A 288,358-nucleotide genomic window follows, 5' to 3' on the forward strand; every position below is an offset into this window, starting at 1 on the left:
CATGACTGTGATGAAAACATTTCTGTTTGGAGGTCTGACAGCTTTTCTCTTGACAAGCACTTTGGGGGATGGCTGCCTTTCAGAAACCAGCTGACCTCATTTTATTTTTAGCCTGCTCTAATGAATAGGAATGCTTGGTAGATGGTGCTGAAATGAAATTGAAGAAAATATCCTAGAGGCACCAAGGGTCAGTCTAGAAGAACACAGTGTTCTCTGCAGTTCATCAGCTATTAATAATGGCCTTCCCTTCTGGATATTTTTCTCTTCCTTTTCATGTCAATTCTAATCCTTTTTCTAACGTTCAAAAATATTTGCTTTGGTTAATTTTATTAAAACTAAATGATCAGATATGTACAGCTGTGTATTTTTCTCCCCTTCTTCCTTCTTTCTTTCAAAATAAAATCAAAGTGCCCACTTGAATGGCCTCTTCTTAAGTCTTCCAACAAAAGTTTTCAGGGGTGTCTACAGCAGTGATTCTCAACCTTGGCAACTTGAAGATGTGTGGACTTCAACTCCCAGAATTCTCCAGCCAGCAAGTTATAGTTAACCTGTGAATTCATTACCCCAAGATGAATTTGATTGCCTTTAAAAAAAGACTGAGTAAATTCATGGAGGAGAGGTCTACCAAGAGCTTTGAAGACTCAATATCATCAAGTACATAATTATCAAGTACACTGAATACATAATACTCAATGTTATGTACCAAATAGCTAGTACTATACTTTTGCTCAATATTATCTCCCAGTTGGAGGTATGGTACTATACGCAAGGGGACAATGGCAGCAGAAGGGCATGTCTCCATCTCCTGTTTGTGAACACCCAGAGGTATCTGGATGACCCACTGTGAAAAACAAAATGGTAGACTGGAATGGGCCTGTGCCTGATCCAGCACTTTCTTGCATTCTTCAGCATGTTCCTAATGACTAGAAGGCCTTTGATCTGACTCAGCAAAATTCTCCTTAAGTCTAGTTCTGTGCTGACCTATGGTAAAAAAGGCTGTTGTCAAGTTAAAATCTTAATATTTTTATTGTAAATGGGCAAGGGGACTGAATTTTTTTAAAAAAAGGTGAGATTGGAAATGTGCAATCTCTTTAATCTAGGAATTAACTTCAGGAAATTTTCTATATTTTATAGCTCTCCTCTCTTTGTAAAACAACAATTTGAGGTTTCTTTTTGTCATGGCATTGTTAATACCTGTGCTTCTTCCAAGCACAATCTGTGTAGAACCATTGTGAGGATTGTAAGCCACAGCTGAGAGGGATAAAACAGTTGCCTAACTTTAGATATGCTCCAATTAGATTGCAAAATTAAACAGTTTTGGTTAACTGCTACAGTATAATTTGTCTAGAATCCTTTGAAGCTTCAAAGCCTAATTTGCAATACAGAGTAACTCTTCTGCTAAAGCAGAATGTGTTTCTTTCCACTCCATTTCCAAGCAAAAGTAAAGCTTCATATTTGGAGGATAACACAATTGGTAGCTTAACATGTATATTCAAAATAATATAAACTTGACTTATTTCAGTGTAGCTATCTGCTTATTTTGAAAATTATTTTCCTTTTTAATTATTTTTTCACAGAAGTAATTGTTCACTTGCCTGTTCCAGCCAATGGGATGTACCAAATAGATAAGACTGTACTTTTGCTGAAAATTTAGGAAACATTTTAAAATTATTTTTCACTTGATCTCCAAATCTTTCAGCAACTATCATATATCATTGTCAGTACAGACAGCCCTTCTCCTTTCTACCTCCAGTAACATCTGTACTCCTCACAAAGAGTGAAAATAGTTTTGAATTTAACAACTACATTTTATATTTTCAAAAATGAGAGCCAACATTATTTGCTTTTTTCTTCCTAATGGCTCTGGTGCCACCTAACACCACTTTTATATCTGAGAAGACTTAGTTTGCATGTTGAAAAGTGTAAAGCATTCCAGAAATATAACCTGCTGCTGATATGGTTCAAACATCAGCCATGTTCTCCTCCCTCCCTCCCTCTCTTTATTTCCAATTTAACCATATTGTCTGAGGAACAATTCTCCAAAAGTAAAAGATTATAACTCTTTTATAAACCTTCAGTTGCCAAATGAAGATATTGCCTCAATAAAAAATTTATATGATTTACTTGCTCAGTAATTTACTCAGAAAAAGAATTAAAGGGGCTTTCCTTCATGCAATTAGATGTGCAAATATGGAGATCAGTTGACTTGCTATTGACACTGCAAAATCAAAAATCTCCATTCTTGAATAGTTTTGCAGATGGTACAAAATGCAGTGGGGTGGGCAGTTATGTGTGCCTCTAGAATGGCACATGTTACACCTCTGCTCCATGAGCTGCATAGGTTGCCAGACTGCTTCTGGGTCCAGTTCAAACTGCTGGTTTTGACCTTTAAAGCCCTTCATGGTGGGACCACCTCCACCTGATTACATCTGCCCATCCCCTTAGTTCTGGCAGGAGAAGTATGCCATGGGCCCAGGTACATCTGGCGGGACCTTGGAGATGGGCCTCTTCTGCCATGGCTTCTACCCGTGGAAACATCATTCCCCCCAAAGTGAGACTGGGCCTGTCTCTGACATCCTTCTAGAAATCCCTTAAAACACGGTTGTATCATCAGGCTTGGGGATCTCAAGGAAGTGGTGAATTAGTGAGATGGCTGTATTGCCTATCATGATAGCTCTCTCTGCTACTCTGTTGTTGGTAACTTTGGTGTTTTTAATTGTACAACGCTTCTTTAATTGTTCGTTTTATGATGTGTTTTTATTGTATGCCACCCAAAGTCACATTCTGTGAGATGGGCGGCTATATAAATGTGATAAATAAATAAATAAACTTGATTCTTGGTGAGTTTGTAGAAATATTTATGTATTTTTCTTGGCAAAGTGGTTTGCCACTATCTTCTTTCTGCATATTTCTTTTTTACTTCCTGGTCTAGTCTGCAGTTCTAGTATTTCCTGATGATCTCACATCAAATACCTAGTATTTAAGGTAAATCTCATCAAGCATCTGGTATTTCCTAATGATACTCCCATCAAGTATAGGAAAGAATTTGAAAGCAAAATTGCCAATGTTCTTACATAAATGCAAGGTTCAGCCACATCTGGAATACACTATATAGTTCTGGTCATTACACTGCTAATACAATATAGTAGAATTAGGGTGCAGCAAGAGGCAAACAAAATCATTTAGGAAGTTATAACCTTATCCTTATTTGGGGCTACTTAGCTAAAAAAATTGAGTGAAGAAGGATGGAGATATGTAAAAGAATGCCTGGTAAAGAAAACGTTGAGGTCCAATTGCTTCAGGATTGGATCTTATTCACCACTAAATTGCAGTTTAGACTGAACAGTGTATATTACCTCCTTGTCATGAGTATACTGATGGTGAGCAGGAGGGGGTCCCTATCCAGGGGGGAAAACACATGCATAGTTTAGAGGCTTTAAACTGTCCTTCCTAGAAACTCAGAGTAGACCCACCTTGAGTTTTGGGGTTTATCTGTGTGGGTTTCCCACGCTCCTTCAGTTTGGCAGGATTTCTACCTACTAGAGCAGATAATAAACACTAGAGACCAACTCCCTGTCTCAGCATGGTTTTTTTGCTCTAAGTCAGGACACTTCTGGTTTGTTTCACTAAGATGTTTATTTGAAGATCAGGAAGACTTGTGTACATATTTAGAGTTCTTATGCTTTGCATATTTTTGAGGGCAACAGCCACTGAGTTCTAGTGAAGGACACAGAGTCATGAAATTTAACATTAGGACTTTTCCCTCCTACAGGCCTCTTGCAATTTTTTAGAACAGTAAATCTTATTAAAGTTGTAGGAAGATGCCCATAAAATATACTTGTACAGGCTGTCATATTGGATTTCTTTGAAACAAATTTGTTTCCTGCATAGTAAATTGCTTGTATGGAAGGATTTTATGATGCTACTATGTGGAATATTAGATTTCCTGTAATTTTGTTTTATCCAGAAAGTAGATGAAGGATGAACTTTTTCTCACTTCACCCATTTTCATTTGTCCCTATCTTCCATCATGCTGAATTCTGCCAGAAACGAGTGAATCTAGAGATCTCATGTTGTCATTGAATAATATTTGGGTGAGTTATCTGTGCCAGTCTACAAATTTTCTTTTCCATTCTTTTGGAATTTGTATAAATTAAACATTTGTGTAAATGAGAATCTCCCTTATGCCACTTCAGTTTCTGTCGTGTTCTGTCCTGTCCTCATAAAATGAAACCACAATATTTAAAGCAGGAATTATACATCTTCCTGAAAGATCAAGAAGTCAAAACAAAGAGCTGTTGTTGTTTTTCAGGACCTTGGACAGGTCCCAGAGAAGACTACTGTGCTGGATTCATCAACTGCCGGAATGCTGAATTCTTATCGTACTAGAGCTATTGCCTCTACCAAGCCCCCTAATTTTGCTAGGGCATGAAGCAAACTGGAACTAAATTGCTGTTTTGTTTTTGCATGTCTCTGAATTTTGCATAGCACTTTGCTGATAAAACAGTACATACAAAGGAGTGTATAACATGGAATACTGAATATAAAGAGGCACATAACAGAGAGAGACCTTTGCACACATATACAGTATAACTATTAGGGGGAAAAAACCTGCATGAAAATGCAGATGAATTTTGTGCACATAAAAATGCCCATGACTTTTCAACACAACACAAGCTGATGCAAAAATGAGGAAAAGAAACATGCTAGAAAAAAATAGTGAATAGTATAGAAAGCAAAACAGATGGTGTCATGCACTTTCACCCCTTCTGTGCACATTCAATGATTAAAAAAAAAGTTTCCCATTCTTTCTTTCCAAATACCTGGGGCTGACTGAATTTTAAATATGTGGGTCTACCTCTGCTATACTTAACCTGCTCCTGAATAGTATAGCAGCTGATTACCAAAGAGAACAGCCATTCTTCAACATTATCTTATAAGAAAGAAAAAGATAAATATTCTTCAAGCATTGTTCTTTCTTTTTTCAGTGACTATTTTGTTTGAAAAAGGCATAAAACACCAGCCATTTAATTTTCCCATGAATGTTCAGGCACTGTAGCATGGTAAACAAGATAGACCCTGAGTGAATTCCAGCTCTCTTGTATAAGATAAAAACGAGCTGGGTGGAGTGCAGATCTCCAAGCTACACAACTAGCAGCCTGCAACATAATGTTCAGTCTTTTCCATGAGAGCAATCAAAAAAAGCCACTGTTTTAAATATTCCAGGAATAACATTTTTGTCCAGGTGGCAACAAATGACAAGGACTTGTTAACTGCATAAATATTTTCAGCAGGCAGTCTGCTATTAAGCCATTTCCTTCTCTGCTGCATTGTTTGCTTTGTGTTCTGCAGCAAGTGTTAGAGACTTAATGACTGCTTTATTGTGCCAGCCTTTTTCTGTCCAGCTGCCAGGAGAGCAGGGAACTTCCTGTGCTCAGTGCACTGGTTTGTTGCTGCCCAAGAGAGCTGGTGGGTTTGCTTTTGATATAACCTGATTGAAAATAATATGACTTGCTTGTATTTATGAAAGCCCTGACAATCTGTCATCATCCCTAGACAGCAGACTTTTTTCTATAAAGTATCACTATCAAAATAGTTGGAGGTTTGCACACAGAACCTAGAAACTTCCCAGGAAAAGAGAATTTTGCATCCTGACAAAACATGGTTAAGCAGAAACAGCTTAATAGATAATGCTGGAAATGGTACTGTGGACAGCCAAGAAAAAAAATAATCAATGGATCATCAAACAAATCAACCCAGAGTTCTCACTCGAGGCATAAATGACCAGGCTCAGATTATCCTACTTTGGACACATTATGCAAAGACCCAGCTCTCTGGAGGAGGCTGTAATGCTGGGAAAGGTGGGAAAGGTGGGAGGAAAGAGAAGAAGAAGAGGATGACCAGTAGCCAGGTGGATGGACTCAGTTACAGTGGTGATGGGTGCATCGTTGGAAGACCTGAAAGACCAGGTTAGGGACAGATCACCATGGAGAAAATCTATCTATGTGGTTGCTAAGAGTCAACAATGACTTCATGGCACATAATCAATCAGTCAGTCAGTCAGTCAGTCAATCAATCAATCAGTCACAGTTCTGAATCCTGTTCATACCTTGTAGTTTTAGATTTTTTATCCCACTTTTATTACTTCATAAGTAACTCAAGGCAGCAAGCATACCTAATACTCCTTCCTTCTCCTACTTTTCCCACAACAACAACCCTGTGAGGTAGATTGGGCTGAGAGAGAGTGCCTGGCCCAAAGTCACCCAGCTGGCTTTCACGCCTAAGGTGGGACTAGAACTCTCAGTCTCTTGAAGTCTAGCCCAGCACCTTAATCTAGTCACATTTGGACTGTGGAACTCCTTGACAGTGGAGCCCTGGTTCTTCTCTTCCCTGAGGGCTGTTTAAAGGATTGTAAAGTATTTCAGCAGGTATTTGGCTAGCCAAACTATTGCTATTTTAAACTCACCTCCTTTCTTCTGATTGTTTTTCCTGTTACAGTTTCACAGTGTACAGTATGTGTGGTTTTAAAACTGTTATTTTAAACCACTTCACTCATTTGAAAATATTTCTAAGCCAAATTTCTATTAAATGGTTAAATAAATGTAAAAATATCCAGCTTTCTTATTATTAATGAGAACTTCAAACTGGAAATTCCTAACAGAGCTACAATTGCATAAGATGATACCTTTTATTGGCCCAATTTCCTTTCGTTTTAATTCCAATAAGCTGTTCTTCAAACAAATGGTATTTAATATCAGAGTGAGAGAACTAGTATGCCCTGGGAAAGCTTTTTCAAAAATCTCATATATTAGACTATTTATTCAGAGATAAGGGAGAAACTGTCCCAGTTTGTTTAAATTAATGCAATTATCTTACTCCTCTGCTTTGATCTACTGTAGCTGTACTGTCAGCATTTCAATTTGAGGTGGCACAGTTTTTCTGTCACTGTTGAGAAAACAATATGCAGAGATTTATTGTACCTGAGCAGTTATAAGCATGAGAAAGGTAGGGTGAGTTCTACTTCCCTGAAGGAAAGCTAGGAACCTTGGGTATGTTCCAAACTAGGTGCAGCTTAAATTAAATGTTGCACTTCAAGTGACCCAGGAAATAAATCCTCAGAGGACCATCACTTTTTCTATTGCAGAAGATCTCCTGCTACAGAAAGTGAATTTGCTTCTGCCTGACTAACCTTGTTGCTTAGAAGTAGGTCACTTAGTACCAGAGGGAATGTTGCTAGAGGAAGAACAGAGTTGCCACCAAAAAAAATATTAGTCATATATTTGAGGGTACACTTCATGACATTTTGTTAAATTTAATTTATGTTGTTCAATGTCAGTGACAACCTACCTCAAAAGTAGAGAATACCTGAGAAATGAAAGCTTCGAAAAAAGTCAAGCATGCAAGCACAAATGGTGGATGCTAGCAAAGAACCTGAGTCTTCCTGCTTACTCTGAGCTTGAGAAAAGTATATCCCTGCCTATAAGACTCTGGGCCAGTCTTGATCTGTGGTTAACTTGGATTTACAAACATATATATTACATGGGCATGTATTACCATGCTAATTAGAATGTTTGCTGCATCACGATTCTTCCATAGATCATTTCTTAATCAGCAAAATTCACTTCAAGAACTGCTCTATATAGCAACAGGAAACAAGAGGGTTATATTCAATGAAATGTATTTAAGTTGTGCCAGATTAAAACTACTATGTTATATTAAAAATAATAATAACATAGATTCTATTAAGGCTGAACTGTCAACAGAATCCTCCATCTTCTTCATATTCCATGGTAATCAAGTGCACAAGTAATATTTGGAAATACAAGTTCACCTGGCAGATTCATTCAAAGCCATTTTATAAAACTGACAGTAGTATTACTTCTAGACCATGAAGGAAGAAAAAAATAGCATTAGGTTAGACAAATTACTCCCTCTTCAAATACACTTTCCCAGGGAAAATAAACTGTTAGCTCAGCCTTAAAACTCTTTGACACAAAGAAATACTGATTCAGGCACAAGGAGATAGTAAAAGCACTGGGGAACAAGGACACCAGATAACACCTGGAAAAAAAAAATCTTAACAGAGACATTCTTAGGCCCCTCTGTTTAACTCAATAAAGCTATTGTATTCGGCCCCAATTATCTTCCCACTCTAATCTCATTAACACACCCACTATAATCCAATCAATTAAATGCTATACTGATTAAATGTATATTGTAATTTGCACATGTCTATATAGAGGGGTTGCATCTCCACTCCTTTTAAGCCTGTTCTTTCACCTCCAGTAATATAATAAACAAATTTGTGCTTCAGTAGAATTGTGTGCTAGTCCCCAGTTCTGTACAAATTCATGAACATTCTCCTACAGCCATTACTTGTTCTGTTTGAGTAGTTTACAAACCTGCATGCATGGTTGGCCTAATATATTTCAGCAGTGCTGGTTTACCTAATTGTGTCTTTAAACAAAGTGGAGACAAAAAGGATATGTGGATAATGTCAATATATAATTAACTTACTAGGTCCTCTAAACCTTCCACCTGCAACTTACTATCTGCTTGATTGTTATTTCATTATTCTATATATTTGTATATTAGTGAACAATGAAAAAAAGGGGGTTGCACTTTTGATGTCAACAATGTGCCTGTTTGAATGTGAAATTCTACTTTTAGGTAAATTAAAATGATCTGATTTCAACATTTTTTATATATTTAATGGCTTGCTGTCTTTATGAATTGCTTGGCTTTTAAAAAATTATAAAAACTCTATACTGATGTGATGGATAATTTTTCTGCAATTTTTTCCTATTAATTCCTATCTCCCCAACTTTCTATCTGTCTATGCATGCTAAGCTTTTAAAATGAGAAACAGGGCACCTCAAAGAAAGGAAAGCCAACAAATTTCATGGGCACACACTGGGTTGTCTGCTTGCAAATATTTTTTAAAAATGCAGTGGTCTCTTGGGGCTCCTGTAATCTAGGCTTGCAATTCCCAAGAACTGGAACACTGGACATAAACAAAGTAGCTCATTTGTCACACCCACTTTTGAGTAAAAAGAAAAAGGTAGACCCTCCACAGCAGCTAGCATTCAAGGCTTGGGAAACTGAAAGGAAAAAATAAAAAGCTAGAGCAATGCCTGTGTTATGCTTCTCCCAATTCCAGTATTTAAAAATAAAGTGCTTTTGCCTTTTGTCCTATCTGCATGTCCTGCTAATTTTTAACAAAGGTGAATGGGTTGCTTTGAGTTTGGAATTGTTTTGTGTCATCTGTAAGCTACTTCGAAGGTTTGATTAGAGAAAAGTGTACTGTAAGTGAATCATAACAATCATAGCAGTAACAATACAAAATAACATTTGTATCTGTCCTTCATGGAAACAGATCCTGAAAATCTGTCCTATTACTATATGAATCAATGCTGTAATAAAAGCACAAATGAAACCATGATGTCTTAACAGACATAGATGTGCCTACTGATCAGTGATTTCAGTAGCAATATATGAGAATACAAACATCCAAGAAATGCATTTCCCAATTTTACAGGAAGCCCTCCAGTGCCAGGGCTGTGTCCTGTCTTGTTGCTCATGTCCAGTTAGTCTGGAAGAAACTCTTCAATTCTTGTGGACATTTCAGTCCACAAGAATAACAGTCTCTACCTGTTTGATCTGGGGATTTCTCTAATCAGTCTCATAATAATTCAGTTATGATCTGTGTTTGTTGATGGAGCCACCTCTAAATCAAAGAGAATAGTCAGCAATGAATTAGAGATCCAACACATACCTATTCTTGAATAAGATTTGTGGACTGAAGAATAGTAAGATCATCTATTGATGAGCTGAATATAGATTTATTGTTTAATTCTGCAAGAGCATATAGATGTTTCATCCAAAGTGCCTGGACAAAAGCCAATTAAGCTCTTGCTAATATTACTGGGATTTGACTATCTGAAACACAAATGGAGAAGTACGTGTGTGTGGTTTGGATATTAGGCAGCTGAGTTGACCAATTCTCAGTACAGAGTATTTTTCAAAGGAGATGAATTACAGTACTAAAATTTGTATTTTTTAGCCATTCACATACGTATCATTCCTTTAAGCTGCCTTCATGTGACCAGAAGGAAAGACAGTTTTTAAAAACTACTGTCAAAATGAATGTGAATTTTCAATATTCCCATCTGAGTATTCTGTTCCCATGTTATGACATTGCTGCTGATTTGAAAGCAATCCCTTCCAGCAGCTGCAGATACAGAATTATATGACAGCTAAACAAACAATTTTGTAAATAATGTCTTCATCTTTAAAACATACTGAAGTACAGAATTCCAGATATTCTGCAGCAGCTTTTGGGCTATTTGTGGATTCATTAGGAACAACTGACTACTAGAAAACACATAGAAACACCTTCTGCCTTGAAATCTTCCAGTTTGCAAACTTCAGGCCACTCAGCTTTTATAATGTCATTTCATTTGTAATTTTGGCTGGGTTCAGGTGCTTTCCTTCATAACAATAATTTTTTCATTACAAGAGAACCCAGTGCAAGGAAAGGAGAATAGGATTTGTTTTATGCAAGGTCCCACTGGTGCCATGGAAACTTTCTAAATAGCCCAATTGTGAGGTGAACTTGATGGTGGTGGGAAGGGAAAACATCATAGGCAAGGACTAGTACTAGTCTAAGACCGCAATAAATTATGAACTGAACTGAACTTATAGGCAAGGAGGGAAAGGTCGATGTGCTTATTCCAAAAATAGGCCAATATGTAAAACGTATGAAATGAAACCAAACTAGTTGTCTGCATGATTATCTGTTTAAATACACATGACATTATCTGTGTGGTTAAAAAATGGACATATTCGCTTTTTCCTATGAAGATTCTTGCCAGTCTGGAAAATGTCTAAGCTTGAAGTAGAATAAAAATGAAATCAAGTGAGCAGCAAAATGCACAACTGTTTTGAATGACCAAAGAAACATTAGTTACATCTCCAAATAGCTATAGGAAGTTCCTATTTATGAAAAAGTTTTGTAGGAATATCCTCAAGAGATGGGAGATGGTATGAAAAAATTGAGAGGACAAGAGAGCTCTCAAGTAAAAATAAGAAGCTGACACCCAAAGAAGAACATGGTCAATAAAGGAGAAAAACCAAGAATGGGAAAAATAGCAAAAGAGAAATATGAAGCTAGAAAGTAAATCAGTAAAATCTGCAAATTTTATGATAAATAAGAGACACAACAGGATGAAGGAGAAAATAGAGCAAATTTTAGAAATATTCCATAGAAGATTCATAGAACCAATCCATTTATAAATAAAGGATGATTTTCATTGGGCTTGTGTTCTGTGCTGTCAATCAGCTGCTGAAACAGATTTCTACCATCATAATAGAATCATCTTCCCAATTCACATCCCCAAATCTGGTCCAGAAGTTTGTGGAACAGATGGGGGCCCTTGAGGACAAGAAAGGGAAATCCCACTTCGCAAGCAGAACTTTTTGCGGCATAGGATGTAGCTATTTGCACCTTATTTCAAAATTAATTCGAGTGGAATGATTTTGAACCACTTCCAAAAGCCTACTTAAGTCAAAAGAGTACTCCCAAGTGGGTTGCAGCATGTTTGGGACAGACATTTCACAGCTGTGTGCTGCCTCATCATATTTTGCCTTCCAAGGCAGACTGTGAAACATATGTACGTATCCTTTGTGAGAAGCAAAGCATTTAAAAATTTTCATCCAGTTCCTCAAGGTTATAGGAAAACTGTGTTCTAGCACAGATCAGAGATTTAGCTCTCTAATAACACATTTCTTCAGCAAAGGATTGTTCTTCAGCAAAGGATCGTTACCTTGTCGTGGTGCTGGAGCTTGAGCACCTCAATGATGCCATGAGCTAAACCGTGAAGGGCCACCCAAGACGGGAAGGTCATGACAGAGAGGTCAGACTAAATGCGATCCCTGGGGAAGGTAATGGCAACCCACCCCAGTATTCTTGCCGTGAAAACTAAATGGATCAGTACAACCAGAGATATGTCGGTATACCATCGGAAGATGAGACCCCCAGGTCGGAAGATGGTCAAAATGCTACTGGGGAGGAACAGAGGATGAGCTCAACTAGCCCCAGACGTGATGACGCAGCTAGCTCAAAGCCGAAAGGACGGCTAGCAGCCGACGGTGCTGGTGGTGAATGGCGAATCCGATGTTCTAAGGATCAACACACCATTGGAACCTGGAATGTAAGATCTATGAGCCAGGGCAAATTGGATGTGGTTATTGGTGAGATGTCAAGATTAAAGATAGACATTTTGGGCGTCAGTGAACTGAAATGGACTGGAATGGGCCACTTCACATCAAATGACCACCAGATCTACTACTGTGGACAAGAGGACCACAGAAGAAATGGAGTAGCCTTCATAATTAATAGTAAAGTGGCGAAAGCAGTGCTTGGATACAATCCAAAAAACGACAGAATGATCTCAATTCGAATTTAGGGCAAGCCATCTAACATCACAGTGATCCAAATATACGCCCCAACCACAAATGCTGAAGAAGCTGAAGTAGAGCAGTTCTATGAGGATCTGCAGCACCTACTGGACGACACGCCTAAAAGAGATGTTATTTTCATCACAGGAGACTGGAATGCTAAGGTGGGCAGTCAAATGACACCTGGAATTACAGGTAAGTATGGCCTGGGAGAACAAAACGAAGCAGGACATAGGCTGATAGAATTTTGCCAAGACAATTCACTCTGCATAACAAACACTCTCTTCCAGCAACCTAAGAGACGGCTTTATACATGGACTTCACCAGATGGACAATACCAAAATCAGATTGACTACATCCTTTGCAGCCAAAGGTAGCGGACATCTGTACAGTCGGTAAAAACAAGACCTGGAGCTGACTGTAGTTCAGATCACGAACTTCTTCTTGCACAATTTAGGATCAGACTAAAGAGATTAGGGAAGACCCACAGATCAGCTAGATATGAGCTCACTAATATTCCTAAGGAATATGCAGTGGAGGTGAAGAATAGATTTAAGGGACTGGACTTAATAGATAGGGTCCCGGAAGAACTCTGGACAGAAGTTCGCAGCATTGTTCAGGAGGCGGCAACAAAATACATCCCAAAGAAAGAGAAAACCAAGAAGGCAAAATGGCTGTCTGCTGAGACACTAGAAGTAGCCCAAGAAAGAAGGAAAGCAAAAGGCAACAGTGATAGGGGGAGATATGCCCAATTAAGTGCAAAATTCCAGAGGTTAGCCAGAAGACATAAGGAATTATTTTTAAACAAGCAATGCGCGGAAGTGGAAGAAGACAATAGAATAGGAAGGACAAGAGACCTCTTCCAGAAAATTAGAAACATCGGAGGTAAATTCCAGGCAAAAATGGGTATGATCAAAAACAAAGATGGCAAGGACCTAACAGAAGAAGAAGAGATCAAGAAAAGGTGGCAAGAATATACAGAAGACCTGTATAGGAAGGATAACAATATCGGGGATAGCTTTGATGGTGTGGTCAGTGAGCTAGAGCCAGACATCCTGAAGAGTGAGGTTGAGTGGGCCTTAAGAAGCATTGCTAATAACAAGGCAGCAGGAGACGACGGCATCCCAGCTGAACTGTTCAAAATCTTGCAAGATGATGCTGTCAAGGTAATTCATGCTATATGCCAGCAAATTTGGAAAACACAAGAATGGCCATCAGATTGGAAAAAATCAACTTATATCCCCATACCAAAAAAGGGGAACACTAAAGAATGTTCAAACTATCGAACAGTGGCACTCATTTCACATGCCAGTAAGGTAATGCTCAAGATCCTGCAAGGTAGACTTCAGCAGTTCATGGAGCGAGAATTGCCAGATGTACAAGCCGGGTTTAGAAAAGGCAGAGGAACTAGAGACCAAATTGCCAATATCCGCTGGATAATGGAAAAAGCCAGGGAGTTTCAGAAAAACATCTATTTCTGTTTTATTGACTATTCTAAAGCCTTTGACTGTGTGGACCATAACAAATTGTGGCAAGTTCTTAGTGGTATGGGGATACCAAGTCATCTTGTCTGCCTCCTGAAGAATCTGTATAACGACCAAGTAGCAACAGTAAGAACAGACCACGGAACAACGGACTGGTTTAAGATTGGGAAAGGAGTACGGCAGGGCTGTATACTCTCACCCTACCTATTCAACTTGTATGCAGAACACATCATGCGACATGCTGGGCTTGAGGAATCCAAGGCTGGAGTTACAATCTCTGGAAGAAATATTAACAATCTCAGATATGCAGATGATACCACTTTGATGGCTGAAAGTGAAGAGGAACTGAGGAGCCTTATGATCAAGGTGAAAGAAGAAAGTGCAAAAGCTGGCTTGCAGCTAAACCTCAAAAAAACCAAGATTATGGCAACCAGCTTGATTGATAACTGGCAAATAGAGGGAGAAAATGTAGTAGCAGTGAAAAACTTTGTATTCCTAGGTGCAAAGATTACTGCAGATGCTGACTGCAGTCAGGAAATCAGAAGACGCTTAATCCTTGGGAGAAGAGCAATGACAAATCTCAATAAAATAGTTAAGAGCAGAGACATCACACTGACAACAAAGGCCCGCATAGTTAAAGCAATGGTGTTCCCCGTAGTAACATATGGCTGCGAGAGCTGGACCATAAGGAAGGCTGAGAGAAGGAAGATAGATGCTTTTGAACTGTGGTGTTGGAGGAAAATTCTGAGAGTGCCTTGGACTGCAAGAAGATCAAACCAGTCCATCCTCCAGGAAATAAAGCCAGACTGCTCACTTGAAGGAATGATATTAAAGTACTTTGGCCACATAATGAGAAGACAGGACACCCTGGAGAAGATGCTGATGCTGGGGAGAGTGGAGGGCAAAAGGAAGAGGGGCCGACCAAGGACAAGATGGATGGATGATATTCTAGAGGTGACAGACTCGTCCCTGGGGGAGCTGGGGGTGTTGACAACCGACAGGAAGCTCTGGCGTGGGCTGGTCCATGAAGTCACGAAGAGTCGGAAGCGACTAAACGAATAAACAACAAAAAATAACACATTTGGTAACTCTATTCAAACTAATCCAAAGCTGTAAAAACATTTGCACAATCTTTTTCTTTCTTTCTTTCTTTCTTTCTTTCTTTCTTTCTTTTCCTTCCTTCCTTCCTTTTTCTTCTCTTTATCATCTATCTATCTATTTTACAATCTTTGTATATATCTTCATTCCCAGTGTTCTGATGATTAAGGTATTGGCAGAATACTTTTTAAACAAGCATGTTTATAACAATTATAGCAAACAAGTCCTATAGAGTATTTTAACCAGCGTTGGCTGAAATGATAGAGCCAACATTAGAGCCATAAATATCTAGAAGTGAACAAGGTGGGGAAGATGACATAACGAATATGACCTCCAGTCTGACATGATAATAAACATTCCTGAAGAACAAAATTGTGTGTAAGTTTTATGTGATGCTGAATATATCTTATTCCTGTTGTTTGCAAGGTGATAAAAAGTAGGTTAGTCAGAACTTTTCCTGTTTAATTTTTTTCTAATTGAGTACATACACGTATAACCTAACATTCTGATATATTACATTAATTTTAGTAGAAAGATGATTAAAATATGGCATATAATAACAAGAGATTTCCTTCTCAAAGAGGCAGATGAGAATGTTGGAAACTGTTGATGACATATTGGTTTCAGAAAATGACAGACATGGGAAAAGATAAAATGGTATATTTCATTAATTGTATTTTATACAATTAATAAAAGAGAATGGAGAGACTTAAATCCTTTAGAGAGCAAGATACTTAATACTTGCCCATGATGGCATAGTAATACTGAACAATGAGTGAAGTTGTAATATTCCATTTAATATCCTGGTCACAAATCCTGATCATATTGTAACAATTGCTTAACCATTTTTCTCTGATCTTTTGCCTTTTATTTTTATTGCTTACTACTACTTACTTTTTTTCCACTTTCTATAATGTTAAGTACCATGAAAGAAAACAATGTAATGTGTAGGAATTTATATACATTATTATACTATTAGTATAATATAATGTTTGTTGTTTTTGGTACCTTCGAGTCAGGGCTGACTCCTGATGACTGAACAAGTCCCTGCAGTTTTCTTAACAAGATTTCAGAAGTGGTTTGCCATTGCCTGCTTCCTAGGGATAAGAGAGAGTGACTGGCCCAAGGTCACTCAGCTGGCTTTGTGCCTAAGAACTCCTGGTCTCCCAGTTTCTAGTCTGCTGCCTTAACCACTATTCACTACTGAGTTATATATATATATTTTTTCCAATCACTGAGAAGAGGAATTTAAAACAGTTGTTCCACTAGCTACCAATACTGTGATATGCATTATCTCAAAAAAATCAGTCTGCAAAAGATAGCAGGACAGCAGCTGGAAACATGCAAAAAAAAAGGTGTTCAATAACCCAGTATCTCTCCTCATTGGCCATGTTGGTTGAGGCAGTGAGGAATTATAGTTCATTAATTTTATAGGAGAATCCATAACATTCAGAGAGCCCTCCATCAGGAGGCATCCAGAGCACTGTATCACAGAAAATATGAATCAGTCTGAGTTCCATGGAATAGCGTTCTAAAAAAATGTTTTAAATTTATCTTTACTTGTGGTTTTGCCTTTTAGTCCACCGAGACCTTCAGGATAATCAGATATTAGTCAAATAGTCAAATAAGAATCTCTTCCCACAAAATGTAATTGCATTCCCATGACACCACTGCACAACTGTTGCCTTCTTCCTTAATTCTTGAACTCCTGCTATGTGCTTCATCCATACATTTATAGAAGAAGAGGGCAATAAGTATCACTCTGAAGTTGTTATGGCACAATCATTAAATGGTAGTGGTTCTTCTGTGCCAAGCAAAGTTCAGTCACAATTGTTTTCCCCATTCTCTCATAAAGCTGAGGACATTGGGATTTGAGGTGTAGATCTTCTAATGCAAATAAGGAACTCTAACTATAGATTTATGGCTTCATCCCCCATGAACCTTTGAGGGCTATTTGCCATGAAAAGCTCTGCAAGTGCAGGAAAGCCTCTGTGTCCTCTCCTCCTCTAGAAAAACACCATCTACAATGGTTAAAGAACGGTAACCAAAAAGCAAATATTCCTCCTTCATTCTAAGGGGAGGGGGAGGGCAAACTTCCCTCTTTTAACTCTCCAAGATTAGTTTCCAGACTTGTATTGCTATGAGGACAAAGAAAGAAAGAAAAAACACATGCTGTTGCTTCTGTTCCGTTGTGTAATGCTAAATCAAACCTACTTAGATTTAATTTTGATCCTTGATTCTGGCTGTCTTTTATACTAATATCTCTAACATCCTAAGGGCAATTTTAATTTCGAATGGAATAAGAGCAGTATTTTTGGTGGCTTTCATCAGAATAAATTTCAGCAAGTGTAGGCAGAGTCAAGGGGAACTGAAGCCTATACCTCTCCAGATACCCTGGAAGCACAGCTCCTGGGCCCCTTTAACCATGTTGGCTGATGCAATCTGGAGCTGCAGCCTTCACATATCTAAAAGCTTGGTTTGGAGAAAGCTGGTCTAGCGGATTACCATTTCATACCTTAGCCCAGTCCTTGTGCCTTTTATTTTTTTTAGTAGTAAATTTTATTAGGTTCCAAGAGAAGAATAAAAACTACAAAAAAACAAAAAACTACAAAGGAAGAAAAAAAAAGTAAAAAAGTGTGGAAACACAAGAGAATTTTTTTTTCAAATTTACAAAAAGATGTGGCTTCCAACTTTTAACAGCAAGGATAATCAAAAATTTCCATAATCAACCTCTTACTCTATATTAAACCAACACACCACATTATTTCTATAAGTCATTCCACTTTAACATATAATAAAAATCACTAAGTACAGTTACTCCTCCCCCTTCTATTAAAATAAAGAAAAAAAAGTTCATATAAACCTCCTAAACATCTTTCTCCCCTCCAAAATATAAAACGTATTTAATTATTCCCTTCCTACCACTATTCTATATATTTATGTCTACTATAACCAGTCGAGCGCAAAACACTGTTTGCGATCTTCTGGCTGCAGGCAGCCATCTGGAGGACAGATGGGATGATTCCAGGTATTCCCCTTGATCTGGAGAACCTTTCTGGGCTTCAGGAAAACCTGACTGCGCCTGAAAAAAGTTACCGTGTTGTCATCTCTGCCCGCTGAACCAGCGGGCACAGCCATTCAGTCCGCCATTCCCACCGGAAGCCCCATGCCTTTTATATTCATTCCAATGTACAGAAAATAAGCAGGCAAGACAAGAGTCACCTGTTTAATTTCTTCATGGTAGATTAGTAATCAAAGCATAAGAGCAGGCCCAGGAAAAAACAGATCTGCCATACCCAACCTGATGCTTTTACATATGTGGGATGACAACTCTCAGGGTCTAACCAACATGTCCACATGTTAATCTGCCAGCTAGAATTCTAGGTATTTTAATTCAACACAACTGGGGAGCTCCAGGTTAAGGAAAACCGATATCCTATATTAATGATAGCTAAAGCAATCCTCTTCCTTTGCACAGACAAGGGCTCTTTTTATTTACATTTGTCTCTTATGAAAATTTCCATTTTTTTATTCAGTGAAAAAAAAGATTCTTGCAAATGATAGAGGAAAAATGGATGCAGAGAAAAGTATTAAAATGATCATAATCCTCAATTTTGTCACTCTGAATTCTATCAGTGTGAATTTATTATTATTGTTGTTGTTATCTCTACTACCTTTTTTCTGCTTTCATTTGGGTTTGTGCAGTAGTTCTGATCTCACATAATCTCTTATTTTATAGGGTTTTCACCTTGAGCCAATCATTATTAAACTGAATATTTTTCATTCTCTGATGGCTATTTAAACCATTTAAAAATATTTACAATCACAAACAAAATATGTGATGAGAACTTTTTATATTCCTGGCACAGAATTTGGCTTTCCTTTCTATAGGTGATACCAATTCATCCAAAGGAAAATAATTAATACAATGATTTCCATCATCTTTCCAGGAATTGACACCTTTTATCCACTTCTTGCAACGTATTTGTTCTCTTTGGGTTTTGAGGAGAAGTAATATCTTATTTCTAGTTGTATGGGTTTGGTATTTGGACAAAGAAACTGGACTGAGTTGTCATATCTTTTGATAAGAATCAGGTTTTGCCACACAGCATGCTCTAATCTATTAAGTAGTTCTGGAAGATGAATAATCCTGCAATGCCTCCCTTGGACTATTGAGGTAATCAGGGAGGTTCAACCCTCATCAGTTCCACCAGTATGGTCAGATATTATACAGGTTGTAGCTCAAAATATCTGGAGGGCACCAGGTTGTCCTATCCCCGTTGTAGGAGTTCTATGATGAAACAGCAGGAATATGGTCTCTGTCTCTATGTCTCATTTCTAGGCTAAATGATGCTTCGTCTGCTTTGGGTTAAACACACAAAGTGACACCATGGGAAGCTGTGGCCTGGCCACACCCTAATTCTTCACAGATAATTATATTATTACACTGATGCTTGAATTCAAGAGCTTCTGACAGAAACTCACATACCACTACTATATCAGCTGCAATATAATTACTGTTGAAAAGATTTTGTGTGTTCGAATTCAAGGAGCTTACACATTCCTGCGTGCAGAAAACTAGCAGGAATGGGAAAGAAAAATCCATTCTACCAGCCTGAACATCAGAGCTGTAGGACAATCACAACATTTGCAGACGTTACAGCATTGCTATGAAGATTCAGTGAAAGGCCACTTAGATGATGTGGGACACAGATCCCTCTAGAATGATGCCTTATTTGACCCTCTGTATAACTTTGGAGTCCAATGACTCCTTCCTTACACCAACACAGCGCCTTCTTATTTAGTTGAAATGTTTTCATCCAACCTTTTATCCTGCTTTTCTATATGAAAATAAACTAAATCGTCTATAAAGGTAGAAAAGGAATAACAATCACAATAAATAGTACATTGTCTAGCATCAGCCAGTAGATGATACTGTATATCCAAAGACAGGTCTGCTGTTACAGATACTTGTAAAAAGGATGGGGAAATGTTAAATTACATGTTAAATGGAGATTTAAATATTATTAGCTGTCAGGTCCCATGTAACTGGCAAACCAGTGAAGCAAGTACAACATAGATTTCGGGAAGGTTATCTTTAATGCTGGTCTGAGATAAAAACAGAATCTTGAAAATTGAGGTTGGCAGTTTTACAGTTAGGTGTAAGGTGATTTCAGAGGTGATTAAATTGTGCTTGACCAAAGTCCTTTGGTAACAGTTTCTCCAAATGCCCCAAATTCCTGCCTGTCTCTTCATTCATTCATTCATCTCAAACCTAGCAGCTCATATGTAAGACACAGCTCATTGCAAGTTGCAACTGAAATACAGTAAGGAGTTCACAAGTTCTGCCACACCATACATGAAATCATGAATTGGACTCATCAGTTGTTGTTTTTTAACAAGTGGGTAAAACTCTCCCTAAAATCATACAAAACAAAAGGATCTTTCTGGGCAAAGGAGGCACCAAGACAATTCAGGGAAGGAAATGCAACAGAATAATTCAAGAAAAAAATGAGAGCCTAGCCAAATGCTAGACAGCAAAATAGTGCCAGGAAAGGACCACAAAGAACTATTTGGAGACCAAGCAAAACCCAAGTTAGTCTTACAGTTGAGCTAAAACTCATGAACATGCCGGGTGCCTAGACAGAATAAGAGGACATGTGGTGCCAACGCTCAAGGGTAGTTATACAGTTCCAAACAAACAAACACAAAAGATGAAACGGCTGGGCAACTGATGCTGGTACTCAGTATGAATCAGGATGAAAGCTCAAAAGTATTAATCAGTACGGGAGGGGGAAGCCCTTGTGGAGTTCCTGGATACGTGAGCCAATTTAGGCAGTGCAGCACAAAAGCCATGGTAGAGAAGGAAAGCTGGTCTTGGCATGAAAAACACAAGCTATCCTGCCCATTCACTCATTCTTGGCATTTGCCTTTTAAATATATATTCCCTTATTTCATGAGTGTTAGTTGCAGATCCTTGAATTCATGAGAGGATGTGCCAGATCCCCCCCACCCCATGATGCACTTATAGGCCACAAACCCCTCCCCACTGATTATTTTAACAAGAAAGGCATCCTATACACACATGCTGTAGCTGAACAAGTGTTAAGAGACTTGCAGGTAATCAGAAACACTGGCTAATCAAAAATAGCAAATGGGTAGAGCAGACTTCTGCATATATGAATACATACCGTATGTAGGTATGATTGTATGAAAGCAGCCAGTAGGCACACCGGGTGAAAGAACTACGTTAACCTGTTCTATCATATGCCCTGAACATGTCTATAAAGCTCATGCTAGTAACCGGCTGATATTTGGCATCAGCAACATTTAGGACAATCACATACAAATTATCATAATTACACAGAACTGAAATATACTTTACCCACAGCTCATTTGTCTCTGCGGTAGCACAAAGGCATTATTGCTTTCCTGATACTTCTTTGACTAGCATCCAATAATTATTGTACAGTTTCCCAAAGGAAAATAAATAAGGCAGTTGAGGCAGAAATACTTCTAATGCTGCTGTTTATTTCATTAACAGAAATAGCAACTGCCTAATCATATAGACTCCCCTCCCACCACCCTTTGCCTCTTTAAGGAATCTGCTTAGATAATTTGTCACTGATGAGTAGACAATATATTTCTCTCAATTGTATCATTCTTTTTCAAGCATGACATTTTATCCAGCCCATTTTGATTGCCACTTAGAACTTTCCTTTTAAATGGAGAGTTGTTATAGTAAATAATTGCAAAATGTATTTAATCTCACTTAAACATCTAAACCAAAGCTCAGCAGAGCTGAGTTCCAGTATCTGCTTTCATTATGCGACTTTTAATACATGACCAGTATTCATTTATTTGCATAGATATCACCTATGAATAAAGGATAATTTCTCAAGCCATGTGAGCATTTCTTCTGGATATTACTAAATCTATTCTATTGCAACTATATTAGAGGGGAGGGGGAAACAGGAAACAGAGAACAAAATCTCTGTATCACTATTAATTAATTTCTGCAACCAGAACCATAATAAATTATTAAATGTATGCCTCTAACAACCAATTCATACATTTTCACTGTGTGGCAGAAGATGCTTCTGAATTATTAAGTTCCTAGGTGCATTAATAAGGGATGAAAGGTATATGTTAATCTAAGTATACATCACTTGGGTATATGTTAATCCAAATTTACATCACCTGCATCAATTTATGTCATTTGTATAATTATATAACTGTCATAAATGGCATTATTTGCAGTAAAACCTCAATTTAACTAGCAAACTCCCTGTTAACCTAACAAAGCCTCTATTTAAATGGAAGTGGGATCCAGACAAAAATTTTCACGGTTGAACCCAGAGTCGGCTAAACTGAAGGTTTATGGTATATAGTTGGTGCACTATATATTTGGGTAAAGTATCCAGTATTGTATTCTGATTGGCATGTATGTTGTCTGCCTGCAGAAAACACACTTACAATTTTATTTAAAAAAAAAAAACTCATGTGAATTTCAGATTCTTAAAGCTGTTGTAGTATACACAGGTTATTGACTCAACTTTGCTACCATTCATTTATTTATTATTATATTCCTTGAATGTGAGTAAAAGGACATACTTTCTTGCCTTTTTATATGTGTATTTTATCTACAGAGGTTATATACAGAAGTCTATTCCTTCTCCCCACTCCTGAAATCTGTAGACTAGACGAACTTGTATACTTCTCAGGTGTTTTAAGCCAGTGTTTCTCAACCTTGGGAACTTGAAGATGTGTGGGCTTCAACTCCCAAAATTTCCCAGCCAGCATCCTATTACTATCTTTCAAAGTCTACTGATTGGTTAATAGTAGTAACCTATTTAACAATGGACACATGCCAATGGTGTTATCACTGAAACTTTTTGTCAGAAATTTACAGGTGGAGGCTACCTTTCAATCAATTTTCTCAACAGCAAAGAGGCCCCTAGAATTAGTAAGCAGATCTCAAATCTCCTGGTTTCATAGAATATTCATAGAATCTTCAAACTGAAATGCTGCCTATTGATTCACCTGACTTCTGGAAAAGATTTGGAGCTAATGCAAGAATTGCAGAAATCCTTTCTTAATATCTATCTACATTGAAGCTTTGCCTGTGTTTCTGTTTCTGACTTAAAGAGCTGGTTTGGTAAAGAATCCATGTTTTTCTTTTTTAGGTATTAATGGCTACTTACAAGCTTTATGGGACCAGTACTAGACAAGTTTCTGTGTGTGTGTGTCAGAAGCACCTACCAAAGCGCTTATGTGTTGAAAGGATTTGCCGGTGAAGTCACTGTTGCCTGGGGGATGCCCGAGGGGGCTCCTTTCATGTCCCTGTTATTTTCCCACCAAAGTGGTACCTATTTATCTACTTGCATTTGCATGCTTTCGAACTGCTGGGTTAGCAGGAGCTGGGACAAGCTGACGGAGGCTCACTCCATCATGCAGCTCGCGCTCTCGGGTTTCGAACTGCCGAGCTGCCAACCTTAATGGTCCTCTGACTCAGCATCTTAACCACTGAGCCACCGCGGCCCCATTAAGTTTCTCTGTATACCATACTGATACAGAAGAGACAGAATAAAGCTTTATTAAGAGAGAAAACTAAGGATGTATTGAGAAAGCTGCAAATGCTTGTGAGTAACCTTGTGACCTTGAAGCAATGCAGAGCATTCATTACAGCTTATTTCAGTGTTCTCCCCTCACTGTTGCTTATGGAAGATAGCATAACATTTCCCTTTCAGAATGACTTTTCCCATATGAAATACTGTAGGGGAAACTGAAATAGTGAGCCATGTCTTCTTGCATTGTTCACTCTTTTGTGACATCTACTCTGTCCTCATTGTACCTTTTAGTGAACAGGCCAGCTAGATCTCATTAATATTATACACACTTAATTTCAGCCAATCTTGACTCATCAGTTACTCTCATTGTTATAAAATGTTCTCTGGCTGCCGTAAGAGTTAGGCAAATGTTGTCCCCTGGTTCTTACTATTGTTCAGTCACATTCTTTAAGTAAATGAGGTTTTTGATACAAAGTGCAAGCTATCTGATATTTCCATGCTGACCAGCTTGATTTTCCGTGATTGTATACTATGAGGTACATCACGGTTTTTGTATTGGAAATGTTAGCTATTTGCTTAGCTGTATTTGAATCTTGTTTGTTTGGTCAAGGACCATAATAAAGATTTACTACATTACACAATGAACCATTGAAGGAATCTCATGTACTAATAAGAATAAAAGAAAAGCACTGCTTACATACATCACTGAAAATCATTAATGCAGGGCAAAGATTTTCAAAATGTATTCCAGAGAAATTTGGAGAACTTGGAAGGTGTTTTAATGACTTCTCCATGAAAAGAATAGGAATAATGGGTTCTTGAAGATTAATATACTAAATTCAGAGTATTACTGCATGCTTTTTATTGGCCAATATGGTTGCTTTAATGAGATAGTGTCCTTCAAGTTGAGCTTGACTCTTGGTGACTTCATGGACCCATCCATGAAATTTTCTTGGCCAAGCCAGTGGTTTGAAGGCATGTTCTTTTTATTTTATAATTCTGGCAATTTCTTTTCTCTAAAGACATTTGTGTTAAATCTCTAAAATCTTAAAATTAAACTTTTAGTGGCTAAAATCTCTTGCCTAGGAAAAAGTTCCCCTGCTGAGGTTCTGCTTGTCACATTATCTGTTCAAGATCTGTCAAGTAAAAAATGGTCATAAAATATGAAATTTTATTTATGTACATGAGGAAAGAGCTTCACAAAGCATATCAAGCTTCTACTCCCAAAGTTTAACCTATCATATACGTTCCCCCTGTTTAAGCTTACAGAGATTGGACACTACAGAGATGGGATCCAACAAACAAGAAGCTCTCTCACATCTGGGGTATGAATATTCTAACATTCACTTTAGATGTTCTTAGTAATTAAGAACAATAATTCTGAACAAACCTAGAAAAACTTTCAATAACATAAATGTTTCTTAATTGGAGATTATTAAAGAATTCAACATATAATTAAACAAGGTCACCTGATAAAGTTATTAAAGAATCCAATGGACATAAATACACAAATTTAAATTGTCTGGAAACAGATTCAGCAAGAAAACAAAAAGTATGCATATTTCAGTTGTAGAATTTGCTGCCAAAAATTCAGAGTTCTGCAAATTCAGGGAGAGGAGGAACAGGTCTCTCTATAATTATTAATTCTGAGCTAGGGCTGAACAGAAAGGGAGTCTATTCTTACTTTTTAATTGCCTCATTTACAGGTGCAGAAGTCAGGGAAAGGACACGTCAGAGTTTTTCAAAGGGCCTTAGTTGCATTGCAGAGAACAGAATTTATTTCCATGACAATGAAGCTAGATATGTATTGTATTTATGTTTTCTTCAATGAGCCCAAGGCAATATAGAAAAGGGGTTCAAATCTGGGGTTCTTCAGAGCTTGTGGAAGTACAACTTCAGCAGCTTCAGCCAGCATGGGCAGTAGTATGCAGGGATTTGGAAGGCCATAAGAGCCAGGGACACTGGGTGATGAATGGGGAAGCTTGAATTCATGAAAATAATTAAATTGGAATCAGATAGTTTGTTAGTCTAATCCCTGCATTCTTCTGAAAATGGTTTTTAAGGCCTTAAGCATGGGTCTTCCTCATCTTTTCTATTTGGTTCCCTTTTTAATGAGATGATAAAGATATTGGAGCCTTTTGCATAGAAATAATGTATTTTATTATAATTTGAAGATACTGTTGATCTTCAGGTCCATATTCATCAAAAGTCATCAATTCATCAAGCACAGCTGATGGCCCAGAATAACAGGATTTGTTATAGCTATCTAACTCTAGATAACCACCAATTCCTTCCTGATAGTAGGATAGCTGCAAGCAAGGAAAGCTGAAAAGAACACCAGGCCTAAAGTACCAAAGTGTAGTAGGGTATACCCTGGCAGAAGGGCTGCACCGTGCTTTTGTGGCATGTAAAAGGCCAAATCGCCTTCCAGCCATGAGCAGGATCTGATTTAATCTTGTTACTTTGAGTTTTCATATGCTGTATTTTATCTTACTTTGATATTGCTTTGGGAGGGAGGTTTAAAACAAGATTCAGGCTGAAGGGACTTTGTACACCACATTTTTTGGCATTCCTGAATTAATGTGAAAAACTGACACCAGCTTCTATGGAACTTCCGCTGATCTCCATCTGAGCACACAGTAACAGCGAGTAATTGAAGCACACAATTGTTTTTTCAGGACCATTCATGGAGCCATCTTATCTCCCTTGTTACCACATACGTTCAAGCTCATTTCAGTCAATCTGCTCCAGTCAGGTAAAATCTGGACTGTCAGTTAATTCAATTAGTTTCTTGTAATTATTTTGTTTCAGCTATGAATCAGGCATTTGCTATCTCGAATGGAATTATTGCTTAGCATTTAATCAGTGCTGCCATTTCATATTACTAAGTAATATGAAGCCTATGTTTCTCTTTCCCTTCTGTTCCTTATTTTAATGCCTCCAAAAAACACATTAGGAAACTACACCTTTATAAGAGGCTACAGTTATGTGTGGCTGGGAAACAGGGGGAGTCTTTGAAAGCAGAACAAAATGGCTAAGAAAATTATTACTAGCTTCTTTACTTGCTTGCAGATGCTTACCCTTCATCAAATTTGATTTTAGAATGGTTTACAAAGTTCAAAATACCGACCAAACTGTAAAAAGCAACTGCAGGAAAAACAAACAAACAAATCAGAGCAGTCAGCAAAATTTTAAAGTGTTTGATGTGGTAAAAGTGGAGAGAGAAGATGCAGCAGATGCAGCAAAGATCAAATGTGAATAAAGGCCAGTCAAGAGTAAAGAAAGAAGGATGTGTACTTATGGTAAAAGAATAAAACAGTGTAAGGAGAAAAGGATGTGTTACTTATTGTTACAGATGAACCGACTCTCAGCAATTGCCTAAGAGTAGCTAACAGGTTAGAATGTCAGATTTTAGCCTCCTATCCCTTCTCACAGTTTTGCTATTTCCTTTGTGGGTGGCAGTATTGTCTCCCTAATTCTGTTATTTCAGCAATAAGAACTCTCTATAGTAGGGTGGCAACATGTCCTATATAACAGGGATATCCTTGTTTCAAGGGCTGTCTGAATTCTGGATTATAGATCAAGAACTAGAAAGAAGCTCTCTTGAAGCAGATAAAAACCTAGACAACAGTTCAACCATGCCCACAGACAGTCTCCAGGGGCATCTGCAGGGGATATCAAAAAGGCCAAGATGACAGTTGCGACCAGGTGATCAAAGCCCTGCCTTTTTTTGCAATCAAAAATGTGGGGCTTCAGTCCCCCAGTGTGGCCACCATCTTGACTTTTTGACTCCCCTGTGGACCCTCCTGTCACTGTTATCTATGATTTGTTATGCATGTTTATTTAAGTGGCAGTCATTTATTTTTTAAGTTCCATCTGTACATATTCATTTGCTCATGTACAATTTATGGCTAACTACGTCTAGCTTTGTCTTCTTGTTCAGTGATGCATTTCCTCTTTCTCTGACGATGCATAAGCAGCTACTGTACTGTGAAGTCCAAATGCTGTTGGGTATAAACTTGACTTGGGACTATTAGTTTCTGAACTTCTCCAGTTAAGTCCTGCCAGATACAAAATCCTGTGGACTTAGTCTTAAAAGTTCAAATGAAGATGTGTCCTTCCTCCCTGCAGGCTCCTAGTCTCCTTCAGGCTCCTTCACCCAGAGGGCAGGAAGCAGTTCATCTGCAGGCTCCCATGGAATCCAGAGCTGTATCAACTTAAAACCTATTTTTGCAGAATCTCAAATGACTACTTAAATAAAAGTAAGATAATATACTTTAATTAAAGTAAGATACTGGAAACTGGAAATTAATGTTTTTATAAGGAACTGTACTGACTAAGGAAATTTTAAAGAAGGAAGAGATGCACAGTTTTGTACAAATATGGGTTCAGCCCACATATATGTCATATCTTACCTTGAAACATCTGTCAGCCAGGTGGAGAGGACTGTATTACTTTTTCAAAATATACTAGATCACGTTACAGAATCAAAGACTTGACATTTACAGTTCAAAGCACAGCTTAGTCTGCTGAAGATACCCAAGACTGTAAACGATCAGAGCACAGTGCCCTCTTCAAGCACACGGTGTAACAGGAAATGAAAAAATCAGTCCTGTGATCGGCCAACAGCGTGTAGTATCTGGACTGGCTGCACTAACCAAAAATAATATGAGTCTATTCTGGTGCCTGTTTTAAATTATAAAAGTAGCATCTCTTGTCTATTTTCTGTTCTAAGTCTTTAGTTCTGCTTCTTAAGGAGCTTTAGGATCATAGAACGTAAGAATTAGATGAACCCTGAAGATAAACTGATCCAACTCCTACAGCTTTTGTTTAAATACCTCCAGTGAAAAAGAGTAATCAGTTCCACTGCTGATCAGCTCTGTTTTCCTGATATCCAGCCAAAATCTATTTCCTTGTAATTTAAACCCATTGTTTCATGTCCCACCTTCTTGAAGAATTCTGAGCAATTCTGCTGTCTTCTACATGCCACCCCTTCAAATACTTGAAAACAGCTATCATGTCTCCTTGCAATCTTCTTTTCTCAAAGCTCAATACCTCCAATACTTCCTTCCAGGCCCTTTTTTATCTTGGTAGCTGGCCTGTGGACTTGCTCATTTGCTATTGCCCTTCCTAAAAGGCCTAGAACTCAACACAATATTCTAGGTCTGGTTTGATCAACACCAAATGGGAATGACTACTTCTCTTGATATTGACATTGGACTTCTGTTGGTGCAACCTATGATTCCCCTCCCCCACCCAAAACAGGTAGACCTCACTTAACAGCTGCCCTATTTAGTGACCATTCAAAGTTACAACGGTGCTGAAAAAGTAATTTACAAATAGTCCTTGCATTTATCACTGTCACAGTGTCCCCATGGTCACGTGATCACCATTCAGGTGCTTCGCAACTGGCGAACGTTTGCGACCATCATAGTGTCCTGCAATCATATGATCGCCATTTGTGCATTTCACAACCAGCTTCTGACAAGTAGAGTCAATAGAAAAGCTGGCAGTAAAGTCGCAAGTTGTGGTCACACAATGTCTGGCTTAACAACCTGCAATGACTTGCTTAATGACCAGATGGGAAGTGATGTCCCTGTTCAAATTCATCTTACTGGTTTCTACTCATTGTTCCAGCTTGTCAAGACCCTCCTAAATCTTGATATTGTCCTTTAAGGTGTTTGCTATCTCCCCTTTATGTCATCTGGAAATTTGATCATCAAGTTTTTAACCCCTCAACCAAGTTATTTATAAATATGCCACTTGATGCTTCAGTCCAGGTTGATACAGAACCACTGATATATCTAACGGGATACAGTTATTCAACCAAGTCTGTATCCATCTAATGGTAGCATAGTCAAGCCCACATATGTCACCTTCTCTACCAAAATTTCATGGGAAATTTTGTTGAATGTCATGTTAAAGTCAAGATACACTACATGCATTACATTCCTGTGGTCAACTAAACTGGTCGTTCTATCAAAACACAGTAGCAAGTTGGTTTAATGTAACTGACTTGAAAAATCTATGCTGCTTCTTCCCAAGCAGTCCATTGTTTTTAAATGTTCACAGCATGACTGCTTAATAGTCTGTTCCAGAGTTTTATTTGGAACTGATGACTACTTTGTAGTTGTCTATGTCTTCTTCTTTTAATTAATTAATTAATTAATTAATTAATATAATCACTTGTGCATCACCTACTTCCATGGGCTCAGCTGGTTAACAAACAAGGAAGACATAGATTTAAAAAAAAAACTATCAGATTAACAGGAAATACACCTACTGAGGCAACCCAGATCAACCATCTGCTCCAAAAGCCCATCAGAACAATACACTTGTTAAAGCCTTAGGGAAGGAAAACCTTCCAACCACAACTGAGGCATGTCTCCAGACTCCAACTCTTTTTTGTACCTTACAAAGAGTTGGGACCCTCAGCAAATCCTCCTGGGATGCATCACAGATTGGGCTAAATTTAGATGCGAGAGATGGCCCTATAAGTATTGGGTGCCAAGCCATATATGGCTTAATTGATGATAACCATTGAAGAACAATGTAACATGTATCAAACACCAGTAGGATCAGAAGGGATATAGTTCTTCGATCCAACGATCAACAAAGGTAATCCACCAGAGTAACCAATGCTGTTTCTGTTGTATACCTAGGCTTGCATCTCAATTAAAAGTGATCAAAATAATATGTTTACTCTACGATCCTCTGAGCTGAAGCTCCACCAAATTCTCCAAAATCTTCCCCCTAAAAGTAAGACTGGTAGATCAGCTTTCACACTGGTCTGTGAGAAATTCACTCTTTTATTTCATCACAAGCAACAACCTCTACACAGAATTGCATTTTCAAGCATATCCAGTGATTCTGATTGTGCTTTGGGTTGCACTTATTATCCAGATAGATTTTACAGTGCTTAAGGAATGTGTCCTTTTTGAATATTAATAAGAGCAGCAATTGTGAGAGTAAATTCCAACATATCTGGAGAGCAATAGGTCAAGGAAAGCTATAGTAGTGGTAAAGGAAATCATTGCCTTGATTGAGGTTTATTTAAAATGCCAATCCAAATGCGGAGTTTGTCTTGGTATTTTAAATAAACCTTGTCTTGCTCACCTCAAAGACCTCCTTTGATGGGTATCTCATCAGAATCAAGACTTGCAGGAAACAATGGCAGCCTGGCTAGCTGTTGGTATTGGGGAAGGAATTGTTGGAACTAAAACTTTCCCTGGGTCCAAGAAAGCAGTATCAACTAAGACTGCAAGAGTAAAGATAGAATGAATGCCTGAGATTAAGACTATCAAGATCAGGACTGCTATGGCAGAATAATTAAGTAGTGCCTTGGGGAGATGTCCTGCTTGGCAGATTTAAACCAGTTCTCTGACTTCCCTTGCACTTGCATACAACTGCATGCTTTCCAGTGCATTTTGTAAATCTCCTAGCACATCCTGAACCATTTGCCAGGATCCATAAATCTCTTCTAAATTGCTCCTTCAACTTGATCCTAGAATACAGCCTAGCTACAAACCATGGATTAGGCCAGGGTTTCTCAACCAGGGTTCTCTGGAACCCTAGGGTTCCGCAAGAGGCCACTAGGGGTTCCTGGGAGATCATAATTTATTTAAAAAATTATTTCAAATTTGGGCAACTTCACATTAATGAGGTAAGTTTCATTCTTTATTTTTAGTTTAACAACACTCTTAGTGCATATACACAGGCCTACACATGAAACACATATAATAATTTTGTAATTTCAGGTCTCTATTTGAGGCTGAATGTGCAGAGGTTTCATGAGGCCTGAATAATATTTCCAGGGTTCCTCCAGGGTCAAAAGGTTGAGAAAGGATGGATTAGGCATTGAATAAACAGCCCTGCTTTTCTGGTCTCTTGCTCAACATTAAACCAGCTACCCAACTTCCTACTGAACTACACCAATTGCAGTCATTAAGACAGGATAAAGCTCTTCATAGGATTCCCATTTCTATTTAATTATTTGCTGCATTTATATCTTACTTTTCCTCTGGAAATTCAAGATGGAATTCTTGGGGGTTTCTCCTTTTCCCCCACAATGATTCTTTGGGTTGAGAACATTAACTGGCTCAACAAAACCAGTAAATTCAATGATCTATGAAGCACCTGAACCTAGGTTTTCCCAATCTCAGCCTAACTTCTTTGCTTTGTAGAGAAATGAACAATTTGCTTGCAAATTAAAATAAAATACATTGGTAGGTAAGGACCAAATTATTTATTTACCTATTGATTTGCTTACTTACAGAGTTTATAGACTACTCCAATCAACCAACTCTGAGTGGCATACAACTTCCAAAATCCATAATTTGGGATAGTTGAATTTTTCATACTAAAGCCATATATTATAAATAACCATATAAAAATCAAGAATTTACACTCAACATACATTAATTGGGTATCATATTAAATGCTTTGGGTATCATATTAAATCTAAAGCAGCAATGCTTAATTTTTACCCCACATCTTGATGCTCTGTATGAACAAATTAGGGAACAAATGGAAGAATACTGCAGAAACTGTGGACCAAGGTGTGTGACAAAGAAGGGATCTGTAATTAAAGACTGGTATAGGCCTCTCAGGCCAATCTACCTTTCTGTAACGACATCACCTTAATCCTGAGATATTATTTTATCTGCTCTTTTACTACCCACTTCTAAATTGCTAAAGTTCTTCAAAATGTTAGTCACCATACTTAGCTGACTTAAACTATGTAGGGTCAGATACTTGATACTTGATTACTATACAGATGGAGAGCTATCTGGAATTCCCAGGGGCTAGACTGGAAAATGAAAGAAAAAAAAAACAGAGAAACCCACCAAATAGAGGAAAACAGTGGTGAGCTACTTCTTTTGTTCCCAAGAAAACCACACAACATTTTCCATGAAATCACCATGGTTGGGTCAGGCTTGATTTGAAGGAGACTCACCTTTCAACCCATCTTAAATTTATTTATTTGTTTGTTTGTTTGTTTGTTTATTTATATTATTATTATTAAATTTATACACCACCCATCTCACCATAAAAGTGACTCTGGGCGGCTTACAAATAAAAGCTATAAAACCATTATAAGAATAGAAAAAGTACAAAACAAAGACAATAAAGGAGGGAAACTGAAAGGCGGAGAGAGCCTAAATTCTTCCTTTGTCCCTAGGAAAAGATCACCCTCTTTTTGCACTACCTCCTCCTCCTTTCCCTCAGACCCGCTGCAGCTCCACTGTGCTACCTCCTTTTCCCTGATGACCGCAGCATTCTTATTTCATGACTAGCAGAACCAAACCCTGTCTTCTGGAAAAGGGTTAGGTCACTGGAAGGCACTAACTTAAATAGATCTGATACTGAGAGGGAATCTGATAAACACACCGCCATACTTCTTCCAGGCATTGGCCTGTGCATATGGAACTGATTTATTGCCCAATGGGTTTTACTTTATTTTGTTTCTTCAGTCACATCATGTAGAAGATGTTTTCCCTCCACAAGAAATTACAGTAGTTTCACCATACTCATACAGACTTCATTTGTATATTTTAGAATGGTTGTTTGCCAACTCTTTTGATATTTCTAGAGTAATGCTTTCTGGATTAAGATGTATTTGGGGTAATTAATAAGCAGAGGAAATAGTCATGTGCGCTTCCTTCAGGCTTCAGGGGCTATAACAAAACTTAAGCCAGTGGAGGAAGAAGAAGAGTCATCATGAACATTGAAATCAAGAAACAAAATGTAATGGATACTCTCTACACACACATATTTTATACATACATATTTCTTCTTATTGTTATTAGCAGTATTAGTATTAAAAAGAATTTGGGTCCTGTCTTCCTGCGAAGAATCACTCAAGACTTGGAGATCATAATACATATTAATAGTATAAAATTCTTTTTACAGGAAGAATGCTAGGAACTAAGCTGTGACCATGCTATATACAGTATGTTTTTCTTGAATAAGGGACTGAATTGCTGTTCCTGATACAAACACAACATAGATTTCAGCCACACAACCCTCTGCTGATGTCCCTTGAGATCTGCAGTGTGCTACTATAGTTGGCTTCAGCTTGGGTCATTTTTATAATTCCCTGTAAACTGACATAGCATCCAGATTTTCACTGTGAATATATGTCAAACAATAGTTTAAAATAATCCATATAACATTTGGATGACCAAATCTTCAGAAATGATTATATCCATTCATGAAAAATAAAAATGTACATTGGTTCATTATCTTCTTGCAAATCCAACTTTTTCACTTTGCCTCTACTTGCAAACTCTTCTGAAAGAATGTCACAAATACCTGTTTTAAAGATAGAGGGTTGTTACTGTTATCAGTTCATATTTCCTGTTCAAAATCTGGTATTCTATTCTTAACAGTATTTGTTGAAAGCAATTAATTCACAAATTAATGAAACACTCAGTACAAAATTAACTACCCAGAATCAGGAAAGAATCAGTATAGAAACAAATATGCTGTTTGAGTCCTTTATAGTCAATTCAGTTGAAAGAATTTAAAAAATTAGTAGTTTTAGAACCAGCTGATTTTAATTGCTACTCTATTTTATAATCTTTTTTTATTTTGATATTTGATTTCTTTAAAAATGTTTGAACTGAATTGCTAACAATTAATGGTAAGCTGAGATCTGTCAGTTTCTGTTTTTTCACCTGATCCACAAGAGCTTCAAAATTTCTTCCGCAGTATATTACATCACTATGTAGTGATAGGGAGTGTGATCCCCTTGTTCATGTGGTTGTTTTCTTTCACAGCTCTCTAACACTCTGCAGCCTGCACTTCCTTATTTGAAAAAGCCCCATGGGAGTCATTCCTTCAAAATGCCTTCTTCCCTTGACAGTTAATTGAAGTGGGGAAAGTTATGAACCCAGAGAGAAACTTGTACACTGAAAGTCTTAACACTTAGATACCGTAACACTTAACCCTTGTCTACTTGGTAACTACATTTAAATTCATGAACTCCAAATCCCACCCAGGAGAATGTGCACTAAAATTACTTCTCCCTTTTTAAATACCCTTTCCCTAGTAAAGCATACTACCTAGCAAGCACTATAAATCATACCTTGCAATCAGTGCAAAAGCTATTATCTCTCAGGTTTATCAACTCATGATAATTGGCCTTTTTTGCTTTTATCTGGATATTCCCCATCCTAAAGACAATCTAGCCCCATTTTTATTTGCTGATCAAGTAGAGGAAGGTTGACACACTTTTACTTTTGGCTAGGAATTATCTAGCTGGGATGATTCCATTCCTTTGACAGAATGTGTGTGCAGGGCAGACTCTCCTTTGATGAAATCCTTTTTGTGCAGGGAATCCCACCACCCCAAAAAAGGAATTATTGTAGGCTGCTGCTATTTTAGGCTGATTCAGCCTGAAAAAGATTCCTAGATTATCTACTGTAGCTATTGGGAGTGGGTGACGTAAGTCTAACTGACAAGGACTCCTCTCTCAATCCCAGATGCTTAGCAGTACCTCATGAAAGTCCTTTATACCCAAATTGTATAATGCCCATACATAACTTACTCACGCTTAACAGAATCTTGCCTCAACTAGAATTGTCCTGTTCTGCAAATGCAGTGGGCGCCTCTTGGTGCTTGGACTTCAGCATGCAATCACTGCCTTGTTTGTGACAATTAAAGAATCAGGGGAATGGCTGTCCTCTGAGACCAACACTAATTTTGCATCCTTTTCTGTGGTTTTGTGTCAAGAACAATGCATCTGTACTAAACCTGACCTTCAATTTTTGTCATTCCCCAGTGAATTGTGTATTTTTGCATTCACATGCAGCTGCTTCCTCAGTGCCTTGGAAGTTGTTCTCTGCAGGTTTTGTGCACCATAGCTAGTTAGTCTATTTACAAGTTATTCTACTTCCTTCCATGGCTATTGTATTTCCGTACTTCAGGTTTTGAAGAACAGTTTATTTGATTACATTTTTAAACCTTGTATGCCTCTGGAGGCCTCAGAATGGGCATGGTGCATCCTTCCCAGCCCTCTTGGATCTCTTGGTGGCTTTTAATACCATCAACCATGGTGTCTTTCTGGACCAGCTTAGGGAGTTTGGAATAGAAGGCACTGTTTTATGGTGGTTCTCCTCCTTCTTCCATGGTTGGTTCCAGTTGGTGTTGGTAGGAGGAAGAGAGCTCAAGCTCTTATACAGGGTGCCTCAGGGCTTAGTTCTTTCACCCCTTCTATTTAACATCTACATGAAGCCCCTGGGTGAGGTCATTTGGTGACATTCAGTTGTACATCTCCATCCCAAGCCAGACAAGTGATGCCATTCAGGTGCTTACCTAGTGCCTGTGAGGGTTTAGGTGGGGAAGAACTGGCTATGATCCAACTCTAGCAAGATGGAGAAGCTCTGGGTTTTTGGGTCCTCTGGATCTGGAGTTACCATCCTTAACTCTTGACAGAGTAGCACTCCCCCAGTCAGAGTTGGTGCGTAGTTTGGAGATCCTCCTGGACTTGCAGCTCCTGCTCAAGCAGCAGGTGGCAGCCATGGCCAGGGAGACCTTTGCACAGATTCATCTTGTGCATAAACTGCCCCATTCCTGGACCAGGAGGCCCTGCTCATGGTCACTCATGCCATGGTCACTACCCATTTGGACTATTGCAACATGGTCTGTATGGGGCTGCCCTTACAGGGTTTGCCCATCCCAGGGTTTGCCCATGTTAGACCGCTGCTGCGCGAGCTGCACTGGCTCCAAGTTTATTCCTGGGTGTAATTCAGGGTGTGGTTATCACCTTTAAAGCCCTATAGGGTACAGGGCCAGGTCATCTCAGGACCACTTTTCCATGAGGACATCTACCTATCCCACTACAGGTCCCTTCTCTTAATTGTTGTCATGTAAGCAGGACCTAGGAAGGGACTCTTTTCCATAGCTCTGACTGTTTTGTGGAACAGCCTCCCCTCTGAGGTGTGGAGGGCCCCTGCCCTCCTTCCCTTCTGCAAGGCCGTGAAGAACTGGCTTTTCCCTCAGGCGCTGTGTCAGGAGGGCAGATGAGTCCAGCATTTGTGGTTTTGTGATGAGATTGTTATGGCACCTGGTGGTATGACAGGGTTTTTAATTTTTTTTATTCTGTTATCTGTCTATTCATTGTTTGCCACCCAGCATTATTTTGTATAAGATGGGTGCCCATACAAACCTTTTAAATAGATAAATACATTTTTAACCACTATCTTAGTTTATAAAAAGTGTACAGTGGCTAGATTTCAGCTGACGCCCTCTGCTGTCAGGGGAGATATTAAAAAATGCCTTATCTCAACAGTTTTTGCTGTTGTAATGTTAACTACTTAGAGGTTCTCCCAAATTATCTATTTGATAGTCTACTTACCCAAAGATCAGAGATAAATATTTTCAAGATAGTCTGAAGCCCTCAAAAATTTGGACTAGACACTAAGAAATTGACTGTTGTTAACTTAATTAAGATCCTACTAGGATTGTCATTTAGAGAGCAGCTACGTTATTTTTGTCTTCCTTGAGTTTCATTCTTAGTTCAGTTTAATAAATGCACAGATTTATTATAAACACAATGAAGGATTTAATACATATAATGTATATAAATACATACAAGGATTTATTATAAATACAAGAATTGTATCCAAGGATACAAGGTTAAATTCATATTTATTTCTTCACATTGCTACACGGAGATATTGCTACACTGGAGACAGCTGTTCCTTATAAGGATTAAGTTCCCACCAATATTTAAATACACATTCACACACTCAGAAAGCCTTTTCTGTGTACAAGACACTACATAAATCACAAAACCCTAAATGCTATGCTCTTAGACTTTAAAAGTATGTTTGTGAACATGCACTGAATGTCAACCTGTGACCCATTGCAGTTCCTTCTGTTGCTTTACCACCAGTATATATTAGGTCATGTTCAATCTTTCATAAATCTCCCATAGTGACATCTGAAATTAACGAGACTTTGGTGACTATTGATTTTATGCCATCTGTGACTGATCTGAACATACTATAGACAAAGACATTTGAAGCTGCACGGGCCAAATACTGTCTATCACCGTACCACAAGCACACAATATAAGAAAAGGAGGAGATGTAACTCATGTATCCTTAAACAGGTTCACGATGCAAAAATCCAGACCATGCTCTAGATCAGTGGTTCTTAAGCTGTTTTACCCAACTCCCCTTTTCCTAGTCTTGAATAATGACATTATCCTCCCCCCAAAAAACCCAGTCTCTGTTAGAGGCTGTCCCAAACTGGATCCTCAACTCACAACAAGCAATCACTTGTTACCAGTTTCTCCATTACTCCAGGATATGTCCAAATTACCTTGTGGGTAATTACCCCCAGTTTAAGCACCACTGCTCTAGTTGGCAGGAAACTGCTGTATGTTTTTTTAATCTCTGTTGTCATCTAGTGGTTGTCTGTATTTCTGCAGCTAAGATTTTGTTGCTCTGTATTTCCTCATTTCCTAGGCAGAAATCATTTGATTCAATATACTGATTTTATTTTCTGTATTTTCTGAAATTGTATACTGCTCAACTCAGACACTTTTTCAACATGATAAATCAAATTTGTAATATTGCCAGTGCTCTGATAAGAATGAATAATTATGATTCTGAACAATTCCCAGTATCAAAAGGTGCCAAGAAAGACTGTCCATTATATCCTTTATTAGTTAACCTCATTATAGAAACATTCGTGGTAGCTCTTCCTGGCAATAAGGAAATTACAGGGATAAAAATAGGAGATATAAATTATCTATTAAATTTATTTGTGCATGATATGATATTAACTTTTCAAATTCTGGCAATACAGCCACTGTAATTACATTAGGATAGAATTTTCAGAGGTTTATCAGTATATTTTCAAAAGTCACAACTAATGTTCTTTCATACCTCTCCTAAAATACAAAGAGAGATAGCTAGAATTTTAAATATTCTGTTGGAAGGCAAATCCTTCAAATATCTAGGAATTCATATCACCAGAAGCTTTAATGAACTGTTTAATAATGATTTTATCCCAACATGAAAGAAAATAAAAAAATAAATTACAATTTGGGATAAGAAATATTTAAATATTCTCAGTTGAATTGCAACAGTTAAAATGATGGCTCTTTCAAAATTATTTTTTTATTTCAAATTCTTCCAGCAGAAGTGCCAGATAAAATATTAACACTGGGGCAATGAAAAAATTGTACTTTGTAGTTTCAGCCCTAAAAAACTAAGAATTAACTGAAAGATCATATATAGACCTCAGAAACAAGGAGAATGGGGAGTTCATTTTTAAAATGTTATCAGTGAGCACATTGCCTTCACATTAGAACAGGGTTTCTCAACCTAGGCAACTTTAAAATGAGTGGACTTCAACTCCCAGAATTCCCCAGCTAGCATGCCTGGCTGGGGAATTCTGGGAATTGAAGTCCACCCATCTTAAAGTTGTCATGGTTGAGAAAAACTGAATTAGAAGATCAAACTAAATAATTGATCTTCCAATAGAAACACTCTTTTAATCAATTTAGTGCAAATTGCACATGTACATACAGTATAATACTTATAAACTATGATTGAATGTTGAGACACATTGTTCCGGGCTGTTACTTTGTATTCTTGTTCATTTTTACCTTGCAGGATATAAAAAGTGATTGATTGATAAACAAACAAACAAATCCATCCATCCATCCTAGTGTGACCAATGCCTTTCCATCCCATAACCAATGCAGATTGTCAGACACCCATTTGGACAACCTCCTCCAAGTTGGAGAGTCAGACCACAAAAAGATCTTGGTCCCAACTGGAACACCACCAAAAGATCAAATGCATATAAGGAGCTGTTGAAGTCCTTGCTTCAGATATCAACACCATAATCTGCATCAGCAATACAAATTGTCTGTTTACCTAAATAAGACAGTGTCGTTCTTGACCTGTTCTAGAAAAACGCTATTTTGCTGTTGTAAAGGAACTGAGAGCTGATGTTGGAAAGATAAGAGAGACCCATTTAGGCAGGCAGGAAGGAGCAAGTCATTAAGGGGGACTTGGAACAGAGATTAAACAGTTCTGAGATGGAAGGAAGTTCAATCTGAGATAGAAACAAAATTGATTTTATTCAGCCAATGAGGAAATTGGACAGGCTTTCAACATTCTGCTTTTCTATTTTACTGTAATAAAGACAACTTGTGGCATTCCTGCTGTACCTTCTCTTGACCAGGCCTACCTCAGAGGGCTGACAGCTTCCTACCAAAATAATCCTTAACCTTTTTCTTGTTCTTGTTATTTGTATTTCATCACAAAGTCCTTAAAGAGGACAAGATGACACAAATTCAAAATGAGATGAGATCTGAACAAAATTACATTAGGATGTTTACTTATGAACTCCAAGAGCACTTAATTACACGGGTATCTGGGGGGCGTTGGTAAAAAAAAAAAAAAGTTCACACGGTGGCCGCAGTTGTGTGAATGAAGCTTCACCCTTTTTACGTGCATCACAATGCATGGAAAAACGGGTGGGGCTTTGACCACATGGTTGTGGCCGCCATTGTGACTTTTTTGCCCCTGTGGACACCCCTGGTTACACAGCTTGGAACCCACAGTTTAAATAACTTTATGGTATTGACAGCTTACTTGAAACAGCTCTTGCCTCTTTATATGAAGCATCCAGGCCCGAATCCTATGAATCACTGAAGCAAAATATTGAATTACAGCCTAATAAGCTCTACATTGTAGCTACTCACCTCCAGCAGGGCTGAGGCCTAGCATTAAAGGAACATTACCTCCAAAACTACACTGCTAGGGGTGGAACAAAGCAAGCTTCCTGCAGCTGCACCTTCTTCAGTGGAATTTTTAAATTTTGTTTTCTCAGAGGGTTGTAGTAATGAATGCTTTAATTGCATGAATTAATGCTGCACTGCTTTGGGGGGAAGGCCTTTACTTATACAGATCTTGCAAATTTTGTTTTATTCTTCTGGATAAAACAGGATGTTTGTGATCCTGTTTCTCAGGGGATGTTTGTGATCAAGTGACTATCAAACTGAATATAAAGCAATCCTAGTAGTGGTGGTTTGTGGCAAAAATCCAAAATCCATATCTAGATGCTGCCTTTAGGAAGGCCTACCAAGATGGCTTGAACATGCATGCAAGCTTTTGGGGACTCCAGAGCTCTTCACCAGGGAAGATGCTACAAAAAGGGTGAGGAAGGCATGCTGGGGGACTCGAAAGCTTGCACCCTCTTTGGGTTCTTCTATCATTTTGCAGAAAGGAGAGAAGGAAAGAAACACCCTTATCTCAGCCACTGGACAGGATGGCTGGGCTCCCTTTTTTTAGTATCTTGAGTCTCTTGGCTGTTTTGTGTATTTTGAGCTCCCCACCTGACTACATGCAGCTCCTTTGTGACGTATGAGCTGCTTCTTTCTGGATCTTCATTCCTGGGTCCCAGGAACCCAAAAGGTTAGACAGCCTTGTCAAGGGAAGGCTATTTCCCAAACCTACTCCAGAGAAGGCCTATTTTGTTATAGTTTGCCATGTACAACCACTGGCCAGGACAATGACCTGGTGCTTATTGTGGCCAGAGCTGGGGCACGAATAAAATCAAATGTTGTTTGGCTTTTTTGAAGGGGGTTTAGAATTCAGTAGAAGCCCGACATCTTCAAATTCCTGTCGCATTATGTGATTTGTCTGATTACCATCTGAAAATACTTCAGATATTTCTCCTGGGACCTTTTATTAAAGCAGCTGCGGTTGAACCTTGATATGGCCAGCACCGTTGAGGATTAGTAAGAGTGAGGATAGCACTGTGCTGACATTAGTAGTGAAGGATTTTCAGGAAATGACCTTCGAGTTATTGCTTTGGAAACCATGGCAACAGCACTGGTGCCTGTAAAATAATTTCTGGTTTCAGGGTTAGCTATTATACGTCTGAGACATTTTCTTGAAACTCTGCAGTAGATTTTCTCTGCCCCGCTTCTGCCCCCCCCCCTCCTTCTGTTAGAATTTATACAGTTTGTGTTGCTTGCTTCCAACTCAATTGGAGAAGCCATACACCCAGTTCAGCCTCTTCCAACTCAGTCTCAAAGGAAAAGGAAAATCCTCTGGATGGAGTTGGTGAAATACCCATTTAACAAATGACTGGTTATCATTTTAATTAGGAATCAATCAATGACAGGAAGGGTGGTTTCAGTAATCTTATGAGCAGCTTTGTGAACCTGGCGGCAAGAAACAGATAGTAATAATCTACCTTTAAAAACATTAGAAGATTGAAACATTGCTTTTTTGTGTCCAGTTTTCTTCAGATGAGTGGCCCATTTTAAATGTATACAGCAGTTTTCAATTCAAGACCACACTTTGAATTTAACCTATTATTGCCAAATCTGAGAATTCAGGAGGTTTGAACCTCCTTCATTAACAGGATTAGCTCAGCTCTATCACTTTAAATACAGCAAGGAAATAAAAACATGTCCTGTGCCATTAAGAGGCAATAGCTGTGTATATTTTCTTGTGAATGCAAGGGAATTTTGAGACGCAAATTCAGTTTATCATTGTTTAGTGAAAGAAGCAACACAATTTTAGCGTAAGGACTATGCTGGATCATATCAAAGGCCCATCTGGTCCAGCAATCTTGTTGCCACTGTAGCCAAACAGGTGCTTTTGGGAAGCTCACCAATGAGACATGAGTACTGGAGCACCACCCTGCTACCTTTCTGAGATACTGAGTTATACACAGTAGGTAAAATCAAGTGTACAGTAGTGTTTTTCAACCTTGGCAACTTTAAGATGGATGGACTTCAATCCCAGAATTCCCTAGCCAGCATGAAATGAAGTGGTTGCCCACTTTTCTTAGCTGAAAGCCAAGAAGCAATCTACTTTGTTCGTAATAATGCCAGCAGAATATCCAGGACCCGCTCACAGCAAAACACTCCTGTCCTACTTGAAAACAGAAATTTGGCAAAAGGTGATATGGACAATGCCCTGATCAATGGCAGCATCTAGCATCTAGCTTGACTGATTAGAAGTCTAAAACAAAATCAGTCCTAGTTAGTACTGAGATGGGGATATCTTTTCAGCTAGACTGGGAAGTCCAAAAAGCAAACACCCAGAAGAAGATAATGGCAAGTCACTTCTGTATTGTTTCCAAGAAATTGACATAGACATGAAGTCACCAGGAATCAAACTCAAGTTAGAGAATTTACCCTGATGTAGCCAATGATTTCTTGAGACAGGGATTCCAAATTGCAGTCTTAAATTTGAAAAAAAAATAATTAAGGTAATTCTTCCATTTAGGGATTTACCGAAAAAAACTAATGTGAAAACTTTTGCTCTGAAAGATACCAGAAAGCCAAATATATGATCAAATAATCAAACTAATGGGAAGTTCATACAAAATTCCTTCATACTGTTGTTAGCAAATATATGTACTATGTGGTCACTATATTAACATATGAATATCACCTGCCATTTCAAAGTGGGGTGGCAAACTTTAGCAACATTCTTATTGGCACATAGCTACCGTACCCAACATTCTTCATGCTATCTGAAAACATATCATGAATACACATTAACTCAAGCCACAGGATCTTAGAAATGTCAAGTATTTGGGAGATGTCACAAAACATTCTTCTGCTCAGTGTTGTGACACTTTGGAGTCTGTATACTGTATGCCTGTGAAAGAGAGGGGGGCAAAAACCATAAGCAGAAGGAAGAGCTGTATTTGTGCATCAGAAGCAACTCTCACTAAACAAATACTATGATGTGGATTAACGCATATGCACATAAACACAAAACATTTTTCCAGTGTAATTAGGTTCTCTTTTTCTACTTGTGTCATTGCCTGGACCAGTTTGTCTGTTTAATTTATAGTCTGTCCAACTCCATTAATACAAATGTGAACTATAACAATGTTGGCAGAGTGCCAGAAAGCCTTTGGCCCAGGAGAGATCAGAAAAGTCACACACCAAGCATTTCTATAAAAATAATTTTATTTACAGAAAGCAAACATATTTACAGGCTCTCAGTGAGAGCTGCTTAACTCTCTACATGCCTACACAGAAGGGAAACTGAAACTAAAACAAGTCCAGGCAAGTTTTTCTCCCCCCACCAGTGCAACAATTAACAACTGAAAAGGGGACAATTAAATTCAACCTCTTCACCCAGCCAAAATGATTAGTTACCATAGTAACCTTAATCTGTAGTAGAAAACATATTAACACTCCCCTTTTTATACTACAGAATAAGATGCAAACCAATTTTCTTTGACAACTCTATGTCTTTCCATTCACAATATTTTAACATTATCTCCCCTTTGGTTTAACAGAAAGCTACCATCCTTCTTCCTGTGTATTTCCAAACCTAGGTTATTTGTTACAGTTCCAAGGCTTTTTAATGTGAAATGGCTTTTCATGCAGGCTTCAAAATCAAGCCTTTGTTTTTCTGTTGGTGTGAACAGCAGCAAATAATCAACATAAATGCACAGATACATACAGCCTGGTTTGTCTTTCTTCATATATACACATGGATCTGCTTTTCCTTTTTCAAAACCAAAATTCTGCAGTTTTTCATCTAATTTTTGGTTCCAGGATCTAGCAGCTTGCTTTAACCCATAGATTGACTTCTGCAGTTCACAGACTAGATTCTCCCCTTTTTCATAGCCAGGGGGTTGCTGCATGTATAATTTGTAGTCTAAATCACCATAGAGAAATGCAGTTTGAATTTCATAGTGGTGAACTGACATTCCTTTGAGTGCAGCAATTTTTAACAGTAATCTAATTGATTCACCTTTAGTAACTGGTGCAAAAGTCTTGTCAAAGTCTAAATCTTTCCTTTGAGTGAACCCTTTTGCAACTAACCTTGCTTTATATTTTTGGATTTTGCCATCAGCATCCCTTTTCAGTTTGAAAACCCACCTACAACCTAGACAGCGTTCATTGGGAGGTAGATTTACCAGTTTCCATGTTTTATTTTCTTTTAAGGATGCTAACTCCTGTTGCATGGCAGAATGCCAATTTTGTGCAATCTCAGGTGGTAAAACATTCACTTGTTCTAAAGACTCAGGTTCTGTGAATATGTGAAAAGCCTTTACTGTTTCAGCCTGAAAACATGATGGAGGAACGCCTTTATTACTCCTCTGAGATCTGCGAGGTAATACAGGGCTTAAATTTTGACTCCTATCACTTTCCTGAGAAGCATCTGTCTCATCAGACAGATCTTCAGTTTGCTTTTCTGGTTTAATGTCCTCATCAGGCAAAAGATCACTATCAGCAAGTCCTTGCTGTTCTCTTGTGGTGGCCAGATCAACTGGAGAGCTAGAATTTAATCTCCCCCAGTTTTGTTCAGCAAAAGAAGTGCTTTTGCTAATTATCAATTTCTCTCCCATTATGAACCTGTAGCTCCTTTGGCTTTGTTCATAGCCAACAAAGATGGCTTTCTTTGTTGTGGGGCCTCCTTTCCCTCTCTGCTGTTTTGGAATGTGAACCCATGCAGTGCTACCAAACACTCTAAGATGGCTTACCTTTGGTTTCACACCATAAAACAAATGGAATGGAGTGTCCTGAATCACAGAGTTATACAATCTGTTTTGCACATAATAGGCAGTAGATATTGCCTCTCCCCAATACTTAAATGATAAATGTGAATCTTTAAGCATGCATTCCATCGCATTTTGCAAGGTTCTGCCCTTTCTTTCAGCAACACCATTTTGCTGAGGGGTGTAAGGGTTAGAAAGAATTTGTTCTATCCCCTTTTCCGCTAGGAACCTTTTGAATTTGTGAGAAAGGTACTCTCCCCCTCTATCACATTGAAGTGCAGGTACAGGCCTAGGGAATTTTCCATTTGCCCATGCCACAAAACCTTTAAATTTCTCAAATGCCTCATCTTTGTGTTTTAAGATGTAGATAAATGTGTATCTTGCAAAATCATCAATGATGGTCATTGCATACCTTGCTTGTCCAAAACTTGGAGCAAAAGGACCAATAATGTCAGAGTGTACAATTTCCAAAGGTCTAGTTATAACTCTGTCACTGTGCTTACTCACAGGAGCTTTTAGTGTTTTGTATTCTTTGCAAACTACACAATCTAAGTATTTGTCACAGGGTTTTATCTTTAGGTCAGCACACAGCTGTGGCATTTGTGCTATATACTTGAAATTAGCATGACCAAATCTCTTGTGCATCAGGTGTACACACTGGTCATGATATGGCATGTTGCCAACTGCAGTCTTGCAGCTTGGCTTCCTTGCATTTTGCGCAATGTACAAGAAGTCTTTTAATATACCAGTAGCACACAATTTTCCATTTTTACGTATCTCACAACCATTTTTCTTAGATGTTATGACATACTCTGTTGCAGCCAATTGTGCCACAGATAAAAGGTTTGATTGTAAATTTGGCACATACAACACACCTTTTACAGTTTCTCCCAAGCAGGATAAATACAAGTCACCTTGTCCCATAATTTTGGTCACAGACCCATCAGCCAAAGATACACTTTGTCTTTCAGTTTTAGACAGTGACACAAAAGAGCTTTTACAATTACATAAATGACAATTGGCCCCAGAATCTAACACCCATACATCAGAATTACCCTTCTCAGCAACCTGTGCAATTTGGGTTGTCTGAAGAGCCTTCTTCTGTGTTGCCCTTGTGTTCTTCTTCTCGGTCTTTCTACTCTTGGGTCTCAAGGCACAGTCTTTCTGCAAATGTCCAGCTGAACCACAAGTGAAGCATCGCTGGCTGGCTAGTGCTGTGGCCTCAGCTTCTTTTCCCTTGTTTTCTGGTACTGCAGCTTTCCAGAAGAGATGTGGGGGGATCTTTCCTCTCTCTTCTCCCATTCAGCGAGTAAGCACTGTGTAACATACGATGGGGTGAGGTCTGCTTCAGGCATAGCCTCCAGGGTACAAATCAGCGTGTCCCACGTTTCATTCAGTGAGGACAGGAGAATATAGGATTTTGTGAGAGGTGTAAATTCCATTCCTCTCTCCTGCAACTTAACAAACAACTGCTGAATATAATGCAGGTACTCAGGAAGGCTATCTCCTTCTGCAAGGTAGGCTTTGTACAGCGTTTTTGTCAGGGTAACTTTACTCCCTGCTGTTGCCTTTACATATAAGTCTCTCAAAGCGTCCCAAAGTTGCTTTGCAGACTGCATACCTCGCACGTGGACTAGCTGATTGTCCTCAACTCCCAAGATAATGGTGGCTCTAGCCCGCTCATCCTGTCTAAGCCATTCAGCGCTGGGATTTTGGGGGGGTTGCTCACCAATTGGCAGCCAAAGATTCTCTCTGCGAAGATACATCTCCATCTTCAGGGCCCAATTCAAATAGTTGGTCTCTGATAGGCGCTCCAGAGGCATCGCTGAGGGCAGGGAGGTAGCCATGGCTTCTTCCTTCTTTTGCAAGTCACCTCAGCTGGCTTTTTTGTCCTGTAGACCGGCAGTTGCTGGAAAATCTCCAGGTGGCTCCAAAGAAAATCTTCACAGGTCTTTGCTACCTGCCTTTAAATTGTGCATGAGGTGTGGAGCTGATCTCTCTATTCTCTCTGGGGTTTTACTGGGCTTACTAGGTTTACTGGGCTGCTTACTGGGCCCATAACCTGTTGGCAGAGTGCTAGAAAGCCTTTGGCCCAGGAGAGATCAGAAAAGTCACACACCAAGCATTTCTATAAAAATAGTTTTATTTACAGAAAGCAAACATATTTACAGTCTCTCAGTGAGAGCTGCTTAACTCTCTACATGCCTACACAGAAGGGAAACTGAAACTAAAACAAGTCCAGGCAAGTTCTTCCCCCCCCCCCAGTGCAACAATTAACAACTGAAAAGGGGACAATTAAATTCAACCTCTTCACCCAGCCAAAATGATTAGTTACCATAGTAACCTTAATCTGTAGTAGAAAACATTAACAAACAATGACAGTGTACCAGTTCTGGACAGAAAACAGCATCACAGAATAACAGAAAGATGAAAGGAAAGCTTGGGTGGTTAAGGATTTTGACCATAGGATTCTGGGGTATATTTGGGGATGGTTTAACTAATGTGCTGTGGCGCTGTGGGTTAAACCGCTGAGCTGCTGAGCTTGCTGATCGGAAGGTCGGTTCAAATCCGCATGACGGGGTGAGCTCCCGTTGCTAGTCCCAGCTCCTGCCAACCTAGCAGTTCGAAACCATGCAAATGTGAGTAGATTAATAGGTACCACTTCGGCGGGCAGGTAACGGCGTTCCGTTTAGTCATGCCGGCCACATGACCACGGAAGGGTCTACGGACAAACGCCGGCTCTTCGGCTTGAAACAGAGATGAGCACCGCCCCCTAGAGTCGGACACGACTGGACTTAATGTCAAGGGAAACCTTAACTAATGTGCTACTGAATTTATAAATTAGATAAACTAATTTCATAAGACATCTCCAAGTTTGTTTTCTCAGTTATTCCTTAAATTTCCCAAATAATGTGTCATTAACTTGGACAACTATTTTTGAAGTATATATACTTCCTTTTCCTGCAAAAGATCCACGAATGGTTGCTAGGTAAATCTGTATTCTAACTTTTTCAGCATTCTGACTCTGAATGTTTCTCCCTACAGTTGTCCGTGTGTGAACACTGGTACAGGCTGGTTCTTGCAGATATAATTCAACATCAGTGTTTATGCTTGATTTTTATTTGCAGCAGATGGCAGGAGTTGGATAGAAGCCTGCAAGGAAAATCCAAGACTATTTTCTACACTGGGCAGTTGAAAAAACATCTCAGAAATAGGTAATGGTTAAGACCTCCTGTGTTGTTGCAAGAAAACTACATGCACATGGCTATGTAGTTACCAAAAATATAGCTCAGTTTGAGGGAATCCTTACCTTTTTAAAATTACAGTAAAATGTTGCATTTATTTATTGAAGTGGAGGTAGTTTACTGATTTTTAATGAATTAATACATCCTGTGGAGTGCTGTATCTACTGATGAGTTTCTTCTGTGATTATTCTATACACACTATAATAGATTTTACTTAGGTTCTCCATTTTGCTAAGGAAGTTGTGGTTTATTGTGTTATAGTATTCATCCTTTGGCACTAAGATTACAGGATTTAGTAGTACAGATTCCTCTGAGGAGCTGATACCTTGCTTCTTCCCTCTCAAACTTCCTTCTCCTAATTCTGTCTGCTTTGTATCCTCCTGTCTAGAATTCCAATGTTACTGGTTATTTTCTGATTGCCAGGTTTTTAAAAAAATGTTTAAAACTGGAACATTGTGCCGGCTTTTATGTAGGCATCCCTTATGCTTATTTATGGAACTTTTCTTCTGGAAGGAACTGATTGCTTCATCTTTCTTTCCTTCCAGAAAAGGTTCATAAATTGCATTTCTGCCACAAAGATGCCAAAGTCAGCATAACAGGTAACAAAAATATAACAGGATAAAACCCTCAAACACTCAACAGCATTTTTGCAACATCCCCTTCTGCCAGATACAAATCAATAAGTGTGAATAATAATATGGAAATAATATAATAATAAAGCCAATGGAACAAAAAGTTTCCAGGGAATGAAAAAACAATTTTTCTACTACTACTATTAGCAGGGAAAGGGGATAGCAGCAAAGATAAATTCAGAAAATCATAAGACAGCTACATAAACAAGTCATTTCTGGTTCAATGAAAAAATTATTTCTTTGAAAAAAATTATTCTGTAACCTGGGAAGATTAGGGATGGATATTTCAGACTGAATTAGAAACTCCAAGTTGAATTATTTTAAAAAGCAGGTAACTAGGTTTTGAGATTTTTTCCCCCGAGTCAACACTCTGTTAAAGTCTGCAAAGCCTCTAACTTTATCACAGATTCAGTAGTCTTATTGTATGTATCAAGTCATGTTACATTTGAGATGCATGGATTCAAATCATTGTAACTAGTATGAGAACGCAGCCTCTTCTGAACCACGCAAAGCCAGTTCTGTAGCACCACTCTGAATGGATTTGGGTACTATAAAATATAAGTGGGATCTGTTATAAAACATTGTGTTATATCATCCTTACTAAAAAGAGCATTCCTGTTACAGATTTCATCTCTGGAGGCTCTTAAGAAGAGGCTGGACAGCCATGTCTCATGGATGATTTAATTGGTTTTTCTGCACATTGCAGAGAATTGGACTAAATTATCCTTGTGGTTCCTTCCAGTTCTCCCATTTTTTGAATCTGTGATTCTAAATACGGCAGCCCTAATTACCTGAGATCGGAATTTGAAGGAGTGATGCTGGCAAGAAAAGTGCAAGGCTGTAGAAATCATGGAAGGAACCACACAGAGGTTTACATGCAAGGCTTCTGTAGCAGAGATCCTTGTAGACAGAGAGGCGGGGAACTTCCTAGCATGTCACAGAAAGCAAACACTGGCTGTTCAACGGCATGGAGAATGTGGTGAAGTTTATTCTCCCCAGCTCCTTGAGCAGTCAGGGATAGGGTTTGAAAACAAAAACAGCCTCTTTGGAGCCTCAGCAGTTCAAACTAAGAATTCAAAGTAATCTTCAAAATAAAATGCCTATCCAAGGAGGTGAACTGTTCTGGTAGCAACAGTCTGAAACTTGCTCTCCTCCTCTCTCACCAGCAGTCTCAATAGGCCTTCCAGCCTCAGCTGCAGGTTATAAGCAGCTCCTTACATGTGTAGTTTCTGACTTCCTTTCCCCCACTTGAGGAGGACCTTCCAGCTTAAGGAAGCAGCTCTTTTCTGCCTGGGCAATGGTTGTGTCAGAGCCAGGCAACGCAGAAGGGTAGGGGAGTTTGTTTGAACAGACCTGACAAGGATTATCCTGTAGGCACCCTGTCTCTTGGTTCTTCTTTGTTAACCTTGGCCATCTCCCTCCACTTTCTTTTCCAACCCCACCCCATCTCCTTTGAGTAGCCTTTATGTTCAACAGGCACTGAGTCCTCAAACACTCATTCCCCACTGCTGTGGCTTACTCATAAGAAGGCTGGGGTTTTCCCTTCAGCACAACTTCCGTATCTTAGATGGCCACACATTAATGTTGATGGGATCAAGTCATCACAGGCAAGGCAAGAATTGTTGCTCCTATGCCTTGTGCTTCCTTCCTCAAAATGACAGGAAATTGCATTGCTGATTTCTAGCAACTGTGCATATTTTAACTATCAAGAAGTCCTTATATACTATTGGTCTTGTATGTTCCTACATCTCATATTTTATCTTGTCGGAAATAGACTTTTTCCTCCTTGTTAGAACAATGGACTCAATACGTGGAGGGGGGAAAAAAAGAATATAAAATGTGATAAAAATGCCCTTCAATTTGTTATGGATTAAAAAAGATTACTTTTTATTTATTTGAAATGGCGCCTACTGAGGATATGGAGAAAAACTGCAGTATAAATTCCAACAAGCATAATCAGTCGCAGAAACTGATAAGCTATTCCATCCATTTTTATAGCTTCTATTCATTCATAGTTTATTGATTTTTGATTTAGCTGAGCTATCATTGCTCCCTTATGTTCTTATTTTAAAAAAAAACCTCACATTCAGCATAATCCCAAAGATTGGTGGATTAGCTCTGTGTAGAATTGAGGTAATTAACATTTATAACATAAGGACAAAAATGCTGTTTGCAAACAGAACAAAACAGAAGTAGCATTAAAAAGAACAGTCCTTCTCCTAGCTACAGTTGTAGGAGTACACTGGATTTTTGCCTTTGAATGCAAAACTAAATGCTATTAAAAGCAGTTTTAAATATAGGAGCTGCTTATTCTTAGCGTAGAAGAATCAGGGAAATTTCACTGAATATGTAGACAGAGAAGCTGCAATTGCTTTTTCCCAGCATGATGAAATTGTGAGAACAAGAGAAATTATTTCCCAAATAGCATTCGCTAAAACAATCCCAAAACTTTTATTAGATGTTTTAAAATACTGTTTCTTTGATTTTGGACAGTTAATGAAAATTACGTTCCTATGGTTCCTAACAAAAGCTACTCAGGAGCCAAGAATATTATCTGAGTTATGAGTTTTATGCATACATAAAGGTCAGTTTCAGAGCTTATTCCTCAAGAAAAATGTCAACACCCCCCCCCCAATCTGGTTTTTCCCACATAGTTTTGATGACAAAAAAGGAAACATCAAAAAGGAAACATTTTTGTTTTAAACAAAACAAAGAAGGTAAGGTGGGAAGGAGGAGGATGAAAGAGAAACTGAATTTTATCAATATGATGTTCCATGATCTCAATTTGAGACCAGAAAGTGTTATAACTCCACCTAATGGAAAGAAGGTGGCAAAAGCTGTCATGAAGTTTTTGAATTCTCATTAATAATATAGACTTTCAGAAATCAATCCAATCCAACCAGTTCCCCTGTACCTTGTAATATAGATTGAGCATATATTACGCAGCAGGGGCTTAGTACAAAACTGCTTTATTATAATAATTATTAAAATAGTGTTTGATTTTTCCTGTTCAGCATGCAGCACTTCAGATTCAAAGACAAACAAGTGCGTTGGACGTTGCAAGTCCTGAGTGTAGCACCTGTCTGCAAGTTCTTAAACCAAACTGGTCTTTTCCTAGGATTGTGTAGCAACTGAGGAGGACACCTTTGCAATTCTGCTTCATGGAGCTGCAGAAAGGGGCTGCATATGTGCCCCCCCCGCATGAACTCCAAAACACCTTGTTGCCTTCAAATGCAAAGTACTGCAGAGCCAGTTCTGCCATACAAGATCACATGGATCTCTCATACATTTCAATTCCCTATGGTGGATTAAGGATTTTCTTTGTATAAAATCTGTGGCAGTTGTATTTGTATTTTAAAAATCAGTTAAAAAATAATGTTCTCTAGAACTTCTTTTCAAATTAAGCCATAAGGTAATAGTAGAGGGTTGTATCATCCAGGCAATGCTCTAAATGTTTGGTAGAGAAGTGAGCAAAAGTTGGTTAAGAGAAATTGTGGTATAAGCAGTGCTTTTAAGTATGTATCAAAGAGTTGTTTCCTAGGATTTGATGACCGTTGTTTGGTTTCTCACCAGAGTTGCTTCTGTGGATGTATGAGGCTCAGAATTTACAATTACAGATCTCACAAATTGATGTGTGCTGTAATAAAGCCAGTTGGCAGGACAGAGTCACCACATTCAAAGCCAAAAATGTGCTAAAACTTTAAAAACTCCTAATATAAGAAAAGAGAGATGGCAATCATGGTATCTGCAGCTGTTTCATTCCCTGGTTCTACTCTCTCCCCTGCTATTCTGTTTGCTGTTAATTATTCCTGGAGCCGTGATCAATCCTATGGACCAGTGCACCAATCCAATATGAGAATGGAAACAGATCTTGGATAGACCAAAGGGTGCTCATGTGTGTAACTTCTATCTAACATTCTGATTGCACAGTGTATTAATTTTACACATACAGCCAAACACAATCTGGTGGCATGAATAGGATTCACAGGCAGTCTTCCACCTAAGCACAGACCAAACCCAGGTTACTTTAATTATGTTGTGTTGTATATTTTTAGGGAGAGAAACGTAGGTTTGGGCCATTTTGCCATGCCCCTAATTCCCCCTTATTGTGATGCTGAAATTAGTGGCAGTGTTTCCTATTTATTTGTTATATATAAAATGTCTGTCTGTCTGTCCATCTATCCATATATACATACTTAGTAAAGGTAAAGGTTTCCTTTGACATTAAGTCCAGTCGTGTCCAACTCTAGGGGGCGGTGCTCATCTCCGTTTCAAAGCCGAAGAGCTGGCGTTTGTCTATAGACACTTCCGTGGTCATGTGGCCGGCATGACTAAATGGAACGCTGTTACTGCCCGCTGAAGCGGTACCTATTAATCTACTCATATTTGCATGTTTTCAAACTGCTAGGTTGGCAGGAGCTGGGACTAGCAACGGGAGCTCACCCCGTCACGCGGATTCGAACCGCTGACCTTCCAACCAGCAAGCTCAGCAGCTCAGCGGTTTAACCCTCAGCACCACCGCATCCCATACACCAAAGAACCTCCACTCAAATTTGAGGCAAAACAGAAAACTTTATTGTATTTGTTGTCATGAGTACGGATGGTGAGCAGGAGGAGGCCCCTATCCAGGGGGGAAAACGCATGCATAGTTTAGAGACTTTGAGCTGTCATTCAAAGAAACCCAGAACAGACCCACCTTGAGTTTTGGGGTTTATCTGTTGGGGTTTATCTGTCTGGGTTTTCCCACGCTTCTTCAGTTTGGTAGGATTTTCTGTCTACAATTGCAATAAATAAAACACTAGAGACTTTCTCCTCATCTCGGCATGTTGTTGTTTATTCGTTTAGTCGCTTCCGACTCTTCGTGACTTCATGGACCAGCCCACGCCAGAGCTTCCTGTCGGTTGTCAACACCCCCAGCTCCCCCAGGGACGAGTCCGTCACCTCTAGAATATCATCCATCCATCTTGCCCTTGGTCGGCCCCTCTTCCTTTTGCCCTCCACTCTCCCTAGCATCAGCATCTTCTCCAGGGTGTCCTGTCTTCTCATTATGTGGCCAAAGTATTTCAGTTTTGCCTTTAATATCATTCCCTCAAGTGAGCAGTCTGGCTTTATTTCCTGGAGGATGGACTGGTTTGATCTTCTTGCAGTCCAAGGCACTCTCAGAATTTTCCTCCAACACCACAGTTCAAAAGCATCGATCTTCCTTCGCTCAGCCTTCCTTATGGTCCAGCTCTCGCAGCCATATGTTACTACAGGGAACACCATTGCTTTAACTATGCGGGCCTTTGTTGTCAGTGTGATGTCTCTGCTCTTCACTATTTTATCGAGATTTGTCATTGCTCTTCTTCCAAGGATTAAGCGTCTTCTGATTTCCTGACTGCAGTCAGCATCTGCAGTAATCTTTGCACCTAGGAATACAAAGTCTTTCACTGCTTCTACATTTTCTCCCTCTATTTGCCAGTTATCAATCAAGCCGGTTGCCATAATCTTGGTTTTTTTGAGATTTAGCTGCAAGCCAGCTTTTGCACTTTCTTCTTTCACCTTCATCATAAGGCTCCTCAGTTCCTCTTCACTTTCAGCCATCAAAGTGGTATCATCTGCATATCTGAGATTGTTAATGTTTCTTCCAGAGATTTTAACTCCAGCCTTGGATTCCTCAAGGCCAGCTTGTCGCATGATGTGTTCTGCATACAAGTTGAATAGGTAGGGTGAGAGTATACAGCCCTGCCGTACTCCTTTCCCAATCTTAAACCAGTCCGTTGTTCCATGGTCTGTTCTTACTGTTGCTACTTGGTCGTTATACAGATTCTTCAGGAGGCAGACAAGATGACTTGGTATCCCCATACCACTAAGAACTTGCCACAATTTGTTATGGTCCACACAGTCAAAGGCTTTAGAATAGTCAATAAAACAGAAATAGATGTTTTTCTGAAACTCCCTGGCTTTTTCCATTATCCAGCGGATATTGGCAATTTGGTCTCTAGTTCCTCTGCCTTTTCTAAACCCAGCTTGTACATCTGGCAATTCTCGCTCCATGAATTGCTGAAGTCTACCTTGCAGGATCTTGAGCATTACCTTACTGGCATGTGAAATGAGTGCCACTGTTCGATAGTTTGAACATTCTTTAGTGTTTCCCTTTTTTGGTATGGGGATATAAGTTGATTTTTTCCAGTCTGATGGCCATTCTTGTGTTTTCCAAATTTGCTGGCATATAGCATGCATTACCTTGACAGCATCATCTTGCAAGATTTTGAACAGTTCAGCTGGGATGCCGTCGTCTCCTGTTGCCTTGTTATTAGCAATGCTTCTTAAGGCCCACTCAACCTCACTCTTCAGGATGTCTGGCTCTAGCTCACCGACCACACCGTCAAAGCTATCCCCGATATTGTTATCCTTCCTATACAGGTCTTCTGTATATTCTTGCCACCTTTTCTTGATCTCTTCTTCTTCTGTTAGGTCCTTGCCATCTTTGTTTTTGATCATACCCATTTTGGCCTGGAATTTACCTCCAATGTTTCTAATTTTCTGGAAGAGGTCTCTTGTCCTTCCTATTCTATTGTCTTCTTCCACTTCCGCGCATTGCTTGTTTAAAAATAATTCCTTATCTCTTCTGGCTAACCTCTGGAATTTTGCATTTAATTGGGCATATCTCCCCCTATCACTGTTGCCTTTTGCTTTCCTTCTTTCTTGGGCTACTTCTAGTGTCTCAGCAGACAGCCATTTTGCCTTCTTGGTTTTCTCTTTCTTTGGGATGTATTTTGTTGCCGCCTCCTGAACAATGCTGCCAACTTCTGTCCAGAGTTCTTCCGGGACCCTATCTACTAAGTCCAGTCCCTTAAATCGATTCTTCACCTCCACTGCATATTCCTTAGGAATATTAGTGAGCTCATATCTAGCTGATCTGTGGGTCTTCCCTAACCTCTTTAGTCTGATCCTAAATTGTGCAAGAAGAAGTTCGTGATCTGAACTACAGTCAGCTCCAGGCCTTGTTTTTACCGACTGTACAGATGTCCGCCACCTTTGGCTGCAAAGGATGTAATCAATCTGATTTCGGTGTTGTCCATCTGGTGAAGTCCATGTATAAAGCCGTCTCTTAGGTTGTTGGAAGAGAGTGTTTGTTATGCAGAGTGAATTGTCTTGGCAAAATTCTATCAGCCTGTGTCCTGCTTCGTTTTGTTCTCCCAGGCCATACTTACCTGTAATTCGAGGTGTCATTTGACTGCCCACCTTAGCATTCCAGTCTCCTGTGATGAAAATAACATCTCTTTTAGGCGTGTTGTCCAGTAGTTGCTGCAGATCCTCATAGAACTGCTCTACTTCAGCTTCTTCAGCATTTGTGGTTGGGGCGTATATTTGGATCACTGTGATGTTAGATGGCTTGCCCTGAATTCGAATTGAGATCATTCTGTCATTTTTTGGGTTGTATCCAAGCACTGCTTTAGCCACTTTACTATTAATTATGAAGGCTACTCCATTTCTTCTGTGGTCCTCTTGTCCGCAGTAGTAGATCTGGTGGTCATTTGATGTGAAGTGGCCCATTCTAGTCCATTTCAGTTCACTGACGCCCAGAATGTCTATCTTTAATCTTGACATCTCACCAATAACCACATCCAATTTGCCCTGGCTCATAGATCTTACATTCCAGGTTCCGATGGTGTGTTGATCCTTAGAACATCGGATTCGCCGTTCACCACCAGCACCGTCGGCCGCTAGCCGTCCTTTCGGCTTTGAGCTAGCTGCGTCATCACGTCTGGGGCTAGTTGAGCTCATCCTCTGTTCCTCCCCAGTAGCATTTTGACCATCTTCCGACCTGGGGGTCTCATCTTCCGATGGTATACCGACATATCTCTGGTTGTACTGATCCATTTAGTTTTCACGGCAAGAATACTGAGGTGGGTTGCCATTACCTTCCCCAGGGATCGCATTTAGTCTGACCTCTCTGTCATGACCTTCCCGTCTTGGGTGGCCCTTCACGGTTTAGCTCATGGCATCATTGAGGTGCTCAAGCTCCAGCACCACGACAAGGTAACGATCCTTTGCTGAAGCATCTCGGCATGGTCTTTGCTTAATCAGAACATCAATCCTACCAAACTCCTACTCCCATTGAAAGAGGGAGGATAGAATTTTTTTGGGGGCAAAATGTCTTCAGAAAAACAGGAGCTATGACAAGCCATACAACAACTGGCAGCAGCCTTGCAGCAGCACCAGCAGCAACTAGATCTCCAGGTCAACACATTACAAGCAGCTATGCTTCAACAGTTACAACAACCAGCTCCGATCATCCCACAGCCGGTACCAGCAGCAGCAGCAGCAGCTCCGCCAGTAGTCTTGAGATCCCAGGGCAGCTTACTGGAGAATTTTGGGGGAGAAGCCGGACAGTTGAGAACCTTTCTTACCCAGTGCATGTTTTTCGACAGCAGACCGGCAGAGTTCCCAACAGACCGAACAAGAATCACCTTTATTTTAAGTCTGCTAAAAGGTCCAGCAGCCAAATGGGCTATTCCCATGGTAGAGAACAACGACCCAATTCTCAATGACTACCAGAATTTTCTGGCAGGGTTCCGAGCACACTTTGATGACCTGATCAGAGAGGTCATTGCCAGCCGGGAAATTTGGAAGCTCAACCAAGGCAACAAGAGAGTGGGAATTTACATTGCTGATTCAAGCTGTTAGCAGGGGATCTGGACTGGAATGAGAGTGCCTTGAAAGACCAATTCAAACAGGGGCTGGATGAGGAGATAAAAAACGAATTGGTGCACCAGGGAACACCAGCTACTTTAGAAGATTTATATCAGCTGTCTGTGGTCATAGACGCCAGACTAGAAGAGCTTAGGCAGCTCCAGCCTGGGAGAGGCAGAGGCTTCAGAACGATGCTTCCAGGATTACCGGCTCGCTCTGCAGCATCTCTCTACTCAGGACCAGAGGAGCCGATGCAGATTGGAGCGAGCAGGAGGCTTACTTCTGAGGCTGAGAGACAGAGAAGGAGAGCACCCTCTGTTTCTACTGCAGAGCCCCGGGGCATATGGTGAGAGCTTGCCCAGTGAGAAACCAAGCGTATTCCGCAAGAGCCCCAGGGCAAGCAGCAGAACCAAGATCCATCCCCACCTCTACTTCCAACCAGGGAAACTCCATCGGTTTCCCTCCACAGAGCTCAGCAGGGAGACCATCAATCAATTAAGAAGGGCTTATTCTGAAGATTCCAGGCAATCCTTTTTCTACTTACCAGTCATAATGCACATAAACCCAGAGCACCAAGTCAAGTTAGAGGCCCTCGTGGATTCCGGAGCTTCCACCAATTTTATTGATGTACAGACTGTACAAGACCTCAACATCCTGAGCATAGAATTGCCACGTCCCATAGAAGTTGAGACCATTGATGGCCAGCCCCTCAAGTCAGGGCCGATTAGAAGTTTCACAGAACCTTTGCAACTAACAACGGGAGACCACACTGAGTGGATCCAACTGTATGTTACTGCATCACTTAATGTACCTATAATCCTGGGCACACCTTGGCTGAAGCTCCACAACCCATTGTTGGACTGGGCTATGGGAACAATCTCCTTCCCAGCTAAGGAATGTTGGCATCGTAAGATTCAAGCTGCCCTTCTCTCTCCAGCAACCAACACAGTCACAGTCATCGAAGCAGGGGGGTGGTGGTGCAATTGCTAGCCAAGTATGCAGATTTCGCAGACGTTTTCAGTGAACAAGAGGCCACAGCACTACCCCCCCCCAATAGGGACTGTGATTGCACTATTCAGTTGATACCAGGAGCTAAGATTCCAGCAAAGAAACAATATCCCATGTCGCCCAAGGAACTAGCCACCTTGAAAGATTACTTGGATACTGATCTCCAAAAGGGTTTCATCCAACCTTCTACTTCCCCAGCATCTGCTCCTACATTCTTCGTACCAAAGAAGCCTGACCCGTTGGCACCGGCAGCTCAAGAGGCACCCTTGAGAGTTGTTCATGATTTCAGTGCCCTCAATAAAATCACGGTCAAAGAAAATTATCCACTGCCCCTAATATCTGACCAGCTTGATCATTTACAGAAAGCATGCATTTTTACTAGGTTGGACCTCAGGAATGCATACAATCTGATCCGGATGAAAGAGGGGCATGAATATCTGATTGCCTTTGATACCAGGTATGGGAAATTTGAATACCTCGTTCTTCCCTTTGGGTTAGCTAATGCTGGATCCAAATTTTCCCAATTTATGGATCAAATTTTCTCTGACTTACTAGATAAGTATCTGGTCATTTATCTAGATGACTTATTAATATTCTCTGAGGACACTATAACTCATGTAACCCACGTATGTAATGTCTTACAAAGACAGAGAGAACTCGCTGTTTGCCAAACTAGATAAGTGTCCCTTTGATTTAACTGAATTACATTTCCTGGGCTATAGAATATCAACAGAAGGCATATCCATGGATCCTTCAAAGGTCCAGGCAATTCTCTCTTGGCAACCTCCCCACAATCTGAAAGAGGTACAAAGATTCCTAGGGTTCGCCAATTTCTATAGAAAATTTATACATAAATTTGCTGACAGGGCCAAGCCCCTCACACAGCTTTTGAAGAAAGGATCCAAATTCCTTTGGGGGGAGAGGGAGCAAGCTGCCTTCCAAGAATTTAAGCAACTCTTTGCATCCCAACCACTTTTAAAGCATCCTGATACCACAAAGCAATTCATAATATATTCAGATGCTTCAGATTTTGCAATCGCTGCTGCCTTATTGCAATATACCGAAAAAGTAGGGAAGAGGTTGCTTCCTTGTGCCTTTTTCTCTTGCACGGTCTCACCAGCAGAGAGAAACTATGTTGTTTTTAACAAGGTGTTGCTGGCAATTAAAGCAGCATTTCAAGAGTGGAGGCATTGGCTAGAAGGTGCAACCTTTCCTGTGAAAGTTTGCACTGATCACTAGAATTTACAGCTTCTACAAAACACTAGATCGCTCACCCCACGCCAAATCAGATGGAGCCAGTTTTTCTCCTGTTTCAATTTTGTTGTCTCTTATGTTCCTGGAGCTCAGAACTGTTTGGCAGATGCCTTGTCTCGCTCCATTCAGGCAACCCCCGCTGCACACCAGGAGGTCCGGGCTACTATATTACAACCTCACAACTTTGATCAGTCTACTGGGGGGAACCAGAGATTTTAGCAGCAGGCAGACAAGCAGAGGACCTCTTTGCAAGGGTCAAAGCTCAGCAGCGACAGGACCCGTATGCCAGGGCCAGGATGGATGACCTCCAGAGGAGCCAGCAAGACACTGCTTCCCCATTCATTGTGGAAGCAGGAATCCTCTGGCATAGTGGGCGGTTATACATTCCCCTCTCATTGAGGGAAGAAGTACTGAAACTCTGCCATGACCATCAAACAGCTGGGCACAGAGGTGTTTTCAAAACTCTCCATAGAGTTTTGAGACTACTGGTGGCCTAAGATGACTGCAGATATAAAGAGCTACATTGCTTCTTGTCATACCTGTAGACGAGCCAAGCCTCTCCCAGGGAAGCCCGCAGGACTCTTGCAGCCCCTCCCCACCCCCAGTGGGCCTTGGGATACAGTTTCCATGGACTTCATCACTGATCTACCCTTGGTCTGACTTCCATATTGGTGGTGGTGGACCTCTTCACTAAAATGGCGCATTTTATTCCTTGCAAGGGCCTCCCAACTGCACAAGCCACAGCGCAGTTGTTTATAGACCATGTTTTTAGATATAGAGGCATGATAAATCACTTGGTGAGTGACAGAGTCCCTCAGTTCACTTCCAGGTTCTGGAGGGTCCTTTTCCAATCATTAGGGGTCCAGATCCACCTATCCTCATCGCATCCTCCTCCTAGTAACGGAGAAGCAGAGAAAATTAACCAGTGGTTGCAGCAATATCTCAGGTGTTACACCACTTATCGGTAAGACAATTGGCCAGCCCTGCTCCCCATGGCAGAATTTACTTATAACAACTGTGTGCATTCCTCTACCAAGATGTCTCCCTTCTAAGCACTCTACAGGGTTAACCCTTGGGTCTTGCCCACCTCCTCCCAGCAGGGAACTGTTCCAGCAGCTGCTGATTTTCTTAAAGAGCAACAAGCCACACATGAGTTGTTAAAGGAGCAACTGAACAGGGCAAAAAGTGCTTACAAGAGAGCTGCAGATGCTCACAGAAAAGAAGGGCCAGCAATTGCTGTAGGAGACAGAGTTTGGCTCTCTACCAAGTTTTTAACTTCTAGCAGACCTTCCAAGAAGTTGGACTCGTAAGTTTGTGGGCCCTTTCACTGTGGTGCAGCAGATAAATCCAGTGGCTTATCGTTTACAGCTACCACTGTCCATGAAAATCCATCCTGTGTTTCACAGATCCTTGCTAGCCAAAGACCCTCCCCCAAGTGCCTTGTGACTGCAGATGCCTGCCCCCCACCTCCAGTAATTGTGCGTGGGGAGGAGGAATATGGAGGAAATTCTGGACTCTAGGAGAAGGGGAAGGGGCATCCAATATTTAATACACTGGAAAGAGTACCCTGAGGAAGAGCACACATGGGAAAATGCCAGAGATGTGCACGCGCCAGTACTGGTTCAATAGTTCCATCAGCTTTTCCCTCACAAACCCAAGCCTCGCACTCTCCCAGAGATTCCTCACTTGGCTGAGCAAGCAGAGGAATCCCAAGCAGAGGAGTTCGTAAGTTGGCAACCTCCACTCCCACCAGAGGCTTGGAGGCCAGAGCAAGAGGAGGAGGGGAAGTCTCAGCCCTCCACCTCGGGCTTGCATTTCCCAAGGGGGAGTGGGGAGGAATCTTCTAATCATCTAGCTATTTTCCAGAAACAGCCACCTGGGCCAGAAGCATTATCAGAACTGGAGAGCAGCAGTGATTTGTCCTTGGAAGATTTTTCCTTTGAAGAATTTCCATTGTTGCCCGGTTCCCATGGGAGCTTGGAGGAGGAGATGGACTCTCATGAGACTTTGGAGGAGGAGGGAACTCTGGAAGGGAGGGGGCTGAAATGGAATGTGAATCTGGAGGGGAGGGTGATGTCATTAGTACGGATGGTGAGTAGGAGGAGGCCCCTATCCAGGGGGGGAAATGCATGCGTAGTTTAGAGACTTTGAGCTGTCATTCAAAGAAACCCAGAACAGACCCGCCTTGAGTTTTGGGGTTTATCTGTCTAGGTTTTCCCACGCTTTTTCAGTTTGGTAGGATTTTCTGTCTACAATAGCAGTAAATAAAACACTAGAGACTTTCTCCTCGTCTCAGCGTGGTCTTTGCTTAGTCAGGACATTCGTTATATTTCATCCCCATTGCAATTGATGTCTGTTATCAGTGCAGACTAGAGATGAGTGCTAGGCTTGTCTAGAACAGAGATCTGGATTAATATTCTACTTTAGTCAAATCCAGTTATTATTTTATTCCTTATATTTATGCACAAGGGCTGGAATCATAGCTGGATTCATAGGTGACAGCTCTGGCCAAGACCTTTGCACAGATCCATCTGCTACACTGGTTACACCTGTTCCTAGATTGGGAGGCCCTTCAGTCATTCACACCCTAGTCGCCTTATAAATGGACTACTATAATGCGTTCTATATGGGGCTGCCCTTGAAGATCATTTGGAAACCACGGCTGGTCCAGAATGCAGAAGCATGCATAGTTATGGGCATGGGCATTTGGTGTATCTCTGTGTCACCACTGTTCCACAAACTGCACTGGGTGCAATTCAAGATGCTAGTTGTTGTTTTTATTATATTTTTATCATTCATTCATTCATTCATTCATAAATTGAAGATTTAAAGTAAAATAATGCACACACCCACACCTAAGCAGATGAATGTTTAATAAGACTCAGGAAATTCCATTTAAAGGGAGGGCCTGCTTAAAAAAATTTTTTTTGAACCAAAATTGTAGAAATTAATGTGAAAAGAATAGAGATAAAACTCTTTGGTAATCCTCATTCAAATCCTGTGGAATAGGTGAGGCTGCAGGATAAGCATGATATGGGCATGTACAGTATCTTTTTTAGCACTTTAGGCAGCATTAAAGAACAACATGGATACCTTAAATCTTGCAAACTGTTGTATCCCCCCCCCCACAAACAAGCCAGTTTTTCCGGTGGGGGGGGGGCTCTCTACTGTTTGCAAGATTTAAGGCATCTATTTTACTTCTTTAAACCTCCCCAATACAAAAAAGCAGGCCAACATATTTTAGTTCTAACATTGTCTTGACATCACCAGCCCAGGATCCTAGCGCCCTTCCGGCACAACACACAGTGTGCCCCATAAGCAAAAGAAAGTTCCCTAACTCTGATGTAGATAGTAAAGGTAAAGGTTTCCCTTGACGTAAAGTCCAGTCGAATCCGACTCTAGGGGGCGGTGCTCATCTCCGTTTCTAAGCCTTGGAGCCGGCGTTGTCATAGACACTTCCGGGTCATGTGGCCAGCATGACGACTCGGAACGCCGTTACCTTCCCGCCGAAGCGGTACCTATTGATCTACTCACATTTGCATGTTTTCGAACTGCTAGGTGAGCAGGAGCTGGGACGAGCAACGGGAGCTCACCCCGCCGCGCGGTTTCGAACCGCCGACCTTCCGATCGACAGCTCAGCGGTTTAACCCGCAGCGCCACCGCGTCCCTCTGATGTAGATAGTTCTGCTTAAACACTGTGTGTATAACTAGTCCAGAAATAACATAATAACATAAACTCATATTTTCTTTTGCTGATGGAACTCCACATTGCCTGGTTGGGGGAATGATGAATTCTCACTGAGCTGTTTGTTGCTCTCAATGCTGGATATTTTTTTTTAAAGGTTCACCTATTGCTATTAGAAGCAGTTGTCCCAAATGATCATCCCTTTGATGTGTTTCTTAACAGCTATTCTTGCTGTTATAAAAACCATTTCTTTTGTTTTAAAATATATTTTTCTTTTAATTCACTTACCACTGACAAGGTATTTGTGAAAACCCCTCAGAATATCAAAAAAATGATTTGTAATGTTGAAAAGTATGTAAAATGCTGTAAGGGTGATCTATAGGGAACTATCCTCTGGATCAGAGCAGCAATAATAATGACATGTCGACAAGGTTGACCCAAACTCAGTGTATCAGTCCATCACTCAGAACTTGCAAAAGGAGGTGGAGAACCAGCCTGGTGCTCCTGCACCTTCCTTTCCACCCCTGCCCTGGCAAAGAAAAGTAATGACACTTGCTTCAAAATTACTGGAATTTTATTTGCCTCAGGCTTATGAGTTGCAACCAAAGACATTGTGCAAAGAAAGCAAAGATTAAGTACACTTTGAGGAAAGGTGGCAAACCATAAATGATAACACAAAAGAATCTGATGAAAAAAGCCATTCATTGTACTATATATTTGCAATATTTAACAGCATTTTAAATCCAACTTTTTATAATAAAGGGAAAAAAAGAGGAGAGGGGAGAAAAAGTAAAGTTTACAGTAGACGTAAATTTCATGTATACAGTTCAAAAAGCATTTCTTTTTCAAGAGATCATGGAGCATAAACTGAAGCAACAAATGGTGTAGGGCAGGGTAAAGGCTAGCTACTGTACATTTAGAAGCTATTAAACAAAACTGCATATATGTAGCTCAATGTAAAACAGATACAGGACTAATAAAACTTGGAAAGTTGCCTGATGAAAAATAAAATCACCAGTTGCTTTTAATGGCTCCTGGTTAGCAATGCTACAAAATACTTTTTTTTAATGTTCTTGATGCCAGTTGAGAGCATCTAATCAAATACTGAACCCAGGAATTGTCAAACCATTAGTTAGCTAAATCCAACCCATAGAAATATACTATCCACCCATGTTTTTTCCATCAAAAGATTTTTTTTGTTTTGTTTTTCCTTTGAGGCCTTTTTGGTCACAGTATGTTACATTTTTTTTACACCATGAAATATGTTTGTCTGGTACTACCCTAAAGTTAATTTATAGATGATATGAATACAGAAGCACCCCAATGTCTGTCTGACCAAGTGAATTCACTGGGTGTAAATTGAGAGAAGAAATTGTGGCTTTAAGAATATTTAACTTTATGGATCACTCGTCATCACTTCCACTTGCTTCTGACTGGTCCTAAATGTAAGAGGTATGGGGGAAAAAGTTAGAATAGTCTCAAAATAAAAATGAATAAAGGAATGGCAACAAAGAAACAAGGTGCAATCTAGAAATAACTGGGCATGCAGGTTCTCTTGAACTAAATGTGTTTAACTCCTGATTACTTGACAAGGATTTAGTTATGTCCTTAGAACTGTCTCAAGCCAGAGAGCTATGGGAGCAGCTGAAGGTTATCTACATGCCACTAAGCCTGTGGTTAAACCAAATACAAACGTATGCTCAGGCTTTCACACAAGAATGTGAAGAAGATTATACCTGGCATTGTCATGAATTACAAAGTTACTGGATTTCTTCTCTCAAGACAGTTCACTTTTGGGTAATTGATGTAGCTGATCTGCAGGAAGGAATCTTGTTCCTGTTAGTGATTTTGGAATGGAGGATTCAGAACCACTACAACTGCCTGATTCAGAGCAGGGGCTGCTATTCCATCTCCATCCTTCAGACAGCTTGTCTTGTAATGCAGGAGTGGGCTGAACATAAAATGGGACCTCCCAGCAGATCACCAAGTATTTATGGCTCCCATTCATTAACAACAAGAGGACAGCTTGATTTCCCTTTCCCTCATAAAACTGAATGCTAACACAAAATCAATTTTGGAGGAAAAGCTAGGAGTGGATTCTTCTGTGACTGGATGTGTGCTCAGTTCTAGAACTGAACATAAATTCCTAGCTTAAACATGTATTGAGGGGTAACCTCGTTTCTTAATTCTAAAATACGATATATACAAGTTGGTACACCTTGGAATTAATTAATTAATTCGATTTAGAAGCTGCTTGACTTCAGAACAATTCTGAGTGACTTACACTAGTAAACTGTAATCTAGTAAAGTGTAGTAAACATATAACCTCCCCACCCACCCCTATTTCTTGCACCAGTGAATTCTTAGTTTTGTACTGACTGACTGAGATTAGAGAGCTACTTTCTGCAAACTCAAGGCTTGGACATACTCCATAGGATTTTTAAAAAATACATTGAGTTATAATCCGCTGGGTGATTTGTTATGGGTTGAGAAATACAATCTATTTTTATGGTCAGGACAAGCTGCACATCACTTTTGATCTCAGATATTTTGTCCAAATACTCCATAAATGCATGGAAAGCAGGCTATAAACTTCACAACTGGTTTCCTTTAAAATTTCTAGGTATCCCCCAAAGCACCAAAAATTAACATAAAAAGTCTGGTAATGTAAGACCACAATGAATGGTAGAGCAGAAAAAAATATGAAAAAATCAGTGATCCAGTAAGGCAACACTTACGTTTTCATCTTGATCCTCATCAGTATCATCATCACTCACAACTGGTTTGGCTTTGACCCGAGCATGGCGTTTCTTGCCTTTCCCTTTATCCCGGTTTTTGTCATCCTTTTTGTTTAGCTTAATTTTCACTTTCACAGATTTTGCTGGGAAAGCAGAAAAATGGATGAGAATCTGAAATGCCAAAATTAAAGTTGATATCCTACAAAGTAAACATATACATCCCACTCTATTAAGGGATTTCCTCTACATTCCTTCTTCTGACTCATACATTTACAAAAACCACAACTAAGCCATAAAATATGTAACTTAGTTTGAAATAATCTGAATGGTAACAATCCCCTTTTTACTGTTATTTCATTGGCCCAAATGGAACTTTCTCTATATACCTCTTGAATGGCAAAGACTGTCAGTTTGCCAAAAAGCAACTAAGTTCCCAAAAGACATATTGCGTGTCCTTGCTTTTCAACAAGAGACTTACATTCTGATTCTGACTCATCGTCCTCGTCTTCTTCTTCCTCATTGCTCTCTTCCTCGCTTTCATCTTCTTTGGCAAGCTTCTGCCGTGCACTTTTGAAGACTGACTGGAGAACAATGGAATCCTCATAGATCTGGAGCATGAAAGCAAATTTGTGTCAGAAATGCAAGCTGTGCTTCATCAAAAATTCACAGCATGGAAGGTTATTTTCTATGCAAACCCACAGAGAGCATGGCTTTTTCTCCCCCTTTACAAGATATAAGTCTTGTTACATGAATTTTACAGGAAATAGCAATGTTAATTTTTTATGCACTAAATGAAGTGAGCTTCCATATTATATTACTTTTCACATTTCCAAACCTATTTTTATGCCTAAATTATTTAACTTGCAGTACTAATGCTATTAAAGCCTTCAATGGAAAGCTCTAATTAAGATTTAGATTATAGTCTAACTGTATATTCAAGATGAAATAAATGCACTCCTTGGGTGATAATTATGGTAGAAAAATAAAATGGCTCACATTTGCTAGTAACAGAATCTTTGTGATATAAACTGTAAGTATCTAAAGTGTTCAGCCATAGTTTCTGTAACAGATTACAAAGTAGTATTCTAATCCCAGTTCTGCTCACCTGCAAATTCTTTCTGCCTACCCATCAAGAGCCTGAACCACTGTTAGGATTTATATCTCTCTAATGATTTCAACATGGTTAATGTTAATTAGTACTTTCTTGATAACTTTAAGTATGATATATGTTCTGCCATTTAGTATAGCTACCTTAATGAAAATCAAGACCATGACAGAAGAGGAAAAATGATTTATGCACAAGACCTGTGGGGTTAGAGCGAACAAGCATTCAATCTTACAGTCAGTCCCTGATCTCTCAAATTTTTCAAAGGAATTTTTTTAAGTTTTAGTTGATCAGCTCACATCAATATGACTTGAAGAACATCTTTGAAAATAAACCCCCAAGTTTTGATGCAAGTAGGTGCATTTGATTATTTTTCTGTAGAGTTGTATTTACAAAAGAAGGTCTGAAATGCAAGGATCTTCCTTCTCAAATGAACTGGTACTATTGCAACAGATGATTAATAAGACTATACTAACTCAAATCCACTTTATACATATGAAGACATTTAACTTGCATTTCAGATGATAACAAATAATAGTTGTAAACTAGCATTTTGTAGGATCGCTTCTCAAACTAGTTTGAGGTTCTTAATACTTTTAGGCTTCCTAGTGCCACAAACACGCATGCTGTAAAGTGCTAAGACTATAGAGTATTCGTGTAGGAGTGTCCCTCCACCCGCCTATCTCCCCCCCATCTCTGCCCTTTTGGCCACCCTGCACAGCGGCATTCCTCGGCAGCAGCAGCACTAGGGCTGAAGTAGAGGCATGGTGTCATGTTCACTGTTTCAATGTAGTTTATACATCGTAATGTTTCAGGCAGTTTGGGGCATGCTTCCCTTCTGAAGAGGCTAAAATAACTGCCATTGCCACCAAATTGAAGGGTCGAGCGGCTGACTGGTATGTCCAATTAAGTGATGCTGACTCCCCTGCACTTGATTATTTTGATTTCATGTGGGTGTTAAAGCTGCATTTTGAAGATCCCCTGGCCAAGGCAAGAGCTAAGAAGGCGCTGAAGAATCTCACCCAGGGCCAATTGTCAGTAGCTGATTACGCCCTAGAGTTTAAAGCTCTGGCTGGGAAAATCACTGACTGGTCTGAGTCCACTCTGATAGAGCGTTTTAAAGAGGGACTCAACCGGAACATCCTGCGTTGGGCGTTGTGCAGAGACGACCCTGAGTCATTGTATGACTGGATCTGTGTGGCGGGAAAGGCTGAGCACGCTCAGCATACCTTCATGCAAACTAGAAAATCTGAAAAACCACCCGCCACCATGAGGGGACCCTGAAGTGCTGCGACTGCTGCCCGGCCAAGCTATAGAGCCTGGGATGAGGAGAGAGATCGGCGCTACGCGAGGGGTCAGTGTCTCCAATGAGGAAAGGAGGGCCATTGAGCAGCTGATTGCCCAAAAGCCAAGGCTGGAGATTGAGCGGGGAAGCCGCCGGCCAAATCGCCCCCCCCTCGCGGCAAATGACAGCAACCAAAGGGACAGCCAACGCTGAAGAAATAATCGACTTCTCGGGAGAGGCTGAAGATGACTCTAAGGAGCCAGCGGGAAACGCCAGCCACCTGCCATGAAAGGCGCCAGCGGGCAGGTGGAAGAGGATGGGCGCGAAGATGCTATGATGAGTGCTGACTGTCCCACTTTAACAGTAAAAGTGAAATTGGGTTCCTGCACAAAGACTACAGAGGTCTGGGCTTTAGTTGACTCTGGGTGCTCCAGGTGTTTAATTCACCCTGATCTGGTTGCTGCTTTGGACCTGCCTAGTTTCCCCCTCCAGCAGCCTTTGATCTTCACACAGTTGGATGGTTCAACGGCGGGGGGGGGGGCGCAACCCATTTCACTGGAACTGTGGCAATGCAAATGGGCAGCCACCATGAGGCTTTGAAATTCATTGTAGCACCTGTTGGCAATCCCTTGGTAATCCTGGGGATCCCATGGTTGACCTATCGAAGCCCCTATATAAACTGGGAGCACAGAACTGTGACTTTTGCAGATGGATTCTACCAAGCTCCTACAGCGGAGATAGTTGCATGTGCGGGGGTTGGAAGGGCAGCGATCGCCACGCCGTGCCCTGACTTGCCACATTTAGAAGGCTTCCCTGCTCAATACCAAGAATTTGCTGACGTATTTGGGGAGATGGAGGCAGATCAGTTACCCCCCCCCCCACCGGAAAACTGACTGCAACAGAGTTGGTCCCCAATCCTCAATTGCACAAGCCAAAAATTTACCCGATGACCCAGAAGGAACTTGAGGCATTAGGGGACTTCATTGACAAAAATCTGTCAAGGGGGTTTATGGAACCTGCTAATTCCCCAGTTGGAGCCCGTTATTCCGGGAAAAGAAGGATGGCATGCTTTGACTCTGCACGGACTATCGTGGGTTAAATTCCGTCTCTATTGTCAGCAAGTACCCTCTACCCCTCATGAAGGACACGTTAGCTCATTTGTCAAAGGGCAAGATCTTCTCCAAGCTCGATCTTCATGAAGCCTACTTCCGCATTCGCATAAAGTCTGGGGATGAGTGGAAAACTGCTTTTAATTGCCCACTAGGATCGTTTCAATACAAAATCCTTCCTTTTGGGTTGGCAGGGGCGCCTGGGGTCTTCATGCAATTGATTAATGAAGTACTACATGATTATTTGTTTAAAGGGGTTCTGGTCTATATAGATGATGTTCTCATTTACACTGAAACCGAGAGGACTCTATGCCAAACTTTCCAAATGTGAGTTTCACAAAACCCAACTTGACTATCTGGGCTATTGAGTGTCTGACCGGGGTATAGAAATGGACCCTGCAAAAATTCAGGCGATTCTAAGTTGGGAACATCCCCGCACCCGGAGGCAATTACAAAGTTTCCTAGGGTTCAGTAATTACTATTGGCAATTTATCCAGGGGTTCGCTGAGATTGCTCTGCCCCTCACTGATTTACTCCGTACCAAAGGCTTGGGGAGACACGCAAAGTAAAAAACCCTGGGGCAGTGCTGAATTGGACGCCTGAATGCCAGGCAGCATTTGAGAAACTAAAAACCCTTTTTACTGCTGCGCCTATCCTACAGCACCCTGATCCTGAGCGCCCCTTTGTGGTCCAAATTGACGCTTCTGACTCCTCTATTGGGGCTATTTTGTTACAAAGGGATTCAGAAAATTGCTTAAAACCCTGCACTTATCTATCCAGGAAATTTTCTGAAACAGAACGCCGTTGGCATGTTTGGGAAAAGGAGGTGTTTGCTGTAAAAGCAGCTGTAGAAACCTGGCGCCATCTCCTTGAAAGCGCTAAATGCCCTTTTGAGGTTTGGACTGATCATAGGAATTTGGAAGCCCTCCGCACCCCACGGTGTCTCAGCCCTAAACAGATTCGCTGGGCTCAGTTTTTCAGTCGCTTTAACTTCCAGTTAAAATTTATTCCGGGAAAGAAAAACTTTCTGGCCGATGCTTTGTCACGTTTACCTCAGGACCTTGACCAGGTGGCAGATGTGGTTGGAACTGTTCTCACTGAACCACAACTGGGCTTGGTTGCTGTCACTCGGAGCCAGACCCATGCACAGGCAACCCCACCCCCAGCACAGTCTGGGAAGCGGAAAGTGCAAGTTCCTTGCCAGTTACAGAAGGACTTTCTCCAGGCGCTGAAATCTGACACTTGGTTACTAGCTAATAGAGACAATGTTTCTTTTGAAAACGGTCCGGCGTGGGTGGAACACTGCCTTTATGTGCCTGAAACTTTAAGAGCTGATGTTTTGCAGCGTTCCCATGATGATAAACTTGCTGGACACTTTGGTTTTGTCAAAACCTTGTATTTGGTTTGCCGTCAATTTTGGTGGCCAACCTTAAGACGTGATGTAAAAGACTATGTTGCTTCCTGTCCTGTTTGTGCCATGTCAAAACGAAAAGGGGGGAAACCACAGGGGCTTTTACAACCAGTGGTGTCCTAACAGTGAGACACACGCTGAGATGAGGAGTAGTACTCTAATGTTTATTACTGCTTCATGAACAGAATCCTAACAAACTGAATAAGTGTGGGAAAAACCCAGACATATAAACCCCAAAGGCTAAGGCGGGCCTGATCTGTGTCTCTTTGAATGGTTGCTTAATTCCTCAGTACTACGCATGCGCTTTACAGCCTGGATGGGAGCCCCCTGCTCGCCATCCTTACTCATGACAAGTGGCCAGCCCATCCCGCCCCTGGGACGAGATTTCTATGGATTTCATTGTGGACCTACCTCCCAGTCAGAAAACGGTCATTTGGGTTGTAAAATATTTTTTCTCTAAACAAGCTCATTTCATTCCATGTGCGTCCATCCCGTCAGCCCCACAACTGGCGCGCCTATTTCTCCACATCTACTGCCTCCACGGTACCCCTCCCGTTTAATCTCTGACCGCGGCACACAGTTTACTTCCCAGTTTTGGAAATCATTTTTAAAATTGATTGGCACCAAACAAGCTCTGTCCACATCGTCCCAACCACAGACTGACGGTTCTACTGAGATTTTAAACTCCACTCTTGAACAGTTTCTTAGAGCATACATTAACTACCATCAGGACGATTGGGTGGAGTTATTACCTTTTGCTGAAGTTGCTTACAACAATGCTGTGCATCAAAGTACCGGACAAACCCCTTTTCATGTGGTTTCTGGTCATGACTTTGTCCCCATCCCTGAACTGCCACAGCCCCCTTCCCAAACATGTTCTGCATCTGACTGGGCTGTTAAACTGTTTGATTCCTGGCCAGTAATTCAACAAGCTTTAGCTGACACCCAGGCTGCTTAAAAGTCTCAAGCTGATAAGTATCGCTCTTTACAACATGACTTCAAAGTTGGGGATCAGGTGTATCTATCTACTAAATTTATCAAATCACCACAACCCTCTAAAAAACTTGCTCCCAAGTTTTTCATTGGTCCTTTTCCTATTGTTCGTTTTGTCAATCCAGTTACTGTTAAATTGGAACTGCCTCACAATTTGAAACGCTTGCACCCTGTTTTTCATTGCAGCTTGCTTAAGCCTGTGCACCACTCACCGCGTTGGCACCCTCAACCTCCTCCTCCTGCTCCAATTATGATTGATGGCCAACAACACTTTGAAGTCAAAGACATGGTTGATTCTTTCAAGCTTCGAGGCACCCTTCAGTATCTGGTCCGATGGAAACACTTTCCTCATCCTGAATGGGTGTATGCCCACCATGTTAATGCTCCTGCTTTAGTTAACCGTTTCCACCTTGCTTACCCTTTCAAGCCTGCTGCTTAATGTATTCTTTATTTTGGGGGGGGGGCAGTATGTCATGTTCACTGTTTCAATGTAGTTTATACATCGTAACGTTTCACATGCCATGGCACTGACGCGCGTTTCTGTTTGGGAGGGAGCTGCTGTGAGACCTTGTACCAAGTTCTGTCTGTGTAATCAGTGCAATGGAATGTGTTTGGGTTATGTTATCTGTTCAAGGACTTTTCCCGCAGACCATCAGAGACTGTTAGGAGCACCTGGGATTGTGAACTTGAGAAGATTCTATGGGGGGAGGGATTTCATTTGCACCGAGGGTTTTTACTTTGAATTTGGCGCGCTTTCATCATTCTCAGCTTTCTCTGTGATCCTGCATACTATTCTTTAATAAACCAGATATCTTTGAATTCCTGCTCATGAGTCTGATGGTGTTTTAGAATAGGCAACCATTACACACGGGGTCTTTAGCAGTTTCAGCTGGCCACCACCTCCCACAGGCCTCTACTTCAGCCTTGGTGCCACCAACGCCAAGGTATGCTGCCTCAGGCCCTGCACCATGGCCAGCCACCCCAGCACAAAGCCCCAACCGCTCCTGCTGCCCTGTGTTCCACAGGCCCTGCCGTGCCCAGCTGACCTTCGCTGTCATTGAGGAGTGCCACTGCTGATGAGGCACGCCTAGCCTGGTCCTATGCGAGACAGTTGCTGGCCATGCCAGACCTTCTTCCTGAGGCTGCTCACGCCATTCTCCAAATGTGTTCTAGAAGCCTCTGGAAAACTTCAGAGGCCTCCTGAAGCATCACGAAAACGGTATGCGCTATTTGGAGAATGGTGCAAGCGGCCTCGGGAAGAAGGCCTAGCACAGCCAGCAGCTGCCTCGCATAGGGCCAAGCAGGTCTCACCTCATCAGCAGTGGGAGGAAGACAGCAAAGGTCAGCTGGGTGCAACAGGGCCTGCAGAGCGCAGGGTGGCAGGGACTTTGCACTGTAGAGCTGGGCTGGCAGCTGGCTGAGACTGCCGCCAAGGAGTGCTGCTGTGCAAGGCAGCCAAAAGGGCAAAGATGGGGGGGAGACAGGTGGATGGGGGGAGTTGAAACCCCCTGCAGTCGCAAGTGCAGGTGGGCTGTCCAGCGCCCAAATTTTGATCATGTGACTGTGAGGGCACTACAATGGCCTAACTTGGGGGACTGGCGTAAGTACCATTCATTCAGCACTGCCATAACTTCAAACAGTCGCTGAATGAATGGTTAAGTGAGGACTACCTGTAAGCAGTAGAAAAACAGATTTAAAAGGTGTTTTATATAAAATTATTATGCACAATATAGACCTAAGACAACATTTTCAGTGCCAGTATTTCCTACTCAAATGCCCACTGAATAGCAGAGTATGACAACCCAGTACCCTCCAAATTTACTGATTCCAATTCCCATTAAGTATTGGAGTTGAAATTCCAAAATGAAGGGCCCAGGTTGGTTAAGAGAGTCACACTGTACACAGTATTTAACGCAATTGCATACATCAATAGCCTTGGAATCAGAAAAAGTTTGAATCAGACCTGTGATCCTTCTAAGTTGAAGGTCTGAGCATTATGACACAACAACATGACATCCTTCTCCAAGTCACTGAGACTCCGATATTTATGATTACGAATTCTTTCCTAGAGTGTGTTTTTAAAAGAAAAGAGAGGGAGAAAGATTGAAAGGGGGAAAGCGCATATAAAATTAATTAGTTAACAATATAACTCAGAATACAACAGATACAGTTATGTTATAAATAACATAAGCACTATTACCCTTTCATTTTCAATTAATTGATAGTGCAAACATAGCCACATTCAGAAAAAAGTCAAAAGATGAAAAACTCTCCACATATTGGATGAAGAATAGAGAACGATATTGAATGACTAGCTCAGAGGACTTGAAATGGGAGATCTATCTCCCTATCCCAAATATACTAGAAGAATGAAAAATGATACTTCAAGAAGCTGTGTGTCTAATTCAGCAATAATTTACACATGCCAGAAAAATAAAAATATTTGAGGCTTTAGTGGTGCCTAGTCCACTGATGTATCTAAACCCTGTATAAACAACAGGGTTTTAATAACCTTATAAAGAACAATAGTTACCTTTGTTACTCTTTACATATGTATCACATATGAGAGAAAGTGCAACAGTTCAAACTGACTGAAGCTAAATCTAGCTATCTAGCTAAATTCAATACAATCAGTACCCAAGCTTTGTTGATTATTTTCCATCTCACACATTTCAGCAGTGCAAGTACTACCTTCCTTTCTATTCTAGAAGGTCTCTCCAATTACAGAGTAAATTTCAGGGGGCTCTCGGGGTTGTGGGGGGAGTGATAAACAACTAAGGACAACACCACTCTTTTCTGCCAGTATAATTCTCCTGATGGAGTAGAAGCCTCAGAAAGAGTGATGGGCCACCTGCTTCCCTGGAAGGCTTGTGCTGGCACCCTGTTTAAGGCATCTGAAGTACTCTGCAAAGTTGGCTCTGGTTTTATGCTCCATCATGCACCTTAATAAAGGGTTTTAATTTAAAAAATCTTTGGATTTTTTAAATAACCTGCCCATTTTTAAAAATCAAACTTTCAGAGTTTGTGCAGATGCCTTGAACAACTTGTTAGACTAGGCTATATTCTCAAGAATTTGTTTTAAATAACCTATTCACAATTTAATATTACATATGGAGGTTCATAGCAAGCAATATTTTTATACTCAATGTGTGCAAAAACATAACATTTAAATAATAATTTTAACTAATACTGGAAACACATTCAAATGCAATCAAAATTATACTCACCTTAATTTTTTTGAAGTCAACTGGTTTTCTAATTAACTCATAATATTCTGGGTATTCTTTTCGGGAAGGCAACTGAATGAAGACTTCACTTAACTGTCGTCCTGAACTGTAGAAAGGAAGGAAACAAATTATTACCGATGAGAAGCAATGTATTGATTCGACTTCCGGTGGGAACATGGCCAACTGAACATCTGTGCCTGTGAGCTCTGTGGGCAGATCTGATCAATTTCATGGACAGAAAATGCTTGGAATCATCCTATTTGAACTCCTAAATGTTGCCTCGCAGCCAGAGGATTGCGAACAGTATTAGTGCGAATCCGGTAAGAGATGCTGGGAGTTTGGGACGTCATCCTTTCCAAGCCTTAAAGGGACACTAAGTTGAGCCACCCCATTTCTAAACCACCCAATTTATATATTTTTTTCAAGTTTATATACCCTAAGAGAGGTTTTCTGCAGCAAGGAGAAGCGAACTCTCTTGGTGCCTATCGTTACTTCTGGATTAATGTTTAAAAATCTTTTAAAGCTTTGGCTTGTTTTCCCATCTAAACACTAAGGAGGACTGAGAATAAATAACTGCCTCCCTATTATTTTTGTATTGAATTTGAAGGATTTAATATTTTCCTACATGTTGAATCTGTTTTGAATCTTCAGCTTTCCCTGGGAGCTGCTTGTTAGCATACTTTCTCTTGTGTCAACAACTTTAGGAGATCTTCCATTAACTCATTAACTCCTATGTTTGCCAGTCAAGTACCTAGGGGGCGCCATAATCTACTGCCTGTAACATACAGGATCTCAAGGAGGCTTTCTCAGGGTTTTATTTTGAGCTTAAGCAGATTTTCTCGGATTCCTGTCAAGTTATCTTGCAAGATATTTGGGACATTGTGAAAAATATCAGCTTTAAAATGTGTTATCCGGCTAAAGACATTGTGGAAGAAGTTGAAGATTTTACTACTGACAGCAAGACTGATGCCTTTGATGAAATGCCAGGCAAAGATTACATTCTGGTGTTGAAGGGGTTAAAAGGACAGTCTGAGTTGAACATTATGGGAAAGAAGAGGTTTTGTTCTGTGGGAGGTTTTTTGCTGAGAAGTCTGACTTACTAAGGGGGGCAGTTGGACTGTTTGATTTCTGTATGAAAAATGCCCTGTGTGTATTATGGAGATATGTAAATGCTTTGGTATACTTTGAAGTGGGGTAAAGAATTAAGAATTAAAGAATTAAAGATTCCTAAAATCTGGATAGATTTTAAGGCTTGTGATTCTATTTTTTTAATGATTTGGATTAAAATTTACTGGACTGCTTTTAAGGTTTGATTTTTAAGATTTATAAGGTATAATAATAATTTCCTGGTTTTAGGTTTAATAGGGTTAAGATTGTTACAGTATTATTAATTATAAAATGTTTTTATAGTCTGATTTTTATTATAGTGGACAGAAATATATAGAATAGTGGTAGGAAGGAAATAAATAAATGTTTTTGTGGGGGAGAGTTGATTTGGAGGTTTATATATTTTTCTTTTAATATAAGGGGAAGGAGCAATTGTATTTAGTGATTTTTATAATGTGTTAATGGAATGATTTATAGTATCATTATAGAAACAATGTGATCTTGGTCTGATATAGAGTAAGGGATTGATTATGGAAATTGTTGTATATTCTTGGTGTTGAAAGTTGGAAGTCATTTCTTTATGTAATCTTTAAAAATTTTCTCTTGTGTTTCACATTTTTTAGTTTTTTTCTTTTTGTAGTTTTTCTTTTTGCTTTAAACTTAATAAAATTCTTATTAAAAACAAAAGAGAAGCAATGCATTGATTCCTTTCTCCCTGGTCATTCTTAGACCTTGTCCTGATAGGGAATGAGAGCCAAGGCAAATACTGGAAATTTAGCAATTACTAGGGCCCCATTCAAAACTAATTTACCTGGGAGATTGCCAGACTTGGCATTTAATATGCAAAATATTTCTTTTGAAAACTACTAAAACATTTCCAGTGCTATTACCATTAAGAAAAGATCCTGCTGTTTGGCATTTCAAAAGCATGGTAGCTTTTCTGCCATAATATTCACAACTGACACCATGGATTTGTATCTCAGTGGAAATACTGTAATCATTTTTAATATCTGAAGCCACATTCAAACTGTCCAGAAGCTACATGTTTTTATGAACCTCAATGCAAGTGTAGCACAGCTGTACATTTTTACTATTTTGGCAGCTGCACATAACTGCCAACTCCAGTGCCAGTCTGGGATATTTTATCTGCAATTCCATTGCTTATTTACATAACATACTTGCCAGTAACACAGATCCATGCATGAGACAATTGCAGTCTAAGTACTCCTAATGAGGTCAATTTGGGACAGTCCTCATTCAGTCAACTTCTGAACTTCAATAGGAATACTGAGGATGAACTGCTACAACACCCAGGACTGATGCAGAGGAGGCAGAATCAGCTGGGTGTTTATATAGAGAACATCGGAAAGGTGCCTTCTATTGTGGTGCTACTTTGTGAGTGCTTTATGTTTACTAAAAAGGGAATTCTAGTAACCAGTTTACTTTAAAAGACAAGGAAAAAAATGTTTCTTGTGTTTTATGTTCAAGAAATATATTATCAATGCAATTCTTTTGCAAGGAGGAACCTGGACTTGCTGTCGGCTAGCTTTGTTTAATGTTTTCAAAAGCATTGAAGGTACTTTGCCAAAGATATCCAAATTACACAGTAGAGTCTTACGCATGCTCTTAGACTAGTATCAGAATATTGAATTATGCCCCTAAGGGGGAAAAAACATCCACTGATTTCTGTGCTTCACAAAAAGATTTTGTTTCTGTGTGTGTAAATGAATATAAAGAATTTATTTTTTAAAAAATTAATCTTAAAGACATTCTTCTAAGAAGAAAAATTTAATGGTTGCAATCAAAATATGCTGAGAAAATTATGATTAATATATAGGCTATTCCTGTTTTAATATATATTTCTGTTTCAAATAACATCTTTTAGACACACACATGCATACATGAAAGAGGGAGAGATCTACCAAACATAAAAATCACGTTCACTATTACTCTTTTGGTTGCCTAGCAACTACCAGATTATATGCTGAAAAGCAATAGGACCTGCATAAATTAATGGAATGTACAGAAATATGAGTAGCATTTCACTGTTATAATTGCAGTAGGTCTCACTATTTTTCCACACAGATAAGCAAAGAAATACAGATTGTAACATATATATTTATGTGTATTTATATACTATACAAATGTCTTGCCATTCTGGAAGGCAGCTCTCATTTCAAAAGCACCCTATGGGATAAACAGGAATAAATTTGAAGTAAAATGTACACGCCTATCACAACTTGAGTTTTCTGGCACTGTGCACCCAAAGGTCTTATCAGTCTTCTTTTACTGAAAGATCTGGTAGCATTCTATTATTAATAATTCAATACCAATTCAAAATTTAAAAATAAAACATATACAAGTAAATATGAAGTGTTTATGGTTTTTATGAGGATTAATCCCACAGCACTATCTAGATACCTCACCAAAGACTGATTTTCAGGATATACTATACTGGTACTGAATATATCATTAACTTTCTATGTTTGTACAATACTGAATTGGCAATAAGCAGGTGTAGAAGCAAAGTCTTGAAGCAAAGTATGAATAGATTCAAGATGCACATTCATTATTCCCTAAGTTCAACCACGAAAGAAGAAAGAAAGGTCCCTGAGTCATTTTCTGACCCTTTGGGGGGATGCCGCTTTTGCGATGTTTTCCTGGCAGAATATAGAGCAGGTTGGTTTGCCATTACCTTTCCCACAGCAAGCTGGATGCTCATTTTACTGACCTCGGAAGGATGGAAGGCTGAGTCGACCTGAGCCGGCTACCCAAGACTCCAGCTTCTGCTGGGATCGAACTCGGGTCGTGGGGAGAGCTTCGGGTGCAATACTGCCGCCTACCACTCTGCGCCACACGAGGCTCTAAGTTCAACAAAGGAAAGGCTTTAACTAGTAGCAGCTCTGCCTGAGACTTGAAGATTCCCCAAACTGCAAACTGCATCTTTCTCCATTTTCTTAATGCACGCTGAGATATAGAATAACTGTCCACACAGATATCCTCAGTCTGGAATTAAGTGAATTCCTAAGCAAAACCATCAAAATCTATCAACATACATTAAAAATTATGGAGAGTAACTGTCAGCATTGGATACCTAGAGAACAACACAGACAGTAATACTTAAATACAAACACACACACGCACACGCACAGAGGAACTGCCTGATTCTGCAATCTCTAGAAAAAGTAGAGAAAAAGATTGAAAGACATTTACTGTTACGAACAAACCCATATGGATCTAAGCTATTAAGATAGGAAAATTATTTTACCAAGTAACAACCTACTATATAAACTGTCCTAATTAATGTTATTATGGTATTGCAGAGTTATTTTCCTCATGAGAATGTTCTAGCATTCTATACTCATAAATGAACAACTATAAAAAAATCAAATTCTATATGTATAACTACATACATCTGATTAATTTTTGTTTCAGACTGTGTATTAATACGGGATTCATATTCTTCTAATCTCAATTTGAAAGGCAAAGTCAGATAGGCACCTGAATTTTACAGTCAAAAGGTAATAGAACAGGGTCTTTTAATATCTGAGTCTTATTCCTAGGAAATGCATGCTTAACAAAGCATTAAATGCAGTGAAGTGTGAGGTGCAATAAGGCACCATTAACGCCAATGGATATTCCATAATAAAAAATAATGCTTTGATGTATGAAATGTGACCTACTCATTGTGCTAAGAGGCAGGTGCATGAGAAAAAAGAAATGGGGAAAGGGTCGATCCCTAACTCGAAGAAGTTGTTTTGGCCTGGAGTTTAGTTTACACTGTTCAAAGCTTAAAGAGCATTAGCTACTACGGTGGTATTTTTGTTCAAAACATTGTGAAATGTGTCCTCTTTCATTAGAGAAAATGTCTTTCAAAGCACTTGTGAAAATTTGTATGTACAAGTATCATTCCAACAACCTAAGAGGCGGCTTCATACATGGACTTCACCAGATGGACAACGCCAAAATCAGATTGACTACATCCTTTGCAGCCAAAGATGGCGGACATCCATACAGTCGGTAAACACAAGACCTGGAGCTGACTGTAGTTCAGATCACGAATTTATTGCACAATTTAGAATCAGACTAAAGAGATTAGGGAAGACCCACCGATCAGCTAGATATGAGCTCACTAATATTCCTAAGGAATATGCAGTGGAGGTAAATAATAGATTTAAGGGACTGGACTTAGTAGATAGGGTCCCGGAAGAACTCTGGACAGAAGTTGGCAGCATTGTTCAGGAGGCGGCAACAAAATACATCCCAAAGAAAGAGAAAACCAAGAAGGCAAAGTGGCTGTCTGCTGAGACACTAGAAGTAGCCCAAGAAAGAAGGAAAGCAAAAGGCAACAGTGATAGCGGGAGATATGCCCAATTAAATGCAAAATTCCAGAGGTTAGCCAGAAGAGATAAGGAATTATTTTTAAACAAGCAATGCACGGAAGTGGAAGAAGACAATAGAATAGGAAGGACAAGAGACCTCTTCCAGAAAATTAGAAACATTGGAGGTAAATTCCAGGCAAAAATGGGCATGATCAAAAACAAAGATGGCAAGGACCTAACAGAAGAAGAAGAGATCAAGAAAAGGTGGCAAGAATATACAGAAGACCTGCATAGGAAGGATAACAATATCGGGGATAGCTTTGACGGTGTGGTCAGTGAGCTAGAGCCAGACATCCTGAAGAGTGAGGTTGAATGGGCCTTAAGAAGCATTGCTAATAACAAGGCAGCAGGAGACGACGGCATCCCAGCTGAACTGTTCAAAATCTTGCAAGATGATGCTGTCAAGGTAATGCATGCTATATGCCAGCAAATTTGGAAAACACAAGAATGGCCATCAGATTGGAAAAAATCAACTTATATCCCCATACCAAAAAAGGGGAACACTAAAGAATGTTCAAACTATCGAACAGTGGCACTCATTTCACATGCCAGTAAGATAATGCTCAAGATCCTGCAAGGTAGACTTCAGCAATTCATGGAGCGAGAATTGCCAGATGCACAAGCTGGGTTTAGAAAAGGCAGAGGAACTAGGGACCAAATTGCCAATATCTGCTGGATAATGGAAAAAGCCAGGGAGTTTAAGAAAAACATCTATTTCTGTTTTATTGACTATTCTAAAGCCTTTGACTGTGTGGACCATAACAAATTGTGGCAAGTGCTTAGCAGTATGAGGATACCAAGTCATCTTGTCTGCCTCCTGAAGAATCTGTATAACGACCAAGTAGCAACAGTAAGAACAGACCACGGAACAACGGACTGGTTTAAGATTGGGAAAGGAGTACGGCAGGGCTGTATACTCTCACCCTACCTATTCAACTTGTACGCAGAATACATCATGCGACATGCTGGGCTTGAGGAATCCAAGGCTGGAGTTAAAATCACTGGAAGAAACATTAACAATCTCAGATATGCAGATGATACCACTTTGATGGCTGAAAGTGAAGAGGAACTGAGGAGCCTTATGATCAAGGTGAAAGAAGAAAGTGCAAAAGCTGGCTTGCAGCTAAACCTCAAAAAAACCAAGATTATGGCAACCAGCTTGATTGATAACTGGCAAATAGAGGGAGAAAATGTAGAAGCAGTGAAAGACTTTGTATTTCTAGGTGTGAAGATTACTGCAGATGCTGACTGCAGTCAGGAAATCAGAAGACGCTTAATCCTTGGGAGAAGAGCAATGACAAATCTCGATAAAATAGTTAAGAGCAGAGACATCACACTGACACCAAATGTCCGCATAGTTAAAGCAATGGTATTCCCAGTTAGTAACATATGGCTGCGAGAGCTGGACCATAAGGAAGGCTGAGAGAAGGAAGATATATGCTTTGGAACTGTGGTGTTGGAGGAAAATTCTGAGAGTGCCTTGGACTGCAAGAAGATCAAACCAGTCCATCCTCCAGGAAATAAAGCCAGACTGCTCACTTGAGGGAATGATATTAAAGGCAAAACTGAAATACTTTGGCCACATAATGAGAAGACAGGACACCCTGGAGAAGAAGATGATGCTAGGGAGAGTGGAAGGCAAAAGGAAGAGGGGCCAACCAAGGGCAAGATGGATTGATGATATTCTAGAGGTGATGGACTCGTCCCTGGGGGAGCTGGGGGTGTTGACGACAGACAGGAAGCTCTGGCGTGGGCTGGTCCATGAAGTCACAAAGAGTCAAAAGCGACTGAACGAACAACAACAAGTATCATACAACCCTCAGACAGTAACATTCACTGGGTAGCTTCGGACTAGTCACTCTGCTTCCACCCAACTTGATTCACAGGTTACTGCTGTGGAATAAAAATGGAAGTAGCAATAGCCTTCAAAACAGATGGATATCCACTATGTTTGAGCAACTGTTTGAAAGTGACAGTTTATGGGACTTGATCCTCTGCATGGCTGAACTGGTTTTCCTGCAAGATCTCAACCTTTATGTTTAAATTTTGGGTCCATTACCCCTGAAGATTACTTGGCACTATGACAATAACTGAGCTGTCCCAATATAATACTGCTTAACACAAGTACTTGAATACATTCTAGATTTGGGCAGGAATTACTGGCCAGCAGGTGGGCAATTTTACAAATTACCACAGTGAGATTATTTCCTTTTGAGAATTTGGACTAATAGCACATATTCCTCTCTACATAGGTAAGGAGCCTATTAAGTTGGTTTACCCTAAGTGGTAAATAAGGGAGATTCTATTGTGAATTCAGATGGAAATTGACAAAAGCACTGTATGTATGTATATGCTTAAGAAGAAAACTTGGTGAAACTAGAAGGGTTAGGGAGACACTGCAGTGGTTTTATGTGGCTGTATTGCCTGAAAAACTCTCTCTGTGAATGTTTAATATAGTTTAACATCATTCACTATACCTCTTCATACCATTCGATTCTATTCTTGCAAACCATTCTTTGCACCACAGCAGTAAAGAGATTCATACATTGCCTTTTTCTATTCCAGCTTCTCAACTCTTTGTTTTTGAGGATCTCCTAAGACTCCATCCACCCACCTCTTCCTCAGTCTTCTCCTTCCTCTTGACCCAGTCACTCTTCATATATTTGTTTTGCGATGTCATTCATTCTTGGTGTATTATGAAATCACTTCAACAAACGTCTTTTGTATTGGTTGTTCAGTTTTGTACTCAATCCCATTCATTCTTTATCCTATTTCTTCTTACTTTACCACATAGCCTTCTTAAGTACTCCATTACAAACACGCTCACATAATGTGTAAGTCAGCAGAAGCAGGCTGTTAGGCACAGCTATTTTCTCTTCTTACAACAGTCATTCCTCACAGGAGATCACACACACATTATATTTCTATCAGTGCCTGTACTTTTTAATATTTCTCCATTAATTCTCCCATCTTTAATAAAAATTCTGTGAAGGGACACACATTTATCTACTTGCTCTTTTTTGCCATTTATGTATAACTTGCAATTGTTCACTTTATTTTCCCTATCAAACAGCATTACCTTGGTCCTTCATGCAAGATACATGATTCTCATTGCATCATACAATCTATCTAACATTTGCTGCAGATTATTTGGGTTCTCAGCCAACAATACAACATCATCTGTATATAACATACAAGTATTTCTCCATTCCCAACCAACATACTTTTAAGACAGCTATTCCTTATAAATATATCCATAAATACATTAAACAACCAAGTGGACATCACACACCCTCATCTTACTCCCTGGTCCCATTTGCTAGGCATTTCATCTAATTTTTAATGCATACTTTATTTCTACCATAGATTACTTACCACATCCAGCAACCAACCATCAACTCCGTATTTATGCAAATTATTGCATGCTTCAAAACCATTCTATTATCATATGCTTTTTCTAAAACAATGTATGTGAAATAAACCTTCTCAATAAACTATTGAAGTACAAAAATCTAATTTTACCCTGCTATACTATACTTCCCACACTGTTTATTCTCATCTCTTATGCCCCTTTAATCAAAATTCTGCCAAATACCTTCCTAGGCATTAACAAACTAAATGAGATCTTCATGCACAGCTTAACAAGTTGTAAGTCATTCCATAAGCAAATCATTTCCATATTTAATGTTTCTTCAGTTATACTATCTACACCTGCAGCCTTACCATTCTGACAATCTCACAGCCTTTATTATTACCTTTTCATTTTTTTTCTTGAACACTAATATTTAAAGCGTTTGCTTCAATTCCATTCTTGATATCACTATCATTCTCATTATAAACCTCTAAAATACTCTATCCAGCATTCCCTCGGTTGTTGTTTCATCACTTTTATTTTTAATTCCACTCAATCTTCTGGAAGCTCCTTGTTTAACCCTCTTCACCCACTTCCAAGATAATATTTTATCTCTATCAAAACTTCATGGCATCTTCTCTTTTTTGTTTAATCTTAACTCTTCCTTGCTCTTTTCAATTATATTCTTACATCCTTATTTTTCACAGCAATCTCTCTCTTTTGTCTATTTTTTCTCATCTACAGCCTCTTCAGCACAAAACATGTCTTTCATATTTTCCATTAGTATAACTCCATAGACTATTCTATGGCTTTCTGTAATATAATTCTTTTCACTGTGTTCCAAGCAGATTTCACATTCTATTTTCTTATCTCCACTTTCCATTCACTCTATTTGGAGTTTAATCTATCCTCCAATACTTCTTCATACAGGATTCATATTTTATCTTCCTACAGTTATTCTTTCACTCTAGCCTCTCTAACATATTTCCTTTTCTTCCGTGTCTTTTTCTACAATATTCACTCTTCATAGACTAAAAACTGGTATGTCTCACATTTAAAACCTCTCATAATACTTACAGACCTCACTAATTCTCTTAATCTTTCATCATAAATAATCAAATCCATCATGCTTTCATATTTATTTTCATCCTTATGCTTAAATCATGCATTTTAAACAAGACCTTTCCTAAGGAGATATTCACTAACCATTCTCATTCATACTTTGATCTCCAAATGGCCAGTAACCTTTTCTATAATATCTTATCTTGTTCCTACCCATCCATTCATGTAAGTTATCCAGAGAATTTTTTCCCTTGGATTACATTTGTTCAGAATATTGCACAATTTTTCCTAAATACATATTTGATTTTTCTACTGGAGCATTAACATACAAGTATTATTAACCTATGAATTCCTACTTTTTAACCTATGAATTCCTACTTTTGTACATACCCATAACAACCTGTATTACATCAATTCATACTTTCTGATTTGCATTTTAGGCCTTCTATTCATAATTAAATCTCCAGCTACATTTCCCTGGATGAATTCATCAATTCCTCTCCATGAGTTTAGACCACTTTTATTCATATATATTATATTCTTGCCCTTTAAGTTTCCTTTGTAAGTTTCACAGACATGCAATTTTTCTTTTCTTTTCTTTTCATAATTTATGCTCATTATAATATATTCCTCCTACATTCAAAGTCACAATCTTTGTTGTACTCAAAACCAGATGGGGCAACAGATACTGTTCTCTACTACCCATCATGGTTTTGGTTAACTGAAGTTCATATAATGCTATTAATATCAATAAAGTATAAATTAGGTTACCAGCCAAGCCACAACATGGTTATATGCAGCATTTCCTTGACCACTATGTCACAAGCACAACCAAAGCTCAGTTTGATCTCAAGCATGCTTTTAAGCAAAGAAACCTAACTTGCACAATTTGAGGAATGGAATATCATTCAGAGATTGCGTGTTCTAAATTCTGCTTAAGCAAACAACTTGTGTTACAGTTCTAGCAAAAATATATATTTGGTTAATTTATACAAATTATGAAATTAAGAAAACTATACATAAAATGGGTATAAAATATATATACTTTTTTGTTATTTTAATACCACTTGCAGACTGATAACAGAAGGAAATCAGACAAAGCAAGCTTATGACTAAATAAATATGAAATGGTCACATGCCAAAAATATTTGTCCACCCCTGTTAATCCTGTTTAGGATTGCAGCTGAAATCAGTTTAATGATTTCACACTGAGTCATCTTTCAGCTTGTAAAAACTAGAGTTCAATGTACTGATTTTTTATTTTATACTATAGAAAATATTGATTACAATATTAAGCACTTTTAAAAATTTACTGAAGTCTAGACTCATTTACCATCCAGAATTATTGAAAAGTTTTGCCAAAAGCTCTCATTTGGAGACTCACTCTGATCTACAATAGATTTGCAAGAGTTAACTCAATTAACCAATTTACCAACTCAATTGGTAAAATCCTGTTCTCATGAAAACCAGCAGAAATTTCCTGGTAAGAGCTTACTTGTTACTGATCAGCCAGCACAACAGAATGAGTTAGTTCACTCACAGGTAATTTTTGTGGACCCACACATAGCTCAGCGTGGTACCATTTTTTAAAGTTTAAAGTTTCTATGGAAAAAAGGCGAAGAGCAAGAATATAAATTCCTTAAATATATATATAAATAACTTTTGTAATACTACTCCAAAGATGGATTTTGGAGAATCTCAAATAAAAGCCAACTGAAATAAATCCAGCTAGCTCACCCTGGCAAATCAGTACTAATAAGAATGTTCTAAATGCATAGCATGATAGTGCTTTGCATAGAATTATGATTTCTATGCTATGTGATATCTATGATCATAAAACTGCATTAGCAATGAAGTTAGTAATGGAATACAAAGTTCCCTCAATGGCAACAAGCCCATTATTAGTAAATTTTCCCAGAGATAGACAGACAGACAGACTCAAAAAAGTATTGTATGTGCAACAAGTTTCCTTGGGTTTAAATTAGGTTGTGATGTCAGATCTGCACAGTGGTCAATGTAGTCTGTACAACCTTGAACATGACCCAGAAACTTCTGCAACAGAAGTGGCACCACAGTAGACATATAAACGTTTTTGGAAAAGTTAATGTGAAAAGTTCAAAATCCACTGCACAAACCTATCATAGGCAGAATCAAGTAGTAAAGCAAATCTCAATGTTTCACAAATGTGTCATTGAAAACTCTGAACCATTCCATTATTTCTGTGTTAGTTAAAAAGAATTCTTACTTAAGTAAACTTGATCAGCTACTGAGATTGCAGTCTTAGGTTAAAGAACCACGTACTTCATCCTCTGTACAAGGCTGCTTGAGTGGTGCACAGAGCACAAAATACTGTGCCAGATCTGGTGAAGTCATGTGAAATATTTAGAAGGGAGCCTTGCTCAGGTCACAGAGGTTTCCCCTAAAAGCTCCTCTTCTTCACACACCCAATTTGCTAGAGATCTGCTGAAAGGAACCACATCAGGCCTATCTCTAGTTTTTACACAGAAGACAGAGCAGAAAGGATCTCTTCCGGGTTAAAATTTAGCTACTATCCCAAACATTACTTACTGCTCCTAGAAATGAATTTAAAAGGGGCAACTTTATTAGTTTGTCTCCTAAGAATCATCCTCTTATAGCTACATAGCCAAATATATGGGGTGGAAACTTGCTTTTGATTCTTTTACATCCTGCCTTGATTTTGCCCTGATATTTTCCTTGTATTGTATTGTATGCATGTGAAACAGCTGTGGGAGATGGGCAGTCCCTCATGTCTCCTTAGTGTCTGAGCCATGCTACTTCAAGATACCATTCAGTTGGCTAAAGTGTCACGGCATCTTCTTCATAGTTACGAGAGAAGTCCTAAATCAATGCTCAGAGGAAAATAATGCCATCCTATGCAAGGTATCATTTTCCAATATTGAGGAGCTGTTTGCAGACATGCCATGATTTCTGAAAATGTATCCTACTGGCTCTTGGGGAATAGGAATAGGACCAACTTTTTCCCAGCCAAAGTACAATGCTTCAGAAGCTTCTGATCTGGCCTCATAATCAAAAGACTAAAAATATGTCTCTTAATAATTCTAAGAGAATTTGTTTTTAAAAGTAAACAAACAAACATTGGTGGGTGCTCCCAAGAATTCTGTCTTCTAGAATAGTCTACTTAAATATGTGTCAGACTAGTTTAACTATTTTTCTTTCAAGGGAGAGATAGAATTTTTAGAATTCACTATTTAGACCAAGAATATACAACCTGTTGGCTCAAACTTAGTGTGGTAAACTGAAGGCTGCACCCAAAAAGTGGCTGGGCCAAGGTCTATGATGGGGGAGTTAACAGTGAAATGGGTGCCTTGACTGCCTCCATTGCAAAATAAAGGGAAAACTCCACCACCCACTGATAGGGGAAGGAAAGGGATATGGATGGTCTGATTGTGATGCTCAGGCTGCACTTTTTGCACCTTTAGATTAAGGTGCATTTAAATTTTGTATAAACCGAGAGGCCAGGGAAAGTCCTGACATCTTGCTGGTATAAACAAAATGAGAAAGCCTGACTATTGTGTTCAAGATACAGTAATATAACCAAAAGGGCAGTTCATCTTTTATTCCTGTTCTTTGTTGCATTTTATTTTCATTATTTTATTTATTTGAACAGTTTACTCTTGCAGAGTTCCCAATGCATAATAATAATGCCACTTGTGTCTCAAGGATCCTACTGAATCTACTGCTAGCTATGCAAAAGTTCCAAGTCTTTCTTTATGAAGTCCCAGGAGAAGCTTCAGCATTCACTTTCTGAATCACTACTATGTGTGTGTGAGAGAAATACTTATTCTTTTAAGAAAAGCTTTTATATGGATAAATTATGAAAGTATTATTTAAGTAGTACAACTTTTCTCTATAATTTTATATATATGGCAGACCGCTTATTTTGACTGAAACAAACTTACTTCCTTCTCTACCTATCCATCCACACATGCACACACATGTGGACACATTTATTTATTTGTTTGTTTATTTAATTTTATCCCACCTTTATTATTTTTATAAATAACTCAAGGCAGCAAACATACCTAATACTCCTTCCACCTATTTTCCCCGCAACCGCAACCCTGTGAGTTTAGTTGGGCTGAGAGAGAGAGACTGGCCCAAGGTCACCCAGTCCGCTTTCATACCTAAGGCGAGACTAGAACTCACAGACTCCTGGTTTGTAGCCCAGCACCTTGACCACTAGACCAAACTGGCTCTAGTTTCTCATTTATGCTCCCATTTTAGGACAATGTCACAAATACTTATCTTGAATTCACAAGCAGTGATATAAGAATTTACACAAATATATATCTTTCCAAATATGTTTGTGTGTGTGGGTATATGCATGTATGTTTGTATATGTATCTATGTATGCATGTGTGTGTGTGTGTGTGTTTGCATTCTTTTACATACATCTTCAAATTTAATGAGGGTTTTACATGAAACAAATTTCTAGGATTCTATGCAAGGGCATCTGAATGTCACACTGATGATGAAAATTTGGAAAATACAATTTGTTCCAAAGAAAATAAAATGCTGATTAAGAAAAACAGTTATCTTACCTGTCTTTATAATTGATCACAGTATCAATTATGGCATTCATTTGCTTTGTCAGCTTAGGTGGATTGGGTGACAATTTTTCAGCTGGAGGTCTTCCTCTCCTTTTTTTTGCCTTCTCACCATCCTCTTTGCCTGAATCCTTGTCCACATTTCTTCTCCTTTTACGTTTTTTAAGCCGAACTTCCTCTTCCATTTCTTCCAAGTTGCCGTCTTCAATTGCCTATTAATTATGAAAACAGAAAAATGTACATGAACATGTAAAGATGCATAGAATAAATATATACTAAATGAAGTCTAAATGGTACCAACAATCTTGCAGTGTTTATGAGCTGAATAGTTTATAAGCGCAAGTTGAACAAAAGAATTTTAGGGATAATCAACAGGACTGCCTTTAAAAACACAGTCATACCTTTGTCCCCAAGAAATCTGATTGTACCCAGCAAAGAGGAAGGTCAACCCCAAAAGGCCTTTGTTGCTAATAGTACACACTCAATATGATCCATTTGATTCTTTAGAACAATTACATTCATATATCATTTTTAATGTATGTTTATACACAGGGCAATTCTAACAAAGCAAAACAAAAATTCCTTCAAAATACATTCACACACACTCCCCTTTTGCAAAGGAGTTTTCAAACAGAATCTCTAAATGTCTCAGTATTATACATCTAAAACACCACCACATTTTTACCTAATATAATGCCTACTCACAATGCAGAAGTAGCAGACAATACATTGTTGGATATATAAAGAATAATAGCATTATGGGGTGAGGAAGAAACAACACAATTCAAACACATCCAGGCAACATATACAAGCTTAAATTTTACCTGCAAACATGAACTTTAAATCACAGCCAACAACACTACAGTGACAGAGTGAAAATTGCTACAAAACCAGACCTGATTTAAAAGAAATGGTTCACACTCTCAGGAATGTATGTGACCATCAGGGAATCTGAACTTAAGAAAAAAAGCCAGAGATGTGGGTAGTTCTGTTTAACAAACAGCTTAAAATTAACAAGGTGTTGGAAAAAAGAAAAAAAAATACATTACCCTGTTTTTTTTAAATAAATCACATCAGCCTTTATGATGCTTTCTCAAAACATAAATGTTGACACTTTCCCTTTTGCTTCCCTATATTACCAAAGATACATGCAAATGCTAATCAATCCTTTTTCTGAGCTAAAAGAGCTCTAATCATAAGGCAATTACCTTCATTTTTCCACAGCACCAAACATGGCTAATATTTATGACCATGTGAGTGTAACAATCAATATACAAAGAGTGATTACATCCCAGACACAATTTCTTTCCCTTGGGTATGTTCCTTGCAAAACGTTTTGTGCATAAACCTGGTGCACCAGACAAAACAGGATGGCATGTTAAAAATGCCAGTGAGATTTCACTATCTGTTTCTTATTCATCTTTCGATGTGCAAATCCAACAAACGAACATGAACATAGAATCCTGAGGGAGAGACTGTAACCCAGGCCTTAATAATCAAAAGACAATTTCCATCATGCTTCCACAGCATTCAGCTAACCACTATGAAGATCTGATGAGTTAGGTGGGAGAAAAAAAAAAGATATATATCTATATCTATATAGATATAGATATAAACATCTGCACACAAATTCATTAGTATTCATTTGGCTAAAGCAGGACACCCACTACACACCACAGCAGCTACCGAAGATTATGCAAAAGAAACTGTTCTGCAAATCTTGGAAGCTAGAAATTCTAATAATAAATACAGCATGCAAGGCTGTCAACAGTTAATGTTATCGCTTCTCCTTAAGCACTCATTTGTACACAGAAAAAAACAGAGAACATAAGCTTTTGATGTGTTACACACCTACACATGCCTGTGATGTAGCTCTACTGAATCTTCAAGACGGCAATGAAAAAGGATATTTACCTTACCACTATCAGCAGGCCGGCTATCGGAAATCACAGTTAGTGGGGATAAAATTAACAAGCCAGCAAAGCAGCGAGCTGCTAGTCTCTTCATCAGCTGATCAGGAAAAAAAAGAGAGCTGGGGAAAGGCTATGTTTTCATATACAAGTAATTTTATTTTACTGAAAATGCAATACTGAAAGGAATGTAGATACTCAAATCTGCTGTTTCATTCTACTACCTACCACAAGGCCCAAAGCCTTCTTCCTTCAGCCTCTTTAATATTGACAACTACTTATCATATTTTCCCATTATTATTCCAGGAACTCAAATAAAAATTATTTTTTGGCAGTGTAGTTATTGATTCCTGGAAGCATTTTAATTATAGTATCAATATTTTAAAAACCCATATATATATATATATATATATATATACTTTTTTAAAAAGCAAAACAATGAAATGTGTATTTTAAAGCTGTATTGCACACAAGGCTGCTTCAGTATTCTCTGGCAATTTTAATTTGCTGGGATTGCTTTAAATACCATCTCTCCCCATCCTTTTTTTTTTTTTTTAATTCTTCCTGGTTTATTCTTCTGGAAATGATTTTTTTAAAATTAAAGAAATGAAATTATCTATTTTTTGAATTCTCAGTGCTCACAGATATAAGCACACCACTGCTCTAACATTTCCATATGCTACACCTGTTTGACTTTGCTGGTAACCTTCTATTGTTTTTTTAAAAATCCAGTGAAAAAATAATATTACAATTGAGATTGCCGATGTTTATAAATATACCTATTATAGATTTTTGTGTGTTTTATAATTTCCTGAGTAGCAGATAAATGCTGCTACATTATTTATGAAACACGATTTTTTAAAAAACTGCAATAATTTAAGTGAAAAATGTTAGCCAAAAAAATAGATTCCCCATATTTGTGAATGATTCCTGAAAATTCATACATTATTTTCATCAAATTAAAGTTCTGATGTACCAAGTGTATAATTTTATTCAGATGAGGTGGCACCCAATTTTAATTTGTGATTTGTTGATGTTGTATTAATTACTTGGACAGTCAATTTAAACCTTTTAAAACTGACAAAATGTAAATAAGCATATGCAGTCTTCCTAATGTGACACCATTTCATGTATTTTATAGTCTGCAAAGCCTGTATTTTATTAATGTGTGTCATGAGCACTGATGGTGAGCAGGAGGGGGCCCCTATCCAGGGGGAAAAATCCATGCGTAGTAGCGAGGAGTTGAGCGGTCATTCAAAGAGACACAGAACAGACCCGCCTTGACTTTTGGGGTTTATCTGTCTGGGTTTTTCCCACGCTTCTTCAGTTTGTTAGGATTTTCTGTCTATGTAGCAGTAATAAAACACTAGAGACTTATTCCTCATCTCAGCGTGGTTCCTGCTTGTTAGGACGATGTGTCTCATAAGAATCTACACTATTTCTCTGAAATAGATGCCATAGTACACGCTTACAAATTTTTAATAACCATAGGTTTCCATCCAGCATACAGTGCGCAAATTTCCACTTCTACAGTAACACTTTTCTTTTCCTCTCCCTACACCCTCAAAATCTTTCCCAGATCATATATTTCTCTAAAACCATAGCGATACATGGGGACTCACACTGCTGGATTTCACTAACATTAATGAAACCAGTTCTAGAACTACTTATGTATCTGATGCAATGACATGTAATTGACATCAGTAAAACACACTTGCAGCATACCTCCCAGTTCTACTGTTTCAAAGTAACACAAACAAATCTGTGTTGTAAGCGTGGCAGAGCCTTACTAAGCTGAGAAGATATTTCTCATTAAGCAGTAAAAAGCAGCAAACAGTCACTTATTTATATATTTTTGATTGGAAAGAGATGGAAGCCGCCATTTGAATTTTTTTTAACTTAAGGTCAGAAAGTCTGTGGTTGTAGAAAGCAGTTGGTTACAAATACTAATCCAACCCTTCCCTAAAATGGTCTTCTAAAATTCACACCAGTCAGATAACATTGTGTCTAAATGTACAAAACAAATAATTATCTCTAATCAGCTGAAACTGCTAACTACTTACTTAGCATATTTTACATTAGCAGCATTTTTGTTAAAATGGGGGAGAGAAGAATGACACCTTGGGTGCTCCATAACACAACACATGCATATTTCTTTATTACTAAATTAATTGCCCATCTTACCTAATTTTATTCCCACAATAGCAATCCCATGAAGGTAAGGGACCCCATATCATATAGTGCTATGTTAAGTGGAAACTTGAACCTGAGTCTCCTTGGCCCAATTCCACTACTCTACTACACTGGTTTTTAGTATAATTAGATTAACTCAATTATTTTAAAACAAAGTAATCAAAAGTAAAAAATCTGGAACCCTTCACATCTATGGCCTGCTGGGAACCTACCAGCCCTTTCAGGTAGGCCAGGTCAAGAAACAGTTTCCACAAGGACTACTGGAACTCTACTTTACTGCTGCAGAGTATATATAATAAAAGAATCTTGGAAGTCTGACAAAGTCTCTCTCTCCCCCTCTCTTATACCAAAGAAAATCAGGGTAGGGCAATCTTGAGTTTCTTTCATTCTCACCTGCTACACTCTTTCAGGACTAAGCTGATGTTTATGCAACTGCTCTTGCTTTGCTTCTTCAAGACTATCTCTGTACTCCTCTAAAAAACTGTTTCAAGTAATTTAATCACTCCCCATCATGCTTATTATACAGTACCACAACTTATTTATGTTAAGATACGCAAAAGACAGCTCCCAAAATATGGAACATGTTCCCTTCTAATCTGAATATAGTCCCCAGTCACTGATTTTATATCTATGCATTTTTAATCTGGTTTTCAATGTTAGTGTTATTTTAGTCTACATGTATTTTACATTTATACATAGAACATGCATTTTAATTATTTTGCTTTTAAAAATTACTGTATTGTGGTACTCCTGTTTGGAAAGAAAGGTGGGTATAAAATTAATCAATAGATACTCCAATAAAACTGCGAACTATTTTCCTGAAAGCATACATGATTTGAGATTATGATTATGATGATTATCAGCAGCAGCAGCAGCAGCAGCATGCTATCTTTCTCATAGTTAATGTGCCATAAGACATCCACAGGTTGTTTCGATTCCACAAGCATATATAAGCATCATGAAATGAAGAAATTTTGCATCTATTTATTTATTCGTATAACAAATTTCTAAGGCAGCCTAATTCCATAATGACTCTGGGTGATGTACAACATTAAAAATAGTTCACAACAATATAACTACTTTCTATCAATTTTCTATGAGTCTGTATGTTATTAACACTCCAACAAAGCTAGACTCAGATAAACCTTAATTACAAATGAATAAATACAATAGCTTTTGGGGCTGAAACTAGTATTAAGTGTAAGCCTGCTTTCCTGCACTTTTGTTGTTGTTGTTGTTGTTTATTCGTTTAGTCGCTTCCGACTCTTCGTGACTTCATGGACCAGCCCACGCCAGAGCTTCCTGTCGGTCGTCAACACCCCCAGCTCCCCCAGGGACGAGTCCGTCACCTCTAGAATATCATCCATCCACCTTGCCCTTGGTCGGCCCCTCTTCCTTTTGCCTTCCACTCTCCCTAGCATCAGCATCTTCTCCAGGGTGTCCTGTCTTCTCATTATGTGGCCAAAGTATTTCGGTTTTGCCTTTAATATCATTCCCTCAAGTGAGCAGTCTGGCTTTATTTCCTGGAGGATGGACTGGTTTGATCTTCTTGCAGTCCAAGGCACTCTCAGAATTTTCCTCCAACACCACAGTTCCAAAGCATTTATCTTCCTTCGCTCAGCCTTCTTTATGGTCCAGCTCTCGCAGCCATATGTTACTAACTGGGAACACCATTGCTTTAACTATGCGGACTTTTGTTGTCAGTGTGATATCTCTGCTCTTAACTATTTTATTGAGATTTGTCCTGGCTATTCTCCCAAGGATTTAGCATCTTCTGATTTCCTGACTGCAGTCAGCATCTGCAGTAATCTTCGCACATAGAAATACAAAGTCTTTCACTGCTACTACATTTTCTCCCTCTATTTGCCAGTTATCAATCAAGCTGGTTGCCATAATCTTGGTTTTTTGAGGTTTAGCTGCAAGCCAGCTTTTGCACTTTCTTCTTTCACCTTCATCATAAGGCTCCTCAGTTCCTCTTCACTTTCAGCCATCAAAGTGGTATCATCTGCATATCTGAGATTGTTAATGTTTCCTCCAGCGATTTTAACTCCAGCCTTGGATTCCTCAAGCCCAGCATGTCGCATGATGTGTTCTGCATACAAGTTGAATAGATAAGGTGAGAGGATACAGCCCTGCCGTACTCCTTTCCCAATCTTAAACCAGTCCGTTGTTCCGTGGTCTGTTCTTACTGTTGCTACTTGGTCGTTATACAGATTCTTCAGGAGGCAGACAAGATGACTTGGTATCCCCATACCACTAAGAACTTGCCACAATTTGTTGTGGTCCACACAGTCAAAGGCTTTAGAATAGTCAATAAAACAGAAATAGATGTTTTTCTGAAACTCCCTGGCTTTTTCCATTATCCAGCGGATATTGGCAATTTGGTCCCTAGTTCCTCTGCCTTTTCTAAACCCAGCTTGTGCATCTGGCAATTCTCGCTCCATGAATTGCTGAAGTCTACCTTGCAGGATCTTGAGCATTACCTTACTGGCATGGGAAATGAGTGCCACTGTTCGATAGTTTGAACATTCTTTAGTGTTCCCCTTTTTTGGTATGGGGATATAAGTTGATTTTTTCCAATCTGATGGCCATTCTTGTGTTTTCCAAATTTGCTGGCATATAGCATGCATTACCTTGACAGCATCATCTTGCAAGATTTTGAACAGTTCAGCTGGGATGCCGTCATCTCCTGCTGCCTTGTTATTAGCAATGCTTCTTAAGGCCCATTCAACCTCACTCTTCAGGATGTCTGGCTCTAGCTCACTGATCACACCGTCAAAGCTATCCCTGATATTGTTATCCTTCCTATGCAGGTCTTCTGTATATTCTTGCCACCTTTTCTTGATCTCTTCTGCTTCTGTTATGTCCTTGCCATCTTTGTTTTTGATCATGCCCATTTTTGCCTGGAATTTACCTCTGATGTTTCTAATTTTCTGGAAGAGGTCTCTTGTCCTTCTTATTCTATTGTCTTCTTCCACTTCCGTGCATTGCTTGTTTAAAAATAATTCCTTATCTCTTCTGGCTAACCTCTGGAATTTTGCATTTAATTGGGCATATCTCCCCCTATCACTGTTGCCTTTTCCTTTCCTTCTTTCTCGGGCTACTTCTAGTGTCTCAGCAGACAGCCATTTTGCCTTCTTGGTTTTCTCTTTCTTTGGGATGTATTTTGTTGCCGCCTCCTGAACAATGTTGTGAATTTCTGTCCATAGTTCTTCCGGGACCCTATGTCCAGTCCCTTACATCTATTCTTCACCTCCACTGCATATTCCTCAGGAATATTAGTGAGCTCCTATCTAGCTGATCTGTGGGTCTTCCCTAATCTCTTTAGTCTGATCCTGAATTGTGCAATAAGAAGTTTGTGATCTGAACTACAGTCAGCTCCAGGTCTTGTTTTTACCGACTGTATAGATGTCTGCCACCTTTGGCTGCAAAGGATGTAGTCAATCTGATTTTGGTGTTGTTCATCTGGGGAAGTCCATGTATAAAGCCGTCTCTTAGGTTGTTGGAAGAGATTGTTATGTAGAGTGAGTTGTCTTGGCAAAATTCTATCAGCCTATGTCCTGCTTCGTTTTGTTCTCCCAGGCCATGCTTACCTGTAATTCCAGGTGTCATTTGACTGCTTCAGCTTCTTTAGCATCTGTGGTTGGGGCGTATATTTGGATCACTGTGATGCTAGATGGCTTGCCCTGAATTCGAATTGAGATCATTCTATTGTTTTTTGGATTGTATCCAAGCACTGCTTTAGCCACTTTACTATTAATTATGAAGGCTACTCCATTTCTTCTGTGGTCCTCTTGTCCACAGCAGTAGATCTGGTGGTCATTTGAGGTGAAGTGGCCCATTCCAGTCCATTTTAGTTCACTGACGCCCAAAATGTCTATCTTTAATCTTGACATCTCACCAATAACCACATCCAATTTGCCCTGGCTCATAGATCTTACATTCCAGGCTCCAATGGTGTGTTGATCCTTAGAACATTGGATTCGCCGTTCACCACCAGCACCGTTGGCCGCTAGCTGTCCTTTCGGCTTTGAGCTAGCTGCGTCATCACGTCTGAGGCTAGTTGAGCTCATCCTCTGTTTCTCCCCAGTAGCATTTTGACCATCTTCCGACCTGGGGGTCTCACCTTCCGATGGTATACCGACATATCTCTGGTTGTACTGATCCATTTAGTTTTCACAGCAAGAATACTGGGGTGTGTTGCCATTACCTTCCCCAGGGATCGCATTTAGTCTGACCTCTCTGTCATGACCTTCCCGTCTTGGGTGGCCCTTCAGGGTTTAGCTCATGGCATCATTGAGGTGCTCAAGCTCCAGCACCATGACAAGGTAACGATCCTTTGCTGAAGGCTTTCCTGCACAGTGATCAATAAATGGCAATCCATGTTGTTAGCCCATAAAGATCACCATTAAGAAAACATCATCTATAGCAGTAAACTGCTACTAGTTTTCAGCAGGAAGTATGCATTCCCATTAATTATACAAATCAAAATTTATTTTACAGCCAAAAGGCCCAAAAAATAAATTATACAGCAACCTACATTTTCTAAGATCAGGGAGAATTTTCTTTCCATTCTTTTCAGGTTTTGCATAAATATACATATTACGTACATAGAATGGCAATATCTAACTGGTGTTGAGGAGCACTGGGAAACTCAAAAAAAAAAAAACCAGATTAAAATATAAAAGAGCATTAGGTGCAAGACTTTCTTGTTCTGAGGCAAGGAGCGTGCTTTTCATATAAATCTCCAAGTACAATCCCTGGTTTCTCCAGAGTAAGGGTGAGAAAGACTGAATTCTTTGGAATAAACTATAAGCGATCTTAGTAGATAATGATATACAGTCCAGCAATGAAGGGAGGGACAACCCTGAATTAGGCAGACCACAATTTAATTTTTTAAAAGGCAGCTTCCTAGGTGCCTAAGGGATGACAGGAATCACCACTCTATAGGTGAGCAAGTATTAGGTGAGCTTGCAAACAGCTATTTTTCAAATCATTTTGGATCCAGCCCACTATTTCTGGAATGCTGCCATGTTAGGTCAGTTCTACCTATGTGTCAAGTGAAAACACTGTTTTTTAGTTCTGCACATACTGTATATCCTTGATAACTTCTAAATATTTTAACAGGTAGCATTTCTTTGTCTTTTATTCAACCTCTGAGAAAAGTCATTTTTTTTAGGCAAGGTTATAATTTTGTTGAAATTCTCCCATATCAATCATGCAATCTATATCAAGCACCCAATCTACCCCAAGCAAGTAAGCCCCAGATGTTTCATCATATGCACACAATTGACAGGCAAGAGCATTTGGGTATATTCCAAATGACAAAGATTCTCTGAAGAATTAAAACATCTGGTGAGACAAGGATATAAATCTTCATGGCTCATTGCAAATGTTCATTTTCAGGCATATTTTTGGATCTCAGGATTATTTAGCAGGGATAAGATAATGGAAACACAGAGAATGCTTTTTCAAACTTCTAAGGATATAGTTACTCATTTCCTCAATAAGTCATATTGAAATAATGGTTCTTTATATTGCAAGAAATTGCATTCAATTAAGAGATGTAGCTTATTATATGTGATATAGTACAAGATCCAAGCAGAGACATTTGCAGTACAGACAACATTACAAATACAATACCGTTTCTTTCCCCAAAAGTTTCTTTGTTCACCTTTGAACAACTACGTGAGCCAGCTGAAAACTCTTTATTGAACTTAATTGCAATAGGGAAACTTCTTGCTGGATCAAGTTATTATTTATCAGCATAATCATAACCAATTATTACATCTAACAGGAATTTCTTACCATCAGCAACACAACAAAATGGACCATTCAAAGGCAAAAGAAAAGTTTCTTCATATCTGCATCCCTATACATACAAACACACATACACACACATACACATACACATGCAGGGAATTAATATGAAAAGATATGCACTCTGAAACATGGATGCTGACTCTCCCTGCCTAAAGAAGATGTGATGAACATTTAAGTCCTCTGATCACTTCGAAGCTCAACATTTTAGTGGAAAATGAAATAAATGGGAAAGTATGCCTCCAATCCTAATTTATCACTCCTTTATCAACTCTTTAAATTACTGGAAGGGCAAAATAATTTACAGCCAGATGAGCAACTTTCTGCTCATTAAATCCAAAAGCTCAAAGCTCAGCAATTTTAGTACTATGGGAGGGGGGGTTCCCCAATTACTGGTTCATCCCAAAGGACAGTATCATTTTGTTCTTGTTTGTATTCCTGTATCCGATAATTAATACAGAAAAGAATAAATTCTACATACCCTTAACCACTGTTTTTCTGTCAAAGCATCACTGTAGTCCACATCCCTACGCTGACGGGACCCTCTCCCAAATATTTTTTCCTCTTCTTCTTCACATGTAAGCCTTTCAACTTCAGCATCATCTTTGATTATCCAAGATGGCAACTCATCTTCCTCCATCAAGCGTGGTTTGCGTTTTGGGTTTCGAGCATCCTCCCTGCGCCTATCCATGTCCATTCGCTGTAGAAGTAATAAATATGATAGTTTAAAAAGCTACTAGCAAAATGCATGCTTGAAGAATATACTGCCTTTATATTTTCTCAATAAAATTATCTGCCAGGAATAGTTTAGCAAATGACAAAACATGGATTCTGCAACACCATGAACTAGAAATATTTGCTGAACAGGAAATGCAATTAAACAGCCTCTATGAAAAGCATGTCTTAAATATAGTAAGCTATATACATTAGCTATTCTAATACTGGATTTTAGATAAAATGGGATCACCAAGAAACAAGAGTTATCAGGATGACTGAGGAATAAGGTTTGCATAAATACAAAAGATCCTCCAACAACAGATGTCACATTTGTATATATTAGTGGTTTTAGGCATCAGTTCTTCCCCAATGATCTTCTTCTAAAGTAATATCAAAAACTAAGAGCTACTACAGCTTTTGCTATCACATATGTGCCACAACATTGAGCTTTTCAGCAGTCTGTTCTATAACCTGGTTTACAAGTAACATTAAGCTACAATTTAGTAGTACACCAGTAGTACCCTTTCCCACTCCTTCTCCTGAGTCATCAGTTTAGCTGATGCCCAATTTGGCAATAAATGAAAATTAGGAATTACCATTTAAAAAAAACACTACTTTACTAAGTAAAAAATCTCAAACAAATCATTAAACAGTAAGTTCTGTTTGTCTCCCAGTTATGTGCGAGGCAGAGGGGTTTTGCGTGCACTCATTTCTAGCTATGCACGAATTATGGTTTAGTATTACATACTAACTACACATACATGATACAGTTACAGAATTTCAGTCCAGGTAATGTAATTATACTTTCAAGACCTTGTATATTGCCTACAGAAGATTTTACAGAAAATTCTGACTCAATTCCTTTTAATCAGCAAAATAACTAACACAGAGATTACAAACCACACTGCACACAAACTACTGTATTAATGAGTGTCATTGCCGTAAGATGTACACACGAGTAAATTATAGAATGTTATTCTTCTACTGACATTTTTATAGCAACATGTCAGATGATGGGCTTAGCTTTAAATGTTTTTAATTACATTCATTCCTGAAGAAATGTCTGAGAGTACTATCAATCACCCAGCCCAAGAGATTGATCAATTAAAGCTTGAAGTGTTCATTAAACGTGATGGTGAGAGACTCTTTAATTTCAGTGAAAAATATTTACTCAAAACACTCTAATGGTAAATATTACTTTGTTTCTATTAAGGATAAGAAGACGTGTGAAATATCTGTGGATAATTTAGTAAGGTTTTAATCCGTGTGTGTGTGTATACACACATTCCTAAATCACTACGATTATATTACTATCCTAAAATTTTATCCACTTCATTTTGTCCCTTCTACCATAATATGGCCCTTTAGAAGGAAATGGAAGGGGCTCTTTTGATTGGTTTTTTTTTTAATGATTACAAGATGTCACAATATGGATGAATGAAAGAGGAGGGTATCTTCAATTGTTTTGCGGGAAAAGGAAAATCCTGCTTAATATGAAAATGAGCCAAAACTCCAGTATGGCTACAGGCTGTGACATTGTTAGGCTTCTATAGACATCCCAAGTCTATCTTCAATTAACCTTAAATAATTTATTGGATTTAGAGAAACTGAACGTGTTCTTGTCTTCTGAGTAATCCGTCAGTCTTAAAATATGTCCTGTTCTTTAACTCATGACTCTAATCAATATTCCATTTGTTTCTGTTCTTCATCAAACTACACAGTTGGCTCTCTCTAACATCTTTATTCATAACTAAAAATACAATCCATGACCATTAGGCCTCTAATTATATAGGGCCTTCATTTTTAAATATATTTTTATTATTGTCAATGGTCTAATATTATTATGTTGGAATGTTCTTTTAGTCTGCATGTTTTTCTTAATAGTGCTGTATAAATTTAATAAACAAAAAATAAATAGATAATGAATATTCCTCAAAGGAATTTCATTATTTCTCCACCTTGCTCCTCTTGCTTGCATTTCCTCTGATCAAGATCTGTCACTAAGAACTATGAGAGAGGTGAAGAGGCAGACAACAAACAGAACAGGTGAAGAAGAGGGACCAGCTGGATTAGCAGCAGGTATCACAGCAGCCTCTTGTGGCACACATAGAGAAATGCATTTCAAGACTTCTTATTAATCAAATAGATAGATTACTATTTTATTTCACTCAGTTTTCAGGAAGACATAAAAAAATTAATTTAGCTTATGCTGACTGACATATTGAAAAATAGCATGTTCTATTCATTTGTCTCTTTTCAACTTGATCAACATATAGGTTCAAAGTTCACAGATGGATGAAAAAAGATTTTGCTAATTCAAAAGATGATTCAATCTATTCTGTGCTCTGCTGAAATGCTAGAAATTGCATCCATACTTTTTTTTTAATCGTATGGCATAGCAATTCCATGTTCATGCTGCTTTTTTTCTTGCCAGGAAATCCTTGTGAGGTCCAGCAGCCAGATTTGTAGACTATTTAGCCATGACAAGTCATGTTGCCCGGGGTGCACCATGAGGAGGTCTACATTGCACTGAGTTGGGCTGAGAGAAAGTGACTGGCCAAGGTCACCCAGCCGGCTTTCAGGCCTAAGACGGGACTAGAACTCACAGACTCCTGGTTTCTAGCCCAGCACCTTAACACTAGACCAAACTGGCTCTCTTCCATACTTATTATCTGGTTAACATAAAGCAGCAGTTATGAAGTTTGATTATGGAAGTGAACATCATAGACAGGACATAAATATGAAATTTTTGCTATCTGTTAGAGACTGTTCTTTTGCTTCATATATTCACAATTTTAGGGAATTCACAAATTTCTAGCCTTAGGCTAAAAAGTGAACTATGAAGGTTATCAAAGGCAACAGCTAGAGACATAATTGCATAGTATCATTACCATGAAAAGATCAAATTCCTCTTCATTTCGTGCGATCATCTGATTCAGAGTCTCATCATCAGGAACTTCATCTTCTTCCTAAAGATGGAAACAAAAATGTTTAGAAAATATATGCATGTGCATATACAGGTAGGTTAAGACGGCAATTGGGACTGGGACTGCTGTTACTAAGTGATGCAGTCATAAAGCACAATGCTATGTGGCCGCATTGCTTAGTTCCAAGACATGCAGGTCATTAAGTGGGAAGAAGTGGGAGTCCCAGGTAAGGAGTAAAGGGATACTGTGGGGGCATCTAGAGGGCAGCAAAGTAACATGGAAAACTTCTAATATTTTGCTGCCTTCTAGAGGTCAGCCAGATTCTTGCAGCATGGTTATGGTAGCTCTAGTGAAATAAATCCATCTTCTGAACTGTTTAGTATAAAATAATACAATATATATCCATGAACTTGTATTGATGCTTGATTTGTTCCTTTAAATCATAGGCCTTTCTGAAAAGCAACGTAACAAGATGTTGTCTGAATTTTCTTTTATCATCATTTTGTATTCCCTAGGGAAGCTCAACTTCTCCTCCTCCAAGACGGAAACCAAGATCCTACACCAAGGGCACATAGAAGGATGATATATAGAATTGGACAGAATTAGTCTGATTTGTATCAGAATATACTGCAGAATATCCTGCTTATTTTATTTTATTTCAATCACCTGAATCCTTTGATTAAAACCACTTAAAATTCAAAGACTCAATTTGATAGGGCCTTCTGCTTAATCAGAAGACTTACATTATTCTGTTTCTTAATCATTAAACCTTGCTATAAGCTTTTAAGGAGAGTGAAAGGAACCTTGCAGAACGGCCTGATTCCTTTCCCACAAGGTACAGTGGAACTTCTAGCTCTTACGATGGCTGAACAACTCCCAGCAGGCTCAGCCACTTTCTAGACTCTTGGATTAGTAGCATGGCTCAAGGGTAATTGCATCACTTGACATGCCTTGGATTTCCCTCCACTCCCCTGTGCTGCTAATAGCAGCTATCAGAGCAACAGTCACTTCCAGGTTTATAGGCAGCTGGGGCTTCTGCCAGTTCAGAGTCCACCCCTTCCACTTCTGTGGGCGAAAGGCCCCCTTCTACTTCTAGTGGGGCTAACTGTGCCCTTTCCGCTCAAGCTGGGATTAATAGTCAGGGATGTTCCTGGGCATGATTCAGTGTTTTCTTATGAACTGGAGCATGAATTAGGATCCAAGCCAATAAGCACAGGAATACTGGATTTGGGAACAGTAAGAATGCAATGTATCCCTATTTTAACAGTTAAATATCTTTGTATAATACCTCATTTTCTTCTTCATGTTCCAATATGGCCTGGAGAAAAGCTCTTCGTTCATGGCTTGAAGATTTTTGGTCAAACATGCCAGCCTGAATAACTTTCTGATCCACATTCAGTTTATACTTCGCAGCTGCCAAGATTTTCTCCTCTACACTGTTTACCGTGCACAATCGTAAGACTCGAACTTCATTCTGCTGCCCAATTCTATGAGCTCTGTCTTGGGCCTGCAAGTCCTGTGAAAAATGCATTTGGTACAGTATGTTGGACTTCTGATGTTGGAGTAGTTGGGCAAAGCAAAATATCATAATCAACATTTTACATTCAGAAAAATATTATAGAGTATAATCGATATTCCTAAATCCAGACCTGCTTCCACATTATGCTCTTGAAATTCAAATAAATGAACTCCTGGTTGCATAATATAATGATTTAAAGCAAAATCTGAATTTAAAAGATGAACGACTTGTTATACCAGCATCTCCCAAATGCCAGGATAAATCACACAATCAGACTATGGTGCACAGTTACTTGAATTCTCTTTTCTCATAACTGGTTTCCAATTGTCCTCTAATTTTAATTAGAATTAATTCATAACTAATATACTGCAGATTGATGACTAATGTATTTTAGAGTTTATCAATGCATATTATTCACCTCAAAATAAGATAGCTAAATTGTTTATGGTATTTTTAAAAATATACCAAGATAGACAGACAGACAGACAGACAGACCAAGCTATCTTTCTCTTACAGGCTTTGGCTGTAATAAAGATTCATTTATTCTACTCAACTATCTTAGCACCAAGATACAGTGTGCTTCTGGAGCCTTGTAAACTCATGGTCATTTTAAAAACTGAAATACATGTTACTCAGATCTTAAACACGTGGGCCTTCTTCACAACTTCCATTTCCTTGCTACCTTTCCAGAATGTTCTGCTTTCCCACCACAGTTTGAGAACTTTTCATGATGAATATATCATTATTAAAAAGGTAAAAATTTAGCTCATTGTTTCTGACTGATTTTGATCCATTACATATAATATGACTGTTTATAAAGCAATACACAATAGTTTTCATTAATATTTTAATTTGCACAGCACTTTTAAGTATTTCAATAAACAACTATTTTAAGTAAATAAAATAAATAAACTTTCAGGCAAAATTATTTTTTTTTAAATAAACTTTTTTAAAACCAAAGGAGTATGACACCTTTGATGGTATAGGCAGACTATTTAGAACAATAGCAATATCAGGCTTCTTTCTCTTTGTATAAATACTTTCTTCCCTGATGTTGAGGAAAAGCCAAATATGAAACAGCACAGAAGAAAAAAAATAACATAATGACATTTTATCTGATCAGACAGAGAAGTGAAGCATTTTACTGCTAATTTCTGGGTATTTAATTGTAAGCATTTTTCCCATTAGCAAATACCACAACAGTAACACAAGTATTACAATGAACAATTGTATTTTACCATTCAATGTTGGTTCAACATTCAATGGTTACTCAATATACTAGCCATACGTCAACAATATGTATCAAACTGTCTGCTAGTGAGATGGATCCTCTAGGACTCTCCCCTACAATCCATTCACTACTTTGTTATAGATTAAATTTATATAAAAGAAAAAAATCCTTCAGTAGACGCACAGTATGACCTGGGGGAATTACTACAACGTTTCTTAAAACTATACAGAAAGCATATTGATTGTTTAAGAACCCATTTCCATCTGCACACTGTGTCCAAGTTTCTATCATAATGCTCTTGGCTAATTATTATATGATATGGAATGATATAACGTACCCATAGTTCTCAAGACATCTGTTGGTGATAATATTTAAGCATTTGTTTTAATTTATATGCCACTCCATTTCCAAAGTCTCTAAGCAGCTTACAATACTCTGGGTTAATATTTATAAAAGTAGGATTAATATTTATAAAATCCACCTGTGTCAGGGGAATGGTGAAGAGAACCATGCTGAGCCAGATGCAGACTCTAGGTTCTTTATTATTCTCTACCATACACAGAATCTTGCCATACTAAAGGTCCCTTGACAGAGCAGACTGGAAAAATCCTCTTGTGAATCTAAGGTGGGGCGAGTCTAACTTTCTTCCTCGGTCCCTCCCCTTCTCCAAGGAAAGTAAACTGCTAGAATGCTCGTCAGCCTGGAATGTGCTCTCCTCTCCCCCCCGCCCCGATCTCCATCTCATCACCCCCCTCCTCCTCAGGGAGACATTCCAACCTGTAACAAATTACAGTACAGGTAGTCCTTGACTTACAATGGCAATTGGGACCAGAATTTCCATTGCTAAGTGATGTGGTAGTAAAACATGACTGCATCACTAAGCGATGGGAATCCCTGCAGTCCTGGTTGCTGTTGTTAACCGAATCCCATGGTCGTTAGGTGAGGCAACTTCCTGCCGGCTTCCCATAACCAAGTCAGTGGGGAAGCCAGCAGGAAGTTACAAGTCCCAAACAGCTTGCAAGCAGGCCAACAGGCAGGTAAGTGGCTCCTGCTGGGTAATGGAGAGGGTGAGGGGGTGCATGAGGGAGGTGCGGTGAGGGTTGGGGAGGGTGTGTGAGAGCTGTGGCAAAGATGCACGAGGGTGCAAGGGAGGTGCAGGGAGAGCTGACTCTCTTGGGAAGCCATCAGGGAAGGTCACAAATGGCAATGACATGATTGCCCAGCGCCCAGATTGTGATCATAATTGCCAAGGGCCCAGATCGTGATCACGTGACCGTGGGGTTGCTGGGATGGCCAGAACTGCAAAGACTGGTTGTAACCACCATTCAGCGCCGTCGTAACTTCAAACAGTCACTGAACAAATGGTCATAAGTCAAGGACTACCTGTAATCTAAATAACCAATATTCAGGGATAGTATGTTTCTATTCTTTCCCAAATCCCCTCCTGAACAGCAGTTTCCACAGCTGTTCGAAACTGTAATAAGGAGGGAGTGGTCCAGCTATCTGGGAATAGGCTGTTCCAGAGGAGGAAAGCCATCACTGAGAAGGCTTGACTATGGAGCCCCTACAAATGGCATATCCTAAGTGGTAGGAACCACAGCAAACTTTCTTCCCCAACCAACAGCCAAATTAATAGTGGTTGGGGGGAAAAAGACCCAAAGGGGATGAATCCAGAAAAACTTAATTTAGTGGGAAATGTTTTAGCATCTTTGATGAATTCTAACACTTCACTGTTCACAAAAGGCTACATATATGGACTAGCTTTGTTTTATTACTAAAGATTTAAAACAACACAGAAGAACAATCAACAGTAAATTACCTGGTGAGGATTCCAGTCACTGTCAAAAATTATAACCGTATCAGCTGCCTGAAGGTTCAAACCCAGACCTCCTGCTCTTGTGCTCAGCAGAAAAATGAAGTATTGGGAATTGGGCTCATTGAATTTCTTCAGCAGAGCTGCTCGATCTTCTGACTTCGTTGTTCCTAAAAAAATCAGTGTAAATAAAAAAGAATTCAGGAGTTGCTACCTTGTGAATATCTGTTCACTATCCAGACTTCCTGAGCTTTAGAATAACATCTGCAATACTGATCCCAAAATTTAGTTATCCTGCTCTTGAAATACAGAATTTGGAGGTGAGAGTATCTGTTTCTTGAATGTACTAACCAATATTTAATTCTCTTCTCATGCTTTGCTTGGATAAAGCTTCAGGAGCAACTTTTAAAGTTTGTTGGTATTTTAATTGAAGAATTACAGACCATTGTTCTGGGTGAAGAAGCTGACTCAACTGCATTTGTTAACCAATTACTTGAAGATAAAATCAATGAAGTTCATTTCTAAGCCACCATATTTGAGACCCAGTGTGGGGCAGTGGTTAAAATGTTGGTCAAGGAGTGAGAAGAGCCAGGTTCCAGCCTACCGTCAGCCTTAAAAGCTTATTGGGGGCCTTTGGGCCAATCACTTTCTCAGTGCAACTTACTTTACAGAGAGTTGTTTAGAGGAAGAGGAGGAGGGAGCACTATGGCTGTTGCCCTGAGCTCATTAATGGAAAATGAATCAAATTAAAAGCATTTGATATTGTTGATCCTTTATTTATGTATTGTTTACTGATACACCAGCTGCCACAAACAGGTTCTCAAAAGTGGCTTGCTTATTTATTTATTTATTTCCTTGCTTACAACCATTTGTATGTCACCTATACTTACAGCTTGGGAAACAACATTAAAAGTGGCTCACACATTTTTATGGTTGTTCTCACAGTGAGCAGGGGCAGGTTTCTCATACAGATGTTCCACTCCTAAGAAAGTGGAAGATCTATTTGAAGTGAATCCAAATGATTTTAAGTAAATCTCATTGTCTACACAGGTTCTGATTGTCTTGAAGAGTAACCACATTGCAGGAGCAGCTGTTTCCCTCCCCCACAAGTGTCTACAGTCAGGAGTGGCTCAGATGGGTCAGATAATGTCAGGCTAGGAGGGGAAGGTTGCTTCTGCAGTTCACGTCTTTCCTCAGACAGCTGACCTGATGGAATCCTCCTACTCAGCAACAGATGTAGATGCCCCCACTACCACTACTGATGTCAATGGCAGTTTGTCTAACTCCCTTTTAGGGAAGAGTTAATTTCTATTTTTCTAATAGTTTTGTTTTGCTAAATCAAAACTATTATATATATATAAATTGTTCTTCGGAGGAAAATGAAGCAAGCACATCACTTTCAGTCAGTGACCAGGTAGAGAGTGTTTAATTGAACAATATTTTATCTTTATACATATTCATAACCAAAAAAACCTATTTTGCCATGGAAGATATGTAGACATGTGCTGCAGTTTGTGCAATTAATTTTAAACCAACATTTTAATTAGTCTCTCCCCCCAAACCTTTATTTAGTTAAAAATATCGCCTCCTAGGATGGAAGTAAATGTTAATCAATGAAGAATCTGAACTGGATCAGAAGTATCAAGGATAGTTTAACTTGACAATACAACAGTCTTTTAGAGAACTGGATAATCAATCAATAATATTTATTTGGTCAAACAGGATAAACAAACATAAAAAACTTCATCAGGGTCCTAGATTTCTGCCAGATGATTATTGTTTTGAAAGATTGCCTTAAAATAATGAAAGGCTGAAAGGAACATGATGTTTGAAGCTGTGATTTCAATACAGGTAGTCCTCGCTTAACAATCATTTGTTTAGCGACAGTTTGGACTTACAACAGTGCTGAAAAAAACGACTTACAACCGGTCCTCACACTTATGACCATCACAGTGTCACCACAGTCACGTGATTATGATTTGGGCACTTGGCAACCGGTTCACGTTTATCACCATCGCAGCATCCTGTGGTCATGTGATCGCCATTTTTGGCCTTCCCAGTTCGCTTCTGGCAAGCGAAATCAATGGGGAACCGCATGATTCGCTTAACTACCATGTGGTTCGCTTAATGCCCGTGGTGATTTGATTAATGACTGCTGCAAAAAAATTGGGTCAGATTTGCTTAATGACCACTTTGCTTAGCAACTGAAATTCTGGTCCCAATTGTGGTTGTTAAGCAAGAACTACCTGTACTGATTATAATATCCTTGTGAAGTTGCTCATATCATTTCTAGAAGCTAACAAGCTGAAACAGTATCTCAGAAGCTGAAAGTATGATCTGTCTTACCCTAATAGTATGGTACCAGTAGATAAAGCAGCAGCACCCCATGTTTTCAACCAGTGAATGATAATGGCAATAAGTAGTGAGAGTCTAGTATTTCAGAGATGGCTTTCCCAGCCAAAATTTAGAGCCTTGATTACAATAATACATAACAGAACCCAGTTCATTACTGCAAATTATTAATTCATTTATGAGATTTATTCCTGTTGTAATCCTTAAATGAACTCTTAGGTTTCATCATGGACATTACCATCAAGTCGCAAGTAAGCAAAGTTTCGAAAAGCGAAGTAATCTTCCATAATGGTCATAAGTGATGTCATTTGACAGAAAAGAAGCACACGATGATTAGTGGCTCGCAACTTTGGTAGAATTCGATCAAGTAGCTCAAACTTCCCTGAGGCCCGATAAAGCTCAGCTCTGTGAAGACAAAAAAAAAAAAAAAAGACTCAAGAATAGCTATTATTTGTGCAGATCTCTATTAATACTCACTAAATTATTTTCCAAAATTAAACCCAAAATCCAGAAAAAGAAAAGAGTTCAAACCAAGCAGACTAAATACAGGAAGGGAGGGAGGAAGGGAGGGAGGGAGGGAGGGAGGGAGGAACAAGTTCTAGAAGGAAGGATACCTTCTGTTTGAAAAGATTTTAATATATAGTTTTTATTAAAGAAAATTTTAACAAAGTAAAAACCACAAGAGAAAAAAAGGAATAAAGAAAAATAATGAATACTGAGAAAAGAAAATAGAAAAAGAAAGAAGAAAGAAGAAAAGGAAAAGATTATAAAGAAGTGGCTTCTGATCCTCTTGACAGTGGTTATAAATACATATATATTTTACCCTTTCTCTCTCAGATTACATCATAATTTCCTTCTTTCCATAAGCTACCCTTTCAAATCTTCAAACTCATAAATCACAAGTTCATTCGTTTGGAAAGGCCTTTTTCACCTAATTTAGTCTCTGGCTTCTAACAGAGGAGAACTTCAGTATTTCAGTATTGAAATACTTCAGTATTCAGTACAAACTCAGGGAATGGAAATTTCTACTTCATATGCTGATCACAGGTCTACTAAGTGTTCAAACTATATTTCTGGTAGTTTGGTTTTTTTTGAGGATGTATTTAACTCTCTATTTTCACACTTTACAAACAATATGCTATTTATTATTTTTCTAAAATTTGTAGACATAAAAAGGCCGTTTTCTTTGTACAGTTTGAGTGTGATCTGTCAAATTTACTTAAGTTTATGCTCTGCAATTAATCTCACTTTACTGAAGTTGATGTGTTTCTGAGTAAACATATCCATAATTAACTGAAGGACCACCTCTCCTGCTATGAACCTGCATAGGTCAGCAGGAGAAACCCTTCTGAAAACGCTTCATAGCTAGAAGTGCTATCTGGCATGTGGGAGAGGGCCTTTTCCTGTGTGACTCTAGACTATGGAATCTACTCCCCAGGATGCAAGTTTGCCTCCACCCCACTTTCTCATTATTTAGGAAAAAGATAAAAATCCATCTTTTTCATCCAGCTTTGAATTGTGAGTTGAATAGTATTTTGATTTTAATGATATTGATTTTAAGTTTCTCTTGATTTTAATTGTATTATTTTATTCTTAAGTTTTATAATTTGTATTGTTAATTGCTCTAAGTAGCTTTGAATGTTCATAGTCAGAAACTTAGGATATCAGTCAGTCAATGACTTAAAGTCTCCCTTACTTGAATGGAAAATTTTAAGGCGTACACCTCCACTGGAATTATAATGACTGTCTTCACTCACGGCCATGCAAAATTGGAGATTTGCTTCCCCTTAACTAACAGATCACCAAATATCTCCAGAAGACATACTTTGTTGCTACTGCTATTGCTCCTAGATGTTTAATTGACTCAGAGCTTTAATTAATTATTTGTTTTCCCTTAAGCTGATTTGCATTTTATGTGCATTTGTCTTGTAACATTACTGTTTCTAATATGTATGCTTCTTTTTGGTTCAGGTATTTTGGTCTCTGATTATAAAATCAGTAAAATAGCCAATAACCCTGGGATTTACTTTGCAATCTTAACAATACACAGTTTTTTTCCTCAATATAATATTAATTAGGTGCTCTAGAACTGCTTTACCTGCCTTGATCATGTCTTATTCTAATTTTTTATACCAGAATATTTTCTGAATGGTTTTGTTTTAATCTGAAATAATCCCACCTGTTAATGAATTGTCACTAAATAAGTACAAAGAAAAAAAATTACCCATTGATGACACCATTTGAATAGCCCAAATGTTCAGCAAAGGATTCCTGCAAAATGATAAAGTGAATTATTTAGCTCTTCCAGATCAAAAGATCTCTAACAGGGCTTGCAATTCTATCAGAAGTGCTTTGCAGTGCATAGGAGCATGTACAAAACATCTCTCTCGGAATAACTGAAACAGCCACATCTTTTTCCAGGCCTCCACTTTGCTTTCCTGAGAAAAAAACATGGACAGTGAACCAAAGTGAAGTACGCGTTCACACAGGGACAATGGGGATCAACTTGCAAAACAGCCACATGAGTCTGCAAAAACACCCAGCTTCTGAAATGAGTTGAAAATAGTACTTGTGCTTACTTCCCACACTGCAAAGTACCATTTGAATGTTCTGCATAGCCCTAATAACTAAAACTAATCACTTAAAAGGCATAAATTCAGCTTCACAGTTCCAATGCTATTTAAAGCAATGGATTTCAGAAGTTATACTTCTCTTAAAAGTACACATGCATACTTATGTTACATGAATTAACTGGCAAGCTACATGCAATTATTAAAATGCTGGAATAAATAAATAATGGGCCAATAAAAAGCTTATTTTGCAACTAATCATTTCCTTAATAATGTATGAACAATTTTACAACATACCCATAAGTGTATGCTTCATAGAAAATAATGAGTCATAAATGGAAGTGCATTTTCTTTACTATTTATTTATGCATTTATTTATAATTATTTATTTATAACCTCTATTCCTACGGCTGCCCATTTGTACACAACTAATGATTGCACTAATACAACTTTAAGCTATAATTGCTGGGCTATCTTTGATTGCTGCAAATGAACATGTGGGGACATGCAGCTTGTTCATTTCTGCTCCTTTTTGGTTAGTAAGAAAAGTAACCCCTAAATGGCAAGTTATGTATGATATTTGAACTTTGATGTCTAATTTCTTACTCCCAAAAGTCAGGGTTCAAAGTTGGGAATAAATCAAAGTATATTGAATTACACATCCTAGTTTTCAGGGAAGCAAGAAGGAAACCAGAAATCTGAGTTCAAACAACACAACCCCACGTGCAATTTCTAGTTCATTATATCCCTTTATGCAAAGCAGGAACAAATGCAACCTGCAGCTCACTGACAGTAAGTTAGGATAAGCCAGCAATTCTTGCTTAGTGGGACTTGCAAGCACAACAAAATTATTTTCATATTCATGAGGTAAAAGAAGGTGTAAAATATTTTATGTCACTCAGGATGGCAAAATTCCCTTGATTGTATGAAAGGGTCAATAATTTGATTATAGGGAGGAAATTTAATTAGGCATCCTCAGAAACAAACTTCCTGTTGTCAAGTAATTGTTCAGAAATTCCAACGTTTAGTTGATCCATACTGAAACTGTTTTGAGAAGATCTCACTGAAAGAGTAGGGAAATTTGCTTTAAATGAGAATAACAGCTGTGTGAGTCCATCTAGAACGAAATTATAAAATTAATTTACCTCAATATGCTGGAACATATAAGGGTGATTGCATATTTTCCTCAGCTGCATGATGGTATTCATAAGAGTTTTAGCTCCACCTTTTCCCTGAGGAAGTAACACAAAGATAGTTATGAATTAGTAAAATCTGAAAAGACACTGTTCACATGATATATGGCATATTTCACATATTACCATATTCACAGAACAAGCACAGTATATGCCAATATATCTTCTAGAGCTCTGCAATCCTTTGAAAGAGGTGCTTTGTAACCAAGAAGTACAGAACTCTCTGATTTAGTAATAGAATAGAGTAACTCCATGACATTCCCAAATTGATTAATTTTACACATCCCTATTTGTGACAGCAGCAGCCAGTACAAAGGACCTTTCTGTGAATCTTTAAAGCAGCTGCGTCTTTTTCCAGAGTCCCATGGCTGTTTTGAAAGCTGCTCCTGGCTGTTTCCACGAGAAACAAATTACATTGTAAAACATATTTTTCAGAGGATTTACCCAGGCTTAATATTTTTCCCCAAATTCTAAAGTACCTTTTGTAACTAGTCTTCTATTTGTGTTAATTCACAGTGCTGGCTGCCCTAAGTTTAAGTTTCTAAAGCACTCCAGATTTCCTTTTTCTTTTTTAATCCACCACCTGTTTGCAACAATCTAGGTCTCATATATAATGAATTCTACCTTTTTAGTAATCCTTGATTTTTCCCTAGTTATACTTGAGAAAGCTCAAACCATTTATTTGTTAGAATTACTTTTTGCATAGGGAAGTTTTATTCTAGAAAAGACGAGATGTCTTTCTTAGTGCCAGGAGTCTTCTCACCTTCTTGTCTTTTTCAGAGCCATCAGTAAGGAGGATTCCCTTGGCTTGCATGTGACGATACAGAATCTTCTGCAGTGCTGCCATATCACACTTTATCACATATTCAACCTTGTACAAAAACATACAATAAATACTAAATAATACAGCTTTTTCAAAACTTTTTAATAAATTGAAAAATGTATTAAAATGTCCACACTAATATTAAAAAAAAATCATCTTTACCTGTAAGGATTTACAAAGCTACCTAATCAATGTTATAAATAAGAATGTTAGCAAAGCTAGATTATGCTGGTTCTAAACACCTGACTTCAGAAAAAAATAATACAGAAGAGGTTAATTCTCTAGTTATGTCACAGACATGTTGCCTGACCTATCCCAATTGTCTTATTTTTAACTATTCCAAAAGGTTAATTACTGATATCTTATTAAAAATGTGTATTACTTTCTGTATATTCAATGGAAGGGAAGTTGATGATATGTAAATACTTGGGAAGATTATTAATCCTTGAGAATATTATAATCAGAAGTACTATGCTATACTCACATATTACACTATGCTATACTGGATCTCAGCTAAAAGGACAGCAAATAAAGCTTGCTGGAAAATGTATAATGATACTCTAAGGACAGATATGCAAAGAATTTAAAATTATGACATGGTAATTGAACCATCAGAGAACCCAACAAGATTTACAGGTAGTCTTTGGTTAACAACAGTAATTGGGACCAGGAACTCCGTCATTGACAGTCGTAAAGCGATTCCCACATAGTCATTAGGCCCGACGTTACACTGACTTCACTTGTCAGAAGCAGTGAAAGAAGCAAATGATGATCATGTGACTGCAGAATGCTGTGACTGTCATAATTGCAAGCCTGTTGCCAAATGCCCAAATTGTAATTGCGTGACCATGGGGATGCTGCGACTGCCATAACTTCGAAGACTGGCCATAAGTCTCCTCATTCTGCACCGTCTTAAATTCAAATGGTCGCTGAGCAAATGGCTCTTAACTGAGGATTACCTGTATTGTTCTTAAATGGGCGGATCTAGCTCTGAATTATTTCCTTATTTTACATTACTGATATTCTGATGGTTAGGTAAAGCAAGATTTAGAACCAGGTTCAATCCTTCTGAAGTTTCAGGCAAAGTTGAATCAGTCCTGACAGAAGCATTTTGCAGCATATGGAACCTGGATTTATAACTACAGGTAATTATTCAACAAAGCTTCTTCTTCACAAACCTTTTCTGGTAGCTGAGATTCAACCTCTTTCTTCAACCTTCTTAACAAGAAAGGTCGCAGAACTTTATGGAGACGCCGAATAATCAGAATAGTTTCCTCCTCGTTTAAATCCACCTAAATGGAAAGAATGAAAATAGAAAATGGAAAAAAGAAAAAAAAGAAAAGCACTTTAAAAATAACAGTTAAATATTACATTATTTTTCAGTGCTAACAAACTTATATTATTTAAGTCTTGTTATATACTGATACATATACATATCCTACATATCCACTGTTATATATTAATACATATACTACATATACATTGATACTAATCCAATTTAGTAGATTAAGACTGTGTTAATTAGAAAGTTCACTGTATGAATATGCTATATCTGTTGCTATAAAATAGATTGTCCATTTAATGTAACTGGTGTTATTATAGCATTTTTAAATAAATAGCCCAGTACCCTTTCTCCAGTCATGGCAAAAGGAGCATTGAACCACTGTTCAAAAGTGCTGCAACTCTTGAAAATTGTTGGGAGGAGGAAATTAAGGAGAGCCCAAAGTTCAGGTAATTTGTTCTGCAATGGAGTTCCAGTCAAGAGAATCCTTCTTGGTGCGACATAATGAGTATTTAGCACCTGAGTCAGCTTACAATGATGGTTCTTCATTCGGTGACCTTCATCTACAATCATATATTTCCACCGAATCTATGGAAATACAAAAATAATTGTAGGAAACTATATTGAGGTTCTAAACTATTTTTTTTAAAAAAGAAAATCATTACGATTAAATACAACTGAAGCCTTCAAAACTCATACTTAATTTCAAAACACTGCAATAATTTGCATATTGTTTGTATAATATTATAAAACAGCTACTAAAATTGGAATGCATCAAGTATACCTCATAATGTCCACTCTCAAAAGGCGTATTGGATTAATATAATTCTGTATCATGGCTAATAGTCAATAAAATTTAGACTGATTAGTTTGATTTTATTTATTTATTTATTTGTTGATTTCTAGGCCATCCAACTCCAACTCTGAGCAGCTTCACAAAGTTAAAAGAACAATTCCATAAACATGACCAACATCCATAAAATATCAAATCAAGGGAACAAAAGAATCATTTTGCATATCCTACAGCTCATAGGGGCCTATCCATCCATCTTAACCCAAGGCCTGAGGGAAACACCAGGTTCTTTTTAAAGAATGCTGCCATGTGGGAGCCATACAAATCTCCAGGGGGCAGGGGGGATGCTGTTCCAAAGGTGCAGTAACAGAGGAACTATGGATCAAACTAGATGACTTTGCTTGATTGGTTGGACCTGAAGCAAGCCAACTCTGTTGGAGTGCATAATATGAGTGGATGCTATGGGAAACAGGCAGTTAGTCTAAATAGCTGGTAATATCTTGAGCAGAGGGGGAACAAGGGAGAAAAGAGAACTCAAAAGTATTCTATCTTCTGTTTAGAACCCCTAATTAGGGTTAGAAAAACGATTCTGACCATACACATTTAATTTCAGGCAACCTTGTTAGCCTCACAGACACATCTGGAACTCTCAAGTGTCAGGGCTGCCACTTCAAAATGGATGCCATGGGAATAAAATGGTTACTATATGGGCATCAACATCTACAAAATGGGTATGATATTTTTCATTAAAATGCATTCAAGAATTGGTTTCCTTATTGCAAATCCCTCTCCTTGTATCTTTAGATTTAAAAATTAATATATTTTCTCAATTAGATTTGGAAAGTGGAACTGGAAGTAAATTGTGGTGGTTGTATGAACCAACTTGTTTGGGGCCAGCTGCCATAAGTGAATGGGAGATGGCATCATGGAACTCCAAGCAGTGGTATAGAGGAAGGAGTCAGTCACTGTAATTTGTGCCAGTGTATTAATATTGCCATACGGCTGGTAATTTCTGGTTGACTAGCTCCTGATTTGGGAACATCTTATTGATGGACATTGCCAAATACTATTTACCTGCTCCTGAAATATTTGGTTGCTGAACCTTCAAGCCTGTGACTGCTTTTTTACTTGTGCCTTGACTATCGGTTCCAACAAAATCCATGAGGTCAACGATCTACTACAATCCTGGGCAAAGTGCACGCCTTTCCCTCATCTGTGCTGACAACCTCTTCTCCCTCCACAGTAAATTCAATTGACTTGAACTGGGAGGGAAAACCTTTCTTGCTGAAAAAGATTTGAGAGGATGGGTAGCCTCTCAATTTTCTCCCAATGCAAACGAATGAAGAGGGGAAAGTGCAAAGAGCAGAGTATTTTGTGGGGTGCTTTGATACAGTCCATTTTGCAAAGTGCCAGTCCTAGCTCTCTTTAATTCTGGGTCCCAGAAAGAAAGAAAAAAGTTTGAAATTTTTTGAAGCTTACTATAGCAAGCACCTCTCATTAAAAAAATGTACATGCTCTGAAATGTAACAAATGGAATTGGAGAGATAAATCACAGTGGAATCCATTATTTAAATACCTTTACTTTACTGAAATAATAGTTTCCAAAGAAGGACTCTCATGTTTTAGAGTCTATTCAAGAGATTTTCACTTACTGTGCCTTAATGCATAAACGAAAATGAACAGTACAAGTTTCAATCTGGTCTCTATTATCTTTCCACATCTGGAAAATGATAACAAAGCCTGATTCTTTTTTTTCACTGTATTCATCTCTGCTCAGAAACAAAAGAACTGGAGAAGAGCTGCAGATAAAAATGGAATAGCAGGGTTCCAAGATAAATGTGATTCAGCAGAAGGATGTAGAGATGGCTATTCTGCTTGACAGAGAGCAACTGTGTGGAATTTATGGGATCCACGGGTAGCAAAATCTTTTCCCTCACCGGCAATCCTGAAAGTACTCAGCAGGAAAAGAGACCATGAATGGGTTGGAAGAAAGGCTAAGCAATTCAGCCAAAGAAAAACACAGAACTAACTTTTAAAGACAGTAGTAATTATGGACCCTTCACATTTGGTATAATTCTTGCTAATTGGGAGTGAAGGAAGCAAAGGAAAGAAAGCTTGTCACCAAGAAGAGTCCAAAATATAATAGTACCTTAGCAAGAATGTGTTTGTCCTTTATTATGTATTCATATGTAGTCAAAAGAACATTAAATTTCCCACTACGTAGCTGAGGTACAAGTGATCGGCGCATAGCAGGTGTACCCTAAAAAAAAGGAAAAGAAAAATTTTATCTAGGTATTATTCACTAAAATAAGGATATCTGTGAGATGGATAGAAAAGTGCAGCAGAATGTGCTTAATATATTATTATTTTTTCCAATCCATTCAAAGAGGAAGCCAAATTCAAAAAGAAACAATAGTGGATTGGATCTTTACAAATGTATTCAATATGTCTGGGGCAAGGAGGAAAAACTATCCAAACTAACTCCCTCCTTTCTTTAGTTGATAGAACCCTCCAATGAATCAAAGGTCTTTCCATCAGCAAGTGATACCCCCTTAATAAATGGCAACTGGAAAACCATTGCTCAGTCTTATGCTGCAGTCAATCTCATGCCTGTCTCTTCAGCCTGTTTTATAACAGCAACTGTAACTAAAGTACTCCAGTGTGAACTAATTCACTATGAGTAAATTGCCATGCTATAATCTGTTATCTAAATTATTTACATTAAAAAACTAGGCAGGAATAACTAATGTATTGTAATTATGATCCCTATTACTTGGAGCAGGGCATATTGTAATATGAGTATTAGCAGTTTTCTGATGTATATCAATATCTGAAAGTACTTGTGATATACTACAAATCAGCAGACTTCTATAGCACAGCAACAAGCTACAACTGAATATAATTGCTCACTGAACCTGAAGTTGTATGTATCCATCTTTATACTCATACATAAAATATCCAAACCTTGTAAGAAATTTTCACAACAGAAGGGGCCCATTTGTCAAATTCGTATGTCCAGTTGGATAATGTCCTATATAAAAGATTAAGAATGCAAAGTATATTAAAACTGCATCAAATGTAAAATTCTGCAATCTGATTTTTAATCTTCAAGAGGCAAGATCTTTAGCAAAATGAAACCTGTAAACTGTGTTGTACCTCATCACTGTAATAGTGGATTCCTTTTCCATCATGTCAAAAGTCAATTCACTTTATTACGGTTGTCAACTAGTACAACAGAGTGCTCAGTGAATATATATAAATCTATCTTAATAGATAATAAACAAAATAAAATTTAAGACAAAGTTAAAATACATTTACAAAACAACCCAGCTAACATCTATGAGTGAGGTCCAGGGTGCAGTTTATATTTAAATTATAAAATAGACGCTAAAACTGTATCAGTATAATAAGATCTAAAATTACAAAGAAGTGATATCTAAAATTTAAATGAATTACAGTTACATAAAATGCATTTGGCTAGTGGAAAATTGGCCCATCAGAGTCCAGCAGATCTTCCGTGCTGCTGCATAAAACCTAGTAAGAAAAGGCAGTTTGTCTATGAGCAGCATCTGGGCATAGGCTGAGTCTAAGCGACCAGGATATCTACAATTCAGAGGTAGGATGAATCTGGTTTGGATGTCTCCAATAAAAGGGGCAATGAAGAAGAACATGTTCTGTAGTTTCCACTTCTCCGGAATCACAGGGGCAAAACCTTTCAGCCAATGGTACTTTTTTATATTTACCATCCAATACTGCAGACGGAGTACATGACACTGGCCGAGAAAGAAAGCTCTCCGATCACTGGATGTTTCTAGTTGTGTAAGGTAGCTGGCAGCAGTGACAATATATCTGTTGTGTACTGGTGACAGGAAGGCTTAGGCCTTCCCTAGATCTGCTTGCTGCTCTGTATCCTTTATCCGTTGCTTCAGAGTTTGTTTCGCCTGATCATATTTCATCTTAAGAACCGAGGAGGGAGAGTAGCCTAAATTTAAAAGTTTAGATTCAACAGCCTTCATCCATGTGGACTGAAAATTGTCCTGGAGAATTAATGGTGCTAGGCCTTGAGGATAAAAGTTAAGCTTTAACCAAAGGCTTATAGAAGCTAGACATACTCTTGACTCAACTTTAATCATACATGTCTCCATTTGTAAATGTATGTGGGAGACACAATGAGGTATCTGGAGAGCTGCTCTGATGAATTTAGATTGTACTCTCTCCAAGGATGTGAAACAAGAAGCTGGGGGGCCAACCAAAGTCCCATAAAGGAGTCGGGCTAGAGGCTTTGCACAAAAGAGCTTAAGTGCAGCTGGAACATAGTACCCTCCCTTGAAGCGGAAAAATTTGAGGATGGCTTTGGCAGATCTTTGTCCAGTAGCAGCAGCATATTCATGTTAGGCTCTTCTCGAGCCAGTGGCATGCATGACTACTCCTAAATACTTAAAACAAGTCACTTGTTTTATTCTATGGCTATTAATGCTCCATGAATGGAGCTTCAGCCTTTTGGTGAATTCCAAATCTTGGTTTTTTGATAGTTTATTCCCAAATGATCATTGTTGCAGTATTGGACAAGAGTTCTCAGAGCATTTCTAAGGCCTATTGATGTTCTGGAAAGAGCTACAACATCATCTGCATAAAATGTTGCCTGGGTTTCAGATCAGAACTTGATATTTATGTGTGTGCATAAACTTGTCTAGTCTGAATCCACAAACTGATTTTAGTGTTTTGCTAAAGAAAGGTGGATTTTATTAATTTCAGCCTTACTTTTAAGGGCCTGTTCACAAAACTGAAAGCAGCAATGAAATAACATATGTACTTGTAATGTATTTTTACACTTAGATCCTTGCTTCCCAGCTCTCTTTAAAAGGCAGAAACCCCCAGAGACTTCTGGTGAGGACATGGTGAGACAGACGTCCCTGAAGGAGTGGGGATGACATTATGGTGGAGATTGGTGGCTGGAGGGTAGATCCTGTCCTGGCTGGCAAAATCTCTCCAGAGAAAGGAGAGATCGTGAGATCACCCACATGTACTGTGGACAGCTGCTCCTCGCAAGTAGACTGCAGGAACCAGTTTTTGCAGTCAGCTGGGGAGTTGAGCATCTGGGAATCAAGGGATTCCAACTATGCTCTCAGTTGTAATGTAACCTATATGGACATAAAGCTCGGCCAATCCTCATTTCTTTTTTTTTAATAATAATTTTATTAAAGTTTACAGTTACAAAGATAAAAAACTAATACAAATGAAAAAGTATGAAAGAATAAAAAAGAGGGGGATAGCAAGTGCAGAAAAGAAAATATAAAGAAAAATAGAAGGGAAATAAGGATATAATAAAGAAAAAGAAAAGAAACACATAAATAAATGACTTCCCCTTCATCTCAATAAGTACAATTTCAGTAACTCATCACCTTCTCTAAGAATACAACAAAATATCTCTTTTTCCCATATCTCATCTCTTATCTATAAACAAATTCTTAAAGCCTCATCATTCAGTCCTAGTCAGCAAAAGTCCCTTAAGGGTCACCAGAAAACAACATATACTGTATATTTTAAGCTTAATCAAGTAAACCAACTCTACTTGTTTTACTTTACTTTTCTTTTTACTCTTTTTTTTTTTAGTTTGTATTAGGTTTTATCTTTTCAATTGTAACATTTAATAAAATTATTGCAAAGAAAAAGGCAGAAACGCCAACTCGCACATACTGAAAATGTATACATTAGTCCTATGCAGGCTTTTACCAACATATAAGTGAAGCAAAGTGGATGAATTGGGGGTCTGAGAACATATATGAACACCATCATCAGTATTCCTATGTGCATGGATGTGTCAAAAGATCAGTACATATTTAGTGGAAAGATCGAAGAGGATTCTGACAAATGCAGAAATTTGGAAATGTATTAGGGCACACTCTGTAGGTTAAAAAAAAATAGAGCCAGGCCTGGGGATGAAAAAACTTTAACTTTAAAGTAGCATAGCTGACTTTAATTAAAATCACTGGCCTTAATAAGAATCTTTTCAAAGTTAACTACATGAGAAGATAAAAGAGCAAAATGGAATTTCTTTAAAATCCAATTTTATCTAAATATTGGATTAACTGCAAAGATGACTGATTAGTTAATGAAGAAAAACAATAATCACCACAATCACCACATGAGTAGCACTGCAATTCCAGAATTCTCAGTCAGCATGAGGTAACTGGGAATTTGTAGAGTTGTAGTGCCAGCACATCCAAAAATTGTGGCTGCTGGGACCAAAAATATTTTAACCGATCCCAAGAAGAATCTGAGAATTCTCAAGAATATTTTGGAATCTGAAAGGAAATACTATGCAGGCAGTATCAGTAAGAAATACATTTTCTGTCTTGTGAATCACAATAGGGGCAAGCTAGGGTAACTAAAAGTTGCAATAAATTTCAACAGCTATGAGCCAGCCGGTTTCCAGTGTCACAGAATCCGTATGAGAAGAAGGGAAGGCAATCGAAGACTAAATCCATAACATGAAGGCACCCTACTACTAATATGTGCTTTATCCAATCATTAAGGGTAAAGAAAATAAGTACATGTTGTTAATGAACCAATCTTCATAGCACAGAAAAATACCATTAGGAAGAATTAATCTACTTACGAGAGGGGTACAATGATGAGATAGGGGCCATTGAGCCTTTTGTGCTCCATCAGGTAAGTGATGAGTGCAATCGTCTGTATGGTCTTTCCTAGCCCCATTTCGTCAGCTAAAATTCCATTCAAATTGTTATTATACAAGGAAACCATCCATTCCAGGCCCTGGATCTGAAATACAGTATAATTGCCTCAGTTATCCATACAGTAATATTTTTATTTTAACATCTCTGCTTTGGTGTTGAGTGCTTCGGTACTGACTGCAAGCAGCACAGTGAGAAAGAAACATTAAAAATTTCCCATACGAGAATAACTGCTGCGATATATCCCAAGCCTTAGTATTCCTTTGCTCTGAGAAACCATTTGTGTTTTAGGCAGAGTGTTAAAGATTAATACTGCTCATATTGTGACACAGTTCAAGCTCTTAATAATCAATACATGCTTCAAATTTATATTTTCAAGGTGCTATTGATCTACTTGATAGCATTTAGTGCAGTACAGAACTGTTCCTAATTTCCAACTCGCACATTACAATGAAACTGTCCTGAATATTATTCGAAAATAAATTATAAATGACAGCATTGATTCAATATTGCTATATTACAATAAAAACTCAATTTAACATTTTTTAAGTGGTAGGAGAGGTCAGAAAAACACTGAAGCTAAATACAGTGGATCAAAAATTAACGATTAGTCCAATACAAAGTCAGACTTCAGAACATATTCTCTCCCTCACTTCCTCTTCCCTTCACTAGTTTGATCTTCCGTTCATGTATCCCAGGGGAGTCAAACAACGTTCAAGTCAAGAGCTTCACTTGGCATTTGAATAGTGTGCTAGAAGCTGCACTCCAAAAAGTAAATAGTCCAGAAAATAACAATCACAATAATAGAATGAGATGACAACAAAAACTAGATTTGATTTCTTGTCTATTTGATTCATTTAAATTTAATGAAAATTAAGTGAAATGCTGTACATGTGATCACACCTCATGCATTTCATAATTTTTCTCATCCATCTGATTAAAGAATGCCATTTTTGGAAGGGCTCTGAGAGTCCCATCAAGGTTTCTAAGGCTGCTTGTGAGCCTGGGGATTCAGGTTCTGCACCTTTCACATATCCTGTCAGTCTGTTCTATTGCTTAGTTCAGATTATACTGCACATCGCAATCTTTTTTTGGACTAGAAAGCTTGCACACATGTTCCTCCATATTCTGGTTGCTAATGTGTTCCTGATCAACGTTTTCAGTAACTGCTGCTCACAAAGCCAGAGTCTGAAGGCTTGTGCTAACCTTAACATATTATCTGAAATCACAGCAAAATATAGTTGGGGGCAAATTAGCAATCAAGGCAGATTACATTCACCAGTGTGGGGAATAAAGAGAATGCCACCATGCAATTGTATAGCATGTTGCCGGTTCAATCCCTGGAAATTTCAGACAGCAGCTGACATTCAGTCTTGACATTCAGTCTTGACAATATCAGTCTAAATGGAGCACTGACTTTACTTTGTAAAGCAGCTTTTTATGTTCTGATATTTCAATTATGATAGACAAAGCAACTCAAATGACAACCCATATCAATACTAATCACTGACTTTATTAACAACTGCTTCAATAGTAATAGGTGAAAACAAATTTAAAAATAATGTGATTAACTAAACAATGATTATCACTGATGCCAATGTTTGTTTACATTTCATTTTTGAAACCCACACAATCCAGAGACTTTGTGTGATATACAACAGAGTAAAAATACACAAGAAGAAAGACACTGTGGAAAAGTGTTGTTTTAGCAGCTCTTTGCCAGGAGGGAAGAGCTGCTCAAACCTCTGAAGGCAAGATGTCCAAATTACAGTGGTTGCCTCAGAGAAAGCCTGCTGCCTGGTCTGTGTCCTGCACACCTTACATAAAGTGAGAACTCTAAACAGTCCTTCCCACAAAGTTCTTGATGGACAGATTCAACCTGGGCAAGGCGGTGCCTGATGGAACTTAGTACCATGTCATATAGGACTTTATATATCTTTGCTACCCTTTTGAATTGGGCCCAGAAGCCTACTGATACAACAGTGCAGTGACTTCAGTAATGGTGTTACTCTACCATGGCAGGATTGTCCCATCAACACTCTAACCATTTGGACCAGCTGTCAAAACCAAAAAGAGCTGGGGAAGGATATTCACTCAGGCATGGAAAGGGTATTTCTTTCAGAGGCACAGTTCCAATTAAAAACCCTTTCCAAGGAATGTAATGGTATGTGGGAATGGCCTTGGGAGACAGGAAGAAGAGCCACAGATTGGACAAACGGTATGTAAAAGATTTCTCAGCCCACAGAAGGAGACCCTCCCTAGTTTTCCAGAGAGTAAAAGGAAAGGAGGGCAGAAATACTTTTAGTTTTCAGATGCCATTAATGTAACCTTACAATAAGGATAGTAATCATGGTTGTGCTTCTTGTCAGGACTAGCTCAAGAGCTAACAGGGAACCATCTTTATGCCTGCACCAAATCAAAGATTATGAATATCCAGGAAAGAGGCACTTTGATAAGCTTGAACCTGGTCCACAACATTACTTTGCATAATCCTTGGGTTGAAATTTGCACAGTATATACACTCTATGTACAAAGTGACTTTTGGCATGCAGCCAGTCCAGAAATATGAGTTCATACAACCAACATTATGAGCAAAATGGGCACTGAAGTTGTTATCAGCTTTCCAGGGAACTCTCAAAGGCAATATATTTTCAAACACTGACCTAGTAAAACCTTGATGAATAAAGGAAGTCCTACTATCAGACAAAGTTGAGACTTATCGAGGCAATTCAGTGGAGAAAGGGCCAGAATCTGGTATGCTTCAAAATATGGACCAAACAATAGAGAAAGAGAGGTACGCTTTTTAATGCATTATACGCTTTAAAATATTCAAGGGTAGTATTCAAGAATCAAAATACTGCATCTTAACAGAATGATCTGGCAATCTAAAATATTCCATCTTTCTTTTAGGGGACTAATTATGGTATAGCTTAAGGATCTCTGGCATAAAGTTCCTGTAAGAGCAATTTCCACCTAGTATGCTTGCCTGATAATGTTTCAGTGTGCCATTAATAAGAAGAGAGGACTGCTTGTCCACTCTCTCAGCAATTGCGTGAGCCACTGTATAGTAAGATTGGGATCCTCTGGCACTGTATTGCATGCTGTATTCGTCATCCACATCTTGTTTGGCTGTCCTATAAAGCAAGGAAGGATTCATTTTTAATTTCACATTGATGACTACTTTGTCATTTTACTTCTTAAACACACAGAGATCTGATATATGAGGAGCGTACAAAATGATTTGCTCTCTCTCTGCTTTCCCAAATTACTCACTCAATTATTTGTTTAGCATCTTTTTCTGAAACGTCTTCACTGTTGGGATCCAGATGTCTCTTTTCATCTGTTTCTTGTCTACTTGATTCATCTTCATCTTCCTGTAGAAAAAAGAATACTCTTGAAGTTAAACCTACATAAAAACACTTATCAGTAAGAACTCTAAAGACAGGGCCTCAATTTTCCATTATGTTTTGTTTCCCTCCCCAATCTCCTCCTCCTTGTAAAACAAGAAACTGCCCAACGGAGATTTATACAAACTAGCATTTGTTACAAAAAACAAAAGGGTTTAGCCTGAAATGGTGGCTTTATCATTTTACAATATAGAATAAATAAGTTTGCAATATGTAATTCCTGATACTTTTAAAATAACCAGTGGAGGTAAAGACTCTGTTTTGTAGGATTAACATATAGGCCCATGTCACTGTGCATGACATCGGTAGAATTTTTAGGATTCCAAACTACTTATGTAGTCACAGTTTAATGCAAAGGAATAAAGCACTCCTATTAATAAGCACTCTCATATTATTCAACTCTTGACTACCTGGGGAGTGATACAGTATGGGGAATATTTTGCCGCACAAGAATATTTAACATGTATTTCTGTTGAATACATGTTAAAATATGTATGTTAAAGTGTGGTATTTCTGACACTACTGTTTCTCCACTATATATATTGTATATCTCAGGAGACTTAATCATTTTCTACTTTTAACCATAATGAAAGGTTACCCCCCCTCTCCTGGCCTTTCAGAAAGGGGTGAAGACCTGGCTCTGCCATCTCATGCGGGAAGTGAGGAGGGGTAACCAACCCTGAGGGTGGTTAGCACCCTGATGATGCTCCCATACATTAATTTAAGAACTTTTTACCATCTATTCCCTTGGAATATATTATTTATTTAAGATGATTGGTTTTATTGCATAGTTTTATTGTATTTTAACTAGTATTTTATTCTTCTTTAATTGTAAACCACCCAGAGTGAGTAGATTTGGAATATATATATATATAAAAGAAGAATTCAGAGCCTCTATTGTCCTCTCGCCTCCATATTCCCATGCCCTAAAAAAATCATTCTGCTTGATCAGAACCATAAGCCTCTATAATGGAAAGGAAGAATTAGCAAAAATCAGATTGGGATACCTTACATGACCTCTGGATCCCAAAGCAAAAGAGAAAAAAAATGGTATGGTAAATAAATCTTACAGATTTAATAAAAACTCAAAGCACTTTCAGTTCCCTAGGGCTGCTCTATAACAATGCATATCTACTTCCCCAGCTATTAGTGGCAATAGTTTTAACCACAATTTTAAAAATTAGTGAATCTATGCTTGGCTGCTAATGTGACCACAAAACAAACACAAAAACCCCACCACCACCTTTCCCCTTCTAAACCATTCTGTAATTTAATGAGAGACTGATTAAAATATAACAGTTTTCCAAGAAGCTGTATGAAGAAAAGAACATGGCTCTCACCCACCAGCTGAGTTTTGTACCACTTGTAGTTTTTTAGTAGTTTGCAAAGGTAGCTCCAAACAGAATACACTGCGCTAGTCTATTCAGGTATTTATCTTGTAGTATTACAGAGCTGTCACTGTAACTACAATAGTTAATAGTTACCTTTTTGTATGCTTATTCTTATTCTCTGGTCTCTAAAAATATTCTTCTAGATAAAGACATGCATCAAGAGAAGATGTTCACTTACATCTTCTTCATATTCTGAGCCACTTTCATCTTCACTGTCTGATCTGGGTGCAACTTCATAGCTGGTGGGGAAGAAGCAAGTGAAAGAGTATGAATAAGGGAACTCCTCCAAAATAGCAAACCTTTTAAAATACTTACATAAAAACCAGAAAAAAAGTGTTTCAGAAAAGTACAGAAATAAAATTAAAGATATCAAAGAAATTAGTTATGGGAGAAATCATCCATGGGATTTCAGAGGAAATAAATTGCCTCAAAGTGCTAAAATTATTGCTTCACAGCAGTCACAATGGGCAGAGTTTACTTACATCCATTATGTTTTGCTCAAGAGTATGCACAGAGTTTAATTTCTCAGAAAAACGCATCCCTCAATAAGTGCGTATTTAGGAAAGTTCCATAGAAATTTGTGTATTTAGAAATAAACGCATCCCTCAATAAGTGCGTATTTAGGAAAGTTCCATAGAAATTTGTGTATTTAGAAATAACTACATTTTAATAAACATATAGTAGCAGAACTCTATATATTAAAGCATGTTGTAGAATAACAGCTGCAAATTTTCAAGCAAACCTTGAACAAACAGAATACATATAAAACCTACAACACTAATATGGATGGGAGCGAGAACAGTCTACACATTTGTAAACTAAAATAAAAACCTGGAAATATTTAGCACTATAAAAGCAATGCAAAGGTATTGGGTTGTGGGTTAGGAAGCAAAATGATTACTCACCCAGGGTTCATTTCTAACCAAGCATCCAGTTGACTTGCTTTAGGAGCCTCTGGTCCAAGAAGAACTTTGCCTGTTTCTGTATGAGTTACCTTGACTGGGAGATCACTCATCTGACTGCTCTCATCTATGGGCTAAATATTAAGGAGAAGCGTATATTTGAATCTGTGTAGAGAGTATGATTCTATGAGAAGAACAGTGAAAACAGGTTCTAGTAATTCCAAAGTTCTTAATGTCACACCATGTATTTATTCAAAACCCTGTGCTGAGAGCCAAATAACTAGAAAGGATTTAAGAGGACAGAAATGTGCCTATTAAAAAAGACTTGGGACTTACTCCCTTTCAAACCAAACCCCATATAATTTATGTCACCATGCGATGCAACCTGACTTCAGGTACAGGTGTGCAACCCTAAATCTTCATAAGGTATGTAGCTTGATGAAGGTGTAAGTATGCCAGGTCACACACTAACACAGATAGTTTAAGAATAAAAGTTTTATTTCAGTGAAAGTTCCTTTAAGTGCCTTTGATAATTATACTTAATAATAAAGGAGATAGGTTTAAATAGAATATCTACCCTAAGACCTGTTCTGCTGCCTCATTGTTGCAGGGAGTGTTCCTGGGTGGGATGAGCAAAGCATACCAGGAGTGTATGCCAAGAGTTATTCTCCCAGTAGGGTCACCCAATGTGTAAACTTATTCTAGCTGCCCAGATAAAGCAAGCAGGCATCTATAACAGGCAGCACTGTTACAGAAAAATGCTGGAAAAGATTATCACTTTAGTGACAATGACAAGCAATCAGTGACTGCTTGGAAGAAGGCAATGGTGTTGATATAGTGGTAGATGATGGGCCCCTCAGGTTAGATGGCACTGAGGGCCTTTTGAAGTACTAATGATGTTTATGATGTGGCTAAATTATAGTCTTTCCAATGTCTAGTTTCTGCTATTGCCAGGAAAAGAAAATCTGAAGCTGCAGATGGAATTATAGTAAGAACTTGGAATTTAGAAAGCATAAAACAGGAAGGCTCAACACAGTGACAAATGAAATGAATGAACTACACACTGACATCTTGGACATCTGCAAATTGACATGGACTGGAATTAGGCACTTTATGTCAGAAGATCATACTGTTTACTACCGAGGACATGAAAAACAAGAAGGAGTGTAAGGATATAGCAAAAATAGTGCTTGGGTACAATACAGTCAATGACCAAGTAACATCAATAAGATTTTGCAGACAACCCTTTAATATGACGGTTATTCAGTTTTAAGCCACAACCACTGATTCAGACAAAGAAAAACGTTTGTGTGTTTTATGGTCAAGTTCAATCTGAAATCAACAGAATATCAAGCAATATGTGCTGTTTGTGGTTGGTGACCAGAATGCCAAAGTTGAAAATAGTAAGGAGGAAAAAGTAGTTGGACTATTCAGTGTAAGGAACAGAAATAAAGCAGAAGAATGAATTACCAGTTTTTGCCAATCTAATGATTTCTTCATTATTAACAAATTCTTGAAACAACCAAAACAACAGTTATATAACTGGGTCTCATCAGATAGAGCACACAGAAATCAAATTGACTATATTATTGGTACAAGGAAGTAGAAGAGCTCAGTTATAACAAGACGTAGTCAAAGATCACATGAATTGCTCATGTGCAAGTTTCAAGTCAAGCTAAAGCAGAAGAAAAAAACAGCCAGTTTCCACAACATGAGCTTGACCACAGATGCATCATTTTCAAGAACAACATTAGGACCTTCTATGAAGACCTGAACTACATTGACAGGGAACCAGAGGAATGAAATCAAAGAAGTTAAAGATGAATGTGAAAAGAGACTGCCAAATACCAAGGAAAAGAAAGCAAACTGGATATCAGAACAGATGGTGAACACTGCCAGGAAGAGAAGCCAGGAAAGACAAAGATCTCAGGAAGGAACTTAACAAAGAATTTCAGAGAACTGTTAAAAGAGACAAGGAGCAGTATTACAACATCTGTAAAGAAATCTAAGGTGGAAATAGACACTGAAAACAAAGGAAGTCTTCCAAAAGATGTCTGAACTCAGAAGGAGATTCCAACCTTAAATTGGACACCAATGGACAGAGAAGAACAAACAGATGGAAGGAGTACACTGAAATTAAGTGCAACAGGATGTCAGCATCCAAGATACTTTAGAAGATATTCCATATTTACAAGAACTTCTAATACCAGAAGATGAAATTAGCACTACAGCAATTACCAAGAAGGAAAGCTACAGGAAGTGATAGAATATCTACAGAAGTACTGCAAGCAACAGGAGAATCAGTAATGGTTGTAACCAAATTAAGCCAGCAAATCTGGAGAACAACACAATGGCCAACAGATTAGAAGATGTACCAGCACCAAAGAAAAGAGATTTACACTATTGCACAATATTCTCTATTCCACACATCAGCGAAATATTGTTTAGGATCATCTAACACAGATTAGAGCCCTCCTTGAAAAAGGAAATACCAGATGTTCAAGTCGATTTTAGAAAAGGCAGAGGAACAAGTCGTTATTGCTGATGTACTCTGGATAACTGAGAGAGCCAAATACTCAAAAGAAGTCAACATCTACTTCATTGACTACAGAAAGGCCTTGACTGAGTTGATCCTGTGAAGCTGTGGAATGTCTTGAAGAAAGTGAGAATACAGGAATATCTTATTGTCTTCATGTGAAATCTACACAGAGGACAGGGACCCATAATCCAGACAGAAAATGGTGAACAGACTGGCTCCAGGTTGGCAAGGGAGTGAGAAGATACACAGCTCCTTTCTTTATTTATTCAACCTATATGCTGAATATATAATGTATTGGAAGATGAGCATGGTTTTAAGACTGGAGGAAGGAACATCAATAACTGCCCTAAACTGATGACACTACTCTGATAGCTGAAAATGCAAATGATCTATAAGCTCTAGTAGTGAAAATCAAGGAGCACGGGAAAAAACGTGGGACTACAGTTAAAATAAGGAAGACTAAACTAATGATAAGAGTACAGCAATCAGCTTGAGAATTGACAAGACAGTAAACTAGTGGACTGCTTCTGCCTTTTAGGATCAACTATCAACAGTAAAAGAGAGCCACTTTGGTCTAGTGGTTAAGGTGCCGGACTAGAAGCCAGGAGGCTATGAGTTCTAGTGCCGCCTTAGGCATGAAAGCTGGCTGGGTGACTTTGGGCCAGTCACTCTCTCTCTTAGCCCAACTCACCTCACATGGTTGTTGTGGGGAAAATAGGAGGAGGAAGGAGTATTAGGTATGTTCCCCACTTTGAGTTACTTATAAAAATAATAAAGGTGGGATAAAAATACATAAAAAAATAAATAGACACTAAAGAAATATACCACAGACTAGCACTTGGTAGGGCTTTCCCTGTTATCACTCTATGGATGTGAAAGTTGGATTTTGAAAAAGAAAGACAGAAAGAGTATTGACACTTTTGAATTTTGGTGTTGGAGAAGCCTCTTGAGAATATCAGGAAAACAAACAAATGCATCATAGATCAAATCAATCCAAAGTTCTCACTTGAGGCAAAAACAATTAGGCTCAAAACTGTCATATTTTGGAAACATTATGCAAAGACTAAGCTTCCTTAAGAAATCTGTAACACTAGGAAAAGTGGAAGGAAAAAGATGATGATCAGCAGCAAGGTGGATGGACTTAATTACAACAGCAATGTAAATACAACATTGAGAGATCTAAAAGGCCAGGTTGAGAAAGATCATCTTGGAGAAAGTTTACCTATGTGGTCGCTAAGAGGCAACCCCAACTTGATGGCATTTAGTCAATTCAATGCTATGAGTTTAAGTACTGACCTTTAAGTTAGTCCCAGTGATTTCAATGAGACTTTCTTTCTGAGAAAACATGCAAAGAATTGTATTGTGGAATAAGCCTCATTGACTTCAGTGGGATTACTTTCAGATAAATGTACACAGGATTATCTCAATGACTTATAAAAACCTCTCAGTCATTTATTCTTGGAGCTTCAAATAATCTTGGAGTTTTAAATAATAATGTGTGTCATATATCTAGCATAAGACACCAACACAGAAACATTCTGGTTATTATAGTGCATTCTAGCATGCTCATTAGTGAAATAGCTCATTAAGTAGAAGTGCACTCATTAAAAACTTCAATTAGATGTGTTGGACAAAGTGTCTTGCATTAAACCAATTTACTAGACATCTTATTGCATATGACAAAAGACAGCAAACTGTAAATCTACTAATGTAAATGTGCTTGATTAGATAGACTGTAACAATCCAATTTACTTATGAAGGGAAAAGAGCTAAACTATATTTCTGTATGTTGCAAAAGCAAAATATTGTGTAGCTGATTCCAAAATGTAATTTTTAAACAATGCCAACTGTGTGGATGTTAATATAAAATATATTATTTCCTTGCTTAAACAACGGCTACCTCCAAATAATATTTTAAGAAATCATTATCATTAGGAGGTCTTTTTAATTAAGTTTTCCTTATTTATGCTGCATCTACATGAAATGGTGACCTCACACTTCAATCTATCGTTTACAATCAATAGGAAGCAACATCTTTGTTCTATGTTCTAATCTTGTGTTTACAGGTCTCCTTTATTAGGATGAGGAAAAAATAAGATAAAAAACACATACTATTTTAAAATACAGCATAAATATACAAGCCTAGACACAGTAAGCAGAACTGCATACACAAGATGCTTCTGCCGATTAGAAATTAAAGGAAAGTAATTCTCTCAATTCTCACTTCCCCCTGCAAAGCCGATACAAAGGGCATTAGATGAGAAGGTGATTACAAGGCCAAGGGAGAACCATATAGATTCAAGTTCCCTTGCTGAAGAGCCTTCAAAATTTAGGATCTTATTTTGTATAATTTACTTTACTGGTATTGACAAAAGATGTTACATAGAGTTGCCTTGTTATTTGCAACATTATTTATAAATGGGATTATAGCCTTCTAAAAATATTGATGAGTAATTCATGATGAGGAAAATAGCCCTTTATGTTAACCTTGTAGCCCCACTGCCCCCAAATTTATTCTACATATTGAAATACAATATGTATTCTACATATTGTGACATTTTGTTCATCATTAACTAAGGCTAAAACATTGAAATGCTTCCTCAAAAAAACTAGAATTCTTACTTCTCCATCAGGGCCAAGTCCAGATCCTATTCCTTCCGTATTGTCTTCCGCCTTCTGAAATAAAAGCACATGGATAGTTAATATTTCAGCAGAAGTTCTATTCAAAAGCATTTAAAATGTGACTTTCTTACATAGCCTTACTGCATTTCGTGCACTCAGTTCCTTTCAGAGACATGAGGGCAAGTCACTCTTGTTTCATATTCAAGTATAAACAAAATAATACATTTTCAAACTGCACACTGTATCTAGGCCTGCCTCCTTATTTAAAGCAGCACATGAAATGCTCTATTACATGGAATATGGTCATCCTGCCTTGGAATCTGGAACTTGTTCATAATTTAATTAGGTTCAGAGATGAATCCAGTTTATCATTTATTGCATCATTTATATCCCACTCCTAATTCAACAGACCCTGGATAGGTCACACACGATCATAACAATATACATTCTAAAACCAGTTGCCCCACAAGTTTTTTTTAAAAAGGCTTCAAAAAACCCTTTAAGTTCCAGATGTACCATTCCCTTTCAGAATGCCATGACAGCAGGGCCACCTAAATCTCAGGGATAGGTAACTTCAGAGAGAGGGGGCCAACACCAAGAAGGCCTGCTTTCAAGCTATTCTCTGAAAGGCAACTGCAGCATCCACTTGCAGGCCAATCACACAAAATAGGCAGACTCCATTTGAAGACTACGGTTCCATAGGACACAAGGACCCATGCCATACAGCTTTATAAGTAACAAACACACTTTGAATTATAGTTGAATACAAACTGGCAACCAGTGCAGCACCCACAATCTAGCTGTCACATTGCTGAAGTGGCTGTTACCCATCTTCAAGCAGACTACCACATTCTGTACCAACGGAAGCTTCCAAGACATCAACAAGTAACGGGCACTGCAGTAATCCAACCTTTATCAGCCTGAACTTCTAGAAATGAAAGTTTTTCCCAGCAACCCCTGCTGCCATCAGTGCCTTGGAATGCACCTCCCTTCTTCTCAATTTCATTTCCAGTTGTGCCCATTGCAGCATGTTGCAAAGTGAAGTAGTCAGGAAGGGAGGAAGAATGTTACTAATGTTCCTTGGCTCTACTCATCAGTGCACAGGACTTAAATCCCAATAAATATGCAGAAAATGGACCTATAGGCATCAGAAAGTCTTTCTGCTGGGTTGGAAAAAGATACCATTTGATTTTAAAAATAGGTTTGGAGTTGGGATGTGGGCACATGTTGATGTATACTCTGGAAATGAATTGCTTTTAACTGTGGATGGAGGAGAAATCATTTCTGTGTGTGTTTCTATGGAACAAAAAGCAGTTGATTTTAAAAAAGGGTTGGGGCAATAATTTAAGTTTGTAGGCACGCTCAAATAATATTAGCAATACTGAATTAAATTTTTAGCTGCCTCCACCATCTTTTTGGAATGCAGCATTGCCTATCAAAACTGTGGCTCTCAAGGCTTTTTTGCAGGAAGATGCCAATGTCTTGAACCATCTTGGTGAATGTGAGTAGAAGTTCCATTTCAGGCATACCTCCTAAATGTATGGAGGCTGGAAACAAGATGTGAGTGTGTTTGCACCCCACTGTTTTTTCCCCACTGAGCTCTCCCTGCATTCAGGCAAATTCCCTTCATGGCTTGGGACCGGGTTACCTAAGGGACTGTCTTCTCCCGGTTGTTTCTACCCATCCAATTCGATCTGGCAGGTTGGATATGCTACAGGTCCTGTCAGCCAGGGAGTGTTGGTTGGCAGGAACTAGAAGGTGTGCCTTCTCTTCCATAGCACCTGCCCTCTGGAACATTCTCCCTTCAGAAATTAGGACGTCCACGACCCTGTTGGCCTTTTGTAAGGCCGTGAAGATCTGGCTATGTGCCCAGGCCTGGGGCCCAGAGCATGTGAATGGTCCCATTTCTTGGCTATATTAACATCCATACACTGCTTACCTGGCAGCCATGTATATTTAGGTTGTATTTATTTTGTATTTTAATTGTTTTAATAGTAATTGTTTTAACTGTTTTATAGTTTTATTGTTGAAGGCCTCCCAGAGTCACTTGCTGAGATGGGCAGCCATAGAAATCGAATAAACAAACAAACAAACAAACCTAAACAAGCATTTTGTTTCTTGCAAAGCTCTATAACCAGAGAGCCTGCTCAGGAGCACTTTCCAGCACAGAGTAGTCTATGATTTGCTGGACCTCACTGAAACAGGCCCTATCAAGAAATTGGTAGTGGCAACAATGGCTGCAGTATCAGTAAGTTGGGCAGAGACAGGCAAATAGGAAGGAGATTTGTGGGCACCTTTGCTGCATCAAAGGCCCTGAAGGACTATATGTACCTGAAAGGCTGCAAGTGTGTGTCCCTAGCTTAACCAGTTCAATGCTCTGCTGGTACCCCAATCTGGCTTTTATTTACCTTGTTTTCTTCTTTTCCTGGTGTTGGTACAAAACACAAAAAACTATTTACACAGCTCCTGGCAGAGAGCCAATGCCAGGCAAACCTTGGCAGCAGGCAGGTGCAGAAAGCAGATAGATCTTGCATTGCCTAAATGCTTATTTTAACAGTAAGCAGCCTCAACTAAGAAAAGGCCTTCTATATATTAAAAGAGACTGTAATGTCACACCTCCTGTTCTTAATTAGCTGTGTTAAAGAGCTGCTCAGAACTGAGAGTTAAAACAGGACTTCACATGCAGAGAGTACTGATGTTAAGCACAAAGCAGACACATATTATGCTGCATATGAATAGTGCCCAAGCATATAAAATTGCAACTGAAGACCACCGACCCTTTGATGCAGAAATGACAAAGAAACAGTGAAGGAGATAAGAACATATTTGGAAAATGTAACAGAAAGAAAGGCTAGATAATACACTTAGAATTTCTGTAAAAATGTGTGCTCAAATTTTCTGGTGTTCCAAACAGTAAATTGCATTATACATATAAATCAAAGAAATACCAGTTTTTAATTGACGGGATCTAAGAAACTTCGTTATGGAAAAGACATTTTCATTAATAGGCAGTCTACTGCTTATGAAAAATCCTTTGGATCCAATGAAATGTTTAACTTGGAGGGAAGGTGAAAAGAGAAATTGAATTCAAGTATATGTTTTTATTTTATCTAAATATGACATCATTTATTTTAATTTACATTTTAACTACATTTACATTAATCTCTGAACCTTTTCTTTTATGTGGTCAGGTTTTGTTAAAAATGAGGGAAAGATTTGTATGTATTACAGGAGGAGTGCTCTGTGAGTCTACGGTGGCAAAAGATCCGAGAAGAGTCTGCTAGCACCTTTTCTGACTAACACATTTTATTAAAAGGCATAAGCTTTCATGAGTTACAGTTCAGTTCATCAGATGCATATGGCTGTTAGTTTAAATGTAATCTACTAAGATGCAAATTGTGCTCATAAAACCTTCTTAAAAATTGAAATGTCAGCATTTTCAGCTAACACCTAACCATTTTTTTCTTGAAAAGCAGCAGTAAAAGTAATATTTAACTATTCAGAATTATAATTGTAAAAACTTTCTAAATCGATCCTAGATAGACAGACAGACAGATGATTTTATTGGGTTGTATGGATTTACTTGTATAGCAAGTAGATTTGTAATATCAATACTCTAACATAGAATTCTATAAGAGTATTTTAAAACTTACTGTTAGGTGGGCATTAAATCAACAGCTAGCAATAGCTGCTGAAACTGAAAAGTCAGGGTTTTCAGCTTCAATTATTTCATTAGTAATTTTTAAAACGAGATTTTAAGTGTTTATATGTTTTTTTTTAAATAATTAGTCACCACAAGTGGTCTATGGGCTGAAAAGTGGGTCACAGAAATAAAAAAAAATTAAGAAGGTAAAGGACAAATATCTATTAAATTCAAGCTCTCCACTTCCCATAGTACCATGGGATCAAGCCCATTATGCAGGCCAATCTCAGACTTATGGAGTATTTCCCCAACAAGAATTTGCTGGACAATTAAAAATAATTAAAATACTAAAGTAAACAAAGAAAGAACAATATTTCATTATTATTAAATATAGTTTATACTGACTACTAGTACTTGTGGAATAAAATTGAACCAGTACAATTAAAAGCTCTGGGATCCATTCTGCCAATAAAGTAAGTCAGAATTAACTAATTGCTGCATTTTAACAAAATAATTTTAAGATTGTTCTTATTATGAAATTATTGTCACTTTTAATTTGCTGAATGATTATTTTTTTAACTTTGTGAATAATCTTTAGTGGGAAATATTCCTGAAAAAGGTGATATAATTTGAAGAACAATAACAACCAAAATGAAATAATAATAAATATTATTGTTATTATTACATTTTAGGCATCTTATACGTACGTATCAATGACTCAGGATTACATCAGGTCATATTATCAATTTCCCTATCACAGTTATTCCTAAATAAATAAATTTCTAATTAGCAAGAGTGACTTGTCCTGATAAAAGCATTTCATTAGCTAGACTACAGCAAGTGTTAATGTTTAATTTTTCTGAGTTCAATCAATTACATGTCACCCTAAATAATGCTACAAAACAACTTTAAGCACACCTTATGGAAATCTCTCTTCATTAAAGAAAAGTCAGTGCTTATGATATGAAAGGATAAGGGCTCTAATTTAAAAAAAGGAGTCATTTTTGCATATTAATCCATTTTACATAGTGAAAACATAGTAAAATACTTCTTTCAGGAGCCCATTCAAAACTATGGCATTTATGAAATAAGCCATGGTCAGGTTCCAATGAAACATGAAAGTGTAAACAGAAATGTAGGTCATTTCATTTCCATTTCCATTTCTTTTTCCTAGCTTTAGAATCACCCAGCTTATTAAGGTCCCTTCCCCAAGGTTCAGGGCTACATGAAACACCATTCAGAACTGGGGGATTCCTAAAATCTATTTATTGGGAAGATAAAAGCAACAGCCGCTAATTTGGATCCAACAACAAACATTTATGCCTATATAGTCTCAGGTTTTTATTATTTCAGTGCCCTTTATTTACCACTATTCTCAGAAGGCTGTTTGGAAATTACAGAGTACATACTTCCCTTGAGTGTCCTTTTGTTTGTCTATGTCAGTGTTGTCAACCTCAGCACCTTTTGTGGACTTCAGCTCCCAGAATTCCCCAGCCAGCATGCTAAGGTCCACACATCTCAGAGTTGCTGAGGTTGAGGAACACTGGGCTATGTACATGAATTACTGGAGGCAAAGTATATTGTTATGGCCTGAGCAAAATTCAGTGTGCTGATTATAATTGAGAAACTCTTAAGATTACAATTTAAAGTTGTTAAAGATAATCCTTACGTCCTGCTTGAGAAATAAACAAGATAAAGTTAGCAGTAACTAATCTACATATGCAGGGCCAGACTTCTTCAGGTTTTAAACACAGAATTTAAATATGTGTGAACAGTTAACTTAATAGTCCTATCCTCTCAGTCCCCAATTTTGTTCTACCAAACGGCAAGGTTTGGAGGGGAAAAAATCAGGTCTAATTCTAATTCATTGGCTAGGTACTGTTTGTAACAGGTCCCATACGTATCGGAATGAGCTGGAGAGCAAAAAATTAGGAAAGAGAAAAGTTGGGAGGATCAGTTAGCTCTGTGACAATGGGACTGCCAAACCTATTCTATACATAATGGAGATATTTCTTTCAAATAATTTCAACTGTTAAAGAAAGATTCAAGAGGAATTTGGCTTAACAAATCAAACCCTTTTTATGCATATTATTATCTGGCAAATATCCTTTTAAAAAAAAGATCTGAGAAAACCTTCTATAAAAATGCTCCTTACTTTGCCTTGGGAAGAAAGCAAGTGCATATCAGGAGGTTCTTTAAAAGTCTCTCAGTGACAACTAAACTGTATACTTGCCTTCTTTCTTCTTCTCCTCTTCTTTTTTTCTTTGGCAGCTTGTGCTTGCTTGTGTTCCCATACCAGATTTGTCAGGTTGGCCACATACTCATCAGTTTGCTGCAGCAGGTAGGCCAAACGTCTGTCTTTTTTCTGATCAATGAGTTTACGGTAACCTTCTTCATCTTCAGCCTAGTGTTACAAGTAAATGAAAATTCAAGTAACATTACTGTTGACTGCCTGGCCACCAGAGAACAGTTCAAAGGGTGGGGAGCAGTTTAAATGTTTTGGTTAAAATGGTTGTAGGAAATGCAGTTACAATCAGTTCTACAAATCAGACTGTAATTCCTAATCTAGGGGCGACATATCAATTAATCCCTTTATTGCTATTTAAACCATGCAAAATGGTGATGATTCTGGAAGCACCAGTTGAAAGGCTAGTGAGACATTTATTTTCTACTGTTCTTTAGAAGAGATAGGCAATGTGAGGGCATCCAAATGTTGTATGAACTGCAACTCCCACTATCTCTAGCAGTAACCAAACCAAGGTTTGATTTGGAATTTGCAGTTCAATAATATCTGGAGAGAATAAACATACTGGGTAAAAATATACCCAGTATGTCAATATAATTCTTTCCCCTCACTGTGCAGATTTTACAGTAAATGCTCTTGAAAAATCTTGGTTCTGGTTGAAAATTACATTAATTACATTAAACACTTGTCATTAATATCAATGACATTCCAAATGTTTATTGTGATGAAACTACTTGTTTTGATATACTATTCATTTTCAAAACATGCCTGGAATAGCAAATAACTGAAATTTAAATTTTAGTATGATTCAAATATATCTGAAAGGGAAGGAAAATGATATAATTTGAAGACTTTGAAAGAAAGGCTATGGTATGGCAAAAGATTTCTATTTAGCAACCATCAATCTCTAAAAATGAATGATTACATAAAATATCAAATTAACATTGCAGTATGTCGGGGCACTAGGTTCAAATGTCTGTATAACAGACATTTCATGGTTTCCTTTCTTCATGTAATCCAACATAAAGACAGAAATGTGGGGAGGGGTCACAGGACCCCACTAACAAAGTTGCTCTTAGGATGCACTCCCCTGAAGCTTTTTTTGATAGCTTGAAGGCACCAGAATACTTTTTTATTGCCAAGCTTTTTCAAACATAATCTATGTTGGAATTGTCATGAACTAATGATAAGTTCATTTTTATTCTTTTGAAGTTCACTATCTTCCACAAAAATTAGCTTGCCTCTAAATCCAGGCGTATCACCTGTCTGACTCCTGTAATTTTACTGAATATTTTAAGGAATTCCAAAGCAACAGGTTTAAAATAACTTTTCCTTTAAGCTTATCCTCTGATCACCAAAATAAGTCTATCCTGCCAGTCTCCGTAGTTGGTTTTACCAAATGTCACCCTTACCATCAGTCTTCTCATTCGCTCTTTCTCAATCCTCTCTGTTTCTTTCTTCTGTTCGCGTTCTGTGTTGGCATGCCAAGTAGCCACAGCTTTGGAAAGTTTCTGAATTTTTCCAGCCACTGACCGATGGTATTCTTTAAAATCTTTAGCATGCTGTAAAATGCTATTGAGATATTCCTGTTAAAACAATAGTAATAACTGTCAACGGAGGATAGGGAACCAACAAACTTAACAAAATCACTGAACTCAATAATATGAAACCTATGTTGTTTTATTCAATGCAGAACTGTAGTAGCTAGCAAGCGGTACTCTACATGAGGATGGACTGAAACTCTCATCAGTCCTTAGTATCAGCCATACTGGTTAGGTCTGATAGGATTTGGAGTACTATAATGTTTCTGATCTTGAGAATTTAGAGGCAAATGGCCACATATGGTCTCTCAGAAGTATGCTGCTTGTTGCATTCCAAACATTAGTGAAGACAGAACTAACAAAAAGGTGGGGGGACTAAAACTAAATTTACCTTACTTGTATTAAACTCAGTTAATATGATTACAGCGCATATATTTAATAATATCCCCTTTTAGTTTTAGCAAAATATTTTGGAAGGGATTTGAAGGCTTTGGGTTGCACATACTGTATAATCTGGAGCATGCATGCTACAAAAAATTGGCAAGTTTAGATACACATTAAACTAGGATGGATTCTCAAACACACGAAAGCTAAATATACGTGTCTACGCAATAGAAAGTCCCCTGAGTAGAGGACTGCAGTTTAAGTAAATCTAGAATAACTGTTGAATTGCCTATAATTGCCTATTGAAAGCTCATTGTAGTTTATATTTTAACAGGACTGTCAAAAACAACAGCCTGCCAGTCAATCCACTGGAGAAAGCCAGATTGGTTTAGTGGTTAAAGGCAGTGGGCTAGAAACTGGGAGACTGTGGGTTCTAGTCCTGTCTTAGGCATGAAGCCAGCTTAGCTTGGGCTAGTCCCTCTCTCTCAACCCCTAGGATGCAGGCAGTGGCAAATCACTTCCAAAAATCTTGCCAAGAAAACTGCAGGGACTCATCCAGGCAGTTGTCAGAAGTCAAGAATGACTTGAAGGCACTATGCATACATATGTATATGTATACATACATATTGGGAGGTGAAACCTGCCTCATAACCATCTTTAGCTTTTTGATGCAGTCTTCTAGAATTACCATATTTAGTTTGCAAAAATCCAGACAGCCATTACATGCCAGCAGAGAGATACAAAAACAATTTTTTGCTGCCATTTAGTGGTCATTGGGATTTTTGTAGCTTAGATATGGCAGCCTTACCCCAACCTTTCCTCCCTCTTTTTCTGCCTCTCTTGACTTATAGTTATTTCAGCCGCTGCCAGTTTCTTGAAAGGCAATTTCTTGAAAGCAGACACACTATAGATTTTTCTTACTGCAGAAGCTAAAGTATCTGACCCTCTGGCTTCTAGACTGAGCAGATTCTATGGTGATTGTTTCCTGTGAGGAACAGGGCTTTTAAAAAAAAATCAGTCTCTTTCTTCAAGGGCCAGTGGCTTTTGAACCTTTTCAGTACAAAAGTTACAAGCTGTGATATTCTGCAGTTGGATTCCATAGTTCCTGGGGAGTGCAGAAAGAACTTCTTTCACATAATTAATAAGCTGTAACCATGGCGAGGAGGGGTCGTCTCTTTGGTGGGGCAGGGAAGAGGCTTTAGGTGGATGTGAATATACCTGAATATGTGGCCCAGACCTACCATCCAGCTATTCCTGTAATTGTTTGGGCTCAGAGCTTATCCACTGTGGTGAGTATCTGAACCTACGTTCTCTAAGGGCTACATCCAAAGAAGTGTTTCTAATCCAGCTAAAAACTTAGTTAAGAGCTATTTTTTATACATCCTTTCTGGAATTCTAATTCTCAAGAATGATCTCAAAGTTCAATTCAAATATAACGTATCAAAAATTCAGAAGAGGAAATCTCCATGTTGAACTCCTCTAATGGACACAAACCATTTAGTATTCATGAGACCAACTATAAGTTGATTATTTCAGAAAGAGGACATAGCTTGCGTAGAAAATCCAAAGTTCAAGTCCTGATATCTCCATTTTTCAAGGAATCATGCTGAAAGTAATGCCTGATGACATGCCAGTCAACGGAAATAGTATTTATTAACTTCATTAGATGTAATTCTACCTCATAATTTCTCTTTACAAAGTCTGCCAAATATTGGAGCCTACAGAAAAGAACCAGGACAAGTATAAAGCAGCTTCATTTCCTAAAAGGTATTTCAGAAAAAGCCTCAACTCAGCAGTAGAGCGCCTGCTTTGCCTGAAAAGTATTTCCAATCCAAGCTCTGATACTGCCTGGTAGAACTGGGAGAGACTGAACTCCTGAAGACTCACTTCCCGCCAGGTTCAGAAATTCTCAGCTTCTCCATCTATCAGTTTGTTACGTATCAGTAAGTAAAAAACAGATTAGTATGCTCTGCCATTTGGATCCAAGGAAGAGTATTTTTTAATGTGATTTATGTCAGTGAAGTGTTTGATGGTGGGAACAAATGTGAACTTTCTCAAAAAGGCTGCCAGATTTTCAACAGCAGTATCGGCACAGCTGAGTCTGCAGGGGACTCTAACAAAATGACAAAAACAGTGTTGTGTCAATGCTACAAGCTCCACCCTTTTGTATGTGCATTGTCATCTCGCACGGATGAATGGGATGGAGCTTGTATCACAATGGCACAACACTTCCATTTTGATGAAAATACTGGATCCTGTGGACACCTCTGTATTGGCAAATTCTAACTCTTCCAGGCTTTTCCAACCCATGCATTGAGCTGCTCATTTCACTGTGGTTCCTTCTCATGATGTTAATACATGAGAGACAAAAGAAGCAGCTGGATCTTCTTTCAAGCTCTGCATGGGCATGAATGTTGTATTGTTCACTGAGAAATGGAATGCAGAGTAAATGAAAGCCAAGACAGTGTATCCAGCATGATATAAAAGCACTGAGTGGGCCCTTAGCAGATCATTCCATCCACCTGTAGAAGAAAAAACAAAAACTGAACAATCACAAAGTCACTGAAGAGTAAGATACCTGGTGCTTCTGCCTTCGTTTCCTCTCCTGTTCTATTTTCTGTTGTTTCTCCAGTTTCTCAGTCATTCGGGCTTCCCTCAAGGTCTGCCGCTTGCTGCGTTTGTATGCCTTGGAGTTCAGAGCAGTCTCCAAAGTTGTGTCACGACGCATGCATGCCACTACTTCTTGTCGTAGCTGTGAACCAGAAGAGGCAGCATTTTTAAAAGAAAGCCATGTCTCAGCAGAGAAATTACACTGATTAAAAAAAGACAAAAAAGTATTTCAAAGAGTTCTTTCCACTTCGTTCCATTCTGTTCGGGATGTCTAATATACATGTGATTGGACTTCCAGGCTGTAAAACAGTTATGTTGATCAAGTAAACTGAGTTAATTTGAATTTGAGAAATCTCCCTGGCAGTGCTTAGTTTTAAAAGAAAGCAGACATTACTAATTCAGTCCTGGCATTTATACCAAAAATAGAGCTGCAGAGTCAAATGAATTTCTTGCCCGAATTTAGTTTCATAGACTACTTAGGTCTGTATTTATTCTTCGGGGGGGGGGGTTGTTTGTTTGTTTTAGCTGCACTGTTGTTGGTTGTGATTGGGTTGCTTTGCAAAAAAGAAAAGTCAATAAAATTATTCTTAGCATGAGGTCCATATTGTATAGCAGGTGGAATGCTAACTCAGTAAAGTGTAGTATAATTAATAATAATTGAAAAAATAAAAATAGTAAACATGGAAAGAACATTCTCCTTAAACTTAACCTATTGTATGAAAGGTTTTAGACAGGAAAATAAGATAGATTGTGCCAGGTGCTATAGAAAGTGCTGCTGATGTAACAATAGCCTGCATATGGGCACACACACAATATAAAACTTCTGACCCAGGGAGAACCTGTAACTGAGGATGATAAATCTGTCACTCTGGTTTTTAATTTCACATGTTTCCAATCCTCAAGTTGTTCCTTCTTGTTTCATTATCAGTTTGCAACTTTTAAAAAAGTATAACGAGTTTTGATTGATACACACATGCACACACACGAACAAAAATTAATATACACTGTAATGTGCATTTTCCTAATATATGATTTTATAAGCATTTCTCCTCTTTCCTGTGTCTGAGACTTAGTAATAGTTTCTCAAAGGGCATGAGGGATGGCTACAGCAATATGGGACCATACCAGTCTGCAACTTCAGAAGCAGTTCACTTCTGAAGTGAAGCTAACTTCATAGACTGACAAAAAGGAAAGGGAATACGAGACACGTAACTATATACTTCCCATGGTGGTCAAAATACCAAGTCTTTGAAATCCATGTAAGAATGGGCTTCCGCAGGAGAATAGGGGGAGCACTGATGAAGTGTGAAGGCAACATTATGCAAAGGCTACAACTTACATACTTGTATCAGATGCTGTGATGCAAGTACATAATTGCGGTACAGTATTGTGTGATGTCATCACATACATGACTCACTGACATCAGTAGTTTGTTATGCATTCTGTTGTAAGATAAAGTTTATGTCTGTCTTCTTCTTATAATTGTCCTATTTAAACATAAATATTGAAAAATGATATTATAAAAGCTACTGCTTCTTTAAATACAATTTGTACTGAAAATCTGTTGTTTTTCCTTAAAGTATATTGCTTTCACAATGAATGCCAAGGCTTTTTGTGATAACAAAGAAATGGGAAGTCCAAGCCCAAGTAGCTGTATTAACATGTCACTAAAACAGGGCAACAACCGAGCTACTTTTGAACACTTGATTTTAATGGGAATATAAGCAATGCTTTTGATTCAAAGGGGAAAGGGTGCTTTGGAGCACTCAAGGCACTCACATAGCACCTCTCAGCAACTCCTTAAACCAAATGCATCTTTTCCCAGGATCATGCCACAACTGTGGAAGGCAGCCATACATCCCTGGGAAAACATGCAGTCGCCAAAAGGTGCTTCATGAATGCTCCCTCTGCTCCACGAACCTTTTCCCTTTCAAATCCAAAGTGCTGCTCAGACCTGATAAGTACATGCTTAATGTAAATCCGATTCTGAAGTTGTACCCCATGTGGAATGTTGGGACATGGCAAAAGCTCTAGATAGTTACCATGAACATGATAAATATTCCAGTAGAAGACTTTAGATATGCTGCTGGAAACTGTACCAATGAGGCCATTCTGATGTGATATGGAAAGTACACCATAGTATCTATAATCTGCTATATCAGTTTCCTGCTGATAGTGCAGGTAAAAGAACTGCCTTCCGCTGGTAAAAGAATTGCCTTCCACGGATACCCATGGGAGGAGAAAAAACTAGAAAGAGCTACTATGCCACACATATTCTCAAGATACAGCACAGAATATCGTCACAGCACAGTACAACCATATTCCATAAAAGTGAGCTTGGGAGATCTCATCTCTGAAGAGAATATATTTGCAAAATCACCCCACCTCTGCCCACCAGGTAACATGTACTTATTGTTCCACAAACAGGGACTTTGGTAATAGGAATTAAGGAGAAAGAAAGCCCCCTCAGCATAGATATAGGGGACACTCTGCACAAAATCTCCAGAATACTAATGTGAATCTGAATGCCATTTTGCTGATGCTCCTCTGCCCGGAATGCCTAATTGCTTTGGAACTTCAGATGCAACCCCCTAAAAGTAACAACTATTATCCACCATATGGGGTGCCAGGTAAAAATGCTCCAAAGAAGCCAATCAGATCAGCTGGATGCAAAGGACGACCGCAAAAACTGTCTCCTACATCTGCCTTAAACCTATATGTGCATACATACTGTAACTTGTATTTATATGACTGCTCTAACAATTTTCCCATACCAGAGAGGAATTCATCCTAACATACAAGGTATATGGTACCACAGTAAGCACCCTATCAACTTAATCCAGGCATGCTGCCCAGTTATTTGCATAGCTACCCAAACCTTTGCTTTTTTTTGCTTTGAAGGATCACAGCCCAGATGCCCACAGCAAAAACAAGTGATCCACTGAAATACCCAGCGGGATTAAGTGAATGTATTCTTCTTCCCTTTGGAATGTGTTTGTGTGCTGAGGTGTAAGTGATTCCACTCCTTCCTCCCTCAGAATATTTATTACTCTTTACAGCTTTCATCTGCTTTCTGCTCACAGTTCTTACATAGGGAAAGGAGATACCTCATATTCTGTTCCATGGAATCGCAAGGAAGACCCACCCCAAAATCATCAGCAATGACCAGGAGATTTCTGTTTTAATTCCATGGGACTGAAAATTCACTTGCTTTTATACTCTTGCAGTCTTCATGACAGACAGGGAATTATGTAGAGACAAAAGGGGTACTGCAGCTGCTGTGCTTCTTTTCTATATGTGAGCTCACAGAGGACATGTGAAATTCACTGGCACACCAGTTGCTCTTTAGCTCTTTAGAATGGCTGACATACAGAGCCCACACACACAAGTATCTAAACACAAATAAATATAAGCTTACCCCCAATATAATGCATTACCTGGCGCTGGAAATTCAGCAGCCTGAGCGCCTTCAGCTCCACTGTGGCTTTAGTTCTCAGATCTGGAGGTAAAGAACCAGGCAAATTTTCTAATTCCTGAATTCTGTGTGCAATTCGAGCCTGAAGCCTAGATAGGTAAGGACACAAGATAGGGAAATAAAAAAGGTATTAGATGAATCTGTCAGCTCCAAGTCTATCGGACAACCTCTTGGCCTCTCTAGATCACCTTACGTGTGGATTATTGGCAGCAAATCCTTTTGAACTCAGCAGGGCCTATGTCTGAAAAAAAATAAGGTAGCCTGGGCCATTTTTTTTTTTACTATTGAATACACACACACACACGCGCGCATGCACATACGTTTGATGCAAAGGAACCTGAAGCTTTCAAATGCTGCATCAAGCCCCTCATAGCTGGCAAACCCAAGAACTGAGAACCACTCAGATTTCAGAAAAGCATCTTTAATGTTAGACAGGGTAAAAACATAATCTTGAAAACTGTAAAAGCTCCCAGGCACACTTTTAACAAGCTACTTAAGTTGAGAGTGGAGTTTCTTTCAAACCCTTCATTCCCATGCCCCTAACCTAATGCACCTGCTCCTCTCTCACTTTCTTCAGTACCAAGGCATGCAGCCAAGCCCCTTATAAATGGCCAAAATTCCTGGGAACAGGGACATCATATCTACATCCTTGTTAAGCAGTTGTAAAAACTCCTTTTAATGTCTGCACAAAATGGAAAAATAACTTTGAGCTGCCCATAATGACTACTGTAAGACTACTCAACCAATCAGCATCTAATATCTATATACATTATTAAAGGATGAAAATAGAGGAACCCATAGTCTGATAAAATGCATGAAGAAACTCAAAACTGGGTTCCTGAGCTTTGCTATCTCACAAAGACCTTATGCTAAGAAAAGTTAGAACAGTTGGAATGTATGATCACATTTCTAACACGCTGAGCTGGTGCAGATGAAATAATGGCTGCCTGTTATCTTGCATTGACCAAACAGGCATACAGCCTCCAGAAGAAGTTCTTCCTATTCATAGAGCCCTTTTTTTCAGCTATCCTTGACAGCAGTTCAGCACCATCAACCTTGACTAAACTTGATGTTCAACCACAATCTGAAAGCTGTTTCAAATGGTGGGTTGAGATTCTAATTAAATAGGAAGCAACTAACCCTCAACTGTGGTTAAGATCTGTGCTAAAAAATTATTTAACTGTGTTAGAGAAGATGCAAAATTAACAAGTAGCTATAGTGAGGAAGTACACATCTTTTAGGATAATTTCTAGGCTATGATGGCCCATTTGTCTTAATAAGTGCTATCAATATAAAGAACATTTTTAAACTAACTGAAGCATGTGCATCTAAAGAGGCTACCAACAATACCAAATTATCAGGATTGCCATTAATTTGAAACGAACTTTAAAATCTGTAGTTCTTATTTAGCAATTCCAAAATAAAAATAAATAGCAGTGAAATGGTCTTCATCATGACATTTAAGAAGAGGCTCAGAGTTTCCTTTATTTAATTACTATGGCAGGGCATCATACATGGAATTATAATTATGTGGTATCTTAAAATATTTTATGGCGATCTACTTTCTCCTAAAATGTGTGTATCAAATACTTAACTCATGCTCACTGTCTAATCTTTAAAGCAGATGGGGGGGAAAGGCTATTTTTATCTTCTGGGGGAAATATTAAAGCCATTAAGTCCTAAAATCGAGACAAAGAGGAAAACAGTTTCCTGAAGCCGCCATTTAAAGTGCTTTGGGGATTTAAGCTAACCCTGTCCAAAATTTGTTTAATTAATCTCCACAGTGTAGTTATTTGTCTTCATCCATGCAGAATGAGAATTCTTAAAGGGAAAATAAAGATCTTGCAAAAGGGCATCATCCCCTTGATCCAACTGAGCACAACTACAGATATTATTGGATTTCAGGGTAGGTGCCACGCTGCAGAACTGATAGCCCAAGGAGCATTAAGAGCTGCCTTCCAGGGATACTTTTGTCAAACAATAGAAGTGATCCATTTGATATAATCCACTCTGCTCATAATTTCAGGACAATAGTTGTGCAATTTTTTTTATGAGCCATAAGAAGAAAAGAAGCTTTGCTCATAGTGGAATGACATTAAATTACACTGTACATTATTCATTTCAGAAGAATTCATTAAGACTAGAGAAGAACAGTACTTTGTGTTTTTTTAAGTGTTAAAGAGAACTTTTTAAGAACTATTGCATGAATTTATCACACTGGCCCAGCTTTAAACAGCAAAGTAAGTTGAGTTGTTGTCAACATATTAAACATGTAAAGGTTTTATAGGTATTTATTTCACAATATTTGTTGCTGTTCCCATAAAGGGATAATGCTTAAAGAGGCTATCGTTTCATTTTAAACCTGTGTATGTTAAGCACAACGAATCTGACAGAGACACCATATTGCAGTTGGTATCAACCTGTGCGACATGGCTGCAAAAAAAGCAAATGAAATATTAAGCTACATCAACCACAGGGCAACTTCTAGATTATTAGAATTTATTTTTTCACATTATGCTGTTTTCGTCAGATTTATGTGTATGAAGGATGAAGAAAAATTAGAATAGAATTATTAGAATTAGATTTAGAGAATGGCAACAAGGATGATCCGAGGACTAGAAACTAAATTCTGTGAAAAGAGACTGAAAGAATTGGGTATATTTAGCCTTGAGAAAAACTTGGGGGTGGGGTGATATGATAGCATTCTTCAAATACCTGAAAGAATGTCACACTGAAGAAGGTCAAGACCTGTTCTTTCTCCTTCAGCATGCAGGACACGGAATAATGGATTTAAGTTACAGGAAGCCAGATTCTAATGGATGGCTAGGAGGAAAAAACTTCCAGACAGTACAAGTATTTTGACAGAGGAACCAATTACCCAGAGAGGTAATGGCCTCACCTTCATTACATGTCTGTAAGTAGAAGCTATATGGGATACTTCAGGTTGGATTCCTGCACTGAATAGGGAGTTGGATTCAATAGACTAAATGGTCCCTTTCACCTCTATAATTCAATGATTTTAAGACATTCTGAAAACTTCAAAGTTTGCCCAACCAAAATCAACTACAGTCACTTCTTCTTGTGACTAATTATTCCAACTTTAATCTCAATTAAATGTGGTTCCCCCTCTCCCAACAAACTGAAATATGAAGTTCCTGATAATTGTTTTTTGCTTTAGAGTAAAATTGTTTTCTATATAAAACTTGACAAATAAAAAGGCCCTCTATTCACTCACTCACACACATACACACACAAACACAATGTGCACATACTCAAGAGATTTAAGGAAACCATTTAAGATGAAAACACAGGATATGTAAATATTTATATGACATGCACGTAAACCAAATCTGCACAACCTCTGAGCCACTAGGCCAAAAAAGCTGGCTTGGACAGAAGAAAAAACTAAAAGCAAAGAGTTGTCCAGATAATGGGCTGTATCGTTTAGGAAAATCATAAAGTATACAAACTGGATGGCAAAGGAATTTGGGTCTTGAAAATAGATAAAGAATCTCCCATATTAGGCTACAGAATGGATAAGAGTCAGATGACTCTGTGTAATTGGAAAATGAGTATCCTAGTGTAAGAGAGAGGAGGTCCACTTTCTGCCAATTAATGCTTCCAAATACACACATAAATACACCATGCTTCATTCTATCATTCTGGAGAGCCCCAATTCATAGATTTTTTCAGGGGATACAACTAACTGCAGCAAAAAATACAGGAGAGGAACTATATAGCACAATTTTGATTTCCACATAAATATTCTACAGTTTCTACTTAAACCTAGTTTAAAAGCTCATTTTTTAAAAAGAATCAGAATCTTGAAGATTTGTGTTTAAATCCAAACTCCAACCCCAAATTGACTGGTAATTTTTGACCAATCGTTCTGAGTTTAGCCCATTTTCTCCCAGGATTGATGTGAGGATACAATGAGCTGGACAACCATGCACATTGTTGCAGACTTTGAAGAAAGTCAGAGTAAGAAACAAATGTAATAAATAAAACATTTATTTTTCAAAAATATCATAATTTTATAGATAAATTATATTAAATTTCCAACAGTAATAAAGGCAACATTTCATGAAGGAACTGAATGTGTTCTTAGAAGCTACTCCTAAAAGTAAAAGGTTATTTATTTATTTATTTTGATCCCGAATTTATTATTTTTATAAGTAACTCAAGGTGGCGAACATACCTAATACACCTTCCTCCTATTTTCCCCACAACAACGCTGTGAAAAAAGCTGGGCTGAGAAAGAGTGACTGGCCCAAGGTCACCCAGCCAGCTTTCATGCCTAAGGAGGGATTAGAACTCAACGTCTCCTGGTTTCTAGCCCAGCACCTTAACCACTAGACCAAACTGCTCCCAATTTAAAGAATGCTCCCAATTTAGTAAAATGCTGAAACTAGAGTTTTGTGGGGCAATTATATAGTTTAGTATTCTGTGAAATGAAGCTTTTGTGAGGACCAGTCAGTGGTTTGATTTTATATTAGGGGCCCAACTTCTACCTTGCATTCAATTCCTTGAGCAATTGTTTGGAAGCTACACATTTCCTTTAGCAATCATTTGTGGTTATGCCCATAAAACTTTCTCCAGTTCTAAAATATGCGTAATAGGACTCCAAAGGTTAGGGACTAGAAATTTGATCTAGGCTTCCCATGCAACCTGACCCCCTGCCCTACTTCTGAGCTGATTTTCAATCCTCTTCCAGAAGGCATATTTGCAGTGAAGTTTAATTTAAAATTTGAAAAGACAATAAGAGTTGTAACTCACAAAGCAAGCTGTTAGATCTGAAACACCCCAGTTTGGCTATTACCTATATTCCCTTTCCTGAAGAATTTCAACAGGATCCAGCCCCTGAGGCTTTTGGATGGGGCTGATACGGTTCTGTTTTTGCTGCAGCTGAACTATAGGTGAAGGCTGACCAGCTGCAGGCTGTGGTACAGAAGGACCTGGCATTACAGCTGTAGGCTGGGTAGCAGCAGGAGCAGGTGACGGTCTTCCACTTGGAGGTGGAACAGCTAGCTTTTGGGGTGCGCTTGAGACATTCATATCTGCTCCTTGCCCTGGAAAGCAAAAAGTAAATATTAAATTATTTTGTTCAACATCTAGATCAAATTACGTCAACTGTGAAACTTCTACTTACAAGCATTCACATGTACACACTAACAGAAGCATGAACAATTGCTTGATCCAAGATATAACACAGTGCCTAGTACCAATCGAAGCGAATATTTGTAGCTCAGGGTTGAACTGTGGAGTCCTTGGTGCTCTCTGAGCCTTGTTGTTTTCTTGCAGACGTTTCATTGCCAGACTAGGCAACATCTTCAGTGCGAAAAGGGAGTGGGCCTTGCTCTGTTTATATACCGTTTATATACCGACTATTAACTCAGCCAATCAACCAAGCATCAAACAACAGTCCAATTAAGGAACTCCCAAGGAGAGAACACCTCCACCAACACAAGCTAGACAACCCACTTTATATAAAACATAGAGCAAGGTCCACTCCCTTTTCACACTGAAGATGTTGCCTAGTCTGGCAATGAAAAGTCTGCAAGAAAACAACAAGGCTCAGAGAGCACCAAGGCTCCACAATGCCTAGTTTTTATGTGTGATATAAACATCCAACATGAACTTACTTACCTCTCTGCCCTACTCTATGATCACATAAATCATTTTCTACCTGCCTCTGGTTCTCTAGTTATTGTTTTCGTCTCTTAATTATCCCTGTATTGACGTTTGTAAAAAGTGCATTATAGAAAAAAAGGGTCCAAGGAATAATGTTAAAGAAATTTCAGGCACAAAACAACAAAAGTGGGAGGAGCAACTTCTATTCAATGCTGATAATTAAATTATTTTTCAATCAGGATTCTGGAAATGTATTAGAAAAAGGTGGATAGACTTTGAAACTTTCTATCTGCTGTTCACACATCTGATATATACTACAAATATTTTTGCCTGGGATTCCAGAAGCTGAGCAAGTGTGATTTTCTAAATATTATTCAGCAAGAAACCAGTGAAGGCTCTTTCATATTCTAAAAAGAAAGGCAACAGTAGGATAGGTAATGTGGAAGCTATTAAAACCAAGCTAGGAAGAAAAAATGTAAGAAGAAAGCATTTTTCAGATATGATTGTCACCTTAGAGTCTTGTCAAAATCTTAGATCAGTATCTTCAGAAGCAGAATATAGTGATGACTCTTAGAAATGAAAGCTTGTTCTCTTCCACTAGATCTGCCATTCAACCTCATTTCCAATGTGGGCATAGCAAACCATTGTTGCACAGGTGTTCACAAGAAGAAACTCTTGTGTGTTGGAGATATTCCACAAAAGGAGCTTTGGGAGAAAAAGTGGGAAAGAGCACTAAAAATGCATCATGGCCATCTCTGGTCTCTTATATCTGGGGAGAAACAGCATTTGCTACCTGCTGTTGTGATGATATACCATTACGACAACATAGAAAGAAAAGGATTTGAAAAGACCTTGCTTTGCTTCTTCCCCGCCCTCCTCAGACTGCAACTTTCATGGTTAACTGCACAAGAGCTGCTGATAGTTTTGGGTTATTGCAGTTTTACCTTCTGGCCAAGTTTTTGGAGCCATGGCAGTTGTGTGTCCTGGCATTCCTGAAGCAACTCCATGTCCAGATATGGGAACAACTCCTGCAAGGAAGAATGGACACGATCTCTTATCAGAATGTACCAAGAAGAACTTTTATGCAAAACAGCTTCTGTGGTGACTTTCAGTGAATTCCTTCGCATGAACATTAAACTGTGATATATATCACAGGCATACAAGGCATTACAATACAGAGGGCAGCTGTGTGTGTGTGTGTGTGTGTGAATTAAATATTTTAATGTTATATTTCAGTAGAGGTTTTTAAAATAAATTGTAGAGATGTTCACTTTTTTTGCTCCACTTACCTATTTCATACTAAAATTATACACATACAAGGAAATAGACCACAATTTTTATTTGAGGGCAGACTCTTTATTTAGCTGCAGGGATCTCTAAAAAATTCAGTACAGCTCTGTTTCTTCCTTCCTCTGCTCTGGGGTAAACATAGAAAATCTCCCACCAGGACATTATAGTAACTGCTTATTCCATAGCCCCATATAGAATTTCCTTTTCATAGTGTTCAAATTACTCAGGATCCCATATTGCCTTTGTTGTCTGCTCTACTCAATTGTATTGTTTCTGCATGCAGCTATGCATTAAAGCAAAACAGAAAAAAGAACAGGACTCCCTTATACTCCACTGAGATCCTTTCCTCACAATTCACTCTTTGGATTCCGATTTATACATAATCAAGAAAAGGTCACAATTTTGTCCTCAGTCTTGTGTAGGCATTGCAATACAGAGGGCAGCCGTTTTACCGGATGATTTGTAAAGAGTCTGTTGCTGCTGAATCCCAGGAAGTGTCCTTTTCCCTTGTACAGCAAGCTGAAGGTTTTCAGGCAATGGCTGTCCTCTAGCTAGCATTTTGTATGCTAGAATCTGAGCTCGGAGCTGATGCAACTGAACAGGACTGAAAGGAGAAGGGCCTCTACTGGGTTGGCTCATTGCTTGTGGATCTCCGGGCATCATGGGTCCTGGCTGACTTGGTTGCATCTGAGGTGGAGTTGGACCTCCTCCAGACATTGGACTAGACACATGCTCTGGTGCTCCCAGGGGAGACGGATGAGGAGACATATAGCCTGTAATCAAAACCAAAAGAACAAGGAAGTTCATGATTATTTGGTTTCCAACTAATAAGCCCTAACAATTGAGGACTTCAGTATCAGCAGTAATCGTATTTTTGAATGCATTGCTATTATTCCAAAAGACATTCCTAATTCCCAAGAAAAAAAGAACTTATTAGGCTTTCCTTTTTAGACACAGTTAATTTGGGCTCTTATCTCAAATAATTTGGTTCTTTACACAAAAAAAATATTAAACTAGATTTTTTTAGTAGAAACAATAGAAAGAAGAATGAATAGTTAATCCACGCCACGTTATTTCCTCCCATTGAGATTCAGCTTGGAAATGTCACCCTTACTAGACACAACTGAGTTTAATTTTGTTTCAGGATTATATCTTGCCTTTTTATAAGTGACCTTTTAAGATGAATTACTAAATAAAACCATATCAAAACCTACCAAATCAAATAAAAACATTAAGGTCTTATTACGCATCTAAGGAACATAACATACTCTAACATATACATATGTACATATTTTAACATATAGTTATTGGTGATCACTCTTCTATTGTTCGCCAAATGCATAATAAATTAGGAAGAGGTTGTGATGTCTTGTGAAACCTACCAATTAGAAATGCCCATAACTGAAATGTGAAACTAAATAATGCACATACATACACACGCACACATGCAAACACTTTTCTTTCACACACACTAAGAATTTACCACTGAAGAACAGATGCTGGAGCCACATAACATACAGACTATGCATCTATGATCCTTTCAGAAGAGCAGAGATAGCAATGTCTTCCATAACATAGCTATGGTGTAAGATCTGGGAGCTTTTACATGGTGCAAACATAATGGAGAAAGGGAAATTCACAAAGCATGGAGTACTGAAATGATTGATTAAACAAAAATTGAAGCTGCAGGTGATTTAGAGAATTTCACTTCTTTAAGAAAACGAAAACTTAAAAAAAGAAAAGGGAAATAACCAGAACATAAATCTTAAATCAAAAGGGGATTCTTTAAAGTGAGTGATAGTCAGAACTGCTCTAGGTATGGGAACTGACAAATACATGTAGTAAATATTATGGACTCTGTCTGAAGTCAGTAACCTGACAAGGGCCTGAGGGGAGGAAGGGGAGGGGGAAAAAACCCCAACAAACAGATCAAGAAAGCCAAGTATAAAGCAATCTAAGAAATGCAGCCTTGGACATGTGAAGACCAGTGAATGGCCCAATTTGAAACCAGACCAGTCTGGAAGCCAGCCACTAGGTGAAAACTGCACATCAAGCAAGACTTACATAGCCCAGTAACAGCAGCAGCAACCAACGAGGCACAGCTGAGGTGGAAAGGAAATGCACTGCTATAAAAAGCAGGGGCACACAGGAAGCTGGTTGGAGGAAAACCAGACATGTATACACAGCATCTCCCTACCAGACTCCTCGATCAGTTGTCTGGTGAAGGTTCAGTGAAAAGTGTGTCTGTAGAACTTACTTAAGCAAAATCTGGCTATACTGTGCTACATTCAGCTAGGATTCTTTGTGTGCAGGCTTGTCATTTGCTCACTCACCTCAAGAGGTTATTATCTCACTGAATGGTGTGTGAGTGTGGTCCCCACAATGTAAAATTCCAGATTGTTGACCTGGCTACATCTCTAGCAACCTCAAGACACCCGTTCCTGGCCATTCATGAGCCATGTAGCATAGCCTGTGAGGAGAACTGGTTATCTCTGCCCAATGGGTGGCGAAAGGAAGAGTGAGTGACCATAAGTGAGCTATAACATGTATCATCCAATACATGCTCACCCAAACAAATCCACAAAACTATCTGTTTACTCTGCTAAGAATCCAGTTTCACTTCTCTCAAGTCATTGCTTGAAATACTACTACAAGGTGCAAAATGTTTGCCAGACAGGTACAAGAGCAAAAAACGTGTAATGTAAGAAATGGCAGGTTGTACTCAGCTGTGGCTGGCCAGCAGCAGAACAATGTGGCCAAAGGTTCTCACTTCTTCCTGCGTATCTGCCTCAGTTTCCATTACCTCCCATTCTACCTCAACCTTCTCATTCTATGTCACTCTCCAATCAGCCAGTCCATAATGCTCAAGAAAATTTACACTTGGACCATTTTACTCCAGATTTGCAGATGGGAGGCAGAAAGATAATTGCTTTGTTTATCTCCTATGGCTTTTGCAAAGATGAAGAGACATTCTGTACCTCAGAAATTATGACTGTACATAGCACAATCCTTCAACTAGGCATACATGTTGCACTGAAATTAACAGAACTTTTACATGCACCAGTGTTATACAGAGTCACAAAGTCATTACCAATTTGCAAACGCTGCGGCAACTATGACAAGGTCTTTAGTTCTTGAGCCACGTAAACAATTATCTACAATAGGCACATATTATATAAATGTAATTCTTTCTACTTAGCAGAGTAACTATGGGCTATATAAAAGTATAGATACCAAAACTAAATACAATATTTTAACATTTAATCCACAGAGATTTAACCCCATCACTTTAAACACTTAGTTTTAAACTTCCAGAAAGCACAGCAATGTACTCAAATATCTCTTCTACAAATGGATACAAGTTCTACTTCTACAATTGCAATCATCTTCATTAGCTTTCTTTTATCGGGTGCCTTCCCTTCAAGTCTGAAAATACCTAGCCAACACAGAGGGCATCAAATTGGGAAATGCTGATCTTAAATGCTCACTTTTATTCTGGAATCTTAAGATCTGGTATTAAACCAATACCACCTGACATTTTTATAAACTCTCTGCCACATTTATTTCCACTCAGAACCAACAAAAACTGTTACTCAAATCCTTCTGTCATTCCTTTCCTTCCTAAGCAAAGTAAGTTGTCAAAATTCCCTACAGTTCAATTGCTTCCAAACAGCAATTCACTGAGCACAAGCTGGAATTAATACTAAACTGGCAGTACTTTAATGCAAGAAAAGCATTGTTGCTAAAGCAGCACAAAAGTAAAATTAAATACATAAAACGTGTATGTGTGTGTGTAACTGCGCTCATTTTATATTTTTAACTATTCAAACCTTCTCAAGAAACACCATCAGTTTAATCAGCATATACATGTACTGTATGTATTTAATCTTGTAATGAAGAAATAAAGAGCTAATTCAGATAGAACAGAAGGGAGGGAGGTTGAAAAAGAGCAGACCAAAAAAAACCCCCACAACCCACATCTCAGAAGAGTTATTTCTACCCTGCAACACTCACTCTAATAATGTCACACCTTCAGAGAATCATCACAGTACTCCCTGTACCTAAAATACTCCACTACATCTTAACGGATGGCACTGAAGGTTTCTATATGACTAGGTTTTCATGATAACTACAAGAAGCGCTCATACATACTGAAGTAGTCTAAGCAGTGTAATTGTCCTAACAGTCAGGAATCACGCTGAGACGAGGAGGAGGTCTCTAGTGTTTATTACTGCTACATAAGACAGAAAATCCTAACAAACTGAAGAAGCGCGAGAAAACCCATACAGATAAACCCCAAAAGTCAAGGCGGGTCTGATCTGTGTCTCTTTGAATGGCTGCTTAACTCCTCAGTACTACGCATGCGTTTTCCCCCCTGGATAGAGGCCCCCTCCTGCTCGCCATCAGTACTCATGACAGTAATTATCTTTTGTTTTAAAAAGGCAAAAGAGTCTGCCTTAGAGTCTGTTTCTAGATGCCATTAAAGGCAGCAGAATGAAAGGCAGCTCTGCACCAGATACTGCAATCTATTGGAAAGGTCTGCCACACAGCCCCTTGAAACGAACAGTCTCAATAATGCAAAAGCAGTTTGGCTCTTACATAGCCCCCATTCATATCTATTGGTGATGTTGCTCAGCTCGTTTTTTTGGAAATGGGGGTGTGCGTGGGCCTAATGCCTATTTCAACAATATGGCAAGTGCTTTAAGTCTAAATTCCTGACCCAGGCCAGGAAAAAAGCCCTTTTCAATCACCTGCTTTAATTCCCCAAACCCTTTCCACTTTTGGAACTATTGGGCTGGTGCAGCTGGCAAATTTGGTCTATTCTCCCTCATCTTTCACAGACCCAGCACAATACCAAAAAAATAGCTCCTCTGAGAGAGGTGAAAATAAAATAAATTTGAATCACTTTGAAAAAACAAGCTGAGCTTTTTTCAGATGGGGGGATAGCTTTGCTTGTGTGGGAAGAATGAGGTAACTTATCGCTAAGTACAATGAGCTCTGTAGAGGAGCAATTCCTGATGAATTGTGTCCCATATTAATGAGTCATTTAGATTTCCTGCTCCTGGACCAAAATGTCTTGCACTGCTTGTGCTACACCAATTGTTCTCCACAATTATTAGACCCGTAATACCATTCCAGCTTGTACAACTGCAAACAATCAGTACTCAACCTGGGGTAACTATATGTCAAATGCTATGGGATTTATGTTTTATGTTCTAGCTACATAAAACACACTGTGGTTTGCTGTGACTGTCTATGTGACTGCAACTAATCCACAACATCTGAAAATCACTCCCATTTGTTTTTTATCTGAGGAGAACAAAAAGGAAGCATTAGTGAGCATTAAAACAAAGCCAGATAAATAATCACACTGGTTGAGAGAGAGAGAGAGATGAGAATAAGAAACAGTAAGTCATAGAATTCACCTTACGGAGGCCAGCAATATTGTCATATTTTGAAATAAATGTCTGTTGTTCTGTTCTGTGGAGCTTCTGGAATGCTAGACAGCTGTTTAAATTGTGGAACATTTCTGAATATTATATAAATATCCAAACTGTATTGCAAATGCATAGTTTCAACTATGAATTCCTTGGGGAAAGGGCCATGAAAGATGTGCTTCTTTAACTGCTCATTTGTTTTTAAAAATTGCCAGAGATTATTTTATACTAACCTTCTGTTCTGAAAGCTTAACCATGCAGCATATGCTGCTGCAAGAACATTTGACCTTTCAGAGGCCTTCCTTGTCTTCCATAAGCATCTGAAAACAAACATCTGCAGAGACACTGGCTGGGGGATTGCAACATAAAGGTTTGGAAAAGGCAGGCAGCATTATTAACATATGGCCCAAAGAAATGAACTGTTGAAAAGGTAACCTATCTAGCTTAAAATGTATGTTTAAGTCCACCAAGGCCACACAGTCTTTAGATAACGTTAACACCTGTCTTCCACTATATCATTGCTTTGAGGGGAAACAAAAGCCCCCAACCATGCATTGCAAACTGCCAGATGCTTGCTATTTCCTTACCTGAGATTTGGAAGAGCCAAACACAAAACAGAACATTTGAGTAACCCATGAATGATTATTAAATTTGGTGAACTATAATTTGCACATCCCCAAGTATGAAAAGTATTTCAGTTATTACAGCACCACTAAACAATAATTAAACTATTATTTCCTTAATTTGGAATAAATGACAAATTATAATGCCACATATTGATCACACATCTAATGTTAATATTTGCAATAAAGTATTTTATCTGCAAAAACAACCCTTTCTGAAATAGAGCTGGGAAAATAAAGCATCCCTAACTTTAGTTAGAAAAAAGAACATGGACACAATAAAGTTATGCTACCATCTGCAGTTACCTCTTGTAATAGAAGTTTAATTATTGTCACTGACATGTTGCCAGAAATAACAATGATCAATTTGCACTCAGGACCAAATAACAGCAATGGTATTCAATTACACAATCATTATTTGGCTGTGGAGATCAGCACTCAACTTAGGAACTACACCTCTTTTTCTCCCTGTTCATTTGAGCAGAGATGTTTACTGCCTTCATCCTCCCCCTGACACCATCAAAATACCGCAGAGTCATGTTAAGCTAAATCCCTGAAGGACCTAAGGATAGCTGTGTGTGTCAGCTTCTAAAATCAATTCATTTTGGTGTTAATTTTATTTCCAAATCACCAACACAGTTTAAAAATCCCTGAATATTTAGTATTACATTTTACCATTTGATTCAGAACAAAGAAGCAATACACAAAGCTTGTGATTTATTCCCTGCCATAAGAGAAGTGCCCTCCCACTACCCACAGGAATGCAGATTATGAAGTAAATCAGAATCAGCTTCTACCAAGCTAACAAAAATAACCTTTTTGTGGCACATATCTGTGCAAAGCCCATCTGCATGACTGGAATTGCCAAAACTCATGACCCCTAGTGAGGCACTGGAATTCTGCTGTTGATGTATTTTTATGATTGGGAAGTGTTATTTACTCGAAGCACCACAGGTCATTGTTTCAGTTGTGAGATGGGTAGCCATATACCTGTAACTTATTTAAATAAATAAAAAAAATTATAGAAGGAAAATGCTAGAAGTGGGAAACAGATGGAGAAAATTATCTTCCTTAAAAACCAAGGCATATGAGTAATGAATACATACTGAAAGCTTAAGCTTGAACTTTAGATGGGGTCCAGAGCAGCAATAGTATTATGTTTAAAAAAAAAAAAAGTCAGGAAAGAGGGGAAAAAAGATAAGGAAACTTTTTTCTTCTCTACTTTTCTCCTTGATACTGGAATCTGAAAAATTTCAAAGCAACTTCTTTGCTTTTTTAAATCTCCAGAATTGGGGCGGGGGGAGAGGAATAACCTTTAGTCTGGAATTCAACTTTTAAAGCATTTCAATATTACTGATCATTTCAACATTTTTAAATTGGCCAAGTTTCATCTCCTGCCCTCCACCAAAAATATTCTGCACGCTCTGCATGCATCCTTAGCCAGCTGAATCTCACAGCAAAGTCAGTCTCCAAAGCTTCACCTCCAAGGATTACCCAGATGATACGTAGTATTTATACCGAATCCAAACTGGAAAGAGCCCAGGGCAGTCTTACAATGTACTTTTGGCAGGGTTCAGATCGTTAACTATAAATACAACTCCAAAATGCCTATGAAATCACCCTTGGTAAGTTGAGAAGGTGAGCACAGAGGCTATAGGCTCAGCTATAGCCTTACTTCAATCCCTTTCAGAACTAATTTGAGAGAATCCCAGGCTTCTGTCCTGTTCCTTAAGTCCCAGGGGAGGTGTAGGGGTGTGAGTACGTGTGCGTTCAGCTTGTTTATAAAGGGACCGTGAAATGGAAGTGAAATTTTCCTTGAAAAGCAGGACAGATCTCAAGTCAAAAAGCTTTTGCTGCTGGGACTGAGAGATGCTAAAAAAGACAGTTAAGCTGAAGGACAGTGGGTGAGGATGGAGAAAAAATATATAAAGTGCATCTTTATTCCAGGCAACCTTTATTTTGGGTCCTTGAAAATAACCCAGTTCACCCAAACAATAGAAAAATACCTGTGTGTGATTCTGCCTCTTGACATGCAATTAACTATTTCAAATCCAAACTTTTGAGTGAATAAGGAAAATCAGAAAATCAAAACGCAAAAAACTTTATCCAAGGATCAAAAAGTAACTGTACTTCAATACTGGGACTTCATCTCATTTTTCTTTCTCTTTTAAATTTTCTGCTGCTTGCTTTTGGGATTTGGGTCTTTGTGTACCTTACAGACCATTATCTTGCTTTTCTTAAGAGACATTTACTTATTTTGAACAAACTTTTTTTCAGCTTTCATGTCAGTCTTATTTTTGCCTCCCTATATTGGTATTTGGGGGCTAAATAGTTACATCCCTCAGCTGTTGGAAATGAATTGAATTCTCTTCCATTTTTCTCAGTTTTATATTCACTCTTATTCTATATATTTCCCTTAGTGAAATTCAGACCCCACTCCATTATTTTTCAGCTTTTTTTTTACTTAGCTCCTTTTTTTTTTTTCTGGTCCCACCAACTTATATCCAATTCTACAAGGACTGTCTCTCAGTTCTTTGCCGGTGGATTAGGTAACTGTAAGATTTTCTTTTTTTAACCTTCAGAACACATTGCTCTGCAGTTAGCAGCTTATGGGTTGTGCTTGCAGGGTATCCTAAACAGATTTTTTGTGTCAGCAGATTGTGCAAACATAGGCACAAAGTTGCATTTAACAAGTTGGGCCTAGATCATACAATAATTGAAATCATATTTCTAATCCTTACATTTCATAGCTGTTTTACCAATAGTTCAGTTCATATTTTCACCATTAAGAAACTGTACATTGTTATCTTTCCATCCTAACAACTGAGTTTGGCTTATACATGTAACTGTCTTTTGAATTTCCCTTTCCCAAAATTCATTTATATATAATTCACTTTTCTTTTAAAATTTTTGGTATCACATTCCCCTCTGTTAAGTTGGAAAATGTACAATTTCAGCTGCTGCTATTATTGTTGTGGTTAAGTCTCTTTCAAGTCAAGCTCATCTAGTACTGCAGCCATATGGGTTTTTTAGCAAAAGAAGCCATTGCCTTCTCAGACATTTTTCAATTTCCAGTCAAGCTTATAGACCTGGTGTTTCCTGGTCACTTGCCCAAGTATTTACCAATCCTGATTCTGCTTAACTTCCAAGCCCAAAGTCATCCAGTTAGATACAGGCCTAATTCCTGTCTACTGATATCACTGAAGAAACTCAGATCACACCTAGCGCTACAATTGTCATTGTCAAAACAGAAAATACTAAAGTAGATTGACCAATGGTCTCACAGTACTCAGGAACATAGGAAGCTTCCTTATACAGAGTAAGACTTTTGGTTCTTCTAGGTCACTACTGTCTTCATCCACCTTCTTGGATCTGGTGCCCTTCAGACACTGGGCTTACAATCCCCATAATTCTCAATCAAAATAGTGCCAGAGGAAAGCTGGTCTACGTTAATCAGTACCACTTTCCATATTTCAGAGTTCTTTCCTAGCCCAACATGGACACGTGGTTTTCTGCATTCAAAGCAATGAGCGAACCATGTATTGCTTTCTCCAGGCCTTAAATCTGAGACTCAACCCCAAGGTGATGGAACCTGATGAATACCTAAGAAAAACAAAATTCTTAAATTTTCCATTTTCTGTATCTCTTTTTGAATTTATCCTTTCAAGCAAATATTAATTTATTTACATCTTTAAAGGTTTATCTGTAACACAAATGCAACAACACTTAAAAGTCATCAGCTCTCAAGTCAAAAGAGGCATATAATTTTACAGTTTTAAGAGCAATCTAAAATAGAACAAAGCTATGTCTGATATAAACCTTGACTGTGTTGATCCATTGGACTCTGAGGTGGTCCCATGCCAGGATGAGGCGGTCGCATATTTGCAGTCTTCATGGAACTATTATGTAGGTCTTCAACCATCCCTTTTTCATGCAAACCGTCGAGGGGCTATAAGAGCAAAAGAATTTTAAAATTCTTGTTATATTTGTTGGATTTAGATCCTGCCCTCCAGACTCACTCCTGCCTCTAATAATGCTTAAGCAATGCACAGTTTTGGCTTGCTCCCTCATGAAGATATATAGTAATTTACATTACTTAAAACACACTCACACAAATAAAAAAAGCACAAAGTAGTATTAAAATCAGACCAAACGTGTACATGAAAAGCCAAAGAAAACAAAAACCCCAGTTGGCATTAATATGAAATGAGGGAAAGAATGGATCTGACCGTAATATGATATGGCAGCAATATTTTCTGAAATTACATCATTTTAATCTTTTTTATGCTGGCTGGGATCTATGAAAGTTATAATCCCAACACTTCTGAAAGGACAAGTTGGGAAGGCTGATTCATTGATACTTTAAAAACATGCCCTAACATTCTTCTTTTTCTCTACTCCAAAGCACTTACTATGTGTTCGCACCTTCAGTTTCACTTTCACCTTTAATCTATATTTTGGCAGCAATATCAACAATAAGCTCTATTTTGAAGTAGAGAATCCAGAGGCAAGCATTACTAACCTGAATTTTAAAAAAAAACGTTACCCGGCCTTCCCCAACTTCGCTATCCTCCATGTGAGTGGTCGAATTCCCAGAATTCTCAGCAATAGTTGTGTTGTCTGGGTAATTCTGGGAACTGAGGTCCCGCCTGTAGCTTAGGCTAGATTTTCATCTGTAAGAAGTAACTGCCATGCTGGAACATTCGTGTTTTCTCTTGTTACAAGATTCAATCTTTCTCATGTAGCCGGGAGTGGAAAGAAGTTAGTTAACTTCACAGAGCACTTTCAGCTGTCCCCTAACTCCAGCAAAACACCATTATTTACTGGGAAAGTAAGGGCTGTGTTCAAGAATCAGTGTTCTATCAGCGAGGGGAGAGACGAGGAAGTATCTGAGCAACCAGAGGAAAAAAATGAAAGGTCGGCAACACAATGCAGGAGTGGCTGCCAGACGAGGACAAGGTGAAATCCACACTGCATTCAGACAGAAAAAGGAGCAGGGAGGCAGAAATGAAACCTGAACATTTCCGAATGGAATCAACATAGGGTAAAATAAAAGACTTCCTTCACTTGTGAGTGTCAAGCACAGGGGAAATGCTATTTCAGGGGAAGAAACATTTAATAGTTGTTCTGAGAGTATCTATACAAACACATGCGCAGCCCTCCAAAGACTGCCTCCCCTCCACACATGCACAGCTGTAGGGCTCATGTTTCTCACAACAATGACTTTTAGCCAAACCCACATCATTAGCAGGTCTTAGATCCCAAAGTGCATGTGTGTGTGTGCGTGCGCACACACAGACACATATATACATACACACTGACTGCTGGGAAAGGAATTGAGTGGAACAGAAAAGGGTGGGAAGAGAAAGAGAGAGATTAAAGGGAGAAAAACTATGAAGAAAATTAGAAGCTTACTAAGGAGAAAAAAACACAATGAAAAAGTGATTCCAGATTTCTGGGGAGGGGTACAACTCAGGACAAACAATGCATTTTTGCTCTGCCACAAGCATGCTAAATACAGAACTGTGCTTTTAAATTTCTCTATTCTTCTAACGGTGGGTTATTTGATACCCTTTTTTTCCACTTGGTATGGCAGAGTACTCTTTTAAAAAAAGCCACACACAGTTAATGTTATAGAGCTAGCAATTCAGAAAGACTGGATAAACCTGATACTGCATAAAACAGACTGAAGGAACCACACAGACTTATCAAGAAAATAACAGAGGAACCCTTTCTGGAAGTCCATTCAGCTGGTTACAATGGAGAACTTTCAAAGCTGAATCTGGGACAAGATATTCTGAAGTTACAGCACCAAATGTCTATTTCCTGTTTCAAAGTTGAGCTGAGCTACAAAGAAAATGGAATTATCTGTAGGGCATAAAACACTCAACTGTATATTATTCTCTGATGCAAAGAACGAGTTTTATCCCGTTGTTTAATATGGGCTCTTAAAGATTCAGAAAGTTCCGTGACAGTTAAGTAGATCAGTTAAGAACTGAAAAAGAGGCAGAAGGTGGGATGAAGAAGCCCTGAGAGATTAATTACAGGAGAGAAACTGATGCATACTAATCACCTCCTAATACTCTTCAGCAGTTACAAAAAAAGGATTAATATATCAAAAAAACAAGAGACAAGCAGTCTATTACTTAATCCATTAGCCAGTGCTAAATTAATAAATGAAAATTGCAGTGTTACATTTGGCTACACGGCATTTCGCAGCACTGAGATACAAAACTTTAATTCCTACTTATTTAGTTTTCAGGTTTAATCAACTTCAACAACTGGAAAAAAAGACTATCACTAATTATTGGAGTTGCCCTCTATCAATATTTTCTATTGTTTTGTAAATCATAATGGATGCCTGTTCTGTATGAGAAATCTCAGTCACTAATAAGGTAATTTAATTCAAAATTCATCCCATAAAACAGTTGAAGAAAAAGAAAAATCAAAGAAATAGTACTTCAAAAAGTATTATATTATTATAATCCATCTAAAATTAAGCAAATTGAAGTTTCATTGCTTTCAACAAGAGGTGTTTTTTAATTAAAATCTCATTGATTTTGTTTTGAAGCACTTCATTCTGATTGGATAATGTCTGTGAAACACACATTAATCGTCTACACAGATAAAAGAAGTATTAAGGAAGAAAAACTCTATCCCCAATCAAGGACATATTTTATCCATACAAGGCTTCTAATGAAGAAAAAAATACCAAATCAGAGTTTACAAAAGCACTTTGAGACACAGCAAATACATCTCTAGAAATGATAAATGAACTGTCCACTAAATGCAAATGATAAAGTTACAGAAAATGTCAGAGATAATTAAGTCCTGAAACAATTACCTTTTTTGCAGGGCGGGGGAGATGATAACTGTTTCTATCCCTGCTGATGATTGTAAGGATTTTGAAACATTAATTTTGTCCTTAGTCTTTCCCAGAGACATAAAATCATTATATTGTATTTCTGGGAAAAGTAAGAGAGAGTTGCAACTTGAATAGAGCCATTTGGGGGAAGGGATTCCCTTTTTAAAAATCACTATTTTTATAGTGTTGATTTTACCTTTTACACTAGAGTTTTTTTGTGTTTTCCACCACTCAAATTAGCAGGAAATTGTGCTGTCGTGTTCATCAAAGGAGGTTTAAGTCCCTCAAACCAGAGAAGGGATGGGTTGGCAAAAAATGAATAGGCAGAAAAGACGTCAATGCCAGTGTGCTGGCATTCATTTGGGACAATGAATCAACAAAGTAGGACATCTACAAGGCATCTACACTATTAAATCTTCCATATCCTGCTGTGTCAAGAAACAAAGCTTCTGAGCAACACTTACGCTTTATTGGTCTTTCAGGAGAGCTGCCTGTTTATCTTTATACACTTATCAAAGGAAAGAGGAAAGGTTTCCACAATGATCAATGTGTTCAGTTCTTGAATATAGACACTTCCCTTGAGGCTGCTGAGCGCTGATGAAGTAGACACCTGCATGGCAAATTGCAGACCTGCGAATGCCAAAGCCTTCATGAGGAAAGTGAGAAAATTGAAGAGAATCAACTGTTATTGTCTCAGCAAAAGAAATGCTCCGACCAAGTACACAAGGAGTGTTCTGACCATAACGAAATTAATAGGACATCCGGTGACTGGAACACTCTTTATGCCCTTTATCAGAGTATTTCTGTTGATGAGACAATAATAATTGATTCAATGCCCCTGTCATCTGGATAGTACCTTATAGTTACCTGCTTCAATAGAAAGAGAAGTATGGGCATGTGGATATCCAGTCAACAAAGATTCTAAGGATTTCGGAGTGAGGAGAGGAAGAGACAGATCTGAAAGTGACTGGTAAGGCCTTGTGCTTAAACTGTTTTTATTTCTACTGTCTTTTTCTTAGAACAGGAGGAGGAATCTAAGGATGACTCCCATATACCTTTTATGAGGTTGTCTAGTAATTTCTGTTGCTGCCATAATGGGCCATTGAGTTTGCTAATTAATGTCTTCTTGGTTCTTAACACAAATTGGTTCTCCAGGCAAGAGGGATGAAAAGGAAGCCATAGTGAAAGATGCCTGCTAACTAGAGTTTGTAAGCATGTTCTCTGGCTCTTGAGGAAGAGAATGCATTTGAGCAGGGACACGTGGTCCACGCAGAGCATCTACTGTACATTCTCCATATACACTCTATTTGCACTCCACAGAGCTGTCCAAGTGGACAGGCCACACTCACAGACCTTATTTTAAATTTGGGGGTAGGGAATTTGAGAAGCAAAATGAATGCCATTTAAAACTCCAACTCTACTCCATATCAAGCCACTCTTCTCCTGTTTTGGAAGGGAAACATCTTGTCCCTTAACCATTACCAAAGCTTCCCTATGGGAGAAAGTGGCTCTGAAAATTATAGATAGCCTGTTAATTGACAACACATCATTGGCTATGTCTCTTGTGCATCATCTCAGCAAGTAAGAAAGAAAAAATATCTATATATTATTAAAACTCTTGTGTCTGTTTGTTTGTAACCTTCAACAGGGTGAAACAGTCTGGGATCCAGGACTCCCATGGAAATGAAATTTGGCAAAGTTGTGGCTGCTTCAGTGCCACTGCATCTTTCAACTACACTTCCCAGAAACCCATAGGTTGCATGGCACAAGGGAAGTTGAGAGGGGTTTATCCCTGCCCTCTTTCCCACCTCCCTCTGACCCAGTTCCATGGGTCAGCCGAGGAGGAAAAAGAGCGATTTCTGATACTCCCTGCCAGTTTGCCACAAGCAAAGTCAATGGAGAAGCCAGAGGAAAATTGGAAGTTGCTCCCACTCTCACTACTCTGCCCAATCAGCTGGTGACAAGGCTCAAGCGGCAACTGGCTGCTTTGGAACCGAGGCTGAAATTTGAAATGTATTAATGGCAGTGGGCGGTAAGGGAAGGATAAGGGAACGACTTGGATGCCTGCTGGCAAGGTAGGGCTGGCTGGGGGTGCCGGCAGTCGATGGGCAAACCCTCTACCTCCCTGCAGGGAGGGGATCCTTGGAGTACACTGGGATGGGGAGTTGAGGAGCAGTTTTCCTCGCGATCCACAGCTCCCTTTGTTCCCCCTCCCCTCCAGCAAAGAGGTAGGCAGTTCCACCAGTTAGCCAAGGAGGAGGAAGAGTGATTTCTGATGCTCCCTGCCAGCTTCCCACAAGCAAAGTCAATGGGGAAGCCAGCAGGAAGTTGGAAATCACTCCTGCTCCCACTGCTTTTTTTGCCCACCTGTGGTTATTCTATTTCTTTGTTTAGGTAAGAAAATATCTCTGAAAGAATGACCCAACAGGTCATGGGTTGTCTAGTAGTTCCTAAAATCAAGAACTGTCTGTCCCTGTGCTAGAGCCACAAATTATTCTTTTACATTAGAACAATAGTCCTATTACATTGTTTATTACTTTATGCCTCAAGAAGAATGGCCTCTGCTTGTCACAAGTGGATTTTATTAAGGGGTTCCTGTCTGTAGTGCAGAAAAAAAAAATCAGACTCAAAGAAGAAACACCATTGTAGTCTCCTCCAAGGCCACTTCTCTGCTCGAGACTTTGCTCCAGTCACAGCTTCCCTGACACTTCAACTCCAAGTCAAAGTTTATAGCCTCATCAAGATCCATGGTATTTATCATGGTCTCATTGTCCCTGATAGTGGCTAAGTTTCAATATACAGCTTTCAAGGCTGTGTACATATAATAATGATTGTCTTTGTTCTCTTCTTTCTATAGACCTTTGCAAATTCCTGTTTTCAAATGTGATATACTATCCTATGTATACTCTTAATTGACCTATTGGCAGCTAAGCCTGATATATGAAGAATCCTGAACATGTCAGAAAATGGAACAGTGACAATTAGTATCACAGAAAGTTAGTTTTGTTTGATCTTGACCACTTGAACATCACTTAGGGTTAAGTCAATTGGCCCAATATCACAAGCAATAGGAGAAAACAAGAATGGAAAAGCTCCAAGAAAAAAGCTAAATAACAGTAAAAAAAAATCTGCTTTGACATATAAAAGATAAAATTTATGGAATAATACAAAAACAAAACAAAAACAAAAATCAACCCCAATCACAACTGAGGAGAATTATTGCTTATGTAATAGGAAGGAGAAAAATAATCCTGCTTTTCCTGGAAAAATAGGATGACTAATCCATTATAAACTACCTCCTTAGACCAAAATAAAAAGGATGTTAGTGAAAGTCACCTTCACCCCAACCATGAGTGGGAACATCTTATGAATGGCACTTTGCTCAGGATGCATCTATAGGCAGGAGGAAACCAGCCACTGGAATGTATAATATCACTAAATAAATGCAAGTTTGCAACTATTCCCATGAGGCTTGCTTGGCCAGTACAATGCAGGACACTACTCAATCTCTCCTAGGAGTATTAAGACATTAACACCCATCTTCTCATCCTGGAGCTAGAGGAAAAGCAGAGATTGAGAACAATTCCTCATTCCATTTCTTCAGCTTCAAAATTAACCTAAAGTCTTAGAGACAGATTTAAATCATTAAGGGCTTAATATCTAAACTTGTTTGATTTTAGTACTAAATTAAGTGATTGCTACCTGTCTTCCATACAGTACTACATTGCCCCTTGAAAAGATTATATTGCACATATTATTGTTTGTTCCCAAAACTTTGTCAGAGCTCAATGACTGAAAAATACATAAATCAGATGAGTAATTTCTGAACATACAAGTATGTTCAGTTTAGAGTTACATATACTCTAAACTGATGGCAACATATATAGATTTATTCAAAACTTATTTGGAATAGTATCATATAGCACTTCTGAGTAGTTACTCACCCACCTACCATTTTTTTTAAAAAGGATACTATGGTGTCTTTTGGGGCTAAAAGAAATTCTGATAAATAAAGATGATATTACAGGCTGCTGCTTTATTTTGAAGAATACTAATGTCCAATTTATTTTTAAATTAAATTAATCAAAAAGTATTAAAATCAAGAGGAGCTATTCGTTTGACAGGTTGACAAAGGAGGTGGGTGTTCACGAACTTTTTCAGCCTTGCATATCATGAGGATATGGTATGCAAGGCTTAGGATTGGATGCGAAGAAATGTACAAGCTAATTTTACTAATAAAGTGGACAAAATTTAACACATGCACCCTGAAATTTATACTGTAACAGCTGAAAATTGTTATATAAATTTGTTATATAACAAATATAACATAAATTTGTACTGCATCAAGACAGAAAACCAAATAAAGAAGAAAAAGAAAATCTCCAATTTAATTATGATTCCATTTTATATTATTGGATGTGGTCTTATTTTCCTAAGGCACTACAACATTTATAAACTGGTATTACAAGCAGTCTACCGTTCCAATTCCTGAATCTTAAATGTAGTTGTTATAAAATTCCACAGGGTGCTAAGAAGTTAGTGCCTATCTGAGTGGGGTTTTTTTAATCCATTCAATCATGTCCGACTCTCAGAGACTGCCTGGACAAGTCCCTGCAGTTTTCTTGGCAAGGTTTTTCAGAAGTGGTTTGCCATTGCCTTCTTCCTAGGGCTGAGAGAAAGTGACTGGCCCAAGGTCACCCAGCTGGTTTTATGCCTAAGGCGGGACTAAAACTCCGTCTCCCAGTTTCTAGCCTGATGCTTTAACCACACCTTAAAAACTAAATATTCTGTTTTTATCTTCTAAAATGTTAGTCTTCAAAAGAAATTTTTTAGTGAATCATATACATGTTCACTCAGAAGAATGCTCTACTGAATTTAAACAAATATACTCCAAAATATGCTAAATTATCTCACTAAGAAACATTAACCACAACTGCCACACGTAAGTTTTAATTTATGCTCTGGAATTCACATCTCAAGATCACATTCTTAATGAACTACTTGGATAATATAAAACTGATAGCAATATTTAGTATCAGAGAACAATGGTTTTTACTTTTCCTTCTTGATTGTTATGCACTTCATAAAATGTGAAACATTTAGAAGAATACTTACTTTGTGCATTTGATGCATGCCTTCCTGTGAATAATCACCCGGTCCCATAGATGGCATTGGATGTGAAACACTTGGAGGTCCAGGACTGGGTCCCATCATACTATGTACTGAGCTCGGTGATGGCCCTGGTCCTGGGCTGGGACCTAGTATTGGTCCTGGAGATGGCCCTGGTCCTGGAGAAGGGCCTGGATGAGGCATTGTAGTAGGATCAGTTGGTGTAGACATCTACTCCGTCTCTCTTGGAATCAACAGTAGAGCTATAGTGAAGGGAAAAAGAACAACACATCTAAATTTAAGCTGTTCATCATTTGGAAAGAAAGATATGTATGATATTTAAAGAAATAATTTATGCAAAATTCATCTTGAAGCATAAGAACTTCAAGTGGTTCTACATCAAAAATAAAATACATGTCAAGTGAAGTTACTTATTTGTAATGGGAGTCTACTATGAAACATGGCTAAAATAAACTGAGTCTTTTGGAATAAAATTATAATACATGGTTTGTTTTTTAAATTGAATATCACCCTGGGAGTCTTGCACTGAGAGACAATCTATAAATAGATTATATAAAAAATATATCCAAATAAGAAATATCAGGTTTTCAAAAAAAATCACTAAATTCCTTTTTATTTAAGGCAACTATTAACGAATACCATGAATCTCAAATTCCCCACCTCCCCATTAACAATTAACTATACAGGATAATAAATACAAGGATAAACAAACAATAAAGATGTCAAAAGGATTGGTAAATTTGGATGGCAGCGATCAAGCCACAAAACATTAAATAGGAAACCTACTGTGGAAAGCAGCAATTTATCTACTTGCCTGTGCGTAAAGACATTCAGGGTGTACATTTCTGTGTCTGTCAGAAAAAGTGAATGTCTAGACAAAAACAATTAATGTTAAAGCATGTGCGATTGCCTTTCTATGTTAGGCAAAATAAAGACTACTTTGCATGCTACAAATTTAATGAATATTTGCTACAACGTTCCCAAAGACCACAATTCTATACCTTTTACCAAACCAAGTTTCAATTGAGAGCAAACTCTCACAAAAAGTAAACACATCTTCTCTTCTCTCAATGAGGCACCTTCATGCTCAGAATAAGTGCTTCTTGGCAAGCACTTCTGTCCTGTTAAATTAGCATTCCCCACTTTGGAGCCCTCCAGATGTATTGGTTTTCAACAGTCATGCAAGTTAAGAGGTGATGGGAGTTGATATCCAACATATCAAGAGGGACACAAGCATTTCCATAAATCACCTCATCTTTGCTGCCACATATACTAAGCCAGGTGGACAATGTTCCCAGGGCTAGGACTTGCTCCCTTGACCAGCCTAAAAGCTGTAGGTGGCATCACTGAAAGATGGTGGTATTTCAAGGGTTTTATGGGAGGAAATGGAAAATGAGGTTTTGAGGAGCTGCATGTGGCCTAAGGCTGCCCACCTTGCCCTAATCCTGAAGTGAAGGGGAGGCAAATGTATAAGGAGTCATACAAGTTATGGGAAGGGAAATAATTACTAGCTGGAACTTCCTACAACTCCTAAGCCCACAAAAGTTTTTTTTTTGCGCCAGACTTTCAGGCTGAAGGCTAGTTAACAAAATCCAATCTAGCAACAGCAGGGCTGGTTCTTAGTAGGCACCTCGTCAGACCAAGCAACCCCATCGCTACTTTCAGAGCTGACCTCTGGCCTAGCTTCAACTCTGTGGCCTCAGCTGGCACAGATATATCCGCCAAGCTACGGGGTGCTCAATATCCAGAACTAATTCCCACAAAGGGTTGGGCTGACAAAACACCGACACATGCCTGACTTTTTAAATTAGGATTAATATCTAAACAGAGCTCCTGAATATGCTACAATACTCAACAGTTTTACTAAATTGCTTTTAAACTTCATATTCTTATGTGTTAATAGCATGCTTTTCTCTAAGACAGGCAATGACCAAGAAAAGAGTGGTGAAACCCACTTGAAATAAACTGCCTTGGGAGCTCATTCCTTGCAGGGCTAGATGTGGAAATACCTCTGAAGCTTTAAACAAAGCTACAGAACACCACAGCAGCTAATTTGTCCCACAGATTACTAACCATTATCGCAAAGGGATTTGCTTCTTATGTACAGAACTGTATCTTCTAGGTCATTTGCACAGATCCTACAAGGAAATTTAGGAGAGGGGCACTGTAAAACAACTTATGCACTTTGGCTCACAGAAGAACAACTCCCAGCAATCCCATCCAGCCTAGGCAGTGGTGAGGGATGCTGGGAGTTACTGTACAGCAACATCTGGAAGGCCACAGTTCTCCATTTCTGTATGCTGGAATGTCCACATCCTGGGAAAAAATTGAAGTAAAACATGGCACTGCTATCATGTAGATGGTTAAATTTAAACAGTATCTTCATATTACTATCTTGAGAAGCAGCATGCTGTGTTTTAACTGAAGCTCACAATCAGAAGCACCATTCTCCATGAACAGTATGGTACTGTAAACTTTGTTTGATAAACATTAACCACTGTACCATTTAGTTTAAAGCCGCTTCAGCAGAACATTAAAGCTATCACATTAGATGGCTAAAAATGTGTTAACATCTTTCCAACTGCTAGAACTGTACAATAATTGTTTTCTGGGGGCAATTCTTCAGTCCCTGTCAAATAAGCCCCTTGAGTAGAGTTCCTTGTATAACTGTTTCAATATACAATGAGGTCGAACCTTTTTGTTCAACTTCATAGGATAACATTATTTCTGTGTTGTGCACAACATACTCTTCCTTTATATGAAGTACTACTCTATACTCCAGAGGCATCTGCAAGGGGGTCTCATGGGGGAGAGGGCAAATAACAAAAACAATGTCATACTGTCACAACACAAGGTCCTTCCCATTTGTACAGGCATCATAACATTGCACACACATACAGCATGAAAGGAGTCTGTACCACAAAAGCACAACGTTGTTTCCATCATTTTGATGAAAGCACTGGATCCTGGAGATGCCTCTAATATTGGCGGCCATGGGCTTTAAGCCTTGGAGACATAATACTGCTTTGTATTCCATACACAGAGTTTCATTCTTTTTGTTCCCAAATTGAATCAGTTGATCCAGTGTCATGCTTAGGGGGACAGGTCTAAGTCCCATGTAAACCATAAACAAATGAAAGGCATTTTCTTGTGAAAAGTTGCATTTATCCCACAAATGGGCACCAACAACCTACTGATTTGGTATCAGGAAGTGCAAAATCTGCTTGCATTTAGATAAAATGGAATCACTCCAGTCAGAATTGTATAATCCTCTTAATGGAGTGACTGAATTCTGAGATTCAGCCTCTTCCCACAAACCAAGCCTACAATATAAGTTATATCACTTTTATGCAGTGCCAACCGGCATTGCTTCCAGCACACATATATCACCATGTGCTCTTTCTAGTGTTCCCAGCACATGCTATAACCACATCTGTTGGATTATTCTGGGAAAATTGGCCCATCTCTCAGGGATGGCTAGATTTGGATGGTTTTCATTATGTTCCAGAATCCCTTCTCATACAGACATACTAGTAAAAACTACCTATACTAATGTAGCAATTGCTCCCACTTGTGAAAAAATCCCAAGCTTCATCAAAGAAGTTATTATTGCAAGGGCAGATAAGAAAAAAGAAGCCAGAAAATGAAGAGACAAATGTAATGGCCAAAATTACTTTGTGGCTTTCCATCTAAACACATTTTAAATTATGATTCTTTTTTTCTTGCACAAGTTTAGCACATAGTGGCATGTCTCCCTTTGATTGATATAGACCTGTAAAACAGAATGTCTCAAGGGAGGAACAATCCATGAGAAAACTCTGGTACACATGAGAAGGCCTATAAATGCCAACATGTAAGTGCAGTTTGTATTTCTGATATGTTTCCAGAATGATATAAGTAGAGCCAAACCACCTAACAGCAAACCATAAAAGACCAAAGGACCACCTAAAACAAGACAGACATAGGCTCATGGTAGTATACTAACCAGAGTGTTGCTATTAAGCATTACAGGTGATCCTTGCTTAATGACAAATCGTTCAGCAACCATTTGAACTTGCGACATTGCTGAACAAGTGGTACTTACAACCAGTCCTCCAAGTTCCAGCCGTCACAGCATCCCCGCAGTCACATGGTCGCCATTTGTGACCTTCTTTGCCAGCTTCCTAAAAGCGAAGTCAACAGGGAAGCTAGCAGGAGGTCGTAAATGGTGACCACATGGTGTCTTCACTTAACAACAGTGTGGGATTCACTTAACGATGGCAACGGGGAAGTGCCAGAACTGCCGTCACTAAGCAACAAAGTCACATGACATCACGCTTTATGACCGCGTTGCTTAGCAATGGAAATTCCAGTCCCAAATGCCATCGCTAACCAAGGTCTACATGTACTGTGTTCCTAGATACATACAGTGACTTATGAAGTCTTAAATTCATAAATTGCCATTTACCATTGTCACATTATTACAACTTTCCGACTGACTTTTTAAATTGCACGTAGAAGTTGTATCACATAGGAGAGGATGGAAAAACATGTATTAGATTTGGCCCTTTTTGGAATAGAAAAGTGTCCTATACAAAGATTGTTCTCCATTACTACCTGTACTCTGCATATTTAAACCTGTGCCAAAAATCTCATCCATCAGATTTTGAAAAACAGATAGTGTAGCATGTAGATGTGATGAGAATGGAGATAGCGATGTGATAAAAATGGTTGTTTTGTTGCCTTTTTTAAACAGTTTTTCTGTTGTTTAACTTAAGGCCAAGACAACAAGCAATCAAACATATGCTTAACAATTACTGAAGTTTTTTAAGATATGCAAAACATTAAAAGACCTTTTCCTCCCTTGAAAGAGATAACTCAACCACCACACTGCAAATCCTGTATCACATTACACTTTATCTCTGCATTAGTTCCACATACACATATGAACCTGGAATAAATAATACTACTTTCTGTTTTGTACAAAGAACTTCATTTTGCTGAATGCAAGGCTGCAGTATGGAAGATGTAACTTCCTGCAAACATTTTTTTCCACTGTAAAAAACATGATGATATAACAGTGCAACAGAAAGAGAAATACTAACATTACTAGAATCACATACCCTGCTTGCATTATGTACAGCATCCTGACATAGTCAGGAAGCAGCCAGGTTTCCCAAACCCCCAAATAAATTCAGAAAATGTGGGCAATGCAATATAGTAAGTACTGTCCTCACTCCAAATGAGCTTTATTTAGTCACAGTGATGTCATCACATAGTCAAATCAGATTCATTAACTGGACAAATTCTTCTAAACAACAATTACATTATCTCTGACTCTTAAAAAATTATAAGAAACAAGCAGCAGTTTTGAGAAATAATTTGCAAGAAAATACAGAAAAATTAACCTTAAGACTGTTTCATACTTCAACTCCTTGAAAATACATGTTTTCTCCAAAAAAAAAAAAAAGTGATGAGCAAGCATTCAATACAGTACTTTCTTCAAGTACGTAAAATAGACAGAATAAAATATTATGTTATTCTAAAAAATCAAAAAGCCATGACAGACTTTCTTAAATCAACATAAAAAGCAAATTTCTTCACACATTTATGTTTAAGATAAAATTCTTAAGAATCTCCAAAGATACATACATAAGTTATTTATACAGAATCAAACACTAACTTCAAACCTCTGATGATTTTTTAAAAATAAACTGTTTAAAATGAAGAGTATATGTCATACCAGATAAATTTCTATAGCATTTGATAGTATCTAGATTAAATGTATGTATGTATGTGTGTATTAGTACTTGCAAAAACTAATCCAGAAAACTAGGGACACTATATGACTTATTAGCCTTTCTTACTGGTAGCCCAATCCCATTCTCTCCCCTTCCCCCCAATCCTAGTCATTTACTTTTGTGGCAACTGCAACTAAAATAGCCCCCAATACAGGCAAAGTGGAGCAATAAGCAACAAAGATTTTTCCCACTTCCTTTAAATAACCCTTTGTTACATTATGTGGCCAAGAGAAGCTACTTCAATGCTAGGACATAACAACAGAATCCAGATGCAATTTCACTTTTCCTTCTTGTCCTACAAAATCCCTTTGCCATTTCCAAGAATAAAGTCCTGGTGACATCATCTATGGAGGCAAAATAAGAAGTAAAACTGTAAAGGAATGCTAGAACAAGGCATGCAACATAAATTAGCTCTAAGGCAGGAGACAGAATGCTGTGACCCTCCAGATTCTACTGAATTATAGTTCAGCAATATATGAAAAAACAGGGACGCGGTGGCGCTGCGGGTTAAACCACTGAGCTGCCGATCGGAAGGTTGGCGGTTCGAAACCGCGTGGCGGGGTGAGCTCCCGTTGCTAGTCCCAGCTCCTGCTCACCTAGCAGTTCGAAAACATGCAAATGTGAGTAGATCAATAGGTACCGCTTCGGCGGGAAGGTAACGGCGTTCCGAGTAGTCATGCTGGCCACATGACCCGGAAGTGTCTATGACAACGCCGGCTCTAAGGCTTAGAAACGGAGATGAGCACCGCCCCCTAGAGTCGGACACGACTGGACTTTATGTCAAGGGAAACCTTTACCTTTACTTAATATATGAAAAAGCCAGTTCTTGGCCTAGGTGATTACAGTCTAGGACAGCATTTCCCAGCTTTGGGAAACCTTCTACAACATTCAGATGTCTGAACTGCATGGCCTGAGAGTTAAAACTCAACATAATATGGAAGTAGTCACAGTTGGAAACACTGGTTTAGAACTTTAAAACTTAATTAAGGACTGTGTTGTAATTAAAAAACAGAGTATAGAACTAGGGGCAGGGGATTGCCATTATAATTATTGTTAGCTTGAAGGACTGGGAGAGAAGATAACACACAAATCTAAGGCATACTACTGCAGCAGATACATATTCATAGCAAGGTAGATAATCTATAATATAGACTCCATTCCACATAGAATGCCACTGCAATTATCATATTATGTCACTAGAATTGCATTTATTATATTATTTCCCTACCTGAAAAGTTGTTGATTTACAATAAATCCCAAATAATTAAGAATTAGCCTTAAATCTGAGACCATAATCTTGACATAATAAAGGTTAAAGAGCACTTCCAGCCAATCAAGGTGTGATGGCAACTTACATCTGTGATTTTTCTCATTAATGTTTTAGATTTTAATTCACTTTTGAACAAATCCTTCCACTGAATAGTTGGCAAGATCCATTGCATAAGCAATCCTAGGAAACAAAGTAGTATCTACACCAGGGGAGAACATCTTGAGGCAAAACTATGCACACAGTCCCAAAGCCCTCCAAAGCTTGCAACTGAAACTGTAATGTTATGTGAAAATCTAAGAAAAATATTAAACACATGGGGAGCTATCATATGAACTGTTCGCACATTTCTTTAATTCTAATTTTAAAGTCTTGCCTAACACCTCTGTCTCAACATTATTGGAAAACTGGTTGAACATCCACTAAAAGAACACTAATTACTGCCATTGTTAAGTCACAAAAGGAATAAAATAATCATTGTTTTTGAGAGCAATCCATGTATTTTTCAAATTGGAGACAAGGCCCCTAGAGGGAGCATGAGACACCACCGTGCTTTTATTCATAAAGTCATATTGAGACAACATATAAGCAACATTTACATCTAGTTTCCAGAAGGAGAGTTGTGTTAGTGTCCTGCAACAAAAACAACAAAGAATGTTGTGGCACTTTAAAGACTAACAAGTTATTATCACATAAGCTCTTCTGCTTTCTTCTGCTGCCTATACCCCCAGGCTCCTTTCCAGCCCCCCAGGGCCCATAAAACCCCTTAGGAGCCACCTGGAAGGCATAAGGGGTACAGGGGGAGTGGGAAGACAGAAAATCTGCTCACATTACATTAGATGTGGTCCATAATGTTAAAAGGACTTAAAAATTAATAGACTATAAATATTGTGTTTCTAATATACACCTGAAGTTTGCCTAACACATGATTTAAAAAAAACATAGGAATATAATGAATATACCATAGTCTTCTCCTGTCTGGATTCCTTCCTCTTATGCTTGTTTGCAAAGGCTATATAGGCTGGGAATTTGAGGAATTGTAACCCAACTGGGAGTCATCATCAAACTGGGAAAAACTGCTCTACTGAATATCAGTGTACACAAAAAATTCCAGCCTGCAAGTGTCCTTGTGGATCACTGAGATTGTAACAGTGATGTTCAAAAACTTAGTTCAACAGAAAAATTAGAAGTGCAGACAAAGCCCATACACACACCTGTTCTTTGTGTTATCTGAAGTTAGTGATTAAGATGCTGGGCTAGAAACCAGGAAACTGTGAGTTCTAGTCCTACCTTAGGCATGAAAGCCAACTGGGTGACCTTGGGCCAGTCCTCCTCTCTCAGCCCAACTCACCTCACAGGGTTGTTGTTGTGTGGAAAATAGGAGAAGGAAGGAGTATTAGGTATGTTCACTGCACTGAGTTATTTGTAAAAATAATAAATAAATAAAATCAGCCAAAGGAGTCTGTTTTGTATCAAGAGGGATATTAATTTCATTAAATTTTTGGAAAGAAAATATTACATATATTTCCAAGCCCTAACCATATAAAAACATTAGCTATAATACTTTTTTCTTCTCAGTCCCTAGCATCAAGTGTTGGTCAAAACACTGACAAGGAATGCTCACCAAACACTTCAGGAGTTAACAGAAGAAAAGATCTGAGGTCATCTGGAAAATGCTCTGGTGGTGCAAGGTTTCTATGAAACCTATAAAATTACCAGTCCTGAAGCTCAGGCAAAACTCAAAAGAAGTACTTATTTAATGAACCATTATCTTCATCTCTGTTAAGCTAACCTCTGCTAACAGATACACTTAACTTTGAATTTGCTTTAAAATGCTCATAACTGATAGGACTGGATTGTTGTTAATAGTATTACTATCATTAGGTTTCAGAGACTGATGAATTGCAGATGGACATAAAAATCTGTGTCCAATTCAGTCCTTCTGTTACATCATTTTTCCTCTGCAGTAACAAAGGGATTCTAGAGGAGGGGGGGAAAGGGGGATAGGCAAATGGGAATAATAGGGCAATTAGGTTCACAAAAGAAAGTGTGCCTAAATTAGCATGACAATAGGTGGACTCATAAAGCAAAAGCTGTCCCACCTCCAAACATGTAGCTGTTATAGTACTAAAGGAATGGAAGGCTGGCTTTCCATTCATTGTGCAGACCTCAGGAGTTAGTGGCTGGAACTAAGAGAGACCGAAGTGAAGGAACTAAAGCATACACAAAAGAAGGAAGGCCAGAGAACAATACTGCAAATGTCAAATGCCGTGTTAACCGCAGAGCTCCCGTGCCGCCTCCACCTTCATTCTCTCTCTGTCTCTATCTCTCTCTGTCTCTCTCTCTCTCTCTCTCACACACACACACACACACACCGACAACCCCGGAGCGCGGCTCTCAGAAAATGGCTCACAAAGTTCGGCGGCTACAGTTATTTATGCAAATGTCCCACATTTAAAATCTGCAAAACTTCCCAACTTTCACCAAATTAGGGTTTTTTCCCCTTTTTTTAAAGAAGCAAATACAATCGTCCCAATCACATTAAAATGCAAGTACGAAGATCAGTTTGTATTTCTGGCTGGTTTAAAAAACTACCCAGAGGAGTTAATCAGCCGCTCTTGTCTGTTGTAAATTGCCGATAATCTCATGTAGATGAAACACTTTGGAACCGAACGCCCTTAATTGCGCCTGAAACAAATGTAGGATTCGGGCCTTCTAGGTGGCACGCTACGCATTCGAAGGAGGCAAGCAGGCAAAGCACACCATGTGTTCCTTAACTTCAGATTTAAAACATCTGAAGAGAGCCGCTTTTCGCTCCCGATTACCCACGCTGACATACAAAGCCCGATCGCGATGCCACGCACACGTCTACTCGCGCTAGCCAACGTTTGCTTTTACAACGCGAGAGAGACTCTTGCCGGAGTTTTACAGACTCGATAGGCCTCAAGTTTCCGTTTGCCAACACGCCCTGCCGCCTCGACCCGCACACGCCCGAGAGTCGCGAGCGGCAGTGCGCCCTTCCAGCAAAGCCATATTTGAAAGTTTCCGACCTTCAGCGGTGGGCGATTCCGAGCCCATTTTGAAAACAGTCTCACCCACGCCGTCTCTCTGCCTCTGCCTCCCTCCCACACCCGGTTCCCACAGCAACGGCTGCAAAGACCTTTACCTTTCTGGAGTGACACCAGAAGAAGATCTAGGCACGCACGCTGCGGGTTAGATGCCAGATGCGCCGATCGAGAGCTTTCATGGCAAATCGGGGCCTATATTTCCTCCGTCATCATGTCACAATGATCAAACATGTCTGTGTGAGAGTGAGAGCCCTATTTGGCTGCTGTGACTTCCTGATTCTCTGCATTGCTGAGCACAGACAGGAAAAAAAATCCACCCCAACCAGCGCGAAACCTCGCCTCTTCCTCTCTCCCAGCAGCAAGAGAGGCTGGCTCCAGCTGTCCTCCTACTTCTTCAGGCTTGCTCACATGCTCAACGACCAGTAGCAAGCGGCACCATTCTGGCTGAATCCTCCTCCTCCTCTCCTCCTCGTACTTAATCATCAACCAAAAAAAAAAAAAAAACTTTTTCCCTCTTCCCCGGCCGAGCCACAACCAAATTAATGCCAGCGGTTAGACTCCCAGCGCCGATCGTGGGGTGGGGGGACGACACCACCCAGCCCCAAATGATGAGGTTCGCACTCAACAACTTTCGAAATAAATAAATGCTCGATGGTTTCTTCCTCCCCTTGGCGGAAATAATGGATGTGGACGACGATAATGAAAGGAAAAGCCCACGTTGTGCCTTTGCACAGTAAAAGAGAGAGACTGCTTTCGGCGAGAGCGAAATAAGAAAACAAACCCAAGAAAAGCCAGACCTTCGGGGGACACGCACCGCAACAGCAGCTACAGAAGGAAGGAAGGAAGAGGGGCTGTGGACTTTTAGGGACACCGAATATTTTGAAGAGGCCCGAACTGGAACGCGACAAGCGCAGCGATCTCCCGTTTATCTTCTCTCAGCTTCCCACCTTTCCCGACGTCCTCCTCCCTCGCGTGGGCACTGTCGGTGACCGTCAGGCAGGGCGACTGTCCGGATCTGGGCCTTCCCGGCTTTGACGCTCATACCGCTCCTTTAACGAGCCAATCACATTTCCACCCTTCTCCCCTACTCGACCGCAGTGGAAAACTCTGCGTTGGAACTGGGAGAAGGCAGCCGAAGGTGGCCGGAATCCTATGCAGCAAGGCAACCAGCCTCTCTTGGCAAAGCGCCTCAACCTTTCCCTTCCTCCGGGCACGACCCGCGGGAACTTCCAGCACTCCAAGCCAGCCACATGCCTCGATTTCCCCAAGCAGAGCCTTCCTGCAGTTTCCGGAGGGGGGAGGCGGAGGGGAGCAAGGACAGACTTCCCACCGCGAGCCTTATTTCTAGTCCCCAAATACAGCTCAGTTCATCAAAGAGGCGGGTTAAAGAGCAGGCAAACCCAACCTACCGGCCCCACCGCGACAGACCCGCTTGTACCTTCTCGGAATCTGTTTCTGGCTTGCTTTTTCTCTCTCGCCTGGTTACCCGGCGTCGCCTCTTCTCTCTCTCTCTCCCCCCTCTCCATTTAGGAGCAAAACACCGCGAGCAGCTGATTCCTCGCCGCCGTCTGGCTTCTCCCACTGCCTGCGTTTGCAAAGCCCTCGCTTGCAACGTGCAGCCAGCCCTCCCTCGCCCGACCTCCCTAGGTTCAGCTGACTCACAAAGTCGGCGCCTAGATCCCCCCTTATGAAATGTTCCTCACCCAGCCGCTTTTTAAATTATTATTATTATTATTATTATTGATTACGAAAACTTTCTTCTTTCGCTTTTTAGGTCTGCAAAGAAGGCGGAAAGGATATCTACGCGAGGGCTCCAAAGGAGACTTGTTTGTAGCGGGAGGAACTGGAGGGGGGGTGTCTGTTTGGGTATTGCATTTTGTGGAGGGAAAGCGGAGGATGCACAGGCGAAGCATAACTAAATTATTCCTTCTCTTCCCCCCCCCCAACCAGCCCCCCCAACCAACTACAGGGAAGGTGAATCAAACGATGCATGATGAGGAAAGGGAGGAAGGAGTTGTAAGCAATCTTTACCTTGCTGGGGAAGCGTGGTGTGCTAGATCTCTCTCTATGAGTCACTCAGAGTACAGATCCAGCCGGAGGAACTAGATTATGAATATGACTTCATTGATGACAGCCATTCCCTCCTCTTCCTAAACTCCCGCCCCGCCTCTTGGCTCGCCCCCCTTGCTCTGCCGCCTTCTCCCATTCCGACGCTCCGTACTGGAAGGGGGAGCTTCCGACTGGGCGAACTGAGTCTCAGCTCCCGCCCGGAAAAGGAAACGGAAAGGCGAATTCGCTACTGCCCGCTGTCACTCAAGCTGCAGCCTGAGAAGGCGGAGCTACGGCTGCTCAAAAATGTGGAGAGAGTGGTCTGAGTGCGTGAGCGCGTATGCCGCTTTTTTTTCCTTGGTGCAGACGTTTCCGTGGTGGATATTTGCACGCTTATGTGTGCTTCTGTGGGTCTCTCGCTCTCTTTCGCGGTTTGGATGTTTGGATCCGAGGGGAGTGTTTGGAGTGTCTCTGCCCCTTCGGAAGAGATGGCGAGAAGAGAGAATCACAGGAGTTGGGGAGGGGTCAGGTGAAGAAGGTGCTGGAATTTAACCGTGCCTGCCGGTGCAAGCCTGCTGGGGAGAAAGGAAGGGGGAGGCGAAGTCGACTGGGAGGAGCGATCTGACTTAAGCCGAATGCTGGTTTTGTATCAGTTGTTTATATGTGGCTTGGGGGAGGGGGGCTTGTTAATAGGGAAGATAATTGTAATGCATACTAAAACTTTGCGGCCCCTTTTTTATCTCCGAATATGCCATTTCCCCTTGAGCCAAGAGTGAGTGGAAGTGCAAAGAACATTCCAGGCCAATTTGTCTGCCAGCCAGTGGCTCTTTCAACTTCCATGTGCCCAGGAATAAAGTCCTGGCACCAGACAGTGACTTTTACCAAGCATTCCCTCAAAAACACACTCAGGCAGATGGGGCAGATTGAAAAGCTATCATAGAAATATAGGATGTAGGCAAAAAAGTTTGCCAGCACCTGTTAACAGAGTCACTGAAAAAAAAAAAGTGTTTAGGACTAGCATGAATAAGTGGTGCACTTTTGTAAATTTCTTCTGGTGTTGCTCTCATTGTTACCATTCCCAATATGTTGAGTGCCCCCTTGGCTTAGCAAAGCAGTTAGACAACAAGAGAGGTAAGACTGACTGTACCTGTGTCATTAAGTGATGCAAACCTTGAGGTGAGGCTAAAAATTAGCTAATTCTCTGAAAGTTAAAACAATATTTGTCAGGAAATTCTCTTCAGTTCAGGATCATTAATGGAAGACCCTTAACATCAGTAGGCCTATCAATATAGATCCTGAAATGCTTGTCTGACTCATAAAATTCTGCTCCAATCAAGCAAGAAGGCTGGTAATTCCCTTCTGGCTAGAATATTTGTGACCCCAACCAGTCTGATATTCTCCCATTTCATGCTGCACAAAGACTTTGTGGCAATGTTCTGCAGCCTGGCAAAGGGTTAGATAACAACCATAAATTTGGGAGGGGAAAGTGATAGGGCTGGGGGGGGGGGGGGTTCAGTAATTGTTCACTTACCACATGGTCGGATAAAATATGACACATAGCCAGGATTGGATGCTTTATTTGCCAACAGCACAAATTGTCTTGATGATGGTCTCTATCCTTGGAGTACACAGGTATGGCAGAACATACAAGGGGCAAAGGTGAAAAAGACTGAAGGGGACACAGGAAATAACACATTCACTTCCAGAGAATCACTGTCAGCAGAACTGACAGTGATTCTAAGAACTGTTAGCACTGGAAACAAAACCCAATTTATTTTTTTGGCAACGTCCACCTGATTGTCTTCAACTTTTTTATAATTAAGTCTAGCTTACTCTATAGGTGGTTACTATAATATATTTTTTTTAAAATCTGTTTTTCCTTTGCAAAACATCTATGGGTTCAAGTACACATATATTAAAAAGTAAAATCTATATTAATCAGAGCCAACCCTCTTGGGTTTTTGAGTTCAGTCATAGCAAGAGCCAGGTATATATGAGGCAACAGAATTTGACCTCATGACTTCAGTCACCTCCAGCTACCCAATAAAAGTCTTTATCTCTTTATAGTATGGATTCATGCAAAGATAAGTTAATATAACTTGGGTAGCAGATTGCTTTGGAAGTTTCCTAATCTTCAATGGATTACAAACAAAATGGAGGTAACAAAACTGCTGCTATAAATTAAAACAAGGATGGACAGTTTTCCTTTGGTTGGCAGACAGGGTATGATTAGGAGAAAAATGATGGTGGAGGATAATTAAGCACCCCTCCATACACAAACCATCTGAGGGGAGGGGTAGTTGTATACAGTGTAAATTCATGGGGCATATTTTGTTTTGTCTTTTTAACCAAGCACCACAAGAGTTTAACAAGTAGACCAATTAGTATACCATTACCCTTTTTAATATTAAAGTGAACCCACACTCCTTTTGCCCTTTTATCTTTGCTATAAGGAAAACATACTTAAGCAAATTTCCATGTGAGAGAGCTAGTCTTGACTGGCCTTGAACTTGCCAGAAATCAAACCAAATGGCTTTTTTTTTTTGATCAGAAAGATATAGGAAACATACAGGAAATTAATCTTTTTGGCAAAATAAAATGATACAAGAGTCAACGCACAAATTAAACTTTCTTCACTATAAATCACACAGCAGATTTTGTTTTAGGGTTTAGGCCAGTGGGATTTGGAACTCTGCTCAAGTCATAGGTAGCTTCCTTAGTTCACTGGTGGATCCCAATGTAGTATATTTCAATCTCTTCATTGGTTAGGAAGTTGGTTCCATGTCTGTACAGGAACATTCCACTTGAATAAAATATTGCACTAGAATGGGACAAAAGCAATCAGTATTCTGTTTACAAAATGAGTGTAAACATAAAAAACTATCTGAAGAAATAAATTTAATATATATAATCCAAAAACACAATAAATTATTCCTATGTGATTGATCTTGTATGTAAAGCTGAAAGCAAGGTCACTTGCATAGCAGGAGGAATAAGTCACATCATCATCTGCAACTTAGAACTAAAATTTTACAAGTTGAGCCAAAAGTTATTAAAGATTCACTGATCTGCTGATTTTTTTTTCCTTTTTATGCTGGACATCATAGTGGGAGTTATTTTTCTTAGTGTCCAATAAAATGTGGAGCTCAATACCATCAAATAGAGAATATTAGCACAGTTCTAATCCTGTTCCATGCATCTGCTAAGTATTGAGAGGAAATGCAAAGAGGGCAGGATTGGTATTTGCTTATTTATACTGCCCCAAACCCAATGGATTCTAAGTTTGGTACTGTGTGCAAATTACACAGAATCCAGCAGGCCTTACACTATCTATTCAAGTAATGCAAAGTCAAAATGTATGCCACGGTTATAAAAGGAAGCACAAGACAAGGATTTTTAAAACCAAGTCAAGAGTTGACCTGAAACTTGTACAGGCACATATATGATCTAAATATATTTTATGGGCTTTCAATCTATGACCATCATAGTAGGGGGAAGATTGTTTCAATTTTAAGTCAAATTTGTGCTTTCTGAGTTTTAGCAGCATAATGAACATGCCCAAATGTCAGAACTTCCAGTGGGGACATGGCCCACGGGCTCTGCAGACAGAACTGACAGCATGGCAGTTTTTTGGGCTCAGGCAGGCTTTTTCCTGAAGCTTAGAAGCATCTTCATGAATAAAGAAAACACTTAGAATCATCCCATCTGCCCTCCAGAACGGACTTGCAGCCAGAGAATCGCAGACAGCATTTGCCCTAATTTAGTAAGAGCCGCTGCAAGGCTGGGATGTCATCATTTCCAAGCCACACTGTAGCCTTAAAGAGACAGTCGAGCCACCCCATTTCTAAATCACCCAATTTATATATATATATTTAAGTTTATGTACCCTAAGAGAGGCTTTTTACAACAAGGAGAAGTGATCTCTCGGTGCTTATTGTTATTTTGGGGATTTATTATTTTTTTTAAATCTTTTTAAGTTTCAGCTTGTTTCCCATTTAAATACTAAGGAGGATTGAGAATAAATAATTGCCTCCGTTATTTTTGTATTGAATTTGAAGAATTTAATATTCTCCTACATGTTGAATCTATTTTGAATCTTCAGCTTTCTGCTGCCACTTTCCCTGGGAGCTGCCTGTTAGCATACTTTCACTTGTGTCAATATCTTTTGGGAATTTTCCATTAACTCATTAACTCCTATTTTCACCAGTCAAGTATCTGGGGACGCCATAATCTACTGCCTGAAACATGGAAGACTTCAAGCATACTTTCTCAGAATTCCATTGTGAGCTTAAACAGTCCTTTAAACAGATCTTTTTTGATTCCTGCCAAGCTATTTTGCAAGATATTCAGGACATTGCAAAAAATACCAGCTTTAAAATGTGTCATCTGGCTGGGGATGTCATGGAAGAAGTTGAAGAACCTAACAATGATAGAAATGTTTATACTGATAGTGAGATGGAAGCTCTTGCTGATGATGACCAGAGTGTGGAACTGAAGGAATTAAATAGATTGAATTGCAAATCATAAATGGAATTGTTTTTCTGATGGGAAGTTATGGGAAAGAAAGGGTTTTTTTTCCTATGGGAGGTTTTTTGCTGAGAAGTCAGAGTTTTTAAGGGGGGCAGTTGGGCTTTTAGATCTCCCTCTGAAAAATGCCTTGTGTTTATTGTGGAGATACGTGAATGCTTTGGTCTATTTTGAGGTGGTATAAGGATCTGAGAATGTTTATCTGGATTGCTTTTAAGGCTAGTTTGACTTCATAATCTTTTTTAATGATTTGGATTAAGATTAATAAGGTATAAACAATAACTGCTGGTTTTAGGTTTAATAGAATTAAGATTGTTATAATTGCAGTATTATTATAAGAGTAGACAGTTTATATGTTTTTTAGTTTGATTTTTATTATAGTGGACAGAAATGTATAGAATAGTGGAAGGAAGGAAACAAACAGATGTTGTTTTTGGTGGGGGGAAGTTGATTAGGAGGTTTATATGTTTCTTTTTTTTTAATATAAGGGGAAGGAGCAATTTCATTTAGTGATTTTTATAATGTGCTAATGGAATGATTTATAGAAATAATGTGATTTTTGTCTAATATAGAGTAAGGGATTGATTATGGAAATTGCTGTATATTCTTGTTAAAAGTCAGAAGTCACCTCTTTATGTATTCTTTAAAATTCTTTTTTTCTTATGTTTTCACACCTTTTTAGTTTTTTTTCTTTTTGTAGTTTTTTTTCTTTTCTGTAGTTTTTATCTTTGCTTTAAATCTAATAAAATTCTTATACAAAAAAAATGCCCAAATGTGTTATTAATGCAAGTTATCATCTATATTCACTCTTGATTTTTTTTACAGCAATTCCATTCTAGCCTGATTGCCTCATACTTATTTCATAAATGCTTGTAACCATCAAAAATCAGCATGGAAAAATGCTGGTGTTGTGAAGAATGGAGTTGAAAAAGATGTTCAAATTATTAAAAACATGTTATATGAATGTGAAAGATCAAATTTTATTGACACAGCATCTTAACCCTATAAGAATTAAATAATTTGTGCTATAGACCAATAGTGAACTCATTTCCAGAGTGCCAGATCTGAACTATAATACTGTAGCACTATCCATGAACAAAAGTGAAGTATTTGAGGAATCACAAGAACAGGAGTACTAAATATTAAATTATTTTACAAAAATAAGGAGAAAAACACTCAAAAGTGCCCAATGAGAACTGAACCTAGAACATCAAATGTCTGTTGAAAGGGAAGAATAATTTAAGTATTCTGGAAAAGGGTCATTGGCAAGCTGGAATCCTGACCAAAAGCACTTTATCAAGTCTTGGTTATAGATCACATCTGAAGTCACATATCAACTGTTGATTGCAGTGTAATCAAGGGGATTCATTATTCGATCAGATTAAGATTTGTCCTGTCCAACATTTTGATCTGTCAGATACCTCTGGAAGGGCACAAGTGAAACTTGAAGGTCATCCCCATTTATATATCTTCAGCACGTAATATGTTACATCTTGTCATGCCTTTGTCAAATAACTTTTCTTTGAAAGAGTAGGTACTTCCAGACAAATCTTAATTCATGTGGGAGAAACACTGCAGTAGAAAATTTCAGGGATCTTAAGGTTCAATCAGTTCTTGGTATGGAACATAGAGTTTCAGATGATAAGACTGAAATCCCACCATACTGTAGAGTATTGGTATCTACACATGAAAACTCAAAAGTATAGAAGAAGTAAGACTTCTTCAAAGTAGGATTTGGGGCTTGATTGTCTCAGCTAAGGTTGGGCAGAACCCCTGGAACTTTGGCTTCCATTAGTTTTAGTTTCTCGATTTTAAAAGCATTGTCTCAAATGTGCATTTGTGCTCTTTGATTCCTTGTGCCTGAATTCTGAATAATTCTACATATCTCCATTATTCCTCTGCCTTGGTAAACCATGATCCTGGACTTGTAATTCATACTTCTGCACTGACACTGGAATCTGCTCTTGCTGTCAGATTTGGCATTGGTTCAGGTACGTATCTTCTAGTAGATATGATCTTACAAAAATTTAGAATATTAAAAAGAAATTGAGTAAGACACAGTTCCAGATCATATTCTGCTATTAGGAAATGCTGGTATGGAGTGACTTGGAGAAAGAAAGGTGCATGTACACTCCTTAATTTAGTTAGTATATTTGCATCCAGTGGTCTCTGATCAGGCAAGTCTTTATCCTACTGGAATCAGGAACACTTCTGGTTACCATATTGTATGCAGTGTATCAGACAATTGTCTGCTATTTTAAGCACTGTCTTCTGCAAGTCTACATGGTTAAGTAAACTATGTTTATTATATTCTAGCTATCTTATAAGAGTTTAGGCCTGGCTTTTACATCTTCAAAGTAAATTGTACAGATGGGTTTGAAGGAACTGATCTGGCCAACATATTTCTCTCTGAGGTTGTGGGGATGACTGCTAGAGAAGTCACACAGATTACTGAGCTTCTACCTGAATTTTAAATGGTCCTGCAGTACTGAAAACAAAATGATGGCTGTGATGCTGAGATCAGTAAATAGAAGACAGGATTCTACATCCTGTTTCCACTAGTTTTGATGTCTGAAAATCAACATTTGTGTTTTCATCATCTGGAGAGTTATTTGTAACATTCTGCTAATGCTTTATTTTATTAAAAAGCAGCAGCTTCCAGAGACTGCAGTAGGAAGAGAAACAGAGCTCAGGTAGTGCTGGAGCTTTTCCCTACCGGCTGTTTATTTTTTTTTCCTTTGAAATTCCCTTCCACCAACTGCTTTTCTTCCCAAGTGGAAAAAACACTGTTACTTTTCTGCTTAGAAACAAAATCAGCTTGGGATACATAATTTTGAGTGGCTGTAGGTGAAGAGAATTAAGAAGCTTTTCCCACTGCTACTCACTCATTTCTGATTATAGCTTCCCAAGGCTGCTTTTCATTTAATAAACAGCAATAACCCATCAGGGGGACTGTTAAGTGCAATTATGCATATCATCCAGTTTCGGCCTGTACTCTCTTACATACATTGTCAAATTTCTTTATGTGTATGAATAGATATTAACAAATGCATGTGTAGATCCTGAAGTATAATGCTATTTGGACATTTCTTACTGCATGTAAAGAAGATGTGTAGGGAGGATACAGCCAATAATTATCTGCTAATTTATTTAGCTTTTTAGATCATTCTGTTTAAAAGGTATTAAGGAAACAAAGTTCTCCAACAAAGGAAAGTAACATTTCAACAAATCTTATCATATATTTGTAAGCTTAAAAATCCGCCCAAAGAGGTAAGTCATGCCATGCTTTGAAGAAGTGCTTAGACTTTTAACAATGGCAATCCTATGCCAAAAAGGAGTCCAATAATTACTGGACAGGAATACCTTAATAGTGAGCAGATTGTAGCTGCTGCATACATTAGCAGATTTGGGGAGGGTTGTAAAAAGACATCCAAAATTTTACAATTTGTTATTTTATATGCTCCAGATGAGGGGGCGGGGAATTATATACCAAACTGTTAATATGGCTCACCTTGAGTACATGTAGCATAGCTTTGTGTGAGGGAGAGGCTGCAGGTTAGGAGAGCAGCATTTACTATTAATGCTAGGACATCATGGGAAATTGAAAAGGCAACCAAATTAAGCCACCAAGCAGCTGTTAAGAGCCCTAGAAATGTACTACAAGAACCAACCTTGAATGGCCATTTGTAGCAGTGCGTTATGAGGAAGCTGGAATGCTGATAGCTGCCAAATATAATGCTAACATTGAAGACAGCCCTGGACAAGGAACTTTTATAGTACGATTGGGAATGGCATTAATATTGTTAATAGCACTTTTTATAATTATTTCACATTACTGTTGGAAACAGTTATTCCAAAGAAAGTAAAGTGCAGCAAATGCCAACCTTAAATTATTTACTATTTGAAGCAGGGCCAGATAATGTCCACTTCTGTGAAGGGAAAGGTTTTTTAAAAAACAATGCCACTCAGCTGCTTGATTTTTGCTTATCCCCAGCTTAGGATACATCTAGGAGCAAATCACTTCAGTCTGCTGTAAAGTCTTCCAATTCTAGATCCATCTGACTGATGGGAAAATAACAACGTGTAGATATATGTGTGCCCTTATCATCATTGTGGGAGACCTTCATACAAAGCAATGAAAGAAACCATGAAGAGTGTTCTTTCTTGCAGTCGATAAATACAATGTTGGCCTATCAAATATTTCTCAAGCCAAGGATAAGATATGCTTGTTGCCCTTCTTGACCGGTTTCAACATAGATAGTACATTAAAGCAGAAAGAGATTAAAAAAGGAATGTTAAAAGGTTTATTTGGCCCATTTTCTTTGTGTTTCACAGAGGTACTTGATTTTTAAGCAGCAGTCTTTTTATCGGTGGTGTCCTCCCACGATCCGTTTTTAATTTCAGCTTAGATGTTTAATGCTAAATCTTGATTAATACAAGGTCATAAAAAATTTCTTGTGTATGTTAGAGAGAGAGGGAGAGAGAGATGGAAGAAGTTAAACTCCATAGCAAATTAGTCCCAAATCCTATCTTTGAAAAAATCCTAAAGTAGCAGAATTGGGAAACATGGTTGTCGTTACACATATGGAAAGTACCTTTTCCTCTTTTTTGCAGGAAATTCTTATATCCTGATGTAGCTTAATGGGTGTTCCCTAAAAATGGTCTCAACAAGATTTTCAAACACTGTTTTCTGATTTTATATGATGGTATGGGAAACAAACAAAACCATGTTTAATTCATAGAATCCTGTGGACACCATCTGGCATTGTTGTGAGCAGCATAGCACCTGTAGGTACTATATTACTGAGCCCTAGCAAAAAGCACTTAGTGCATTGACTCCAAGCCTAGAAAATTGAATAGGCTAAGCCTCACCTTAAATATTTAGTACTTAAGTTCTTCTGCACAACAGTTCACACAGTTAAGAGATGGCTAGCCCTTTTATAAATGACATACTGTATAGTATTGTCAAGAAACTGGGATTAGTTATGAATGTCCTGTTTTTCTAGTTCCTACACATCAGAAACAGAGGCTGTTCCATTAGATACAACATACTGTATTCAATTTCCACTAAGAGGATGGCTTTCACTCGTCTTAGATTCCCAGAAATATGTGAGATGTGCCTTCAACTGGGGATCCTCTTTACAACATCATAATCACACAAGGCCAACAAATTCTCTCAGGTCATCCTCTGTGCAGAGTATTTTGCAAATGGTCTGAAGCCCAAAATCCAATTTAGACAGGTAACAATTAGCTTGCAAAATTCTTGCTTCCCCTTGTTCTTCCTATTTTTTTCTTTTTCTGAATAAATGTTTTATATCTGAACATTTGCTTGTTTTGCTTTAAGAGAGAATTTGCCACTTTTTTTTTTTTGCGTGTTAAACGTTACCTCTCATGTTTTTAGAATAGCGATAAGGTGTTTTTTTTTTAATCTTAAATTCTAAGTTACTGGGGATTTGGCAAGAAAATCCAGTATCTTTCTCTTCATTTTTTTTCCCCTAGAGTTTGTGGATTGGAAGACTCTTAGAAAGGCTTAGAACTCCTCAGCTGGACAGATAAAGATGTGACAGCAGATATAAACTTGACTGCTGGCAATCATTTGTGACAGAGGGGGGGCTCTTGAAAATAGGCTTCTACCAGTAGGGAAACAAGTGTGCATGTTTTTCCAATACCTATTACCTTTATTCAAAAGTTTAGAAAGTAGTGGCTTAGTGAAAAATGTAAGCCAATTGCAAAATAGATTCCCAACATATATTTTCTAGTAGTAATGTACCAAGTTTGAAATTTGTGTGCCTTGTTTTAATCAAGTGACTTTTTTTTCACTGAAATGTAACATTAAGTCTAGGGAATGATCAGGGGTTTTCTTCCCTGATGATCAGTGGTTTTCTTCCCTGATGATTCTGTAGTCCTTTCCTTTGTAAGTATGCATATATGGAAATACAGAATTAAAATTCTTCTGGTGCCAAGGCATGAAAAGAAGGAATTGATGAGTTTATTAATGATTTTAATCAAATTAATTGAAGTGAAGATGAATCAATTTTATTGAATAGAAAGCTGGTTGTAATTGAAAAATAATGGACACACTGATACAGTTTTATCACTTGATTTAATGTAAGCTGCGACTACCTCAATAAATAGGGAGAGAAAATACCATCAAGGATATATAAATCGTCAGGCTTCTTTCCAAAGAACTACAAATGTGGTTGTTCCGTGTTTGGGATAGCATACTCTTTTCAAAGTAGTCTTTGTCAGTAATGAATCATAAATAGATAAATTACAATTAAGGTTATTTGTGCATTAATTAGTATTAATTGTTATTTATTAACAACTTAGAGCTGCTATAGAATCCCAGCAAAGATGTAACATGTTTTGATCTGCAATTTTAAATGTCTTGAGCTGAAAATTTAAATTTATTGAACAGTATTGACCAACTTCAACATCAGCCAGTTTCAGATATGTTTTTAAATAGAAGTAATTTCAAAGACTTATTAGAAGAAAAAAACATTTTGATTTTCCCAGGCATTATTATAATTTGTCATTACAAGATTCAATTGTTTGTTATTCTAGCAGGTAAGTGTTGAACATAATGAAAGCAATTTGAACAACTGTTTCCAAGGCCATAGATTTCCTTCAGTATTGTGAAGCCAATAACCATTTCCAACAATATTCTTTTGGATCTCCTCTCTCTAAATATATGCACAATGTTTTTGCCTTGGCTTATGTAGGAAGCTAAACAGGGTCACGGTTAGTAGTTGGATGGAAGACCAGCTGGGACTGGAAAGTCATTCTGGAAGAAGGAAACAGCAAACCACTTCAATACTCTGCCCAGAAAACTTCATGGATATGTCCATAGAAGTCCCTAGGAGTCATGTTTACCTTGAAAATGACTTTATTTTTACTCTGACATTTAGATTCAAGATGCTAATATAACAAGAGCCAGTTTGGCTAAGTGGTTAAAGGCAGCAGGTTACAGACCAGGAGACTGTAAGTTCCAGTCCTGCCTTAGGCACGAAGCCAACTGGGGGACCTTGGGCCAGTCTCTCTCAGCCATAAGCAGCAGCAGGCAGTGGCAAACCACTTCTAAAATCTTGCTAAGAAAACTGCAGGGACTTGTCCAGGCAGTCACCAGGAGTCAACACTGACTCAAAGGCGCACACAGACACACACAAACTATAACACTGGAGATAAATCATAAGAATCTTGCTTGCTGGTGGTAATTTTATCTTACTTTCTTGATCTTTATTAGTTCCTTGTTCTTCTAGGGTTTAACCTCAGCCATCAGTCATTATTCTATTGCTTTCTGTAATAAAAACAAACATATGAATTTGGGTTCTGAAAAAGCACCTGGCATAGCTTTCCTGAAATTCTACTTGGGAATGCACATGGGGGTTTCATAATGGAATAATAGCCCAAATAAAAAAAAAAGTTAGGTAAAACTAATATATGTGGGGTAGAGGTGGGAGGAGGTATAGCCTAGTCTTCTATCTATCTGGTTAATTTTCTGCATGAAAGTTATATAGTGATGTACACATTGTGAAGTGTTATATATATATATATATACATACATATAGATATATAGATATATTTCAAACATATACTCTAACTGTATTCTGAATGGCAACATTTCCAGGGAAGCTCATGCCACATGTAAATTAGCTCTTGTCAAACACCTTCAAATGAAAATACTAATTTCTGAAAATACATTTGCTAACCCCCAATTTCAATGAATGAATGAATGAATGAATGAATGTATATCTTTTAACACAGAATTTGGATATGAGACTAGGTTAAAACCAAATTGCTTATATGTAAAGTACAATAGCAAATGTAAAGACAAGCCAACTGCTAGACCAATTTCTGCTGCAAACCACTCCTGCTGTGCTTATTTTTGCATTAAAAAGTTCTAGTGGGCTCTCCTCCAAGCAAGCTGTGACTGCAGTAACAGCTCAAGCCTATTTGGCACAGAAGCTGCATTGCTGAAAATATAAATTTGGTATCTGTTTTTCACTGCATTTGTCATCCTATCCTTCTGATTGCTGTCCATGCTTCCATTGTCTTCAACTGATCACAGCACATCCTAGCATAATATAATCCCAGACAAGTAGATAAAGTAACATTTCACTATGTTGATTATTGGTCACCCCCTTAATTTTTAATATGGTATTACCATAGGATTTGATCCAACTAGGAATGTGTGTCTGGGCTACAGTCAAGGATACCTGAAAGTAAAACTCCCACTGTGCAAGTTACAATGAAAACAGGTTTAAAAGGTGAGACAGATCATCAAGTGAGGAAGAAAAGTGGCGACACCTAGCCAGCTTCTTAGCTAAATGACAGCATGATGCTGAGATCATAATCTGGGCTGAAGAGTGCTGAGGATGAGAGAAAAAGGAAGAAAAGAGACCGGTCAGATTAGAAGGTGAAAACAACTTTAAGCAAAAATGTCAATGATGAGAGAAGAGAAAAAATTAATCATGTTCCAGCCACAGACTTGATGACTATTCAGAGAAAAATGCAAAATTAATAGCCTCCCAATGGAGGCCTAAAGCTGCTGGGCTTATAATATCTATGGCATATTAAATATTTAGGCACTTTTCAGGCATCAGAAGATCATATACCATAGTTACTTCTGTACCATCTCCATCCCCTCCTACCCCAAAAAAGAGACCTTGGGATTTATCTTGAATCTTACACTCTACTGGAGTCCTCATTTTATGAAATGAAAGCTCAGTCCTATAATTCCATATTTCTGCTAATATGGTCAAGCTTTTGCAGTCAAAATTTTCCATGCCCGTGCAACTTTAACTGAAATCACACCACTGATGTGCAAAAGAGAGGTATTGGCATGCACCAGTAATTCCAAGATTTGCAGAGTTATTAAAAATGGAGATGGAGACCAAAGAGGAGAAGAAAGAGTGGCTACAATTCTGAACAGAAGCTGTTTATCCCCACTGCAATTTTGTTGCAGAATTTCCAACTTGTTTGGATTTTTTTAAAATGTTATAAGTTTGATTTTAAAATGTGGCATAAACACTTTAACCATACAAATTTGCATTGATTTATTTTAGTAGCTTAACTTTAAATGACTCTGCAACTTAATTTTTCAGAGTCTAAGTAGGGAAACAAAATAAGCATTTATTTACAGTTAGATTAGATTAGATTAGATTAGATTAGATTAGATTAGATTAGATTATGACTACAAGCAGGTGAGAGCCAGTGTGGTGTAGTGGTTAAGGCAACCAGATTAGAAACCAGGAGACCCTGAGCTCTAGTCCCGTCTTAGGCACAGTCACTCTCTCTCTTAGGGCCAGTCCCTCTCTCTCAGCCCTAGGAAGCAGGCAATGGCAAACCACTTCTGAAATATTGCCAAGAAAACTGCAGGGACTTGTCCAGGCAGTCACCAGGAGTCAACACTGACTCGAAAGTACAAACAAAAAACAAGCAGTTACGAAATGCCAGCTAAAAAGTTTTGAATTAAGACAATTTCAAGGTTAGGATTAGTAATTCCTAATATATGTTGGATTCAAGATTTGTCCAAGTTGGCAAAATGGCAAATGAGAAAAAGAAATATATAATACTGATAGTTTATTCTAGTAACTCTCTCATAAAAAAATTATTTTGCTTTGGAAGCCTTCTGTTTCCAAAAGAAGGGCTACAATATATAGTATATTGGACTCAGCCAAACATCAAATAGAAAAGTGCAGACAGAACCTGACTATGGAAAGTGAAGTGGCTTGTCTGTGACTCAAATTGAACTGGGAGACTGGATAAAATACTTGGTACAGTAGCTTGGAGCCCTGCAGAAACTGCTACACTTTCCAATTTTGTATAAAATGCTAGGATGGAAAGTATCTGAAGAAATATGGAGTCAACCAACTACCTCCTACATTCTCAGTCACAGGGAATGTTCATCAGGAGCTTTTTAATTATAGTGCTTCACAACAGACCTTCGTCTATAACATATGGGGGACATAGTAAAATGGAATGTACTGGTTCTTTCCAAATGGCCATGGAAATCATATTAGGACTCATCTCCAATACTGGAATTATTTTTTTCAAAACCATTCCCAAATCAAAGTACCTGTTTAAAAAGTGCTCTTTTAGAATCTTTTCAACTACTGTTTTGTAATCTGGAAATGCAAAAAGGCATTTCCAATTCACCAAATTTTTAAAGTCTTTCATTTCATAAAAATCCTGTCTGAAATTTAGAATCTGAAATTCAGCAGAGTTTAACAACACGGGGGGGGGGGGGGACGGACAGACAATATCTGTAAATGTCATTATTTTTTCAAACCAAGAATTTAAAGGAATCTAGCTCCCCCAAACCAGCATGTATTTCTCTGAAACTGCTAAGTCTTTGTCCTATCAACCTGTGTTTCTGGATCTCACTGTGAGGGTGTGGTGGAGTTCCCTAAGCTGATTTTCTTGGGGACCTCAACCTGCCTTCACTGGAAAGAGGGATCAAAGGCAGTTCAAGAGTTCATGACAGTTATGACAGCCATGGACCTATCCCAGATTATAGAGGTCCCAACTCATGTTGGAGACCACATGTTAGATTTGGTCTTTGTCTTGAGGAAGTTATGATATAATCTAAAGCTTGGGGCATTCACATCTGTCCCTTGCCATGGCCCAATCATTCCTTGAACTATACTGAATAGACTGATACCACATACGTTTATAGGAAGGATGGACTTATACAATTGGTCCACCCCAGGGTCCACTGGAACTGCTTGGTTTTCGAAGCACACTTGGTACTTGGAGAGTTTCCCAACTTGATAATGGACGATTAAGACCTTGGTTACCTGTGGAATAGGGAGGCAGCAGGACCTTAGTCGAAATTGCACAGGAATGGCTTCTCCTGGTTGGTCAATTTAGGAGAATTCCTTGGTTTACTGAGGAATTCAGAGAATGAAGCAAACCAAGAGATACCTAGAGTGCTGGTAGTATAAAATGAGAAGCAAATCCAAATGATCATGAGTAAGAGCATATATTTGGGCCTAAACCATGGTGAAACAAGTAGAGCAATGCGAATATTTCTCCATTCTTACTGCTTTTGTGCAAATTGCCACCTATCAGCCCTTTTCAAAGTGACTTGGAGCCTATTGGGAAAGGATAGGTAGGATGAATATTTAAGGAGTATGGAATTTTCTAAGCATCTTAAGCATAAAACCACTCAGATCTGTTTGGAGTTAGATGCTAGCTGGGATTGTCCAAAGGAGATAGCTGAGGCTTTGTCCTGCAAGGTTATCTGGGAAGAGTTTCATCCTGTGACTCCTGAGGAGTAGATAAGGGTTTCTACAGTGCTCAGCTCAGTCACTTGTAGACTGGACTTCTGCCCTTCCCAGTTGACAAAAGCCTCCAGGGTAGTAATGGGAATCTGGGCCAGGGCAGTGGTGAATGCATCTTGAAAGTGATGGTGCTGCCATTCATTCTGAAGGAGGCAATGGTATGCCACTCTCTTCAATAAACTATTGCCTGACATAGATATTTTGGACAACTACTGATCTGTCTTCAACCTCCCTTTTTGGGAAAAGATTGTTGAGAAAGTGACAGGGCTGCAGTAAATTCTGGAGAAAATGAGATTTTAGGCAAGTTTTAGGCATGGAGATGGCATTGGTTATGCTTCAGAATGATCTCTGGGAGTACTAAGATGGGTAACGTGATCCACCTGGTTCTGATTTATCTCTTGGTGGCTTTTGACATCTTCAATCTTGAGATTCTTCTGCATCATCTCCAAGAGCTGGTAGTGGGGGAACCATTTTGTCATGGTTCCCCTCCTTGAATGGTGGTGGGAAAGTTTAAGCCTAAGGCCTCCCAGCTGTGGGAGGCCAAAGGGCTTGATGCTCTCCCCACTCATATTCAACATCTATATGAAGCCACCGAGTGAGATTATCCATTAGAATGGGGATCAGGTTTCATCAGTATGCTGATGATACCCAATTTTGTATCTTAGCCCTGGCTTAACTAGTGACGTTATCAAAGTGTGGTCCAGGTGCCTGCAGGCTGTTTGAATCTGGATAGGGAGGAACAGGCTAAAATTCAATGCCAGCAAGACAGAGTGGCTCTGGGTTCAAAGGCATGCCACTTCCAGAACTATACCATTTTTAGTACTGAATGGGGTTGCACTTTCCCAAACAGAACTGATAGCAATTTGGGGGGTCTACTTGTATTCACAGCTCCTGCTCAAGCTCCTGCTCAAGGAGCAGGTAGCAGTTCTAGCCAAGAGGAAAGCTCCAATAATATTATATCCTGGAATGGGCTTTAATCTCCTGTCAAGTGGAATGCTGCAAAGTACTCTACAGGGTACTTGAAGAGTATTTGGAAGCTACATCTGATCCAGACTGCAGCAGCTGAAATAGTTATGGCCGCATTTCATGGAACCCATATAACTACTGAAAGGTGCATTGGTTGCCAGTTGGCTTTTACATGCAATTCAAGATGCTGGTTGTTAAATTTTAAAGACCTTCATGGTTCAGGGCCTAGTACTTTCCCTGATAACATCTGTCCAACCCGCAGTATCTAATAGAGTGCACATTCCCTCAATCAGAGACTGCCACCTACAGGGGCCATGGAAACATTCCTTTTACATTACTGCCCCCCTCCTCTGGAACAGTATCTCCCCAGACATTCAAATGGCCTCCTCCCTCCTAATCAGAAAGTCTGTGAAGACATGGCTATTTCACCAATAGGGGCAGAGTTGTTATAACTATCTCTCTAGTTAAGTAATTATTTTAAATTGTGTTTTTTAAGTATTTGATTTGTGTTTTTTAATTTATGATTTTCGTTTTAATTGTATTATGATTTTTAAAAACCAAATTATAGATTTGGGGAGTTGTATGCTTCTCAGTTGATTGTAAATAAGTAAATAAAAATCTACTTTTCCTGCAAAAGTTATTTCATGTGGTTGATGTTGGAATTATCAGATGTCAACTCAGCGTTGTCTCATAAGCCTAAGGGCATCTTTCTACTAAACGCATCTCTATTGTGCTTGTGGGGTGTCACATGGGTCACCTGATTTCCACTTCCTCCTCCATCTTGGGTTTGGGGATTAACAATCTCCATTACCTCTTGGGCACAACCGCAAGCAGGAGGTGGTGCAGAATGCAGCTCTCATCCTTCCATTTCACTTGCATGTAGACACTTCTATTGAAGTGGCATGCCTACAAAGAACCAGTGATGAGTAAGTGCTTTCTACTATGAATCTACTTGTATCCAGATCTACTGAATAAATGTAAGCTATCTTTTTTTTCTCTTCATCTAACTACTGTGTGAAGACTGAATTTTATTTCTGAACGTAATTAAGCTTAATGTGCAAGTTTTGGTTCACGCTTCTACTTTGCAAGGTTGTTGTTAGCTGCTTGGAGTTCTTTTATTAACCTTTAAAAACTCCATCAGTTGACGCATTAAAAAGTTATCATTTGAGGTTTCTCCATGCTAGTGAATGGGAAGCAGAAATCTTACTTCAGATTAGACTCCAAGCTGAAATGAGCAGTCCCCGATTTAGTTTTAACCAAGTGGGCAATTATTTTGAAGGTCTAAATCAATCCTCTGAATCAAAACTTGTGGGCAATGTACTACTTAAAAGTGAAAAGAAGTAAAATATTTGTCAGCACATAAGGAACTTCAGCACTACTATTTTCACTTCCAGTCCCTCCAAAACTGTTCAAAGCCTATGTTCATCACTTCTGTGGATCCCAAAACACTAAGCATTTGCTAAGATCAAAACAGGTATTTCCACATAAGGACTGCACTGGTGCAAAAGCAATTTAATTTCTGTAACCCTACTGCAGAGGTGGGAGAGTTGAATCAATTTAGTTTTGACTTAGGTGTGCTGTACTTGAAACACAGTAAAATTAGTCTTTTCTTTAAAAAACTGGGACTCTGTCAAGTTTTCGAAAGAAAAGGCTTGATGCTTTTTCAACACATTATGTTAAGAACAGCTGGAATTTTTGATTTTTTTTTGTATACAAACACATAAATGCATATAACATGATGGATGTGGATGGGATGTGTGTTGGTGCAAGAAGTTTATTTCTTTAGCATGCAGCGGGAGGGATTTTCTGTTATAACAACATATATGGCTTCGGTCATAGTAACAAATAATTCTCTTACCCCACTTCTCACAAGAGTAACAAAATAAATTGCAATTTTTAGTTTATTTTGTAAGTATTTTAAAGTCATTTCCAAAAAGGAATCTGGGCAGCTGCAAAGTTGTTTGTCCTCCTGTTTTAGGTCTTTCTGCAATGTCTAGAGCAGAGCAGATATTTTAAACAATGCTTATAAAAGGCTCCAGGAACAGCCCCACATGCAACATTGTGAAAAAAGACCAACTTTGCTCGTGTTTCAAATCAGGTAAAACAAAGTTTTTAAAAATGACTCAACTCTTAAAACCAGCTAATGTTATGTGATTGCAAAGATACCGAATGGATTCCAAGCTAGTACAAGCCCTTGCATGAAGGTGATAACAGTTACTCAAAAACCTTGCACCAAACTTTAGATATTTTCAGGATACACTTCACATGAACAGACTAGTATTATACCCTGGTTTTCCCAGCAACCTATGTTTTGAAATTTTACAATAAATCTTAAATTTGTAAATCTCAGAAAATGAAAGGCAGATCTAATTATAGCAATTATATTTTAGGCAGTGTTTCTCTGTATTCCACCAAGTAATTCTTATGAAAATCATACCCAAGTAGATTTATTTACTTCATCTGTATTATTCTCTTTTTGCAAGGCTCTTTACAGCTTTTTATGACTTTTTGATGTTTTTATTGTTTTGTGAGCTGCCCAGGATTATGATACACGAGATGGGCAGTCACAAAAGTCTTATGAATAAACAAACAGGCTTTTACAATAGCATACATGACTACAACTTATAAAAGTTTGTGGGGCTGATCATCAATACACATGTATATGTCAGAGCTTATTCCAAAAGCTCATTCTTAACTATCCCACTGCTACAACTATATAATATAATATAGCAAGATCCTCAGATCAACTGAATTCCAGGAAAAGTTAAACATCTGTTAGTTGGATAAAAAAAGAAATCCATTAGCAAACATCATAGTGAGATGATGGGAAATCAAAAGCAAGAAGGTAGACGGTAGGAAACAGGATGGCAAGCTTAGATTTTTTTTCTTGGTTGCAGGCCTGTCTGCTTCAGAGAATTGAGAAAAGCATATCACATTTTAATGTTTTGCCTAAGGTGCCAAAATGCCTACAGTTATTAGTTAATGTCCATCATGAAGTAAAGAGGTTTTAGAGAAAGCACAGAGAAGTTAAAGATACAGAAAACAGATGCAAAGCTCATGTGATAAGAGAATGGGAGGGGGGCACGCTTCCCACTGGCTTTGCAGGCTTTCTGATATCAACTTCCTCCCATTAATAGATATTTATTTAACTGCCGTATCAAGTGTACCAAGTAATTAATTGCTGCAGTTTTTCTCTGAGCATATTCTATCAGGCAGTAAGCTTTGTTCTGGTTTAAAAAAATACAAATTAGCTCTCCAGCTAATTTATTGTCTGAAAGTATAAAATTCATCCTTCTAACTTGTAGCAGTAATACTTCATGCACATTTTATGCAAGCAAGCTCTGAGGAGTACTGTACTAGGAAATAAAATATTTGTCTTTGTTTAAATGTTTAAAAAGCCTTTTCTTGTTTTAAATCACCATTCTGAGCTGAGCATTGTAATAACAGTTTTGTTTTAGTTGTGAAGCAAAATTCCTCTAAGTCAAATAACTGCATTTTCTCCTTTTTTTTAAGGGAAAGGCCCTAGGGGAGAATTTTATTATATCACAGCAACCCACCTATTACAATTTAAACGGACAGCAAACTGAGTACGAGTTCATATGTTCCAGAAGTCTTCTCTCCCATTGAAAACAGACTCCTCACCCGGGTTTAGTAAATTCTGGCTTAAATTTCTCTCTGAAGCTATCGGTCTACCTAGTCCTTTTGAAATGAGAGAGGGGGGAGGGTCAATGTATAAAGTAAAGAAGAGCTAATCTTTCTGTTGCAAGAGTTCCTCACGCTGACACCTGTCCTAACCCATCTGGAGGTTACTAAGTTATATAGGCTGCCAGAGAATCACTAGCTATCTCTGGGCTCCAAAGAAAATTCGCAGACGCTCCCTCCTTCTGCCGCCCCGAGAGCTTAGGTGTCGGCGCCTTTTCTCCCCGTCGAAGACAGCGGCGCAAGGGCCGGAGAAAAAGCAGAGGAGGGTCCCGGGAGGCAAAAGACGGCGACCAAAACTGAGCTCCGCTCCCACCACTCGCCTGGCCTCTCCTCGCCCTTCTTCCAGGTGACCTGGGGCAGCGGCGGCTCTTCTTTCACACCCCTGCAGAGCAGCCTAGACCAGGGTTTCCCAACTTTGGCAGCTTGAAGATATGTGGACTTCAACTCCCAGAATTCCCCAGCCAGCACTGGTCTAGACTCTCCAGAAGCAACGAGAAATGGCCTTGGCGACTCGTGGCAAACGTGAGGCGCGCTTTGCAGCTGAGCAGCGCCGGTGGTCCAGAAGCTCCTTACGGTTTCCGCAGCCGCTCCGCCCCCTTGGCAGATTGGGTTCTCCCTGGGAGCGCCCGTGTTCGACGCCGTAGGTGAACAGGCTGGTTGCTTTTTGAAAGAGTGACGGTCCAGCGTGACCCTGTTGTGTGCCTGCGGGCTGCGAGGCGACTGCCTCCCCCGCCTTCCTTATACGCTTCTGAAGGGGTTTTTGTTTTTGTTTTGCTTCATATATTTTTATACATTCTGTACTGGGATCTTCTTTTCCTAATAAGACGATTTTCTTTTCAACTCGTAACACTTATCAGATATTAATGCCAGCAGCTTTACAGCCTTGCACTACTATTTTTCAACACCATTGTTTCAGGAAGGCTTAGGGCAGGGTTTCTCAACCAGAGTTCCTGGAGAGGTCATTAGGGGTTCCCTGGGAGATCAAGATTTATTTAAAAAATTACTTCAAATTCGGGCAACTTCATATTAAAGAGGTAAGTTTCCTTCTTTATTTTTAGTTTAAGAACACTGTTAATGCATATATATATATACTTGCCTACCCATGAAATGAATATAATCATTTTATAACTTGTTGCCTGTATTTGAGCCTGAATGTGCAGGGGTTCCCTGAGGCCTGAAAAATATTTCAAGGGTTCCTCCATGGTCAAAAGGCTGAGAAAGGCTCGCTTAGGGTATGATCTATGACTGGTCTTCTTTATGGGCAGCAGCATTCACACTGCACTCTCCTCCCCACTCGAAAGCTTGAAAGGACATCTTTTTCTTCCACTGAAATTGCATAAGTGTTTATGACTTTACACCACTGTTTCTGGCATGAGCAAGTTGCTAGGGCTGGACCCTGATGCAATCAAAGGCTGCCAATTCCTAAGAGCCAAGATATTTTAAAAACAGTTTCTGGTTTGCATAATTATTGTGTTCTGTTACATTACATTACAGCTACTGAAACAATAGATGCAATTCAGTGAGATCTGGTCAAAACTGTTGGAGAGAAACCATTTTCTGATGTGCTGAAGAGCACAGGTGGACCTAAACAAGTAAAGTAAGTTCCATTACAAACATGATAAACAGTACTGTAGCTTCTGCATTAAACAATCCTAATTAGAAACAATTTCCATCCATCCTCATGGGTATTCATTTTGTTGTTTCTAAACCAGATAAAAGCCTATTAATCCTGATAACCTAACCTTGAGACATAAGATGCCAAGTGAAATTGTGCCTTATTGGTCTTTATGAAAATGCAGAAGGTTCTCATATACTATGCCACTAAATCCTATCACCCAAAAGCTTCTTAGTTACCTTGTGTTAGTTTCCATGGCCTGGTCATTTATTATTCCAGAGTATACAGAACTCGCCTTATCCAAGGTGCTTGATTACCTCAAAACTTAGAGGCAGTCTTGCTTCTCAGGGATCATTAGCTCAGTAGTAGCTCAGCTTTCTCCAACCTGGTGCTCTTCAGATATGTATATCAGGTCTGCAACTCCCAAAATTCTCATGAATTCTGGGGTTCGCAATCCCATGAAACATGGAGACTATGAAGTTGGGCAATGTTCCCCATAGCTTTTCAAAAAAACCCAAAGTCTTATTTGTTATTATAAGGTTGGATCTAGATATTCATAAATTACAACTTCCAGCATCTCAGGACCATCACATTTGGAGGGCTGCAGGTCCCCCACTTGTGTCTTTCTGTAACAGTATAATTGAAATACTTCCATATCAATCTCCCATTTATTTTATTTTTATTTTATTATTTTATTAAACAGATTTATAAGGCCGCCCAACTCACACACAGTGACTCTGGGCAGCTTACAGAATTAAAAACCATAAAAATACAATAGACACTCTGCCTTTCCTTCTACTTTATCTATATTCCTTTTATTTCTTGCTAGATTGCAAGTCTCTTGCCCATTCTGTTTTACAGTTCCAAATATTGAGAAGGATAAATAAATAATTCAATAATGATCTATTTATTTATTTAAAAGATTTATGTGGCCACCGATTCTTAAAAAAAACAACTCTGGGTGGCTCACAACAGCAATAAAAACCAAAACACAATAAAAACGAAAAAAGCAAACAGCAGAAACGTGGCATCTCATCCATCCTCCTCTGATGTATTCAGCACCATCAGTGACAATGCTGGGCAGCTGCTAACACTGACAGTGAGAAATTTAGATATACCTTGTGCTGTTTCAAATAAGCTAAACTCAGATGAATGTAGTATTAATATATAAGATACTACAGTTATCTGAATTTTCTTGATTAGGACTGAAAATATTAAAAACTGCTGAGTATGGGATTGCATAGAATGCCAAATTCAAGAGAGAAATACTTACCTCACATTCCTGTCAGATTGCTTTTTTAGTGGGAAGCCAATAGAAAAATAATTTTTAAAAAACATACTATTAAATATAAATATAAATTCTAGCATCATGGTCATCCCCCAGGTACTGGGCTTCTCCGTTCTGCTCAGGCTAGGCTGAGGCATGCAGCAGTGAATGGTGGTAGAAGCCAGGCAGGATGGGCAGCCCTGCTTCCAGATCCAGGGGGAAGCCTGGCCTTGCATGGGACGATGGGGAGACAGTGAGTTTGGTTGCTTCCCTCTGCCCCGCCGACCACACGCCCTGTTAAGATTTTATATCTATTTTATTCTCTATTTATATTGGTTGTTTATATTGTAATTTATATCTTTTATGGTTTTAATTGTGATTTTATTGTAAACTGCCCAGAGTCCCCCTTTTTGGGGGTGATGGGTGGTGATAGAAATTTGAAAAACAAATAAATAAATAAATAAAATAGGAGTTGAGGAACGTCGGGGTAACTGGGGTAACTTATGCAAAGTGCTGGGATGGACTGAGCCCGTGCCCCTACAGGGGAATCTCTGGATCCTCTCCCAACTACCCTTCTATACCTTCCCCTCAATTCCTGGGGGATGGCTTACTTGGTTAATGATGCCACCATCCACTTTATTACATGCACTCCTGCCTCTGAATAGGGAATGTTAAAATCCTTGTAGACTAAGGAGGTTGATTCACTTAGAAATGCAAATATTTATTATGGATATCAAGATAAGGAACTAAATAGGAGCTGAAAGCCATAGAGCAAACTGAAAACAAAAGAAGTAATTCACATTTGCAGAGTTCATTTCATTGATTGCTCTTGAAAGGCACCACAACTCAGATAATTTTGCATAAAACAAAATTAAGATTCTAATCCATATCAAGCTTCCTGAATCTCTAAATCCCAGACTTCAGGGGGAAATTGAGCACTATTTACTTGGCTTGGAGCCAGCTAGGAGAGGTGCTCCCTTCTTCTCCCCCACCCAAATAAAAGCTTGAAATAAAGACAAAATAGAGCTGTCACGCCCCCCCCCCCTTCCCTTTTAAAAGCTCAACTGAGAAGTATCTTCTTTCTCCTGATTGGCTCTTTAGCATTTCATCTTCCTGGGTCTTGATTGCCTACTACCTAGCTTGACATGTTAGACTTTGGTTTTTCCTTTAACTCTTGGGTGTCTGAACCTTTTGGAATGAGATTTCTCCCCATTCTATAGACCAACTATAGTTGGTACAATTGAACTTCATGAATCCAGAGAAGGTTTTGCTGGTTTTCTCCCAGGAGAGCTCACACTCCCCTTAAACAAGAGAATTTCTGGCAGAGATGAAGTGTATATCTTCCATGATGAACCTTGCTATTCACTGGCCAATGAACCTAGTGTACTTTATCCCAATGTGGGATCCTCAAGATTAATTAAGAGTACATCTTCCAAACAAGTGAGAGATTATTTTGTAATTACATGAGCACATAACAGTCAGCAACCCCACATAACAGTAAGGTCAACAATCTGTTTTATAACAAAAGGGTTGCTGATCTAACAGGCTGACCCGACACTACTGCCATCAAAATGGCAAAATAAACAGTATTTGGAACTGAGTTATCTGTGATTAATCAATTACATTGACTTGGTTTTTCTTACAGTTAACCAGGAAGGCTCTTTTATTTAATTCTATTCTGGATTGCTTATACAACCTGAAATTGGCCAGTTCTTATTGAAAGTCTCAAAAGGATTCCTGCATCAACCTTCTAGTTTTTTGAAAGACATAAATATTTTGCAGAATTCACCCATGACAGAGTTTTGAGACATGTGCAATATATCGTATGTTTTGATACAAATACTGGCCCTCTCTATGCAGAAGATTTATGGATTAACGTTCACAACAAATCTGATCACGAGTTTCATCTTGCAATTTGTAGTTCTTCTTTTCCAAGCACTCTGGACAATAATGATGAAATTATTTTGTTACCACACAATGACAAGAAATATTCCATGCTTCTTAAGTACAGAATAACAATTCTGCCAGACGGGGTGGGGAAGGGAGGCTATTGTTGGTTATTTCTTTGGAAATGAAGAACTATGTAGCTTTGAGAATAGATTCTTCTGTGCTTAAGAGAAAGAAAGCAGTATCAAGGTCATATTTTATATGTTAATAGTATATCAACTGTTCACCACCACATTATAATTGTAGTATGTCTGTGCATAATGTGAATGTCAAGTTGTAGGCTATTTTGATTAGAGTGTTAAAACCATAAAGTTCTTCACTACTTAGTAATTACTTCTTTCACAGAAGTTTTGACATTCAAAATAAATATAGGAAAAGATGTATGGTTAAGTGGACCTTAATTTTTTATAAAATCCTTCAGCTAGATCCAGTGAAATACAAAAGTTATTTTTTTATTAAAATTATAATCTTTTATTTGCATAACAGAAAAGCATTAGCCTGTAGTGGCTGGTGCCACTGGAAGAGGTACAGCCAAGGAGCCATGGCTGATAACAGAGTCACCATCTTGATTTTATTCCCATCTTCTTACCTAGCAATGTCACTAATAACTCTCAACTGCAGCAATAAAATTCTTTAAGCTACCTAACTGAATTTGAGGAAAATCCCCACGTTGATTCAATCATTTTACATGCTGATCTCTATTAAGGATTCTCTGTTAGGGGGAAATGAGCATTTTTTTCACCCCCATTTTCAGCCCTCCATATCTTCCAATTAGGCCACTGTGAAAAGGCAGGCTGTAGAATATTTCGATTAGAATTAGGGCTGCACCAAGAACATCTGTTCAGATCGGAGTGGCACCATCCCTACCCCACTTGTAGGCACTATCTCGTGAACAGGTGGATGACTGACTGTCATCTTGGTCTTCTGGCATGAGGATTCATTGCTCCTCTTCTGCTTGATGTTTATGAACATGCAGCACTGAATGATAGCTTCCTGATCGTTCCTTCATCTCTGTGTGAAACCCCAAGCCAAAGGAGCCTTAGAGGGAAGGACTTTCCAGATCCCAATCATAGAGGAGGGACAGCACCTGTTACCATGAGAAGGAAACTGAAATTTTAAAAATGTAAAAAGATAACATTCATCGATTTCCCTGCCATTATGGAATCCTGGCCTTGTGAGAGTTTCTGAAGGCAAACCGAAACACCATTAGGTCATTTCCTTAATAGTGAATTGTAGCACTTTCTAGTGTCAACATTCATTGTCATGGCAATATGAAGCCTGTCCTCATGACTATTATAATAGCCCAGTGAAGGTTGGGTGATATTATAAGTATTCATAAATTACTTATGAATGGTGAGGAAAAGCATCAGAGCATACTAAAGAGGAAGGCCTCCTTTGGAAGAAAACCTCTAAGCTAGGAAGTTCCTTTTTGTTCTGGGAAGCTGCTCTTCTCCATTCAGAAAAGACCTCTGATTCTAGGCCCTTTGTTTCTGCTGGGTACACTTGGTCAGCTTTATCTTCCATCATAAACGTTCATACACACAGTGCAGCAAGAATGACAGGACCTTAAGGGAAGACTGCATGTATGTTCTTTTCCACCCCCTTTTTCATATTTGCATTTCATTTTCAATGAAAAGTATCTCTCAACTCTGTTGCAAATTTGCTGTTCACAATTAAGAACATAGTTCCTCACCAAACACACACAATCTCCTTCTGCTATTCTGTATTTTAACTGCTTACCATGTAATCCTGCAATGAAGAAGGGGATATTTTCCAAAGCAGCTTTCCCTTTGCCTTGAATTCCCTAGTAAAATAAAATCCATGCTTCTTCCCTTTCTTCACCATAGTGTAACTATAGTAAAATTCTTTTAAGCAGAGAGCAGCTGATTCTCCAACAGAAATCAAAATGAAAAATAGTTATAGCAGCATTAAAGTAATTAGTTAACCAAACTATGCATTACTGTACATTGAATTTGCAATAGTCTAACTCATTGGCCACAGCAGAAGGTTTTTCTGCCCTTCTGAGTCTCTGATCAATCAATATTTTCAACAATGCTGGCCAAGCCTTTCCTTCCTTTCCCTATTGCTCCTCTTCTTTTTGTGGCTTCTTCATGGAAAGAGGTTAACACTGCCCTTTATCTGTATCTTTGAAGGGAGAAAACACTTCGTTGTCTAAAACTGTATATAGGGTGGTATCTGGCAACCTTGAACAAGATGGAAGGATTGACTTCAAGGTTTATCACCTCACCCTTGACTGCGTCAGAGGCAAGGCTAAGAAAAATTGAGCTTCCCTCATCTCACCTTCTCCCTACCATGACATAAAAGAGCAATGTCTTTCACTGAGTGGAAAACGGGAGTTTTGTGTAAAGCTGAAATGTATCTCGTTCACAAAGCAGATGAGCAACAGTAAGATGGTATTAAAGTCATCAAGCTCTTGCCCCCAGAACTAGAGGGAGCTGACATTTGTGAGCATTTTCATGGGACTCTGTGTGTGAGCATAAGACTTGGTTCCTTTTACGATCATGGTCACTTTCCAGGGCTTAGCCTTTATTGGGAGAAAAGTCTCGGAAGCTTAGAGATGTCAGGCCTGACCCATTCTTTCTTCACTGTAGTAATTTATGGATATTTTTCCTACTAGTTGGCAATGATTGGAGGGGGAAGGCAGCAAAGCCAGAATGTTAAACCAATTGCTTTATTTAACATGTCCTGTAGGCACTTGATCAGGAGAGCAGTGAGTCACAACAGATGCAAGAGAGGCAGGGTAGGGATCAGCAGCAGCTACAGCAAATTTCAGTCCAGTGTTTTCTGCTGACTCAAGGATGGTTGGACAGCATTTTAACTCAGCAGTAGGAACATTCCCAGAGAATGACTAAGGAACATTACTGTTACAGGAACTATAAAGGGGGAAAGCAGGAGGAGATTGACTGGGACAGATTGAGGAGCACTGCCTCCCACCCCCGATCAACCTTTATTGTTGCTTTGAGACTAAGGGCCTTTTGCCACTTATACCTAACCATGGCATGAACATGTCCTGGCAACATTTTGTGTGTGCATGTGTGCTATATTCCCATTACATCTCTCAGTCCATAAGACACAGGTTTAAGGCATTCTTATTGTTTCCCTTTGAAGAGGACAATTAAGATCCTTTTCATCAGTTCATGCCATCTGCTCATCTGGAAGAAACAACCTATATGCTTATGTGACCTTCCCAAAGTAGAAGATTCTACCCAATATTTATAATTGTGTCTGTAAAGATTTTATTTATTTATTTTTATCCTGCCTTTATTATTTTTATAAATAATTGCTGGAATTTTTAAGGGGAGTACCTAATCTAGGGGAAAGCTAGAAAAAATGGGCTTTAAGGTAGTTTTCCTTGTACATAGGCAACCCAAGATATCGTAAATAAGGTGTCTTCTGAAATTTTGACTTGTCATTAAAGCTAATGGCAGATAGCCAGTCCTCTGAAGACTGAATTATTAGTTGCTTGCTTTAATTTGTAAACTTAATCTTAACTTTGTTTTTGTTTGGGCATTGGGTATTGTTTGCTCTGTTTGTCTAAAATTTGTCTTTATTTGCAATGACTAATGGTTACTTCAGAATAAACGATACCAACTGACTAGAACCACAATTAATAGCTAAAGAGTATAAGATAGCAGTTCTCCAGGATTTATAGAAATATTTCTTTTGATTTACATTTCAGTAATTACTGAAGCAGAAGGTAGGAATAGCAGTACCATGAATACCATTTTGTTAAGGAAGCACACACACTTTCTTCTATCACATTTTAAGAAGGCTGCATATTCGTTTGCTCATCTATCAGTGCATCTCTAAGTTTCCCATCAACATCTGAAGGAGGCGAATGAATGAAAACCTTATTATACTGGTTTTGTCTTTTTAAAACACATTACTAGCTGTTCCATTACATTTAAAAATGTAATTTTTTTATAGACATATCCATATAGACAATAGAATAAAATCTGATTTCAGCAGATTGTATATCATAATCCTCTACCCCAAGAACGTATTAATTATTTGGGCACATACCACTTCAGGTGTTATCCATATGTAGCCAGAGTTAACATTTATTATTGAAAAGCCACATATGGAAGCATTTGTGTATAATAACTTTTGTCATCTTGATCTTACAGGACAGCAAAGATAATTTAAGGCATTTATCATCACCACCACTTTTTTTTCACATCTGGGAATGAGCACTTTTATTTGATAATTCAAAGTTTATATAAAGACTCTAGATCCATATGTAAAAGAGGATTTCAGCTGGAATCCTGCAAAGCAACTGGTCTGTTCACAGAACCCAAGTGGGTTGAACATATCTGGGTTGGTTTCAGTATGTACTTAAGTGATATGAAATAAAAAGAACATAGGGGGAACATAGCAAGTCCTGGTGTGTGACAATGATATAGCAATTTCACAAAAAACAACTTGGTCTTCTCAGTTGGCCCTTGATATAGGATCTAGTTATCTCTTTTTTCTTAGTTTCTCTATGAGAACAGTGGCCTTTTTGGAAAAGTTAATCTCTTGCCACAGAAATCTATCCAAGGGAAAGGTGCTTATGTATATGCCATAACAGTGTTTTCTAAGCCTTTCTATACACTTGTTATTGAAATATGTTATTCAAATTTTTCCATAATCTGTACCTCATGCACTTTTGATAATGTGATGCACTGGATTTTTAAATGATCATTCCTATTACTTAAGCTCTTGCTTAAAATAACTTTTAATATTATTTATTTTTCTCAGAAGAATTTAATGTCATAGCACTTGCCCTCTGGAACAGTATTCCTCCATATGGCTCCACCCTGACCTTATTTTAAAACTTCCCCCAGGCCTTGGGCTAGAGTGGGTGGTGGACCCCTTGTAGGATGATTGTTAAGAGTTTATTTTCTCCAGACATTTGTTTTTTGTATTGTTTGATAGTGTATTGTTTGAGACTGCCTTATATTCTACACTGCCCAAAGTCATGATGGAGCCTAAAGTTAAATAAATAAATACTTGGAATATAAATATAACTGAGAATTTTGAGTCCACATGAGCATGAAAGTGCTGTCACTATAAAGTCAAGGCTTTTTGTACTTTATGCACAACACAATAATATTGAAGAATTTATAAAACAAACCTCTAATATTGCAGAATTGTGAAGGTCAGAGCACATAAAATCAAACAGTGCTATAGGAAAATAGTAGCTTAATGCAGAGTCATCCTAAGCCAGATGAGCAAATAACCAATTGCTGAACGGTTCAATACAACTTCAGGAAAGCAGTTTTGCTATTAATTTTCTACTTGTTTTGTTGCAAAAACTAACATTTCTTTGCTAGACTGTTGGAAATGAAAAATTCATCTTAATTTGCCAGTCAGCCCTCACAGGTGATTCCTTAATCCAAAGGCATCACAATACTGACAAATACAGATGTGCTTAAGTCCCACTGAAATAAATATAAGTCCCACTGACATGCACTTAATGATCAATCTTTCAATTGAATCCAGAGTAATTCGCTATAGAAGCAGGTGCCACATGACAAACTCTTACATGGATCTGGACCATTGTTGGATAATGCAAAACATGTTGCACATCGAAGTAGTGACAGGGGGAAAAGGGTTGTTCAGTGATAATAAAAGATAAGAGGGGAAATATGATTTAAAAACTCTTCAAAAGAGTGCCATTTTCTATTAATGCTTCTCTTTCAGTAATACTGCATTACAAACAGAAGATCTATACACTGAGAAAATGGTTTTTTTCCCCCTTCTTCTATTGCTTTTACTCCTGAAGTGTTAATCCTGAAAGTGTAAATAATACTTTGAGGATTCTTTTGTTCTCTTTGCATCCATTGTCAATAATAGGGTGAAGGTCTTTCTTTATGCTTTAGCAACCCTGAGTTCTGGATTTGTGTCATATTGGCAAATGATTCTGGAAAAAGGAAGGGAAAACTCTGTTGGCCTAAAAAGCTGAAACATCTGCTGGAGTTATTAACAGCCTTTTGGCTGAGTTCAGCAGCAGGGCACCTTGCAGTTGATAGATTCTTCCCTCAGCAATTCAAAACAATGCCATTAAAGCAAATTTCTCGTTTGCTGAGACTGAGGCAACCTAATGAGGCACAAACAATTTCAAAAAGAGTTTCACTTTAAAAAGATGGCTAAGCATACTAAGGGCAATCAGCAGATACCTTTTTTTGCCATATATTATCATTAGTCTGTCAGAGTTAGCTAACTCTATTAACTGGTGCTACACCATTGCAGGAATGTAGCCTTGTTTACATAGAGCAATGAGATCAAGGCTGGACACACTGTTGAAGCTCTCTCATCCCTATTCCATATTTTTGACTAACTCGTTTGCCATGCTGTTTACCCAGTGAATAGTCCATGAAGAATGTATGAAAGTCTGCCATCTGTAATTCTTTCAGCTAACTTCTGATTTTCAGTCAGCCTGAAGACTAACGAGCAAACTGATAGAAAGTATGATCGAAGTGAACAGCAAATAGAGACTGTGATGATTGCATGGTGATATTTTTAATATAACTGCATATACACAATATCAATATTTTTTTATAAGTCCCAAATATTCTTAGTTAGAACAGGGCAGTTTCCCCTTTTCTTCCCTGGCAATTCTTTGGTTTTTGCTTTGGAAAATACTGGAGAGAAACCTCTTTAAAAATGACTAAAAATGTAGAGAAATGCAGTTTAGTGTAGTGATTAAGGCACCAGGTTAGAAACCAGGAGACCATAACTTCTAGTCCCATCTGAGGCATGAAGTTGGATGGGGGCTTTGGACCAGTTACTCTCTCTGTCTTAGGAAGAAGGCAATGGCAAACCATTTCTGCACATCAGAAGCGACTAGTCCAGATATCAGAAGTCAAGACCGACTTGAAGGCACACACAGAGACACAAGTGTGGAATTTATTAGGGATCATCTAGTGTTTTCCAGATGACTCCCAAACAACCAGTTTGCAAAGATAAAACCTTTACTGTACTTCAAATCAAGGCTCACAGCCTTTTGAGTTAAATAAATTAAATATCAATAGAATCCAGAAATAAAATCAAACATAATGTCCAAAGTGTAAGATAGAATTGTGCATCTCTTACTCAATGACACGTACCAAGATCAACACTGACTTAAAGGCACACATACATATTACATGTAAAACTATTCCAAAAGTAGATTATGTTGAAAAAGCTGCAGTATTGACAAAGACAAATAAGACAGATAGAGATGAGCACATCAACCCATCAGTCAGAACTAGGCATTCCAAAAAACATGGGTGAATTTTAAAATATTTCATGTGGCACAGAAACAATAGAGATGGGGCCTGGAGATTCCCTTGGAACTAAGTTTCTAAGGTAAGGTTTCCATAACAGAAAAGATCCTATCTCTTATTTTCTTGACCTTGATATAGATGGCACAGTGACTTACAGAGGATTCTTGGAAGCAGAAGTAGTTTGTAAGTAGTTTGTATGTAATGAGGTAGTCCATGAAACATCCTGTCTTTTTTCACCTAGATATTACCAGAACATTGGTTTATATTCAGTCTAAGAAGTGCAAAGGATAGTGCAAAGTAAATAAAGTTTAAATAGTTACTTATATTTCATTCCCACACATATGCACTACTGATTGAATTGTTCTCATTTGAAATATACATCCACATATAAGAGAAAACCAGAGTGATATAGTGGTTAGCATGTTGAAAATATTATCAGAAGACTTGAGTTTGAATTCTTATTTCAGCAAGGCTAGGTTGACAAGCCATGCTAAATCATAATGTGGTTTATTTCGTTTTGCTCAGCCTGTTATTTGAACCCAGTGATGGAGTGTAAAGCATAGTTTATGGTGTAGAATTATGTGTAAAACCAGCAGGTACATGGGTTTAAAGGTTTATTTCAAAAGAATTAAATGAATATTCCTGTATCCAGACCTCACTAAGGCCATTTCAGCATACTAGTATGTTGAAATTTTTGGATATCTAACAGAAACAAAAGTGCTTCTTGGTGGATAAGGAAACACAAATGTTGTGATTAACTTGACTCCAATTCTTGCCCTTTCCAGCTGCTCCCAAGTCTCGTTGGGATGAAGGAAAAAAAACCAAAAGGATTGGTCTTCAGTTTTTAAAAATATCCATTCTATAAGCTACTGAGAAACAGTTCCTTCTTTGTATGAAACAGAAGGTTTCTTAGTATGAAAAAAAATGGAATTGAGATGATGAACGGGATTTTTTTAAAATGTCAGCGGCAAATACGAAGCTGTCAGACCATTACCTCCTCTTAGCCCATTAGTGGACTGCGTAACAGCAGATTTCTACAATTTTAGGCAGGAATTTTTCAAATACTACCTGATGTTAAAAATTGAATCTGAGACTTTTTGTATGAAAATAATAACATGACTTATCACTGAGTTACAGAAAACTTAGTACGGTAGCTTTACCCTATGGTGAGAGAGAATGCATCATCAGTATCAGATAAGATAAAACCCTCTTCCTGTAACACAGACAACATTGATGAATGCCAGATTTTGGTTTCGCCAACAGAAAGGGTTCATTTACTTGTAAAAATTGCTCTGAAAAGGAAATTTAGTCAGATGCTCTATTTTCATTCTGATGGATGTGTTTTTCTTCCAGCATTTCTTTGTCCACATAATAGTCTAATAGCATCCATTTTTTTCTGGCGGCACATGTCGTTCTGTGTAAGTTACCCCATAATCCTACCCCAGATTCAAACAGAGAAACAGAAAGCCAAGCCACTTTGGCACGTGTGGCAGTGGCCTCTGGTGGCTAATAGAGATACTGGGAAATCCAGCAGCTCTTTTGTAAAAGCAAAGAAAAAAAAATCTTCAGATTAATTAGCCCAAGATAACAGGTCCTGATTCTGTATTTACAATCATAAATGCTTTTCTAATGATGTTGTAATAAGCCAAGCTGGTGGGACAAGAGATAAATTTATTGTAGCTTAACAGATACAATAAATGTTTCAGTATTTATACTTCAGTATTGTTAGACTATATAATTTTGAATTCAGTTTTATTTTCCTAAGAAACCTAAATAATTTGAGGTTAGAAAACACAGCCATCAACTAAGTATGCAGCTAGCTGAGTAGAACAAAAATAGCAGAGAAAGAAAAATAATATTTGATGGAGCTCCCTCCGTTTCATGGACTTCCAACTTTCTCTTTGAAGATAAATCAGTTCTGATCTCAAAAGAGATCCAAGAACCTGAAATGGCCATTTGTGGCCAGCAATTTGCTTACTAGTTTTTGTGATCAAGACACCTGCACAGCACCTAATGTTATTTCTCTTTCCACAATAATAAAACTTCAAGTAATTATAAACCAAACTGGCTTGGCTCATAGCTTTGTCACAGATCAGAAAGTTTTTTTAAAAAAAATCTGTTCAATTGTGTCCTATTCTCTGAGACTGCCTGGACAAGTCTCTGCAGTTTTCTTGGCAACGTTTACAGAAGTAGTTTGCCATTGCCTTCTTCCTAGGGCTGAGAGAGAGCAACTGGCCCAAGGTCACCCAGCTGGTTTTGTGCCTAAGGTGGGACTAGAGCTCACACTCTCCTGGTTTCTAGCCTGATGTCTTAACCACTACAGCAAACTGGCTCTCACAGATCAGAAAGTAGAGATTAACTAGCTACAGAGGTCTCAAACTTAATGTATGGATAATCTATAACAATCATATTAATATATTGTATGGTAGTTCGAAAAGCACCATATTAACAACTGTTTGTGTGTTATTCCCTACTCCAGCTGTCTTCCTTCCTTCCTTCCTTCCTTCCTTCCTTCCTTCCTTCCTTCCTTCCTTCCTTCCTTCCTTCCTTCCTTCCGTATAAAGATCAATTCTGATATATTAAAAGTATTAAATTATAAGAGTCCAAATGAACAAATTAAAGACTATGAACACTATATATCAATATATAATGCATAAGTGAAAAAAGAGGAGAAAAATGGGGAAAGAACAAAAAAGATGCTTTAATACAGTATTTCTCAACCTTGGCAACTTTAAGACATCTGGACTTCAGCTCCCAGAATTCCCTGGCCAGGATATGGTGGCCGGGGAATTCTGGGATTTGAAGTCCACACGTCTTAAATTTGCCAAGGTTGAGAACCCTGCTCTAATATATATGCATGTGTCTATCGAGAGTTAGAGACATTTCGAGCACAGTTAGTTTTAGGATCTGGTACCTAGATTTCCTGATACTTCAATGAATCCATCTTGCCATCCACACACTGCAGGTTTCCAGTACCAGAGGATGCAAAGCAGCCCCAGAGAATCACCGAGCCACCACCAGGCTTAATTGTAGGCAGAGTGTTCTTTTCAGCATACTAAACACAGAAGGTTTCCATGCTAGAACTCCAAGACGTACACCACTACTGACCCAAAAGCACAAGAAAAGTCAGCTCCAGTATGCTCAAAATCATATAAATAAGCTACAGAAGTTTTGGGATTCTGTTCTGTGGAGCGAGGAAACAAAACTGGAACTTTTCAGCCTGATAGATCAGCGGTATGTCTGGAGGAAGAAGAATGAAGCATACGCTGAAAAGAACACACTGCCTACAGTTAAGCATGGTGGTGGCTCAGTGATGCTCTGGGGCTGCTTTGCATCCTCTGGCACTGGAAACTTTCAGTGTGTGGATGGCAAGATGGATTCATTGAAGTATTGGAAAATCCTAGGAGAAAACGTCATGCCATCTGTAAGGAAGCTGAAGCTTGGGTGTCATTGGACTTTCCAACAGGACAATGATCCCAAGAATACCTCAAATTCCACTAAGGCCTGGATGCAGAAGTCCTGGAAGATTCTACAGTGACCATCATAGTCACCTGACTTGAACCCCATAGGAGATCTCTGGTGAGATTTGAAGAAGGCAGTTGCAGCACGCAAACCCAAGAATATTACTGAACTGGAAGCCATTGCTCATGAGGAATGGGCTAAGATTCCTCAGGAACGCTGCCAGAAGCTTGTGTCTGGCTATGCATCTCATTTGCAGCAGGTCATAACAGCAAAAGGGTGCTCTACTGAGTACTGAAGGTGCTTGCCATGAAGGGGTTGAATAATTTTGAGACTGGAGAAGTCATTATAAGTTGCATTTTCAGTTGAATTTGCGGACACCATTTGAAGCATTCGTTGTGTTGAGCTATTTCAATTGCTTTTGTTTGATTTGTTCATTGCAAACAGCTGAAAGTCTGTACATTTTGACAACCTGATTTGCAATGGGGGTTGAATAATTTCGATTACAACTGTAAATGATGCGTAGTGCTCTTTTCCAGGAGACACATGAAGATTTTTCTACCACATCAATCTGCTGCTGGGACAGCATACATTCCTCTGTATCAGCCTTTGATCCTCCTAAGGAATGCCACCCTCCCAGAAAGCTCCTACTGAGTGCTGACAGAATGCAGCATCATATGTTCTACCATGTGATCGGTGTCAGTGGGTTTGGAAGAGTGTGAGCCTGATAGCTGGATATGTTGCAAGGTCTGGGATACCACAGGTTCTTCCAGTAAAATTGTGTGAACCTACTTATCAATGGTGGTAGTTGTATCCCCTTCAATCCTTTTTCTTTCTGTAACCATCCATCCACAAGCACTTCCAGCCTCTAAGAGTGGCCTACTTTCCAGGGTGTATCAAACTGCATACTGAAACTGGGAAGGATCACAAATGGCCATAGGTATTGTGCATGTAGTGTCTTATTGCCTCAGCTGTGAGGCAGAGTCCCACCATGTGTTCTCCTGGGAGGCTTCTGATTTCTTTGGTGTGCAAGTCAGTAATGTATCTCCAAGGTGGTGGGTTCCACAAGTGTGGTGGGTTCTGGGTTGATGTTGCCTTATCCCTGTTACTCAACAGTGCATCTCTTGGGAGTGAATCCTCATGAGAAGTGTTTCCCTCCATGCCTTTGTGAGATGTGGAAAGACTAGTGCACAGCTAAACAGGTTGGCTATAATGGGGATGATGGTACCTTGCCTCACTGGCATAGTTCTACTTTACACAGGGACACCTTCCAGTCCAGATGCAGCCCTGACACATTCCAGGGACCAGATTCGGAATGAAGGTTGTACCTACCTAAAGTTGAACTCCTCTGGCAGGCATGCAACCAACAAATAGGGCTGGACCATGTGGTGGGTCCTTATGGAGAGGACAGAGGCACCACAGAGATCAATGCCCCTCCCTGCCCAGTTCTGATTAAGCCTTAGCATTCCTTTGGGGCACCTTCTAAAGTGGAAGAGGAATCTTCTGCAAGCATGGATAGCACAGCACTTCTTCCTTCCTTGATTCCTACACAGGGAAATGCTGGAATCCAGTGAAATTCACTGAAAAGCCAGTGAAAATGCCAGGGCACAGTCCCCATCTGGCCCTAAAAGCAGATTCATGGAACTGCATGCAGGTGGAAGATGGACAAAGGATTCTATGTAAAGCCTGAGATGTGCCTCACAAAGCAAAGATTCCACCCTTTTTATAGAACAGCTCTAAGGATGCTTGCTAAGAGGAAGGCCCTTCTGGGTTCAGTGGGATTTACTTCCTAGTACACTTGTTCCGGAGACCAGATTTATTTTAGCTCTGATTTAGCTGAGAGACAATGCTGATTGAGCAGATTCTGAAATTCAATTGTATTTCTTCTATTTATGGTGGTAAGCCAAGGATATTTACTTTACATAGAGCACAATCTTGCTAGTACTGTGTAAGAAACAATTCCCAGTAATTGCTTTCATTAGTGTTTTGAAGATGTTAACCATTAATGCATTAATGGGTTAATGTCCTATATCAGCAAAAACACTAAAATTTAACTATTTATTTCTTTGGGAAAGGAGAATAAATACCAAGATAGAGCTTTTCTTGGATGGATGAATATACTGTATTCAAATTGCCATCTTAATGAAGCTATTATTTGAAATAAGTACAATAAATATATATATCATTAAACAACTAAAAGGTAACATGTTAATAGCTTACTATTCCTACCATAACCTTCCTATTCCTAACTGAGCATCTTTTATGTGAGTTGGGACTATAGATCCCCAGCCAATACAACCAAAATGCATGTTGGTTGAGAATTTTGGGAGTTGTAGTCTGAACACATTTGGAGAACATGAGGTTAGAAAAGATTGGCCTACAAAGTAAAAATTATAGGAAATACTGTATGTCTTCAGAGATGCAGACCTTGCTTTGTAAATGTTTGCAATTGCTTTCATATGGCAAGCTAGAATTGTTGGGGGGGGGGGAAACAGTTGTCATACATTTGAAAGTTCCAGAAATAGATTTGAGAACTTCAGAGCAGTGCACAAGACTGAGAAATAAATTGCAGTGCAGTGCACAAGATCTGCATGGCTTTTATTATATAGTCAGAGATCAGTGTGTGTGGAAAACATCAGGAAAAGAAATACTAATAATTTAATAGTCACATGGGGCTCATTTGCTGAAAAGCCACACATCTGCAATCTGTCAATCATCCTTTTTTTTAATGGCACTAGACCTAAAGCTGACAAGTTATAAATGGATGATGATTAATCATAAAATAAAACAGGGAAATGAATGACAGAAGTCCCAAGTTGCCATTTTATGTGAATGTGAGTTGCTACCACTCCCTTGGTTCTTCCATTTGCAGAATGTTGGCATTTTTTTTCTGCTCTTGGCTACCATGGCAATTAAGTACTTCCTTAAGCATCGGCTAGGTGAAGAGGTCGAATTTAATTGTCCTCAGTTTAGGTGTTAATAGTTGCATTGCCTGAGGGGAAGGCAGCTTGCAGGACTTTTGTTTAGTTTTTAGCCTTGCAGCCGAGTAAGCAGCTCGCTCCTCTCTGAGAGCGTGTGTGCATGCACAAGCCTGTAAGTATGTTTTTGTGCTTTCTGTAAATAAATTTTTATAGAAATGCCTGGTGTGTGATTTTTCTGATCTCCCGGGCCAACCGCTTCCTAGCCTACTCTGACACAGAATACAAACCTGTATCTTACTTACAGAAATAGAACCTTGCCCTTGATGACTTTTGGTATCTAGGTATAAGACCACAGAGTCAAAGAGTTATAGATCTGGAAATAGCCCAGAGATCTGCTATGAAGGAAGACCCATTACTTTCCAATGTTTTTCTTCCTTCATAATCTAAAGCACAGAATTCAGACCACTCCATGTCACACTTATGAGAGCTGCACCCCAGCCTGTCCAAGATGGTGCTCTTCCAATGAGTGGGAATTACAATTCCCATCTTTGTCTCTCCAGTGACGTTATCATGCACTGTAATGGCCCCTGCAGTCCTTGGAGGCCAACAAATACAAAAAGTGCAACTCCTGATCACAAACATTTTGCCTGCCCTTTTGTCAACCAATGCTACCACATCCCAGGCACTGTCTTCTCAGCAGAGAGGTGTGACCTTCTGGGGAACATAGTTGTGCATCCTTGGAAAATGATTTGAAAACAGCACTTCAAGTGTTCTGCTGCCTGTTAAGGCAGCCTGACTTTTAAGATGTCAGTGCTTTAAAACTCCACTCATGAAAGTCAATGCAACTCTTAAAGCAGTGGCCCTTTTCTTCAGGCTTGTGCAGAAGCCTGGAAAAAAAAAGTCTGCTTTAATGACTAGCAGAAAGGTGCTGTGTTAGTGTGAGGTTAGTACTTCTGAATAATTTTTAAAATGTGCACACCCCTAATCCTGAGCAAACAATGCTGTTCCTTTAATAAAAAGAAGCATGTTTTTTCCTTTTATTTATTTACATCTATTCCAGCTTGTTTCTAGGAGTTTAAGGCAGAGCATGTGGGTCTCTTTTACTCTCTCAGCCACTGTTTTATCCCCACCACACACCCCAAATAGCTGGTGAGACAGATTAAGTGAGGTAGATTAAGTGCAGCCATAGTGATTGTTATCCAGGCAGTTACTTGGATGAGTAAGGGTAAGATAAGTAGTGTCTGCATTTGGGAAAGCACCAACACATACATTGTTATTCACCATACTTTCTTTACATTTGAAAAAGGAAAAAAAAAGCAGCAAACTGTTGAGACATTGCTCCTTCGTGGAATTCAATTCAGAGTTTTCAGGTGGCATTTTAACATAGGGTTTTATTACCTATGAAAATCCTGCAATGCATTTCTTTCCTTCTCCCCAAGTCAAGATCCATTTACACACAAGAAGCAAAATCTCACTGGATTCCTGATGATGTTCATAGGAGGGCAATCTTCAGTAAGCAAATGTGGCTGTTACTATCCTTTATCTGGAAACTCCCTTATAGACTTGAAAAATCTAAATTACATCAAAGGTACTACCAGGAATTTTATCTTTTTCCCTAACTTTTTACTTTGGGTGTGTGAAAGGAGAAAAAGATTAGAGAAATAGCGAGTGAATAGGGGAGATTTACATGCAGGAGAGGTATTACCTACATAGTAAAAGCATTGATTGCACATATACATCCATTAACATATTTCCTCTGCTTCTAGGCAAAATCCCTTCAGTTGGTATTTCCCACTAGCAGGAATAACTTGCTCCAACTGCTGCAGGCCTATCGTAAGGGGTGAGACTGACTCTGGGCTGAGGAAGGGGAAATTGAAACCCATGCTAGGCAAAACGGGGAAATAGAAACTAAGAGTGACTTAGCAGAGTGGTAAAGTCTTGAGCAGCTGATTGGGTGAAATCAGGAGCTGGATTCAAAGCCGCCAATCAGTGCAAGGGAAAGGTGAGCCAAAAAGTGCACCAAGCAAAAGGAAGCTCGATTGGCTGTGGAGGAAAAACGGCACAAAGGGAACAGCTTAAAAAGGAGCCAGTGCAAGGACCAGACTGCCGGAGACAAACGTTCTACTGAGCTAACAGCTTCTCATGGAGAAGGAAAGCCAGAACCATTCTCAGAGGCCTGCCCTGTAGCAGCTATGGAACCAGGGCCTTCCCCACCTCCCAATCTTTGCCTTGCTGCCTTGCAGCAAGCCTTAGCCAAGCCTTGCCTTGTCATCTTACCATGAAATCCAGTCGAGTCCTGCCTTGCCATCTGGTCACAAAGCCCAGTCGAGTCGAGCCCTTCTGCCCAGCCACGAAGCCCAGTCAAGTCAAGTCCTGCCGCCTTGCCACGGAGTCCAGTCAAGCCTAGGCTTGTCACCTCGTTGTAATCCATAGCCAAGTTTTGCCTTGCAGTCTTGCCGTGTTCTTCAGCTGAGGCTGGTCCAGTCGCCTTGTTGCCATCTCCAACTGAGCCCCATTGTGCTACCTGTCCACGAACTTCACTCGCACCTAGCCTAGTTGCGTTGCCACCAATTCCTGCCAAGTCCTGCCTTGCCGCCTTGCCACGGTCTCCCATTGAGTCCTGTCCAGTCGCCGTGCTGCAGCTTGCAATTGAGCCCTGCCCTGCTGCCTTGCTGCGTTTCCTAGTCAAGTCCAATCCAGCCGCCTTGACGTGTCCTACCATGGAACCTGGCTTTGCTGTCTTGCCAAAAGCTCTGCCATTGCCCGATTGGGTTTGAATTGAACTGAACTATTATTTAAGAGACAATCACCAGTTGTATATAGTTGTATTGTAAATAAAGAATTCCATTCTACTCTCCTCTGGTCATCTCATAGTCTAACCAGAACACCTGTAGGAATACAGCAGATGGGGGAGAGGAAAGAGGCTTTTCCTTCCTTGTGTTTTTCCTGCTACTATTACTTCCATCTTATTGCAGAAGTGTTTTTCTGTTAGTAGATTTTTGCTGTGACAACAAAGGGGAAAATCTCTTCCATTGTTCAGACTTTTTCCTACTTGCACAGAATATTTACAGCAATACTACCCCAGTAGTGACAAATCTTTCTTCTTGGATAAAAGCAGGATAGTTAGAATTAACTAGGGTCCTGCATATTCCAAACTGGTTCTTTAATCCAGAAAACTAGTTCCCTTAATATTCCTTTTTGGAATCTACTTATTTAGTATTTTATCTTCAATTAGTGCAATTGCCCTATGTTGAGGAAAATATATTTATCATTACATTTGATATTGTTTATTTATTTATTTGAGGGGAAGGACCATCTTAACAGAACTTGAAACAACAGTACAGGCCTCTAAGCCAATCTTTTCCATAAATGGTCTCAGTCATATTTTTCCTGACTACACTTATATTCAGAATTAATTAAATGACCCTAAATCAAACTAGAGTACAATGTGGAGGGAATGGTGGATGGCAGAGAATGCTGTATGGGATAACTTGGTGGGAACATCTGGATTCCTAATTCATATCTGAATGGATGGTGATTTTCCGGAAAGATCTGTTCCAGAAAATTTTTAAGTATCTAGAATAAAACCTTGGGCCAAGTCACTTTGGCCAGTGTGGGATCATGACACATCCCGTGTTCCCCATGCTGTTGTCTTTCTTTGACAGCTGAGCCTATTAACGTCTGACTCTGTTGCAGCGCAGGAGGAATTGCAGAAGTTTGGCCTTGGTAATGCTGCAACATGAGGGTGGGTGGCTGCCATTGGGAGTCTTACCTGGTCTTCTTGACTCTCCATTCTCTGTTGAGATGAAGATGCCATGATGCCACGCCACCAAGGGACCAAGCTTTTATTACTGAATAGAGAAGTGACTTTGCAGATCCTGATTTAAAGTGAACCAGTTGTTGGTTTTTACTTGCTGCAAAATAAAAAGGAAGAAGAAAGGGGTGGGGTGGGGTGGGATGCTGGTTGATGGTTGCTTTTTGTGCTCCCCTATTGGTCAACTAGAAGTGCTAGCTCATTCAGAGCCAAGAGTTGATTTGATTACAGCTGTTAACAAATGAAATATAACGACATAGGATGAATGATGGTGGTGAGAACTCCCACAAGTTGATAGGATTTGATTTTTAGAGGGTTGGGGAGTGAAAATGATGGCTGTGTGGAAGTGCTGCCTGTCTGAGAATTTCTGTAGGTAATTCATAGGGCAGGTCGTTCTCTGTCATGATGCCTGCATCCTCCCTGAGATCCTGACCCTGTTAGCTTTCTAGAAAGCCTTGAAGATCTGGCTTTGCCCTCAGGCATTGGGGCTAGGCAGTCAGTGGAGTCCAACATGTCTGGGACTTTGATTATGAGACAGTTTCTTAGGGCCATTGGCTGCACTGTAATGTTGCTTTTATGATATCCTGTGTTTTTATGTTTTTGTATTGTGAGCCGCCTAGAGTCACAAGGCTGAGTTTGGCAGCTATAGAAATCCAATAAATCTCACAGCAACAGTGCTACAGGTATTTGCATTCTAAAAAGAACAGGTGTCAGGTCACAAATATTTCCAAAACAGGGAAGGTAACGTAATTCTGGGTAAATGTTTAACAAGTAGGCATAACACTTGAAAGGGAGGCATTATGGAAGCACAATTTGTTTCAAGGTTATGTTCATTTTACTTCATTGCAGCTATTGCAGGATTCACATGAGATTTGTAAAATGTTTGTACACAATGAAATGTTTAGGGTTCTTTGTTTTAGTACAAAATAAGATACTGATTTTAGTATTCTCTTTATTACATACGATTTAGCAGTTCAAAATGGTGTCTTTTTTTTTCAGTCTTGAGGTTTCAAAATCTAATGTTCTGATAAAGCATACAATTTGACAGGGAAAACAATTGCAATTCCAAACTCTCCCTCCCTCCCTCCCTCCCTCCCTCTCTCTCTCTCTGAAACAGAACATGATGTGATATTTATGTATAAGTGAACTCTGCTATTTAAATTGCAGAACATCCCTTCTTGATAATGTATAGTTTGGGATGTTGTAACAGTTCATGCAGAAAGTGTTGGATTAACTCCATCATACCCACAATGAATATCAGTGCACCCTATATATATTTCTCTCCCAGAAAGCAAATTTTAAATTGCCTAAAGATAATTCTATGTGTTCTTATTACTAATGTTAACCATTAGTTAAATTAAATTAGCTAAATATTAATCTGGTCTCCTCCTTTGTGGTAGCAAATCAGCTAGGTGGAATTCTAGAGGATAAGGATTATCTGGACCCTTTTCAGTTTGAATGTAAGTCTGGGTATGGGACTGAGATGGCCTCGGTTGCTCTCCTGGATGTCCAGTGTTGGGACCTGGATGGGGATAATGCATCTCTCCTTGTCCTTTTAGACTCTCAGTGGTTTTTGATACCTTTGACCATAATAAGATACTTACGATCACCTACAGAGGTAGGGGGCCCTTTTTTTACAGTGGTTGCACTCCTTCTGTGGATGGCTTAAGTCTGTTATAGTGGGAGAGGAGAAGCTGGCCAAATGGCTGTCACTTGTGGGATACAGCAGAAGTCAGCCCTCAGTGCTTGCTTTTTAGCATCTAGGTGAAACTTCTGGGGGAGGCCATCCAAGAGTTTGGGGTACAGTATCATCAATATGCTGATAAAACCCAACTATGTATCATTACCTTAGGGGGAGATGGTATTAATGTTTTATCTCAGTGCCTGGAAGCTGTGAGGGTTTGGATGAACCCAAGAAAAACAGAGTTGCTATTTGTGTATTGGGGTTCTTTTTGGGCGCTGACATGCACTACCTATCTTTCTCATCTCCTCATGGCTCCTTGAACAGCAAGTGGAGGCATAGTAAAGGCGGGCGGGCTTGGCTGAGTCTCAGTAGATGCACTAATTGCATCTTTACCTGGTGCAGGAGGACTTAGTGACAGTAACTCATCACTACGTGCATAGACTATTGCAGTGTGCTTTATGTGGGGCTGCCTTTAAAGACTACCTGGAAATCAATCAATCTATCTATCTATCTATCTATCTATCTATCTATCTATCTATCTATCTATCATCTATCTATCATCTATCTATCTATCATCTATCTATCTATCAATCTATCAATCTATCAATCTATCAATCTATCTATCTATCTATCTATCTATCTATCATCTATCATCTATCTATCTATCATCTATCATCTATCTATCTATCTATCATCTATCTATCTATCTATCTATCTATCTATCTATCTATCATCTATCTATCATCTATCTATCTATCATCTATCTATCTATCTATCTATCTATCTATCTATCATCTATCTATCTATCATCTATCTATCTACCCATCCATCCATCCATCCATCCATGAATTTATAAGCCACCCAACTCCAGTGGATTCTTACCAGTTCAGTTATGGCTACAATTTGAAGTGCTGGTGTCACCCTCTAAAGCCCTTCATGGCTTGGCAGCTGGGTACTTCCGGTATTGACTCTTCCAATTGGATTCGACCTGGCATGTTAGACCATGTTGCTGTCCAACATTTCCAGATTGCCAGGGGAGGTGAAGGTAGAAGGTGCTGCTCCTCTATAGAAATGCCAGTGCTATGGAATAGGCTCCCCACTGAGATCAGAGTGCCCTCTTCCTTGGTGGTTTTTAGGAAGATATTAAAAACTGATGCCTTTCAGTAGCATCATCTATGCCTCTTGTCCTTATTTTTCTCTCCTACTTTTTATTCCCTATTTTTTCTCTTTCCAATTAGAATCCATTTCTATTGTTAACACTGGCAATATTCTCCTCCTCTATATTATAATATTCTCTGTATTATAGTGCTCTTAGTCTAACTAATCTGTAGTTTTATTTGGACCTTCTTTTCAAATACTAGATATGAACTATGTTATTTATCTTGGTTCTCAAAACAGAAACGTTCCCTTACATCATGTTACGTATGAATTTGCCTAAGTTTTCAAGAATAATCCAATAGGGCTTTTTCCCATCCAAGTTCATTATCCCTATATTCTCTCCCTCAGCCTATGGCTCTTTGTGAAATATTCAAAGCTGTTTATTTCTGAATTTGTGGCATCCAGAAATATTGGAATATATAGTGGAAATCTATTAAATATCAACAGCAGCATGGGCATTGCAGTCAGAAAATATGCTATGATTAATATGCTATAAAAGCTGTTTGCATTATGTAGGAATTAACTTATGTGAGGAACCTCAATATTTCAACCATTACACCCTGCAATCATAAACGCTCTATGTTGTTCTCATGAATTCAGCTGAGTTCATGAATGCATTAAAAAAAAGTCCCCATTCTGTACTCATGAGGATGAAGAAGGATGTTGGGAGTGACTGGAAGTGGGATATTTACAGTGACTTTGGAAGGTAGCAGGCTGCAGAGTGCTTCCCAAATCCCTTAGTATAGACCTCACAAAAGTCTACCATGATACTGCTTACATATGATTTTGCAAATAGCAGTTTCTCTTCCTTGTCTGCATCCATAAACTTCCCAAATTGATCAAGTAACATTGCACCATTAAGGCCATGCAAAAATATGTGAATGATCAGAACCTGTTTCCATATCTTTTTTGTTTTCCATCTCATATCAAAAATTGACTCAGAATTTGGATTTCTGCATAGTACTTATTTTACTGGTCTCATTCAGATGAAATTTTATTAGGGGCATTGGCTGTCAGCTATCTGGCTCACCATAGGACTCCCAGACTAGAGATATGTCATTTCACTCCTGGATACTATTTTTTTTCTGGTAACATCTTCTATTATAGCTGAAACTCAGCAATGCACTGAATGCAGCTTTGCCTCAATTTGAGACAAACTTTGCCTATAATTGCTATAGCATGTGGAGGCTGACCTTCAGAATAAAATGCATTTATTTCATATATTATTTCAAATAGGTTTTTATATCCTTCATCATATTATAGAAAACAAATAAAGCCCAAACAAAAAAAACAAACACCAATTCAAAAATGGCTCAAACATTAGCTGTGTTTTTTCTTCCCCTTAAATCTTTTTTTAATTGATTTTTAGTGTTTTGTTCTTTACCATCTTACTGGGTAAAAAATTCTAAAAAATTCAAAAGTTTGTACACTGATTTATTGAGCTAATAAAATGTGTACACTGATTTTTGGGGGCTGAATATGAAATTTAAATAGCCTATAAGAACACAGGGAATTATGAATTCAACTGCAGCTTAGTCAAAATGTGGGTACAGTAAATATTCCTATCTACTAGTTGATCTGAATTATGATACATTTAAAAACAAACACACTTAAAACTATAATTTTTAATTATTGCATCTATCCTTATAATTAAATCAGGATATATCTTGAATCTCTCTTGCAGTTCCCTGAAAATCTTGGGGCTATTTCCTGCCATTTTCAGGTGGGAATTTCAAAAACTGTAGGATTAGGCTAACATTGGCATAATATTATAAAAAAAAGGGATACACCTTCAAACGTGAATCTCCCCCAGAGCCTATTGCGTATTATGTGTATTGTTTAATGATACATAATGGTTGTTGCTATTATTATTATTCTATTGTTTCTGTTGTACACCACCCAGAGTCACATTGTTTGAGATGGGCAGCCTTATAAAATACTTGAAATTAAATAAACAAATGTGTGAGATAACCAACTTACATTATCAACCCACCTACTATATTCCTTTTTCTCCTCCTCTGCTTCCAACAAATGTAAAGTGCTTCAATGGTTATCTAAAGTTTGTACCCTTGTAGATGATATAATTCATGTGTTTTACTCATTGCAAAATCATATTTGAAAATTATTGCTCTGGTTTACAGTATTGAGCATTTGCAAGATGTACGCAGCTTCTGTTTCAGCAAGCATGAAACAGAATGGAGGTTTCATGAACAAAGTAATTTTCAAGAGGCAGAAGAGTCTGTGTATGCCGCTAGGTGAAAGTGCCAGCAAGAAGCTGAAGAAGGAGATGAACTCATATCAGAAAAGACAGGTAAAATGACCAATCATATGTAATGATAGATCTAGGAAACAAGCTTGAAGTCTGGACCAGAGCTCGTGTTAGAAACCAGGTATCTCAAATGAACTGTAGACTCATAAATGAAGTAAGTACATTTTCAGAGATTCAGAGCAGACAGGGAAATAAATACAGGGTGATGAAATATTCGTCTTACACTTTTATGGATCTTCTGAATTACATCCATGATTTACACATTTTTGGCATGCATATATCCCAAAGAACAGGTATATGCAGGAAAAAAAAATGAAAGCTATATTAGTATGCCAGCATTCTGATATGGCATCAAGAAGAGAGGATTAATCAGGGCTATGCAACAGCTGCAAACAACTGAAAATGCCAACAAATGCAGGCAACCAGAAATGTGCGAAGTGTTTCATAAAGACAGTAAACCAGAAGCAAAATTACGGAAGTGACAATGACCAGCATATTTCAGCATAGCAGCAATCGTTCCAGTGGCTCTTGTTTGTCAGAGCTATTTTCCAGAATGGAATCTGGGAATAGGAGTGGAAAGGTGGTGGTGGTGGGTTGCTGTATACAAAACAGTGGTATGAAGGGTCCAGTCTGTAACAACCATGGAGTAGGAGCTGTACATTTTTAATCACCTTAAGGCACCATTTTACAAACCTCTTCTACATTGCACCTGCTTACAGTAATCAATTCTCTGTGGTTATCCTAAGAATGCCTCTAAATATAATTTATCTTTATGGAAATGTATGTACCTTGATTACTTAGCTGCTCATCTTTCACCTGAAACGGGGTCTTGCCAGAAGAAAAGATATGACAGTAGAAAAGGAAATAATGTGCTTCAGTCATGCAGTTGCCTGAGTGAAGATGTATGTGTGTGCATGTGATATTATATTCCGAAAGAGAAATTCAGGCATGCAACACAGAGTTTACAAATCTCTGCGTGAGAGGAACAGGAATCCCACTCCCAGGCTTGATTTAAAATTGAGCTTTTTTTGGAAAATACCTAAGAGAAGCTCCCAGCTCTTAATATTAGCACATGCATACTGACAGTGCTGCACATGGAAAAAATTATAGACTCATTCATAGACTGCTCTAAGCTATATTTTAGCACCAGGAATTTGCATTCATGCAAAGTGCTAAGCTATTTATACATCATAGTGTCTGGGTTCACACATGTCTAGCTTGACTTGATTGAATGTGTTGTGTGAACCCAGCCATTTATCTCTGGAATATGACTACTCAACATATGATCAAAAGAGATGATCACAAGGCAAAAGATTACTTTATCAGGTTACCAAGTAGTTGCATAATTTGTACCTATCAATTAACATTTAATCTTGAGTAATGATTTAATGCTAAAGAATTTCAGTGTCTATGAAGCAATCAACAAGTGTTTCAGTGAGAATAAGAGGCTGAAATGCAAGGGTTTTTCTTCCTCTCTGCTTCTAGAAACAGCTGACTTCAGAATTCTGATGTGTTAAATGCATATATGCATACATATGAAAACTCATTTTACATTCTAAGAAATCAGAAGATTTGTGGGAGAAATGATACTCAATTTATCCCCTTCTAATATTACAAGCTAAGCAAATTAGTATTTAAAACTAGGCAATTATGCATTTTGGCAATCACCTTACTGAAAGCAGAGGTGCTGTGCAATTCTATGAGCTCACTAACTAAGTTCGGTCTGGAACTGAAAGCGTCAATCTATCAGAAGACTAACAAAATGAAGTCTCTTCAGAAAAGAATATGGGTAATGAAGAATTCATAAAAGAAGGAATATGAGCAACCCATGAGTGGGGTAAAGGTAAAAAGATCATGAAAGAAAAAGATGGAGAAGCTATTTTGATAAATTTTAAATGTTGAAGGTTTTAGAGATATTTTTCTCTATTCAGCTAAGTAAAATGAAGCAAAATGTTTCCCCAAAAATATAGAGAGAGGGGGATGGATTTAAGAAAGATTGAACAAATGTGAACCAAAGGAAGCTTCAGGGAAAAAAGAATTTTGCCTTAGCCCAGAAGTTTCTAAAATAATAGTTTATTGCCACATCTGTAATTGGTTTGTTTATAGTATTTTACAATATAATTTATAAAATCTGCAAGGTGGCAGACCAAAATATGTGAAGTAAGACAGTTTTTCCATCAGTTTTGTAAACCAGAAACTTACACTGTAAAGGCAATTATTCATTGCTAGTCATCAGATGACATTAGTTATCCAAGTCACTCTTCTGGTTTGTTATTTTATATCCCTTTTAATTATTAATACATCATCTGGTTTCATTTATAAATCTAGTGTAGCATCTTTTTCCATATCATTGTTATAGCATATATATAATTCTTATAGCTTACAGGGACACTATTTAAAGAGATTAAAGGTCAAGATTGTTAAACATAAAGGGAAGGAATATAAAGTTGGTTTATTTGATCAATGTTAAAATATGTATGTTGTTATTTATGCTAACTCCTAATGCATTTTTGCTAATTAGGACTGAATGATGAGGTTTTAAGAATTTGTTTATAGATAAGAGATGAGATATGGGAAGAAGAGATCTTCTGTGGTAGTATCAGAGAAGGTGATAAGTTACTGTAATTGTTTGTATTTGTGATGAAGGGGGAAATCATTTCTTCATATATCTTTCTTTTTTCATATATATATATACATACATACATACATACATACATATATATATATATATATAATTCTATTTTTCCTCTGCACTTTTTATTTTTTCATTTTTATTCTTTCTTATTTTTCTTAGTTTGTATTAGTTTTTTATCTTTGTATTTCTGAACTTTGATAAAAATTATTGGCATTAGTTATTCCCAAACTTCTTTCAACAGTAAATACTTTTATTTCTGCAGTGCTTTCTGACTAAGATACCAATGTTATTTTAAAAAGAGCAAACACACATGTAGGTGGTATTAGAAAGAAAGTGGAAAAGGAGAGTCATTAGTGAAAGCTGATGCAAACTGAGACAGTAGAGAGTCTCTGGAATTGTGGTGTGCTCTATCTACTACACTTCATTCTTTTGGCACTGGTCCTAGTAGATTAGTATCCACTGACTAGATTTCACAAATAGCAACAAAACTTGAGTTGAATATATGGCTTGCATTTCAGTTTCAGCACAACAGCATTTGAATAGATTCAGAAAGTAATAGGCCTGTTGTATGTAATGGACAGAATATTGGCCATAGCATAGGAGGCTTCGATGAAGAACAGAAGTACCTGTCAAGCAATAAAACTTGGGGTCATGACCAAAGGCAAATTGAGGTTCAAACAGGGGTTATGTAAGCTAATTTAACCCAAAGATGAAAAAGCTAAGCAAATCCATGACCATGAGGGTCCCGCCCCCCAAGCAAAATAGTCAAGCAAGTATGCTAAAATTTATCTGAGCAGCAGAGTTCATCAAGAGGACTCTTGTAAGGCTGTAAATAGGACATTGAGTGGTGAGGAACTCGTACAGTGATTTTATCTTCTGAATGAGAGGGTAGGGAGAAGTTAGAGACTGATTTGTATTATTCATAAGGCATCAGGTAAGTCCTTAACTATGTTAAGGTAATTTAATATATCAGAAACTATAGGGGTTATTTTTTGTATCATGTATTTCTTATAATTTTGACTTTAATTCCTATTGCATACTGCTTACTAGTTGTTGCCTGCATATTTATTCATACTGTAACAGCATGTATTTAGAGACTGAAGCTTGTTAAATAAACAAGGCTCTTGGCTGAAGATTTATTCTGTTTTTCTGTGTACAAGTCCTCCTCTAAAGTTATTTAAGAGTAACATAATTGTTAGCTAAAGGCTTTCTTGTGAGGTAATGTATCCGAAAGCCCAGCTCACTTCTTTTGATAATAATTCAAACCCCTGAGCCCAGGGAAGTAGGTTATTAATCAGAGCTACCAGAAGGTGAGAGGATTAAATTGTATAACAATAGCCAGTCAGCTGCCTCTTGGGAGGTTGGAAACCAAACACAAGGTAATAGCCCTCTGCTGATGTTGTTTCCCTGGAGCTCATCATGACTATTGCATTATAGTTCAAATCAATACTTAGCCAAGAGCCTAGTACAGTAGGTGGCCTTGAGTCCATAACTCTTTTTGGGGATCACTCTGAGGAAAAGAAATATCCCTCCTATATGCTGACTGGAGCTTTCTGAAGAGAAGAGAGAAAGGCATAACACTATGAAATGCTGCCTTTGAAACTCTTCTGATAGGAACCTTAGGATCTATCTACTTTAGACCATGACAGTTAATTGATCCACCTTGGCTAATACTTCCAATGATTTCAATCAGGGACTTTTCCCGGCCAAAAGTGGGAATGTTTTGCATGGGGAGGATGTGCTCCAGCACTTGAGTTGGAGATCTCTTCTTTGAATTGATTTCCAAAAGAGACATGGAACATGAGTGGGATTATAGCTTGAGAAACAGGCCCAAAGTCCTTGTGAGTATAGATAATTACTGTATTTACCTGAAAAGAAGATGATTCAGAATTTAGAATACTTTCTTCCTCAAAAGTAAATTAGATTAGACCAGGGTTTCTCAACCTTGGCAACTTCTAAGATGTGTGAACTTCAACTCCCAGAATTCCCCAGCCATCATGGCTGCCTGAGGGAATTCTGGGAGTTGAAGTCCACACATCTTAAAGATGCCAAGGCTGAGAAACACTGGATTAGACTGAAAAAAACAGTCTGCATCCGTTATCATATTCTCAGTAAATCTAAGATGTCTTTTCAAATTTAAAGCTAAATTATTTGTGAAAAATCTCATCTTCCTTTCAGGTAAATACAGTGCATGGTGTCTTGGATCTCAGCTTCCAGCTTTAAGGGTTCCACAGAAATAAAGTATTACATGTAAGCACACTAATATTTTATTTTATGAGACTTCACACAGTGTTCTCAGTGAAGATCACTGTTCATTTGAAACTGCCCATCCATCCCAGCCATATCACAATGGTAGATTGAATTATAACCCCTGCTGAACATAAGATCATCCTATATTAATTAGTATAAAAACAAAGCGGAATAATTTCAAAGATAAATACTCAATACAACAAGCACAGTTCTATGGTAATGCTGTAATCATGCAATGTTAATAATACAACTGTATGCAGAAATCCATTTTCATGATCCTTTGGGGAAAAATCAAGAACACTTTCTCCAAGAGAGTCTTGAAGCAGTGGCATCTTGCATAGGTGACAGTGATAAAAGCAATTATCCTAGCATTGCAATACATGCCCAGCTCAGCTTAATTCCAAATTATAAATTTACAGAAAGGGCACTTCCAGTAGATATAGTGCCTCAGAGGGGTTGGAGCTACTGCTGGGCATTGTTTGAAAGTTGATGTAACATAATGAAGACATTCCCAGTTTGAATCTTACCGTAGCCTCATACTGTAGAAACCTCAGTCTGCTTTCTGCTCTGCAATATGGCGTGTGTGTGTATTTGTGCATTCAAGTCAGTGTTGACTGCCTGAACAGGTCCCTGCAGTTTTCTTGGCAAGATTTCAGAAGTGGGTTGCCATTGCCTCCTTCCTAGGACTGAGAGAAAGGGCCTGGCCCAAGATCATCCAGCTGGCTTTGTGCCTAAGGTGGGACTAGAACTTATAGTCTCTTGGTTTCTAACCTTAACCACTACACTGAACTGGCTCTTAATATGTTATACAGTATTCTAAAGATTTCATTGAGATAATACATGTGACACGCTTGGAAAGCAGCGTATTACCAGCTTTCCCCACCCTAGGGCCATCCGTATCTGTGGACTTCCACTCCTAGATGTCTGCAGTCAGCAAGGTCTTTGCTGGGAATTCTGAGAGTTGAGGTTCGCAGCTTGGGATGAAGGGCACCAGACTGGGAAAAAACTATACAAATGTTTACGAAGTATTACGCCAGCAGAGCCACCATCATAGTTACTTACTACCTGTTGGAGTTTGTGCAGAGTGCTGGAAAGCGTTTGGCATGAGAGATCAGAAAGAAGACACCAGACATTTCAGCAAAAAAGTTATATTCAAACAAAACGTAGAACATAAACAGTTTCTCCTCTAGATCCCTAGAGGGGCTCAACAGCTACTACAATACAGAAAACATATTTACAAGCTCACACACACATGAGCACACACACACAGAGCAAAAGAGAGGCTGCTGGATTCAAAAAAGAAGAAGAAGCAAGCAAGCAAGGAGCAGGTTCTGGCAGAGCTGGCTTATTTAAATGCAAATCAAGCAAGGAAGTGGAGGACAGGTTTCAAACTACAGATTCCCATACGTGGTCATGCAACACTTAACCTTTCCGACCTCTGGTTATATTTTTACCTGAGAACAATGGTACCTGAGCATCCCATCCTTGCTGGACATTTAAGAAGTATTTAATTACCATGGATACCTGGAGTCTCTATGAGTTGCTCCCAAGCAGAACAAACAAATACCAGCACTACCCACACGTGAGCTGGGTTGGTGGACATAATTTTCATTGGGATTCTCTGGCACTCTACCACTTCACCTGATGCCTCTTCAAAGTCTTTTGAACTAATAGATATCTCACCTTCAGAGTCATTTCACTTTTATGATTCTGTACTGTGGCTGAACAATTCCAGGGCATTTGAATCTGAATCAGATTATGTGGTATATGTAGAATTAAGAAAGCTGAGAAATGTTAACACACTCCCAGATACATTTTTTGCTTCTCTTTTTTGTAGCATAACCTATAATTATGGTACAGAGATAGCTGCCCAAGATGCTTGAAGAGTATTCATCTAAACAAAACTTTCCATAATATTCCCTCCTGGGAAGAAAATCTAACAAGATTGCATTTCATGTGTTAAATATGCTAGCATAGTACAAGCAATAAATAAGCTAATTTTTACAAGTGAATCCTCTTTAACATTCACTGCTCAGCCCCAAGAGAAAAAAATGGCTCATTTTGAAGAAATATTCAGCACCTGTTTGTGAGCGAACACAAGCTGCAAGCACTGAACACCTTGTTGGAATGTCTTGTAGTTTTTAAGATTTCAAAATGCGCTACTCTTATTTTCTCTTTTAAATTTATTTTTTTCCTTTTATATTGAGTTGAAAGACCCAGGCTAGCTGAAGGCTGTACTGCATCTGTGCACATTTCTCACTTATCCTTTGGTTTACAGTTATTGGTTATCAAGTACAGTTTTAACAAGAAATCAGAATATGCAGGTTGTTTTCGTGCTAGCCCTTTTTTCTGAAATCACCCTACTTAATTTTGCTCATTTCCCCTGTTAGGATTCCTTAACATATTGCTGTTTCATTCCTGGGAATTATACATTGTCTCTTCCACATCTTTCACTTGATTTTGGTAACCATTACAACTGTAACTCAGATGACACATACAATGTTATGTATGATTCCCCTTATCCCCAGTGTTTTTCTTTTTAATCTAAACCAGCTGCCCAAATGACAGTCTCCAAGGGAATACTTTGGTGACAGAAGATGCATCTTGGGCATATTCACTCTGCTGATTTTTCTCTTCCAAATTAATTCCCCACTATTGCTTTTAGCCTCTGTTCTGCCAGGTGTCCAAGCAATGATCAGGTGACCAGACAACTGTTTTTTTTAGAACCAGAGACAGTGAACACACCAGTGAGTAGAGATTTTAAGCTTTGTTATTAACTTAAGCAAACAGATTTAAACAGAAACACAGTTTAGGCAGATTAAACAGAAACATAAAAAGCATAACATACCAAGCAAGATGATACCCACTCTCTCATTGGCTGTCAGGAGCCCCTCAATAATGACAGCAAATATACCCCAGGGTGGATCAATTTCCAGAGTACTCAGCCCTAAGTCTGTGCAGAAGCTTCCCAAGCCAATTTTGCACACAGCACCCAGTACTGTAGTCAAGCTCCAGAAGCAATCCAAAAGTTTTTAATCAAAGTCTGGCCCTAAAATCTCGTGACTCTGTTTCCATGGTACCGAGACTGCAGGATCTGACCTTGTCTGGATAGTTCCCAGGGTCTGGGCACCTGATTATGACATAATCCAAGAGCTTGAGAAGCTATACAGATAAGCTAGTGCTAATGTAAACTATCTTGGGGTTTTCTCTTCTCCCCACTTCCCCCACTTCTAAGTAAAAGTAAAAAAAACAAGCAGGTTAAATATAGCTCAGAATGAACTCTAAACTTCTGTAATCATCTTCATATGAAGGAGAAATCAAAAAATGTCATTTAAACTCCTCAAAATACAATGGTCTTCTGCATTGCTACTACAGCCTCCCAGAGGAAAAAATACAGATGTTTGTTCTTTTTTCTCTTACAGTGCTCAAGGGAAGAAGTAGCAAATTGCTAGGGGCAGCCAAAAACATTTAGCTGCCTGAGACAGTGCATAAGGTGTGTAAGATTCCATGTCACATAAAAAAGCCAATGGGACTGATAGGCAGATGTTCAACAAAGTGGCAATGGCATAACATCCACCACTTCACTGGATGGCAGGAGCTAGCGTAGAGAGGAAAGGAGCTATTAGAATATGGTTCTCTTTTTGTTGCAAGCTTATGCTGCTTAAGGTGATTACCCCACTCTGCCTAATGGTAGAGCCAGCCCTGCCCATTGCCAATGTCATGCATATTTTGAGTTTATCAGGCAGCACCTTTTGAAGAAAAGCTACTTTCTTGTCCTTCTAGAAAAGTTAGTTAGCTATTTATTATCTGGGTTTCCACCTAGACACTGAACAACAAACAAATGCTTTGAAACTTTAAGTAGTTACCCTATGCATACTTATCCATTAGGAAGCTCAAGTGAACACAGTGGAAATTTGATGGTATTTAAAAGAGATTTAAAGACCTTTTTTTAAATCAGTAGGTTAATGTGGGATCTGGTTGTTTCACCTTACTCTTGTTTAGCTCACGATTCCAGGTTAATATCTGTCCTGAATTATCATAGATGTCTGTATACTCAGTCTATCCTGTGGCATTGTTTTAAGTGTCCTGTTTTTGTGATGGTTGTTTAGTGTTAATATTTATTTACTGGGTTCTGAGTTAATGTTATTAGATTGATTTGTAGTTATGTGTTGTTGGGTTTGTGTGTGGGTGTTGTGTCTTGATAAAGGAGCATTATTATTATTATTATTAAAAACATACATAGAAAAGCATTGCCTAAGGAAATATACATAATATTGTGTTGCTATAAAGAACTATGCTGGTAAGTTCACATTCATTCGCACTGCTATTCCACAAACTTGTGTTCATGTTTTGTAGGGTACTTTTATAGGGCATTTTAGTCAATTTGGAGGCAATACTGAGAGCTAAGCTGCCCTCTTTGCCTGTCCTAAGGTCTAGATCCATAATTTAAAGATTACAGGAAGAGATAGCTTGCACTGAATTCTCTTTCACATATGGTGAGTTTTGGGATGCACTTAGCCTTTCCTGCCTAGAAAACAGACCCAGAAGGACTTCATTATTTTCTAGTACTTCTGTTAAAGTTGAGCTCTGTAAGGCTGAGAAGAGAGAGGCTGTATATGCTTATTTTAAGCATAATAATAATTACACATACAGTATTAACAAAAAAAGGTAAGAATTACATTAATTGCCCAACTTTTCTAATCAAATAAATGATAGTATCAGAAAATAATTTCACTCAAAATGCAATTTTTGAGATCAATACTTCATCTTCTGTGACAATCAGAATTTAAGGTGGAATCTTACGTGAGCTTCAAGGGACCCATTGAATCCAATGAGACTTCTGAAAAAAAGATATTGGGCTGAGTAAATAAATAACACCTGTTTTATGTCAGATGCAGCTAAAAGAGAAGGTTAAGAAAAGAATATATGGTGTGTCTTGAGAGACTTGATAATAAATAATGTGAAGAAATATAGCTCTTTACTTGATGGCTGCTGAGGTCTTTCTTCTTCGATGTGTTGAACATATGCAAGATGCCAGACTCATACAAATGAGATTGCTTACTGAAAGGCACAGTCTTCTCCTAGCCCTGATTTTGTTTTGTGGCTTGACTTCCTAATTATGTCCACAAACTTATGCCCACTTGTATTCACATTGTACATCTTCCCCTCTTTAATCAAGTATAGAAAATGGCTGGCTTAAAGATACAATTTTCTTGGCTGACTCCCATACACCATACATATGAAGAGAGCCACCACTTTTTCTATATCCCTTTCTCCCCTCATCATAACTGCACAAGTGTAGGGATCATTGACACATTGTAATGCAACCTATAACTGACATCTTGCAAACATAATATTGATAGAGGTTTTAAGTACTATGAATCTGGAATATTAGCCTTTGTAGAAGAGTTGTATGTGTCCTGATCGTGCATCTTTTTATGCTGTTTAGTTAGGAGACGTGTCATAAACATCATTTCAGGAATGGCAGTAATCCATGCCTTTTTCAGTTTTGTCAGGCATCCAGCAAAGAATTGCAACAGTCAACCATATTTGTCATTGCATTGGATGTAGCTGGGCTTGTAGCCTGAAATGCTGTGATATTGGGGGCGGGGGATCAGACCACATAGGAAGACAATTCCTGCAGAACAGGCAGAAATTCAATACGAATAATCTAATTTCCTTAATTTTTTTTGTTCCATTGATTCATTATTTCACCAGGAGCAAGCTAGCTCTTAAGAGGCCCTCCAGTGGTTATGGGTTTGCCTCTAGCTGTCACCCCATCATCAGCTAAGACAACCAAATTGGAAAAGAAAAGCGATATTGTTTATTTAGCCATTGCAGCAGTAGCAGTTACCTGGGTCTACTTTCAGTTTCACAGAACAACACAGAAGAACACAGGTTTTGACAATCCAAGCTTTGGGGAACTATGTCCAGGGCAAATCTATAATTAACCACTGCAATGCAAGAATGCAATGAGCATTTTATGCTATTACTGTGACATCTGGTTCAATAATTATTCATATGGTGCATGCCCACATCTGTCCTTTTCTTGCTTTTTCACATCGCTAGTCCAGTTTTTGGGAGGAGAGTGTTCTGATTGTTTTCATTATCTTTATTTTGGGTTGTTGCAGTTTCTAGGGGCTACAGGGTTAAAGGTAACTTAGTACGGCACAAGAAGGTATATCTACCTAAAAGTATTCCAGATGGAGGTAGGAAGGCAAAGACAGGAGGGTAGGCATCAGCTCTGTAGGTAAAATGGACTGATCTTCCACAATGGAAGTTCCTATTTGTCTCTCTGTTTCAAGAAATGCAGTTGCCCCCACAATATTTCCAGTATGATTGAAGTCAGGTAGGAGTTAACTTTTACAAGAAGAAGCAAACCTGTGTACAGACATGAAATAACCAACATAGCAGCAACTGGAACTGATGACTGCAGGTTGTAAAGCAGTCCATAACCTGTGTAATATCTCCTCCTCCTCTTGCACTTGCAATGCTATGTTTTGCTGCATACTTTTTAGACACAGTGGATTCTACCTTGTGTTCAGTGCATATTCTTAGTAAGCAGCAGTTGTGTTTTGAAGAAACAGAGCTAGAAATATGTCCAACAAACACAATGAATCCAGTGCCAAATGCTTCCCACAAAGTTTTCCCCTTCTTTGTGTTATGGAATTCACATGTTGATTTCTTTTATTTATTATTGTTTTTAGGAGCCCAAGAGGTTATTCATTCCTCTTGCTTAATTACAGCTGCAAAGAACCAAAGCTTTTCAGCTTGAAGTCAAGCTTTTCAGCTTCCCCACAATCCTAAGGGAATCTAGGATGGGGTCTCAAAGACAAAAAAAAGCAAACATGTAATTCTGCACAGTGTGGCATGATTAAAATGAACTCCATCTTGTGTCTTGCCCCTCTAGAGGACCTGACTTCTTGTTTGGGGCAAGAGATAATTCACTCTCTGTGCTGGCTTGCTCCTGGGTCTTTGTGGAGGAGAAGCTGTAAACTGTGTCAACCTGAGGTGAATTATTTATGATGAGATTTGAGGAGTGTGTGTATGGTGGTGGGTATTTTTGTGTATGTTTGTGGTGGTGGAGTGCCATTCAGCAGGGACTGAGACCAGGAAACTCATTTTCACTTAAGAGACACCACATTTATACCACTGTCTGCTTAACTTTCCTCCTGCCCCCTCCTACACTGCAGCTAGATCCTCACCTGTATCATGTCACTGGAATATAAACTAAGCTCTCTCTCTCTCTCCCCCCCCCTCTCTCAAGTGTGTGTGTGTGTGCATGCACGCCATTGCGGTGGAAAGGAAAGCCCATACCATTTATTATATCCTTGTCTAAAATGAATCTCAAAGCAAGCATTTCATCCTCTCATGTAATCATCATAAGGTAGAAAATGAAATTTCCAAAACCTAAAAGCATGCAGGAGAGTGCTTCAGGGCACTGCATGTCAGTATTTTACTTTGATGTATTCTTTTTTTTTTAAGAGAAAAAGGAAGAAAAGATGTAGCAAGCCTTTTGTGATTTTGGTGCTGGCACTTAACTCTTTAGTGGCAGCAGACAGGTGGAAGGAGGGGGATTCTAAAAGGATAAATATGTCTCATGTGATGCTCCCTGTCTTGAGGAGCCATGTGATACCATGATACAGATGATGTGAGTTCCAACCATTAGAAAAGGTGGTTTGCTAATTCTTATGCTGCCCTCTGCCTGGACAATGCCCTCTGCCTGGAGCATGCTAAAAGAAGGATGGGGTAGAATAATGAAAAAAGAGGACCCCAGGTTCAGTTTATGCCTAGTTTCACTATAATACCCAAATTCTGTGTAATAAGGGATTTCCAATGTGAGTGTGAATTTGTGTATGTACACGTGTTATGTATCTATAGTTTGAAATATCTAGTACTGCTTAATTCCTAAATCAGAGCCACAGAAAAGAGTTTTTCTCTGGGTTTGCTTAATATTCTCTTGATTAATATTTCTTTTCTAGAGATAAGCTCCAAAATTTGATTTCACCTGATTTTTGGCAGTCATGGCACCTTTCTCTATCATATTTGATTCTCCTGCACTTCCCTAATGAAATCTGCTCTTTACAGACTCAGTGGTACTTATAGTATATGCCAAAATTTCTCTGCTATCCCCTCTGTTGCTGCCTATTTACACTTACTGTTATTGTCACTATCAGCAGGGCTTGCCATCTGCTTCCAGCTCTGAGATTAGATCATATTTTGTGATTTATTCATACAAGCCAGAAAAATAATTATGTCAATTAGTGTTGTCCTTGATTTTAGACTTGGAGAAAAGTGGGTGCCTCAAAGCCTACTCTTCTGAAAAGCTGCATAGTACAAATACAGGCTAATCTTCCAGGCTCATTTTAGTCACAACAGGGTACCTTCCTGCTCCACTGGCATTTAAGAAATGATAGCGTAGGTAACTCCTTTTGTGTACCTCTCCCTCTCCCTGCAAGATGCAACATGTAGGTCAGAATTTTTACACAATTTTTTGTCATTAATAAGCATCTAATATTCTGCAAGGCATTCCTTTAAATATAGTCAGTGGCTTCTCTGAAATGCTTTACTAGCTATTCACATTATTTTATGTAATAATATTGTGCTCTAGACTCCCTGAATGCCAGTCTCCATAGACAAAATTCTTCTATAAAGGTTCCTCAAGAGGAAGTCCTGTTCAGTCAAGATCCCAAACGATATTAATAGCATGGTCCTTGCTGCTTCTGTCCCTTTTACACAAAACTCCTCATTTTCTCTGATGCTTGATCTGTCTCTTTTTGGTAACTTACAGCTTCTGATGTAGGAAAACAGCAGACGGGCAATGCTGTGTGGAATGGATGATGGACAGTGGCAGTTCTAGCCTAAGCAGACAATGGAAACATCTGAAACAAAGATAGGGGATATCAGACCATGCAGATGGTGCTGAACTGCAATTCACATCATCAATCACCATTGACTATGCTGACTGTGACTATAAGGTGTAGTTCAACAGTATCTGTAGGGTTACAAATTACCAATCCCAAATAAAACAAAAAAAATCATGGTTGATTATGGGATTGATTAAACCAATGACAATCCCATAATCTCAAAGAAGGGATTAGACAGTTTTGAGGAGAAAGCTGCAGAACAGGGCTATGCAAGGTATTTAAAACAGGGCTGTTAAGAAAGGGTATTAGTCTGAGAAAAGCGGCATTAAAGCAACAGCATCCTTTAGAAAAGTTGCACAGTGATTTTAAAGACTGGTCCAAATAGTTTAATATACAGAGAGACAGAGACAGGAAGGAAGAAGAAAAGAAGAAAAACAAAGAAAAACACAAAGGCAAACAGAAAAAGTGAAAAGGAAACAGTAAAACGTATTATGCTACATATAGAAAATAATTCAGCACAATATTCAGAAACATAATTACATTTTGACCTATTGAATAAGATTTAACTTTTTTTCCATTAACATCAACAGAAAGTCAGTTCATAACAGAAAATGAGTTGCAATTATTGACTTGAGATTGTAAATATGGGGTTATACTGTTTTTCCAACATAGAACAGTCAGTTTTTTTGCTGCCCCCATGTTTGATAAATCCATAATTCTTCATATAGTAATAAATTGCAAGTTTTTAGCATGATACAATGGTACATTCATATTTAAAAACATTGATTTTTCTAATGCCATATTAACATGCATATAGTTATTAAACCAAAACTGGGCAATGGTGGGAAGCCAACATCGTAATTCAGTGTCCCCTCATCCATTTTACATTCGCAGTATAATGAGATTTGTCAGCTAACTTTTTCTAGGATGTCTGGTAAACATGGAAAAGAACCTTTTATTGAATTAGTCTCATTTTAAGATCACAAAAAAAAACCCTTGACATTCTTTAAATCATTGATTTTTAATATGGGATACAACACACATAAAAAACAGGCAGAGCTGTTTGCAGTGCTTGATGCAGCACTTGAAAGAAAGGTATTTCATTCATTTAAACAATTTTGCAAAGCATCTCTTTTCAATGCTTTGCATAGCCCTGCTGCAGATAAAGACAATAAGTTGACACAAAGAGGAGAAAAATCCCTTCTTATTGCAGTATTCAAGTTTGATATGTACAACCAGAAGAGATTAGACTTATGATATACCATAGAAAAACTGATCCATATAATGCTCCTTTTCCCAACCCAGTGCCCTCCATATGTATTGGATTCTAGGTCCCATAATTCCCAGAAAGGATACCAAAATCCCAATATTTGAAGAGCAAGTCTGTTTGATGCACAGCCCGTGAGACATTTAGTCCAAATTCCAATCAGTATCTCTACCTATTTTTCTTTGCACTGTGGCATGTTTGTGACATTAAAAAAAAACCTCATTTGTACAGATTACTTGTACCGCAAATAAAATTCAGTATGGTTAAAAATAAAATAATAATAATTTATAAAACTTGCATGCCACTTAGCTCTCAATGACTCTGCATGGGATTTGTGTGGATCTCTGTTCATTTGCTTATTTCATTTGTATCTAGCCTTTATACTCAACTGAGTACCCTAAGTGGCTAAGACAGTTAAATGCAGAGTAAAAAATAGAAATGATAAATTGAAATTAATGCTCAGATTTATACCCTTAGCCGCTCTCTTAAAGGCCAGACGGAGGGGTGAGGACAAATGCTACTGTCAAGTACTTTCCACATCCTTATGCTGTAAGCAGCATTATAGCACCTTTGTGAGTTATATTCAGACCCAGTGATAATCCTGTCTTTGCTTGTAAGGGTGTTCATTCCCAGGTAAGGGTCCCTTGGGCTAGTTTGCATGAATCCCCTTAAGTACTATCCAGCCTCCATATTCTCCATCTCTTTCTTCCCTTGGACTCAGAGGCATCTACCTACAGTTTAATGTTCAGAGACCTGCCACAAAGCTAAATATAGCTGTGTTTAATAAACTTGATAATGAATCACACCTATATGGACATTAATGAGTAATCAAAATGCAACAAACAATCCATCTTGGATGCTTCCTGTGAAGTTGGGCAGCTGCTAAAACAAACCACTGCACATTCACTTTATCTGTGTTTGGAACACTTCAAACATCAAATCATTTCACACTTACAGTACAACATTGGCCTTGTGAACTTGACTTCCTTCCTCTTGACAGAAAAGAGATTGGAACAGAAAGATTCGTTATCCTAAATATTGTCACAATATTTTGAGGGAGAAGGGTGGTTTTGAAGGTCTTTTGAGGGAGATGGGCGGTGACAAAATTTGATAAATAAATTTTTAAAAAATTTAGGAGGTGATCATTCGATCCCCTGTTTCCATATGACTGACGAACAGCCATGAAACTGCACCCTCAGTTCTTAGAAGCTCAAAGGCACCCCTGAAATCTTTGAAGAAAAGGGAAGGAAAGATAAAATCAACTCCTTTTGCTTGCATGACAGCTGGGAAAGGACTGAAATCTGTTGTCAGTCATGCAGAGCAAGTATGACAGACACACACACACAAAACACTTCAGCAGGAACTTTGCCTACACGTGTTCTTCCTATGCTCTGTGCAGAAGAGTGTTTCCACTGAACATCATCAGATTAATCTCCATCCATACACACAACGTTCTGAACCACGGGTTTTAAAAGGAGCATTTTTAAACAAACCAATGATAATTTAGGTCATCTGGCATTAGTTACGAGCATGATATTCTCTTGCTCTTTTTCGTATACTCCCCATTCCTCAATGAAATGGGTAATAAAAGATTCAGCTTCCCATTCCCCTTTTTCTCTAGATCAGAAAGTGATAAACAAATAATAGCTATTTCTATACTGCCATTCCATGAAGGAGGAGGAACCAGACCCTATTTTAGGATAATTACTCAGGAAAAAAAAAATCATGCATACAATTCATATTCATTATTAATACTATTAGGCATTGGGGACTGTGTTTCACTCCAGATAATGAGCAATCTGTTTAGATCATTCCTAAAGTCTACTGTTATCCCTGACAGATGCAAAGTATTTATTTCTCTGCCAAACCCAAATTAAACATACAGTTCTATGTGCAACAAAATCTAGGACATTAGTACACAACTTTATTTTGCTCCTGTATTGTTAGAGAATTATAATGATGTCTTTTTGAATAAGATTTTTCTCATTTCCTTAAATGAGTTTTATATAACTATGATTATAAAGCTGTGTAAAGATTTTGCTGATTGTGCAAGCTGTTGCCAGATCTCCTTGTTACATGTTGATGCCAACATTTTAACAGTGATTCTGACATGTATCCTACAGACAAAATTACCTTTGATTGTCTTTCCTGGGTAATCTGATTTTATAAAAAGGCAATAAATCTCAGAAAGTATTAGAATACTAATTAGTATTTTAGATATACATTCAGAAAGATTGAAATTGACATTGATATTTTGTTGAATATGGAAAAGGCCTTTGGTATGGTACAGTGGAAATTTCTGGAGCAAGTTCTGACCAAATAAGGATTTCCTTCTTTTTTTATTAATTGCATTAAAATGTGATATTTTAATTCTTCAGCTACACTGAGTATAAATGGAATTATCTCTTTACCTATTAAGATGTCCCATGGAATTAAACAAGAATGAACTTTATCTCCTCTTATATATAACTTGATATTAGAACAATGACCTGTCTTATTAGGCAATCAAGGGACATTATAAATATGAACATTGCTTTAAGACTGATAATTTTCCTAAAAGCATAGGAATACCTCAAAGCTTTTATAGGCAAACCCCAAGATTTTAGGATGATCACACAACTTTTAGCTTATTTTCTGTCTTCTTTGTCTTTATAAAATTCAATTGAACTAGTAATGACACAGGAACCCATTGAATTGACTTTAAAGTGTTTTACCTGCACTGGGTAAAAAGTACTTTCTGATAAGCAGTTTTGGGTAATGAAGGAAAAAGTTTGGGAAGCACTGGATTAAGGGATTTTTATTTCATGAGATGTTTGGAAGGGAAGCTATTTTGAGCTGATAATCACCATGCTACAGTGCTATTTGTGGAAGTTTTCCTGAGCAACGTTTGCTGGCCTGTTTACTTTTGTTAGTTTTAAATGGCAGCTACTTGCTTTGCATGGCTTTTCTTTTGGTCAGCTGGCAGAGGGAAAGGAGGGAAACCAACAGATACTGAGCCAGATTTTATCAATACAACAGCTACACCGAAGTAGATTTTATCCACAGACTGCAATAGGAATAAAAGGCATCCAGTAATATCGATCTAGCTTCAAATCTGGTTTGCACAAAAAGGTGAATAATAAATAATAATAAATAAGGTGACCTCAACATAGTTGCTCCATCGCTACAGCAAGCCAGTCTTATTCTTGCTTTCACTGACCTGTTTTTCATTTAAAAGGAGGCTAAATAACCTCAGCACGGCACAACAGTGCCGTTTGAGGTTGCAGCAACAAAATGTTTACTGTACTAGATTTAACCAAGCAAATTACAGATATACATATGCTTTTACTAACTGTTGCCCCCTGGAAACTATTTTGCCTTATTTTGCAACAACTGGTGTTCTGAACATATGTACAGAAAGTTCTACAATTGCTACTCAGGGAATCCTGGAAAGTGCCATCTTTTTATTCTAGCTTAATTACCATCTTTCCTTCCTTTGGTGGAGGAAGTGGTGTTAACTAAAATCGCCAATTTACTCCACCCCTTAAGATACGTCCTTGGCGTCATAGAATCAGGCTTAAATGACCCATTTTCTCAACTGAGTTTAACATTTCTAAACAGCCTTTAAATGGACTTCAAGGATTGCATTTCAAATGAATATTTGTAAGCTGCTGATAATGGGAATGCTTCTACATATCTAAAAGCATTGAGCAGCTAAAGAAGGAAGGAATTGGGGCAGAGGGAGAGACAGGAGAGTTATAGATCGAAGATAATGTCACTGTAAAATTCTGTGAATAATACAGGATGATGGTGCAATAAATACATATTCTAGAAATATCAGAAGTAAAAGTGTGTGTTTGTATAGACATTTACACAATATTTTGTAATTATGAGTTGGCTGTTCTAAGCAGTATGACTAAATCATAGCAATGATTTGTACATAAACTCAATAATAGGTTAGAGGAGTAATAAAAGCACTTATTCAACATGTGGAGAAACTGCCCTTTACAGTGCTATTGAACTAAAGAGAATGTAGGAAGAAAAGGATATAATTATTCAGGAACTGTATGATCTACTATATAGATACAGATATCCCATTTAAAAAGATTACTTAAAGTTGCTTGCTCCAAACATTGCATATTGACAAATGTGCATTTGCCATGTCGTGTACATGAGGAAAGGAGACATAACCTGTAGCAAGGGATTCGCCCACAGTAGTAATTGTGGATTTCTTGAATGCACAAATGACATACAGTATTTCAACTTTGTATGTAAAAAGACATACCTGATACAAATATGTGTTAGTCTGACTGTAGTATGAGCCTGCAGTTATGCTAATGAGGCCAGATAAAGCAAGTCCAAATCTGCAAATAGGCTTGTCCATGATGATGGCAGTGTACTGCATTAAAACAACTTTTCTGCAGGACTCTGGGGTGCTGGATTTTTCTCCTCTGATGGTCTATTATTTCTCTCCACAGAAACCTTGTCAAGGCTGAGACAGCAAAAGGAGAGCAGCATGGGGCTTGCTGAGACAATTTTAATTCACAGACCATTCACAGTGGTTACTGCTTAGTACAGTGCACAATGTACTTTGCATTCAAGGACAAGAAAAGGAGTAATGTGCATTAGAGAAGAAAAGAGATTGCATGTCTCTCTTTCCTGTTCTCTTTTCTCGGTCTTAACTTCCATTTAAAAGATTGGGCTGAGTGACTCCATTGATAAGACTTGTGCTTGCATGCACCATTACTTTGCCAAAAGTTATCTTCTATTCCATGTGCAAATTTAACACACCTTCTACTTTTTGTGCTTCTGTGGGGCCCAGCTAGAATCAAAGTCATTAGGTATTAAATCACTGTGGCTCTAGATGGATATGTGTAAGTGATTACATTATATTTGGTCTAATCACTTATGCATACTTGGGTGCATTTCTTGTTGATAGTGGATCTATCAACATATTTTGGATACTTAAAATGTCTTAAATGGGCTTTTCTATTTTACCATACTCATTGGTTCAGTATTCCGTGGTTAAATAGTTTCTGTGGCCTTCAGATAATTTTCTACCAACTTGCCTTTTCTTCCTGCCTCAATAGGACAGCTGTTCTATGTAGCTTAGTCTTCTAGAGCCTTTCTAATATAATGTACTTAATGTAATTTTGTTCAGAAATTAACCACATGATCTAGATTTTGGGTATTCAGTAGGGCAATATTTAGTTACTGATGGGGTATAGGAAAGATTCTGTGTGTCTCTGAGACATAAATTGTTTGGTGCTACATACCTTATTTCCAAATGAATTTGTTATCTAGATTGGGAAGTATAAAAAAAATGAAGCAAAGCCTCTTATGATCCTACTCACCCACTAAGATAATCCATGACATTCCATTCCACATGCCACTGACTTATGAAGAGTAGCTGGTGGAGAAGGGCCTCCTCAGTCCTGGCATCAAATTCTGGAACCCTCTCCCTGCCCCAGGAGACCACGTGTGGTCAACTTTTATAGGTTTGAAAGCTGATTTCTGTTTCATTGTGTGGAATAATTTGATCCATGACAGGTTGTGTTTATTACTGATGCTAGCAGTCCTCTCTCTGCCATGCTTCTGCTGCTCAGTTTTAATTATTTTAGATTTATGTTATTTTTTTATCACTTACCTACTGCTTTCTAGACTCAGCATCAGCATCCCTCATGATGGGGCAGATGTTGGGACCAAGGCCCCAAGGAGCCTCCATGAGCTTTTGCTGGTCACTGGCACCTTTTTCTTACATTCCAGAACTTTGTTTGTCCTTACATATAGGCATACTGTACATTTGAGCTTCTCCCCATATGCACATATACCCAAGTTTGTTCTCCCAGTGACTACCCCCTACAATACATGCCTATATATATTCATGCAAACCTACACATATACATATCACCTTAACATGGTCACATATAGCAGTCTTCACTGGAAGGAGCAGAAACCTTTTCTTCCCAGCAAAGGAAGACACTGACAGATTTGAAGAGGCTGTAGCCAAGATGACCTTTCTCCTTCTCTTCAATGCTGCCTCCTGTTTCTCCAGTGCGGTTGCTGAAATCTTGTGTTGCTGCAAGCAGCACTGCAGAGACTTCTTTTTTTTTTAATAAACTTTATTAGTTTAAAAAAAAACAGAATGTCATAAACAACATAACCCATAAACAGGACAATCGACACAATACATACAAATACATATAACAATGAACAAAGAGAAAAGAAAAGAAAAAAGGACAAAAAAAGAATAAAACAGCAAAGCTTATTAAAAAGTGGTTTCCGACTATCTAAACTGTGATTTTAGATCTATAGTTATGTTATCTAAATTCTTCTCTATTTTCAATCTATGTCACCCCTATTTCTATTTGATTGAGTGTTTAGTTACTAAATCCTATATACACAGTGTTATTTTTTGTGTTGTCCTTATATAATCGAGAAAAGGTCACCATTCATTCTTAAAATCGTAGCACTGCAGAGACTTCTTGAGACAAATTTTTCCATTAGCCACATGAGCATTCAACAAACTTTTGATCCCATGAGCTTTTGATAAGAAAGCTTATGTCAGTCAAATGTGTTGCTCTTGTTTGGTCCCTTCCAACTCTTCATGACCTGATGGACATGATTTCACCCAGATTGTCTGTCAGTAGCTGTTCCTTTGAATGTTTTTAAGGTCATGCATTTGTCATAAGTGAAAGCATGTATTTGCCTTGTCTTCTGTCAACCTTTTTTTAAATCACTTTCAATTTTTCTAAGCATCAGGGTGTTTTGAATCCAATGATTCTTGCATTCACATTACGTGTGCAAAGTATTTAAGGTTTAGTTTCATTATTTGTTCTTCTTGTGGTCTAAGGTATTCTCAACAATTTTCCTTAGCAGCATAATTCAAAGCCATCCTTTTTCTCCCCTTCTGAGATTCTGCATCACAAATGGGCCTTTCCAAGCTTACGTTTTTGCAGCAATGGAGAAATGTTAAATGGTGTGGCCTTCTCATTAACAGTGCTTCCTAAGAGCATTAGACAATAGGATATAGTGGGGAAACAAGGACCCGCCCAGGCCAAAGGACAAATGTGTGTGTACCAGGTTGCCCATTACTTTATTTTTTCTTGACACTTTATTTGTTGCTGATCAAAATAACTGTCCACAGATTTTTAATAACTAATTTCCTTTTCTAACACACTTGCTCTGTAACACATTCCAAGAGAATTAAGATCCATAGTAGCAGTCTAGAAGCTGACATTTCTATTTATAAATGTGAATAACTTAATTATAAGGGCATTGCTAGAGTTAATTTATACATTCTCATTCAGTGACTGAAAGATATCCTAACATGTCAGGATAGTTTTGCTTTCTTAGCAGTAAGAATAACAAAAATATGTGAAAGCCCTTAGTCCCCTTGTATTGGAGCCTGAGACAAAGAGTTCATGGAAAATTCAGATAATGCATAAGTGTTACATTATTTGGAAAATTAAGATGCTTCTGTTAAATACTAACATCTTTCCTTCTGGGTGCTCCTCCAGAAAAACATTTGGCTACTGGCTATACTTGGTTTATGTCATCTTGATCAGTGAAACACATGCAGTTGTCACAGGCAATATTGTTTGAGTGTGAATAATAGTTATATTTTAAATAGTTTGTACTTAATCAAAACTAACCTCTACCCCAACTACTTCACTCCCAATTTGATTGCTGTGTAGTGATGAAACTGAGTAGGTTACTGAAGGGCAGCAAGGTGTAGGGCAGGACAGAAACCAATACAGTAGGCAGAGCCTAGGGGTTGCAATAGGTCCAGTCATCTAAAGAAAAAAGTTTTACCTTCATTTAGTAGATTTGAGCATTGCCATACTAGAAAAAGTCACTCTCAGTCATCCTGATCTTCCAATCAGTACATCATTTGTTAGATGAATAGTTTGGCCTATAATTTTCTGAAATATTTGAAGTAGTTGATGTCTGGAATGAAGAAAGGTTGTGAGAATAGGTGGGAGAAAGATTCATTCTGCAATGCATGCAATAATATTTTGAATTCACAGAGAATGCAAAGCATAGAAAAAGTGAACACTTAAGAGGTGTCTTCCCTGAATATTTAACTGTTTGCATTGCTTTTAAATATAGTCATCATTATTATTGTTGTGAGGGTTCAGCCAGCTTCTGACTCAGAAAATGAAACTCTTTCTGAGTCAGAAGGGGAAACAGAAACTTACCAGACAGAAACCAGGAAAGCAAAACCCAGAAGTGACTCAGCAGCATGGGAGAAGTTACAGATGCTGATTGGCCAGTCTTTGGAGGGGGATTTGAATCCTCCAATCAGCATGCGTGAAAGGTGTGCAGAAAAGTGCATGAAGGAGAAGGCAGCCTGATTGGCTGCAGAAGGGAATAGGTGCGCAAGGGATCGGCATAAAAGGTAGATGTGCGAAGAGCAAGCTGCTGGAGACAACCGATGCTTCGAGCTTGCAGCCCCAGCGGAAGAGTCTTTACCTGCGTCGGAAACCTCATCTGTAGCCGGAGGGGAATCAGCGCCTGCATTTCCTGTTGTAGAGGACCTGTATCCTGCACACACTGCCACAGAGGATCTTCTCCCTGCCAAATCCAGCAACCTCAGCCTCGCATCCAGCTTTGGACCTTGCCACCACCATTCTGCATGTTCGTGGTGTGTTCCCAACCTTGTTCCTAGCTCTCAGTCATGCCCAGAATCTCCAGTCCAGTTTCATCCAGTTTCCAGCCTTGCCCAGGACCTCCAGTCCAGTTTCATCCTGCTTCCAGCTTCCAGCCTTGCCCAGGACCTCCAGTCCAGTTTCATCCTGCTTCCAGCTTCCAGCCTTGCCCAGGACCTCCAGTCCAGTTTCATCCTGCTTCCAGCTTCCAGCCTTGCCCAGGACCTCCAGTCCAGTTTCATCCTGCTTCCAGCCTTGCCCAGGACCTCCAGTCCAGTTTCATCCTGCTTCCAGCTTCCAGCCTTGCCTATGATCTCCAGCCCAGTCTAACTGTACTTCAATTGCCCAGCATTGTTCAGGAACTTCAGATCTGTCTTATTCTCAACCTTGTCCAGGATCTGCAGTCCAGTCTAGTTGTGTTCCAAGCTCCCAGCCTAGTCAAGAGTCTCCAGTCCAGCCCAGTCGTGCGCCAAGCTCCCAGCCTAGCTCAGGATCTCCAGTCCAGTCCTATTTCTAGTTCTCAGCCTTGTTTCGAGTCTCCAGCCCAGTGTGTTCTTGCTCCCAGTACCCAGTCTACCCTGGAATAACCAGTTCTGTCCAGCCTTGCCTCCAGAGCCAAGCCTTGCCCAGTGGTTCCAGTTCGGTCTTGCTTAGCCTCCAGGTGTTGTTCCAGTTTGGGTGGTGTTTCAGATCGCGGACACTCATCTTCAGTTCCAGTCTTGCCACGTGCCCTAGATTCATCCAGTTCCACAGTTCCAGTCAGCGAATCCTGCCCTGCAGTTCTGCCACATTGTGATCCTGCAACCTTGCCTAGTCTTCCGTTGTTGCCTGGATGGTCTTGATCAGAATCAGCCTACCTCATTAATCACAAGGACTTATATTTGTAAATAGTTGTCTCAATAAAGAGTTGTTTTGATATTAACCCTGTCTGGCCGCCTCATAGTCTGAACAGGACAATTGTCCACATATTATCTAAAGAAGTTCAGCCAGCATGTGCTTTTTTCCCCTTCTTATTTTAACCTCCCACTTTTGTTGTTGTTTATTCGTTTAGTTGCTTCCGACTCTTCGTGACTTCATGGACCAGCCCACGCCAGAGCTTCCTGTCGGTCGTCAACACCCCCAGCTCCCCCAGGGACGAATCCATCACCTCTAGAATATCATCTATCCATCTTGCCCTTGGTCGGCCCCTCTTCCTTTTCCCTTCCACTCTCCCTAGCATCAGCATCTTCTCCAGGGTATCCTGTCTTCTCATTATGTGGCCAAAGGATTTCACTTTTGCCTTTAATATCATTCCCTCAAGTGAGCAGTCTGGCTTGATTTCCTGGAGGATGGACTGGTTTGATCTTCTTGCACTCCAAGGCACTCAGAATTTTCCTCCAACACCACAGTTCAAAAGCATCGATCTTCCTTCTCTCAGCCTTCCTTATGGTCCAGCTCTCGCAGCCATATGTTACTACGGGGAACACCATTGCTTTAACTATGTGGACCTTTGTTGTCAGTGTGATGTCTCTGCTCTTAACTATTTTATTGAGATTTGTCATTGCTATTCTCCCAAGGATTAAGCGTCTTCTGATTTCCTGACTGCAGTCAGCATCTGCAGTAATCTTCGCACATAGAAATACAAAGTCTTTCACTGCTTCTACATTTTCTCCCTCTATTTGCCAGTTATCAATCAAGCTGGTTGCCATAATCTTGGTTTTTTTGAGGTTTAGCTGCAAGCCAGCTTTTGCACTTTCTTCTTTCACCTTCATCATAAGGCTCCTCAGTTCCTCTTCGCTTTCAGCCATCAAAGTGGTATCATCTGCATATCTGAGATTGTTAATGTTTCCTCCAGCGATTTTAACTCCAGCCTTGGATTCTTCAAGCCCAGCATGTCGCATGATGTGTTCTGCATACAAGTTGAATAGGTAGGGTGAGAGTATACAGCCCTGCCGTACTCCTTTCCCAATCTTAAACCAGTCCGTTGTTCCGTGGTCTGTTCTTACTGTTGCTACTTGGTCGTTATACAGATTCTTCAGGAGGCAGACAAGATGACTTGGTATCCCCATACTGCTAAGAACTTGCCACAGTTTGTTGTGGTCCACACAGTCAAAGGCTTTAGAATAGTCAATAAAACAGAAATAGATGTTTTTCTGAAACTCCCTGGCTTTTTCCATTATCCAGCGGATATTGGCAATTTGGTCCCTAGTTCCTCTGCCTTTTCTAAACCCAGCTTGTACATCTGGCAATTCTCACTCCATGAATTGTTGAAGTCTACCTTGCAGGATATTGAGCATTACCTTACTCTTGTCCACAGTAGTAGATCTGGTGGTCATTTGAGGTGAAGTGGCCCATTCCAGTCCATTTCAGTTCACTGACGCCCAAAATGTCTATCTTTAGTCTTGACATCTCACCAATAACCACATCCAATTTGCCCTGGCTCATAGATCTTACATTCCAGGTTCCAATGGTGTGTTGATCCTTAGAACATCAGATTCGCCGTTCACCACCAGCACCGTCGGCCGCTAGCCGTCCTTTCGGCTTTGAGCTAGCTGCGTCATCACGTCTGGGGCTAGTTGAACTCATCCTCTGTTCCTCCCCAGTAGCATTTTGACCATCTTCCAACCTGGGGGTCTCATCTTCCGATGGTATACCGACGTATCTCTGGTTGTACTGATCCATTTAGTTTTCATGGCAAGAATACTGTCGTGCCATTACCTTCCCCAGGGATTGCATTTAGTCTGACCTCTCTGTCATGACCTTCCCGTCTTGGGTGGCTCTTCACGGTTTAGCTCATGGCATCACTGAGGTGCTCAAGCTCCAGCACCACGACAAGCTAACAATCCTTTGCTGAAGAACCTCCTACTAGCTCAGTTAAATAGAGGACACTGATCAGATGTTATTGGTATGGCAAGGTGTCTCAAGGTGCTATGCAAAATATTTATCTTTCTGCACCTTGTTAAGCAAATAACTATGGCACATGCTAGTAGCAACATGGTATGAGCTAATTTGTTAGGGATGTTAGATTGGGATCTTGCTAAATTATCTAGATTATCTAGAATTCCCTTCCAGATCTCAACTATCTATATTATTCTAGTTTTTATGTCAATTATGTATGGTAAGGTGGCAGTCTACATAATATAATTTGTTTAGGTTTACAATTTGCTAGTCTTCTGCTTCACAGTACATTAGTATTTTTCATCCTACCAAATTTTAATTAAATCTCTTTTTAAATCGACCAAGTTCTGGTTAAACGTGGCAGGCAGGCAGGCAGGCAGGAAGGAAGGAAGGAAGGTAGGTCACTTTTAACAGGAGAATTTCTGCCAGGGAAACCCAGCAAGGTGCCAACTTTGCATCCACTTCCATTGGTATGCCAGCATTATTCTGTGTTCTGCTCTGTGAAGCAGAAAGCTGCACTGTTGTCTATTACATTACGTAAATCACAGCTAAGAGGAGGTAGGTGGGGGGTTTTCAGCATGCATGGACAATTTTCTGAAACAACTTTTCAAAGAACACTTTGCTCATTTGCCTGGATATCTCAGTTGTGTAAGTGTTCAGTTACCTTTGGGGTATGGTGGGGGAGTGCAAGATAGAGCTTTTATGCAGAATTTCAGCCACTAGAGGGCATTTGAAGGACACAAGATCAATGGATAGGAGGCCGCCCATGGTCATCTTTGAGCAGCACATTTTATATGACCTGCTGTGTTAAACTGTGGCATACCACAAACCATCTTCACTTCCTCCTTGTGATTCCTTTTTTCTATTTGGTGCCACTTTGTCTCCTCTTGCTTGGTGAATGATTCATATATTCTTTTTTATATGTTGCTGGTGGAGATGCTAATGTGTGTAATGGATTGGGTCTATTATGTTTCAGGAAAAGGAGGGACATTACTGAACAAATTACTGCAGAATAAGATCTTTTAATCTTTTATATTAAAACTAATGTGGGGTTTCATGAAGGTAAAAGATGCTCCAAGTCACCTCTAGCATCCACATTTTCTCACCTTCAGCTTCAAGATATCCATGGAAACCACTTTTACAACCACTGCAGAGTTTGCCATATACAGCCTCTGTCCCCAAGTAATTTCCTTCATCTCAGTCTGAACTGCAAGACCACCTTGTAAGTCATATACATATCCATGATTGAGGGTGGGGGGGCATTGCAAGAGCCAGAATTCTCTTCTGATCTGTGTTCTATTTTTTATTCTTCTTTTTCCTAGTTATTATTTTTCACTCCCAGTTTGTGCAGCAAGAAAGGTATCCACTGGTGTAGGAAAATTGTGAAGGGGAGCCAGTTTTATGTGAAAAGGCAGAACATCCTGAGAGGGGACACAAACTTATATAAAATCCCGGGTCCTCTCATTTCTGGTTTGCTGCACTATCTGGAGAGCCATGCTGAGTGAATTCTACCTGCTGTCCTGCCATTATGCTGTCCTTCCCCAAGGCTAGCCTATCATTTGACAGAGGGAGCTGGGCAATGGATGCTGGGGGGCAGTGACAGAGAGTGAGACTGGGAGTACAGAGCTGCACATGCACTGCACAGCCTCCTTTGTGGTTTATAAACTAACCTACTTTTCTCCTATACAGTGAATGAAGCCAGTGAATCTGGGCAGCTTCTGCACATTAAAGGTAAGAGCAGGTGTAGCCTATCTTTTCATCTCAGGTAGCAAAAGATCTCTAAGCCTTTCCTTATTTTTTCCCCCAAATATCTTGTTGTTCTGTCCTGCAGAAGGAGAAATAATTTCTGCAAGAATTGAGCAGGTGTGCTTAGTTGTTGCATGGAGAAGTTGCACCAATCCTATTTTGCCTATTTTGCACTTTTAGCACGCCAAGCCCATTCTATACCAGGAATTTACATCTGCAAGGGAATCTTTTTCTCCAGAAAAGCAACTTTATGTTACAGAAAATACTGTGAAGGAATTTTATGACATCGCAAAACTGCCACTTAGGGCAGAACTGCATATCCATAGCTCCAAATTCCTTTTTAGAGACTTGTTTTCTTTCATATAGTGTTGCTGTTTGAAGGCTAATCTCTTTTTCACTTTCTGTGGAAGTAATACTTGTACTTTTTTTCCAGCACAGAGAAATAGTGGTATGAAAGGCAATTTTGAGAGGAACAATGGCAACAAAGAAAACGTATCTGGGCTGGAAAAATCCAGATGACCTCAAGATGGCAGCAGAGCAAACCAGAAACCTTAATCCTTTGCTGCCATCTAGTGGTCAGACAGATCTTTGCAGCCCAGCTGTGGTATTCCTAGGTAAGAAAACCTCTTCTTGGATTTCTCCTTTAAACTGTAGTATCAGTAGCAGTGTTGGCTATAACCAACAAAAAAGCACAAGGTCTTTATATATAAAAATAGGCTTGTGGATGGAAGACAGATATTTACTTACATCATTTTTAAGAGGGGTAGCTATGTTAGTTCTTTGGAGCAAATGCAACCAAGAATCTTGTGATACTTTAAAGACTAACTGATTCATTATCACCTTGGTTTCATGGAGACTGAGTCCAACCACCTTCACAATGCAGGAATGTAAATTTAAGCATCCATGGCAGATGGCTGCCTATCTTCTACTTGAACATCTTGGATGAAGGAGAATCCCTCACCTCTCTGATGATTTGATTCTACTGTTGAATTGGATTCTTCTATGTTAGGGATTTTTGTTCTAATATTCAATTGAAACCTGCTTTCTTATCATTTAAATGCTTAGTTTTGTGTTCTGCTTTCTTGAATGAGAGACCAGGCTTTGACGTTCTATGTGACATCCTTTCAAGTATTTGAACAGTGCTATCATACCCCTCTCGGTCATTTTTTCTCAAGGCTAAACATTGCTGATCCCTTCAGTCATCATTCATTGGGCTTCTGTCTCTGTTCCCATGATCATCATTGTTGCCTTTCTCTGCCCCTCTTCCAGCTTGCCTGTATCATTAAAGTCTGACCCTCAGAACCAAACACAGTTCTCAAGGTAGGGTCTGACCACTGCAGAATGAAGCAGTGAGACTAAGCACCCCCTGTGGTTTGAAAACCATACTTCCATCAGTGCAGACAAAATTGCATTTTCCTTTTTTGCAGCCACATCAAATCACAGGAATTAATAATTCCCTTTGTGTATGGCCTGTTTTATCTGAGTCATTGTCCTTTACAGTAATACAAAAAGAATAAAGAACAAAAAGCTAAAGTAAGAGAAAAGTAAAAGTACAGTAACACCCCAATTTTTTCTTACTGGGCTAATTAAGACAAAAGGGGAGGGAAGGGGAGGGGAGAGGAAAGAACTATACTGGGTCTGTACAGTGATAAATTCTATTGTGGGGAAACAAATTACTGATCCACCAGCCAAGCTCAGCATGGATGACACTTTTCTGTTTTGTTTTATGCTGGTGTGATTATGAGCATACTGACTGACTGGTGAGGAAGTGATGGAAAAAATTCATGCTAACTTTTGGGCGGGGGGCATGACAGGTACACAATCATAGAGTAGAAGTTGTGAGTACATATTACAAATCATGTACAAGCCTCAGTGCCTGTAAATCTTGAAAGTGTTGGATTTGTAGAAGCCTTAAGAGATCTGTAACTTATTTACCTTTTGTGTACCTTTTTCTACCAAAGTCTGAACAAATGCCATGGAAGGTGATTGCATTTATTATTACTAACACATTCTGGAAAGACAAAAGGGCATGTTGAAGAATGAATGAATATCCTCCAGGAAACTGGGAAAAATAATCTCATACCTTCCTAAATAGCAAACATATTCTTAAGAAGCTAAAGCAGAGCCCAGAATAATGAAAAAAGGCTACACATTTTTAGGATGCAGTTCCATTCCAAATAGAGACTTGTCTTCCCACCCCAAAAGATAATAATTAAGATTTAGACTTAGATCTGCTGAAAATAGAATTCAACAGCTCCCTGAATGGAGGTGGTGGTGGTGGCGGCAGCAATAGAAATAGCTTCTCTGTGTAATGGTTGCCTATTCTAAAACACCATCAGACTCATGAGCAGGAATTCAAAGATACCTGATTTATTAAAGAATAGTATGCAGGATCACAGAGAAAGCTGAGAATGATGAAAGCGTGCCAAATTCAAACTAAAAACCCTCGGTGCAAACGAAATCCCTCCCCCCATAGAATCTTCTCAAGTCCACAATCCCAGGTGCTCCTAACGGTTTCTGATGGTCTGCGGGAAAAGTCCTTGAGCAGAGAAGATAACCCAAACACATTCCATTGTACTGATTTCACATACAGAGCTTGGTACAAGGTCTCACAGCAACTCCCTCCCAAACAGAAACGCGCGTCAGCGCCATGGCATGTGAAACGTTACGATGTATAAACTACATTGAATCAGTGAACATGACACTCTGCTTTCAAAGGCCACATGGCTGAGCTGCCCAGAGGCAACATGCTGCTGAGGAATTACTGGTGGCAGCAGCGGTAGTTGGCAGCATTAGAAAAAGGCTGTGAGAAAAAGAAAGGGAGCGCCATCTACCGCCGAAGAATCCATGTTGAGTCTCCCAACTGCAGCTGCTGAAGGAAACCTACAGGAGGAGGAAGGAGGCACTGTGAACAGGTTCTGTAGAATTGAACAGACAGAACTCAGCACACAAGAACATCCTTGTGAATCAGTTCAAAATGTTTCCTTATTCATAACATTTCAAATACTTGAAATGGCTGGAGACTTACTCAACAAACAATTTGCCTGCATAACATTTCAAGGATCAAAAGAAGTTTAGTTTCTCCTTCAGCCACACAAGGCTAACTTTGCAAACTTTGCAAAAAGCCTACAAGCCAATCCTTCCTCCCTCCTGCAGCTGACTTCAGAAGAGGGTGGAATGTATATCAGACCAGTTTCTTATATTCTGCATTATGTGTCTTAATTATATCTTGAAAAATTAGAAAAATAAATAAATAAATAAATAAGAAAGAAAGAAAGAAAGAAAGAAAGAAAGAAAAAGAAAGGGTGGAATGTGACCAACTGATTTATAGCCTATTTGCTTTACCATCCAGAATTAGCTATCTCCCTTGCAGGAATAAAGCTACTGCTACTAGGTCCCAGTGCCTACCTGAAGCTATTGTTAAGTATGCAGTTATCACTACAGTTCCCAAAGAGTTAATCAAGGGCTTTAGTTAAAACTTAGCTGGCAACCTCTCACATTAGCAGAACTTTGATCTTCTCAGATGATCAGACTTTCTAAATCTGCTACATGTCAGCCCTTTCAAATACTTGAAACAATTATCATGTCCAGGGACATCTCCAATTGTTCCTCATACATTTTTCATCACCTCTTATCATCTTGGTTACTGTTCTCTTGACACGTGTCCTTTTTAGAATGCTATAATTTCTCTCTTAAGTCATTTTGGCCTGGCCAGCAGGAGTGATTGTGCACTGGTCATTTCCCTGTGTAATGCCTAACTAATGCTTCACAAAGTGCTGGTTGGGCATTACATGGGTCTAGTGATCTTGTGCAAAAATGTACCTTGGGTGAAAGACAACTTCTGCGGCAGAGCTGCCCAACCTGACTGTCAGTGATGGCATTTTTTCTCTTGCTGGGAAGACGCTGGAGGAAGCAGCTTCCCTCCTCTGGCTATTCTTCTGTAGCTTCCTCTTTTGCCATCAGAGAAGTGGTAGGATAAGGGAACTGCTACCACCTGTGGTTTCCACCCTCAATCCACAGGGCTGGGATGACAGAGGTTGCCCAATAGACTCTCTTCTCCTGTTTTACCGGGAAGCCTCCTACCGTCCCAGTATCCTGGGAGGCAAGATGATGGAGACTGCTCAATATAACTGGCTCCTGCTTGTTGGGGGTATCAGCAAATCAGCATTCCTCATTAGCATATAGATGAGCTCATCCCATGATGCAACTCTCTGTGCTTCTAGAGGAAGCTGTTTGTTGTCCCTCCCACTTCCTCATTCTTCCTTCCACTGTCCAAGAAGGCAGCATGCCTTTGCAGCTCCCTCCATCTTAGCCACATGCATGGGCCTAGGGAAGGATTCTGCCCCATCTTCATGCAGCTCTTGGCAGCAATGAGGGCTGGGAGTTCATTAAGTTTAGGGAAGGAACAGAAGAAACAAGGAACACCATTTTTCTACTGAAGATGGATGTAACTGAACCAAATAAATCAGACTCTTTTTACTTACTTCTAAACCTACTTTGTCTAAGTGTGTGATTCTTTATGCTTGGGAGGGCTAAGTGTGTAAGATCAATAACCTGTGTGTCTCTAACGTGCTCATTAAAGCTATTTTTGGTAAAATTCTTTTTCTGTGCATGGCCTCTCTGCTGTGTTAAGCTCTGCTCCATTCAGTGGTCTAGCTGTCCACTAATGGGTTCACTGCTTTTCTCCATCACTCATGCCCATAGAGCAGCCCCTTCACGTGACCTGTAGGGTGGATAGGGGCTTCTCAGTAAAGTAGGAGAGAAAAACCTCTTGAGCTCTACTGGACAACTCCACTGACCCTTTGGATCAAGGTTAAATGGATAAAATCATGGGTCTGTCAACACTTGCCAGACCTTACACCCTAAGGAAAGTGGTTGATAGTGGGTTTTTTTCTTTCAGTGGGGATATGTTCCTATCTTATCCCAAACTAAGTGTGGAATTCACTGGTTTTGCAGAATAGGAGTCAGCAATCAGGTCATTGCCAAGTAGGCTGGCACTCCTTTGTGCCATCTCAGAGCCTGGAAGGAAGCACTTTAAAGCAGCTGTCTGGTTTTCCACACCTTGAACTCAGGTTGATTGTTCTTCCAGTTCTATGGAAGACAAGTGTGTTCTTCCTTTCTCTTTCTTTGCACAAATAACAATGAGTAACTTTCAAGATTTCTCATGTAGTCTACTGAAGAAGCTTTGTCAACTTTAACACTTTTTTTGCTCTCAACAAACACAAGCTGTTTTAATAACTTGAATACAGGAGAGAGAGAGAGAGGAAGAACATTAAATTTTTTCAAAAAATTACTGTGATATTTCTAATGCAGTTATCTCCCACTTCTCAGGAATAAATATCAACAGTGGTGACTTATAAATTGTTCTGCCAGGTGTCCAAGCAGTGATCAGGTGCTCAGACAATTGGTTCTTTTAGATCCAGAGACAGTAAGCACACCAGTGGAGAAAGAGGTTTTAAGCTTTATTATTAACTTAAGCAAACAGATTTAAACAGAAACACAGTTTAACCAGAAACACAGTTTAGGCAGATTGAACAAAAGCATAAAAAGCATAGCATAAAGAAAGGAAAATCATAATATACCAAGGAAGTTGAAACCCAATCTCCATAGGCTGTCAGGAGCCCCTTAACAAGGACAACGGAGGTACTCCAAGGCAGCTCCATTTCCACAGCACCCAGCGCTCAGGTCTGTGCAGAAGCTCAACTCAAAAAACAATTCTAAGGGTTTTATCAAAGTCTAGCCCTAAAACCTCGTCACAAAACCTCGGTTCCATGGTACCGAGGCTGCAGGATCCAACCCTGACTGGGATAGTTCCCAGGGTCTGGAGCACCTGTTTCCAGGAGTCTGGGAGCTATACAGATAAGCTAGTGCTTAACCAAAACAATCTTGGGGTTTTCTGTTATCTCCCCCCCCCCACCATTCCAAACAGAGATAAAAACAAGCCAGCTAAACATTAGTATAACTCAAACTCTAATCTTTGTGTGAAGGAGAAAATCAAAATATGTCACTTAAACTCCTCGAAATAACAGTGGTCTTCCATGTTGCCACTACATAAATCTGCCATTAGTACTGTAAAACACAACATGGCAATCTAACTATTGTACTGACTTCCTCCCAATATCTTTTATTATACAAAGGAAGGTTTTTCCCATGACAATCAAAGTATGAATGGAACTTCAGGGGATGAAGCTAGTTACAGATACAATATGTGAAGATGTAAATGCAAGTTTGGGGGGAAAAATAATTAAGGCATAATTAGGTTTTTGAATAAATGAATTGATGTTAATCAAAAATGATAATCATAGGTCAGTACTTTGTGTACAGCTTAGTCATGTCTACAGGAGACTATCTTCCTCAGTTTCATATTGCTCTGACTGATGCTGTGGTTGTAGAAATATTGTACATCATTTGTTTGAATATTGTGTTATATTGCTAATGTTGAATAAATCAGGTCACTTTCACTAGGCTTAGTTGTTATAGTTCATTTGTCTTAATATGAGAACCATTTTCTGCCTCATAGTATTGCTCACCATGGAAATGTGCCATCTGGGAATGCAAATAACCTACACAACATTTTAGGCATCTATAAACAAATGAAGATTTGCACAGATGTAATTAAGAACAGAAAATACAAACCTCTGGACAGAAATATGATTTATAGTCAAATCTGCCTGCCTTGAAAGCTCAACATTGAGTATATGTTTGATTATCAAGCTAGTTCTGCTTTACAAAAAAGAACACATGGATTTGGATCACCTGTTCAATGGAAATGATGTGAAACTACCTAAAGGCCTTATCTTGAACTTTTAAAACAAGTCCAGCAGCAAATACTTTTAAGACCTGGTAAAGGGGCATTTGATAACCTGACCTTATTTGAATGAGTCCAAGAATACAGAGTTGAGTTGGGTGCATCTTGCCAGACATAACCTGAGAATTGCTGATCACTCATTCTTTTGTAATGCTAAGCCAAAGGGAGATATCCACCCAGTTCCCTGCCCCTTAAAGGCATCTTGTGCTAGGTGTGAGAAAAGAAGGCAGAGAGATTCTATAGTCTCTGCAAGACATTGTATAGCAACTGTGGCTTTTCTTAAACCTGGGGTAAGAAAATTGCAGTCCCCCAGATGTTGCAAGCTGTATCTTTCAGGACCATCTGAAGTACCACAGGTCTAACAGCAATATCCTAATCAGGGAAATCCATAGGGTATGGTTTAAAAAAGTCAGGATGGTAGCCATAATGGTGCAATGCCCATAAAAACCAGATGGATCTTCAATCACATTGTCATGGCCACCATCTTGATTTTTTTACCACACCCTGAGGACACCACCCCTGGTTCTAATCTATGATTAATTTTCCCTAGAATTGTGTTCCATTATACAATAAATCATAGTTAATTGAAAGTAGGAGCATATGAATATAATGGAACTCTGGATTTGCTTTTGATATTTTACCCTACACAATTTTACCCTGTATTATTAGAACTGGTTTCTACTTTTTCCAATTTTTATGTGCTGTAAGTAGGATATCCTTTATTAAGCTCACATAGAACTTGACTTAGTGCAGATTAGATAGTATGCTATTTTTTGTCAATAAAATAACTCATTAATTCCGAGATAAGATGTTTTTTCCAGATGAACTTCCACCACACATTTCAAGAAAACATAAATGCACTTAAAAAAAAAGACCAGTAATGACCACTAGAAAAAAAAGACAATTTGAATTTAATATATTTTAAATCTTTAAAGTTTATTAACTTTTGCCCCAAATCACAAAAGAATTAACAATCCTTTGTTGTTTAATACTTTTGCAAGATTATTTTTCCCCATGTGCACAGAATATAATTATAGTGAAGCTATCCCAGATCAAAAGTTTAGGAAAATTCCAAGCAAAGATTAGGCACTGAAGTTGACAAAATCCCCAAAGGCTGAAGTAATAACTCAATGTTAGGAGAACAGGACACAAAAAAAAGTTACTATAAATACAGATATTTCATTCTGCCATGAGAAAGAAAATTGGGGTCTGTGAAGTGGGACAATAAGAACTGTTTCCAAACACTATAGAAAAATGGCAGCATGGACACAGGAGACCAATCTCTCCACATCCCATTTCATTGATATTTTATAACCAGGTACATTGATCACAAAGAGAGAGAAAACATTTTGGGAAATGCCCCTGTACCTACTTTATCAGTGGGGACATCATAGATAGATCGAGATTAAAAAAAAGAATAACTTTTTAATACACCTCTCTAAACGTCAAATACATGTGAAAAAAATGCAAAGAAGCATTCTAGTTACTAATAAAGTTAGAAGCAGGAGTAAAGTACCAAAATGTGGAATTTCATCTTGGCTTGTGAGAAAAAGTTCACATATGTGGTTTCTTTTGAAAAGAGTTCTACATCTACTTCCATCCCTGAGCTTCTTCCTAAATCCTAGATCCAAAGAATATCCAACATACTTTTCTTTGTGATGCTTAGGAAATAAAAGCAGTTGATTCCTGAGAACCATGTACTTCCAGAAAGTAGTGAGGCTGGGCATTTGCCCAGGACACCCAACAAGATGGCAGGAGACATCTCTTTGCCAACATCAAGGTGGGCAGTCTTTTTAGAGGGCAGAAGGCAGTGTCTCAAGAGCTGTATGCTATCAATGGGTATATACAAGGCCTCATTTCTCTCCATGTTTTCCATTGCATTCTCTTGGGTAATGGGGAAAGGAGAAGAGACAGGAACCAGTTGGAAAACTTAGCGGGAGTCCCCAGTGCTACATTAAAGTCATTTTGGTGCACAAAATGAGTCCTTCCTTAAATTCTGGAACCAGTCCTAAACAGAGATCTCACAAAGAAGTGTAATATGTACCTGGACATGAGACCAACTACAACCCCCTCCCCCCTGGGCTCCTTTCAGTATTGAACTTCTTCCTCTGGATTAGGGATGCACAACACTGGCAAAACAAGAGCCACACTTTCCAAAAATAAATGGGGCAAGTCCCAGACTAAATTTGATTAAACTTATATTAGATGTCATTACAACTAAACTGAACTAAATATTGTAAATTATTTCCACTTGTTTAATAATTTCCCATTGTGGATTTGCTGGGCCACATCCAAGGTTTTGGAGATGTTACAGGTTCTGTATCCCTATAGTACACACACAGATACATATACATGTAGATACACACATACACCCTTTTATAATAAAGGGCATTATGATAACTGTGAAAAAGGCCCATTTAATATAGGTTGTTTTCCTTAAGTGCTTGTCAGAGCAGAAATATGGGGTGCTAAATAAATAAATAAGGTAATAGAATAAGAATAGCCTATGGACTGTCTATTCAAAGTACATTAAATGTGTTACTTCTTTTAAATGTCGATGGCAAATTATTGCATTATACAGAGGTGAGAACCAGATGGTAGGGGATGTCTTTAGTTTATCCCAAAATATGCTTGCATATTTCCCTCCACCACTGCTTTCCTTGAACCACATTGTCTTCCTTTTTCTGGTGCTTGTAACAAACAACTAGCAAAATTTGTATAGATTTATAGGCCATGTTAGGAAAATGTTGCATAATGATGCCCATGATATATGATGCCAGCATAGGAAAACTAGCTAGTGTTGCAACAGACCTTCATCTTAATTACGAAGATTTTTTAATTTAAATGTAGGGCTGAGCGTACAAAATAAAGTAGAGGACCATCTGTTGGTTTTCCATCTGTGCTCATTTACTAAATACATACTGGCCTGCCAATCCCCCCTCACTATTTATAACCTTCCCCTAAAAACAAATGACTAATGTGTTGCAAAAGTTGTTAGTCTATGTGTATGTGTATCTATGTGTTCAAAAATAAATTGCTGCCTGCTTTTTGCCGTTGGTAACTTCAGTGATTCTGCATGCACTTTTATGGCTTTAACATTATGAAATCTGCAGCATAAAGAAATTGCATACGTGGGGAGAGAGAGAGAAACGATGTGTTGCAGACAGTGGACAAAGAAAAGAAAAGAGACCACAGTGGATAAGATGAGCATGTAGAAGTCCAAATACGTCTCGTGATCTGCCTGCTGGTGTCAATATGCTTCTCTGAAATAAAACACAGAACAGAAATAGTTTATGTAGGTTGTAGTTCCACAACCAACCAAAAATGGAAGAACAAAAGCATAAAGCAAAAGAAACTTCACATTCAGATATACCAACCCATGTCTATCATTGCAACAAGACTGCAAAAAATAAAATGCCAAACTAGCAATCTGCACCTTGTACAAAAAACTCATTTTCCTCTCTCTCTGGAACTTCCTGGAGTATATGGCTTCTCACTTTTCAGTGGTTTTCCATATCAAGTCTTATTTCTGCCTAAATGCACTCTTATTTATGTCAATTCTCTTTAACTCTTGGAGGGAGAACAGTACGTTTCCTTATTAGCTGGCCTTTGCTTTCGACTTTAAGCTCAGCATCTCCCTTTTATTCCTGGGCTCCCTTTTCTCTCACATGGGACCTAAGCAGGCGGAAATTCCTCAGTAGATCTGCATGGCTCTTTCTCCAGTATTTGGTCAAGCAAAGAACGATATCAGTGGTGAAGGAAAGATATATCACTAACCTCTAGGTGTGATAAATTGACCTCATGCTGAGAAACCAGAATAGATGGCATTTATCTTTTAAGACTGGTTTGATCTTCTTGCAGTCCAAGGCACTCTCAGAATTGTCCTCCAACACCACAGTTCAAAAGCATCGATCTTCCTTCTCTCAGCCTTCCTTATGGTCCAGCTCTCACAGCCATATGTTACTACGGGGAACACCGTTGCTTTAACTATGCGGACCTTTGTTGTCAGTGTGATGTCTCTGCTCTTAACTATTTTATTGAGATTTGTCATTGCTCTCCTCCCAAGAATTAAACGTCCTCTGACTTCCTGGCTGCAGTCAGCATCTGCAGTAATCTTTGCACCTAGAAATACAAAGTCTGTCACTGCCTCTACATTTTCTCCATTTGCCAGTTATCAAAGTTATCAAGCTGGTTGCCATATTCTTGGGGTTTTTTTTGAGGTTTAGCTGCAAGCCAGCTTTTACACTTCCTTCTTTCACCTTCGTCATAAGGCTCCTCAGTTCCTCTTTGCTTTCAGCCCTCAAAGTGGTATCATCTGCATATATGAGATTGTTAATATTTCTTCCAGCGATTTTAACCCCAGCCTTGGATTCATCAAGTCCAGCGCATCGCATGATGTGTTCTGTGTACAAAATCAAACCAGTCCATACTCCAGGAAATAAAGCCAGACTGCTCACTTGAGGGAATGATATTGTCCTAACAACCAGGAAACACGCTGAGACAAGGAACTGGTCTCTAATGCTTTATTGCTAGTACATAACAGGAATCCTAACAAACTGAAGAAGCGTGGGAAAAACCCAGACATATAAAACCCAAAGGTTAAGGCGGTCCCGATCTGTGTCTCTTTGAATGGCTGCCCAATTCCTCAGTGCTACGCATGCGCTTAACAGTCTGGATGGGAGCCCCCTGCTCGCCATCCTTACTCATGACAGATATTAAAGACAAAACTGAAGTACTTTGGCCACGTAATGATCAGATGTGTCCCTGCCCAGTTGGGATTTTTTTTTTTTGCTGTCTTCTCATATTTTATTGTAGTGTTCTTTCTATACCGTAGAGGTGTTTGTGCAGATTGGATACCCTGTTTACTGTTAAGCTGGTCTAATGAGGAGAAACCTTGCTTTCTGTTGATTAAGATGGCCAACTTGAAGAATCCAGGATGGAAACAAGTTTTGTGCAGTTGCTATTTCTTTTAGGGAGTTAACAGTTTAGTCCCTTTATTATAATACATCTAGTGCCATTACTTTTATCCTTCTATGCCATATATAGAACTAGGGCCATCTTTTAAATTTGTGAAATTAGATATATTTTATTATCTGCTATGTGTGGATCTTGGAGATCTTGGCATTTTATCACTGGGTTATATATATTATCTTACTCTATTCTATATTAGTTTAGTTTTCCATCTTTTCCTTTATCTTTTTTACTTTTTTCCCCTTTGGAACTTGCATTATTATTGTTATTTGGTTTCAGACTGTAAATAAATTTCAATCAATCAGTTTGATCTAATTAGAGCCAGTTTGGTCTAGTGGTTAAGGTGCTGGGCTAGAAACCAGGAGTCTGTGAGTTCTAGTCCTGCCCTAGGCATGAAAGCGGGCTGGGTGACCTTGGGCCAGTCACTTTCTCTCAGCCCAACTCAGTACAATGTAGACTAGCCTACTCATGGTGCACCCTGGGGAATGTGACTTGTCACAGCTAAATAGTCTACACATCTGGCTGATGGACCTCACAAGGATTTCCCAGCAAGAAAAGCAGCATGAACACCGAACTGCTGTGCCATATGATTAAAAAAAAAAAATCAATCAGTGATTTATACAATGGTGGAACTGGGGACAATCAGACTGAACCTTTATAATTCTATCAAAGGTCACTGGGAAGGTGAATTTAGCTCCGGATAATTTATGATTTGCAGGCTAGACCGAAGATATCAGAGACAGATACTCTCCAAAGATACTAGTTTTCACTTATTTTCTCCACATTCTATACAATTGGGGGAAAGTACTCAGAAAAGAGGCCAGCAAGAAGAAACAAGAACATACAGGCATCTAAGTAGGAGCTCTACAACCATCCTCTCTGTAGTGAATGGGTATTGAAGCTGAAAAGCTTATTTAAGGAGGTAATAAGTGGCTAGATTACCTTGATCGACTGTACTGACATTATTTGAAAATCTGTGCTTGATTGTTGGATTTCCTTGGTTTCCCTGTATTTCCTTCTTCCCAATGTTCTTCTTTTTATATCTATAGATTTGGCTACATTAGTTTTAGGAGGGAATTTCTCACTAAAACCTTCCCACATGCAAAACAGCACAGTTGCATAATGTTATCCTTGTGTTTCAGGATTGGCACAAGGTTTCTTAGGGCCCTGTATTTCTGGGCAGGAAGATCCAAAGCACCTCCCTATTTCCCAAGACTTCTGGGCCGAAGACAGAAGGCCTGGGAGAAGGGCTAAAATTTCCTCAACTAGGGGTGTCAGGAGGTTCAGCCTGACAGGTAACAGCCTGTCATCATTGTCTTTTACTGGGAAACCCTTGAAAAAGGAAACTGCTGGGCAGATTTTAAATGTTCCTTCTCCTAATTCCCTTATATTGACATAGTCTTTTCCCCACTGTTCCTTGCAAGACCCCTCTCATCTCTGTTAGCAGCACCCAGTCACAAAGATGCAATATTCACTGATCCATTTTGGATGCATCATTAAGCCACCATTCAGTAGTATGTGAATGCAGCTTGGCAGAATTGGCCCTATTTAATTAGTTAGGCAATGACCTCAGATGGCAGATATTGAAGACAGAGAGCCATAATTACTGAGCATCCTAGCTAGTCCTTTGTCTTGGGGACTGGTCAGTTGCCACTTAGTTTTGTTCTATATACTTAAATTAGTCTGCTGCTTTCAGATTTAATGGATCCTCCCTATCAATACAGCTGCCAATCCAGTTGGTTTTTCTATGTGAAATGGAGGGATGACACCAGCTTGTCCTTTTCTTAAAAAGCATCCTAAGCCTTGGGTTTGCATGCTTCCGCCTGTCCCTACTCTGATGTAGCCATAAGGCAAAAATCATAAACATCCAACCCTGTAATCTTAAATGAATCAGAGTTGCTCACTGTATCCAAGGGGTTAGTTTAAATTATGGGACTGTTTTTAATTGAACTGATCATGAATTGTTTCAGTAAACTGAGCCACGTAAGGGCAGGTAAACAATGTGGGAGAGGGGCAGAGTTACTACTAGTATCCTACCAGTTGGGTGACAGAAGCGATAGAAAGAAAATGGGGCAATATGCCCAACATGTGCTAATTGTGTAATCATCCATGACAGACAATGATGTCATTAGTAGCATAATCATGTCACTCCATTGCAGTTCTGGAAAGTTACCGAAACCATGCTGAATAAACTGTTCATGTAGCACTAAATTATTATTTAGGCTACCACTCAAAGAAGTTATTAGAATTATCATCAGATTATAGATTAATTGATGAAATAGATATGCATGAGAAAAAATGCTTATCCAAGGCCAGAAAATCTTGTTTTTAATTGCTGAAGACCATGACTGCAAAGATCACTCACTAAAAATGAGCAGTTCTCTAAGCCATAGAAAATCGGAAATGAGGTTCACAGCAACTACTTGGTAGGCTGTGCCTTTAATTTCCACCATGAGAAACAACATACACTGCCAGGCTTCAGGACATTGTGTACATTTAGAAGGAAAGACAAAAGCATAACAGATGTAGAAGATATGAAAAATGGAGAGCCCACTGAGTCTGAAGGCCTCCAACACAAACTGGCAAGTATTGGCTGACAAATCCTGCTGCCCCCTGCCCCTCCATTAATTTCAGCAGTTACACTATTTCCACACCACATGGAGTATCTGAAATACTCCTCTATTCTACAGGAAAAAAAGAAGACCTCTATGTTGACAGAATACATTTCTGTTTTTCCATTTCTCAGATCTATTAAAAATTAATCTATTGCAAACACCCGGACAGGATCTGTTGATCCAACTGGATTTCTTTCATGCCCTTATCACCCAGAGCAATCCATCCTCTCTAAGGTTGCCATCCTACAAGTCCCATCATTCCAACTAGCATAGCCTTTCTGTTCTGGGAATCATGTTTGTTGTGAATCACTTCTGACTGGGATGATGGCAGCTGTAGTCCAGCATACTCTCTGGAAATTCTGCCTTCTGGAACTAAGCCTCAAGCTCTGACACCTATAGGATCTGGTCCTATTGATGATCCAAAGGCTCTCCTAAGGCTCTCCAGCACTAGATTCTCATATTTCCCCCATTTCAAAATACATTTGCATCTGCTTCATAATTCAGATGATCAGCTTTTCCATCTCACAACCTTCTAAACCCTGTTTAAAATACACTTGAGTTTGCTCCAGGCTGTTTTCTTTCAGGTCTGTGCTTAAACACACAGGGATTTCCCCTGTTACAAAAATGAAATAAATTGTAAATGATCCTTCACGCCTCTGCGCTTCCTATGCTGGCAAATATCTATTGCCACCAGAAAGCCGAGTGGGCCACCCTGTTGCTAGGAGCTGAGAGGTGCATGAGTCAAGCAGCCCCTACAATGAGAGTGCAAGCTGCGGTATGCTGCCATTTCTGCCTTAAAATGCCATTTCCCCATCCGTTGACATGCAGGGATATGTCAAAATTGGTCACAGTTGCAAGCCCCTGGCACTGACCTCATTTGATTAATCGTGGTGGGGTTTACCTTGCCCCGACAACCTCGTGTGGTGCAGAGTGGTAGGTGGCAGTATTGCAATCGAAACTCTTCCCACAACCCGAGTTCGATCCCAGCGGAAGCTGGATTCTTGGGCAGCTGGCTCAGGTCGACTCAGCCTTCCATCCTTCCAAGCTCGGTAAAATGAGCACCCAGCTTGCTGGGGAAGGTTACGACTGGGGAAGGCAATGGCAAACCACCCTGCTCTCTAGTCTGCCAAGAACACGTCACAAAAGCAGCGTCCCCCCAAAGGGTCAGTCATGACTCGGTGCTTACACAGGGGACCTTTCACCTTACCTTGCCCCACTGGTAGGACTGCCTTTTTTGTCTGGAAGTCCTCTCCAGAAAAATGAAGATGCTGAAAAGATAAGGGAGTGGCAATTTAAATCAAACACAGAAGGAAAACTAGGAATGGACCTCCTCCATGGCCAGTAGCTGACCCCTTGTGTTTTGGCTCTTCATCATGAAATTTAATTACTTCCTGAGACCATGAGAAGCTACTAAATGTATGGAAGCAAAGAAAGCACTAAGGGAGACTTGGCACCCTGCACCTGCAAGTATTACCTGTTCATTTTGAAGCAATTGGAACAAGCCTTTTAAACATCACTGTACGGTAAGAAAGGTCCTCCTCAGATTTCCAGGTCCAGCTTGAATGTTGCATCACAGACATGCAGGATACCTAGAACAATAGAAATGACATTCCCCAGCTCTTCCATTTGGCAGCTCACTCAAAATATGTCCACCGTTCCTTCATGGAAGGAGAAGGGAGAGTAAGAGAAGATTTAAGCCAGTGTTTTTCAACCTTGGCAACCTTGGTTTAAGATGTGTGGACTTCAACTCCCAGAATTCCATTATGCTGGCTGAGGAATTCTGGGAGTTGAAGTCCATGCTTCCTAAAGTTGCAAAGGTTTCCAGTTTTTTTTATATTTGCATTTTTCAGTTTTTGAATACTGTTAAGTGTGACCCCCTGCTATAACATTGCATAGAACTGATCATACGACTTCAGTCAAGGGGGATGCTTCTGATTCTTTATAGTGCCTTCTATATTGTGGCTTTCTTGTGCTATGTTATTTCCACATATACACTTGAGTCCAAGCTAAGTGGTAAGTGACCACTCTCTGGTCTATCTGTAATATCAAAACACTGTACTAATGGGATCAATGAGGGCTATATGAATATATAATCTATGACAGCTCCCCCTCTGTGGCTGACTGATGTATAAGAACCCCCAGATTGATCCCATTGTGATCCATGTAAACTGACAATTTGTAATGTATACATAAAGACTAAATTAAGTATTAAGCAGTTCTAGTCTCCGCTTACTCTGGATCTCACGTGTGACATATGACCCAGAGGTAAAAGGGCCTCCATTTCAAAAAAAGCCTTTATCCTTTAAGTTCAATATTTCCAAACCTGGGCTGAGCCTAGCATTAAAACCCCCACAAATAATTAGATCTACACTAGTGAGATGATATAACATAACAACTAATGGCTGTTCCAGGTTATCCCAACTTACCTGTTGTCTGGGTGGCATATAAATGTTAACACACATTAACCCTCTCCCTTTAGATTTCAGCCTCAGTATCTGAATTTCATCTCTATCATAATTTCCAGGATTAATTTCTTCTGTTCTCACATTGACATGTACTGAGATTAGGTTCATTAAGCCCCCTTTAGCACGCCCCATCTTTCAGTCCCTCTGGGTCCATTTATAAAAACATCTATAGCCAGGTAATGCTATCACGTAATTTCCCATCAACCAAGTTTCTTGGAGAAAATGAACAAATTCCCCATCTATCCATTTACCCGCCCAACCAGCAATGTTCCAGGATACACATTTAACTGTAGATGTCTTCATGTTAGTTTTTTGTCAACTTAATTAAGTATTTTGCTCATTTTGGATTTGGCTCTGATTATTGTTTCGTCTACTTCTCCTGCAAAGTTGTTGTTGTGTTGGAGTATGGCCTATCTGTTGACCTCTGGTCTTTTCTTCCTTTGAAGTGTTTCAATCATCCTCTGGCCATTTCACTTGTTCTATTAAACTTAAATTTCCTTGAGTACCTTCGTAAACACAATTATTTTTAACCCCAGGGATATTTGGTGTAAGCTTGTATGTTGCATCCTGGGCTTCCTTGAAGGATCTCGAGTTCTATTCTAATTCTGGTTGCTTTGTTCTGTGCACTTCTGCAGTAGTTTTGCAAACTCCTGCACTATTTACCTTCACTGTCTTATCCATCTTGGCTGGCAATGGATTTGTTGATGCTCTGTGAATCACCGGCTGTTGCAGATTATGTCCATTTGTATAACTCCCTTCATGATCATTAACAGTGTTTGCTGTATGTTGCTTTGCCAGAGCTCTGTCTTTTGATAACACGTGTGTTATTGGGAGGTTGACTTCTGCACTAATTAGGCTTTTCTCCATCTCCATTCTTTCACTATCCTTAACCAGGTTGTTATGTTCAATATCCTTCACTTGTGATATAAATGGAACCTCAGTTCTTTGTATTCCTGGTGTTCATTGGTTCGGGTTGTTTTTATAAACTTCACAGAGTGTGTAGTTTTGCAAGTTTTGCACCATCCCTCTCGAAAGTTTCTTTAACACACTTGTGCTCTTCATCACCAAAGTAGTCACTGCTGTAGATTCAAAAGTCACAATTGCTCTGGCATTTATATAGCTATAAAATAGATATGCAACTTTATTTATATCTTTTGTTGAGAGGTCAATTACATCTAAAGATTTGCATCATATGAACAAAGCATATTTTCCGATCAAACTGGGTCTACAAACCACTAGGTTTGGGGTAGTTAATAAAGGTCGGTTTGGTAGGGATCAATTGTAAATGCCAACTATTTTGTTCAAGCTCAATATTTATTGGATAGTTCTTAAAAGAGGAAGCTTTGATGGAATCAACTTGTGTATTAAGTTTATTAAATTCTATGCATTTACTGTCTGCTTCTAATTGGATGGGGCTTACTTGTTTGCCCCTACAACTCTTTGTATTCAATTTGTTTTGTGATATCAGCTTCTCTTTATTTTCCTTGTATTTGTGTTTTTTTCTCCCTGAATTATTTAGAGACTTTTCTGGTTGTTTTCCTTTTTGCATTCAGTTTCCATGATATGCAGCAGCTTGTTTAGCTTGAATTGACTCTAGCTTTTTAATGTTTTTACTTTTCTTGATTCGATTTCCCTTTTTCTTAGCCTTCTTCCTTCCCACCTCCCTTGGGTGTTTTTGTTTTTTGTTTCCAAGTTATTATTTCTATCTCCTCTCCTTCAAGATTGGGAATATGGCCTACTGTAGCTGGTGGCTATTCCACTGGGGTGTCTTCTGGTTTATGTTCTTTTCTATTTAAGCATCAATTCCATCAATGTTTGTAGTAGGTCTTTACACTCTGCTAAAAAGGATTTCATCATGGAGATGTCCTGTGCCCAAGTGTAGGCTAGGCTATTTTGATCCTGTTGTTGTTTGCTAAATATGACTGTTAATGTTAGCAAACCTAATCTTAACGATTCATTAGAATTTCCAGTTGTTAAGCCTGGAGTTGTGGGTCATTTACATCCTCAGTCTCCTCAACTCCAAGCATAGTCCAGCTCCTCTCTATTGGATTGTCATTTGTTGTCAATGCATACAACTGTTGATCCATGAGGGCAAATTCTTTGGCTAGTTTTACTCCAGTTTCAACCAGCTCTGTTGTAAACATACAGTGAGGCCCCAATGACCAGTCATGAGATGACTTCACAATAGGGCCTTCATTTGAGGTAATTGGGCCATTGTCTAAAGAAGACTCAGGTGAGGGTCTTGTTGGAGGAAAAAAATCTGTGATCTTGGCTTGGCTTCCTCCTTCTTTATAATCTTCTGCTACTCCAGTCTCTCGCTCTAATCCTAGTCAAAGATAGCCACCTCTTGTGAGGACCATTTTAAGTATTTAAATAATAACAACAGCCCTCCTTCTCATTATATTCTCAATCATTCTTCTATTCTTCTGCAGTAAGTACTCTTAGCTTTACTAACTGGCTGCCTGTATTATAGTTGGGAGAGCTAAAATAGTTTTTGTGTGATAAAAGGCTTGGAGTTCCACCTTTAGTTTACATTCTTTGTTATTGGCATACCACACTTCTGCATAACTTAGCTTGTCGCAGTCAAAGCACAGCTGATACTGATGCTGTGTGCTTCAGTAAAAAAAACTCCTACCCAATGTTTATGGCATATTTGAAATTATCAGATGGTGCCCACATATGTGCAGCCTCCTGCATTGCTGTCTCACCAGAAGTTGCCAAGGTTGAGAAACACTGATCTAAGCGGGAAGAGTGCTATGAGCCCATGACATCTTAGAGACAAAGGCCTGATTTTCATCCTCTGACTTTGGGGCTATTTTCAGTTTGGTGACATATGCAGCTTTGGCTTTGCTGTGCAGAATGAATGTATATATCACAAGCTACTGACGTGATTTGTCAGATGTTATGTGCAGCATGGTATAATTCCCAATCCACACATCACTAATATGGCTCCATGACTAGACTTGGAAAACCCCACATACATGGGAAGAGTTCCTTAGGATATTTTCTCTTGAGATTTGATAGGAATATGGGAAGTCAGGAGGCTGGAAAGTGCTCGAGTCAGGCTTGTGAAATTTATTTATCAAATTTTTATCACCGCCCATCTCCCCCAGGCAGGGGACCCTGGCATCTTTGCACCTCCTGGGGTCACACTGTGTCGTCTCCCCTGATCCTTCAAAGGAAATTTACTTAGAAAAATCTGAAGAGCTTGTAACAGAAAAAAAATGAAGTTCTGATCTTGGTGATTTGATGATTAAATGGTTTGATTTTAGAGAAATAATGTTACTAAATGTTTAATTAATAGCAAGAGATTAACTTTTACAGTATATGCTTTTATATCTGTGTTGGAGAAGGTTGGAAGTCACTTGTCCTTTCTGTTTTTCCATCTATTCTTGCACTGTGTTAGTTTTTCTTGTTTCTTTTTTAGACTTGTATTCTATCTGTTCTATATTCTGTATTTTGTGTTTTGTTCTATTTTGAAAAATTAATAAAGCTTTATTAAAAAAAAGAAAAGAAAAATCTGAAGAGCGATTCCTTTTCATCACATTGAATAAAAATGGTAAAAAAAAAGAAAAGAAAAGGCAGAAGGAACATTTAGGACCACAGTAATAAAACCCTTCTCACAATATGGATGCATGTGATAAAGTTGGGAATGTTACCTGCATCCCCAAAGTCCTGGGGTAGCAGCTTCCTCCCAAAGTAGCCACAGATTTGTCCATTTTACTAAGTGGCAGAAGGGAAAATGATTAAATACACGAGAATAGTTGCATGGACCGCCACGAGAACTACACATAGCCTTTTAGAAGAGGGCTGGGGCCTCCAAAGGGAAGGAGGACAAAATTGGGATAAGGAAGTGGGCAGGATAAAAACTAAAACTGAATTAACTCAACTTTAAATGAGAGAGGGTTGATAAGCTTTTTTCCCCCCATATCTGATGGTGGTATCTTCTGCCACACTGAAAATGACAGTTTGGAGACAGCCTTTGGAGGCCTATATATAATGCACTCAATGCTTTGGAAGAGGGTCACTGCAGTTCCAGGACCTCAGATTCTAGTATAGATTATTTATTTGTTTGTTTGTTTGTTCGTTTATTTTTGTGCCTTTGAGTCAGTATAGATTCCTGGCGACTGCCTGGACAAGTCCCTGCAGTTTCCTTGGCAACATTTTCAGAAGTGGTTTGCCATTGCCTCCTTCCTAGGGCTGAGAGAGAGTGACTGGCCCAAGGTCACCCAGCTTGCTTTGTGTCCAAGGTGGGACTAGAACTCACAGTCTCCTGGTTGCCTTAACCACTACACCAAGCTGGCTCTCCTAGTATAGTTTATTTGCTTCTAATTGTCATGATCACCATTGCGATGCTTGTGACATCGCAACGGCTCACATAACAATACAGAGAAATGGGTACCGGGCGGATTAAGGGAAAAGGCAACTAGCTAACAAAAGAGAGCAACAGGTGCTGGCAACAAAGTATCGACTCTAGCCAGAGGCGCGGAAGAGAGAGATACAATGTTGCAAAGAAGGTAATTGACAAGACCAGACCACGAGGCGCACCCGAGCTGTCAAAAGATTACGAACCTGATCGCCCGGCAATGAAGCATCACCGGCTGGGGAAACAGTCAAGGAAACGCCCGAGGCACAGGAGGGGCTCCACGACCCCTCACCTACCGGCAACGGAACCAACGGGGCTCAGGGCGCACCCGGAGTAAGAAGGGGTGGAGCGCTGACCGGCGCAGGCTATTTAAATCCCGTTCCGGCGCGCTCCACTCACCCTCAGCTTTTCTAAGGGCATGCATCCTATACTCAAATAAAACCAGAACCTAAGCCTACACTAGCGTCTGTGTTTTTACTGGGTAGCAGGCAGAGCCTGACATAAAGCTGAGAGTCACCAAACCAAAATTGCCAAGCTCCACCAGACGAAAATTTTTCCGCGGGAGAGACCAACTGGCGAAAACCGGAACCGGGGACAGCGATGGAGCCAGCACTTCGCACCAGAGGCATGAAGGATGGCCCGCAAGGGCAGAGGCGACCCGACAGCGGCTGGAGGCAGCGTACCCAAAAGGGGACACGGACACCCTCCCTGCCCACACCGCACCCCAGTTCCAGACCTGGAGCTCTGACCCAGACGGGAGAACCCTGACAGAAGATGAAGTCAGGGACCAGCAACTCCTTGCTTGGGCCGGCGGAGCAGGACCCTGGACAGGAACACCCTACTCCACCTGGAGGCTCCGCTACCCCCAAACGCCCAAGCAGGAAAGCGCAAGACTACGTACTGGGCAGCATCTGGCAGCACCGACGTCGGACGACCAGGGCATGCCAGACAGGGTCACGGCCCTGGAAGCCAGGGTACAATACCTTGAGCACCTGCTCCTGTCCCCGACATCGGCAGATGAGGACACGACCCTGAAAGCCAAGGTACGAGACCTGGAACATATGCTCCAGTCTCTAGCAACAATCATCAGTGAGCGCTCCAGGACTGAGGCGGCACAGGGGGTAAGAGGGGATTGGGGCAACATACCCACCCCACCAACAACCCCGAGCGGAAGGAGCCAAGCACGAGACTCTGTCGCAGGGATTCGCGGCCCCAGGCCAGTGGGAGCCATCCCTCACCACCCACAGGTAGGAGACCCGCAAATTGGGAGGTTCGCAAAAGACTTCCCCGTACAATTTGATGGGAACCCTACGAAACTGTCCTTCTTTCTAACAAATGCGAGGGACTACATGGCCCAATACGGCCATTGCTTCAACACAGAAGCTGCTAAAATCTCGGCGGTGGCCACCAAGCTCCAAGACAGGGCTGCGGACTGGTATGTACAGATGTCCGAATCCGGAGCCCCAGCCTTGGCCGATTTCCATGACTTCCTCGCCGAGTTGAAGCATTACTTTGAGGACCCCCTGGCGAAAGAAAGGGCCAAGTGCACACTTCAAGTGCTACACCAGGGAAGAAAACCGGTGGCCGACTACGCTCTCAAGTTCAAGGTCCTCGCAGGCAAAATCACGGAATGGTCTGAGGCCACCCTGATCGACATGTTCAAGCATGGCCTCAACCGGGAGCTGCTTCAATGGGCACTCTACAGGGACGACCCAGCCTCCCTTCATGGGTGGATCTGCCTAGCCGGAAAAGCGGAGCACGCTCAGCGCACGTTCCTGCTCGCAACCGCAGATGACAAAATCCTGCCCAGCACAAGAGGACCAGTCCCACAGTCAGGCCCAATCTGGCACGCAGACCAACAACGGAGGCTTGCCCACGGGCAGTGTACCAGGTGCGGGAAAACGGGCCGAGCGGCGGACTGTTTCACAAACAGAACAACGGATCGCCCGCCCAGACCCACACCGAAGACGCCGCACAAGCCATCCAACCCCCCCCAGATGGCTGACAGGAGCGTTAGCAACCCCGGACGAGGACACGGACACCTACCTCACAGGGGACGTGATCGACGCCCAAGAACAGCCGGCGGAAAATGCTCCCCACCTGCTCTAAGCAGCGCCGCTGGGCAGGTGGTGAAGAAGGGGCACAACAACCCCAGGGTGAGTGACGATTGCTCCATCCTGGCAGGGACAATTGAACTCTCTTACGGCCCTAGAGCCATTGCGGCTGAAGCTATGGTGGATTCTGGGTGCTCCAGAAATCTGATCCACCCGGACATTGTCGCCGCACTAAAACTGCCTTGTTTCCCCCTCCCTAAACCGCTGGCGTTCCATCAACTAGACGGTTCTACAGGGGGGGGGAGACCGGCCACCCAGAGGACCGGAATGGTCACCCTGACAATGGGCACCCACAAGGAATCAATAAACTTTGTGGTGACCCAGATAGGGAAACCCATAATAGTTCTGGGGATCCCCTGGCTAGCACGCAACAACCCACACATAGACTGGAGGACACACTCCATCAAGTTCAAAGACAGGGTCTACCAGGCACTGACACCGGACAAAACATCTGCTCCGACAGTGGGGAGGGCAGAAGTCATCGACCACACCCACGACCCCCCCCCCGAAGGACTGCCGGAACAATATGCAGACTTTGCAGATGTCTTCAGAGAAGAGGAGGCGGACCAATTACCCCCCCCACCGCAAGATGGACTGCACAATTGAACTGCTCCCAGACGTCCCATTACCCAAGACCAAGATCTACCCCATGACCCAGAGAGAATTAGCGGCACTGCGGGAATTCTTGGATAAAAACCTCTCCAGGGGCTTCATAGAACCAGCAAACTCGCCGGTTGGAGCACCCGTCCTATTTCGGGAAAAGAAGGACGGCACCCTGAGACTATGCACCGATTACTGCGGATTAAATTCCGCTTCCCTATCCAACAAATACCCCCTACCCCTCGGAAAGGACATGCTAGCACACCTGTCAAAGGGAAGGGTGTTTTCCAAACTCGACCTCCGCGAGGCACATTACAGAATCCGCATCAGGGAGGGGAACGAGTGGAAAATGGCATTCAACTGCCCCTTGGGCTCCTTCCAATACAAGGTACTGCCATTCGGTCTTGCGGGGGCCCCGGTGGTCTTCATGCAACTCATCAACGAGGTACTGCATGAATACCTATTCAAGGGCGTACTGGTTTACCTGGATGATGTCCTCATCTACACGAGGACGCAGAGGGAACACGAGAGGTTGGTGAGGCAAGTCCTCACTAAGCTACGGAAAGCCAAACTCTACGCTAAGCTGTCCAAGTGCGAATTCCACAAATCGTGCTTGGAGTACCTAGGGTACAGAATCTCTGACAAAGGCGTAGAAATGGACCCCGCGAAGGTCCAGGCAGTTTTGAGCTGGGAATGCCCACGCACCAGGCGCCAGCTTCAAAACTTCCTCGGGTTCGCGAATTTCTATAGGTCCTTTGCGAGGGGGTTCGCGGAAATCGCCCTACCCTTAACCGATTTGCTCAAGACCAAGGGCGTCGAGATGCGCAAGGTAAAAAACCCGGGGGGCGTACTTAATTGGACTCTTGCCTGTCAAACCGTGTTTGACAGGCTAAAAGCGCTGTTCACAGCGGAGCCAATCCTAGCTCACCCGGACCCCGAACGACCTTTTGTGGTGCAGGTGGACGCCTCTGACTTCTCAATAGGCGCCATCCTGCTACAAAAGGATTCCGCAGGAATCCTGAAGCCATGCGCCTACCTCTTGAGGAAATTCTCGGAGACAGAGAGGCGCTGGCACGTATGGGAAAAGGAAGCGTTTGTGGTAAAAGCAGCGCTGGAGGCTTGGCATCACCTTTTGGAAGGGACGACTTGCCCATTTGAGGTCTGGACAGACCACCACAACCTCGAGGCACTCCGTACGCCCCGGCGCCTCAGTCCCAAGCAAATACGATGGGCTCAGTTCTTCAGCCGGTTCAACTTCCAGCTGAAGTTCATACCAGGCAAAAAGAACTTCCTGGAAGACGCACTCTCCCGACTACCCCAGGATGCAGAGCCTATCTCCGACATTGTAGGGACAGTGCTTTCCAATTCCCAGCTGGGTATGGCAGCGGTCACCCGGGATCGCGCTCGGGGACAGCCTGCCCCCCCCTCACAAACAACTACAACGCAACCCGCCCCTAGATGCAGGCAACCTCTAATACCAGGGGGGCTACGGGCAGATTTCATAACGGCATTGAAATCTGACCCCTGGCTCCTCGCCAACCCCAACAAGGTCACCATGGACCAGGACCTTGCATGGGCGGAGGGAAGGCTATATGTACCCGACTCACAACGGCAGGCGATCCTCAACAGATCGCATGACAGCAAACAGGCTGGTCACTTCGGTTCCTGAAAACCCTACACCTGACTCGGAGACAGTTTTGGTGGCCCTCGCTGAGGAAGGACGTCAAGACGTATGTGGCGTCCTGCCCAGTGTGCGCTATGGCCAAGCGACCGGCTGGCAAACCCCAGGGGCTACTGCAACCCATAGCGGAACCCTCCCGCCCTTGGGATGAAATCTCAATGGACTTCATAGTCGACTTACCGCCCAGCCAAAAGAAAATGGTCATTTGGGTGGTAAAAGACTACTTTTCAAAACAAGCGCATTTCATCCCCTGCGCCTCGATCCCGTCAGCCCAACAGCTGGCGAAAATGTTCCTAGTCCACGTGTACCGCCTACACGGATGCCCCTCCTGCTTGGTGACCGATAGGGGCACACAATTTACCTCGAGGTTTTGGCGGCTTTTTTGAAACTGATAGGTACCCAGCAAGCCCTGTCAACCTCCTGGCATCCCCAGACGGACGGATCCACAGAGATCCTTAATGCCACACTGGAGCAATTCCTCCGCTCCTACATAAACTATCACCAAGACGACTGGGTAGACCTCCTCCCGTTTGCAGAGGTCACATACAACAACGCGATACACCAAAGCACCGGAAAAACCCCCTTTGGGGTGGTGTCGGGTCGGGAGTTCGTCCCCATCCCTGAACTACCTCAGCCTCCGTCCCCAACAGTGGCCGCCTGTGATTGGGGTGAGAAAATCACAGATTCCTGGCCGGTCATCAAGGACGTGCTTAAAGAGGCACGAACAGCGTACAAATCACAAGCGGACAAACACCGGCGCCAGCAACCAACATTTCAGGTGGGGGACATGGTCTATCTATCCACCAGATTCATAAAATCGCCGCAACCGTCGAAGAAGCTGGCCCCCAAGTTTATT

General features: G+C 39.1%; 1 protein-coding gene across 2 annotated transcripts; it reads right to left on the reverse strand.

Annotated features, from left to right (window-relative positions):
• Positions 1-64,183: 64,183 nt before the first annotated feature.
• Positions 64,184-183,995, reverse strand: SMARCA2 (SWI/SNF related, matrix associated, actin dependent regulator of chromatin, subfamily a, member 2). 2 transcript variants are annotated; one of them, XM_063295095.1, is made up of 34 exons: positions 183,775-183,995; positions 173,547-173,803; positions 165,386-165,515; positions 155,958-156,278; positions 155,160-155,243; positions 153,404-153,653; positions 148,547-148,673; positions 145,078-145,251; positions 141,987-142,160; positions 140,563-140,733; positions 134,687-134,740; positions 129,529-129,659; positions 128,802-128,862; positions 127,099-127,199; positions 126,812-126,959; positions 123,750-123,913; positions 120,095-120,161; positions 119,280-119,390; positions 116,683-116,925; positions 116,234-116,347; positions 114,996-115,103; positions 114,185-114,271; positions 112,694-112,740; positions 110,708-110,874; positions 108,124-108,287; positions 104,843-105,070; positions 103,519-103,596; positions 100,392-100,610; positions 89,982-90,199; positions 75,496-75,601; positions 74,232-74,333; positions 66,844-66,973; positions 66,366-66,508; positions 64,184-65,066 (listed from the first exon to the last, which is right to left on the reverse strand). In XM_063295095.1, the coding sequence occupies exons 2-34, from the start codon at positions 173,769-173,771 to the stop codon at positions 65,031-65,033; spliced, it is 4,683 nt and encodes a 1,560-aa protein (XP_063151165.1). In that variant the 5' UTR covers positions 173,772-173,803; positions 183,775-183,995; the 3' UTR covers positions 64,184-65,030. The 2 variants fall into 2 exon arrangements, with proteins under 2 accessions (XP_063151165.1, XP_063151163.1); XM_063295093.1 differs by lacking the exons at positions 100,392-100,610; positions 103,519-103,596; positions 104,843-105,070; ... (23 more) ...; positions 173,547-173,803; positions 183,775-183,995 and adding an exon at positions 91,902-92,013.
• Between the last annotated feature and the right edge of the window lie 104,363 nt (positions 183,996-288,358).

The sequence above is a fragment of the Candoia aspera genome, chromosome 2 (genome assembly GCF_035149785.1).
Source record: "Candoia aspera isolate rCanAsp1 chromosome 2, rCanAsp1.hap2, whole genome shotgun sequence".
In the NCBI taxonomy this organism is placed as follows: Eukaryota; Metazoa; Chordata; class Lepidosauria; order Squamata; family Boidae; genus Candoia; species Candoia aspera.

Excerpts from the sequence above, each read along its gene's own strand:
- SMARCA2 (XM_063295095.1), bottom strand. The coding sequence starts at position 173,771 with ATGTCTACACCAACTGATCCTACTACAATGCCTCATCCAGGCCCTTCT. Across the intron at positions 155,244-155,957 it reads GACTCTTTACAAATCATCCG|GAGTTGTTCCCATATCTGGA; the intron begins GTAAAACGGCTG and ends TCTTCCTTGCAG. Across the intron at positions 140,734-141,986 it reads AGCGAATGAGAAGACTGATG|GCTGAAGATGAAGAAGGTTA; the intron begins GTAAGGGTGACA and ends TTGTAACACTAG.